The 260,631-nt window shown below is 43.2% G+C and overlaps 3 protein-coding genes and 1 long non-coding RNA gene across 6 annotated transcripts; 2 read left to right on the top strand and 2 right to left on the bottom strand.

The window, feature by feature from the left end:
* Positions 1-11,967: 11,967 nt before the first annotated feature.
* SNX5 (sorting nexin 5) lies at positions 11,968-101,175 on the bottom strand. Its single transcript, XM_033936047.1, has 13 exons — positions 100,950-101,175; positions 74,216-74,320; positions 68,553-68,663; positions 67,467-67,588; positions 65,281-65,404; positions 58,730-58,825; positions 58,510-58,615; positions 45,012-45,087; positions 40,136-40,175; positions 39,932-40,018; positions 28,051-28,210; positions 23,500-23,585; positions 11,968-13,545 (listed from the first exon to the last, which is right to left on the bottom strand). The coding sequence occupies exons 1-13, from the start codon at positions 100,983-100,985 to the stop codon at positions 13,495-13,497; spliced, it is 1,200 nt and encodes a 399-aa protein (XP_033791938.1). The 5' UTR covers positions 100,986-101,175; the 3' UTR covers positions 11,968-13,494.
* Positions 101,176-101,267: 92 nt separating this feature from the next.
* Positions 101,268-132,361, top strand: MGME1 (mitochondrial genome maintenance exonuclease 1). Of its 3 annotated transcripts, none has more exons than XM_033936048.1 (5): positions 101,268-101,491; positions 114,288-114,865; positions 120,755-120,974; positions 122,975-123,107; positions 131,917-132,361. In XM_033936048.1, the coding sequence occupies exons 2-5, from the start codon at positions 114,319-114,321 to the stop codon at positions 132,052-132,054; spliced, it is 1,038 nt and encodes a 345-aa protein (XP_033791939.1). In that variant the 5' UTR covers positions 101,268-101,491; positions 114,288-114,318; the 3' UTR covers positions 132,055-132,361. The 3 variants fall into 3 exon arrangements, with proteins under 3 accessions (XP_033791939.1, XP_033791940.1, XP_033791941.1); XM_033936049.1 differs by lacking the exon at positions 101,268-101,491 and adding an exon at positions 101,535-101,708; XM_033936050.1 differs by lacking the exon at positions 101,268-101,491 and adding an exon at positions 101,535-101,693.
* Positions 132,362-161,768: 29,407 nt separating this feature from the next.
* OVOL2 (ovo like zinc finger 2) lies at positions 161,769-229,014 on the bottom strand. Its single transcript, XM_033936375.1, has 4 exons — positions 228,623-229,014; positions 227,340-227,587; positions 207,885-208,071; positions 161,769-162,528 (listed from the first exon to the last, which is right to left on the bottom strand). Exons 1-4 carry the CDS (start codon positions 228,720-228,722, stop codon positions 162,218-162,220), a joined length of 846 nt encoding a protein of 281 aa, XP_033792266.1. The 5' UTR covers positions 228,723-229,014; the 3' UTR covers positions 161,769-162,217.
* A 152-nt stretch (positions 229,015-229,166) lies between these two features.
* On the top strand, positions 229,167-230,470 carry LOC117356751. Its single transcript, XR_004538704.1, has 2 exons — positions 229,167-229,404; positions 230,132-230,470. It is a non-coding gene; the product is annotated as an uncharacterized LOC117356751 (long non-coding RNA).
* Positions 230,471-260,631: the final 30,161 nt, after the last annotated feature.

A 260,631-nucleotide genomic window follows, 5' to 3' on the forward strand; every position in this document is an offset into this window, starting at 1 on the left:
CTGGCTCTCGAGGACCGGAATTGCCTACCCCTGGGCTAGATGAACCATTGCGTCTAACCCAATATAGCTTATTCTTATAGTCTTATAAAATCTACTAAAGCTCTTTTCCTATTATGCATCTATAGAAAAATAAAGTTTATTAAATCAGTCCCAATATGCTACAGCACATCTCATCATTTCATTTAATCTGCTCCTGAGTAATCAAAGGTAAAGAAGAACTATGGAGAAAAATGTTGGTCTCCATATTAAGAGTCATCATTCAAGAAGCATCCTGCAATCAAACAATACCCTAGGATCTTTTTTTTTTTTTTTTTTGAAAGGAAGGAATAAAATGCATGGTTTTATTTGCTTCCAATGTAAAATAGAGAAGTTCAATAAAGCACATAAAAGGCCATGCAGAATCATAGAAGGGCTAAGAGGACCTGCAAAAGAAGTGGAAGTAGTGGGACCGTTGGGAAACAGCGATCACAATATGATCAAGTTCAAAGTTGAAGTAGGAATACTGAAGGGAAAGAGAACCACAGCGACAACTTTTAACTTCAAGAAAGGAAACTACGAAGAGATGAGGGTAATGGTAAGGAAGAAACTTAGGAACAGCTCAAAGAAATGGCAGACTGTAGAGCAAACCTGGTCTTTATTCAAGGACACGGTGAGCGAGGCGCAAAATCTGTATATTCCCAGATTCAGAAAAGGGTGCAAAAAGAGCTGAACAAAAGACCCGGCATGGATAACTAAAGAAGTGAAGAAAGCGATAGGTGATGAGAAGAATTCATTCAAGAAATGGAAAAAGGGCAAAACCGAGGAGAACTGGAAAGAACACAGGAAGTATCAAAAAGAATGTCACCTTGTGATTAGAAAAGCAAAAAGAGAATATGGAGAGAGGCTAGCCAGTGAAGCATGAAATTTCAAACCGTTCTTCAGATATGTTAAAGGGAAACAGCCGGCTAGGGAGGAGGTGGGACCGCTGGATGACGGAGATAGGAAGGGAGTCGTGAAGGAGGAGAAAGAAGTGACAAAGACTAAACATGTTCTTTTTGTCAGTATTTACAAAAGAGGACACATCCAACATACCGGAACCTGAACAAATCTTCAAAGGAGACCAAGCAGAAAAATTAACATCCATGGAAGTAAGCCTTGAAGACGTACACAGGCAGATAGAAAAATTAAAAACTGACAAATCACCAGGCCCGGACGGAATCCACCCTAGGGTACTGAAAGAACTAAAGGAGGAAATAGCAGAACTACTACAGCAAGTCTGTAATCTATCTCTGAAAACAGGCGTGATCCTGGAGAATTGGAAGATAGCCAATGTTACGCCCATCTTTAAAAAGGAATCAAGAGGTGACCCGGGGAACTACAGACTGGTAAGTCTGACCTCGGTTCCGGGGAAAATAGTGGAAGCACTGATAAAAGATAGCATCGAGGAGCACCTAGAAAGGAATAAACTTATGACAACAAGCCAACATGGCTTCTGCAAGGGAAGATCATGCCTGACGAACTTATTGCACTTCTTCGAAGGAATTAACAAACGGATGGACAAAGGGGACCCCATAGACATCGTATACTTAGACTTCCAAAAAGCCTTTGACAAGGTACCCCATGAACGCCTACTTCAGAAACTGAAGAACCATGAGGTGGAAGGAGACGTACACAGATGGATCAGGAATTGGTTGGTGGGTAGGAAGCAGAGGGTAGGAGTGAAGGGCCACTACTCGGGCTGGAGGAGGGTCACGAGTGGTGTTCCACAGGGGTCGGTGCTTGAACCGCTGCTATTCAATGTATTTATAAATGATCTAGAAACAGAGATGAAGTGCGAAGTAATAAAATTTGCAGACGACACAAAAACTATTTAATGGGGCTAGGACTAAAGAGGACTGTGAAGATTTACAAAGGGACCTGAACAAACTAGGGGAGTGGGCGACAAGATGGCAGATGAAGTTCAATGAGGAGAAATGTAAAGTCTTGCATGTGGGAAACAGAAACCCGAGGTACAACTACACGATGGGAGGGTTGGTAATGGGTGAAAGTAGCCTAGAGAAGGACTTGGGAGTACTGGTAGACTAGACAATGAAACCGTTGGCACAGTGCGCAGCGGTCTCTAAGAAGGCGAACAGAATGCTAGGTATTATCAAGAAAGGTATCACAACCAGAACGAAGGAAGTTATCCTGCCGTTGTATCGGGTGATGGTGCGCCCCCATCTGGAGTACTGCGTCCAATATTAGTCGCCATACCTTAGGAAGGATTTGGCGATACTCGAGAGAGTTCAGAAAAGAGCGATGAGATTTGATAAAAGGTATGGAAAACCTTTCATATGCTGAAAGATTGGAGAAACTGGGACTCTTTTCCCTGGAAAAGCGGAGGCTTAGAGGGGACATGATAGAGACTTACAAGATCATGAAAGGCATAGAGAAAGTGGAGAGGGACTGATTCTTCAAACTTTCAAAGACTACAAGAACGAGAGGGCATTCGGATAAATTAAGAGGAGACAGATTCAGAACCAATGCTAGGAAGTTCTTCTTCACCCAGAGGGTGGTGGACACCTGGATTGCGCTTCCAGAGGGTGTGGTAGGACAGAGTACGGTATTGGGTTTCAAGAAAAGATTAGATGTTTTCCTGAAGGAAAAGGAGATTGAAGGGTATAGATAAAGGATTAATATGCAGGTCCTGGACCTGATGGGCCGCTGCGTGAGCAGACTGCTGGGCATGATGGACCTCTGGTCTGACCCAGCAAAGGCACTGCTTATGTTCTTATGGGTAAATGGGTTAGCGCTCTAACTTGGAGACAAGATAATTGAGAGAAAATATGACGGAGGTATTTAAAATCCTGAGTCCAGTGGACAGATAAGGAAAGGTGAAATTTAGTCCTACCTGTTAGTTTATCTTCCTTTAGTTGGGCAGAAACATCCTGAACAAGCAGGTGTTATCCCTTCCTACCAGCAGATGGAGGCAAAGAAACTGATCTGCTCCAGTGACACCATTGGTACAAATTAAAATCTCTTACCACCTCCTGTCTCTGCATTCTCACCTTTTGATCTTTAATGGGATTTTTGTCCAGAACTTCCACCTGTTCTGGAGATCTGTAAACTAGATTCTTGTAAATGAAGTCCCTCTCCCCCTTTACAAGATAATCCACAGTGCCTCCTGATGATACACTTTAGATTTCAAGGCCTTATTCTTGAAAACTCAAACATTAACATTTTCTGGAGAACCAATTTTTTTTTTTTAGCATTTTCTATAAGGAGAACAACTAAAGCACATTTTATAATAGGTACCTTGTGAGAAGTCCTAGAAAAAATCCCTATGTGTGCCTTTACAAATTAGGCTCCCATATCCAGCCCCAACAATATACAAGTTTGAGTGGACACATAAATCACCACTTTGAAAAAGGTATAAACATGTGCATGCATTCTACACACATATCCAGGTATTTTATAAAATAAGTACATATTTCTCAACTTCACCTCCATTTTGCTCAAACCATGCTTAAAGCAGTGCACACTTTCCATCCACATATGCAATTGAGCATTATAATAAAATCCCTTCTCGTCATTTAAGGCTTTAAATGTAGAAAAAGCTTGGTAGATTGCATAGCAGCATTCAGAGGCCCTTTTGTAAAATACTTGAGAAATTGTGCACATCCTGGGTGCCCATTTCCTACCAGGCTTTAAACAACTGAGCTTTAAAAGGGCAGCTCTATAACCTAGGTGCCCATATTTATGCATTCAAGCATAAATGTTTAGAATACTAGCATTTGTACTCCCATATAAGTGGCAGAAGGGTACCTAAGCACTCATTTGGAAATATCCATAGTTCACGTAACACTGTATGCCATCTTTAAAAAGATATTTATAATATTTTATTTTCAGTGAGAAGTACTGACTGGGAGCTGAACTGGGAACATCAGTGTAGAAGGGTGTAACTTTAACTATACAAGCATATTGAATTTCAAACCTACTAGTTTCCTGGCCAAAGAAGCAATGTTATTAGCTATTACAGCACATGAAAATCACAGCTTTAGGTTTCTTGCTCCAAATAACACTTTCTTTCTCACTAAACATTGTTCCAATCCGCTCATTCTTCAAAGCAAAGAAAGCACATGAAAGATATATAGCTATTGCATGCATTACTTCATTTGGCAAAGCTTAAAACAGAATAAAACACATAACAGACCTGACTGTGGCTTCTAGTTCATTGCAAATGGAGGTGTGCAGTTGCACAATGCTGACCTCATTGTGAAATCATCAAGGTGCACCTGCAAGGTAATAATCTATATAATAAAACCGTAGGCGGCGCATGCGCATTCTTATCGGCGTGCTTCCATGATCCGTATGTCCGTGGCCGCCAAGAGTGCAGCATGCCCCGCGCTTACTACGGCCCCACGCTCAGCTGAGTTCGGCACGGCGGTTAACCCAGATAGGGGAAGCCGAACAGCTCACTCCCGCCTCATGGTCCTGCCGCCGCTCCTGTTCACAGCGGCCTGCACGTCAACGACTCCCCCCCATCCTCCCGCAACAGCCGCTACCGCTCATGTTCAAAGCGGCCTGCTGAGGTTCGCGGCCGGCTGTAGCGAACCTCTCAGGCCGCTCTCCACATGGTAGCACGTTCCCTCTGACGCGATTGCGTCAGAGGGAACATGCTACTGAGGTGGACAGCGACCTGCGAGGTTCACTACAGCCGGCCGCGAACCTCAGCAGGCCGCTTTAAATAGGAGTGGCAGCGGTGGCAGAAACCATGGATGCACAGGCACAACTAAGCACCAGCTCCTCCCAAACTCGCCCGAACTCACACACATACCTAATTGTCAGCTCATTTGAAGAGCCCGAACTCACAGCCACACCTAAACATGCAGACCGGGATCGTGGGAGGATGCGCCCTGGCAAGTGGTGCACAGGGACTTGAGAGGGAGGGAAATTGGCTGGGGAGAAATACAGGCAGACAGTTTTGTGATGTTCCCAGAACAAATGTGGCAGCTCAACCTAACCTGAATGGAAGTAAAGAGGTATGTATGTTCTCCTTTGCGTCCACAGTTGTCAAAACAAATTTCAGACACTCACAGAAGGACAGGAACACTGGACAAGGAGAGAGAGACACACAGACATTCACAGAAGGACAGGGGGCTAAAGAGACAGATTGAAAAAAAAAATAAAAAAATACAGTGGACAAGGAGAGAGAGAGACAAAGACACTCAGAATTTCTGGACAGGGATCTAAAGAGACATTGAAAAAAAACCACAAGAAACACTGGACAAGGAGAGAGACACACACAGACACTCAGACTTATACAGATTTGCAGAAAAAATGGACAAAAAAAAATTTATTAAGCACAAAGTATGCAACAAATAGGAAAAATATAAAAACTTTAAATAAATCAACCATACGATGGATATTAAAGCTCTCATTAAGTTTTCAGTAATTTTCACATATATTCTAGCACCCGTTAATCTAACGGGCTTAAACACTAGTAATAATAATAACAGCTTATATACCGCAATACCGTGAAGTTCTATGCGGTTTACAAAAGATTAAGCAAAGGTACAAATGCCACAATTAAAAGATATGCTGGGAGTTGAACTCATAACCTCTGCAAGATCAGCACAGAGCTTTTACACATTGAGCTACACCATCTTCCACAAAGGTTTCTCTGACTCTCCTGTCATATCACAGCTTAGTGATCTGCTAAGGTATCATCTGCTTAGTTATCATATCTCAGTTAGCCAAGACAAAACACTGTTAGCTTAATAGCTTAAAGCACTGTTTTCAATGTCCCAAAAGTGAGGGCTTTGAATCTTAAGTATTGTTGAATAAATGTGACATGGAGTCAAATACTGCTGTTTATTGCTAACCCCACTTTTGTAATTTATTGTTTCCAGCATTGCTAATGTTGTGCTGTTTGAGATGAAAATTATGTGAGCTGGAGTACATGAGGGAGTTGAACCCACACCAGGTTAACATGCTAACCTTTATTCTAACTGCTGTGCTAGACAATGAGCCATAAAATAATAGCAATTCAGGTTTTATTATACTGTTCCATATAAGTGTCATTGTGTGTATAGCGGCGGTGTTCTTGCTGCGCTGTATCAGAGCACCCAAAGCATGCCTAAACAGCTGCAGTTTATTCTGCTAGGATGAAGGTTAGTGGAAGTGAGCAAAATGTCTTGTACCTTGTACCTACCTATGAACAAGTATCAGGATCTGCCCATATCGCAGAAAGAGCTTCACGATGAGATGATAGCCACATCAGGAGGTAGTCAGCTGGGCCAGAACACCTGCAAAGAGGGTTCTGATGCTCCGCCTTGATTTTCCTTATCGTTGGGTTACTTCTTCACTCAAATATCTAGAAGTGCGGCTTATAGTTCATACCTCTCAGCTGTTTGCGGCTAATTTTCCAGAGCCTTTAAGTACTCTTTTTAAAGATTTGGATGGTTGGGAGGGGCTTACCTTGAGCTGGACAGGTCAGATAGCAGCGGTCAAGATAATGCTTTTGCCACGGTTGCTGTATTTGTTTATGGCTCTCCCGATTTGTTTGCCAGATTCTTTTTTCCGCCGACTTAATCTAAAGGTTTTTGCCTTTATTGGAATAAACGTCCTCTGAGGGTGCGGCGGACTGGTCTTTACCAGTCTAATTTTTCTGGTGGGATGGGGGACCCATATTTTTTGGGGGTATTATCAGGTTGCAGAAAATTGCCACCTGATGTTCTTATTTGGACCGCCCTTGGATTCAAATTGTTCAGTATAGTTTACCTACTATTTCCTTATGGAAATTGCCTTGGGCCCCCATAGGTATATTACGGGGCTGTATTTCTGATCCTAATCCATATTTGAACAGCACTTTACAGACTTGGTATCAGGTCCGGCAACAATTGTTCCCAGAACGGCTATTTTTTCGTCAGGCTCCTATATGCTTGACTCCAGGGTTTTCCCCAGGTGGTGCGGAACCTTTTCGCAAGCTTTGGACTCATGCAGGCCTTCGTACTCTGGGGTAAGTGTGGTTGGAGACTCATATGTGTTCTTTTGATCATTTAGAAGAGAAGTTTGGGCTTTTGGCTGTTGACTCTTTTTTCTATACACAACTGCGCTCCTTTCTTCTTAAACATGCTTTTTGGGATCTTTGAGTGAAACCAAGTTGGAAAGGGCTCTTTGCATGGGCACAGGGCGGGGAGGAATTTCTCAATTATACCAGGCCCTATTGGTGCGGTTCCCCCTGGATGATCCATATAAGTGTTTGTGGGAGATCAATTTTGGGAAGTCCCTGCCTCCAAGATCCTGGCAATATCTATATAAGTTTGTTTACTACTTCCGTGTCCTCTGCTTTCATAGAAAATAGCTTTAAAATCTATTATCGTTGGTACTATACTCCCTTTAAATTGTATCAGATTTATAAGACTGGTTCTGCGCTTTGTTGGCGTGGCTGTGGGCAGAGGAGTGATTTTGGTCATGAGTGGTGGTGTTGTCCTGCTGTGGTGTTATTGGCGGGAGGTTGGTAAGCTTTTGGTTACTATACTGTGTAAACATTGCCCACTTCTGATGGCCAGTTTGCTGAACGCTCCTGTTCCAGGTTTTACAAAATCGGAACACAGATTTGCTATATTTTGTTCTCAGCAGCCCGTATTGAGCTGGCTGCTTGTTGGAAGAAGTATTTGCCAGCTATGAAATGCATCTGTACCCGCTCGGACTATTTGCAGTTGATGTCCAAGTTGACGGCTATTCATTGTCACACTATGCCTTTTTATCATAAGGTTTGGGATGCTTACCTAACTTGGAAACAGTCAGTTTGAGCATTTTGGGTTGGGTTTGGTTGGTTTTTTTGGATCCGTATGTCCCTAAGAGTCCCTACTTTTACCTGTGATGTTCTATTGTATTGGGGGGGGGGGGGCTGGAGGGGATTAGAGGGTGGTAAATTCGCAGTTTTTTTTCTGTGCAGATACTTGGTGATTAGCTGCATGGTTTGCTGTGTTGTGAATTTGTTACTTTTCAGTTGTTCAATTTTGAAAAATCTTAATAAAAATATTATAAAGAAAAATAGACCAACTTTTCATTCGCCTACAATTTGCGTGATGTATAGACGCACTAGGTTATGCCCACGTCTACATAGTTAGGCGTGAGTTTTTATTCAGGACGCCTATCTATATGGAGACACATCTGAAAACTTGCGTCTACATTCTGAGGATGCCTATTAATTAACAGCACCTAACTCCCAATTAATGCTTGTTAAGACCCTTAAATGTCTCATTAACCACTTAATTCAGACACCTAAACTGCAGGTGCTACTTAGGCGCCATTAGACATACTTTATAGAATCAGGGCCTTAATGCATATATTTGTTTTGGTTTCCCACTAACTATAGCTAATATTTCACTGGAGAAATGTTTTCAGCTTTGAATTGAGATCTGTATTCTGTCATGCCACATAATGTCTTTTCAGAAGAAAAGACAGATTGAAACAGTATTAAGGTTTCTTCTGAGTTCAGTTTCTTTATCTTTAGGAGTATGAATAATTTCATTCCTATTAAGGCTGGCAGAGTCTCTGGAAAAGAAGTCAAACCACATCTGTGAGTGCTGTTCTGGAATAATACTAAAAGATATATGGAATGTGATTACAGGCCTTGAGGAGAAAGCACCCACACAAGTCTCTGTTTTGGGGAAGTTTCGCTTCCAGCTGGACTCCAGTTTCTCTGGATTCTATCCATCTCTATTCAACTTCTACATGGAACCTTTAGGACATATGATATCTGACTTAAAACTGAAATCTTTCATATATGCAGATGACATTACAATTATCATCCCCATAAAGTCACTGACACATGAATGAAACTGAACTATTCACCTCATCCGTTCTCACTAAGGTAGAGCAATGGACCACACAATTCAGACTAAAATTGAATCCTGAAAAAACCAAGCTCTTCCTGGCAAGCCCTAACCACAAGCTAACAAATATCTCCTTGAAATGAAACGGTCTTATTTGCCCAATCAACCCTACCATCAAAGTCCCTGGAGTCATCCTGGAGTGATGCTTGACCTTTGAAGACCATACCAATGCTCAGGTCAAAAAATGCTTTAACACCCTCTGGAAACACCATACCATCAAACACTATTTCGACTTCCTCTCCTTTCGCATGCTAGTTCAGTCTCTAATCCTGAGCACCCTAGATTACTGCAATATCATTTACCTGGGATCCTTTAAGAAGACCACTAAGCGTCTGAGACTCATCCAGAATACTGCCGTCAGCCTCATCTATGGCCTAAAAAAGTCAATCATATAAGCCTGTTCTACAGAAAACTTCACTGGTTGTTGATGGAGGCAAGGATCATCTTCAAATTTGCCTGCCTTTGCTTCAAAACCCTAACAGGCTTATCCCCCAATCTACATGTCACACCACTTTGTATTCCCAAGCTCCACTTACACACGCAATGCCTATCTGTTTGCCTTCCCCTCCCTAAAGGGCTGCTTTTACAAGAGATGCCTTGATAAAACACTGTCATTCCAAGCAGGCAAATGGAATAAATGCCTAACCATCCTCATCTCAAATACTCCCTCCTACCAATCCTTTAGGAAATCAATTAAAACCTATCTCTTTGATAAATTTCTCTGACTACTTCCTACCTTGTTGTGCCTCTGAAATACTTATTACATCCCTGAAACCAATGTAATTTGAAACTATTCTTTGTAACATCGCCTCTGAAATACTTACTGCATCCCTGACACCAATGTAATTCAAAACTACTCTCTGTAACATTGCTGTCTATGCACAGTCTCTTCCTCTGTAAACCGCTCTGAACTGTTTATGATACTTGAGGTATACAAAAATAAAGTTGTTGTTATTATTAAAAAGATGTTCACACTTCTCACAATTTTATTGATGGCTACTGAGGAAGCGACCAACAAAGTTTCAAACTGGAAACAGTCAGATGATTAAGGGCCAGAGGGCTATCAACAAAGCAAACTAGTAAAGCAAGTGTCAGAGGCTATAAGAGTTCAAGAAGGTGACCTGGTTTAGCCAATGCCAGGTTAAGAGTTTGCTGGGAGCCAAAATGTTGTTCCCTAGCCTCTATTAGTGAAGTAAATTATCCCTACGGTGGTGATGTTCTGCTCCAAGTTCCAATTCAAGATCACATTCCTACTCTAGACTCCCACTTCTATCCCAACTTCAAATATTAGAACCAAAATCTGCAACAAGCCTCTTCTTCTTACAGCAATCCAAGTTGAAGAGAAGCTTTTCCTCTGTACAAGCACCACTTTTTCTAAATGGCAACATCCTGTCATACCTACTGTCTTCAATCAAGATGCCGGGTTGGACCAGTGACAATCTTAATGCCATCAGCTTAGAAGATCCTGTACCTTGAAGAAGATCCCAAGAGACACCTCCACCCAGAGTAGCCCTAAGCAACTGCCTCGTTTTCCTAAGAGAAAAGCCTGGCCTACATTTCCGGCACCTACTGTTGTCAGAGAGGTGCGATTCTGTACCTGGCGCTGTCAAGTGATTGAAACAGAATATGCAGCTGCCAACAACGGAACCGGTTACAGCAGGGGTGTCAAATGTCTGTCCTCGAGGGCCGCAATCCAGTCAGGTTTTCATGATCTCCCCAATGAATATGCATGAGATCTTTTTGCATGCACTGCTTTCATTGTATGCTAAAAGATCTCATGCATAATCATTGGGAAAATCCAACTAGATTGCGGCCCTCGAGGACTGACATTTGACACTCCTGGGTTACAGAATCCAGGCCTTAACATATAATGATCCTGAGCCTCTAAAACCCTTTAGCTGAAACTCTAAAGTGGACTTGCAGAGAATATAATTTCATTATAGTAAGATTAAAATGATCTTGGAATTAGATTATTTTTATCTTATGTCTTTCTCAACTTGGTCCTGGAGTATCCCCCCCCCAAGTCAAGTTTACAGGATATCCAATGAATATGCATAAGCTTGATTTGCATACACTGCTTCTATTATATGCAAATTTTTTTCATGCATATTCATTGTGGATATTTTGAAAATGTGAATGGCAAGGGGGTACTCCAGGACAGAGCTGAGAAACACTGCACTATCATGTCATCACATGTGCTTTTATGCTAGCTGATATTTTATAAGAGGCCATATATATACAAAAATGACTTTATAAAACTACACCCCCCCTCCCCCATGTGCCTTTCAAAATCATCAGCAAGAACTATCATGTTTCCCCGAAAATAAGACTTACTCCGAAAATAAGCCCTAGCATGATTTTCGGAGTAGGTCTTAATATAAGCCCTACCCCAAAAATAAGCCCTAGTTGAAGTGCTTATTTTTGGGTTAGGGGAAAACAAAATAAAAGTCCACTGCTGGTACCGGGATCTTCCTTAATGCCACAGCAGACTCTTCCATCTCTCTCTCCCCACGCCAACCACGAGACTGACATATCATTACCTACTTCCAAAGGCAGCATCGTGGCAGCAATCTAAACGGTCTGCTTCGGGCCTTCTTATATCGGGACGTTACATTGCCACATTGCTGATGACATCATCAGTGAAGCAACAGAGGAATGCCCCAACGTGAGAAGGCCCGAAGCAGCCCATTTAGATTGCTGCCGCGACACTGCCTTTGGGAAGTAGGTAATAACATGTCAGTCTCACGGTCGGCGTGGAGAGGGAGAGATGGAAGGGGAGGGAAAGATGAGTCGGTGGGGGTTCGACTGCATGACAGGGGGGGGATAGAAAGATGCTGTGGGTTTGTGATTGGGCAGTTTCCCCGAAAATAAGACCTAGTGCATTTTTGGGGCCCAAAAATAATATAAGACAGTGTCTTATTTTCAGGGAAACACAGTAGTTAATGGAAAATATACAAGTCTTTTTGAATACTGATTCAATCATTCATTAACTTAACTCCATTTCTAGAATATATATATATATATATATATATATATATAGAGAGAGAGAGAGACAATATTCCCACTTCAGATCCACAATCATTAAGACACACAGACCCCCAGCTGAATGATAAAAGATCTATCTTTATTTAGAAATCATAGCTTTGGTTATTAACAAAAAGCCCTTATTTTTACATAGCACTGACAAGGCACATGGTACTGTACAGAGCATATACAGTTCATCAACAAAAAGGAGTAATAAATTCTTCACATTGGTAAAAGAAACAAAAAAATGGTAAGGCAGAGAATGAAAACCAGTCTATATAAAAAACGAATGGTATGATGACGGTCTTGATTTTTGAGGATCGTTACACTGCAAGTATCCAAGCTCAATGAGAGGCCATGTGCTGCCAGCAGCAGCCATTCCAAATATTACAGAAACTATCACAGCTAACAGCAGTGGAAGAAAGTCTATTCTGCACTGGGCTCAAAAGCTTGCAAAATATCAACCTCCAAGAACTGAAAGCCTGACAGAGAAGTTTGGTTTCGACAAAGTGAGATATGCCACAGTGCCCATGGAGGACTGATGGAGGCTGAGGAGAACTGACAAGCAGGGATCAGACATTGTAAACATCACTATGCAACCTGGGCCAACACATCTTATCCTTCATTTACACCTCCTCCACCATTCCAGCACAAAGCTCCTATTGATAACTAAAGGGCAATGACAGCAGGGCCCTCCTTGGAAAAACTAAGGTCCGTATTCTCTAAACGGCAGCAGTTTTTTTAGGTGATAGCAGATGTCCAAGCTCATTGAAAAATACCGTTTAAACGACATTTTAAACTGAGTTTCAAGGAACCTATAAAACTGGCACCAGACTCACGCCGCCATAGGCCCTTTACGGCACCTAACGCCGAAAGTGGTGTTAGGTGCCATAAAACGCCTACGGAGTCAGGGTTTTCATCAAAGGCAGGTGCTGTAAATGTAGGCCTGGAACTCCTGGCTTACATTTCTGGCACCTAACTTTGCCGGAGGTGCGATTCTGTAACCAGGGCAGTTGCGTGACTGACACATGATCAGCAGCCACTGACAATGGCGCCAGTTAGAGAATCTGGGCCCAAGCCCTTATATGCACAAACATCGTGCGTTAAGGCACATCCTAATGTAAAAAGTGTACTTATCTCTGCAAAAGTATTAGGTGGAAAGGCATGGCTGGAATGGCCTATAGATAGTTCACTAATAAGGAGGTATATCAACCTGAAACACATTGCTTAGACGAGCTATTCCTTTACCAAACTCCTTTAGCACATTACTATTTTTCAATATATGTATACCAGTTCCAGTAACAAAAGAAAATCTTTTCGAAAAGTAACAGGAAACCCTTTACTGACGCCTCCTGCACCCATGAAGACCTGTACATTGGAAATACAATTAAATCAAAGGGAATTTTCAAATGAAACCAGTATTTCATTAAGTGCTACTTATCCATAAAGTCTTACATAACTGAAAATTTATATCTTTCTGACAATACAAACAGACAGAAATATGGAACAAGGTGACCAAATGCCCCATAGCTCCTGTGACATTAAGTAGAATTAGTACTGGCTTTTTCACGTTCACGATTTGGACTTAGTCATGACGTGAGGCACTTCAGTTATTCTTGAACAGCTCAATGCAGCTTTGCAAGAGAGAGATATTGTTCTGTAAGAGAGAAAAAAATTATGTTACTTCTGAGCACACTGAAACAGCGAGAGGAGCCTCCACTACACATGACTGAATATCATGGTGATCACTGTTAAACTTCTAGCAGGGTTTCTGTTTCTGCAAGCATAATCAAATGGATTGGAAAAGCTTTAAGACAGTCGAGGCTTTGGGAGACTTAATATGAATTTACTAGCCAGAGAGCGAACAAAGAAGGGAAGCCAAGATCCAAAGAAAACCAAGGACCAGAGAGCATCAGATCATATGAGGTCAAGATTCAAACCATTTACTGAAGGAACTAAGATTTCATGAAGAATGCCAGACATGGCAACATTTCACCCAATACAGAGCTATCTGAAGGGATGCTTCCTTAGTAAGGTACCACTCAATGTTGTGGACGAGGTGTGGATGTTCCCACTGGATTCCCCTGTAGTGGGTTTTCAGGGCCTATCACTCGGCGTGTAGAAGCATTTTTCATTGTGCCGTCCCTTCAAACTGAAACTGCACGTCTTAACTGCTTTCCCCCCCCCCCTTTCTTCGTGTCACCCTGTACATTTCAAGACTTTCAGTTTGAATGAAAGCAGTTGGATTGGAAACGCACAGAGGCTTGTCAGATGTGAGTGAATTTATTTATTCATTCAATTTTCTATACCGTTCTCCCAGGGGAGCTCAGAATTTATTCAGGTACTCAAGCATTTTTTCCTGCCTGTCCCGGAGAGCTCACAATCTTATCTAATGTACCTGGGGCAATGAGAGGATTAAGTGACTTGCCCAGGGTCACAAGGAACAGCGTGGGTTTGAACCTACAACCTCAGGGTGCTGAGGCTGTAGCTTTAACTACTGCACCAATGCCTGATTTAAAATGTATCTTTGTACTGAGGGATACTGAAGCCTTGAAATCCCATTGCAGAGTAATCCTTTGGGAATAACCACACCTCAACTGGAACCTTACTTAGGAAGTGTCCCCTGATTCAGTCCTGTACTGGGTGAAATGTTGCCATGTCATAAGAACATAAGAAATGCCTCTGCTGGGTCAGACCCGAGGTCCATCGTGCCCAGCAGTCCGCTCACGCGGCGGCCCAACAGGTCCAGGACCTGTGCAGTAATCTTCTATCTATACCCCTCTATCCCCATTTCCAGTAGGAAATTGTCCAATCCTTTCTTGAACCCCAGTACCGTACTCTGCCTTATAACGTCCTCTGGAAGCGCATTCCAGGTGTCCACCACACGTTGGGTAAAGAAGAACTTCCTAGCATTTGTTTTGAATCTGTCCCCTTTCAACTTTTCCGAATGCCCTCTTGTTCTCTTATTTTTCGAAAGTTCAAAGAATCTGTCCTTCTCTACTCTCTCTATGCCCTTCATGATCTTGTAAGTCTCTATCATATCCCCTCTAAGTCTCCTCTTCTCCAGGGAAAAGAGACCCAGTTTCTCCAATCTCTCAGAATATGACAGGTTTTCCATACCTATTATCAGACGTGTTGCTCTTTGTGAGTTCTTAAAGTTATGTCCTTCAGTAAATGGTCTGAACCTTGACCTTGTCTACATGTGTGATCTGCTGTTGTCTCCAGTCTTTACTAAGGCTCTGAATCTCCAATCTTGGGAGATAGCTGCCGACTCTGGAGGTAAAAGGTTTTCCTGGGAGCATATACACTCTTAAAATGGCAATTATAAAATATATCTCCCATGTGTAAAAGTAGGCAAGATGACATGAACATGTGTTTAACACAACTTGCAAGCTAGCAGAAATTTGGGCAGAGCTGTGATTGACATATGCATGCTTTATAACACAAGTCAGAAAACATTTAGATATTTGGAAATGAGACTGAATTTGTTTTAAATAAATCTCTTGAAACTTTGCAAGATGATTTTCAACAGCATGCTCCTCTACTGGTTAAAATAGGCATACAAAACCCAATGTAAGAATAAAAATGCCTTGTACAGGTCCACAATCCTTCATCCGAAATGCTCAGGATCAGACATTTCGGATTTTAGAATTTTGGGGTTTTTGCAATGATGCGTCATTAGTAGCCGTAGCAATTCATATTTGTTGCCTGTTGCAGCCAAGCAGGGTTCTTTCTGCCGCCATCTCCTTCCTTGCTGACATCACTTCCTCTTTCCTTCCTAGCTGGATGAAACAGAGAGAAGTGTGTGGGGCCACAGCAGGCAATGGATATGAATTGCTGTAGCCACTGGCAACACCTCAGAGGTACACCAGTGTGTGGTAAAATGAAAAACCTGAACTACTATCACCATAGAGCGAAGTCTTTAAAGTGACTTTGGGGCCAGGTTACACTTTTGATACTAAAAGTAAACTTTTTTATACAAATTAGTAAAGCATGTTACAAAAAATGTTTGGTTTTTTGGAGCTCATCAATTTTTAGAATTTCATTTAAATGATCTTGTGCCTGTACTGTGGTCAGAAGAATTGACCCCGATATGGCTAGGTCCACAAAGATGTAATTTAAAAAAAACCCAAAAAACCAACAACCTTTCACATTTTGTTTGCTCACAATGGGACTATGTTGGGGTTTTTATTTTCGATGTTCCCCTGCAAGTATGACTATATTTCAAGGAACTACTATAATAATACCTTCTTTGATCCAAGTAAATTAGAACATTTTATTACGGAGAGTCAGCTGCTGTTAAATCAAAAGGTAAGAACTAGTATAATTAGGGGATTTATATAGCAGTGATATTTGGTATACTAAGTATATTTTGCTTTTCCTGTACTATGTTCTTATATGCTAATGCAATGTGTTCCCAAAGATTTGGGCTTGAAAATTGTTGTTTTGTTTGGTGATTATTTCCTGTGTGGTAGAGTAGGTTTCTACCTACAATAATCTTCTGATAGTCCCTGGAGGATTCCATACACTAGGTGTTCAATCCCAACACGCAGTCCAAGTATTGCAGGAATTCACATCTTTTCAGAACACATGGTGCACACACCCCAGTGGTAAAATAAGTTCAGTCCCAAAGCCAAGCACATACTTGTAAATCCAGGACAAAAGGGGTACAGGGGAGAATCCCCATCAGCACAAGTCAGTCACAAGCTGGTATGTTCGGCAAAATATCAACAAGTAATAAACAGGCACAAAGGTGACTCAGAAAAAACACATTGATGAACAATGTAGAACTAACCTGCTGTGTGCAACGAGCACCCCAAGAAAGAGCCTTTGGCAATGTGCATGCTCACAGAAAACTCCCCATAGAATCTGGCAACTGGCTGGACAATTTTCAAGCCTGTAAAGAGAATAACCGAGGCAGAAAGAAGCCGGCTATTCCAAACCACTGAGTGTATACAGAGAAGACGGATCGTATGGAATCATCCAGGGACTAACTGAAAGAAGATTATCGTAGGTAGAAACTTAAATCTTCCATTCTGTTACATCCCTTCTGGATTCCATACACTAGGTGACGTACCAAAGCTACAGAAGCTAGGGAGGGGCAGAAGAGCCTGCCCACAAAACCAAGGTCCCGAAAAACGGCAGCAGAATGTGCTGCCACATCCATTCGGTAAAAACGGGTAAAAGTATAAAGAGAGGACCAAGAGCCACCCTGCAAATTTCAGCAGCATGAATCACACAAGATACCGCCCACGACAATGTCACCTTTCCCGTCAAAGAGTCCTGGAAGCAAAATCAGCAGCTGTGCGCCACCGGCAATGTAAATTGCGGAAATGGCCATCCGAATCCATCGAATGACCAAGGACTTGGAGGCCGGCCCACCAAGGTGAGGTGCAGCAGTGAGAACAAAAAAGTAATCAGACAGCCCAGAACTGTTATTCTTTCCAAATAAAGGAGCAAGATCTTTCTGACATCTAATTTGTGGCAATCTAACTTCCTGATGGACTCAGAAAGCCGAAACCACTGTCGACAAGAAGGAATGTACAGTATGGAGGAAAACACCAGAGTCTATCACATGGAAAAAAGGTTCTCTGCACGAAAGAGCAGAAACTCCAAAATATACCGCGCTGAGACAATGGTGACCAGAAAAACCAGTCATGAATGTCAGGTCCAGAAGAACTACATCCTGTAGTGGTTCACAGGAAGCCTCATCAAGGCCTTGTAAAACAATGTTAAGAGTCCATGAAGGGAAAAGGAGACACAAGGGAGGACATGGACGAAGTGTCCCCCTCATGCACCTGTCAGATCTGAAAGAATAGTAAGCAAACTAGCTCCTCTGCATGCCCAAGAAAACACTCAAAGCCTGCAACCTGAACTTTCAGGGACACCACTCCCAGACTTCAAGGAAAACCAGCACTACCTAACTGGGAACCTGCTCAGGTTCCACCTAACTCCCAGCACCGCCCCCCTCCCGTGAGAAAAGCCTATCAGGCAAAGTAAAGTGTACTTCGAGTGCAAAAAAGAGTCGAGATAACTATCTCCAAATAACTGCTCACCATCAAGGCTGAGCGCTCAAAAGCCATGCTGAAGACCAAAACGCCATGGGTTCTCCAAGGACACCAGTGCCTGACTGATAAGATATTAATAAAAAGGGAACCGAAGCCTCTCGTCCTGCTAAAGACATATGAGAACTGCATACTGTGGACAGCGAGGCCAAACCAGAACAATGCCACAGATGCCAGTCTGCATCCTTTTCTCTGACAGCGAACCACCGGGGAGGGGTCTCAAGGCACTGAAGCAACCGAGAAATAAAGTTTAAGCGAAAAAAAAATAAGAAACAGAAGCAGAGCAACAGCAAAAGACTTCTGCCCAGACTTCTTGCAGAAACTGAAGACTGATTTTACCACTAATGGGTACCATGTGTTCTGAAAAGATGTGAATTCCTGCAGTACCTGGGATTGCGGGTTGGGATTGAACACCTAGTGTATGGAATCTCGGAAGTGACATAACAGAAATTTTTGTGTTTCTTTGGAAAAGCTAAAGAATTAAAAAAACCCACATCTACAGCCACTCCCAAGGTGCAAATATCTAGGGCTTCATTTTAGCCTTGATTTCCGCAGCTGTTCTGGGGCCCCTGTATGATGGTTGCTCTTGGGCACTAGCCCACGTCAAGGAGCGTTAACAACCACACTTGGTGGGTGGGAGTTTCAGGGCAGAAGTGCTGCCTCACTACTCTGAAGAGCTTATTCAGAACCTCGGGGGTGGGAGGGGGAAGGGAGGCAAAGCCTGGAGTCCATCCAGGTCAGAGATGCTCAGGGATATGGAAGAGCAGACTACTCTCCTTATTGGTGGCTGGCTAAGAGAACTTACTGTAAAATTACATCATCAGTGTGCAATCACTGGTGGTATTAAAAGGGGCACAGCCTCACATTTGTTTTACCCAACACTGATAATGTTATGTAAGCTACTTTAAACAACTGATCTTAGAAAGCTAAGGGAGGTAGTGGAAAAACAGGAGCCATATTAAGCAGATAAATAAAACAAAAAAAGTGATGCCATCTAAAAATCATCTCTTAATGGACAAGCCTATACTCACTTCACCTTAGTTAAAAATTATGGCTTTCATGCAATTTACATTTCATTTAAAATCATTCTTCTATATCAAGCTATCAAGAGGCATTAGTACTCAGGAACAAATTAGTTTAAGTCAGGGGTGCCCAACGCGTCGATCGCGATCGACCAGTAGCTCAGGAAGGCAACTCGAGTCGATCGCACTCGTGTTGCCGTCCTGATCTACGGGCCGATCAGCCTTCCTCTCCAGTGTTCTCCCTAGGGCCTTTTAGCTGGGCGGTCCGCCCAGCTGTCATCTGCCGCTGCTGAACAAAAAACCGGCTTGGAGATTTCAGCCCGTAGCGAACTTATGCTCCGGGCTCTAACGTGTGCGTGCAGGCTTCTCTTCTCTTCCCTCCGAAACCGGAAGTTATGCCCGGGGAGGGGGAGGAGGGGGAGAAGGGAAGCCGGCACGCACATGTTGAGAGCCCTGAAGCAAGCGTTCGCTACGGGCTAAGGCGGGAGACATGTTAGTGAAGCATTTCCTCTTCTTGCTGCCGGGTCCTGCCTACTTTCTGTTTCCGCGAAGGCAGGACCCGGCAGCATTTCCCCCAACAGTTCCTCGCGATGCTGGTCGGCCGAAGCAGGGAGAGATTGGGGCGTCGTCGGCTTTTGGGCGTGTTATTGGTGGCGGTTTGGGTCCTGGTCCCCGATGGCAGTTTGGGTCCCCGATGGCAGTGGCAGTGTCTTGGGGGAGGGCAGGGAGAAAGAAAGAAAGAAAAAGGGCAGGCAGGGAGACAGAAGGAAAGAAGAGAAACAGAAAAAAAGGAAAGGGAGGCAGAGAGAAAGAAAGGGCAGGGAGAGAGGAAGGAAAAGTTGGGGGAGGGAATGAGGTGTGGAGGAGAGGAAGCATACAGGCTGAAAGAAGGGAAGAAAGACTGGATGCACAGTCAGAAGAAGAAAGTGCAACCAGAGACTCATGAAATCACCAGACAAGGTAGGAAAAATGATTTTATTTTAAATTTAGTGATCGAAATGTGTCTCAATTTATATCTGCTGTCTATATTTTACACTAAGGTCCCCTTTTACTAAACCGCAATAGAGTTTTTTTTAGCGCAGGGAGCCTATGAGCGTCGACAGCAGCGCTGGGCATTCAGCGCAGCTCCCTGCGCTCTAAAAACTGCTATCGTGGTTTAGTAAAAAGGGAGGGGGGTATATTTGTCTATTTTTGTATGGTTGTTACTGAGGTGATAGTGCATAGAGTCATCTGCTTTGACCTCTTTGAAAAACCCTGGAATAGGAATGATAATTAACATTTTCTATGCGTACAGTGTGCGTTGTGTTTTTTTTAAATTTTATTGTTGGTAGATCATTTTGACTTGGTCATTTTAAAAGTAGCTCGCAAGCCCAAAAAGTGTGGGCACCCCTGGTTTACGTGCCCAAATGCAACAGTGATTTTAGACAACCAGCTGAAATGTACACCTTTATATAATGCTAGGGAAATTTTCAGAGAAGTTTTTCAATGACTGCAGAAATAATGATGTGAAATAAATAATTAACTCCTTGATATTTTACTGAAAGTTCTGTTTTTTAACAACTTGCAAGGTTGCTGCAGCAGCTGAACTGGCATGCTATTTCTTTATGAACCAATACACGTCACAAACACCACATTCGGAGACATCCGTACCACGATCTTTGTCACTGCATATGTGCCCCTCCTCTCCCTGAAACAAGACCTGAACACATCCCCTGAGCTCACACCTGTTAATTGCTCCAAGCATTTGGAAGAAACCAAGCAAACTCAAAATAAATTTTCTGCTTCAGCCAACAGCTTAACTATTGTTTCATAAGAGCTTGGTCAATACTTTTCTGTTGTTCCTGCTTAGAACTTTGAGCCTAGCTCTGGAATTGGAAAACAATGAGACCAGAACTTCAAGAAAACAACCAGTGAGGAGAAAACATAAGCTGAAAATGCATCCTTAGTGTGACAAAAAGGCATGCTTCCCCTTCTAAATTTGCCAACTAGATCCAGATTAACTTAAGAGTTGATGCAGTCCTGTGTCTACCTGATTGTTTGCCGGGACTTGTAGTTCCGATTTCCAAACTGGATTCCCTAAGAAAAGCAAGATTATAAATCCCTGCATGCAAAGGGGTAAACTCACAACTGGATCAACCCTGTTGGACAAATCTGGACCTAGTTGGCAATCCTACCTTCTGTTTACAAAACTCATGCATGTCATGGGTATATTGCATTGTTTATTCATTGTTCGCCATATACAAAATGAATCACAGATCAAACAATAAAATACTGAGCATAAAATAATGTCCCATACAGCAATACCCAAAGAATGAGGCGCACTGCGCCAATCCAGCATTGCACCTTCTACCATACTTCATCACACAGAAAAGATGACGCTTTAGCAATTTTTAAAATTTCATTAGATTCCCTCGTCGTCGTATATACTGCGGAAGCTTGTTCCATGCCTTGGGACTAACACAGGAAAACACTCCCGCCCTCACTGTTTGCATTTTGATCTCCTTTCTTGAGTGAACAGACAAGTCCTGGTGTCCTGAGAAACGTAACTGAGGTAATGTAGCATAATACAAAAGACAATCTGTGTAAGAGACATAGTTAAGTGCATGAGTGCGTGAGAGTGCAAGACAGGGTCCTTTGTGAGCATGAGTGCTTGGGTGTCAGAGGGTTTGGATTGAATTTATTGTTCTTGATATATTGCAATGACATAAGTATCAAGTGGTTAACAATCCTACAGAAACAGCAATATAATAATTACAGTAACATCACTATAAAAAAACCAATATAACAGGAATAAAATAACCAAATACATAACTAATATTGCTGAAATCTTCCCACTGGTAATTCACATATCCATAATATTGTAGAAATAAAATTGTCTTAATTTATGAAAGCACAATAAAGATCATCACAAAAACTGTCTAACAAAGAATTCCAAAGGGCAGGTCCTGCATAGTTTGAAGAACTGCTCCTTAAACAAATTTTAGACCGACACTCAGGCGACAAAAAGTGCCAAGCTTTAAAAACTACAATTTTAAAATGATTGTCTCCAAGTACATACCAATAGGTATTTAAGCCAGCTTTAAATCTTATCTTCAGAGCCTCAGAACTACCACTCCACCGCTCAACAAACTTTCATAGCGGCTAAAATTTACATGTAAACTCATCATTAGTTCAATCATTTGTTTGATACACTTTTATTTGTATAAATAACATTTATAATTTTTTTAACTCAAATTTTTAAACATATGTATATATTTATATGAATGTCAAAATAAACTTAGCTCAGATGATATTTTTATAAGCTCGACCCAGGAGGGCTGGACCCAACACGTTTTGAAAACTGATTTTCAAGGGTCCCGTCCCCCCGAACCGCCAGTGTCATCTGCCTCATTAGAAGTTTTCAAAGCAAGATGGCGGCAGCGTCTACTCTGACATTTAAATATGTTAATTATAAAGTTAACAGCAGATAAAAACTAGGCATATCAATTTGAACTCAATACATGTTTCACAATAGCTTTGTCAGGGATCCGCTCACTGCTGCTGTCATCTGACTTCCATATACTTCAAAAATTGTATATGGTGGTCAGACGACAGCAGCAGTGAGCGGATCCCTGACGAAGCTATTGCGAAACATGTCGGGTCCAGCCGCATGAACTGCTTAAATCTATTATAAGATCTACAATCATTCAGATAAGTTAAATGGTTTCAAAAATTTTTTTTAAAAAGTTACAAATTATTTAAATTAAGTTAAATGCTCAAACCTATGAGGATTCAACAACAAAAATTCCCCGCTAAGAAAAATACACATTGGGCGGTGGAATGGTGCATCTGAGGTTTTGAAGCATTATGTTAATACATCAATTAAGTGATTGAACAGAATGGAATTGAATGAAATGGCATAACATCTTAGAGTTTAATATCACAAAATTTGCATCTATACTGTACGCATGTTCAAAATTGCCCCTTTGTGGCTAGAAGCATCACAAATAATGGCAAGTTAGCCTATACCAGTAATGGAAAATAATTCATAATTAAAAACATGTGCTTGAGGTATCCACCAGAGAAAACAGGGAGAACCAAAATACCATTTGCCCCTGTGCTTCAACAAGCCATTTTGATTTCTAAGATTCTCAACCATGGCTGCTTCCCAGGACTCGACTACCTGGGAGTTGGGCATCTGGATCCCAAGGATGCTTGCAGGGAGCATGCAGCTGTTATAATGTTCAAAATGAATATGCCTCAAGTGATCTATGACCAGAATCCCGACTGACAAAAGTGTTTTTATTCCGATTGCTGCCTTATGATCTGGCGAGACTTCCTTAATTAGAACTCGTGACTCTGATGCCCTGGAGCAGTGCAAAGACTCCCAACATTCATTCTCTACTAGATGACTTTAGAACACAGGATGCTCACCGAGTAAGCCTGGTTACAGTATCTGTTGGCAGCAGTGTACTCAATGGGGAAGACTGCTGCTTAGTGAAAGAAAGGTGTACATCAGAGAGAGGGGCAGGGGGGACAACTTACTTTGGCATGCTTAATTTCCAGTTCTGTCAGCTCAATGAGATTTTTACGGAAAGCGATGATCTTTCTTCGCTTAAAGCTAATAAGTTCTGCAAAATACAAATGAAAACAAGAATTATACAAGCTAAAAAAGCTGCAGAATACACTTTTGGACTGTCACTGTGCTGCACTTTCCCTTTTTGGGGGGTTTAAGAGGAGACATTGATACGTCCTGCAGGGCAGTTTTACCCAGGTTTTCATGATATCCATAGCGAAAGAGATAAATTTGCAGAAGAGAATTTTGCGTAACCACTGGAGGATCATTCAGATGAACCCAGGCTTTGAAAATACTAGATTACGAATATCTTACTCAAGATCACGTAATCTAAAGGAACATCTAAGTTTGAAATCTGAGAAAATCAATAAACAAGAGAACTACACTGGCCTCATTCTACATGTGGAAAGTGTCAGATATGTCCACCGACAATACAGGGAACATCTTTTGAAAATTCAGTAAATCATAAAGTATACTAATTGAGTTATTACATGAATTACAGGAGTGACCATGTAGTTTATATGATAAAATGTCCTTGTTTTAAAATATAAATAGGAAAAACAACTAGACAGTTCAAAGTGTGCATGACTGAGCCCTGCCAGCTGAAGATCTCTTCCTCTAGTTTGACAGCCAGAACTCTGATTTATAAAATGACAATTGTACAGAATATTGTTTCTTTTTATACTTTAATAAAATAAGCTCAGTATAAAACTATGCGAGGCTTGTGCGGATGGGTATCAGATGATTTGCGGGGACGGGGCCCAAGCTCACGGGGACGGCGCGGGGACATATTTTCCCTCCATGTCATTCTCTAACGTTAAGCATGGCTTTGACTAGGGGACCCCACGCCCTTCGTGGGAAGAAGCCCAGGTGCCACTTTCGCCGAGACTTCGAGGGGCCAAGTTGGCTTCAGTAGCTTAAAAAAGCTTTATACATCATATGTATGAATTCAGGAGTAATGCACTGTCCAGGTTGCCCAGAGAGACCTGGCAGGACCTACCCTGGGGCCTGCTGAGGTATGTCCGCTGGCACGCAGCTGTGCTTTGCCAGGGATGCAAACTCCATTTTCCAACTCTAGCTGAAATTTCTGGCCCAAGAAATGTTCCATATGGGCTCCAATTCCCCCATAGGCATGAGAAGGGGTGAAGTCCAAAACTCTTGCCTCCCGTGTCACGCCACACGTGGAACAATGACCCCCCTCAGATAGGCATATGCCGCAAATATGGCATGATTACAAAGATCTCCACCTGAGGAATCCTTCTATGTTTTGAAGCAGATGGAGGCTTTTAAAGTCAAATTGGGAAATCCAAGATGGCCACCAGGATATGATTTTATCTCCTAAAATAGCTCAGAGGCAATAATAACACACAAAAAAATTCAGGGAAGAGATTTTTGGAGGTAGGGGACCGTGACCCTGGCCTCAGAAACCATTAAAATTAACTTTTAAGAATTCCTCTCCCCCCACCACCAATTTTCCCTTCGGGTTGGGGGGGCCTTAAGCAGCCGTACGCACTGTGCCATGCTGGAAACTGCTGATGGAGAACCTCTAGTTAGAGATATGAGAAGATTTCTACCTTATGATGAGCCTAACAAAGGGAAAATAGCTGGTTTCTTCAGACTGTTGTCCAGTCTCCCTGTGGGACCGGACCTTCAGACCCCCACCGGAGCCCACATGACATTGTGGGGGAAGGAATGTAGTCGGTCCCAATCCTGGTACAAAACTGCCATGGAAGCCACACAGCCTGCGCTCAAACTCACTGTGGATGAAACCTGGGGCAAACCTGCTCCCAAGGGAACAGTCCCTGAGCCTCCAGACTGTTAATGCATGCAAGCCATATAGGAATCATGCAAAGCATGTGCCTGCAGGCTACAGACCTCTGCCCTGAGAGTCTGTATCTTCTAGCAGCCAGAGATGTCTTGGGGGAACTGAGAGCCTCTGCAGCACCAAAAGCCTGACGTATGGGAGAAAAATAAAGAAATTAAATACAAGCGGAACAAATTAAATACAAGCTCCTATCACTTCGCTATACAAAGTAAGACCGAGGAAATCCAGCCCAGCCCAGCTTGAGAGCAGGAGGAGCAGAAGAATATGTAAATTAGACTCTCTACAGACTTCACAGTAAAAAAGGATAAATAACCACTGGTCAAGACTGATATTCCTGTTGCACTAGAAGTCGAAACATCTTTCCGAAGGACTAATGTGTATGCATCAAACATATCGTCCGCAGCAACCTCTTAGGAATCCTGATTTACGCATGGCCAATTTTGCTGAAATCTTTTGAATATCGCAATATCTAGTTCTCCAAACAGTTGGGTGAAGACACTTCCAAGCATTAGTTCCATCAAATGATGTCAACAGGCAAGCCATGCTATCTCTTGTCCTGCTGATGATTCAATAAAAGTGCATGCACCGTTCTTCAGGCCTGTATTACTTGCAGTGGTATCAAAACACCAGTTCCCAGACTCCACTCATCCAGTACCGTGAGACACATTTCAGCTTGATGTTTGCCAGATCCACAGCCAATTTTTGGAACTCTAAGTAACCTCTCTTCCCTGTCGCCAGTGACAAGCATTGCAATTCTGTCGACCATTTATTTACTTCTAATAAAGTCCAGGAGTTTTCCATCCCAGTGCAGCAGTAATGGAATCTCTGTTGTTTTGTCAAGGAATTCATCCTTCAGAGTGGCTGCATCCTTACGGTTCTTGCACTGTGAAAGTCAGAGTGAGCATCTTGGCAATGTCATCTCATTTACATCGTGGCCAAGTGCTTTGGCAACATCAACAATGACAAATGTGGCACCCCTGTCTCACAAATTAAAACAATCTAGCAATCCAGCAACTTCATGATGTGTAAGGATGTTTACCTTTGGCTGTTTTGACTGAGAACTAAAGCAAGGGAGTTCTGCTAACTTCAAAATCAGCATCTGAATTTGCACAACTGTCAGAGTCAACATCAGCAAATTCGTGGAATCGGATAACCTACTAGTCAGACAGAGAAGTAGCAGTTGGCGGTGTAGAACTACTGACAATGACATATTCTGCCTCTATTTTGGCTCCAAACTTACTAAATCCTTATACTCTTTCTATCCTTCTTTTATACTGTCAATGCCGGCCATGCTGCATGATGAAATATCTTGCCTCTGCACGATTAGAAATTGTCTCTCTTTGATTTTTATTGTGACTAATGCATCACCGGTAGCATCATCAAAAAGATAGACGAGACATTCTTTGAAAGCTTCTTGATTCACCAGATCGTTGCATCTGGTCTGGTTCTTTGTTAGCTTCTCATATTCATCATAAAAGCTTCACCAATAGGCAAATCCCCAAGTCTATCTGCTGATGTGGTATTCTTGCACGCTGCCAAATTTCCAAGACCTTGAATATGACCAGATGAGCTGCCTCTTTCAAGCAGTCTTTTTGTCAGTATGTAAGTGTATCATTAATCAAAGAACATCCCTTTTAAAATTATATTTCTCCCCACTTTCTTGTTGTTTTCATGCAAGTAAAGTTGTGTCTTAAGTCCGTTGATTGTTCCCCATTTTAATTTTTATTGCCAAACCCTTAGTATTTATGATTAGCGTTTTATCAAATTTTAATAAACTTGAAACCTGAAGATGTGAACTGGACAGTGCATCAGTGAACCTTCCCTAGCAGCCAGCACTACTTCTAGTCTTTGACATTCTTACTTCTTAGTTTTTATCCTAAAATGCGACATCAACTCGGTTTTCAACTGTCTATCACTAAATTAACTTTCTGTTTTGCAGCAATACTAATACTAAGCATTAGGAGAGGGGTGGCATCTGCATCTTTGGTTTCCCATTGGGATACATGCATCATACAACCAGTAATCAAAACATTTTTGTCTATAAAATAATCAAAGCCAATCCAAGAGGTGGAGATTTGGATACAGTCTTATCACAAGTAGAACAGATAATTCATGATCTTAACACCTTACATCCTCCTCATGGCTTAAAAATGGAGATAGATTATAGTGTATTCCTTTAAATATCTAACATTTATCCATATATCCTAAACTCCATCTGATGCATTTAATGGATGTCAGTTGTTACAATTCCCTTTGTTAACCCGCCTTATATCTTCTTTTACATGTTGTTTTTACGCCGCTACCTAAACCATACTCTACATCCAGCATGTACCTTATTTCTGGATTATGTGCCCCTTAAACTCTCCATGGTGGTCTAAAAATTTGTTATTTTTCTTTGGATTATTATATTGCTTTCGATATTTGTTTTTCTTGGTCATATTTGCATTAAAAAAAAAAAAAAAAGAGGTTGTACTTGTACTGGCTTCAGAACAGAGCTGCGTTCCACAAACATCAGTTGGACCACTGCCACTGTAGTACCTGACTGGAGGAGACATCACAGTTGCTGAAAGTAGTCCCCCATCTCTATCCCCACATAACATTCCTCTATTACAGATGAAGTTTGGGGATGGGGGAAGTGGGAAAAATACAGGTGGAAGAGAGAGAGCAGGGAAATAGGCAGGAAGACCAATTCTACCTTGTTTTGCAGATTCTGAAAGCTTTTCAAATTTTTGAAGGCATTCTTGCTGATGGATTTCAGCCTGCTTGACATCTTTGCCTTTTAATCTGGCTTTATCCAGTGCTTTATTTGCATTTTCAAAGTCAACAAGAGCTCGCGTCCGTCTGTACAAGAGATCCTAGGAAGATTAGGTGGGAAGAAGGCAGAAAGAAGCATAATTACATGCAAGACAGCTGCTGAATGTGGCAAGATATGTAATACATTTCATTCAGGAGCATTAAATACCAATCCAATATGTAGTTACCAATATGTAATTAATCCCATATAGAACATACAACCACAATGAAATCAAGATACAAGACTAGGGCTATGTCCTCTAAAAAGCTCTTTTTTGTTGGCTGCTTGCTGTGAAAGAAATGACTCTTTTGGCTAAAATTCAAATGCATGATCTGACCCATGAACTGAGAACAGTCCCAGTCTTAGCCTATTAGTTAAGATGTAAGACCCTGTATAGTACAGGGAAGGGAAGCTTAGCATAAAACCCTACTGGAAGCAGACTAATGATCAAAGCAGAAAGGTTAAACCCACAGCACAAAATCAATCTTTTTTAGGTGACATTTCTAGACCATGTCATTTAAGAAGAGACCAGGCAAGAAATATACAAGCAAAACAATTTTAAAATCCCTTTTGTGATCTAAAATGAACACCTTTACCTCCAAAGGGGGAAAATGACAAATGACTATTTATATTTATAAATTTTCATTCCATTTCTCACATGTTTAGGCCTGGTCCCCCAGATGAATATCTTAGATTCCCCAGTGGGTTATGACTATACAACAGAGTAACTTTATCTAATATAATAAAATGATAGGCCGCGCATGCGCACTAAAAAAATTGTGTTCCCTGATCCGTCGCGAAAACACGATTGCGCATGCGCGGGTTTTACGTCACCACTTGCTCGCGGCGGCTTTCAAATAATAAAAAAAAATTACACAGCTGCGGCGGCCTTCCTCACCGTGAATGGTACTGGCTCCTCTCTCGAACTGCACCAGGATCGAGAGAGGAGCTGCAGCGCCGGCTTTCAACTTAAAACAACAACCAAAAAAAAAACCCAACTGGAGATCGGCGCTCTCAACCGCTCCCACTGTGCAAAACCCCTCCCCCCATGGGAGGATGCGCCGCAGCAAAGTGCTGCACAGGTACTGGAGGGGGAGAGACATATCGCTTCTGCACCGGTACAAACATCCCTCCAGCGTTGGTAGCCGCTGCACGTTAAACAGGCTGCTTCGGGCTTTCTCCTGCAGTTGAGTCCCTCTGCCGCGTCACCGATGACATCATCAATGACGCAACAGAGGTACTCAACTGCAGAATAAAGCCGAAGCAGCCTGTTTAACGTGTAGCGGATGCCAACACTGGAGGGAGGTTTGATATTAAAGTCATCTTGCTGGGAGGGTCGCAGAGTCAGCGGGGGTTGGGCTGGGAGGGGAGAGAAGCGTCTGCCTCGGGTGCTTCAGGCAGCAGCAGCGTTTACAATTCGCTGCTGTTGCTGGCTTCAGGCCTTCCTCTCTGGCCGGTCCTGCCTACTTCCTGTTTTCAGAGAGAAAGACCTGAAGCCAGCAACAGCAATGAATTGTGAATGCTGCTGCTGCCCAATGAAGTAGTTAAATGAGGAAAGGGAGCAGAGGGGGAGAGAATGGCTTGGAGGGAAGGAGATAAAGGCAAAAGGAAGGAGGAGATGGAGAGAGGCCATATGGGAGAGAAAGAGAGAGATGGAAAGAGAAGAGAGGGCAGTGAATGGAAGGGGCAACATAGAGGGTGAACAGTATTCTAGCACCCGTTAATGTAACGGGCTTAAAGACTAGTATTTTATAAAAGGCAACAGATGCCTTTATAAAATAAGCACCCAGAATCAACCCCAGTAACACACAAATTTACACTTGCTCCACTGTGAGCCAAAAAAACAACACCCCCTAATGTTTGTCGTATCTTCCACAGAACTCAGCCAATTCTTATGAAATTTAGTGTGTCGTATCAATCACTTGGCCTTAGTCAGCTGACTATTGTAATATCATTCATCTTGTAGGTACTCAGAAAAACCTTCATAGACTATGCATAATTCAGAATGCAACAGTTAGATTGATTTTCAATTTAAAGAAGTATGACCATGTTACTGATTTTTAACATCGACTGCATTGACTTCCAGTTGAGGCACGGGTTAAATTTAAGCTGGGCTGTATTTGTTTTAAGGCACTAACACGCTCAATTCCTGAGTATCTTATGGAATCTTTTATTATCACAAATTCTAAACATCATAGGAAAACTCATTCATTGTTTTCTTTCCCTTTTGTGAAAGGATGTAAATACAAGAAATTTCAGGAACGACTATTATCTTTTCAGGCAGCCTCATGGACTAGGGATTTAACTTATATATTTACACTCCCAACTTCATATCAACAATTTTGACGTGCCTTAAAAACATATCTTTTCAGGGAACACTTTGGAAGTTGGAAATTGGATGTCTATTCATTTGTATTACAAGTCTTTATGAACCACATATAACGTAATGGTATTCATGGTATACAAGTGAGTTTTATGTTAGTTATGTTAAATGATGTAAATATTTCCCACTGTACCGCAGCACTACCTTGGGAAAATGAAGTGTGAACTGAACAAAAGCACATCAAAAAGTTTTACAGCATATCTTGAACAAAAGTCTAAAGTCATACATTAATGTTCAGATATTCGAAGTGCGCTCAGCCTTGGTCAACATATTTGAGGCCTGTCCTCCTGGCTCAGAACAAGATTATGCTGTCAATGTGCTCTTGTGTGCGCATCAAGCGAGATCGTCTGCTGCCTGGCTTACGATCCACAGTGCCCATTGCTTGGATCATGCGCAGCAACACGTCAAGGCCATTTTTGTTCCAACCCTTCTGTGGGAACTCTTTCAACAATCTTTTACTGCTGTAACCTTTTAGCAGTACCAAGGTCTTTATCGGAAGCCAGTCTTCTGCAGTGAAAACCATTTTGATACCAACTGCTTACAAAATTATCATTTGCTTCTAGGCATATCCCATAGAAACAATGCATGTTCACAAAGTAGTGCTGCGGTACAGTGGGAAATACATCATTTTACATCAACTTCCCTCAGGATGCGATATCCTGAGGGAAGTTGATTGAAATTTAATGTAAGACACACTAAATTTCTTAAGAATCAGCCGAGTTCTGTGGAACAAAATTAGGGTATGAGGTTTTTTTTGGTTCACACTATGTGTTTATGTACTTTATGAAGTCTGCCCTAGAGAATGGCATGGTGACCGTTACCCAAAGGGGGAAGACTGGTTGCCGCGGTTATGGGGACATTCAAAATACTGAAGGGAATAGACTTAGCAGATAAAGACAGATTGTTCACCCTCTCCAAGGTAGGGAGAACGAGAGGGCACTCTCTGAAGTTAAAAGGGGATAGATTCCGTAAAAACGCAAGGAAATCTTCTACACCCAGAGAGTGGTAGAAAACTGGAACGCTCTTCTGGAGTCTGCTATAGGGGAAAATACCCTCCAGGGATTCAAGACAAAGTTGGACAAGTTCCTGCTAAACTGGAACGTATGCAGGTGAAGCAGGACTCATTTAGAGCACTGGTCTTTGACCTGGGGGCCACCGCGTGAGCGGACTGCTGGGCACGATGGACCATTGGTCTGACCCAGCAGCGGCAATTCTTATGTTCTTAGGGATGGGAGCATAGGAACAGGGACAAAAAGGAGAATGCTGCATCTGCATGGGGGTGGTATTTGGACACCGAGGAGTAATGCTAGACATGGGAGAGTATATAGACATCGAGAGAAAATGGCTAGACAAGGGGGAGAATAAGAACGCAGAAGGAATATGCTGGACAGGTGGGGCATAGGGATATAGAGGAGTGATACTGTACACAGGAGGAAGGGGATCATAGAATGGTGAGATGAAGGCAGGGAGATGGGCACAGGAGAAATACTAGAAAGGGAAATATAGGAGACGGAGAAGTGAGATGCTTGCTGAATATGGGTGGAAAAACATACACAGAGATGAAGGATGAATGGTGAGTATGGAGAAAAAAGACATGTCAAATTGTCAGGAGACCCTGGCAAGTGAGTTAAGATTAAGACAGATGGAAACAGAAACCAGAATCTGAGACCAATGTGATGTGAAGAATAAAATGACCAGACAACAAAAAGTAGAAAAAAATATTCTAATCACAAAATATAAAATAATTTAACAGATTTGAAAAATTTGCTAGAGCTGGTGTTAGACATAAATGGGGACTGCAAAGCCCAAGCAGTACTTCTTTAGCTTCAAGCTGGCTTAGGGCTCTCTCTGATCAGAGAGCAGTTGCCCTAGTTGTACTCCCCTAACACTATTCCTGTCATGTGTGACTGCGGTATATTCTGTTAGAATGATTTTTCTGTGTAGCATTCTGTAATAATTTCTCGATAGTGGAGGGGATATTTGTGAAGGGGAGGGGAGACATGGGTTTTGTTGATCCTTGTTCTGTATTATTTGTGATTATAAAATGACAATTGTACAGAATATTGTTTCTTTTTACAACTTTAACAAAATAAGTTCAATATAAAATCATAACTATTCGAGGCTTGTGCAGATGGGATCAGATAGTTTGCGGGGAAGGAGAAGGAACAGGGACTGAGCTCGCGGGAACAGGGCAGAGATGGGGACAGATTTTTTTCCCCGTGTCATTCTCTAGTCTGCCCAAATTGCCTCTAAATTTAGAAGTTTAGTAAAATTTTGAGTATATATTTAGGCAGTCAGCCCTAAAAAATTTTCAGAGCAATTTGGGAGCAGAAATATTTTGAATGTAAACCTCATTAATACCTCTTCATTTCTGAAAGGCAAGTGTTAGATTCTTGATATACTTGTACCGTCTCTGTGGTATAAGATGAAAGGATTAGGTTCTTACCTCAATCTTCTTTCCTACAGAAAGCATACTATTCCTTAAGGATGAGTTGTACACCCCAACTTGCAAGTTGGACTGTAGAAGGCATCAATAATTTTTCTCAGCTCTGTCTCCTTGTCTCCCTGGGAAGTACCCTCTCTCTTCAGTCCGTACCAAAGTTAAGTGGTAACTCCCAAAAGAGGAAATGATAACAAGGAGAGGTTTGCAATAGGAACAAAAAAACAGTAACCAAACATTGCAGTTGTAAAACTAAAAGTGGAATCAATTTACCACCTACCTGATATCACCAACTCTAAATATCCTTTTTGCGCTAAGGTTGTGCACTCAATAACCACACCATAAGACCAAAGTGTTCCAAATTGTTTAATATTATAGGCCCCTGCAACAGAATGTTGTGTTGCAGCAGTTGTCTGAGACAATTGTCCTGTTACAAGTGGACCTGATCCACATACCATGGGCAACATGGTCAATCCAGCGCTATGAAGACTACCAATCCCCGATGGGTCGCTATTCTGCGAATGACTCGGTCTATCAGCCATTCAAAGGTTCCAGACATAAAGTGTCTGAATAGATTCTCTCGTGCAACCTTGACCAGCAAGAGAACTGCCAACACGTATGGCAGTTCTCTTGCTGGTCCAGGTTGCACGAGAGAATCTATTCAGACACTTTCTGTCTTGAACCTTTGAATGAAAAACTGAGGGGCTTTCTTGTTGTCCGACACCATGAGAGCAAACATCAGGCACCCCCAGCATCTCACAATGCAGTTCAATGCTCTTTGGGACAACACCCACTCCCCTGGATCCAGTGTCCACCTGCTGAGGTAGTCAGACCTGGACATTGCCCATTCCTGTTACTTGTGTCGCTATTATCGCCTTCAGGTAGACTTCTGCCTGGGCTTCCAGCTTCAAAGAAGAACTCTTGGTTCCTCCTTGTCTGCTGACATACACCATTGCTGTAGCACTGTCCGAGTATACTTGAACTGCTTTGCCTTTCAGCCATGTTTGGAAAAAGAGGAGAGCAAACCAAATGGCTCTCAACCCTTGTCTGTTGATGGGCCATGTACTCTGCAATGGCAGCAATCAGCCTCATAATGATCACCCCAGTCATAGAAGACTGGCATCCATCTTTAGCATCACCCTTAAATATGTAGAGAGGAAGGCCTCTGGATAACGACTCTGGCTGGAGCCACCATTTTAAGCTGACATGCCTCCAATGTCCAGGCTAACTCCTTTGTATGAGTCTGACTGAGGAGACCAATGTGCTAGCAGGGAGTGCTGTAGAGGGTGCAGGTGCACTCTTGCCCATGAATAACCTCTATGGTCACTAGTATGGACCCCAGAGCCTGCAGGTAATGCTAGGCAATAGGAGCTGGCTTCACCAAGATGTCTAGGATCCGGCATCTGAGCTTCAGTTTGCATGGCTCTGGAAAAAACAGTTGGTCCTCTGCCATGTTGAACATGATTCCCAGATACTCCAGAGTTGGTTCCAGGTGACTCTGAAATTGATAATCCACCCGAGATCCTATAAGAGCTGGACTACCTGAGCAACCTCCTGTCCAAAATTCAGCAAGGACAGTGCTCTGATCAGCCAATCGTCCATGTAAGGATGAACCTGGAATCCTGCCTTGCGCAGCTGAGTTGCTGCCACCACCATTACTTTGGTAAAAGTGCGCAGCGCAGTGGCCAACACGAAAAGCAGTACCATGAACTGAAAATGCCTCTCTAACACATGAAACCTGAGAAATTTTCCATGATCTGGGAATATGCAAGTAAGCCTTTATCAGATCAAAAGAGGCCAAAAATTTGCCTGGAGTCACTGAAGCAATGACTGACCTCACAGCTTCCATCTGGAATCTAGGAACTTTCAACACCGTATTGACTGCCTTGAGATCTAGGATTGGTCTCCAATCTTCCGAGTCTTTCTTGGGTATGATGAAGTATATAGAGTATCTCCCTGAGCATGAGGCTGAAACTAGCTCTATGGCTCCAATTTGTAACAGCTTTTATACTGTCACTCTCACCTTGGCAGCCTTCTCCGGTCTTCCCGCTGGAGAGTCCAAGAAGAGGTCCTGGAGTGGACTTTAAAATTTGAGCTTGTAGCCCTTTCAAATTATGTCCAGCACCTACTGGTCTGAAGAAATCTGCACCCAAGTCTCCCAGAGCTCCAAAAGTCTCCCTCTTATGCAGGGGGAGCTGACCTGGTGTCATTAGGACTTCTTAGAAATGGTTGAATGCGAGCCGGATGTTTGGGCTGTCCTAGAGCTACCAAACATTCGTCTAGATGCTTGATAGGACCTTTGAGATGAGGATATTGTAAATCCATAATGCGAACATCTGTAGCTACAAAAGAAACGATTGAAACCGTTTGATCTTTGTGGTTTGCTGTCTGGCAAGGATTTAAGATGACAGTCCATTATATTTGTCATCTGGTCATCCAGTCCTTTGCCAAAGAGCATTTTCCCCTTAAAGGGAAGCATGCTCAGAGTAGCTTTAGACGCCAAATCTCCCACCTACTGCCTGATCCAGATAATTCTGTGGGCAGATATTGTATAAGCTGAAACTTTACTCATAACTCTGAGCATATAATAGATAGCATCAGCCACGATGACCTGGGGGGGGAGGGGGGAGAGAACTGCCTCCTCCGCACCCAGATTCTGGCATAGCATTTTGTGGCAGGCTTGCACCACAAAGGAAGCTGTGGCCACTGTCTTAAGACCTAAAGCCAGGGCCTTAAATTGTATTTTGAGAACCAAATCCATGCTGCAATCCTGTGTATCCTTCAGGATCAAGCCCCCTTCATTAGGAAAATCCATTTAGTAACCTGCACTACCAGCAAATCCACATTTGCTAAAAGTCTGAAGCCATGGGATACAATTTTGTCATCACCCTCGCCCCCTGTTAAGGGTCCTTCTGGTGTGTTCCAATGCTCCATTATCATCCTGGCAATCTCTGGGTGAGAAGGGAAGCACTTGGACTGTGATTTGGTACTGCATAACAGTGAAAGTTGAGCAGCCAAAACCTGAGGGGACTCTAGATCCAACTCCCACAAAGAAACAGTGATAACGTCAATTAAATCTGATATTTTGAAAAGCCTTCACACTTCCGGATCCTCTCCCTGTCTAGGGCTGCCACCGATTCTTGGCTCTCTGCCTCAAACTGTGAAACAGAATCCTCCAAAGAGGATGTTTTCTTGGAGAGCAATGGTGTTTTGTCTGACCCCAAATCATCCTAGTCCTTCTCTGACTGGATCTCTGGTTCCTGCAGCTCTACCGACTGTGAAGAGGCTTTGCCTTGAGGAGGTAAACCTCTCTGTGCACCTCCCTGCTGACACCATTTAGGTGTTTGTTTATATTTTTGGTAGGCTGCATACATAAAGGTCTCAAAATCAGAGTCAAAGACTTGACCTAGATCCTCTGCCAGTCCAAACTTCACCTTCTCTCAGGGTCAGGTGCTGCCACACAGCAGCTCTTCACCAGTGACGCATAGTAACGGTTTAGGGGCTCTAACAGTGTTTTGAGACACAGATCTCATGCTTTCTGTGACTCATGATCTGCAGAGGGACCTAAACAAACGGCTCCCCACCCCACACCGCAGCAAGTGGCGCTCCTCAAGTACTCATCCAGGGCAAACTTGGCATAATATAGGGGTAAAAACCACCTGAGGAGTCCATTACAATCAATTTAAACCAAAATCGAGGTGTTTCGGAGGCAAATAGAGGCTTTCAAAATAAAACTAGGAAATCCATGGCCACCACAGCAGTGTTTTGGCGCTAATAAAATGGCCCATGGGAGCAAAACTAAAAGTTCAAAAATGTTGAAAATAGGATTTTTTGAGGTGGGGAACCCTTGGCATAACCCCAGAAAACTTTAGTTTTGCCAATTTTTAACCCACCCCAATTTTTTCATAGACAGCATGAGCTGTACTCATAGAACTGCCACAAGCTGTGCCTGCATCAGCTTCTCACTACAGCTGGAAATGGAGAAGGAATTTCTGCCTCAGACCAAGCAAGGATGGTTCCATCAGCTTATCTCTTCAGGCTGCCTTTTATTCAGGTTCCAAACCTGAGAGCCTCGATTCCTCACGCACCTACATGATTCTTCAGGGGGGGGGGGACACACAATTGACCTCCACCAAGCCTCCCGGCCAGACGCAGCATCTAATCTGCCTGCGCTCCAGCACCCGACTCCTTAGGGGCGAGTACTGCTCCAAGGTAATCTATTCCCAAATTCCAAGAGCAAGCTGGCTAGGCAAATGCTCGTTTAAAAGTGTAGTTCTCCTGGCTTCAGACCCCAATGTCTGACCCTTCTCCCAGGCAGAGCTGTCCCAGACAACTAGGAACCTCTTAGCACAAGGAAGCCTCAAAAAAGATCAGATTAATACCCGAAAATAACAATCTAGAGCAGAACAGAGGAAAAGACACCTGCCAAACTTGCTTGTAGAAGATAAGACTGAAGAGAGAAGGTACTGCCCAGGGAGACAAGGAGGTGGAGCTGAGAAAAATGATTAATGCCTTCTACAACCCAACTCATGAGTTGGGGGGTACACAACCCATCTGTAAAAGATTGTATGCCGATTGCACAGGAAGAGTAGGTTTACATATATTATATGCAGGCACTTTCTCTGTCCTCAGTGAGCTCACAATCTAAGTTTTGTGCTGGGGGGAGGGATTTTAAACCCAGTCCTGGTTACTCCTCCATGCCTGGCTTCTCTTACTTACCCATTCTACTGTTTCTGGTGGGTTTTACCCATTTAACTATAGATCCAGTAGGATAAGACCAGTATGTCAATGTGAACCTGGGTCAGGTAATTTAAAATGAAATAAAATCCTCCCTTAAGCATTGTAGATATATTTACTGCTTAATGTTAGTGCAAAGCTTTTATGGCTGGAATGATTCTGGAGACATGACTAGTACCGTATTTTCGCGGATATAACGCGCACCATTGTAAAACGCGCACAGGGGTATAGCGCGCAGAAATCACGATGATATGTACAAAAACTTTTCTATACCGCGCTCAGGCATATAACGCGCATGCTGCCCGACTCTCCTTTCGCCCGCCCTGACTTTCCGTGCGCTGTCCCGACTCTCCGTTCACCCCCCCTGACTTCCGTGCACTGCCCTGACTTTCCGTGCGCTGTTCCGACTCTCCGTTCACCCCCCCTGACTTTCCGTGCACTGTCCTCCCTTGAAGTCCTGTCCCCCCTTGAAGGTCTGTCCACATCCTGAAAGCCTGATGCCCCCCCCGACGTCCGATACATCCCCCCCCCCGGCAGGACCACTCGCACCCTCACCCCGAAGGACCGCCGACTCCCCAACAATATCGGGCCAGGAGGGAGCCCAAACCCTCCTGGCCACGGCGACCCCCTAACCCCACCCCGCACTACATTACGGGCAGGAGGGATCCCAGGCCCTCCTGCCCTCGACGCAAACCCCCTCCCCCCACCGCCCGCCCCCCCCCAAGAACCTCCGCCCGCCCCCCAGCCGACCCGCGACCCCCCTGGCCGACCCCCACGACACCCCCACCCGCCTTCCCCGTACCTTTGTGTAGTTGGGCCAGAAGGGAGCCCAAACCCTCCTGGCCACGGCGACCCCCTAACCCCACCCCGCACTACATTACGGGCAGGAGGGATCCCAGGCCCTCCTGCCCTCGACGCAAACCCCCCTCCCCCCCAGCCGACCCGCGACCCCCCTGGCCGACCCCCACGACCCCCCCACCCCCCTTCCCCGTACCTTTGGAAGTTGGCCGGACAGACGGGAGCCAAACCCGCCTGTCCGGCAGGCAGCCAACGAAGGAATGAGGCCGGATTGGCCCATCCGTCCTAAAGCTCCGCCTACTGGTGGGGCCTAAGGCGCGTGGGCCAATCAGAATAGGCCCTGGAGCCTTAGGTCCCACCTGGGGGCGCGGCCTGAGACACATGGTCGGGTTTGGCCCATGTGCCTCAGGCCACGCCCCCAGGTGGGACCTAAGGCTCCAGGGCCTATTCTGATTGGCCCACGCGCCTTAGGCCCCACCAGTAGGCGGAGCTTTAGGACGGATGGGCCAATCCGGCCTCATTCCTTCGTTGGCTGCCTGCCGGACAGGCGGGTTTGGCTCCCGTCTGTCCGGCCAACTTCCAAAGGTACGGGGAAGGGGGGTGGGGGGGTCGTGGGGGTCGGCCAGGGGGGTCGCGGGTCGGCTGGGGGGGGGGGGGTTTGCGTCGAGGGCAGGGGGGCCTGGGATCCCTCCTGCGCGTAATGTAGTGCGGGGTGGGGTTAGGGGGTCGCCGTGGCCAGGAGGGTTTGGGCTCCCTTCTGGCCCAACTACACAAAGGTACGGGGAAGGCGGGTGGGGGTGTCGTGGGGGTCGGCCAGGGGGGTCGCGGGTCGGCTGGGGGACGGGCGGAGGTTCTTGGGGGGGGGGGCGGTCGTTGGGGGGAGGGGGTTTGCGTCGAGGGCAGGAGGGCCTGGGATCCCTCCTGCCCGTAATGTAGTGCGGGGTGGGGTTAGGGGGTCGCCGTGGCCAGGAGGGTTTGGGCTCCCTCCTGGCCCGATATTGTTGGGGAGTCGGCGGTCCTTCGGGGTGAGGGTGCGAGTGGTCCTGCCGGGGGGGGGATGTATCGGACGTCGGGGAGTCGGCCGGGCAAGAGGGCTTGGGCTCCCTCTTGCTCCGATCGTGGATGCGGGTGCGGGTGGGAGCGCGTGCGAGCGGTCCTGCTGGGGGGGTGAATCGGGCGTCGGGCGGGAACTATGTTTAAAAACTTTTGTATACCGCGCTCAGGCATATAACGCGCGAGGGGTATGCGCGGTACGTAAAATCACGTATAACGCGCGCGTTATATCCGCGAAAATACGGTAGTTACATGGTCTCCAGAGATCATACACTGCCTCACTTTTGAATGTAGGGCTAAAAAGAAATTTCAAACTGAATGCAATCAGGTGTGTTTTAACATAACATTTCATGGCTAAAGCTTGGCCTTACCTTTGCTGCTTCTAGATCTAGCATGTAGTACCTTAGCAGCTCGGAAAGCTTTAAGTCTTCATCTGATGCCACTCGACTTTCTACCTTCTAAAAAAGGGACAGATCATAAAAGACAATTGGGTTAATCATCTCTATCATAAAAACACACAAGCAACAACCACCAAATTGTTTTATTCACTCGCTTGTGGGCATAAATCATCTCACCCGAAGTTTTTCGAACAGCTCAGCAAGTTTCAGTAGGTACCTAGAAACCAGGAAAAGGAGAAAAAATTTATCAAAAATAAATAAAATCTTTACAAAATCACACTTTTGCTGAAATTCTTAAAACATTAAAATCAATGGGGGTGGGAGAGAGTGCACTGTGGAAGGTGTCTGATGAAGGAGAGTGGGGCATTGTGATTGTTACCAGCTGCTCTTCCTGTCTTCACAGCGTTTTACAGCTCCAAAGTGCCGTGATTTGGGCAGGCACTGAGAAGGCCACCTATACCATCAGGAAGGCCCCTGTCATCGGACATAAAACACTGCAGCCTCTGTGGTGCGCGGCCACAGGTTTGGGCCTAAGGGGCACACTAGGACCCTTGGAGCCAATTGGATATGGCTGGAGTGAGGTTAGTGAGATTTGTGTTCCCCCTTTGATTTATTTCTGTAATTTTGACGTTACACTTTTTCCTATGGGGAAATGCAAAGCTAAAATTAAAGTTTCAACCCCAGTCTCCTCTGGCCCAATGGATAAGCATTTGACTTTTTCTGTGACATATACTATCCAGACTAAGAAAGTGGATCAAATATCCAGAGCCTCACTTAGCTCTCCAGAAAGAACTCCTCCTCTCCCTCCTGATGTTCCTGTGGAACTGGGTCCCGAAGTTGGTCCCAGTGCTTCTAGCGAAGCCTCAGATCTTTCAGAGTGTATCTTATACAAAAATGCCTCAAGTTACTTTATTAGCTGAAGGTCTGGAAAGCTCTGAAGAAAACAAACAGGAAGTGTACTTAAATGGACTTGTGGCAAATTAATATTAGGATGGAGAAAATGCTGAAATCAATCATAATTCAATCTCAAGAATTTTCAAGAGGTAGTTGAAAAACTTGAGAATGTTGATTCAAATATAAAAATCCTAGACGCACGCACGACTAAGGTAGACAAACAAGTTTCTAACCTACAGGCTGTTTCCATGTCAGCTATGAAAGATTCTCACTCTATACATGTTAAATTAGAAATAATGGAAAATGCCACAAGGGCATGGAACTTGCGATTAATTAATTTTCCTGAAATGTATTTGATATCCCCTGAGATCCTTTTTCATAAGTATCTCAGGGATATATTAGGGTTGACTAATTCAGAATCAATACCTATTTCATCACTTTACTATATTCATAAGAAACAAAAAAAAAAAAATCACAGTGGAGCAAGGATTAGACCAGTTGACTTCTATTGATGTAAATTTGACAGAATTTTTGGAAGATTCACAGGACACAATACAAACCAGATCTACTCTCTTAGGGCTCCTTTTACTAAGCTGCGATAGCAGTTAGAGAATGACACGGGGAAAAAATCTGTCCCCATCACTGCACCGTCCCCGGCCCACCATCCTCTGCACCGCCCCGTCACCGCCGTTCCCTTCACCGCCCCGTCACCGCCATCCCTTTCACCGCCCCCTCACCGCCACTGCCATCCCATTCACCGCCTCGTCACCGTCCCCGCAGCATCCATATAAGCCTCAGTACTGCGAAAAACCATGAAGACAGAAGAGAATCCTGCCACCACTACTACTACTACTACTGCACTGAGAATCTGTTTCAGTGCCTCTGCCCTGTAGTAAAAACAGAACATAAAATAAATCAATTGACTTGTCCTCCCTTGCAATGACGTGTCCCCCATGTTCACCTATAGCTCGAATCAGGTTAATTGTGCACACTAAAAATGCAGGTTGATCTGGAACGTGAGTGCAGGCAGGCAGTGATACAAAAACAGCAGACACCCGACCGATTGCAGTGTTCCGCCATCTCCCTCCCTCCATCTCACCTTAGATGTAGAGTATGCCGGCTTTCTTTTTCGCCCAGCTCATTTGTTCAATATTCTCCTCTGATGCAACCAGAAACAGGAAGTTGTAAGAGAGGAGAAGATTGATCAACTCAAGCAGCCGCACAAGCGCGGATTTTTGAACGTGTGCGGCTGGGCGAAAAAGAAAGCCGGCATCAGTGTTTTTCAACCTTTTTACACCTGTGAACCGGCAGAAATAAAAGAATTATTTTGTGGACCGGCAAACTACTAGGACTACAATTTAAAAACCCTGTTTCCGCCCCATCTCCGCAAGCTCGGTCACCTCAGTAACTATAGAAAAATAGACAAATATAGTGCAAAATATAGACAGCAGATATAACTTCCCAAAACTGACACATTTTGATCATTAAATTGAAAATAAAATCATTTTTCCTATCTTTGCTGTCTGGTGATTGATTTCATGAGTCTCTGGTTGCGTTTCCTTCTGTCTGTGTATCCTTTCTTTCATTTCTTTCTTTCTGCACTCAGGCCCAAGAATTGTCCCTTTCTATTCCCTCCCTCTTTCCTTCCTATGTCCTTAGTGCCCCCGGAGCCTCCTTCCCATGTCTTTAGTGCCCCCAGTGCCTCCTTCCCATGTCCTTAGTGCCCCTTTCTGTCTTTAGTGCCCCCAGTGCCTCCTCCCCATGTCTTTAGTGCCCCAGTGCCTCCTTCCCGTCTTTAGTGCCCCCAGTGCCTCCTCCCCATGTCTTTAGTGCCCCAGTGCCTCCTTCCCATGTCCTTAGTGCCCCTTCCTGTCTTTAGTGCCCCCAGTGCCTCCTTCCCATGTCCTTAGTGCCCCTTCCTGTCTTTAGTGCCCCCAGTGCCTCCTTCCCATGTCCTTAGTGCCCCTTCCTGTCTTTAGTGCCCCCTCCCCATGTCTTTAGTGCCCCTTCCTGTCTTTAGTGCCCCCAGTGCCTCCTTCCCATGTCCTTAGTGCCCCTTCCTGTCTTTAGTGCCCCCAGTGCCTCCTTCCCATGTCTTTAGTGCCCCTAGTGCCTCCTTCCTATGTCCCTCTCACTGCCTTCTACACTTTGTCCCACCCCCACCCCCGAATCCTGCCTGCCTACCTTTCTCCCTCCCTAGCCAAAGCCAGCCTGCTGCCTCCCTGCCGCTCAAAAAAAAAAAAAAAAAGCCTCCACATATACAATGTGATTAGAATCACAGGACAAAAAATGTCTGATGTCATATTGTTTTCCATCTTGTGGGTTAATAAAAGATTTTTGAGTTACTGTTTGATGGCTAATACTACAGTGTCCACATTTATGAAAACCCAAAGGTAACACCTTGATAGACTTTTCAGTTTTTGTTGTAATTGTTGGAGATAAGATATCTTTAAAGTTGCTCGCACGTGAAAACGCAATTTTTAAATCTAGATCTTGAAAAATAGAATGAGTTTGCATAATTTTCCAATTATTTTGAAGAATTTTAGCTGTCATGTTACCTTGTGTGCAATACCGAAGCACACAAGTACATCTTTCTGATGTTTTTGATTCATTTAATTTCATCTGTACAGAGAGGGACCAGGCGTGAAGTCTCATTATGCATGAAGTGATGTTCTCTTGGAGGTTTGTAAGGTTCAGATAATTAAGTCTTCAAGGAACAAAAGAATATCCATATTGGGTCAGACCAATGGCTCATCTAACCCAGTATCCGTTTCACAAGCACCTGACAGAAACCTAAGTAGCAGCAACATTCCATGGTACCGATCCAGGGCAAGAAGTGGCTTCCTCCATGTTTGTCTCAATAGCAGACTATGGACTTTTCCTCCAGGAACTTGTCCAAACGTTTTTTTAGAACCAGTTATGTTAACTACTCTTTCCACATCATCTGACAATATGTTCCAGAGCTTGACTATTTTCCGAGTGGAACACTATTTCCCCGTAACTTTGAGTGCCCCTAGTCTTTATAATTTTTGATGGCGTAAAAAAAAAAAAAAAAAAAAAATGAATCCCACTTGTACCCATTCTACATCACTCAGGATTTTGTAGATTCAATCATATCTCCTCTCAGCTATCTCTTTTCCTAACCTCTTTAGCCTTTCCTTGAAGACTTAATTTATCAATGTCTAATTGTGCAGTTTTTTTTTGGACTTGTCTTCACTTTCATAGTTTTTGAGCTAGGACACAGACTTATGTTTACTTCACCTGAAACTAAAAAGGGAGCTGAATTTGTAATCAACAGGAGCAGGACAAGCTTCCAAAACCATGTTCTTTCACTCGTCTGCCTCTCTACATTCCATCTCTCTCTTCCACAAGCTCTGTTCAGTCTTCAGCCTGCCCAGGAAGAGCTACATCCTTCCTTTCAGGTTCCTGTAGGGTAGAAGCCTCTTGGTCTCTCCTTAGCTTGCTCAGTTGTTTGGCCTCCAACAACCTCTTTTCAATGCATCAACAACCTTCAGCTCTTGTCCCTCATATTGGGGTCCTTTTACTAAGACGCGCTAAACCAGGGGTGTCCAACCTTTTGGCTTCACTGGGCCGCATTGGCCGAAAAAAATGTTTCTGGGGCCGCACAAACGCTGCATTAAGACACAGGAGGGAGCCGGCAAGACAGTAAACACCTAGGGGCAGCAAAGGAAAACACTGCATTGCACTCGACCGGGGCCACACAAAATACTTCACTGGGCCACATGCGGCCCTCGGGCCGCAGGTTGGACACCCCTGCACTAAACGCTAACGCGTCCATAGGATATAATGGATACGTTAGCATTTAGCGCGAGCTAAAACGGCTAGCGTGCCTTAGTAAAAGGACCCCGTTGTCTTCTGGATCCTATATTTTGCTGCAGCCCAAGAAAATTAAGCCATTATGGTGTAAGAACTTGTATATTTTATGCAGGGCTATGACCAAGGACTCCCCCCAGAAAATATTAAGTACTAAATATAAATTTATTTCATAATGTTAGCGCTATGTACTAATGCAAATGGTTGAATCAGGTTAACTTTGATTCTGCTAGGTCGTTTCTATAATTGATGTTTAATAAATGAAACATTTTCAGAATATTTTTCCAGTGAAGCACAATACTGACAATCAAGTGCGATTACTTACTTCCTGATAGGCGTTGTCTCTTCAGATGCAAGGCTGGTAAAGTCAGCAGACATGTGGATGTGGTCATCTGCAACATCTGTCCACAAACAAGGATCACATGATCAGTGCCAGCTGTGCTGGAACATGTATGAACAGATATGACAGCCAGAAAGATTTTTTAAAAATCTTAAACTCCCTTCACTGGCTTCCAAGTTCCTTAAATTTTCCTAATAAGTAATTGAGATAAACTTGTCCCTCTTTGCCTATATAATCAAGGACCCAACCCCCAACTTATTGCTCCCTGCACTTCTGCACTCCACCTCTAGTCATTCTAGGCTCCTCATCTCTTGTAACCTTACTGATTACTTGAGATAGAAAAAATGCTATTGCCTCTCTAATGAAGAATCACTTGCCTCTGGTAATATACTGGGCCCCTTCCCTAATTGCATCTAGATGATTTAGGTTGGGGGTTTTTTTTTCCGTCACTGAAACAATCTTATTGAGTCAGCCTACCAGCAGCTTGCATCCACAGAGATCCAAAAAGCAAAATACTTGAGCAATAACCTCTGTAAGCTTGGTGAGTGATTAGAACATTACATAATATAATGGCAAAATGCGGGCGAGCGAGAGAGAGAGAACACATTCTAAATTAGGTCTATGTTCATTCACCTAGGGAGCATGGTGAAGCATAGGAATAATCCACATAGAACAGTAATTGTAACCCTAATACCAGGGGGTACAAGGCCTCCAAGAAGGCTAAAGACTTGCACTGAAAGACCAGATTTAAAGAATCAATCACTGGCAAGCAGGACAGATGCTTTGGGCAAAAGCAAAGTGGATAATTACAAAACTTGATAATATGAGAGAAGGGGATGCCCAGGATTAACTACTAATCTTATAAAAGTTAATAGCAGAAACAAGCAGGCAGAGGGGAATTGGTGTTGTACGTATGGGAAATTGTAAGCTCAGAGAGAAAGAGTAGCAGCTGAGCAGATTGGACAGATCCAAGTGGTTTTTACCTTCCATCAAAGCATCATTACTGCATGCATTATTATTCCAGCTCAGATAAATTGTTAATAACAAAACTGTAAAAGAAGGACTGTTACACATCACTGAAGCATTCATTGTTGTAGCTTCTTTAGAAAGAGAAGGAATAAATCCCAAAATGAAAGGCTGCTGTATAGGACTGAATAACTGAAAAAGATACATGCTGCAAGTTACCCTTTTCTGAAATGAAACCAACAAACAGGAATCTACTTGCTTACAAAAAGGTTAGTTGCCCATAACTCACAAACTTCAATAAATATATTTTATTGTACTGAATGACATGAGAATGCTCGTTTCAAAGGTATTAAAACAAAATCTTGAACTAGAAAGCTGGGTCAATGATAGCAAATGAAACCGATGAGAGCAAAATGTCCCATTCATTCTACCCAGTTAAGATTCATCCTCTTTAGGGAGAATTTATGTTCATATCTAACCAGAAAGCCCTCAACTCTTTCTCTCCTCATATGCCCCATGTCAAAAATCTGGTAAAAAGTGATAGCCTCTACCAGTGTTCTCCCCAGCGCTTTTTAGCCGGGCGCTCCACCCAGCTAATTTAGATGCCCACCCGGCTGTCATCTGCTGCCGCTGCTGCTTAACGCGCAGCCTGAAGAGCCACCAAAAGACTCCCACCTGACTTTAAACAAAACAAAACCCAGCAAGCGACTTGAACCCAGCTTCCATTCTCTTCCCTCCGAAACCGGAAGTTACGTCCCCGGGGAGGGGGGAGGTAGGGAAGAGAAGCCGGCACGGACAGTGGTACCATTAGAGCCCCTTGCTGGATTTGCCAGCAGCAGCAGCGTCATCATCCTGAACGCCCCAACCCCAACCGACCCTATCTCTCCCTCCTTCCCATCACGAGACTCTAAACAGCACCGCATCACTCTAAGCAGGCTGCTTCGCGGCTTTCTCCTGCCAGTAATTCCTTCTGGCGCGTCACTGATGATGTCATCAGTGACGTGCCAGAGGGAATCATGGCAGGAGAAAGCCGCGAAGCAGCCTGCTTAGAGTGAAGCAGTGCTGTTTAGAGTCTCGTGATGGGAGGGAGGGAGAGATAGGTGGGTCAGGGAGGGGAGAGTAGCAGTCTGCCCCTGGTGCTCGGCCTAGCGTCATGAACTTTCTCGGCTAGCAACAGCATTTACAATTCACTGCTGTTGCCAGCTTCAGGCCTTCCTCTCTGCCGGGTCCTGCCTACTTCCTGTTTCCATGAAGGCAGGACCCGACAGAGATGAAGGCCTGAAGCTGGCAACAGCAGCGAATTGTGAATGCTGCTGCCCGAAGAAGTTCATGACGCCAGGCCTTGGGTGACAGAAGGAGGAAAGGGAGCAGAGGGGGAGAGACTTGTTGCACCCAACTGGAGGGAGAAATAAGATGAGGAAGGGAATGAAACGAGATGCCAGGGCTTGGAGGGAGGAAGAGATGCCAGGGCATGGAGAAAAGGAGGAAAGTATGCCAAACCAAGAGAAAAGGAAGGGGGCAAGAAGGAGGAGATGTCTGAGCATGGAGGAGGAGGGAGAGATGGAAGAGAAGGAAAGGAGAGAGATGCCAGAGAATCAGGGAAGGGAAGATACCAGACTGTGGGGTGCAAAGGAAGGAAAGGAGAAGAGAGTGATACCAGAGCATAGGGGACGGGGTGGTGACAGAGAGAGAAAAATGGAGTAGTGGTAGAGCTGAAATCAATCATGTACAAAGGAGAAGAGAAGGGGCACAGGATAGACAGTTTATTGAAGGAGAATAAAAAGAGAGAAGATGCCATATTGAACGGGTAGAGGGCGGACAGTGGATGGAAGGGGCTGATGCTGCATGGAAGACAGAGCGGACAGATGCTGGCTAGAAAGAAGAGTGAAGACAAAATGATTAAAGCAGACACAACAAAAGGTAGAAATTTTTTTTTGTTGCTTTAGAATAAAATAGTATTGTAGTTGTATTGAAAAAACTTTTATAAGCAGAAAATAAGGTAATCTTTTTATTGGACTCATTTTAATACATTTTTTACTAACTTTTAGAAACCAAAACCCCGTTTCTCAGGTCAGGACAGAATAATAATGTAACAGCAGTATACTAAATTGACCTGAAGGAGGCTAGGGCCTCTGAAAGTTAATTGAAAAATGGATTAGACCAATAAAATGGTATATTATTTTCAATTTTTGTTTTATTTCTATTTGTTAATTTGTAAAGTGGTGATTGTCAGTATTTTCACATTTACATCTGCTATATTTATATTTTGCAGAGTATTAGGAGGCTATGTGCCATTGTTTCTGTGGTGTTTCACTGTATGAAGTTTGGCTTCTTGGCGGTTCAGTTTAACTTTATCAACATATTTCTATTTTTAGTATGTGATTACTTATTCCATACTGGGTGAGGGTGTATCTGTGTTCTGTGTGTGTGAAAGACATGGTTTTCTGTTAGTGTTGATTAGCCTTGTTTGGCGAAATGCATCGGGCATGGCTCTTGGAAGCACCTTTAATAAACCTGATTTGAATATTTATTTTCTGCTGATCTTTTATTTCATGTTGGATTCTTTGGTGGACTGCTTGCCTTGTTGTTTCATTACAAGTTAACATATATGGAGTGGAATGTACTAGAGGAGTTACAGATTTGGTTGTTTATACATACATAGGGGTTACACTTGGTTGACAGAGTGAGGCAGTTGAGAGGCGTTGTAAACTTGGTTATTAATATAGACTTATAGCTTTACAATATATTTGAACACTTATATACATATGGAAAGAGCTCAGAGTTAAGTCCTAGATAAGTAGGTGGGAAGGGAAGGAAGGGGGATTTGTTCAGAGATGTTTGGGGGTTGCATAGAAGAAAAACTGTGCATTGGTATGCTAATCTTTGTTTGTTTTGAATTAAAAAAAGAAATAGAAGTGAATAAGAAAACAGATAAATGGGGCGGGGTGTGGGCGGGGCAGGGGGGCCCCAGTATACTTGTGTGCTTAGGGACACTCAAAGAATTAAACCTGCCTTGGGGGGAAGGAGACAGATGCCAGACCAGGTGGAAGGAGGGAAAGAAAGGAAGGAGAAGAGATGCCAGATAATGGAGTGGGAGGGAGAGATGGAATGAGAGGAGAGAGATGCCAGGGCATGGGGGAGGGAAGGGAAACTAAGGAGACATAAAAAGCCAGACCAGAGGGAAAGGAGGTGCCAGAGCAAGGAGGGAGAAGGAGAGATATGCTAGGGCATGGGGGGAGGGAAGGGAAGGAAAGGAGAAGAGAGAGATGCCAGAGCATAGGGGAGGGGCAGAGACAAAAAAAAATGGAGAGAGGGTGTAGCTGAAATGAATCATGTACAAAGGAGAGAAAGGGCACAGGATATACAGTTTATTGAAGGGACATAGAAAGAGGGAAGATGCCATATGGAAGAGAGAGAGGGCGGACACTGGATGGAAAGGGCAGAGAGGGTGGACAGTAGATGGAAGGGATAGAGAGAGGGAAGAGTATGGGTGGAAGGGGCAAAGAGAAAGGACAGATGTTGCATGGAAGGGAGAGAAGACAAATGCTGAATAGAAAGAAGAGAGCGAAAAGAAGATGATTAAAGCAGAAATGACAGAAGGTAGAAAAAAAATTTTTTGTTGCTTTACTAGAATCAAGTAGTATTGTAACTGTATTGATTCAAGTTTATCAATAGGAAATGGAAATAAGGCAATTTTGGGGGGGACTAAACACCTTTCCTCAGGTAAGGCAGGATACCATAACAGCAGTATACTGTACTGGCTTGAAGAAAGCTTTAGCCTCTGAAAGCTAATTAATACTAATTGAAAAATGGATTAGTCCAATAAAATAGTATTTTCTTATTTCTCATTATTTGTTTTATTTCTGTTTGTTAATTTGTAAAGTGGTGATTGTTATGTAGCAATTTTTTCAAATTTACATCTACTGTCTTTATATTTTGCACAGTATTAGAGGATGTGTCACTGTTTCTGTGGAGTTAACTTTTGTCTACATATTTCTATTTTTAGTTTGCGATTATTCCATATTGGGCAAGAGTGTATCTGTGTTCTGTGTGTAAGAAAAGGACATGGTTTTCTGTTAGCATCGACTGTACAGGATCTGGCTTGTTTAATTTTACAATGTGTGTGTTGTGTTCTAGTGGTCACTGCAGTGTTTAAGATACTGCCTTTTCCTAGGTGCACACTTGTTGTGTGACTCATGGATTATTACTAAAAATAATTTTTATATAGAGGAAGGGGTTGTTAAAAAATGATCAGCACTGGCTGTCATATATACTAGGTACGCCACTAGATTTAATGACCCTATTTTAACTTTACTGTTGACGTAAGTGGTGTTGTAGTCCCCCCCCCCCCGGCAGTATAAAGAATTAAAGTTGTATTAACATCAAGCAGCTTTCAAATGTCATTATAAGCAAATAAAAATATAATATTTTTAATACATTGCTAATTATTACCTGCATCTTTACCTAAACTGTTTTGCCCTAGATCTCACTTTGATCTTTATCTGCTACTTTTTTATTTTGCTGTAGTGCAATCACACAGGTCTCCTTCAAGGCTCAGTAACACCTCTCCATAAATTATGTGGAAGAGGTCTGGAAGTGGGGATCACATCTATTTCATGTCCTCAGTGAGACCTCAGGAAGGAACCTAGTGATCAAAACATTATTAGAGGTGCTGTAGAGCCATTTCTTGTATGACTGGATGAGCTATATTTATCTTTTTATTTTGTTAGTTGTTTAAATTCAAGCAGAAATAAATGGCTAGATTTAACCTAATGACTTTATTAACACATTTCCCTTTTTTAAACCTCTATACCATTTGAAAGCGGGCAAATATCTAATTATTCCCTTCTAGAATTGGATATTTCTTAAATTTAGTAAAAATATTCTGGCACAAGTGTCAAACCTTAAAAAAGGAAGTCATATTGAGCACTGAAAAATAATAATAATTAACTAATAAAAATAGTACACCTTTAGGGCTCCTTTTACTAAACTGCGATAGCGGTTTTAGCATGCACTTAGCGTGCGCAGAATTACTGCGCAGGCTAGACGCTAACACCAGAATTGAGCTAGCGTTAGTTTTCCTGCGTAGCATGGCGGTTTGTGCGCTAAAAATGCTAGCACACCTTAGTAAAAGAGGGGGTTAATTTTCCCCACCACCAAATTTCCCCATCCCGCCCTACCCAGCTACTTTTTCATGCCACCCGGCTGGAAAACATTTCTGGGGAGAATACTGGCCTCTACCATTTCCATACCTTGCCTTTTTCAAATTTTCTTCTTACAAGATCAGCACTTAATTCATTACCCAGGTCTTCTATGTAATGATTTTGCAAAAAAAATAAAAAATCCATCCTCCTCATGCTCAATGAAGTTTAGATTTTAAAACATTTAATCTCTGAATCTTGATGCTCTTGCATCACTGCTCTCTAGGCTCCTAACCAGCTCCCCATATGAGTTCTCAACACCTTCAGAGGCACAGTGCAGACCATGGCCATTTTGAGGTAAACCGCCACTCTATGCAATTTACCCCAGTGCTTCACCGACATCCTCTTGCCACTAGGGATTCTCTGCATTTATCCCACATTTTGTTGAATTTTGTTTCTTCCTGGAGATGGATTCAAGGCATCCACCATCTTCACCTTAAAAAAATATTTCCTGATATTTTCCAGTCTACCCTTTTTCTGCATTATTAAGACCTTTTAGGTATTTCAGATGTTCCTTCTCCCATCCAGATTATATTTCTTCTGCCTCATCTCATATAGCTTTTGGTGCAGACACAGAAACTTGACAACATATAAAAGCTATATAACTATCCAGTCTGCCTATCCATACCATCTCTCTCTCTCCTTCCCCTAAAAGATCCCACGTTTGTCCAATGCATTCTTGAATTCAAGTACAGTGTCTCCACTACCTCCACCATAGGCCATTCCAAGTATCCACCACTCTTTCTATAATGAAAGATTAGGTTTCTTACCTCTGCTAATCTTCTTTCTTGTAAATGGCGATTTTACAGGTGGGGAAGGGGGCTAGGACATGCAGGGAAACCACCCAAAACCCCCTTTTTAAGACCCCCTCCAGAATCGCAAATCCAGCGTGCACATAGATACTCACAGTGGCATGTGCTAAATAGAAAAAAATGGCAGACAAGCTTAACACAGTGAATGCAAGGAGATCAGTACCTCAGGAGCTGAAAAAACTGGATTTCAGGTCTTCTGATTGCCTCACCTTCCCTGTCACCCCAGTCAGTGACTACCAGGACCTCTCAGTACAATGAAGTAAGGTACGCAGTCCGTTCCCGATCCCGGGTACACCTCTACGGAACCATGCAGCCTGCGCTCTACCCCTTAGCGGACGAACCCAGGGAGAGTTAGTTCCCGATCCCGGAACCCCAATCTGACTTGCAGGCTTTTAAGGGGGCTTATTGCAATGACAGGAAACCCCCCAGAAGCAAACAATTAGTAATAGAAAAGTCTGCGATCTCCCGCCGAAGGATGTCCTCGCAAGGTGAATCCACAGCACCAGGGAAAGACCCACGCTAAATATTAAATTAATTTACTTAGAATTTAGAAATAAAACACGAGCAGAAGAGAAGAGCCCCTATAGCAAGGTGTAGGAAATGAAACCGAGGCTCCAGAGGAGTGTCACAGGAGATGATCACAGGAGGAGGGGGTCACTTTGGTTTGGAGTTCCCTACTGTTCAGCCTACAGAGGGATTGTACAAGAAAAAGCATTTCTTTAGATTACTCTCGAACTTAAAATTTGTTTTAACTTCATTCAACGTCCTCTCATTCCAAAGATTTCTATCAATTAGACTCGTCTAATCCCGAGTGTTCCAAGATGGCCATGCCTTGAATCACTACTACTACTATTATTTCTATAGTGCTACCAGACACACGCAGCACTGTACAGAGTCACAAAGAGTAAGAAAACAGTCCCTGCTTGAAAGAGCTTACAATCTAAACAGGCAAGACAGACAGACAGGATGCCATGGATACTGTTAAGGGGAACGGTTAATCAGCCGGCTGGGTTGGAGGGCAGAGGAGTAGGGTTTAGAATCAAAGCAATAGAATGTTTCCCTGCTGAGCTGTTTTTGTAGCCTTTTCCCCCTGATATGATGACGCATAAGAGAGTCAGAGAGTTAAGATATCCACTGCCCCTACTCAACCCTGGGACAGATCCACCAATACCTTTGTTGTGCGGCACATTGTGCAGCTTGGTAATCTAGAACAGAGCCTGCAAGAACCAAGCCAGAATGGAGGCAGGCTTGAATGGTCCATGGGGCCAGAAGTATCACTAAACCCAGCTTTGAGGCCCCTTTCTTTAAGGCTGTGAACCTAAAAAGCTCTCCAGTTCCAGGCGTTAGTGATTTGCCCCAACAGATCGGGTCTGCCTGTAACCAAATGATCTATTTTCCAAATGGTTAGTGGCCTAAATTTCCTTCTGCTATGCTCAGGCTGGGCTGCAGCTTGAGGGATGTGTTACAGCACACAAGGTCTGAGCTATGGCAGCATCAGTGGCTTTTTTGCATTCCACTCCCATTGAAGATATTTGCAAAGCTGCTACTGTGTTCTCAATTCACACATTTACATCTCACTATTGCCTAGAATACTATTCCAGACGAGATAGGTGTTTCAGCCAAGCAGTTTGACAGAATTTATTTTCTTCCTAATGGCCAACTCCTCCACCTTCCAAGTTCAGTAAGCTAGGGAGTCCCACATGTAAGAATATGCTGCCTGGTTGTCCAAGGATAAAGCACAGTTACTTACCGTAACAGGTGTTATCAGGCAGATATTCTCACATCCCTCCCACCTCCCCTGGTTGGCTTCTTGACTTGCTTACAGAACTGAGGAACCATGAGCCAAGTTTCCAAGTTTATTAGTTTTTAATATCCCGACCATCAAACAATTGTCTGGCCGGTTAACAATAAAATTAATAAAGAGTTTAAATGTAGTAGAATGTGCATAAAGATGTCTAAAATTAAACGTAAATGACAAAGACTTGACGTACTGGAGTGTGAGGGCAATAGGGGAGGAAAGGGAAAAAGTTACATTGTATAGATGAGATGGAAAAAGTGGGGGGGGGGATTGAACGAAGGGAAGGGAAAGCGTGAAAATGATGGATGCTTGCCTGATGAGAGAAAGAAAAAAATAAAAATAAAAAAATTTAGGTTTGATTAAAAGCGTCCCGAAATAAGAAAGTCTTTAGATTGGTCTTGAATTTGGCTAATTGTTGTTCGTCGCGGAGGTATTGTGGAAGTGAGTTCCATAAAGTAGGGGCGGTTATAGTGAAATTTGTTGGGCAGGAAGGCAACATTGATGGGCAGGAAGGCACTTGTGCGTGCGGGCAGTCTCAAAATTTCTTAAGACATTTAAAGGATAGTACACTTTTAACACTGTCTGTACCAGGCTCCATGGATGATGTCACGCACAAGTGAGAATATCTGCCTGCTGTCCCCAGATAACACCCGTTATAGTAAGTAACCGTGCTTTTTGTTATACCGCATTTAGATTATTGTAATGGCCTTTTAGGTGTTCTTCTGAATAAGTTTTTACAGGCATTACAGGCAAGGGTGATTGGTGGCATTTCACATAGGGAACATGCTACCGTGGTTTGGAGGGTTCCATTTCAAATTTTGGTGCGAGTAAATAAGGCCTTACACCAAGCTTCGCAAAATGTTGTGGCTACTACCCTTGCCTTATCTGAGCTGTCTCTATCTTTACGTTCACAGTCTAAGCAACTGCTGATTGTTCTGTCTATATGGACTATAGTTAAGGCAACTATTCGTATCAGGATTTTTACGGTGGCAGGTCCTCAGTTAAGCAACACCCTTCGAGAAAATGTTCATTAAATCTCTTCATTTTTACTTTGCTGTAAAATGTTTGAAGGCTTACTTCTTTCAGAAGGCTTTTTTAAATCTGTGAAAGGTCTTGGCTTTATTACAATTCGACATTATTGTTATATTATCTATGTGTTTTGAAGAATTTGATCATTTTTTTTTTTTTTTGTAATGACCCTGGTACTTTAGATAGATTGTGAGCCCACTAAGACAGATAAGGGTAATACTTGAATACCTAACTGTAAACTGCTTAGATAATACATAAAATAAATAAATAACCTCCTCCAATACGCACAAACTCCTATTGATTCAATACACTGCAATCAAACTGATTTTTGGCTTAAAGAAATATAACCCCATTTCTGCCTTCTATCACAAGCTTCACTGGCTACCCGTGAATGCTCGGTTTTGTTTATCCTGCACCATCTATCATGCCCTCGACTCCAACTTTCCTGAACAAATGATTCAATTATTCTCAGACTCCTCCTTCACATCTTCCAGAATCAACAAATCTCTTACTCATCTCTCCAGCACTGGATGAAATTTAATGATAGTCTGATACACAGCAAAGCACTAAGTTCACAGAACAGGAGCCTGTCATCTTACTGTTTCCCCAATGAGTCTATGAAAGGTAGAGCCCCCAATTTGAAAACTGCGTTGCAATAGAAACACACTCAGTAAAGGGGGGGGATATTTTATTATTACATATTCTATATGATAATGGAATATATGGTAGGGAGGGGTGGGAAGGGATAAGAGTTTATGTAGTGTAACAATGATAGCTTGTAAGTGATGTATTTATTGTTAATGTGATTGAATATATATAACACTTATTTTAATTTTGAAAATGAATAAAGAATTTAAAAAAAAAAAGAAACACACTCAGCTGAAAATTAGTGTTGTCCTCCCTCTGATTTTGAATCTTTACCTTTTTTCAATTTCACATTTCCATTTAAAAACTGCTGTTTTAGCTTCTTGCTGTTCTCCTGATTTTTCCTCGTAACTTCATCTTCCAACTCTGTTCGCTCTTCAACATCCCAGTCCCACCCTTCCCTTCAACTCTCCTTTTCACATCCCTTCCTAGTCCTGTCTCTTAACTCCCATATTTCAGACCCCTAACAATCTCCCAACCCTTCATCCTTCTCCTCTTCAGCCCCTTCTTCACGACTCTGGATCTATAAAACTTTAGGGCTCCTTTTAAAAAGGTGCGTCAGGGCCTCATCGCGTGCTAAAATGCCGCATATGCTAGCCGCTACCACCTCCTCTTGAGCAGGCGGTAGCTTTTTGGGTAGCGCCCGCTAATCCGGTGCGTGCGCTAAAAACGCTAGTGCACTTTTGTAAAAGGAGCCCTTAATGTACGAGATGACACTTTAACCTCACTCAGCAGGATGATATAACTGCACCTGCTTCAGGTAATCCAGAACTGTGTCAGGACCAGTGTTCCCTCTAAGCGGGCGGGTGTTGTGAGCAAACTTTTTTCACCGTGAGCCAAAAATATCGGGCGCCAGCAAGTTATGAGCCAACTCGCCCGATTCTCCTCTCGCCGCCCTGCCATCTGCCGTACGCCTCTTCCGATCGTGCGCTGTGACGAGAAACGTGTGCGCTGCGATGTAATATTTTGTGCGCCAGCGCAGCTTAGCGGGAACACTGGTTCAAATGGTTTTATTTATTTCCCCAAATTTATTTTTGTTATATGCATTGAAAATATTTGATATTGCGTTTAAATCAAAATCTCAATAAACTTGAAACGAGTGCCCGTGAGATTGTGGGAGGGTTAAATACTCAAAACTTAGAAGTTTTTGCTACGCCAGCTTTCTGGTATCTTTACATACAGTGGCGTACCTAGCATATGTAACATCCGGGGCCCATCATTTTTTGGCACCCCCCCCCCATCTGTAAGAAAAACATGATTTTTAGTAACAAACCACACGTCACACATGAGTACCTAGGAAAAGGCAGCATCTTACATATTGCAGTGAGCAGTACATCAATACACCCATTGTAAAACTAAACAAGCCAGACCAGCACAGATCAATCCTACACCGTCAATCCTAACAGAAAACCATGTCTTTCGAACACACAGAACACAGAAAACACCTTCGCCTAGTAAGGAATATGTAATCACAAACTAACCCCTCCCTCTTTTACAAAACTGTAGTGTGGATTTTAGCTACGGAGGTAACAGCTCTGATGCTCATAAAATTCTGAGCATCAGAGCTGCTACCACCAAGGCTGGTGCTAAAAACGCTTCACAGTTTTGTAAAAGGGGGGATAAAATAAAAATACATAGACAAAGGTTAAATTGAACCAGCAAGAAGCTGGACTCTGCATACAATGCTTCACAGAAACAGTGACACATGTCTCCTAAAGCAATAAATAAATAGAAATTTTTTTCTACCTTTGTCTTCTGTGGTTTCTCCTTTCCTCATCTTCTTGTAACTCTCTTCCTTCCATCCACTGTCTGCCGTCTCTCTTCCCCTATATGGCATCTTCTCTCCTTCTATGCCCCTTCCAGAAACTGTATGCCTCCCCCTTCCATCTCTCCTTTCACCCCATTGGTCTGGCATCTCTCTCCTCGCCTTCCCTCTCCCACACCTCTCCTCATAGTCTGGTATCTCCCCTTCCCTGATTCTCTGGCATCTCTCTCCTTTCCTTTTCTTCCATCTTTCGTTCCCCCTCCATGCTCTCACATCTCCCCCTTCCTTTTCCCTTAGACTGGCATACCTTCCTCCTATGCTCCAAGCCCTGGCATCTCCTTTAATTCCCTCCCTCATCTTCCTTCTCCCTCCAGCTGGGTACCGCAACACTCTTCCCTGCAGCTCTGCACTTCCCCACAATTGCCATGCTTCAGTTCCTCTTCTTCCTTCCTTCCTCCCCCCCCCCCCCGCGGGACCCTGCGGCACCATCAACTCTTACTCCCTCTAATGTCGGCCCTGCAGCTCCAGACTTCCTCGCACCTTCTCCCCTCCCCCTTTGGATCGCTATTATTTTAAATGTTATAGCCGCGGAGCTGTATCCATCAGTGGAGATGTCTAACCTCGGCCTGCCCCGGAACTCTTACTGCAGCAGCCGCCCGTCTAGGCAGGAACAGGAAGTCACTGTTGCAGTAAGAGTTCCGGGGCAGGCCGAGGTTAGACATCTCCACTGATGGATACAGCTCCGCGGCTATAACATTTAAAATAATAGCGATCCAAAGGGGGAGGGGAGAAGGTGCGAGGAAGTCTGGAGCTGCAGGGCCGACATTAGAGGGAGTAAGAGTTGATGGTGCCGCAGGGTCCCGCGGGGGGGGGGGGGAGGAAGGAAGGAAGAAGAGGAACCGAAGCATGGCAATTGTGGGGAAGTGCAATCCCCCCAATGCGTCCCCTTACCTTACCTCCCCTTACCTTTGCGACGCGTGTGTGCGCTGTGAAGAGAAACTTTGCGCTGCGATGTAATATTTTGTGCGCGCGCGCAGGCCAGCGCACCTTAGCGGGAACACTGGTCAGGACTAAGGAGTCATAGGGAGAGAAAAGGCATTTTCTGAAAGATGCCAGTGGGGAGAACAGCAGGTATATAAAAAGTATTTTCAATTTCAAGTTTCACTCCATGCCAGAACACACTGTGAATATCAGATCTTTAGATGAATGCAGGGCTATAAAGCTGAAGACATCTACAGAACTATCAAGAAAAAAAAGTGTCACATACTTTTGTGGGATCGAGTCATTTTGTCTGATTTTGCACATGCATCCTTGATTCTGTTGTAGTAGTTTACAAGGAAGATCTTCTCTTGCTCAAAGAATTCATCTACCTCCTACATGAGAAATAAAATGAACAGAGGGGATCCTATTTCAACGTTTAACCTCTCTTGATACGACTGCCTCTTTTGAGAGAACCGAACAGAGCCAGGACTTGAAAACATCCTTACCTTAGCATTAGAAAGGAGCATTTCATCTGCACTTTTCACCACACTTTTAAAAAAGCCTCCAAACATTTCTTTGGCATTTTTCCTTCTCACACTTAGCTGGAACAAAAAAAAAGAAAAAAGAAAGAAAGAAAAAGACAAAGGCTTCATAATTTCAAGACAGTATTCTACACCTTAACATTTAGGAAATCAGGAACACCCAAAAAAGGGGCTGGGGAATAGGCAAGACGACGACACGATACAAAGGGTGTTTCTGGTTGTCCTACTTCATTACTTCAGTAATGCTTTTGCTTTACTTATACCACATACCAAGAGAAATGGGGGGGAGGGTCAAGACCACTCCCAGCAAGTAAGACATTCTCCCTCATGCAGTAGATGATGGCCCAGTACACTGCCAGAACCCCATCCATGCAATCTGAAGAGACTCCTGCATTGGGGGCATGTGAAGCCTTGGGACTGGATATCACTTTCAGTTTACAACCCGCCACCATGTCCATTGACCTCCCCCAACAGCATCAGAGGGGGTAACCGCAGCAGTGGAAACTGGAGGAGGAGTGTGTGGCGCAGTGGTTGGATCTACAGCCTCAGAACCCTGGGGTTGTGGGTTCAAACCCCGCGCTGCTCCTTGTGACCCTGGGCAAGTCACTTAATCCTCTATAGCTCCAGGTACGTTAGATAGATTGTGAGCCCACCGGGACAGAGAGGGAAAATGCTTGAGTACCTGACTGTAAAAACCGCTTAGATAACCTTGATAGGCGGTATATAAAACCTAATAAACTTGAACTTAAACTTGGTCAGGAGGCCGTGAGCGAGGGGTACAGTAAATATCACAAGATCCCTTCTGCCTACCAATCTACCCTTCATTTTTTTGTCTCTTCATTATTCACACTGTACTACCATCACTGCTTATAAACATCTTTAATCATGACTTTTCCTGTATATTCATACATACATAAACATATTATTACAGGACCCCAGAAGGTTACTTACAACCAAAACACGGACCGTGTCGGGTCCGCACTGCAACTTTTTGCTGTGTTGTTATATGGACTAATTTTATTTCGACTGCATCGCTTCTTGATGTTGTAAAGAATCACTATTAATAAACTTTTTACATCAAGCACACTGTTTCCACAGCTCTATTTTTGTTTTTTTCCACAACAGAAGACCACACACACACAACACAAAGGAAAGAGATCGACTGCGAAGATCTCCAAAAGGATCTGACGACACTGGAAGAGTGGGCCAAAAAGTGGCAAATGAGCTTCAACATAGGGAAATGCAAGGTCATGCATGTAGGGAAAAAGAACCCGATGTTCACTTACAAAATGGGGGGATCACTGCTAGGGGTAAGTAACCTTGAAAGAGACCTGGGAGTGATGGTAGACACAACATTGAAGGCGTCGGCACAGTGCGTCACAGCCTCAAGGAAAGCAAACAAAATGTTGGGTATCATTAAAAAGGGTATCACGACCAGGACGAAGGAAGTCATCCTGCCACTGTATCGTGCAATGGTGCGCCCGCATCTGGAATACTGTGTCCAGTACTGGTCGCCGTACCTCAAGAAGGATATGGCAGTACTTGAGGGAGTCCAGAGAAGAGCAACTAAGCTGATAAAGGGTATGGAAAATCTCTCATATACTGACAGACTAAAAAAGTTGGGGCTGTTCTCCCTGGAGAAGCGGAGACTTGGAGGAGACATGATAGAAACCTTCAAGATCCTGAAGGGTATAGAAAAGGTAGACAGGGACAGATTTTTCAAATTATGGGGAACCACAAGTACAAGGGGGCACTCGGAGAAATTGAAAGGGGACAGGTTTAGAGCAAACGCTAGGAAGTTCTTTTTCACCCAGAGGGTTGTGGATACATGGAACGCGCTTCCGGAGGCTGGGGTAGGCAGGAGCACGTTACAGGGCTTCAAAGAAGGTTTGGATAGGTTCCTAGAGGACAAAGGGATTGAGGGGTACAGATAGGAGTAGAGGTAGGTTATAGGGATAGGAGTAGAGGTAGGTTATAGAAATAGTCAGGGACCACTGCTCAGGCAATAGGCCTGATGGGCCACCACAGGAGCAGACCGCTGGTCTGCCTCAGCGGAGGCAACTTCTTATGTTCTTAATGATCTATTCCACACTAATTCGATTGTTAATATATAGCCTTGTGATTAACACATAGCCTTGTGTATGCTTTAGAAAAGCAAACAAATTGTTAAACCTAAAATCAAAACACTTCACAAAGCTTCCCACCCACCTCCTTAGCAAACTCTCCAATTGAAACCCCCTCCTTAGACTCCTTAGCCTCCTCCAACCATTACCCCCCCCCCCCAGGCTTTTTAAGGCAATTCTTAACAATCATCAGGTCTGTAATCCTGTTTCCCTACCCCCAGCATCTCCCTCTTCTCTAGTATCTATTTTCCCTTGCCTCTTTCCCACAGTTTACAAGAGCAGCTGGAGCGCTTTCCACTGGGCCAACAGCTCTGGCAATGACTGTACCAGTGGCTAAAGTATACTCACTGCTTCTCACATGTGCTGACCCATTGTCCTGAACAGCTGAGTCACTTTAATCCTAGAACTATTTCACAAATGAAAACATTGGATCCCAGGGCTCTGGAGTCAGAGTTGGAGGCAGTGAAAAAGTGTACCGACTTCAGATTCAAAATAAAAACATATTAATATACAGTAATTTATCATTTCATAATTATATATACATATCTTTGTCCAGGATCTAAAGTTATATTTATCAGTACTTTTAGATCTAGAGCAGCAACAACAACAAAAAAATTAAACTAAATTCAGTAGGAGTCAGAAAGTAGAAATATAAAAGGAGTTGGAGTTCGGATCAAAGTTTTGGTGTGCCGACTCCACTGCCTTGTTACATCCTCTGGTTTCAGAGTTGTCATCATAGACGTTTATGGCTAGTTAAGCACTATCTTGTATCCCTCCCCAAACCTCCATTAATTCACACAGTAGGTAGACGGTTTTGCACGTTCTTTGTAGGGGTGGAAGTCTTTAATACCTCTGTGTTGGCATTACATAAGGTCTTGACTCAATTTGCGACAGCTAAGGGAACACAGCCTGTTAAATCCAGTTGTAAGCGGAATTTTCTGAAGACCTTTAATTAATTTCTGGAGCAGTGCTGCACGAATCTTACGCCCGAATACTATACAAAGCGTATTTTACTCAACTACATAAGAAGGGTGGTATTGCCTCCCCTTTGTGTCTCAAGAATGGGCGGAAGCCCAGTACTTTTTCCCCATTCTTTGTGCTGGTGTATTTGATACTTTTGGTCTGTGGTGGTACACTCTATTTGCGTTCGCTTCTGCGCTATCCCCTCAAAGTCTATCTGGTGTGCCTGGGGCAGGGGGGGATTGAGTGACTTGCTCGGGGGTCACAGGGAGCATCGAGGGGGTTGAACCCACAACCTCAGGGTGCTGAGGCTGTAACTCTAACCACTTCTCCACACTACAGCATTAAGGTGAGTGTGGAGAGGGTGGTGGATGCCTGGAATGCCCTCCCAAGAGAGATGGTGAAGAGCAAAAAAGGAATTAAAAAAAATGTGGGATAAACACAGAGGATCTCCAAATTAGAAAACAAATGGCATAAATTAAAGAAGGCCGGTATTGGACAGACTTGTACGGTTTGTGTCCCATATATGGTGATTCGGTGTAGGATGGGCTGGGGAAGGCATCAATGGGAACTCCACTAACTTGGAACATGAGGACATTACTAGCCAGACTTTACAGCAAATATCCTACAAACAACGGGATTGTTGGAAGTGAACTTAGATGGCAACTTTAGCAGTGGCAATCTAGGACAATACCATGCGGACTTTAATCTATGGACCAGAAATATTAAAGAAGAAATAAGGCCAGTACTGGGCAGACTTGCACGGTCTGTGTCCCGTATATGGACATTCAGTTGAGGATGGATTGGGGAGGGCTTCGATGGCTGGGATGGTTAAGATGGGCTGGAGTGAGCTTTGATTGAACCTCCAGTAGCTAGAACCTAAGCACACTACTGAGCAAGGCTCTGGGTTTCTGGCCCAAAAATATCTAAGAAAAAGGATCATTTAAATTAAACGATTAATTTATGGAGCATGTATGGTTGGGCAGACTGGATGGACCATTCGGGTCTTTATCTGCCGTCATTTACTATGTTACTATGTTGGATCTGCAGGGAGCTTTTCGAGGTGTGCATAGAGAGGGGATTTGGTACTGCCATAAGATGTGTCTCCTCGCCCGCAAATATATATTACAATCATTGACTATTTTCGAACCACCTTCTTTTTAGAAATGGAGGGCTCAGGTCCATAAGTTGGCCTCCTGGGAGGCTCATGTAGTGGGTAGATGCCCAAAAAGACGAAAACAGTTTTTGACTACCTGGGATGCTTATTTAAATTCCCTAACCCTACATGGGTGTAGTTTGCTGTGTCTGTGAGCTGACACCACAGATTTTGGTTAGTTACAGATAAGTCGCTTTTAGCGTTACCCTTCTCTTCTACTGCTAATTTCAGACTTCGCTCCTTTCATTTAGCTGCCCCCTATGCCTGGAATAAATTACCCGAGTTTGTCTGTCAAGCCCCTTCCCTTCCCTTGTTTAAAAGCAGACTGAAAACCCACCTTTTGATAGAGCTTTCAATCCTTAATCCTACTCCTCTGCCCTCCAACCCAGCCAGCTGATTAACCGTTCCCCTTAACTGTATCATGACATCCTGTTTGTCGGTCTTGCCTGTTTAGATTGTAAGCTCTTTCGAGCAGGGACTGTTTTCTTACTCTTTGTGACTGTGCAGCGCTGCATGCGTCTGGTAGCTATAGAAATAATTAATAATAGAAACATAGAAAGATGACGGCAGATAAGGACTACAGCCCATCAAGTCTGCCCACACCATTGACCCACCCTTATAAGTCTACTGGCCCCCTTAACTCTACTGACCTGCTCTATTAAGTCAATATCCTAGCGACCCTATTCATTGGTATGACCCTCGCAGTGACCCCACATAGGTAATCCCATTTATTCTTGAAGTCTGGGATACTGCGGGCCTCGATCACCTGTACTGGAAGCTTGTTCCAATGCTCTATCACTCGTTCCGTGAAGAAGTACTTCCTGACGTCTCCACGAAACTTCCCTCCCCTGAGTTTGAGCGGATGTCCTTTTGTGTTCGAGGGTCCTTTGAGACCATAGTAGCCATTTTATTATTTTATTACTGTTAATGAGGGGAGGAATCTAGTGATTATAAGAATCCAGGTCCTTGAATGGAGTTCTAGTTTTGGGCTTGGGGGTGGGACTTAGACGGAGATGGGGGGGAGGGGGAGTTGGAACACAATACTGTTAAAACTGCTTAATGACTGGAAACTCTCCCTATATTGCTGTGTTATTGCAGTTTACTTGTGTGTTTCATGTTGCATACTCTCTTCCCAGTGTCTTGTACTATGCTAATGTCTTCCATAAAACTGTTTTAAAAATAAGATATCTATGGCTTTGGAAAATTATGATATAGCTAGTTTGCCATCAAGATGGTGAGAGTTCACTGTCCTTGTTGTACCAGATATTTTTCTATCATCTGGTACCACCAGAAAAAGAATGATCATATGGCCCAGACATTCTCACTACAGGAAGAACCACCAATGATCTGCACATTCAATTTTCCATGTGAACCAAGCTCTCAAAAAACAGCGCTTCCCAAGTTTCTCTTCAAAGCAGCCCCTTTCTAGCAGTTTCACATGACCCCCAACCCTGCCTTCGCTCTTCAAATAGGTTTAACTCCCCCTCGTGCCTGTGCTCCAATCCAGTCCCCATTCTCCACCGAGCCACAGTGTCAGCTCCTGATGCTACTGTAATCCCCGCTTCCCACTTGGCCCACAAAATCCAACACTGCTGTCCTGCATTGCAAGCAAAAGTGGTCACCACCTCAAATGAGCATTTTGTGACCCTATTTGGAGTTACAACCCTCAGAACTGTCAAACCTAAGGCAATTACCACCAAACTTGCGACATGAGAAGTCCGTCTCCCTCTTCTTATTTTACAATAAGGTTTTTACTATTATTCTGCAGCTCTGCTACTGAAAAAAACAAAGGCAGAAAGCAAACATTCAAGGAATGTCACCCCCCAAACATGAAATTCAGTCTTAATAAGAAAGGAATGGGAGATGCCTTATGTTACAGCATCTGAAAGGTTGCGGGGGGTGGGGGTGGGAGGGTAGAAGGGATTTCAAAAGCAAGACATTTTATTATTATTATAATTAGGTTTTTATATACCACCTATCAAGGTTTATCTAAGAGGTTTGTACAGCCAGGTACTCAAGTATTTTCCCTATCTGTCCCGGTGGGCTCACAATCTATCTAACGTACCTGGGGCTATGGAGAACTGAGTGACTTGCCCAGGGTCACATGTAGGAGCATGGGGTTTGAACCCACAACCCCAGAGTGCTGAGGGTGTAGCGCCAACCACTGTGCCACACACACCTTGGAAAATGAATTGCAACCTTGACATCTTGACCACTTCCCCCCCTTTCTAAAATAAATAAAATGAGATTAAAACCAATTAATTCAAGTGCCTTACATCTTGATCGTACTCTAGGAACACATGAAAGTTGTGGTCTCTACTGAGGATGGGATGAGAGGACAGCCGCTGCAGGAAAACTTCATGTACAGAGACAGTCTTCTTAAAGACAGCCAGGTACTCGCTGAAAAGACAAGAGGCAACGTCTCAAGATGCAGTTCCGCCACACAAGGTTAACTCGAAATAAAATGTACAGAAGACGTGAGGTGGTGATCTCCAACAGTAATCAAGAGAACTGCTCTTCAGAGATTCTTTCAAGAATCCACAAACAGCAATTAAGGACAGCACAGAGCCACGTTCTCGCTAAACCAGTGGTTCCCAACCCTGTCCTGGAGGACTACCAGCCAGTCAGATTTTCGGGATAGCCCTAATGAATTTGCATGGGACATATTTGCCTGCCTGCCACCTCCGTGCTATGCATATCTCAGGCATATTCATTAGGGCCATCCCAAAAACCTGACTGGCTGGTGGTCCTCCAGGAAATGGTTGGGAACCACTGCTTTAAACTACAAAGACTAAACTAAACCTTGTTTGTATACCGCATCATCTCCATAAAGATAGAGCTCGGCACGGTTTACAGGTAATTCATTAAATAAGGGAAGGACATAATAAGAAATTAAAAGGTTATGAAGAGGATAGCTAGCTTTACATTTTAAATAGATAGCTTTCCGTTTTGGAGAAAAGCCAAGTTTTCTGATGCTTTCGGAATAATTGGAATGAGCCTAGGTTCCGCAGCGGGGTAAGGAGGTTATTCCAAAGCTCTGTGAATTTGAAGAAAAGGGATTTCCCTAATTTACCTGCATACATGACACCTTTAAACGAGGGGAAAGTTAGTTTGAGTATGTGGACCGCAACCATGTCCTAATCACCAGCATGCTGCAGTTAGCTTGCGATTTGAAATACCTGCCTTGCTTAGATTCAAACCATAAGATGGCTGCAACATGTCCAGCGACCCCCCTGTGCAATACAGAAAACACAGCTACAGGAAAGGACTACCCAACATGCATTATGCATGCAAATCTCTGATGAAGACCAATGTGATCCTCTCAGATAGGTGAAATGGAAAGACTTTCATAAATGTATAAAATGATCCATTCCAAAGAAAACGACCATCAAAAAATAAACATAGCTTATCAGTGCTACTAGCAACTGGCTCAGAGGGCACATACCTCCTTTCAATTTATAGGGTTTTAAAATGAATGTCTCCATTTGCCGTCTGGCTCTGAAGGTAAAATCTCAATACAAAGGTTAAAAAAAAAAAAAAAAAAGTGGGGTGGGGAGAAGCCCAGTTTTAATCTAGATCTTATTTCCAAATATCTTGGTCTCCTATGATCAGCATGCCTTAAAAAAAAAAAAAAAAAAAGCCACCAAAGTATTCAGTAGATTAATAAGACTGTGAAGCTACAGGAAGGGGACAAAACCCAAACAGAACATATTTTCTTCTCTAGCTTGAGGGCTAAGTTACTGAAGTAGTTCATATCCAACATGGAGAGCATTTTCTGATTGCTAAAGAATGTGACAATCTTTACTAAACAGAAGTTTATGAATTGTTTGCTGTTTTTGAGAAGTCATGTTACTGTAGCTACTCCTGTCTTTCCAAAAGCATCTGGTATTAATAGGCACTCAGTCATCTGACCCACAGCTCTCCAAAACATATAACAGTAGGCCATGGACCACTCTTGACATTTTGTATCTATGTTCCTGAAATACAAACTAGTGCCTAAAAGAAAAATAATCCTCTGTGTGCAACTTTTGTCCAATAGTCTCTAAAATTGACTCGTTCAAGGCTTTAAAGTGAACACCAAATGAGAAACAGGTGGCATAAAGCCAAGCTGCACATGAGTGGAACTGACAAAACAAAAAATGAACAGAAAACCAAGGGTTGAGTTTTGGCGTTATCTATAGCAAAGAGATTAATTGGTTAATATTTCTGTACATTGTTTTATTATTTGATGTCATTTACAGATATGATATGGCTTTGATATTTAACTTTGAAATTTCAATAAAAATTTAAATATCAACAGAAACCCACTGATGCAAATTTATTTTCCAAATTGGGTAGCAGTATGGGGGGGGGGTTGACTGCAGATTAGAGGAAACATGTCCCTATCCCACTGCCAGTTTCTAATGTTACTAGAGCACCTTATGCGTCAAGTATCAATAGCACTAAAAGAGCCGGTCCTTACGCTTCTAGCTCCTGCTTCATTTTGGCAAATTCATCTTTTGTCATGGAGCCTTCCCCCTCACCGAGCTTCTGCATCTTCTCCCTGGGTCCTTCAAAGTCAGGTTTTGAAGGTGCTGGAGGAATCTGTTTAACAAATCCAAAGATCAGTTGTTAGCTCTAGTTGTTAACTGGAGATCTGCTGTATCAGAAACACACAAAATGCCATTCTCCAATTCACCCCTAGAGGTCAAGATACAAGGACAGAAATTTGGAAATACAAGTATCACGGGTGCCCATTTGTTCCCATATCCTCTGCAGCTGCACCAAAGCAGATACTGAGGATGTGTTGGAGAGACTGCAAGGAGATTTCAAAATGAGATACAATACAATATCATGTCTTTATACACTGCAATTTTCTGCTAGGAATCTATGCGGTTTACAATAAGATTTGGAACGTTTTTTTTTTTAATGTTTTATTTTATCCAAAACAAAAGATCAGTCAGGCAATACAAGAGTAATATGCTATTAATACAAGAAAACAGTAAATCCCCCCCAAAACCCCAAATACAATATTTGAGGCACTCCTTTAAGACTGCATGTAGCATTGTATAGGCACAAGGAAAGCAAAAGTACATAATGTACAAAAACAATCTAAAAAGAAAAATGTCCAAATCTGGCATCATGAAGACAGTGATAGCAAGGCCTCTCTCCACTGCAAATAAATGTCCCAAACCTTATGAAAGAGATGTAAACATCTATGTTTTAAACATCAAACACCTAAAATTGGATTAAAAAACAACTTGAAAATAAAAACCATCTCAGAGTAGATCAGAAAGACACCTTCCAGTTCGCTTGCAGAAGGAAAAACTGAAGAGAGATAGTACAGCCTACTGAGAAAGGAGGCAGAGCTGAAGGAGAACTGCATCAGCTCGCAATTGAGGGGACTTAACCCACTTGTCAGGACTCGTATGCCTTGTGTAACAGAAAAATGTGTTGGCAAGTGAAAATCCCTACCTGCCTGTTTTGAACTAATATGCAGAAAAAAAAGAAATTGATTTTGACAGACATCATGTGATTCGAAGGAAAGCAAAGCCACACAATAGCTTACAATGAGTCCAGCATACTCCTGCGTCTCCACCAGAGCATCATGCAGCCAGACAAAGTCCTCATGCAGTCGCGTGACAGAGAATTCTGGGTTTTGAAAGTTGGAGAGGGTAGTCTGAAAGAGAAACAAACATTTCTAAAGGTTTTGAGGCAGTGCCCTCTACAAACGGTTGTTAAACTGTACAAGAAACATGAACTTGCTTGAACACTGAGCGACTGGCTAAAAATGAGGAACTGCCCAGCCATCCAGTATTCACTTAAATCCTCCAACACTGCTTATCACAGTCAACCAATTGTGTATTATTTACAATGAACAGAGGTTCCAGTTCATATCTGCGAAGTCTATGAACAGGACTGACAATTCTGCTCAAATATCTGAGAACAGAGGTTTCAAGACTGCATACGGTTATGAGCAAAGGTTTAGGCACCCCCTAGTCAAAACTGTTTCAATTAATCTGTAATTGATCAGAAGCTGACACAACCTTTACAAAGTATAAAATTTAGTGCATAGTTTTCAGGCTTGCTGAGATGAATACTGAAACTCTCGATGCCGTTTAAGTCCAAGTTCAGCCCCATAGAGAGGGCCATTCTTGCTGCTAAAAAGGAAGTCCATGACATAAATAAATACCCGGGATAAATAAATACCTGAGCAACGACGGACAATCTGCTAGTAAATAAATAAAGAAATAAAATTAAAAAACAAAACAGGGAATAGAGCAGGTACAAAATTTTGGATATTCTTTCAGTCAATACTTTGTAACACTACCTTTGGCAGAAATAAGTTTCCAAACATCCTTGTAGAGTGCTTTTTGTTGGGGTTTTATTTTGTAATTCTTGCTTTTAGAATTATTTCCCTCTCTTATGTTTAATTTCTATTTAGTGATATGCTATTTGTAACCCACCTAGAACTCCGTTTGCGCGGATATAAGATTGCACATAATATTCACCGTATGATCAACGACTCCTCACAGATTAAGCAATCACGTCTGACAACTATGAAGCCATTGTAATCATTAATCTCTTTCCGGCAAGTACTTCAAAGTTGATTTTGAGGAATGTTTTGGATTGTTGACTTGCTAAAATATTCTGTTCAGCTTCAATTTCTTCACCAATTAGTTTCTAAAAATGGTAATATTTAGTTGAATCCATACTTCCACCCAAACAATATTTCCTGTGCAATGGCTGCCATACAACTATATAACATAACAGATCCACTCTGGCTTTAATGGCTAGCAAAGCGTTCCTTTCTTCAAATGCATTTGGGATGCATTTTGCCATGAATATAGGCAGGGCCAGTTTTAGACATACTAGGGCCTTTCTCCCAATTTCCCCACCCACCTTTAAATGACTTCTTCACACACACAATACACAGACAGACCTTCACCAAATATAGAACAATGGATTACAAATTAGAAGTAGAAATATGAAATCCCAAAAAGTTAAACTCGGCAAGTACTGTACTTCATTTTGAACACAATCAGTGGCATAACCATGAGAGGGGGCTGGACCTCCCTCTTTGAGCTTAGGCCCCCTCAAAATGAACATCTCCCTTACTTTAGCTGATAGGGATCCCCAAGCCTCACCAATTGACAGCCACCTACCTCCCCCCTCTCGTTCCTCTTCCCCACCCCAGCTTGGATTTCATGCATGCATGAAAGCAGTGCCAGCTTGAGGATATTGCCATTAGCTGCAAAGCTTGGAGATTTCTAGTTGCCGGACTTGAGGACAATAAGTTTTACATCACTCAGCAGATGGCAACCATGGTTTCTTAGCCACATGCTGACTGCAGATAGCACCTTTCCATATGGCTGCTACTCCAGATGCTAAAAAAGCCAAGGCTGGCTCAACATTGTCCCTTGATACTCAACTTCTGGAAATCCATCTGGGGTCAAATTATTACAATATTGGAAGTCCCTTTATCTCTTTCATATGATATAATAATATTTGGAACGATATTATTAACCCAAAAAACCTATAAGTGCAAATCAGAATAAATTGCTCCTCATCATGACAAGAGAGGTCATACAGATGATAATGAAAAATTGGGATAACTTGAATTATAGTTTTTGGTGGGAGTCCCGTATGTCAAGTTTATAAGTTTGAAAAACATTCTTTCCATGCAGAGGGGTCATCATAATGAATTTAAGGAAATTTGGGGCCCATTAACAAAATATTGCAAATTATGATATATTAATATCAATTCCCTTTGATTTTTGAAAGATTGCACATCCAGGGGGGAGGGAGAGTGGGAGGGGGGTTTAACAACTTTATAGTATGTGATTGGAATAGAGTGTATTTTGTTATATTACTTGTTTGTTCACTTGTTTGCACTATATATTTGATTTAAAAATGAAGAATTAAAAAAAAGGCTGGTTCAACATGTATTGCTACCACCTGGCATTACGAGCCAGCTAATGGAAAGGAAAAGTAGCACAATTCTCACCTCACTGCTCAACCAATGGTACAATAAAATCATTTGGGAAATTTGCATGGTTTACCCATGTCTGCAAAAGGGAGGCATCATGGGCACCAATAGCATCAACCATCTAACCGGAAAGTAGTGAAAAGTGATCCAAGATAAAGACCTGGAACAAGCAAAATCGAGGCTCTGCCTCTGCAGGGATGATTTTAATGAAGCTGCTCAGGACTGACTGCATTAGAAGAGACACCCTTCCCATAGCTGCCCTTTCTCACTTCTCCTTTCCCTTCCTTCCAACATTGTCTCCAGTGAAATTTTGGTGGGGGGAGGTTGGAATCCCCTCCCAGATTAGCAGTAGCTCTTCTAGAAACAAAGACTTCTTTTCTTATTTTGTGTCCTTCCTTACGTGCCTCTCCAAATTAATGCATAAGTCAATCTCCCGTCCCAATGTGACGGCAGCACTCTCTAGAAAGATGAAACAAAGAGGCAAATTGCCTGTATTTCAGCTATCACAATAGGCTGGGTCCCCATCGGTTTCTCTCATATATACCCTCCCCTATCGTCATCCAGACTCTCGGATGCCCCCCCCCTCACACACACACACCTCTATCCATTTCTCTCCAGGTCTTGCCTCAGAAACCGCTTCCCTTGGCTCTGCAGAGCAATAAGGCTCTCTATATACTTAAGCCTTACCCTCTCTCCCCCCCCCCCCCCCGACATCAATTCTGACGTTGGCGAGAAGGTCTGGACCTTTTTGCCAACAGCAGAATTGACATCGGGGGTTAGGCTTCTGGGCCGGCAGCGTGCAATCGCTGCCCCCGCCTGGCTCTTCCCAGCAATTCCTTCCGTTCCGGGTGCCTCGCTGCTGAGCCAGGAGTCCGCCCCCCGCTGCTTTATCGACATGTCCTCACAGCAGCAGCAGCGGGAAGTAATTAAATCCTGTGGGCAGGCAGGCAGGCTTGGGGGAGGGGGGCGGAAGAGGACAGAGGGGAAGGCAGGGAGGGGAACATGAGGGAGGGAGGGAGGAAGAGGACAAAGGCTGGAAGGCATTAAGGGCCTGAGTTTGGGGGGGTGGAAGAGGACAAAGGCTGGAAGGCATTGAGAGGGACACAGGAAGGAAGGGACAATTGTTGGGCCTGAGGAAGGAAAGAAAGAAATCACCAGACCTAAAGGTAGGAAAAATGATTTTATTTTCAATTTAGTGATCAAAATGTGTCAGTTTTGAGAATTTATATCTGCTGTCTATATTTTGCAGTATATTTGTTACTGAGGAGGTGACATTGCATATTTTAAAAAGTCATCTGCCTTGACATCTGTGCCCTTTCCCTGCCTTCCCTATGCCCTGTCCTTGCCCGCCCTACCACTAGACCACCAGAAGGGGGACAGGGTGCAGAGCCTGGCAAGGAGTGTGGGATTAGGTGCAGAGCCTGGCAGGGAGAATTTGGTTCAGAATGTTTTTTTTCTAGTTTTCCTCCTTTAAATCTAGGGTGCATCTTATGGTCACAGGTACCTCTTATGGAGTGAAAAATGCAGTATATTTATTTCCATACAGAACTAGGGGAGAAAGCCCAGAAAATTCCAGAATCCAAGCTGACTTAACGTTAGCGTGTAGCACATCATCATAAATGGATGCACAGACATGTATATGCTGATGACACTGAAATAAGCTGGAAAATAAGCTGGCAGCCTTGATTGCTACCTGTCAGCCTACCACTGTTAGCAAACAGCATTTTTGGTTAGCCTAACCAATGTCAGCAAAGGCCTATGGGAGATCATATCATTCATGTCTGACCTTAGGGAATGTCATTGCAACAACCTTAATTCAATCAGTGCTTAGAGGACCTGGCAGTAAAAATGTGCTAAAGACAGCTAAGAGGTGTTAAGAAGATGTGTTAATTACGGTTCATAGACAACCCCGCGAAAGACAAAGGCGCGCGCCAACAACTGAGCGCAAGATGGAGGCGCGCGCCGAAGAAAATTACAGTTTTTAGGGGCTCCGACGGGGGGTTTTGTTGAGGAGCCCCCCCAGTTTACTTAATAGAGATCGCGCCGGCGTTGTGGGGGGTTGTAACCCTCCACATTTTACTGTAAACTTAACTTTTTCCCTAAAAACAGGGAAAAAGTGAACTTTTCAGTAAAATGTGGGGGGTTACAACCCCCAACGCGGCACGATCTCTATTAAGTAAAGTGAGGGGGTTCCCCCCCACACCTCCCCCGTCGTAGCCGTAAAAACTGTAATTTTCTGCGGCGCGTACCTCCACGCTGCACTCAATTGTTTGCGCGCGCCTTTGTCCCGGTGCGCTTTTGACCTGACACCGTTAATTACTGGTGCTTAAGATGGACGGCTTAGGATGTACAATGGGTCCAGGTGCACAGATAACTAAGATTAATCAGAAACTATTGTCAGAAGCATACTGGAAAGTACATTTGACTCCAGTCTATTCATTTCCAGTCTAGCACACCTCACTCATCTTCCTGATCACTAACCATTGTTTCAGACAGTTTACTAAGGATGGGGATACTTAACTTCAATAGATTCTATTAGTTATAAAAATCCCCCTCTCAACATCAACCCCTCTTCTTGCTCTAGCGGGAAATTCACGCTTCTCTTTCCTGTCTCTCTTGGATTCTTTTCTTTGTCTATTCTCTCTCATTCACAAGAACACAGAATCAGTCTCTATAATTGTAAAACTTATCTCTCTCATCAAGTGTAATGCTTAATTGTAACTTTTATGAATCTTGCTTTCTATATTTCTGCACAATATACATATATTCTTTATATAAACACTCTTAGTGGTCTTTGAAAGTGATTTTACTTCCTAATGAAACTTCTGTGAAGGCACTGAACTCAGGACCTGGCGTTTGTAAGGGTGCCTCACCTATCCCCTCCAAAACTACCCCTTTCACTTACCTAACTGAAGATGCTATGACAGATAGGCACATGGAAACTGAAGGACCAGAAGATCTCATCCTTCTGAAACGCTTATCTTGAAGCGAAGTCTTTTCTAATGAAATCCACTAGTGTCTTTGCAAAAGCCCAAACTTCTTCTAGACATAACAATGTAGTACCCATTTGGTTGCCCAATGAGCTTTTATAGAAAGTCCACAAGACAGCGCATCCCAAGAGACTATTTATTAAGGAGCATTAATGCATGTAAAATCTATAGTCATATGAGTGCATGTACGGTAGTACTGGCCACAGTAAAACCATTATTTCAATATATTTTCTAAGGGTTTAGCACTCTTACCTTGGTATGTACAGTGAATTTAACTTTGTCTCTCTCACTGAGTGCATCAGGAATATCTATTTGAAGTGAAGGATCCATGTTCAGGTCCACAGACACTGAGCGTAACTAAAACCACAAAAGAAAAACAAGTTTTCACTTGAGAAATACAACAGTGGCATACCACTTCTCCTTTCCCTGCTCCATGGTAATGGGCCTTCACCTCTTTTGGTTGAACCTCTATGGATCTCAACGACCCCAATGCTGGACTGGCTCAGCTCTTCTGTGGCAACAGGTGATCATGTAAACATGTGTCAGTAGCTGAGCATTCTGGGCCTGATTCTGTATAGGGCGCACAGTCTCAGCAGCCGCCTAATCAGCTTTTGAGAATTGCACAGGGCGTCCTATAAAGAAGCGCATCTGTCTTGATGGACAGATGCCTAACCCCCCTTATAACCACCACAATTCTCTAACTGGCATCCCTTTCACAAGCGCAGGTTAGAGAATCACGTTGCCGCTGAGCTAAGTGTCAAGGAATCTCCCTGTCATGATCAGTTTAGCGGCCGCAACACAGAAACCCCCCCCCCCACAGTAGGCTGGCAGATAGGATGCCCACTCCCTCATGCAGAACCCCCAAGCCCCCCCCCAAAAAAAACTGTTCGCAGAAGGAGGAGTGCCCAATTCTTACTGCCGCAACGGCAAACCCTCCCAACACAGTTCAAGACAGGAAGGATGCCCACTCCCTCCTGCTGCTAGCCCCACCATCCTCTGAACCCCACCAAACTCTCCCTGACTCCACCCTAACTCTCCGACACCCCAACATCCAACCCGACACTCAACTACATCCCATCACGCCCAAGATCCCATTGACACTCCTTGACATCCCCAAGATCCCCGGCCACTCCCTGAACGCCCCCGTATCTTTATCTGATGGCTGGCAAGAGGGATGCCCAATTCCTCATGCCAGCAGGCCCTCCATTGCAAAATGGCAGGCCTTCCCCTTCCTAGTGCATTCTGGGATGAACCAGGGAGGGGCCTATGGCCCCAATTGGCTCAGATGCTTAAGGCCCCTCCCACAGGAGGGGCCTTAGGCACCCAGGCCAACCTGAGTATTAGGCTTCCTTCCTAGAGCATCCTGGTATCTGGCCAATCGGAGTCGTAGGCCACTCTCAGTGCATCCCAGTATGCACCAGGAAGGAGAAGGTCCGCCATTTTGCAGTGGTAGGCCTTCCGGTAGAAGTGAGCAGGCATCCCTTTTTCCGGCCATCAGATAAAAGTACAGGGGGCGCTTGGGGAGATCTTAGGGGTGTCGGGGAGTTGTCAGGGTGGAGTCGGAGAGTGTCAGAGGTGGAGTAAGGGAGTGTTGGGTGGGATGCAGGGATGATGAGGCCAGCAGCAGGAGGGAGTAGGAATCCCTTCTGCCTTGGGCTGTGTCAGGAGGGTTCGCCTTTGCGGCAGAAGGAATTAGGCACTCCTCCTGCTGTGGACATTTGGAGGGGGGATTTCGGCAGGAGGGAGTGGGCATCTCTCCTGTCAGCCGACTTTGTGGGGCTGGGGGACATGTGTTCCTTGCAGTGGCCACTAAACTGATCACGGTAGGGAGACTCCCTTGCCACGATCGGCTCAGCGGCCATGTCTATTTGACATGTAGACCAGAATTTTGCTGGCCTATATTTCCAGGCACCTATCGTAGCCCTAGGGAAACACCTAAGGCCAATTCCGGGCGAAACCACACCCACACTTAGCCTTGGGTGAGTTTAAGTGTCCCTATGCGTCTCCCTCAACAGTGACAGACACCTACGGTGTAGGTGGTTTGCCTCAGGGTGTTTGGTCTTTGGTTTTTTTTTAAACGGGTGTTCCAATTGGCTGGTTAGACAGCAGTAGGATGCCTACCACCACCTACAACTGGGACACCATTTATAGAATTTGTGCCTCCGTGTCTAGCAGCACCACAGCTCAGGGTCATCTCCATTCTGGCTGTATTCTGAAAATAGGAAAAGGTGGTGGGGATACTACAAAGGCTAAATAGGCATTTATAGGAAATACCACCATAGTCAGTAATACACTTACACAGTTTGATCCAAGACAGCAGGTAAAAGCTGAGGAAAAGTTGTCTCCCCCTCCCCCCCAGGAGCAGGACTTTTCAGTCACTAAGAAACTCAAGATAGAATGACAAAGAACAAAGAAAACTCATTCCAAGTTAAACTCTCTCTCCCTATACCCTGCTCCCTCAAGGCAATGAATACTGAATATTTATTGACTTTGTGAAAGAGTATTAAAACTAGTTTTTTCATTCACCTTACTGATACAGTAGCCGTTTTGTGTGTACATTGCATTGACCTTTGCCGTTTTTACTACTACTGTGTGTGGTTTATTTACCGTATTTGCCGGCGTATAAGACGACTTTTCAGTACCTTAAAATCCTCCCCAAAGTCGGGGGTCATCTTATACGCCGGGTACTGTTTACATCACAGTTCTTCAACCGCCGGTCCGCGGTGCCGGTCCGCAGAAAATTCCTGCCGGTCCGCACAGGACCGGTGAGATGGACCCGTTAAATTTTCTGCCCCGATGGTGTTTGCAGAAATCTTCTGTTCCTCCCAGCCTCGGGCGATCAAGACAGGCGGTCATTCCCTCTGTGAGTCTCGCCTATGCGGAAACAGGAAGTTGAAACAAAATAGGCGGGACTCAGAGAGGGAAGGTCCCGACGTTTGCAGCCTGTCTTGATCGCTGCCCCTGCTGAGTCGCCGAAGAGGGCCGCGGGGAAAGTGCAGGCAGAGAGAAGATGGTCAGCGTGCGCGGGGAGGTCAGCGTGTCGATTGGGGCCATCAGCAGCGTTTGTGCTGAGTCTGCCCACGTGCAGGATGCGGCGGGTAGGGGCCTCCGACTCGTCTTGGGCGGCAGGGCCTGCGGTGCAAAGCTGTTTTTGCCGGCTTGGGGGGGGGGGGTCGCGAATCGGAAGAAGGGGTAGTCTTATACAGCGAGTATATAACAAACTCTATATTTTAACTGTAAAAGTTGGGGGGTCGTCTTATACGCCCAGTCGTCTTATACGCCGGCAAATACGGTATTTATTTATTTTTTATTTATTCAATTTTCTATACCGTTCTCCCAGGGGAGTTCAGAACGGTTTACATGAATTTATTCAGGTTCTCAAGCATTTTTCATCTGTCCCGGCAGGCTCACAATCTACCTAATGTACCTGGGGCAATGGGGGGAATAAGTGACTTGCCCAGGGTCACAAGGAGCAGCGTGGGTTTGAACCCACAACCCCAGGGTGCTGAGGCTGTAGCTTTAACCACTGCGCCATAACTTTTAGAAGTATTTTCATAAATGGTTTATCAAATAATACATTAAATAAAGAAACGGGGATCAAAATTCATCCTGTAGCAGTAAAAAGCTGAAGCGGCTCACAGCCACAGGTCGAGTTAACCCCCAATAGTCAATGCCATGGCACGTCTGGCGTCTAGCACTGAATATCCAAGTTAGTGCGGCAATCTAGAAGTTAGCTGAGCACCAGCCGATATTGAGATCAGTGTCTGGTTAACCTAATGGATAAAGTCAGAACAGCTGTCCAAATTTTATCTCACTCACGTAACTGGTTATACCAATAACTTGTTAAGTGCTGGCTCCACCCACTCTTCATTGCCTGGACCACTCCTGATCTAGCTGGTTGGTGCTAAGTGTCACTGAATATCCAGGTATGGACAGCTTAGTGGGGGTTTAACTGGGCAGAAACCTCTCCTTCCCAGCTAACTTTTTGGAATATCTATCCCATGGAGTTTAGGTGCAGAAGCTACGATTGCTCCTGTCTCATCAGCTCGCAACCTCAGGGTCATCTTTGACCTCATCTCTTTCCTTCTCGTTGTAAATCCAATAGACTGCCAAAACGTGTTGCTTTTTTCTATAGAACTTTGCTAAAATCTGGACTTTCCTTTCTGAACACGCTGCCAAGACTCATCTATGCTCATCACCTCTCGCCTAGATTACTGTAACTGCTTCTCGCAGGTTTTCTGCTAAGCCTTCTCCCCTTCAATCTGTTTAGCATAGTGTTGCACCATTTATTCGCCCACTCCTCCAGTTTGTTTAGGTCCCTTTGTAGGTCCTCACACTCTTCCGTAGTTCTAACCCTTCTACAGAGTTTAGTGTCGTCCGACGAAATGTGAAGTTATAAAATTTGCGGACGACACTAAACTCTGTAGAAGGGTTAGAACTACGGAAGAGTGTGAGGACCTACAAAGGGACCTAAACAAACTGGAGGAGTGGGCGAATAAATGGCAGATGAAATTCAATGTAGGGAAATGCAAGGTCATGCATATAGGGAGAAAGAACCCAATGTTCAGCTACCAAATGGGGGGATTAGTATTAGAGGGAAGTAACCTTGAAAGAGATTTGGGTGTACTGGTGGATACAACAATGAAGTCAACGGTGCAATGTGCAGCAGCCGCGAAGAAGGCAAACAGAATGTTGGGTATTATTAAAAATGGTATTACGACCAGAACAAAAGAAGTCATCCTGCCGTTGTATCGGGCAATGGTGCGCCCGCACCTGGAGTACTGTGTTCAGTATTGGTCACCGTACCTTAAGAAGGATATGGCAATACTTGAGAGGGTCCAGAGGAGAGCGACACGAATGATTAAGGGCATGGAAAACCTTTCATACACTGAAAGATTGGAGAGGCTGGAGCTCTTCTCTCTGGAAAAGCGGAGACTCAGAGGAGACATGATAGAAACCTACAAGATCATGAAGGGCATAGAGAAAGTAGAGAGAGATAGATTCTTCAAATTTTCAAAACATAAAAGAACAAGAGGGCATTCGGAAAAATTGGAAGGGGATAGATTCAAAACAAATGCTAGGAAGTTTTTCTTTACTCAGCGGGTGGTGGATACCTGGAATGCGCTTCCAGAGGACGTAATAGGGCAGAGTACGGTACTGGGGTTTAAGAAAGGATTGGACAATTTCCTGTTGGAAAAGGGGATAGAGGGGTATAGATAGAGGATTACTGCACAGGTCCTGGACCTGTTGGGCCGCCGCGTGAGCGGACTGCTGGGCACGATGGACCTCAGGTCTGACCCGGCAGAGGCATTGCTTATGTTCTTATGTAGCATTCTGCTAGTGTTGTTATGCCTGTGTTACCCCTCTTTTCAAGTTGCTTCACTGCATACAGTTCAGACTCCTCTTACTAACCTATATGTGTGTATTCACTCTGCTTCTCCTCAATCGCTCTCCTCTGTCATCTCTCTCTATACTCCACCCCGGGAACTCTATTTGCCAGGCAAGTCTGTGTCTGTACCCTTCTCCTCTACTGCCAACTCCTGACTTTGTCCCTTATGTCTTGCTGCGCCATATGCCTGAACAATCTGCCTGACTCAGTTCATCAGGCTCTATCTCTGGCATATACTGATTCACCATTTTTGTCCAGTTTGTCTGTCATCATTAGATTGTACACCAACAAGAAAAAAACCCCAAAAGATCTCCATGACAACTACAAGTAAAAACACACAAAGTAGAGTCTTAATAGTATTCCAATCGTGGTAGTCAAGAGTGCTACAAGTAAAAAAAGGTATCTTTCTCAAAGTCCTTGACCTTAAGTAAAAAACTTTATTGGGATGACCCTTTGGTTCTAGAACAGTGGGCTGTGTTCACAACTAGATTGCTACTGACTCGAGACATTTTAATGACCCAACTGTCTTTGGTTTGCTGACAATATGACTCCTGAGGAAGGCTCTGCACAACCGAAACACAGCCTGTGTCAGGTCATACCAACAAAGTGTCATCCCAATAAAAGTTTTACTTAAAGTACAAGGACTTTAAGATAGACATTTTTTACTGACATTTAGCACTCTTGACTACCATGACTGGTAGTCAAAACTTCACTTTGTGTATCATTAAATTGTAAGCTCTTTCAAGCAGGGACCATTTCTTTCGTGTTTAATGTACAGCAGTGTGTGCATCTGGTAGCACTATAGAAGTAGTAGTAGCAGCAGCAGCTCCAGTGGGAAAAAGCATGTCTGTTTCCTTAAATTAAAAAGAACAAAATCTCTCAAAGATACTCAGAAAATAGTGAATTTTTTAATTTACATTTTCGTTTCACAGAATCTTAAACTAGAGCATGCTACAGAAAGTTATACACAGGAACAATAATTCCATTCCAAAAGAACTCCTAATCTAAATGGATACCTTAGGCAATGATAAAAAATAAATTTGTATAGAGACATTCTTCTAATACCAGATTGGCTTTTCATATGTTAAATTTAACAAAAGACATGAACGATCCAGCCTTCTCTGTGTCCTTGGATGCATAGAAGGCTTTTGATCGTGTAGAATGGACCTTTATGTATCAAGCAATGGATTGGTATGGTATTAGTTCTGGTATTGGTTCAGACTTTATATAGCTCCCCTGCTGCTAGATTGTATATTAATAATAATTTTTCAGAACGTTTCTGTTTGCAGCAGGGTGTTAGACAAGGATGTCCTTTGTCTCCTTTGCTTTTTGATATTGTACTGGAGCCCCTGTTATTAGCTATTCAACAGGCAGAGGAGATCCAGGGTATTCCTTACGCAAGTCGGGAATATAAGGTCTCTGCTTATGCAGATGACATATTGCTTCATTTGAGAAATCGTGGAATGGCCATTCCACATTTACTGGAGCCGATTGGGAAATTTTGGAAATTTTCAGGATATAAGATAAATTGGAGTAAATCAGAGGTGCTTCCGCTTAATGTACATTGTACAAAAGGTTTATTTGATTCATTCCCCTTTCTTTGGAAGGGAGAAGGGATAAAATATCTAAGTAATTGGATAGAAAATACGCTGGAAGAGACAATGAAAGTAAATGAAAAATCTTTATTGCAGAAGATCACAGAAATGTGTGAGCACTGGAATCCATTACATCTGTCTTGGTGGGGGAGAGAACATACTGTTAAAGATGATGATTTTGCCTGTGGTTTGTTACCAAATGGGTATGTGGCCAGTTTTTATTTCCTGGGGTCCTTTTATAAAAAATTAAATAGAATTCTGACAAAATTTATTTGTCTTGGGAAAAATACAAGAATTGCTCTAGTATCTTTACAAAAACCAATTGTGGAGGGTGGGGTAAATTTTCCCAATTTTTATAGGTATCATCAAGTCTATATAATGCATCAGGGTATGTATTGGATCCTCCCTGAGCTCATGGAGCATCTTCCAGACTGGCTACATCTAGAATGGAAAATTATGTCCCCTATGCGACTATCTCATGTATTAAGTATCAGGCTACCTAGATATGCTAAGGACAACATAGTTTTATTGGATACATGGAAAACAATTAAATTTATTGATAAACTAACAGATGTTCCTATAATTAAATCTACTTTGCAGTCCTTATGGTTAAACTCCAAAATTCAAGTAGGCGGTGCTGGGATCGCCTAGAAGAATTGGATGCAAGCAGGTATTCGGACATTGGATGATATTATATCTAATGAGAAACTGCTTGATTTTTCACGGCTGCAACAATCATTTGGCATGCTAAAGTCCCAACAGTATAGGTGGTTACAGTTGAAGCAGGCTATTCAGAGTGGGTTCCCTGAATGGAAAAACTTAAAAAACTTATTACCTTTGCTACCAGACAGATCTAGTAGGTTATCAGGCCGCCCAGTGGTACAAATTGATTTCTGAATTTTTAAATAAGAAGCCAAAAAATAGTCAGAGATATTTGGAGCATCGAGATAAAACAGTATATTTCTGTATCTCGTTGGCCATGAATCTGGATTTGGAGGTTGAAATGTACAGCGTCAACATCTATGAGACAAACATGGTTATGTTTACTACATAGGATTTTTTGGACCCCAGTTCAATTACAAAAAATAGATAATTCTAAATCTAATAGATGCTGGCATTGTCATATTAATATAGGGACTTTGGATCATCTGTTATATTTTTGTCCATTGATACTTAGTTTCTGGAAGTCAATTTGGGGACAAATAAATCTCATTCTTGGGTCATCTATCCCCTTATCCTATGAGGCTGTAATATGTGGTACATTACTTCATATTAAACCTACTTTAGACAAGTATAAAAGTCGCCTTTTCCTTATCATGACAGGAATAGGTGTTCAACTGATCACACATAATTGGAAGAACCATGACAGGATTAATTATACTTTTTGGTGGATAAATGTGTGTATCACATATAAGTTTGAAAGAATGATGGCGGAACATTTGGGGACTAGCAAGTCCTTTAATGATGTTTGGAGTCCATTGACTACTTTTGTTGCATTACAGTAAGTGTTTCTTCCCTTTTCATTAGATTTCTTTACACATCCAAGGAGGGAAATATACTTTGAAGAGTTAAATTATTTAATTATAATATTGCAAGTACATTATATGTATTATTGTATTAATAATTAAGTTGAGGATGGGAGAAAAAGCACAGTTACTTACCGTAACAGGTGTTATCCAGGGACAGCAGGCAGATATTCTCACATGTGGGTGACGTCATCTACGGAGCCCCAGCGCGGACAGCTTTTCAAGCAAACTTGATTGAAGTTTCAAGTTTGCACACTGCACCACGCATGTGCATGCCTTCTCGCCCACTAGAGGGCGCATCCCACCTCGTGGTCCTCAGTTCCATAACTAGCAAAGAAGCCATCCCCGGGGAGGCGGGCAGGTTGTGAGAATATCTGCCTGCTGTCCCTGGATAACACCTGTTACGGTAAGTAACTGTGCTTTATCCCAGGACAAGCAGGCAGCATATTCTCACATGTGGGTGACCTCCAAGCCAACCAAAAAAGGGCAGGTGGGAGGATGGCAATTTAGGAAAACAGATTACGTAACACCGACTGGCCAAACCGGCCGTCGCTTCTGGACAAAGTGTCCAGACAGTAGTGGGAGGTGAACGTATGAACCGAAGACCAAGTGGCAGCCTTGCATATGTCCTCCACAGGTGTAGAACGGAGGAAAGCCACAGAGGCTGCCATCGCTCTGACTTTATGCCCCGTGACTCGACCCGGGGGCGGAAGACCAGCCTGAGCATAGCAAAACGAAATACAAGCAGCCAACCAGTTGGACAAGGTGCGCTTGGAAACAGGATGTCCTAAGCGATTAGGATCAAAGGACAAAAACAATTGAGGAACCTTCCTATGAGACCTGGTACGTTGGAGGTAAAATGCTAACGCCCTCTTACAGTCAAGCGTGTGAAGCGCCGTCTCGCCAGGATGGGAGTGGGGCTTCGGGAACTACACAGGAAGGACAATGGACTGATTGAGGTGAAAATCAGACACAACCTTTGGTAAAAATTTCAGATGGGTGCGGAGAACCACCTTATCATGATGAAACACAGTAAAAGGGGGGTCCGCAACCAAAGCTTGCAACTCACCAATCCGTCGTGCAGATGTGAGGGCAATCAGAAAAATTACCTTCCAAGTCAGAAATTTCAAATGAGATTTGTCGATTGGCTCAAAGGGAGGTTTCATTAGTTGAGCCAAAACCACATTCAGATCCCACACGACGGGAGGAGGTTTCAGAGGGGGACAAACCTTGATTAGCCCTTTCATGAAGCGTGTCACCAAAGGATGGAGCGAAAGAGAGCGTCCATCCTGGTGACGATGGAAGGCCGAAATGGCACTGAGATGAACACGCACAGATGACGTTTTCAGACCAGAATTAGACAGGTGCAACAAGTAATCCAGAACCGAAGACACCGGGACCGAATCAGGATCCAGGTGATAAGAGGAACACCAGGAGGAAAACCTGGTCCATTTCTGAGAATAACAAAGCCTGGTTGAAATCTTGCGGGAGGCTTCCAACACTTCCCTCACGGATTGAGAAACCCGGGGCGAAGTCAAGGGGCAAGGAACCAAGCGGTCAGGTGTAACGACCGAAGATTGGGGTGCAACATCGAACCCTGACTCTGAGACAGCAGAGAAGGAAACACAGGTAGAAGTAGAGGCTCCTTGGTACTGAGCTGAAGCAGCAGGGAGAACCAATGCTGACGCGGCCACCGAGGCGCAATGAGAATCATAGTGGCCGTGGATGATTTGAGACGCACCAACGTTCTCATGATCAGAGGAAAGGGAGGGAACGCATACAGGAACCTCCCTCCCCAGTCTAGAAGAAAGGCATCTGCCTCTAGACGGTCCAGGGAGTACATCCGAGAACAATACAGGGGCAGTTTGCGAGTTTCCGGAGAGGCAAACAGATCCACCTGCGGGGTCCCCCAGCGGTCGAAGACTTCGCGCAGGACTCTGGAGTTGAGCGACCACTCGTGCGGCTGAAGAAGCCGACTGAGCTTGTCTGCTAAGCAGTTCTGTTCTCCCTGGATATAGACCGCCTGTAGGAAGATGTTCCGGGAGATCGCCCACTCCCAAAGGCGAAGTGCCTCCCTGCAGAGGGGCCAAGAGCCCGTCCCACCTTGCTTGTTCACATAGTACATCGCCACTTGGTTGTCCGTGCGTACGAGGACTACCTGATCTTGGAGTAGGTGGTCGAACGCTCGAACCGCCAGAAAGATGGCACGAAGTTCCAGCACGTTGATGTGACAGCGACGGTCTTCCGTCGACCACAGACCCTGTGTCCGTAGACCGTCGAGGTGGGCCCCCCACGCGTACTCCGAGGAGTCCGTGGTCAGAACCTTGCGATATGGAGGGACGAGAAATAGCAAACCCCCGGAAAGATTGGAAGAGTCGATCCACCAACGGAGCGATCGTCTGAAAGAAGGAGTCACCGTAATGAGACGAGACACCGAATCGCAATCCTGGTGCCACTGGGAGGCCAGGGTCCACTGAGGAATTCTCAGGTGTAGCCTGGCGAACGGAGTGACGTGGACCATCGATGCCATGTGGCCCAGAAGCATCATCATGCGCTGGGCCGACACCACAGGCAGTTGAGAGACCAGACGGCCCAGCCGAACCAAGGCTTCCAACCGAGGAGGCGGGAGGTACGAACGTAGGCGCACAGTGTCCAGCACTGCGCCTATAAACTGAAGTGACTGGGCCGGGGATAACTGCGACTTGGGAAAATTTACTTCGAACCCCAGTCGTTGAAGGAAGATGATAGACTGTCGGGTCGCTGAGATAACCCCCTCCCTGGTCGGGGCTTTGACCAGCCAATTGTCCAGGTACGGGAAAATATGAAGCCCACGAGATCTCAGGGCTGCCGCGACCACTACCATACACTTCGTGAAGACTCGAGGGGACGAGGCCAGGCCGAAGGGAAGGACCCTGTACTGAAGGTGCAGTCCTCCCACCTGGAACCGTAAAAATTTTCGGAAGGCGGGATGCACCGGAACATGGGTGTATGCTTCCTTCAGGTCGAGGGAGCACATCCAGTCCCCTTCCTCTAAGAGAGGATATAAAACCGGGAGAGACAGCATCCGGAACTTCTCCCTGACCAGGAATTTGTTGAGCTTCCTGAGGTCCAGTATGGGGCGTAAGTCCCCGGTCTTTTTTGGGACCAAAAAGTAACGGGAGTAAAAGCCCGTCCCCAGCTGGTCGTGGGGTACCGGTTCCACCGCCCGAAGCTTCAACAGGGCCCTGGCTTCGGCCAGAAGGATAGGAAGTTGGGCCCGATTGTAAGGGGAAGCCCCCGGAGGTTGATCCGGCGGCGCTGACAAAAAATTGAGAGAGTAGCCCTCGGAGACGGTCCGGAGCACCCAAGCGTCGGATGTTATCTCGGTCCAAGCCTCATAGAAGGACCGGAGACGCCCCCCTATGGGAAGGGGTTCCTGTGAGATCGCAGAGGGGAACCTGCCCCATCCGCTCAGCCCGTCAAAAGGAGGGCGCGGGTTTGGAAGGACCCTGCGCCGGGGCTTGCGTCTGTCCCCTCTGCCTCGCTGAGATGGGCGTCTAGGCGGCAGCCTAGAAAAAGCCGGGGTTGACTTTTGGGGATACCGCCTCGGAGGAGGACGGAAGGGTTTCTGCGGCGGGGGCCTAGGCTTGGGACGGACCAAGGAGGCCAACGAGCACTCCTGTTCCGACAACCGTTTGGTCGCCGCCTCTAAAGACTCATCAAACAACTCGGACCCCACACAAGGTAAGTCTGCAAGACGTTCCTGCAGGTTTGGGTCCATATCGAGGGTGCGAAGCCAGGCCAGACGGCGCATGGCCACTGCGAAGGCCGACACCCTCGAAACCAGCTCAAATGTATCGTACACAGCATGGAAAAGGTACAAACGCAATTGAGACAGGTTGGACATAAATTTGTCAAATCCAGCCCTTTGGGAGTCCGGTAAGGAGTCACGATATTGAGGGAGGTCCTTCACCATGCCACGCAGATATGAGGAGAAGGTGAAGGCATAATTTAGTACCCTGGTGGCCATCAGGGAATTAGAGTAGAGGCGACGGCCAAACTTGTCCAGGGTCCAACCCTCCCTGCCGGGTGGAACCGCCGCAGAAACCCGGGAGGGTTGTGTCTTTTTCAGGGCAGACTCTACCAGTAAGGACTGGTGGGAGAGTTGCGCCTTCTCAAACCCCTTGGTAGGCACCGTCCTGTATTTCGACTCCATCTTGGACGGGACAGACGGGACTGTAAGAGGGTTAGCCAGATTTTTCAGCCAGGTCTGTAGGAGGATCTTATTTAAGGGGAGCCGAGGGGCCTCCCTAGGTGGAGTGGGGAGGTCCTGCTCCTCCAGGAATTCCTGCGTATACTGGGAACCCGCCATGAGGTCCAACCCCAGGGCTCGGGCCATGTCCTGCACAAAGGTGGAAAAAGAGGACGGCCTGGCGGGCGGGGAAGGGGTTCTCGACCTCACCGCCGAAGAAAGGGGAGAAGCCTCGTGAGAATAATGGGGTTCTCTGCCGGACCCCGAGCCCCACGAAGTCAGCTCCAAAGGCCTCGAGGGGGTAGGAGAACGTCTCCGCCTCGAAGAGCCTCTAGGCGAGGTACCCGGAGTCCGGGTAACGGGGGCACTCTCCCTTTTCCTTGGCGAGGAGTCACGGGAAACCCGTCTAGCAGGGGACCGGAGAAGCCTCGGGTTATCGAGGCGCAACTCCGACACCTGCAATGCCTCGCCCCCGAGCGGCGAGGAACGATCACGCCGCCGAGGAGAGCCCCGCGAACGCTTCGGCTTCCTCGGCCGGCGCCTCGTCCGAGGGCGAGGAGCCCCGGGAGGACCTCGAGGAGGAGGAGGAGGAAATGCGTCGCACCCGCCGCATCTTGTCCCGGGGCCGCACGCTGCGCTCAGGCGGTGCCCCCGAGGCCGAGGTCGAGGGTAATACCGAGGCCGAGGTCAGTGGAGCCCCGATACCCGAGGCCGAGGCCGCCGAGTTCGGGGCCTCCGAGGTCGAAGCAGGCGGGGCCGAAGCCCGCTGCAGCTGTTCAAGGGCCCCCGACAGCTCCGACGAAATTAGAGCTCGAAGGAGGTCCTGAAAGGCCGGAATCCCGACGAAGGTCGGGAGGTCCGAGGTCGGGGCACGCTCCCTGGAGGGCGACCTCGGTCTCGAGTATTCCCTCGGGGCGTGCATGGCCAGAGTTTTAGGCAGGGCCGAGTACGACCCACCCGCCGCGGCAGGAGCCGAGGATGGCTTCTTAGCAGGCCCTGTAGGGGATGGAAAGGAGGACTTACCCGAGGCAGGTTTTGTCCCCGACGTCGACTTCGAGGGATGAGGCGAAGCCGAGGCCCCCGAGGTCGCCGAGGTCAAGGCCGGGGCCGACGTCGAGGCCGACGTCGAGGCCTTCACAGGCGCGGGGTCAACAGCAAACAACTCCGCCATTCTCGCCCGTCGGCGGCGGAGAGCTCTGGGCTGGAACGTTGAACAGTGGTCACAGGAGGCCGTAGGATGATCGGGGCCCAGGCAAATTATGCACCACCGGTGGGGGTCAGTAATGGACAGCAACCGCTCACACCGGCTGCATTTCTTAAAGCCCGTCACAGGACGGGACATGAACAGAGAAACAGGCCGGGAACGACCGACGTCCCGCGGCCACGGCTGCCGGGAGCCCCCGGAGCCGAACGAAAAGTAAAATTTTTTTTTTTTTTTGAAAAACGGATCGATAACGACACGAAAAACAAAAATATAAAGCACAGCGACCGAATAGAATCCAGACGCGGTGACAGAAAGGCAGGCAAAGGGAGCTCAAAATCCACAGGGCTTTCTGACTCCGCGGAAAAAATTGAACTGAGGACCACGAGGTGGGATGCGCCCTCTAGTGGGCGAGAAGGCATGCACATGCGTGGTGCAGTGTGCAAACTTGAAACTTCAATCAAGTTTGCTTGAAAAGCTGTCCGCGCTGGGGCTCCGTAGATGACGTCACCCACATGTGAGAATATGCTGCCTGCTTGTCCTGGGATAATGATTGTTTAATGCATCAATTGTATAGTTAATAGTGCATTTCATGTAGAATTCATGATTAATCAAATATATTGCACTACCAAAGTTTGAAAATCAATAAAGATTTTTAAAAAATAAATAAATTTGTACGAGACAGAAATGGACAGAGGCAGAAACAGGATTTGAACTCTAGTCCCCAGTCCACAACTTCCATTAGGTCTAAATAACTTGCATTCTAGCATACTGCAAGACAATCAGTCCGGTTTCCGTTCTGGGTTCAGCACTGAAACTGTCATTGCATCACTGCTGGACTTCCTTCATACCTTATTCAATCAGGGTACCAGTGCTCTAATTCTGCAACTAGACCTAAGTACAGTGGTACCTCGGTTTACGAGTGCACCAGTTTGTGAGTGTTTTGCAAAGACGAGCAAAACGTTTGCAAACTTGGTGCCTTGTAAACCCAGCTTGCCTCGCTGTATGAGCGCCCCCCCATGATCCGGCATCCCACCCCCCCCCAGCGATCCAGCATTCTCCCCCCCCAGTGATCCGGCATCCCCCCCCACTCGCATTGCCCCCCCTCCACCGCGATCCTACTTTCCTCCCCCCCGAGCAGTCAATGACACTTCCTTTACCCAACTTGGCACCAATGCCGGTGCCCGAAGATCCTCCCTCTTCTGGCACGGCCTGGGCTGTGCGGTGCATCGGAGATCCTCCATCTTCTGGGCTGGGCTGGGCTGGACTGGCTTTGAGCATTTGCGCATGCTCAAAGCCTTCTGGTCTCGCTCTCTCCGAGATTGAGACCAGAAGGCTTTGAGCATGCGCAAATGCTCAAAGCCAGTCCAGCCCAGCCCAGAAGAAGGAGGATCTCCGATGCACCGCACAGTCCAGGCCGCGCCAGAAGAGGGAGGATCTTCGGGCACCGGCACTGGTGCCAAGTCAGGTAAAGGAAGTGTCATTGACTGCTCGGGGGGAAGTAGGATCGCGGTGGAGGGGGGGCAATGCGAGTGGGGGGAGGATGCCAGTTCGCAGGGGGGGGGAAGCCGGATCACGGGGAGGGGTTTGGAACAGCGTCGGATTCCTCAAGGGGGGGGGGGAGAATGGAGCCAATCAAAGCAGTTTCCCTTACTTTCTATGGGGAAACTTGCTTTGATATACAAGTGTTTTGGTTTAAGAGCATGCTTCTGGAACGAATTATGCTCTTAAACCAAGGTACCACTGTAGTACCTTCGATCTGGTTGACCATGCTATTCTGATTGACTGTTTGGAGTCAATTGGTCTTTCAGGTAACGTGTTAAAATGGTTTCGGGTTTTTTTTGAACAAACGGTCATATCAAGTCTATTGTGACAATAAAAAATCATGTAGCTGGGTAAACTCTTGTGAAGTCCCGCAGGGCTCTCCTCTATCCCCTACATTGTTCAACATCTACCTTGCCTCATTAGGGAACTTACTACAAAGCTTAAAAGTTAAATTTTATATCTATGCTGATGATATCACCATTGTTATTCCCCTTACTACTCTGACCTCTGAGACAAAGATTCATCTATCATCCATTCTAAAACAAATTGAACTATGGATGACCGAATTCAAATTGAAGCTCAACACAGACAAAACTAAATTTTTCCTGGCAAGCCCTAATGACAAAATCAAAGACTCATCGATCTCCTTGAATGGTCAGGCCTTCCCTATTGACCACTCCATAAAAATTCTGGGAGTGACCCTGGACCGCCACCTCACTCTAAATGCTCACACAGATTTATTGGTTAAAAAATGCTTCTCGTTACTATGGAAACTCAGAACCATCAGAAAATACTCTGATGCAGCATCCTTCCACTTACTGGTTCAATCTTCCATCTTAAGCTCGCTCGATTACTGCAACATCATTTACTTGGGATCCTTTAAAAAAACCATTGTAAGACTTAGTCATTCAAAATTCGGCAGTTCGACTGATTTTTGGGCTGAAGAAACGGGAACACATAAGCCCCTATTATCAAAAACTCCATTGGCTGCCCCTGGAGGCGCGAATCCTGTTTAAGTTCTCTTTGTCTGTGTTTTAAATCAATATTTGGTCTGGCCCCCACTTACCTAGTTTCCCAATTTAACCTGGCAAGTTCTATTAGGCCCACATGAAGAATACATCTGTTCACCTATCCAACAATAAAGGCCTGCCACTACAAAAGATTCTTGGACAGAACTCTTGGCTTCCAGGCAGGCAAATGGAACGATTGGCTTAGTAACGTTATCACGCTCTCCTCATCCTACTTCAATTTTAGAAAATTGGCAAAAACGAGTTTGTTCAATCGATTTGTAAACTAAGAATTTATACAGCTCTGCTAATTCAACCAGTAACCTTAAGAACTATATAGCTTTCCACTTCTTTCATTATGTAAGATTATATTGATGATTTTGATTTGTGACCTCTTCGCTGATTATCCAGCGCTTCTTGTTGTAAACCGCCTCAAACTTCCATGGCTTTGGCAGTATATAAGAACAAAATTATTATTAATTGAGTCAAAAGTGTTAACATTATACAATGGTTACTTTTATAAGCCTGGCTTGAGCTTCTAAATGACACAAAGCACTGGGTAGATTCCATGGCTATTGGAGCAGTGTATGCCAGAGTTCTGGCCTAAAAATCTGTGAGAGACATAATGACAGCTTAAAAACTTTGGTGTCTGTATTCAAAAGGAGTTACCCAAATTTGAAAAATCAATAGAGAAACTGGAGTATAATAAATACCCTATTAAACATCAAACCTCCAGTGTCATCTACAGAGATTCTCAACCTTAACTTAGTTTTAATTTGTGACCTATATGGTATTTGTTAAAAGGAGGAAGAAGGCCTCAGGAGCTGCGTGGAGTGGTAACTACACCGCAACTATGAAGGGAAGAGCTGTACAACTTTACTGGCTCCCCTCCAACACTCTTATCATGGGCCATAAAAAACCTCCTTGTTCACGAAGACTAGAAACGCTAATATTAAGCATAGTATCTAAACGAAGATTTTAGAGGTATCTACTACAAACAGGTAAACAAATCAGCAGATAAGTAGATTAAAAACTGCCAGAACACTCTGTTATGGAAGCACCCATGGTACAGCACTGTGCACAATTTTTACATAATTTTCAAGCTTTAAGAGGCTTTATTATAGGTCACATTGTTTCACATTAGAGAATGACACGGGGACAAATTTGTCTCCATCCCCGCAGGAACTAAATTTCTCCATCCCATCCCCGCGAGTCTTGTCGCTGTCCCTGTCCCATTCCTGTAAGCTCTATCTAACTGCACAAGCCGGTGTAGATTAGGATGGAGCTTGCAGGAACGAGGCAGGGACAGGAAAATAACTCACAGGGATGGGAAAATGAGTTCCCATGAGGACAAGAAAAGTTTGTCCCCATGCTCATTCTCTATTTCACATCAACATGGAGGGAATCAGAAGCTTATGCGCAAGGCAGGAACAACAATGAATCTTTAAATTAAACACAGTTCATCCAACTGGACTAAATATGTCTATAGACTGGATTTATTTCTACTAGGACTCAGTGGCCCTTTTCAAGTATGTCACAGAACAGTCCGATAGTATACTGGTTACATCAGTCTAATGGCCCTTTGGATAAACAAACTGGCCCAGGGTTATCCGATTACGTAATGAAAATAACGTGATTCGTTACAGCTGTTTTATTTTAAAGGACGCCGAGGCGCCATATTTTTTGTTCTGGTCCTGATAAGCACTTACATAGTGCTAATGTTTTGCAGGTAAGATATTCACTCCTTGGAAAATCCTCATGCATTTTTGAACTATAATTTTCTCAGCAGTGTTTTTTCAATTTGTAGAGCCCTGAAGCAGCAATTTGATCGTGAAACAATGGCTACCGTCAGCTACAATAATATTTAGATTCACTGAAAACACTAAAACTGCGGAGACATCAATTGAGGACACGTTCTGGCAGGATTCAATGAGAAGTTTTTCATCTACTTACCTGCTGATTTGTTTACCTGTTTGTAGTAGATACATCTAAAATCTATGTTTAGATGCTATGCTTAATATTAGCGTTTCTAATATATGTGAACAAGGAGGTTTTTTATGGCCTGTGATAAGTGTGTTGGAGGGGAGCCAGTAAAGTTGTACAGCTCTTCCCTTCTTAGTTGCGGTGTAATTATCACTCCACGTAGCTCCTGAGGCCTTTTTCCTCCTTTTAGAAACACCATATAGGTTACAAATTAAAATAAAAAGTTAAGGGCGAGAATCTCAGTATATGACGCTGGAGGTCTGTGATGTTCAAAAGGAGTTTTACATATAGCAGTTGCCAGTACATATAACTCCTTTGATGCTCATTTTCAGAGATACTATGGCCCTGATTCTCCAAAGTGCGTCCCCATTTTAGGCAGCTGTAGGCGTCCTACAGCTGTCTAATCAGCCAATCGAGATGCACGTTTTTAAAAATAATGCTCCCCAGGCAGTCTGCCTATACTGAAGGCGCCTCCGGGAGCCTAGGGAGGCCCGCAAGATGCCTAAGCTCGCCTAAAGGCCTTAGGCGAACCTAGGCGGCCCTATGCGTCTCCCTAGTAGAGGAAGAGACGCTTAAAATGTAGGCCAGCAAAATGCTGGTCTACATTGTAAGTAGGCGCGGCCGCTATACTGATCGCGGCAAGGGATCTCCCTGCTGCAATAAGTATAGCGGCCGCGGCCGCCTGTCCCATCACCGGCAGGAGGATGCCCAACTCCTCCTGTCGGAACCCCGAATCCCCCTTCCTCCCAAACTCGTAAATGCCGACAGGAGGATGCCCAACTCCTCCTGTCGGAACCCCGAACCCCCCTCCCCCCAAACTCGTAATCGCCGACAGGAGGATGCCCAACTCCTCCTGTTGAAACCCCGAACCCCCCTCCCCCCCAAACTCATAATGGCCGACAGGAGGATGCCTAACTGCTCCTGCCGGAAAGCCCGACGACCCCCCACCCCAACTAATCTCCCTCCCCCAACTAACCTTTAAATATTGGTCGGTTGGACGGGTCTTGCTGCCGTCCAGCCGACAGGCCCGCCTCGTGGAAATGAGACGGGCCTGCCCCTTCCCCGCTAAATCTAAGGCCTGATTGGCCCAGGCTCTAGAAGCCTGGACCAATCAGGCCTTAGGTATAGCAGGTCCGCCCATCCCCACTAATCCTAGGGCTTCAATGGCTGGGAGGGTGTAGATGGGCTGGATTAAGTCTTAGCAGAGATTTCGGCAGTTGGAACCCAAGCACAGTACCGGGTAAAGCTTTGGATTCTTGTCCAGAAATAGCTAAGAAGAAAAAAAAAAAAAAATTTAAATTGAATCAGGTTGGGCAGACTGGATGGACCATTCGGGTCTTTATCTGCCGTCATCTACTATGTTACTATGTTAAGTGCTGGAGCAGCTCTAAAACAAATCCTTTAAACTGGTTTCCTGCAGCCCCAGTAAATCGGCTCTGACAGACCTCGATGACATTGTAGCGCTGACGGATCCCAATACTTTTCCCTCCCTATGCTGAGACGGATCCGTCAGCACTAAATTGTCACTGAGGTCTGTCAGAGCCAGAAACTAACTACAAGCGGCACGGACCTCAGATTTTTAAGGATGTGCGGGTTTAGATCCGCGAGGTCCATCAGGTCCGCGTTTTACCCCTTCCCTTAAAGAAATGACAATTTTGCAGGTAAAATCTTTATAGTTTATAAATCTTTCCTTTTAGCCAATATTGTAATTCATAGCTAAAGAGACATATGATCAAGAAACTGTTTTATTTTACTTTTGTGATTATGATAAACATGCTGAGGGCCTCAAAATAGTACCTGACGGGCTGCGAGTTTGCAACCACTGCAGTATGGCTATTCTGATGTTCTTACACCCTATTCCAAAAATCACAAGGAGCTGGGCTGTGAAAGGTTCTGATCATGCTGAAAACTCAGGTATTGAAACAGACAAAGGAAGTCCAAAAAGAAAAAAACAAAACAAAACATAGGAGGTGTTTATTTACCTGCAGCTACTGGTGACCTTCTACAACTGGTCATGCTCTGACTTTTAGGATAAATCAGGTTATCAGTTAACACACTAATGAATAATATGTTTTCTGTTAGCTCACAAAAGGCACAGCAAGTTCAGCCAGGCTTATCTTTCTCACCCCCTCAACAGAGACAGTCAAATTGATGAGTGTGTGAAACAGACACTGATAAGCCAAGGGAGGCAACTTCCTTCCAGCTCAACTTCTGGAAAAATATTACACAGATCAGCATTCAAACTATCTATCTATGTGAAGGTGCTGCCAACTGTTTGAGACATGATCCATTACAGCAAAAGAAAAACACACACACATCACAGAAAAAAAAAGAAAATTTTTAGTCTTAATCTTTAGACAAAACATCACATCCTGGCTGAACAGAATTTATACCAACAGCTATTAGATTTGCTTTTAACTTCCCTCTACTTAGACACACAATTATGAGCGACACTAAACATGAACACTGAAATATTTGTTTTGGGGTTGTTGGTTTTTTTTTATTCAGTTTAAAAGACCAACCTAATAAAATAATTCAAATTTCAAGTTAAATCTTCTAAAATATCCTCAATCAACTCTGAATAACCAACAGATAGTTAGAGCATCACTACACCAGTTGTACATAATTCAACCCAGTTTCTACAGACAGAAACGGATATGGGATTAAAGTAGCCCACGTAAATTATTGGGAAAATTACATTAGTATTTATGGATTGATAATATGCCCCACTTGTTCAATGTGATTTAACACATTTTCCCACTAACTTGTGCTATTTGATAACTACTCCCATTTAATGGAGGTCAACAGTAAAATTAATTATCTTAATAGCAGCCCATGTTGATAACATCCACCAAAAAGAGATATTTGTTAGCATAACTCGAAGAGTTTAGGGCCCCTTTTACTAAACTGCAGCAGACCCAGCTCAAGGGATAGTAGCATCTCAAGCCAACATGTCCTTCGATACTCAACGTTTAGAAGTTGATATGGGGACAGATTAATGTTATACTTGAGTCATCAATTCCATTGACTTATGAAGCAGTCATATGTGGAACATTACTACATATTAAGCCCCCCCATGGACCGATATAAATGTCGTCTTTTTCCTAATTATGACCGGGATAGCCATGCAGATGATAACCCGTAATTGGAAAAATTACGATCACCTGAATTTTCCTTTTTGGTGGGCGAACCTATGCTCTAGTTATAGGTATGAAAAAATGAATGCTGAAATGCTGGGGCATAGTAACGTATTTAAACTGGTTTGGGGCCTGTTGACGTCTTATATTATTTCTCTGTAGGTGTTTTTTGTCTTTAATTCTGTGCCATCTCCTTGCACATCCAGGGTGGGAAGGAGGGAGGGGGGTGGGATTGTGTTATTGTATTATTTTAAATAAGTGTAGATTATTGAAAGAGTATATATATATATATATATATATATATATATAGTGATTAATCAATGGGTGGGTGGGTGGGTGGGATAAAATGATTGATTTTGAATATCTGTAAGTTGAATGTGCTTTTCTTGACTTGTTATATGTTCTTATACCTGTGTATTGCACTGTTAATACTTAAAAATTAATAAAGATTTATAAAAAAGTAGCATGCCTAACTTCTTTCGCATGGAAATGCAGAGGACATTAACATAGGAGGGGCATTCCGACTATTCTTGCATGCATTTTATATAGAATAGTTGAATTTAGACACCACCATTTACATCAGTCATTGAGATGGCATAAATGGCCACACCTAAAGTTAAGCCTCTAACTGTGGACTAATATTCTACAATAGATTTGGCATGCAACTCTGCCCTTATAAAACAGCAACCTAAGCAGTACTATCCGCGCTCTTCAATCTCTCCCTTAATACAGGTAACATCCCATTGGACTGGAAGACGGCTAACATCATTCCTCTCCACAAGAAAGGCTCCAAGATGGAGACAGCAAACTACAGACCAGTGAGTCTCACATCAATAGTGAGCAAACTAATGGAAACTCTAATCAAACGCCAATTGGATACGATCATGAACAAGGAGAATCTACGGGATCCCCGTCAACATGGATTTACTAAGGGGAGATCCTGCCAATCCAACCTGATCAGCTTCTTTGACTGGGTGACGAGGAAGCTAGATGTTGGGGAGTCCCTGGACATCGTATACCTGGACTTCAGCAAAGCATTAGACAGCGTACCACACCGCTGAGCAAGATGAGTTCTATAGGATTGGGCAACACATTGACGAAATGGATTGGGAACTGGCTTGGAGGTAGGCTTCAGAGGGTAGTGGTGAACGGCACCCCCTCCGAAACGACGGAGGTGATCAGTGGAGTGCCGCAGGGCTCCGTCCTGGGCCCGATCCTGTTCGACATGGCAGAAGGGCTCCGAGGTAAAATAACATTATTCGCTGATGACGCCAAACTAAGCAATGTAGTGGGCAAAAGCACAACAGACAAAAATTCAATGCCCGACAACATGATGCACGACCTACTTCTACTGGAGCGCTGGTCTAGGTCCTGGCAACTCAGCTTCAATGCCAAAAAATGCAAAGTCATGCACCTGGGCAGCCAAAATCCATGCAAGACTTACACCCTTAATGGCAAGATCCTAACAAGAACTGAAGCAAAACGAGACTTAGGGGTGATCGTCCGTGAGGACATGAAGACTGCCAATCAAGTGGAGCAAGCTTCCTCCAAAGCAAGGCAAATCATAAGTTGCATACACAGGAGTTTCGTCAGCCGTAAACCTGAAGTCATTATGCCATTGAATAGATCCATGGTGAGACCACCCCTGGAGTACTGTGTGCAATTCTGAAGGCCATATTACCGTAAGGATGTGCTGAGACTAGAGTCAGTCTAGAGAATGGCCACCCAGATGGTCTCGGGACTCAAGGATCTCCCATACGAGGAACGGCTAGAGAAATTACAGCTCTACTCACTCGAGGAACGCAGAGAGAGGGGAGACATGATCGAGACGTTCAAGTATCTCACGGGCCGCATCGAGGTGGAAGAAGATATCTTCTTTTTCAAGGGTCCCACGGCAACAAGGGGGCATCCGTGGAAAATCAGGGGCGGGAAACTGCACGGTGACACCAGGAAATTCTTTTTCACTGAAAGGGTGGTTGATCGCTGGAATAGTCTTCCACTTCAAGTCATTGAGGCCAGCAGCATGACTGATTTTAAGGTCAAATGGGATAGACACGTGGGATCTATTCACAGAGATAGGTAGGGGAGGGTCATTGGAGTGGGCAGCCTAGATGGACCGTGGCCCTTATCTGCTGTCTATTTCTATGTTTCTATGTTACTTACCTCTCAATATCAAATTCCCCTATCATTTTTGAGATGTTCTTCACTAGTCTTAATTGCTGATCTTTCCTTGTTTGCAGCCCTCTGCCAGTTTGAATAATATCCGAAATGAAAAGTCCATAAGCCATTATTAAGATGGACTTGGGAAAAACCACTGCTTATTTCTAGAATAAGCAGCATAAAATCTGTTTCGTTTTGTTGTTTTGGGGGAGATTTATTTTTTTGAGAGGGGAGGGGGAATCTTGCCAGGTACTTGGGACCTGCATTGCCCACTGTTGGAAAACAAAATACTGAGCTTGTTGGACCTGACCCAGCATGGCAATGCTTATGTTCTTATGTAGTCATTGTTCAACAGGCAGTGTTTTTCAAACAAGGCCCAGGTGACAGTGGCCGACTTTTTTTCTGATACTCTTTGCCTATCTAACCAATTTATGACTGAAAAGGGGTCATGGATGGGGGAAAAAAAGCCACATGCTTGAAGGACAAGGCATTTCTCAATAGGTAAACAGACTGCATTTGAAAACGTCCACCTTCTAGAGCAGAGGTCTCCACAAATGTTTAAGATGGGGGCCATTCTGGATCCAATGATCTGAAGGAGAGCTGACAAACATCTCCCCATGCAAGTGTGTGTCAATGGTATTCACCCCACCAGCCCACCTTCAAACTATTTAATGGACATATCCTCAAGGAGGTGGGCATTTCTAAATGCACTCTTCACCTATTGAGAAATGCCTTGTCCTTCAAGCATGTGGCTCTTCCTCCCATTCAATTCCCTCTTTCTGTCATGAACTTGATTAAAGAAACAGAAGTAACAGAAAAAAAGCCAGAATGATAATGAGAGCCGCCCCCAGATGTCTCCAGGGGCAGCCATTGACCCTCAGGCCTTGCATCAAAGAACACCGTTCTAGAGGATATATCTAATAAACAGTTTGAAGGTAGGCTGGATGTCACCTTAGGCAAACCTGTATTGTTAGGGGAAGAGGTATTAGAGGAAAATGAAGAACTGAATACATAAATACACTTCTCCTTCCATATTCGCAGGGGATGCGTGCGGACCATAGGTGCGAATACGGAAAACCCCAAATAACTTTTTAAATGTTATTTGCGGTTTTTAGAAAAAGCTTTCCGTTTTTATTATCGGAACCGCAAATAACTTTTCTACAATGATTTCTGGGCAGGCAAGCAGCGATTTCTGGGAAGAAGCCTTTCTCTCTATGAATGCTGGGAAGCAGCGTTTTTCTCAGTGCACACTGGGAAGCATGGTAGCAGCGATTTTCAGAGTGAATGGTAAGCAATACACTTTTTTTATCGGTACAGTAAAAGGAAAAATAACTTTAATGATGATGTAATTTTGGGGGGTGGAGTCAGCTTCCGAAAAATCGCAAATCCACAGATACGGAGGGAGAAGTATAACCCATGGAGCTCTTTTTTTTCAAGCCTGCAATAATTTTAATTCTCACAGTTAGCTCCAGTGTGAGGAGACCCTACTCCCAGCCAGTTTCCCAGTCCTTCTTGCTAGTGGAACTTAGCACATGATGCCTACCACAACAGAAAGGTTGGGAATGTTTCCTCATGAGAAGAAAAGTCAGCCACACCACTGAAGAGACAGACAAACAAGCAACACACACACAAATATCATGCGTACAGATAAATCAAGAATAGAAAATGACACTGACAAGTTTTTCCACATCCCACAGGAACTCAATTTCCTTGTCCCATCTCCGAAAGTTTTGTCGGTGTCCCTGCCCCATTCCCTTGTTTAAAAACAGACTAAAAATCCACCTTTTTTATATAGCCTTCAATCTATAACCCTAATCCTCTGCCCACCATCCCAGCCAGCTGATTAGCCATGCCCCTTATTGTATCCATAACATCCTGTTTGTCTTTGGCTGTTTAGATTGTAAGCTCTTTCGAGCAGGGACTGTTTTCTTCTTTGTGACTCTATATAGCGCTGCATATGTCTAGTGGCGCTATAAATAATTAATAGCAATAACCACACAAACCTCAAACAGTTACTAAGATTTTAAAGTGTTTGAGGCTTGTGCAGATGAGGACAGAGCTTGCAGGAATGAGGCAGGGGCAGGAAAGGAACTCGCCAGGATGGGAAAATGAGTTCCTGCGGGGACAGGAAAAATTTGTCCCCCTGTCATACTCTAATCAAATAAGTAAATTAACAGCTAAGTAGCACCGCCTTCATATACATATTAGGACAATCACAAAAAAGCAGAAGAGAGTGTCCCAAATTAAGTCGTGTTAACTTATTGTCCATGCTCTAATTATCTGCCATACCCTTGGGAACCGTTCCCTGCTTTTCAATCTTCAAAAGAACCATAACTACCCCAGTCTCCTCCCTCAGAAAAATTCCACATCCCACTCATTACTTCCTCGTCAGTCCAACGCGTTCTAACTGGCCCTTCACTTAAAAATATCTAACGCTGCTTTACCAACCTGTGTTCAAGTTTACTGAAGAAAGCTGCTGATCCGAGTAATTCATTTTATAAAGAGAAATCATTTTTACCGATCTCCTTCAAAAATTGGTTTCAACCCAAAATCCTTTTTTAATCCTCTTTTTAAGGTTGTGGCATATTCGCCTGATTTTCCTAACAAAGTGAACCGTCTCTCAATGTGTATGCAATATTTTATGCAAGAACACTTTCCACATATATGAGCCCCGATCAAATGGGTTCTGTCCAGTTACTCTCTGCAGTTCCGCTTTGTCAACCATCGCGCCGTCACGCGCTCCCTGGCATTACACATTTCACGGAATTTAGAATCATACGAGGCTCTTTTCTACCTACCAACAAACCCTGTCAATTCGCAGAGCCGGTGCACGACTTTTAAATGAGCTAGAACGCACGTCTAAAAAAATAATTTAAAAAAAAACCCCAAACACCTCATGACATCAAAACGCCAAATAAGAATATATATATTATGCTCGCTAAAAACTGAATATTGACAAGCCCTTATTAAACGTGCCTATTATCACCTGCAAGACATGGAGGAAAACAACGCGAGAAAGTTGTTTACAGCTAACATCTACTTTCTTCCTAGAGCAACAGTTATCAAGGTGCGATGGAGAAATGAGATCACCACCCAGTTTATAAATTATACCTTCTCTTTTGCTGGTTACGTACTCACGCGATCTTCCTTACTGCACTTTTTTCAAAGCCAAAAATTAAAATTTCGCAATTAGGCGGCTCCTTTTTACTTACTTTGTTCAGGTCCTTTTCTTCGGGGCTGGAAGCCATCTTTGCAAATGAGCAGGCAGGTAGAAGATCGCCCTGCACAGTGCGGTTTGCTCCGGCAAACAGCAAGCGGCAGCAAACACCTTGCTCGTTAAAAATTAGGACACATGCCAACCCAGCCCAGAGAGCACGCGCCGCCGCCAGTAGAGAGCCCCACCCCTCCTTCTAACCCAGCTCCTCCTTCTTCCCCCCCAGTTCTAGAGTCTCCGGCCGTCGCGCGCGCCACCGCATATACGTAACTGGAAAAACAGTCCTCGTGGCGTCTCCCTTACGCTGATTGGTTTTCTTCCATCCAGATGCCCGTTCCTCCGCGCTCGCGTGGGGTGTAGACCGGTTGCATTGTGGGGAATGTAGTTAGGGGCAGTCAAGTCGCTTCTCTGAGGTATGGCGAACGGACCACAAGCCCCAGAGCGCCACCGCGGGGGCGCGCTGGAATCTGGTAGTCAATTGGCAGCTGGGCGCGTTCAGTAGTGCAGAGCCTCATGCTGTGCGAGCTGATGAAAGCTAAGGTAATGCGGGGGTAGAGTGGGGAGCGCTAGTGTTTCATTTACTTTCCTGCAAACAGAAAGTTTGAATGGGAGGGAATGTGGTGGTCAGTAAGGTCAGCTTCTCAGTGGTGGTACTGTCGTGAGAAGTGGAGTCAGCATGCCCACTACTTCTCTGTCAGCATTTCTAGGCTGATAGTGGCTCAGAGCTTGCTAGTGCGCTTGGGTGAGTGGTAGCCAGGCAAGTTGTACTCTTTTTATTTCCCCCTAAACACTCTCCGAGGAGTTTTTGTTATTGCACCTCTTTGAGTGAATCCCTTCATAAATGCGACTAAAAATCCCAATAAAATACATAAAAATTGAAAAAATGAGATAATACAAATAATGACAAACACAATAACTTTCAAATAGACTGAAATATAGAATGGAAGCGAAAGCAGGTTGGTCCTTGAAAAAACGGCTTTCGCTTTCCGAGATGATGGGGTGCTAAATAGAGAATGACACGGTTGGGAAGGTTTCCCCATGAGAAGAAAAGTCAGCTACACCACTGAAAAGACAGACAGGCAAGCAAGCATCACACACACCTTTGAGTCTCACAGTGCCACTGTTATTGATATAGCAAAAAAAAAAAAAATGTCTTGTCTTCCTGTTTTACCGTGTCAGCTATTTTTTCTTCTATTCAACCAGTCTCTCTTAACTTTTCTATATATTTTTGCCTGTCTTCCTCGTTCTGTGATCTTTTGTAGTTTATGAAAGCTAACCTCTTATTCTTTGTCTTATTCACTATCCGACTATCTTAATATTAAACCATGCCATGCAGTGATCACTGGATGCCAGATGATCAACCATTCAGGATTTTGCAGATTTCAATCATATTTCCCCTCAGTTGTCTTTTTTTCCCAAGCTGAAGAGCCCTAACCTATTTAGTCTTTCCTCATATGAGAAGATTTCATCCTCTTTGTCATCTTGATCACATTTCTTTAAGCCTCTTCTAGTTCCACTATATCTTTGAGATAAGGCAACCAGACTTAAGCACAATAATCAAGGTGAGGTTGAAACATGGAGCAATGCAAAGGCATTATAACATTCTTAGTCTTGTTTACCATCCCTTTTCTAATAATTCCTAGCATGTTGTTTGTCACCGCCGCACATTGGGTGGAAGATTTCAACGTATTGTCTAAATGACACCCAGATCTTTTTCTTAGTCGCTGACCTCCAAGGTGGACCCTAGCATCTGGTAACTGTAATTTGGGTTATTCTTCTCAATATGCATTACTTTGCATTTGTTCACATTAAATTTCATCTGACATTTGGATGCTCAGTCTTGCAATTTCCTAAGGTCTACCTGTAATTTTTCAGTTTGCATACATTTTAACAAATTTGAACAGTTTAGTGTCATCTACAAACTTAAATCATCTCACTCGTCATTCCAATTTCTAGATTATTTATAAACCCTGTGGGATGTATACCCTCCAGTCCAGGTGATTTATCACTCTTTAACTTGTCAATTTGGCTTAGTATGTCTTCCAGGTTAACTGAGATTTTTCAGTTCCTCTGCATCATCACCCTTGAAAACCATTTCCAGTTTAGATAGAGCTCTTACATCTTCTGCTGTAAAGACCTAATCAAAGAATTAATTTATTCTCTCCATTATAGTCTTATCTTCCCTGAGCACCTCTCTTGCTCCTTGATCATCAAATGGCCACATAGATTCCCTAACAGGTTTTCTGCTTCTGTTTTACCTAAAAAAAATTGTTACTGTGAGTTTTTGCCTTTTTGGCAAGTTTCTCTTCATATTCCTTTTTTCTTTCTTTATCAATGCTTTGTATCTGACTTGCCAGTGCTTATAAGAACATAAGAATTGCCTCTGTCGGGTCAGACCGGAGGTCCATCGTGTGTCTCTCTTTTTATTTTCTTCATTTGGATCCTTTTCCCATTCTTTAAAGGATGTTTTTTTTTGGCTTTTAACTATGCTGGCTCTTGTTTTCTCTTCTTTCCACCTTTGTTTATACGTGGAATACACCTGATCTGGGCTTCCACAATCGTAGTTTTAAAAAACATTCACACCTGGTTTACAGTCCTAACCTTTGCCAACAATCCTTTTGGCTTCTTCTTAATCATTTTCCTCATTTTATTGTAGTCGCTCTTTCAAAAATTAAATGCCACTGCAGTAGATTTCTTTAGCGACGTCACTCCAGATATTAGTTCAGATTTGAACACATTATGATCACCATTTCCCAGTGGACCCAACACAGTTACCTCCCGTACTATTATGTCCTGCATTTCACTAAGGACTAAATCTAAAATAGCTCTCCCTCTTGTCAGTTTCTGGACCAATTGCTCCAAAAAGTAGTCATTTATGACATCTAGAAATTTTACCTTCCTAGCACTCCCTGATGTAACATTTATCCAGTCAATATCTCATGCATATTTATTGTGAACATCCTGAAAATCTGACCTGCCTGTGGATCTCGAGGACCAAAATTGCCTACCCCTGTTCTAGTGCAAAAGGCATATGAATCTTGAACCAGTGGGTCAATCATCTCTACTCCCAAGTTTGTGTAGAAGGCATCATCTAAATTTTTCAGCTCCACCTCCTCTGACACCTCTGTGCTCCTCAGATTCTTTGCATTATTATACCGTTGCCCAATTTGCCAGCTTTCCTAATCTCTGAAAACATTTCTTCATCCGTATGCTTATTCTGTCCCGGGGGAGCAGTATTATATAAACCTACCTGTATACTCCTTCACACATGGGATTTTTATCCATATGGATTCCATATTGCTATCTATGTCATGCAGAATGTTAATTTTGTTTGATTCAATTCCCTCTTATATATACATATAGTGCAACCCTCTCCCCTCCAATTTGATATACAGTGGTGCCTCGCATAACGAACGCCTCGCACAGCGAACGCTGCACACAACGAACTTCATGTCTTGATTCATACAATGAACTTCGTTTCACACAACGAAGTCGCCCGAGCTGCCGATGTATTGCATCCTTCCGCGCATGCACTGCAGGCAGTCGTTAGTCACTGCGCTTAACTGCCCTCTCTCACAGCCCTTCGCCTGGCTCCCTGTGCAGTGGCGGACCGTCGGCTCGCCTCCTTTTATAAGAACAGCCCCTCAGCTGGAAGTCAGCTATTATCAAGCCCACTCTCAAAAAACCCACCCTTGATCCTAACAAACCCGGCAACTATCGCCCAGTCTCCAACCTCCCATTTGTCTCCAAACTCCTTGAACGAATTGTGCTCCACCGACTTCACCCCTTCATTGAAGAACAAGCTGCTCTATCCCCTGTCCAGTCCGGCTTCCGAAAAGGCCACAACACAGAGTCAGTACTCCTTGACATCATTGATGACAGCTGGGCAATACTCGACAAAGGCAGTGATGCCCTACTAGTCCTACTTGACCTCAGCGCTGCCTTTGACACAGTTGACCACCACCTCCTCACATCCAGACTCTATGACCTCGGAATCAAGGACACAGCCCTCCAATGGATCACCTCCTTCCTCCATCAAAGGACCCAGACTGTCCTACTAGGAACACACAAATCTCGCCCCAAGCCTATCAAATATGGTGTTCCTCAAGGCGCCCTTCTATCCCCCCTCCTATTCAACCTCTACATCAGACCTGTCATTGATATAGCGCAGAAATATAGCATTAAAATCCACTCTTATGCAGATGACATCCAGCTGCTCCTCCCACTAGGCGAGAACCGATCGTCCCAAATTACTAACCTCCAACATTGCCTCTCTGATATGAAAACTTGGATGTCAAACAACAAACTTCAACTAAACGCCACTAAAACAGAACTCTTATGGATCAGGATAAAAAGCACCAAATTCACACGTCCTACCCTAGCATGGGACTCCACTCTACTAACGGCAACAGATCAGGTACGCAGCCTAGGAGTAACTTTAGATGGACACTTATCCCTATCTGCCCACATATCCCAAGTAATCTCCACCTCCTTCTACTACCTCCGCCAACTGAAAAGGATCAAACCCTACATCTCCACACCTGACCTCGCCCAACTCCTCTACGCATATGTCCTCTCCAGAATGGATTACTGTAACTCCCTATTTAATGGACTAACCAAAAATAATCTCAAACGCCTCCAACGTGTCCAAAATGCAGCTATCCGCCTCCTACACAACCTCAACTACCATGATCCCGTCTCCCCAGCACTCCGCGCTGAACACTGGCTCCCAATTAGCCAGCGCTGTACTTTCAAGGCCCTAGCAGTAGCCCACAAGAGAATTTATGCCACCACCCCCTCCTACATAAAATCTAAGCTTCCCATCTACACCCCCACTCGCTCCCTCCGCTCAAAATCAGAAATACGCCTATGCATTCCCCCTGGAAGGTCCCTCCTCTCAGAAACTGCCCGCAAACGATCCTACAGCCACTTCATCCCACATCTCTGGAATAAACTCCCCCCCCAACTCAGGCAACAGAACTCTTTATTGACATTCCGTAAAATGGTAAAGACCCTCCTCTTCAACTAAAGATCTCCCTCAGTCTACACCCCCCCTTAAACCCCACCTCTCTCTTCTCTCCCCTATTTAACTTCTCCTAAATTTCAGTATAGTCCTCTCTTAGTCTGTACTCTGATAAATTGTCTGTACTCTGAAAAATTGTTTGTACCCTGATAAATACTGCACAATTTTGTATGTCCAAGCACCTAAACCTATTGTACATCTTATTTGCCTAATTACTTCTACTGTGTATGTTTACTTGTAGACCGTTCTGAGCTACTGGGAGAACGGGATATAAATCTAAATAAATAAATAAATAAATAAATAAGAAATGCCTCTACTGGGTCAGACCATGAGGTCCATCGTGCCCAGCAGTCCGCTCACGCGGCGGCCCAACAGGTCCAGGACCTGTGCAGTAATCCTCTATCTATATTATGGAGGGGCCCGGCGCCTACTCTCGCCGCTTCCCCGATGCTAGAAAAAAAAAAAAAAAAAGAAAAGTTAAGTCCCAGTTTTTGCCGCTGAGACTCTGCCCTCTCTCACTGTATACAGTCGTCCTTTTAAGATAAACTCAATATTTTTTATATATCATGGCTTCTAAAAAAAGCAGGAAGGTGATTTCTGTTGAAATGAAACGGGAAATAATTAGAAGGAGTGAATGTGGGGTAAAACAGTGTGACCTCGTCAAAGAGTTTGGCCTCAGCAAGACCACCATTTTCACCATTTTGACAAATTTATCTTTTTTTATGTCATCTTAGCATATTTTATGCTGCAGAACGAATAATTTTTTTTAACATGTATTGTTATGGGAAAACGCGTTTCACATAACGAACTTTTCGCATAACAAACTTGCTCCTGGAACGAATTAAGTTCGTTGTGTGAGGCACCACTGTACTCTGTCCTTGTGATATAATTTGTACCCAAGTAGCACAGTGTCCCATTGTTTGTCTTCCTTCCACCATGTCTCTAAGATGCCTGAACTTTCATCGGTGATGCTTTCTCTCTCAGAAAAAAACATTTAATTCATTTGTACAGTGCCAATTTCTTCATGGCATTATCCTCATAAACTTGGACTAATATATCCCTGATTTCACTTCCACTCTTGCCAAGTTTAACAAGAAATTTAATGTTTGTTCGTTGCTCTAATTCAAGCTCTAACATTTTTGCGATAGCACATAAAAAAAACACACAACAATAATAATGAATTCCACTCAGCAAAACATTGCCATACGTCGACACGAACACAGCGGTGAGACGCTGATATACCAAGATTATCAAGTAGTATGTACAGTGCTGCCAACGTAAGTGCACAGCGGCAAGTTTGCAAACTTAATTGTCAAGACTTCGTATCTACCTCGTCATTCAGTGCTATATACTCCAAACTCTCCTGTTTTAGTTTTTAGGCTTAATGCATTTGTGTACAGGCACTTCAGTTTGTGTTTATTCTTTGTATCCTTGCTATTAGTCAGCTTCTGTAACTTCTTTGTATCCTTGCCATTAGTCAGCTTCTGTAATTTCACTAAAAATATTAAACTATAAAGATAACATAATGATTAAAAATGTGGTTATTGAACTTTAAACGCAATCCTACTACTTGTTTGTTAAGAACATGAGTTACCATTCTGGGACAGATCAAAGGTTCATCAAGCCAAGTATCCTGTTTTCCAACAGTGGTTAATCCAGGTCATAAGTACATGGCAAGATTCCATAAGATTAAAGACAGATTTTATGCTGTTTATCCTAGAAATAAGCAGTGGATTTTCCCAAGTCCATCTTATGGACGTTTAGGAAATTATCCAATCCTTTTTTAAACTCTGCTAAGTTAACTGTTTTCACCACATGAATTCACTAATACATCCAGCATATCTGACAGACCCCCCCTGGTGATGTCTTTGCATCATCATTAAGAAGTGCAACTCCTCTTTCTGTTTTCTGATGTGGCACAGAGAGAAGTTTCACACCTGAAACAACTTGTTTTGGACTCAAGACATTGCTTTTTACTTCAAAACAGCACTATTGTGACCCAGAACCCTGCTTTTACTTCCTTTGTTATGCATTGTTTGAGGGGTTACCATTGTTTTCCTTATTACTGAAGTCCCCCAGACACACCCAAACCCGCTTCTTACTTTCATCTTGGCACCGGCATGTCCTGTGCGTTGGTGCCGGTGCCTGAAGATCGGCCTCCTCTTCTTGCTGGGCCTTGAGTATCTGCACATGCTCAAGGCCTGCGAGTTCACGCTGTCTCCGCATAGCTTGTTTCAACTTTGGAAAAAGGTCAAAGCCTGGTGGACTCATGTCTGGACTGTAGGGAGCATGAGGTAACACCTCCCAGCCGTATTTGTGTAGTTTTTCAATGACGAGTGAAGAGCTCCATCTTCCTCACGGCCAAAACCTGACCTCAATTGCTCTTGGCTCGGCCACTCATTCGTCACAACAACGTTTGCCTTCATATAGGGAATATTGTCGAAAAACTACACAAATACGGCTGGGAGTGTTACCTCTTACTCCCTACAGTCCAGACATGAGTCCACCAGGCTTCAACTTTTTTTCCAAAGTTGAAACAAAAACGGTGTCTTGGATGGAATAATGAAACTTCCCGGACATTGGGACTTTGTCATTGCAAAGCAGGCAGATTATATTGAAGGATTGTAAAGAAATACTTGGAAAAAAAATAAAACATGTAAATTTTTAAAATAGTGTGCATTATTTATGAAATGACTCTCGTATATAGCCTTAAAAAACTGATGGTGTCCCTTGACAATTTGTCAGTGTGCCATGAGATGAAAAAGGTTGAATCGGAGTTCTCATGTTAATACAATAATTTTCAAATACAAGATTCTGAGGGTTAGTGCAATTGAGGTTAATAATACAGAACTAAAATGCTTTAATGGCACTGAACTAAAGCCTTGTTTGTCTGAAATGCATCATGATCTTTCTGAAATTATAAATTACAGTAGTTCATAGTGCAAGAACTGTGAACTTTTGTCCCGCTATGTTAGAACATAAGGAAAAGCCAAGCTAAATAAGACCATGTCCATCAAGCCCAGTTTCCTGTGCCTGAGGATAGCCAGTGCACTTTTAAGTTTCTTATTTGTAACTGCAGTGTTTTCAGAGCTTTTTACATGACTGTTTTGACTGTAATATGGTTAGAATTGTAATGCCAAAGAAATAAATAATTCTAGAGATTTACTTAATGTAAGTTTGCAAAAAAAAAATTCAATTTAAAAATGAAATTGTAAATGAGAAATGTACTTTCTAGTACAAAAGGCATACGAGTCTTGAGCCAGTGGGTCAATTATCTCTGCTCTTGAATTTGTGTACAAGGCGTCATCTACATTTTTCAAGTTCTACCTTGACACATCTCTGTGCCTCTTGGTTTCTCCTCCTGATGGATCGAAAGGGACACGAGGGTAGGAAATGCAAGAAAGTAACAGGCTGCAAACTCAAGTGTATCTACATGAACGCAAAGAGCCTAAGGAATAAGATGGGGGAATTGGAAGCTATGGCACAAAGAGATAACCTTGACATCATCGGAATCACGGAAACATGGTGGAATGAGGAAAATGTCTGGGACACTGTTCTACCGGGATACAAGCTATATTGCAGAGACAGAATAGGCCAAAAAGGTGGGGGCATTGCCCTATACATCAAAGAGGGAATTGAGTGTACCGGAGAGAACACGCCGGAAATGAAAAATAAGTCTCTATGGGCCAAAATTCCAGGAACAAATGGAATGGAAACAAATATCGGCATCTACTACCGACTCCCAGGACAGTCCGAAGAAACTGATGGAGAAATGACGGACGAGATTAAATGCAACTGCAAGGGAGGCAACGCAGTTATCATGGGTGACTTCAATTATCCAGGAATAGATTGGAACCTACACACCTCAGGCTGCAGTAGGGAGACCAAGTTCCTGGTTGCTGTAGGCGATTGCTTCCTGGAACAACTTGTCAAGGAAAATACGAGAGGAAATGCAATTCTGGACTTAATTCTAAATGGACTACGAGGACCGGCACAAGGTGTAGAAGGGACGCTGGGAAGCAGTGATCACAATATAATCCACTTCAACCTGGACACGGGGGCAAAACATTGATCCAGAACGACAGCCACAGCACTGAACTTCCGAAAAGGAATTACGAAGGGTTGAGACTCATGGTGGGGAAGAAGATTAAGAAGAGGATAAGCACTGTAAAAATGCTAGAGCAAGCATGGTCTCTTTTTAAGGACACAGTCACCAAGGCGCAAAATCTATATATACCGCATATCAACAAGGGATCCAAGAGGAAAAAGAACAAGTAACTGGCGTGGCTCACTGTAGTGGTGAAGGAAGCGATCATAGACAAGAAGACTTCATTTAAGTAATGGAAAAGGTCAAAAACAGACGAAAACTGGATAAAGCACAAACATCAAAGCAGGTGCCATAAAGCGGTAAGAGGGGCCAAAAGAGACTACGAGGAAAAAATAGCCAAGGAGGCAAAAAACTTCAAGCCGTTCTTTCATTATATTAAGGGGAAATGACAGGGGCAGGAAGCGGTGGGGCCATTGGATGACCATGGAATAGAGGGAGTGCTATAGGAGGACAAAGCCATCGCCGACAAACTGAACACATTTTTTGCGTCTATTTACCGAAGAGGATATACACAACATACCGGAAGCCGACAGGCTATATACAGGAAACGAAGACAGGAAACTGACAGGGTTGACGGTCAGTCTAGAAGAGGTATGCAGGCAGATTGATAGGCTTAAAAACGATAAATCCCCGGGACTGGATGGCATCCATCCGAGGGTAATCAAGGAACTGAAAGGGGTTACAGCTGAACTGCTTCAACTAATAGCCAATCTGTCGATCAAATCAAGAAGGATTCTGGAAGACTGGAAAGTGGTGAATGTTACACTGATCTTCAAGAAAAGTTCGAGGGGAAATCCGGGAAAGTACAGACCAGTGAGTCTGACCTTGGTACCGGGAAAGATGTTAAAGGTGCTGATAAAGGACCGCATCATTGATCACCTTGACGGGCACAATCTGATGAGGACCAGCCAGCACAGCTTCAGCAAAGGAAGATCTTGCTTGATGAATTTGCTGCACTTCTTCGAGGGAGTAAACAGGCAGATAGACAAGGGCGACCCAGTCGACATTGTATATCTGGATTTTCAGAAGGTGTTCAACAAGGTCCCGCATGAACGACTACTTTGAAAAATTGCGAGCTATGGAATCGAGGGTGAAATACTCATGTGGATTAAAAACTGGCTGGCAGATAGGAAACAGAGAGTGGGGGTAAATGGACAATACTCAGACTGGAAAAGCGTCATGAATGGAGTACCTCAGGGTTCAGTGCTTGGACCCGTGCTCTTCAACATATTTAGAAACGTCCTGGAAATTGGTACAACAAGCAAGGTGATTAAATTTGCAGACGATATGAAGTTATTCAGAGTAGTAAAGATGGAGGGGGATTGCGAAGACCTGCAATGTGACATAACCATGCTCAAGAAATGAGCCGCGACATGACAAATAAGGTTTAACGTGGATAAGTGTAAGGTGATGTATGTCGGTAACAAAAATCTTATACACAAATACAGGATGTCCGGTGCAGTACTCGGAGAGATCCCCCAGGAAAGAGACTTGGGAGTCAATGAAGCCGTCCGCGCAATGCGCGGCAGCAGCGAAAAGGGTGAACAGAATGCTGGGAATGATTAAGAAGGGGATCACAAATAGATGGGAGAAGGTTGTCATGCCGCTGTACCGGGCCATAGTACGCCCCCACCTGGAATACTGTGTCCAGCACTGGTCGCCGTACATGAAGGACATGGTACTACTCAAAAGGGACCAGAGAAGAGCGACTAAGATGGTAAAGGAGCTGGAGGAGTTTTCCATATAGTGAGAGATTAGAAAAGCTGGGCCTATTCTCCCTTGAAAAGTGGAGACTGAGAGGGGACATGTTCGAAACAAACATTCAAGATAATGAAGGGAATAGACTTAGTAGATAAAGACATGGTAGAGAGAACGAGAGAGCACTCTCTAAAGTTAAAAGGGGATAGATTCCGTACAAACGTAAGGAAGTTCTTCTTCACCCAGAAAATGGTAGAAAACTGGAACGCTCTTCCGGAGGCAAAGTTAGACAAGTTCCTGCTGAACCAGAACGTATGCAGGTAAGGCTAGACTCAGTTAGGGCACTGGTCTTTGACCTAAGGGCCGCTGCGGGAGCAGACTGCTGGGCATGATGGGCCACTAGTCTTGCCCAGCAGTGGTAATTCTTATGTTCTTATGAAGGTGTCTTTCTGATATGCTCTATTTTCAGTTTATTATTTTCAGGTTTTTATTATCCACTTTCAAAGGCTTTTTGATGCTACAGAGGTATCCAGGTTGCCTGGGTCAGCTCTGCCTTGATGTAGACACAGACCCTCAGTGTCAGACGTCTGTAGCTGGGAAGGACACTCTGTTTCAGGGCACCTACCTAGTCATCCTCCCCGCTTCCGGAGGTTGTGATAGGACAGAGTACACTACGGGGTTTTAAAGAAGGACTGGATAAATTCCTGAAGGATGCGGGGATTGAGGGATACAGATAGAGGTAGAGATAGGATTATGAAAGGGTATAGATAGAAACATAAAGGGGAATAAAGGGTTTTAGACAAGGATCACCTTACAGGTCATGGACCTGATGGGCCGCCGCGGGAGCGGACTGCTGGGCGCGATGGACCTCTGGTCTGACCCAGTGGAGGCAACTTCTTATGTTCTTAACACTTTTGTGGTTCGAGGACTGTTCCCCTTGCAGCAGAGCTTTTGGTACTGGAGCTTGAGCGCAGGCTATTTGGCATCCAATAAAGTCCCTGGGACTTTAATCGCATGTCAACTGCATCCCCCCCATAAAGATGTGAGGAATTGTGGGGGTCTGCGTCTTTAGGCTCTAACACAGTCTGAATGTCAGCCAGAATAAACAAGCACCTGGAGGATATTTTGTATGCTTGTCTGAGGCAGTAAGTCTCCACAATCTTCTAATTCCTGTTTAAGCTGAAGCAAGCACAGCAGCACAGTAAGTACTGCCCATTGTAGTCTATGGGGCACATTAGAGGGGGGTCTTGTTTTCAGGTTCCCCCACCTCCAAAAAAACCATTTCTAATTTTTTTTTTGAGCTTTTGTTGCTTTCCATCGGGCCATTTTGGCACCTTCATGCAGCTGTGGTGTCCATATTGGATTTTCCATCCTGATTTTAAAAGCCTCTATTTGCATCAGAAACACCTTAATTTTGATTAAAATCAATAAATATGAACTCCACAGACAGTTTTACCCATGATTCATGCCAGAGTTGCACTGGATGGACATCTGAGGAACATCCTTGTTCCACGTGCCGCAGGGTATATGGGGGGGGGGTGGCTAGTTGGCTGAGTATAGCCCCCTCTTGTCCCTCGGGTTGTGGAGATGCAGGTGGCTCAGATTGGGGGGAAAACCCTGTCCCTGGAGCCCTCGGACAGTGACTCAGTGTCATCTGCAAAGTGCAGGTGCAATGAAGTTTCTGGGCTCATGAGGAGACAAGGGGAGTCCCTGGAGGTTAACTCAGCTGTTCCGGAATTTACCTCTGATTTTATCAGACTTATGTTTGAGGCTTATATGGGCTTTTGGGGCTCATCTTCCCCCTTGGGGTCACACTGGCTGCCTCGCATGAGGGTGTTTCCTCAGAGAGCGTGGTTAACTCCTTCCACCCAACCCACCCACCCCCAGCAGTTCAGCATCATGAACTGGAGGTCCAGTGGGTGAGAAGCTGGAAGGACTGGGAGTCAATCCCCTTACTCCCTCAATAGGAATCCTCATTTTTGGAGGACGTGGGTTCCCAAAACTTGTGAAATATTCTGCTCCTAAGGTTTCACTTTCATTTTTACTGCTTGCCCCTCCTTCCTCACACTTAGCTCCTTGTGCAGATATATAAACTTAGCATTTAAGAGGTAAGGGGTTGATTCTGTGTACATCAATTTGCAAAGGAACAATGGGCTAAGGTCTTTTACTCAACTGTAGGTTCTCAGCTTGCTGCTATGACTAGTAGGCTAATCCTCCATTTCAACTTGATATACAAACCTTGCCAAATCACAACCCTCCCCTCCCCCCTTTTTACTAAACGACGATAGCCGTTATTAGCACAGGGAGCTGCACTGAATGCTCCGTGCTGCTTCTGATGTTCATAGAGTTCCTATGAGCGTCGGGAACAGTTCGGCTATCGCGGTTTAGTAAAAGGGGGGTGGGAAATGAGGAGAAGTCCTTGCATTTCATACTGAGGTATAAACTCAATAACATTTTGCTGTAATAAGCCACTGAAGCAATGATAATGCTTGTCTCTTCTATATTAGGTAAATGAAACAAAGCTGACATAAACTATAAATGCTTCTGCTGGGCATGAAACCATTTCAGCTGCTAAATAAAAGATATGGAACGTTAAACATTTTTTGGACAAATGTTTTGCACAAAGAACAGCTTTTCTTCTCTACCTCCTGCTGTTTTAACAGCAAAAAGAAAAAAACCAATGGCTATGAAAGCGTCAATCAAGAAAAATACACAGATTTGGTCCGCTCAGTCACTTCTTCCAAAGTTGGAGCACAGGCGCCAGAACATCTGCTTCAAGAAGACCAATTTTTATATGGAAAAATGCTTAAATCAAAGCTGCCTGCCAGTGGTAACGCCAAAATGCCTCAAAACTGGATACCCTTAGTAAAGCCAGATAAGACAATTTTGTCAACTGAGAAAACTGATCCTATGATTCCACTTAAAATCAGTTTATCTGCGAGGAGCCGAACAAATGCTAAAGTACCCAGTGTGACTGGTATTCTTCAGAAGACCATGCCTATGGAACAGGCTTTTTACCTGGAGAGATGGAAGCAGAAAATGATAATGGAACTGGGAGAAGAGGGTTTTATAGCATACACTGCTGGTAGGTATTAATGGGAAAGGGAATAAGATTTGATATACTGCCTTTCTGTAGTTTATAATCAAACAGTTTAATATTATATATCGAATTCTTATCATGTACCTGGGGTGATGGAAGGTTAAGTTGCTTAGAGTCACAAGGAGCTGCAGTGGGAATTGAACCCAGTTCCCTGGTTCTCAGGTTGCTACATTAACTATTAAGATACTTAGCGCTCCTTTTACTAAGCTCTGCTAGTGGTTTTAGCGCTCATGCTATACGCTAACGCCTCCATTGAGCTGGCGTTAGTTTTTGGTGCGTAGCACACCTTAGTAAAAGGAGCCCTTAATCAAGTATGATGGGATAAACACACATAATTCCTACCTAATAACCCTCCCTTTTATCAAGCTGTGCTGCTGAGAAGCATGATCTAAATGCCAAGCCACCCATAGGATTAGAACATGCAGCTTGGCATTTAGCTTGTGCGGCTCGGCAGCATGGCTCGATTAAAATGGAAAGTAATTTTAAAATAATAAATGGGAAGAGAATGGAACCAAAACAACTTAACTGTGCTTAAACATCAAATCCAATAGTTAGAAAGTAAGGCTAATGCCAGGCTGACTTCTACAGTCTGTGTCCTGATTATGACAATACATCTGGATGGGCTGCAGCGGGCTTCAACAGCAAATCCAGTAGCTGAAAATTAAGCCAGTTCCAGGCTGCTCTGTGCCCTGAAAATGGCAAGAGCAGCTCAAGATCAAATATGCATTTGTTATCATATATACAATACTAAGAATATAGGCAGACTGGATGGACCATGCAGCTCTTTATTTGTCAGCCAATCAAACCTAGACTCTGCTTTTCCTGTTTATTAATTTATTTTTACCAGGTCCCCGGAATGTGCATCCAGCCAAAAGTTTAGAGGCATATTCAGCACTATAATTCTTCAAAGATCCATATTTTCTATTTTATGATAATTTAGATAAGCCTCTCCTTACAAACACTTTTAATCTTCATCGTTCATATTTCAAACTACCATTATTTTTTGAATGACTATCTGAACAAATGAACGTGGCTTATGCCAGTATAGGAGCCATCCCTGACACAGAATTTGAAACATGATCATGTCAGGAGATTGCTTGACATCTGGGTTTAAGATAATTTCTTTGACTTTTTTGTGCATATTTTGAAACATGAAGAATGAAGATAAAAAGCATTTGTAAGAAGAAATGCTTATCTAAATTATTGCAAAACGGAAAATATGGAACAATGAAGCCTGAATGCCTGTAAAGTTTTTGGCTGCATTCATATTATGAGGACCTGGTAAAAGTAAATTAATAGATAGGAAAAGCATTGTCTGGGGTTTACCCCAACTGACAGAGTGTCTCACATTTATAGTTGGCCTTTATCTGCTGTCATCTGCTATGTTACTATAGTGAAAGCTCAAGAGAGAATGTGCTGATTAAAACTACAGAAAGATAACTTGATTCTGTCTTCTAAGAATTATTTCACAAATTCATATTTTTTTCAAGTTTTGCTCTGCTCCTGTTACTGTCTAGACCTGCTTCCTGTGCACTGCTGGGTTAGGTCAGTTCTTCCACTTTTTTGATTTACTTCAGCATTCACAGACCCCAGGGAAGGGAGTCCCAATGATTGCACTATGCAAGTGTATCTCAAACGGTGTGCCAAGGCACACTAGTGTGCCTCCTGAGATTTCAGGTGTGCCACGGTACACTGGGGAGGAGGAGAGGTGCTGGCACCAGCTGATTGTCTACAGGACGTGCCTCTTGTGGCGAGAGGCATGTCTTGTAGGCAATCAGTGGGTGCCAGCACCTATCCTCTTTGGCCCTATTCCCTTCTGGCCCCCCCCCTCCCCCCGACTGGCATTTGAGGGCCCGCCTGGAGGGCCTTCACACACACATGGACATCGACATGATGATGTCACGCATGCATATGATGTCATCACAGCGATATCCGCGCACTTGCAGGTGCCTCAAGCTACTGCCACTACCTTTAGTGTACCGCGGCTCAAGAAAGTTTGCGAGGCACTACACTATGCCAATACATACATAATAGGCTTCAGGACCCATGATTCCAGATTCCAGGAGGACTCCTAGTACATGGTCCCATGCTAAGCTGCTGCTGCTGCATTGACTGAGCCATGGGAGTTAGGAAAGAATATAAAATGTTTGACAGAGTCTAATGTTTTCTTTTAATGCATTCTTCTGGTGTCAAGCTGTCAAACATATGCATTTTGGAAAACAAAACTTGTTTATTTAAATACACATTGTCTTTAAGGATATATATGCCCAAGGCGTCATGTCTGTGATTCATCAAGTGTGGGATGGCATAGAGACTGATGTGTTTATGCCTTGGGAAGAGGAGGAATGTTAAATTGTTCTGAGGCTGCCAGGCTTTGATCATAGCTACTGTACCTGCAGGGTGGCAGGGTTGTTTTAACATGGCTGTGGAAATTAATAGTCAAGATGAAGCAATATGGGTTTTTGTATTCCACTGTTTATTTCATTTCTTTCTCTGCATGTTTTCTTTCTTGCTTATTTCCTGCGATGGAGGGAATTTTCAAGTGTAATATTTGATGGATGTTCACAGTTTCAATTTAAAGAAAAGGCCAAGGTGAAACAAATTAGAAGAAAAAGGAAGAGAAAAAAAATGATGGCGATTACTTGACCTACTTTCTTTTACACATTTGTGTTAATTGCAAAAATAAAGAAATGGCATGATATAATGTAATCTGGAAGGCCCAGACAGGCACCTGATGTTTCTCTGTAGGGCTGCTTGCTTTCTTGGCTCCTGCTAAGCTTAGGTTGGGACTCCCAGACCTTTACTGGTGACCCCAGAGTCAAATGACTTTTTCAAGGTATCACCAATGAATATGAATGAGAGAAATTGGCATTACTGGCTCTCTAGTCTATGCAAATAGATCTCATCATGTGTATTAAATAAGTTTCCTAAAATACCAGTTGGCTCTGGAATTATCAAGACAGCAAACTGCTCCAAGAGTGGGTTAATGCATCCATAAGGAGAGAAAAATGATGATAATGGTGGATACCAGTCTCCAAATTATGGAGAAAAATCTTGTTTTAATTATTGTAATCCACTCTAGTTATATAAAACTAAAACCAGATTAGAATTTACCCTATATACTCGAATATAAACCGATCTGAATATAAGCTGAGGTATCCTTTTTTTCCTTCAAAAAAAGGGGAAAAAAGGTTGGCTCACCATGATAACCTAAATTTCTAACCTCGGTTTATATTTGAGTCAATCTATAAAGACTGCTCACCCTCCCTCCCCATCAGCTATCTCATGAGTCACTAAACATAATACAAATATCTGTGATCCCAAAGCTAACATTCACAACAAGGCCCCTACATAGGAAAACACAACTACAAGCAACCACAAACTTAAATAAAGGTAGACAAAAATCAAACTTAAAACTCAAGAAGCCAGTTCAACATCAGAGAAAGAGAAACAGCATTTTACACTTTGGAAAATAAAAAGAAAGCAGTGTAAATTTACAGTAAAACTGCATTTTCTGTTCATGAAATTAAAAATAAAATTATTATTTTTTTCTATCTGTGTGGTCTTGCCATTTTAGTCATGTTTACCCTAGCTTCCAGTTTCTGCTTTCTTCTGTCTTTTCTTAGACTGAAGACCCTATAAAGAAAATTATCTGCCTCGTCTCTCCTTTATCCATCTCTGACTTTAACCTTTTACTTTCAGTTTTCCTCCATTTATTTTTCTGCATCTCTTATCTGCATCTATTTACAGCTTTTCATCTTCCTCATCCTATTATTCTCCAGTTTTTTTGCTAACTCTTCCCTCTCTCTCCCCTTTCAGCATTTTCTTTCTTTCTCTTTCCCCATTTATTTTCACTCTTCTAACCAGTATTTACTGACTTGCCCCCTCGATTCAGCATATCCTCTTTCCTTCAACACCTCATCTCTCTCTCTCCCTCCACCTCCATACAGGATCTCTCCCCCATTACCTTTTCCCTTTGCTACTTCCAACACTACCTACCTGGGGCTCTAGCTGTGGGAGATGGAGTCACAGGTCCAGGACAGGCCCAACATACAAGGCAGGCTGCTGATTCCTCCCAGTGGCAGCTGCAACAGTCGTTCATGCTGTTTGCCGAGAGGAGGGGAGAGTGAGGAGTCAGTGGTGCATCTGGATTGCGATCAGCCCTGCCTTCGGTCCTGGTCCTGCTAAACTCACTGGCAGTGATGAAGCCAGACGCCATGGGGGCCTTCCCTCTTGCCAAATTGCTATAGGCTCTACGGGTCTCAATCCTGCTCAAAATCAGGAAGTAACTTCAAAGGGGGGGACGGGATCAAGACTGGCAGAGCCTATAGTGACTTGGCAAGAGGGAAGACCCCTGCAGCCGATTGACCAGGACCGAAGGCAGGGATGATTGTAATCCAGATGTGCCGTTGACTCCTCACTCCTCCCTCCCGGCGACTTGCAAATAGCATGGACAACCGCTGCGGACACCACGGGAGGAATCAGCTGCCTGCCTCAGACCCGCGATTCCATTCCCCACAGCCAGACTCCCGGTAGGTTTAAATTTTTATATTTTTTTAAACTAATTAGAGAAGTACTCAAGTGTAGACTCAAATATAAACCGACACCCTCGTTTAATTATTTTCTGCTGAGCAGATCTTATGGCCCAGTCTATTGTAAATTTGGATCCAAACTTGTATTGAATTTTGTGGCTGTCCTATGGGTTTAACTTTTTTTTTTTTTTTTTTACCAAGGAAGACCACTCTTCAGAAAAACAGATTTATTAAAAAGAGTGCATGCATCTATACCAAATTAAGAGCAAATATAGGAACCTTAGAATGAGATTTTTTTTAGTGGGGGGGGATTTTTTTTGAACCTGGAAGTTTCCTCTGTTTTGGGTTTTGTTTTTTTTTTAGCTTCTGGCTTGGCTGGAACCAGGGTATATGGTGCCATGAGTTTTAATATACCCTCCTAAACTCATACTCCCCCTCCCAAAAAAAAAAAAAAAAAACCCCAACCAGGTTTTTATACTATGCCCCACTTTTCTTAGTTCAGTCATTGCAGCAGTGGTTCTCTACCAGGAGCCATGCATCTAGGCTCAATCTAGACCTCTACAATTGTGGGTCCTGAATTCAGTCTCTAGGTCAATGATGTTCATTAATTTTTAAGCTGGGGCCTCTTTGGATTCTAATGAACTAAAAAAGACCTACCAAAATATCTTCTCATATGGGGCTACAACACTGCTGACAAGTGTGTGTCAATGGCATCCATCCCCACGAGCCCACCTTCAGACTCTATGGGGGAAGGTGTTCTCAAGATTATGAGCATTTTTGCAGTCTTTTGTCATTGAGAAGTACCTTGTCCTTCAAGCATGTGGCTCTCTTCCCCCCCCCCCCCCAACACTCATGCACTTTCCCCTTTCTGTCCTTAGCCTGAACAGAGAGGCAGAATAACAGAATAAAACAGACAATGGTGGCCACCCTAGAGGTCTTTGGCTGCCATTGGCACCTGGGCCTTGCATTGAGGAACTCTACTCTAGGTGGTAATGTTATATGACTGCTTTTTTCCTCACTGGAGTTCTTAACACCTATAGCATTCTCTGCCCTGCAAACCCTGGGATTAAAAGACTTGAGCCTGGATTAAATTCAGCACTCTAGGTATAACAATTCATAGCCCTGCTACTGAACTACCAGGTCAGCCTGAGGAAACTAAAATCTAATGTAGTTTGCACTTCGCTTTTCTTCAGGAAATGAGCAATATGGAATAAATATGTGCTCTTGAATTGAGCTGATATTCTGCTGCCTCATGTTCTTTGGGAGTTTTACTGCCATCCTGGACCTGGCTGTATGTGTGATCCATGAGCCCTTAGGAGATTTTTTTCCTGTCTTTTCCTAGATATTTTTTCAAAAGGAAAACTCTTCCATGCAAGTTTGGAAGCTTTCTTTATGTCACCAGAAGAGCCTGTGATGGAGGAAGAAAGTGCGGAAGTGTCTGGCTACGTGGCAAGTGTGCAGCATGTGCTGGAAAACATCAGCAGAGTGAAGGTGCTGGAGAGTGCAGTTCAGCACGAGGTTTTGCAGTACAGGGGCATGGTAGACTGTGTGGCTGCGTATAGGTAAGGATGAGATACTGCAGGTATTGATTACTCATTTTTTTCTATATCTTCTGCTTTGGGGCATACCCACCTTCTCGCTTCACCAAAGCCTTTAGGATGGCAAACTGGTTCAGCGTTGGATTTAACTTCCAATGGAGATGTGCTCACAGGAGTTCGAGCCCTTCTCCTGGTAGCCTTTTACATTTTCCTTCTGATTGTGAGGTTATTCTCCCTTTTCTTTTTCTTCATAGCCACCTCCATTCTTTGGGGCCTTTCTCTCGCTTCTAACTAAACGAAATTAAACCTTAAGTTTGTATACCGCATCATCTCCACAATCGTAGACAGGAACTGGTATAAAGAAGGAACATCCACTTGCAAAGCACGTGACAATAGTATGGTGCACTGGTTGGAACTCCAGCCTTGGCACCTTGGGTTGCGAGTTCAAGCTCTGTACTTCCCCTGTGACCATATACAAGTCACCCACTTGGGGCTTTTTGTGCCTCTTTCCATTTCTGCAGCTTCGCTTAGACATACAGTCCTGCTATTGGAACCAAACGCCCAAGTTTCAAGTTCCAGATCACTTCTGGTACATACATATGATACATATTTTCCCATCCCAAAGGTTTTGCCTTTCATGTCTGATTCTTTTCTACTCTCATAACTATTTTTCCAAGCTATCTGGTCACTCTGGAGTTCGCTTCCATGGTATTACATTTCTTTCTGGATATACCCTAACTACCTTAATGGGAGCATTTCATGTTTTTATCTCACGTCTCAACTGAATCCCCTTTGTTTTCTTTCCAGCATATATCGTGAGAGCAAATGCTTCTCCTCTATTTTCCTGCTGTGACTCTCTTCTCTTTACATTCCAGAGCTCTCACAGCCCCTTCCAGAACTTAATCTTCAGTCAACTAGACTTTTGTTTCTGAGTTTTTCTCCTTTCTATTTGGTTTTCCATAGTCGAACAACTATCTAAACATACTCCCAATACTGTCATCTCTTTTTTAACCAACAGTTTCTCACCCATGACATCGACACTTTCTAATTCAAAGTTATCCCTTTGACTTTTTACCACTATCACCTCTGTTTTATTAACATTTAATTTCAGATCATCCATCCACCCCACAATCATTTCCATATATCATTGCAAACATCGCTCAGCAGTGGGTGCATCGCTCACCGGAAATAAAATATATATATCATTGGCGTATATTCGATATTGCACTCCCATTTCCTGAAATTTCACCCCCAAAGTAGACATATAAATATTAAACAGGATTGCAGAAAGAGCAGAACCCTGAAGTACTCCCCTTTTAACCTCCACAATTCTGGAAACATTGCCAACTCCTTACTCGCATAACAGGTGTTATCCAGGGACAATTGTCAAATATTCTCACATCCCACCCACCTCCCCTGGTTGGCTTCTTCACTTGGGCATAGAACTGACGATCTCACAAGCCGGTGTCAGGCTGGAAGGCATTCGTGCATGTGGGGTGCAGGCAGTATTAAAGCTTTCTAAAGACTTTACAGTCTAGTTTTAAAGACGCCTATGTCATAAAAGCATCGCAACAATTCAGTGGAACACAGGGATCAGTCCCAGCTCTTTACCTGGGCAAGAGGGTTCTGAGCCTTCAGACTTTATTTTAGGAGTTGTTCCACAAATATGTACACTGGTTGTTTGTTTGAATTTAAAAAATAAATAAATAAATCATGTGGAAATAAAGAAATAAATAAGCAAACAGGTAAATAAATTAATAGAAATGGGCAAGGGGCAGGACCAGGGGGCCCTGTGTATTTGTGTGCCTAGGGCCCATCAAAGGATTGATCCTACCCTACCTTTCTAGATATGTCTGCTACATTTTTCTTGATTTATTTCTTCTCTTTGACCAACAAAGGGAAAAATCAACAAAACTTGAGAGAGCAACCAAAAATTGTAGATCTTAAAAAAAATATTTCTTATTTTGTAGCATATTCTATAATTTTGTTAAAACAAAATAAAAATCTCTTCTGTTTATATGCAGAGATAAGTTGTGTGTGATTGACTGGAAGACCTCGGAGAAACAAAAGCCATCATTAAGGGATACATTTGATAACCCATTGCAAGTTGCTGCATACATTGGTGCCATAAACCATGACAACAATTATAATTTTCAGGTAAGAGTACCTTGAGTTGAAGAATGCATCGTCACATTTTCTCAACACTCGTGGGTGGAAAAACTGCTATTCTATTTAACATGAATTTCTGCAATCACTTAGGGCTCCTTTTACTAAGATGCACTAAATGCTAATGCCTCCATAGAGCTTGCGTTAGTATTTTTCGTTTAGCTTGTGGTTAGCGCGCCCTAAAAACGCTAGCGCACCTTAATAAAAGGAGCCCTTAGACTCCGTCTGGTACATAATGGTAGAAATTTCTTTATGTGAAGATTTTGGCTTAGAGGAAATTGCACATTATTGATGTATTTTCCACCCCTTTTTATTTCCTTGATTTTCCAATATTCCATGTTTCTGAATCTTCAGAGACCCCTGTTTTAAGCTTATAAATTCTAAATTGTAGGGGACTCTGTCATGTTTTTTATTTTATATTTATAATTTTACAAAACTATATAAAGAGCATCTTGACAAGAAGAAAAATAATAATGTAAAAATAATAAAGCAAATTAAATTTTAAAAAAATGTTTCCATGAGGAATATTATTAAAAAGACCAAAGCAGTACGGAATATATATCAAGGGAGGGGGAACATAAAAAAATGCTAGTTAAGCATGACATTATTAACTAGAAAGGCACAAAAAAGTTAAAGGAACTTTTATCCATATTCCGGATAATTATTGAAGCAAGTGTTTAGGAAGAAGCTAAAACTAATAACAGTGTAGATCTCCTTGCATCAAGATGATTTTAAAATTGGTCAGAAATGGTAAAAAGCATACATTTAAGCCTTAATTTTAATAAAAGTTACATGGAAATTTCAGGAAAAATTACTCTCCGAGCGTCAAGAGCTGTGGCCTGTAGAGCCAGAAAGGCTTTTTGCCCTACAGAAGTCAGGAAGCTCTGCTCTGCTCCGACCCTTATAGGAACTCTATGACTGTCGGAGCAGTGCAGAGCAATCAGTGTGCCGGCTGGTGCTAAAAACCTCTTTCACAGTTTTGTAAAAGGGGGTGTTTCTTAGGTCAGAAAATTTTGTATTTTCAGCGCACCGGCTGGTGCTAAAAACCTCTTGCATGGTTTTGTAAAAGGGGGGAGGGAATTAAGCCTTTATGAACCCTGAACCCAGTTCTAGTCTAGTTCCAATTCAGATGAAACAATCAGGGTGCCTTTGATATCACAGGTTCAGATCCCTCAGAAACCTAGAAAATTTAAAACTATCCACTGTTCTGTTATGTCCCTTCCAGATTCAGTACGCCAGGTGTTCTTTTTTTTTTTTTTTTATATTCTTTATTCATTTTCAAAATTACATTAAGTGTAAAATATATTCATTCACAGTAACAATAAATATATCACTTATAAACAATCATTGGTACATTATATAAATTTTTATCCCTTCCCCTTTCCCATCCCTCCCATCCATAACTTCCATTATTATATAATATATGTAATAATAAAAATACCCCCCTCCCTATATCCTGAACTGATAATTAAAAGGGAAATAATTTTACTTAATCCTTACAATTGTTCAATCCCTTCCCACAATCCAGTAGTTGCAGAAATCAGAGCACATGCTCCTCTCACATTAGGGAGAGAGTTAGAATTCCCCCGTAATTTTCATTTTCTGCAAGCAATCTGTGCAGAAGTCTTTTTGGATTTGCTCAGCATCTTTTTCTTAGTTTTTATCGCTTAAAGTTCATCTTTTCGGTGGCTTGAGTGCCTTGAGATCCCTTTACGGTGTTCCTTTGTTAGAGGAAAGGAAGCAGTCCCGCTGAGCCGGACTGCTGCCTTACTGAGAATCTTTGGTGGATATGTGGACATAGCCTGCTGTGTGCCATTCTTTCTGGACTTGGGGTCCATTTCCCTGGAAGCTTGCTTGCTCCTGACCTTCTCAGGGGTTTAAGTGCAGGCTGTATGTGTCCTGAGAAAAAAATCAAATCCTGCGGGTTTTAGGGCACAGGCTGCATTTCCCACCCCCAGTCACCTGGAGAGGATCTGTGGTTTGGAGGTTACAGTCTGGCAGTCTGAAAATCAAGTCTGGTCATTTTGGAGCTGTTCTGAGGCAGAAAATCCTTTCCTCTATTCAGCTGCAGTGAAAAAAACTGACAGGCAAGGCACTTCAGTGACTGTGAGTAAACCTCCTTTATTTCCTATTTTAACTTTGTGGGTGGACTGTGAAACTCTCTAAAACTCGTTTCTGAGGGTAGGGTTCAGGTCTCCCACTTCCCCAAATCGCTATTTTTTATTTTCAGATTTTTCTTATTATTTTCATTTTTGGAGCGAATTAACTGGTGGCAGCCATCTTGAATTTTAATCAATATTTTGTTCAAAGTTTTATTTCTGCCTCAAAACCCCTCAATTTGATAAAAAATCATTTGGGATGGACTCCCCAGCTCCTAATTGGTCAAATGTGTGCATTGCTTGTGCCAGACCAGCGACTGTATACCGTGTGCCACAGTATGCTAGGAGAGGGTGCGGGAGCTGTGGGCTTCACCTCCTTCAGGTCCTCCAGGGCTGGAGAGCCGGCATGGGTCCTTCCTTTCAGTAAAATATCTCACTCAGAGGCCATTCTGAAGTTTATCACCAAACGCCTGCATTTTGAGTCTGGGGACTCTTATGGTGTGGTGTGAGCACCTCAGCAGGACCCTGCAATGGACAAGGTGTGACTTTTCACCAGACTTTTTTTTTGTCTCCTCTGGAAAGTGCATTCTTCGGACCCAGCTCATTGGAACAGTTAGGGGGCAAGTAGGTTTCTTCTAAGCCAGTTGCAGAGGTCCCTTTTCAGGAGCCCTCTCATCCAGCTATGGCAGAGCTCGATTGCATTATGCTACACGGATATTATGCCACTTTTGTCTCCTGATACTGCTTTTATTTTGGATTCAGCCGATACCCTTGCTGGGACTAGTACAGCACAGTTACCCTGAGAGTCCAGATTTGGGGGAGAACCCCTCTATCAGCAGCTCTTTTAAGCAAGGCTTTGTCCACCATTTTATTGTTGGGGTTCTGAAAGAGCAAAAAAATTGGAATCTCCTCTTTCCATGTCACAGTGTTCGGTCATGGACCGTTCTAATGTGCTGTCCTCTTTTTTCCCACAGGACTAAAAGATTGTCCTTTGTACTCTGGCTTTAGGACTGATTCTGATCCCCGAAGTTTGATAATCGTATTTTGCTCATTGGCTGACCCCTGATACAGGTGTACACCGAAACACTGCTTATGTTGAGTCAATAAAGACAAGTCCCTGTTCATTGAGGTCCTTTATGCTTTTTTGCTCTATTAAAAAAAAAAAAAGGCCTCTTCTCAAAACTGATGGGCTTTTCTAGCAGTTCTGCTTCCAGCTTATTCTGTTTTGTTTCAGTTACCATTAGACAAACACTTGCATTATCTAATTCAATTTCTTTACCCTCTGCGGATAACTTAGATGAAGCTTTTTCTGCTAAGATGCTCAAACAGAGGGATTCTTTACTTCCAATTTCGTCCACTCTACCATTGCCAAAATCAGATCTAGATGCAATTTCCCCAACTACATTAGCCACTTTAATAAGATTTTCTAGTTAGTCCACATTCGACCTTCTGACATTCTTACCTCTCTCTTATTTTGAAGCAAATGAAACCAACACTCTGCAGCTTTGATATACTGCCAGCCCATTTGCTAAAATCATCTTCACAAAAGTTCCAACTATTAATTCTTTAATCAAAGAGTTTAATTCTAGGCAGCGTTCCTTCCAATTGGAAAAAAAACAATCATCACTCCAATCTTGAAAAAGTCTACTGGATCCTACTGTACCAGACAATTATCGCCCAGTTTCCAATTTTAATTCTCTCTTAAAAATATTAGGAAAATTTGTCTTTTATCAATTCATTTCCCATATTGATCAATTGCTAGTCATACACTCTGTCCAAGCTAGTTTTCAGACAGCTCACAGCACAGAAACTGTTCTTATTATTCTTGTAAGTGAACTTTATGACAATTTTGATGCCAATAAAATGACCCTCTTTGAATCATTAGACGTCTGCAGCTTTTGATTTGGTCGACCATCATCTCCTTTCTTGTCTTACTGAAATCCGTGTCTCAGGGACAGTCTGGGACTGGTTTTCCTCTTTTTTCTCAGGATGCACTTTTACAGTCTCACATTATTCTAGAAAAAACAAGGAAGGCAACCAAGTCACATCAAGGTCTGCGTGGGGGAAGCTCAAAGTGCCAAACTTGGCTCACAACTTACAAGCCAAATACAAAGGCTTATTGCCTTGACCCAGAAGTGAAGTGTCGGAGCTGAGCTTCTATCACTGAGGGTTCACACTGAGAGCGCCCTACAACATTATACAGTGTGACATGCTTTTTGACATGTTACACTGTATTTGGCTTGTAAGTTGTGAGCCAAGTTTGGCACTTTGAGCTTCCCCCACGCAGACCTTGATGTGACTTGGTTGCCTTTCTTGTTTTTTCTAGTTTAGGATTTGTTTGGCAAATCAGGAGTGTGTTGTTGTTGATCACATTATTCTAGAGCAGTGGTCTCAAACTCAAACCCTTAGTGGGGCCACATTTTGGATTTGTAAGTACTTGGAGGGCCACAGAAAAAATAGTTAATGTCTTATTAAAGAAATGACAACTTTGCATGAGGTAAAACTCTTTATAGTTTATAAATCATTCCTTTAACAGTTAAAGAGTTTTACCTTATGCAAAATTGTCATTAACTATTTTTTCTGCGGCCCTCCAACTACCCTATTTTTTCTTCAGCCCTCACACTTAAAGTTTAATATCTATCCTTTCTCAAAACTGACACATTTCAATCACTATATTGAAAATAAAATCATTTTCCCTATCTTTGTTGGCTGGTGACTTTATTTTTCTGTGCTTTTAACTATGTTTCCAGGGCCTTTTGTCCTTTGACTGTTTTTCTCTCCGTCTTCACTTTCTGCCTTGCATCCATCTTTGGCATTAACTTAATATTCGATTTTTCTGCTTTCTTTTCAAAATCTACGTTTCCATGTCTTCCCTTCCCTTCTATGTCTCTCTTCTTCCGTCCCTATTTCCATGGTCCGACATCTCTTTCTTTCCTTTCTCTCCCTCCCTCCCTCCTTCCTTCCTTTCCCCTGGTCTGGCATCTGTCTCCTTCCCTCCCTCAACTTTTTATTTATTTCACCCTGCCCCCTTCTTTCTTTCTTCTCTCTCTCTCCATGCCCCCTTTCTTTCTATATGTCTGTCTTTCTCTCTCTCTCTGTGCCCCCTTTCTTTCTTTTTTTCTTTCTCCATGCCCACCCTTTCTTTCTGTCTTTCTCTCTCCATGTCCTTTCTGTCCCGTCTCCCTTCTTTCTTTCTGTCTCCCTGTCCCCCCCTTTCTTTCTTTATTTCTCCCTGCCCTCCCCCAAGCCACCATCATTGGGGAACAGGCCTCCACCGCCGCAATCGGGGATCAGGCTAGCACCGAAGTCTTAGCTCTCCCTGCTTATCTTCCCCAGTGCGGGCCGACCAATTCTCGCCACCTGACGTCAATTCTAATGTCAGAGAGGAAGTTCCAGGCCAGCCAGGGAGCGAATGGCTGGCGCGGAACTTCCTCCCTGACGAGGAGGAAGGCGAGAATTGGTCGGCTCTGAGCTGGGAAAGATAAGCAGGGAGAGCTAAGACCCCGGCGCTGGCCTGTTCCCCGATTGCGGTGGCTTGGGGGAGGGCAGTGAGACGGGAAGAGAAGCAAAGGACAGATCGTGGGCCACAAAATAGTCCCTGGGGGACCGTATGCGGCCCGTGGGCCGCGTGTTTGAGACCGCTGTTCTAGAGTTTGTAAGAGCCATGTCCTCACCTGTAGTGTTCCACAAGGTACGATACTTTCTCCAATTCTCTTCAATTTCTTCAGTTTTTGCATAGTGTCTTCCAAGATGTCTACCTCCTCAACATATAGTAAGTGTTTGACACACCAGGGATCATGTCTCCTCTGAGGCAGGCCTCAACATTGAGGTCTCCCATGCCCAGACAGTGAGCACCGCAGACTGCTTCCACACTGATGTCTTTTCTGGTGCAGATGCCAACTCTGCAGGAGAGGACCCCGAACCTGTTATAAACTGAATTATCAAGCTGCTCTCAATTTTCTCACAGAGCGATGTTCATTTGAAAAGATTTGTAAAGATAAGAAAAAACAAAGTATTTTCATACAAGTGTTTGAAAGACTGTAAAGACATTTATTTATTTATTTATTTACTTTTGTAATCAAACTTGGAGCGTAACCAGCACTAATAAAGTTGCAACGACTGAAAAATATACTTTGGTTCATCACTAGAGGGCGCAACTCTCTTCTTGAAGAACTCTATACCTCTGAGTGACTTTCAAACGTGACGGTTGCAATCCTGAAGTTTGGTTACCAATTTGAATGAGAAGACAGTTCTTTTGTTTGAACTCTAATATTTTTCTGACTTCCACTAATATTTAACTATTAGTACCCCAGCGACATTATAAAGAAATTATATCAGCACTGAAGTCAGGCTTACCGATCTGTAATTTCCCAGATCTCCCCTGGAACCCTTTGCAAAAATCAGTGTAACATTGACCACCCTCCAATCTTCAGGTACTATAGACAATTTTAGTGACAGGTTACAAATCACTAACAGCAAATCAGCAATTTCATGTTTGATTTCTTTCAGTACCCTGGGATGTGTACCATCCAGTCCAGGTGATTTATCACTCTCTTAACTTGTCAATTTGGCTTAATACATCTTTCAGGTTCACTGAGATTTCTTTCAGTTCCGCCGCATCACCCTTAAAAATCTGGTTGAGGTAGATCCATAAAGACTGATGCAAAGAATTCATTCAGTCTCTCTGTTATGGCCTTATCCTCCCTAAACGCCCCTTTTTGCTCCTTGATCCATCCAATAGTCCCACGGATTCCCTCACAGGTTTTCTGCTAATCAATCAATCTAATATTTGTGTGTCGCGCACACCTAAACAGGCTCTAATGTAACTTAAAAAAATTGTTACTAATTTTGCCTCTTCAGCAAGTTTCCCTTCATATTATTTTTTAGCTTTCTTTATCAAGGCTTTACATCTAACTTGCCAAGTTTTCCCCACCCTTGTCTAAAAATGGATTATCAGGTCAGATAACACCACCACCTACAGTTCCTTTACTTTAGCAACTACCAGTATCTAACTGTGTGTTATCCAGTAGTCCATAGCAATTGAATAGCCTCTGCTGCTTCCCACTGTTTAGCCATAAATGGGATGCTTTCTACTAGCTGCCAGGATCTAATTCCTTGCCTAGCACTACTTGGTGTAAGGACATAGGAAAGCAGCCCTCCTGAAGAGACTTGTTGACCGCACATAGGGCTAGATTCACTAAACTCCTTTTTTTGGGCGATCTGTGGTCGAGTTTTGCCGGGCGACTTTTGCCGGGCAACTGATTCACTAAAAAGTCCCCATGCAAATGCTCTGAACGGACACACGCCCACAAGCGATCCCACAGATCTCTGCATAGCGATCCAGACGCATGCGCAGACCATCCTCTCTTCCTGGAGTTGCGATCCGCGCATGCGTTTGCAAAGCTTGATTTCAAAACAAAAGGAGGGGTGGCTGCACTCACTGGCCCCATGAGAATCATTTATCAGACTGGAACAATGCCGTTAAAACCACGGGTTAAAAACATGGGCTCGCAGAGAGGCAGGACGGCAGAGAGGCAGACAGCTGGGCGCTTTTTGCACAAGGGAGATATTTTATTTTCAGGGTTGCAGGGCTGGGATTTCAGGGCGGCAGAGAGAAGAGCAGTCGGCAAGGACTGTGAGTGACTGGTCCTCAGCAGTCGCTTCAGCTTGGAACGGCCAGCCCAATCAGTGTTCCTTCTTCTCTTTAGTGAATCGAGGCCCTTCCTACTTTGCATGCCGTTTCCCCTCATTTGCATGATCAGATCGGAATCGGGTCAGGGAATGCTTGTAAACTGGTCGGAACACGATCGGTGCACTTAGGGAATCTGGCCCATAGTCTCAACAGATAAACTTCCATCAGTGCTGCCAAATAATAATCAATTATGTAATGGTCTTACTTTATCCTCTTAATCCCCTTATCAAAATAAAGGCAAACATCCTCCAAATCAACTGTTTTGATATTTAATGGGTAAAATCTATGTTGCTATGTCCAAATAATGGTAAATCGATCAATAAATCAAAAGTATTTTGCAGAAATTTCAGATCTACTAATGATTCTAATGATTCTAATTACTGGAGAATGATTCTAATTACTGGAGAATAGAGATAAAAATTTGATGAAATGTGCATATGACATCTCAGAACCTCTAATATCAAAATAAGAACCAAATCTAGTGTGTTCCCCAAAAAATTGTTCTATCCTTATTGATAAGAAATCTCATTAATGGCAAACAGGGACTGATTCACTAGAGTTTGTTTTCCATTCTCTATGGATAAAAACCTTGATAAATCAGACCATTTTGGGTGTGCTAGCTGAGTTTGCAGATTCTAAAATGGAACATATACATAAATTACCCGAGTTTGACCGTCAAGCCCCTTCCCTTGTTTAAAAGCAGACTGAAAACCCACCTTTTTGAAATAGCCTTCAATCCTTAATCAAACTCCTCTGCCCTCCAACCCAGCCAGCTGATTAACCGGTCCTCTTAACTCTATCCACGACATCCCCTATTTGCATGTCTTGACAGTTTAGATTGTAAGCTCTTTCAGGTAGGGACTGTTTTCTTCTTCTTTGTGACTCTGTGTAGCACTGCATGCATCTGGTAGCACTATAGAATTAATTAATAGTAGTAGTAATTTGTACCTGGTACTTTCCCACACAGCATTGCATGCTGGACTACCATATTTTTATTGTTTCTTTTCAGGTTGATTGTGGACTTATTGTGATTGCTTACAAAGATGGCTCCCCTGCCCATCCTCATTTCATGGACTTGGACTTGTGCTCAGAGTACTGGAATAAGTGGTTGTTACGTCTGGAAGAATATGTGGAGAAAAGAGAATGAATGAAATAGTAATACTATCCAACTTAGAATTATAGACCTCGTGTTCACCTTTATACAAAACAGACTTCAAAACATTACTGAAACTAAATATACACTGTGTGTATATGTTATTAAACAGGCATTTGTGAAATTTGTATAGATATATAACGGGGATGGAAAAAAATTTAAGAAACTTGAGTGCCAGCCAAAATTTTACACACCGAGGCAAAAATATATTTCAAAAACTATGAATACCAATAGTCTGAAAACTCTACTCCAAAAGAATTGGTATAATTTTCCTTTTTAATCCCAGCACAAAGATGACAGCTGCACTACTAGTTCAATTATTAAATAAAGGGGTTTCAGTACAGGCTCAATTATCCCTACGAATGACCATGATGTACAGGGCAGGGTTTATTTAGACCTTTGGGTCTGGTGCTAGTCACCTATGAATACCTGTCTGGGGCTTCTGGTCATTCGAAGGGATAATTGAGCCCGTACTGAAACCCCTTTATTTAATAATTGAACTAATAGTGCAGCTGTCATCTTTGTGCTGGGATTAAAAAGGAAAACTATACCAATTCTTTTGGAGTAAAAATATATTTTGCCAAATAGCTTTCTTTGTTTCATTTTTACTTTTCTCTCCCATCTAGCTTCTTTTCACTGCCTGTGACAGGTCACAAGTCGCTACTTCCATCAGCAGTTCCTGTTTTCTTCCCACCGCCATAGTGATGGTGGATTCTCCTGAGCCAGTAGTAGTTGCCTGAACACCCTGCTTTCCAGGAACTCTCCACCCCTACGTATAAATATCAGCTATGGTGAATACATATTACAGGGATTGCTGACCAATTATATATTTTAGTTCATATCTTTGTGCATCTATTATGTAATTCTGTGCTGCCTATTAAATGGTAAAAATGAGTGTATGAAAACATTTTTTTTTTAGTGTTGTATTTGAGCAAAACTGCTGTTCATTTTCTCATGAATGTTGCTGTAGAGGGACCCTGTAATTACCATAGGAAGTTGAAAATTCTAAGTATCCATTTAAAAAATGAATTATTTTATTTATGTATAATGTATCGTTTGAAATGGAGTCCAGTAATGCCTTGCAGGCTCTGATGTCACTGCTGGAATGCAGTTTCAGGTATGGAACCATAGGGGTTTCATTCTTGGAAGTGCTCCATGATGGAACTGTAGAGTAGGTTCTGGAATTGTATGTCTACAATACTATCCTGTTCCTGGTACTGAAGCATCTTTTTCTCAGTATGACTGACAGAAGACTTATCAGTGAAAAAGTGGATACAGTGTCCAAAATTAGACCTACGTGGTAAATGCCTACAGGATTTGTTTACAGTAATATTCATTAGAGCTATATTTTATTTATTCCACATGAGACATTTCAGCATGACTTTGGAATTGGATTTTTAGCTCACACCTTTTCAGTAGTAACTCAAAACAAGTTAACATTCAGGTACAGTAGGCACTTTATTTTTTTTCAATAATAAATTCAAATTTAGTGGGAACATAGTAAATGATGGCAGATAAAGACCCGAATGGTCCCTCCAGTCTGCCCAAACGTACACTCAATAAATTAATGATTTAATTTAAATTGTCCTTTTTCTTAGATATTTCTAGGCCAGAAACCCAGAGCTCTGCCCTGTACTATAATTAGGTTCCATCTACTGGAGTCTCCATCAAAGCTCACTCCAGCCCGTCGAAACACTCATCGCATCCTGAACTGAATGGCCATATACGGGACACAGACCATGCAAATTTGCTAAGTACTGGCCTTAGTTCTTTAATGTATACTCATTATTTTCTGATTAGAGATCCTCTGTGTTCATCCCATGCTTTTTTGAACTCTGTCACCATTTTCCTCTCCACCACCTCGCTTAGGAGCACATTCGAGGCATCAACCACCCTCTCTGCAAAGAAGAATTTCCTAACATTACTCTTGAGTCTAACACCCCTCAACCTCAAATTATGCCGTCTGATTTTACCATTTTCTATTCTCTGGAAAAGATTTTGTTCAATGTTAATGCCTTTCAAGTATTTGTCTGAATCTTATCTCCCCTGTTCCTCCTTTCCTCTAGTCTAGGGTATACATATTCAGGGCTTCCAGTCTCTCCTCATACATTTTTTGATGCAAACCTCCTACCATTTTCGTTGCCTTTCTCTGGACCGCTTTAAATCTTCTTATGTCCTTTGCCAGATACAGTCTCCAAAACTGAACACAATATTCCAAGTAGGGCCTCACCAACGACCTGTACAGGAGCATCAACAACTTTCTTCTACTGGGTATGCTTCTCTCTATACAGCCTAGCATCTTTCTGGCAACAGCCACCGCCTTGTCACACTGCTTCTTTGCCTTTAGATCTTCAGACACGATCACTCCAACAGCACATAAAGCTCCTTCTGGTTTCTAATCCTCAAATGCATTACTCTGCACTTCTTTGTATTGAATTTTAGTTACCAGATATTAGAACATTCCTCTAACTTTTGCAGATCCTTTTTCATGTTTTCCATTCCCTCCTTGGTGTCTACTCTGTTACAAATCTTGGTATCATCTGTAAAAAGGCAATCCTTCTAACCCTTCGGCAATGTCGCTTACAAACATATTGAACAGGATCGGCCCCTGCATCGATCCTTGAGGAACTCCACTACTCACGTTTCCTTTCTCCGAGCGAATTCCATTCACCATCACCCTCTGGCATCTGCCCATCAACCAGTTTCTTATCTAGTTTACCATTTTGGGTCCTAACTTCAGTCCACTAAGTTTGTTCAAGAGCCACCTATGAGGAACTGTGTCAAAGGTTTTTGCTGAAATCCTAAGTAAGTTACAACTAGCATATGTCCTTGATTCAATTCTCTGGTCACCTAATCAAAAAATTAAATCAGATTAGTTTGGAACGATTTAATTTTAGTAAAACCATATTGCCTCAGATCCTGTAATCCATTAGATTCTAGGAATTTCACTATTCTTTCTTTCAGCAACGCTTCCATTATTTAAGCGTGACCTGTAGTTTCCCGCTTCATCTCTGCAACCATTTTTGTGAATAGGGACCACATCTGCTCTTCTCCAATCCCCAGGAACCACTTCTGCCTCCAAGGATTTGTTGAACAAATCTTTAATAAGACCCGCCAGAACCTCTCGGAGCTCCCTCAATATCATGGGATGGATCCCGACTGGTCCCATTGCTTTGTCCACCTTCAATTTTTCAAGTTGTTCGTAAACACTTTCTTCCATGCGTGGCACAGTATGTACTCCATTCTTGTGTGTAACAATCTCGGTCCTTCTACAGGATTTTCTTCCGTGAACACAGAACAGAAGTATTTGTTTAGCATGTTTGCTTTTTCCTCATCACTCTCCACATATCGATTCATAGTCTCGCAATTCCATTTTTCATATTCCTCCTTTCACTAATATATCTAAAAAAAAATTTTGTCTCCCTTTTTCACATTTTTAACCATTTGCTCTTACGCTTGTTCTTTTGCCAGACATATTTCTCTCTTGGCTTCTTTCAGTTTCATATGGTAGTCCTTTCTGTACTCTTCTTGAGTTTTTAAATATTTCACGAACGCCAGCTCTTATGCCTGTATTTTCTCCGCCACTAGTTTGGAGAACCATATCGATTTTCTTTTTCTCTTGTTTTTATTTATTTTCTTCACATAAAGATCAGTAGCCATTTTTATTGCTCCTTTCAGCTTAGACCACTGTTTTTCCACTTCTCTTATGTCTTTCCATCCTAACAGCTCTTTCTTTAGGTACTCGCCCATTTTACTAAAGTCTGTACGTTTGAAATCTAGGCCTTTTGAGTTTTATGTGGCCGCCCTACACTTTAGCTGTTAAACCAAACCATTTGATGATTTCTACTTCCCTGGTGAGCACCCACTCAAACATTAGAGATACTCTCTCCCTATTTGTGAGTACCAGATCTAGTATTGCTTTTTCCTTTAAGAACATTAGAACATAAGCAGTGCCTCCGCCGGGTCAGACCATAGGTCCATCATGCCCAGCAGTCCGCTCCCGCGGCGGCCCAAACAGGTCACCTGTCTGAATCACCAGAAGGGGCCCCCTTGCCACCCTGGTTTCCCATTGAAGTCCTATCTTCCCATCGAAGTCCTAACCCTCCGGTTTTGCACATGCACGACCTGGTCGGGTTTCTATACTTATTTCCTGGATACTTCTCTCAGTATCCCACGATCCCTTTGTCCCTCAGGAATCCGTCCAATCCCTGTTTGAATCCCTGTACCGTCCTCTGCCCGACCACTTCCTCCGGCAGCGCATTCCAAGTGTCCACGACCCTCTGGGTGAAAAAAAACTTCCTTGCATTTGTTTTGAACCTATCTCCCTTCAGTTTCTCCGAGTGCCCCCTCATACCTGTTGTCCCCTTCAGTCTGAAGAATCTGTCCCTATCCACCCTCTCTATGCCCCTCATGATCTTGAAGGTCTCTATCATATCTCCCCTGAGCCTCCTTTTTTCCAGGGAGAAGAGCCTCAGCCTATCCAACCTCTCGGCGTATGGGCAGTGTTCCAGCCCTCTTACCAGTTTCGTCGCTCTCCTTTGGACTCTCTCAAGCACCGCCATGTCCTTCTTGAGGTATGGCGACCAATAATGAACGCAGTATTCCAGATGCGGACGCACCATCGCTCGATACAATGGCATGATGACTTCCCGCATCCTGGTTGTGATGCCCCTCTTTATGATGCCCAGCATCCTGTTGGCTTTTTTCGAGGCTGCTGCGCACTGTGCAGATGGCTTCAGTGATGCATCCACCAGCACACCCAAGTCTCTCTTTGTGGGTTCTGTCACCATTTGTCTTAGCAGAGCCTCTTGAAAGGCATCCACAATCTCCCTACTTCTTTCCAATGCCACAGATGGAATTTTCCAGTCCACGTCCGGCAAATTGAAATCACCCAACAGCAGCACCTCCTCTTTCTTTCTGAACTTTTGGATATCTGCAATCAGATCTTTATCAAATTGCTTCGATTGAGTCAGAGGTCTGTAGATTACACCTACATAGATAGAAGTTCCATCCTCTCAGAGCAATCCATATCGCTTCTTCCTCTCCACAGGTCCCCTACATTACGGTTGTTTGGATATAGATCTTTACATAGAGAGATACTCCACCACCTTTTAGACCATCTCAGTCCTTCCTAAAAAGAGTATATCCCGGTATGTTTGCATCCCATTCATGGGATTCACTGAACCATATCTCTGTGATAGCACCTACCGCCAGATGTTGCTTTTCATAGTCACCTCCCTCACCGTTTTTTAGGTGGTTTTCTTATTTTGTTTTGAAGCCATGTAGATATAAATGGATATTAAACTAGACTAGCCGCTTATTCAAAATTCTTAAGAGTTAATATTTACAGGCAGGTTCATTGTAATGCAGCATGGTTTAAAATTATTACACAAATTTAGTATGCCGCATAGTACAGTATATGGATATTTTGCTCCAAAAGTCTTCTGTTAATATGTGAGTAATTCCATTTGGTCCTGTTAACTTATGCAATGGACCAGAACCTTTTGATATCTTCAGAACCATTATGTTTCAGTATACCAAATGTGTATCTCATTGAGCACCATTCTTCATCAGAATCTCAGCTTGTTATCTATAAGGGGACCCTATGATCCTGTCTTAATTGTATGGAGCCTGTCCTGTCAGGAACAGTGTAAGGGCCTTACACACCCTAAATCAGGGGTCGGCAACCTGCGGCTCGTGAGCCATATGCAACTCTTTCACTACTTGGCTCTTTCTGATCCGACATACCTGTAGGCCTCCCAAAGCAGCATCAGTGGCCAACCAGCAGAAGCAGTGCTGTGAATACCCCCCCCTCACAGGAGCCTTCCCTCTGCCGCTGATGCTTCCTTGGGAGGTCTAAATTAGCCACCAGATAATGAAAGTATATAGAAAACTATGCACTTGTTCCTCAGTTTGCCACACTGTGATAACGTATGGTAGCTGTCCTCATGGAAACTTTATAACGTGTGTAGTTTTCATTATTTTTATTTTCTTTTTTTACTTTTTCATCTTATTCAGTAACTTATAGTTTATAAATTATAAAGTGCTTGTGCCTAGTATATTAGCATTTATAGCAAAAGTAGTGATGATAATAACCACTTAGCTTTTATCTGACTCTGGGTCTGGCTCAATCCCCACCGACGCGTTTCACGATTTCATCAGGGTCGGGGAAGGAGAACACAGAGCAGTGTCTTATCCTAGCAGAACGCTAGATCCATAATTAGCCCTTCCGGCTCACTAATTATGGATCTAGCGTTCTGCTAGGATAAGACACTGCTCTGTGTTCTCCTTCCCCGACCCTGATGAAATCGTGAAACGCGTCGGTGGGGATTGAGCCAGACCCAGAGTCAGATAAAAGCTAAGTGGTTATTATCATCACTCCTTGGGAGGTCAGCAGGTATGTTGCTCTTGGGGGAGTGGGGGGTGGGATCGGCTGAAGAGAGGCCAGAGTTGTATAAAATTATGCACATGGGTGAATTTCTGAGGGACAAAGCCAAACCTCCCCCAAGCCAACTCAAATGTTTGGTTTTATAACCGAACAATTCTCAGACACCTCAGGAAGTTTGCAGAATCAAGGTCAAAGTCTATTCTATGTAGCTTTCTAGAAGCCTATGCCAGAAAAACATGTGATTTCCTGGTCTCCCTGAAATCATTGAAACATATTTCAGATCCATGTGTAAATACAAATACAAGTGTTAGCAAACTAAGAAAGTAAATTGCAGTCTAGCATTAATTAAAGTAACTGCCCATTCTTTTGAGATTTTATGGAGCACCTTACAATCCAATTATCATCGAGAATGCTTTAACTCGGGGATAGCCCAAGGCTATACGATACCCTAGCACCGCATGAGGGGGGGATGGAGACATGGATGCTGGACCACAATTTGGGGAGGAAGGAGACTTCCAACTACTTACCGAACATGAAACAACTGTGCGGAAATACAGTGTCAAAAGTCTAATTAAAATTGGTTTTCTTCATTTTCTGTAAGTACTTGAAGTTTTGTTTTTGTGTTAAATGCATATATCCATATCATATTTAAAAAATCATATCTCAAACCACCTTCTCTACCCATTGCAGCTCTTTGTAAATCTTAGGTCAAACATTTAGGATAAAATGGCTGTTTGCTTAAAAAAAAAAAAATAATGCCCCTAAAAATTCTTCAGCCTTATGACCAGTATCGATTAACTTTCAGGTCCTACTCCCAGGCATTTAAGGCTCCTTTTACTAAGGGGCGCTAGCGTTTTTAGCGCGCGCTAAACGAAAAATACTAACGCAAGCTCTATGGAGGCGTTAGCATTTAGCGCATGCGGCGTTCTAGCATACACTAAAACCGCTAGCGCACCTTAGTAAAAGGAGCCCTTAGTTTAAATTTCACAGGAATGACTAGGAAAAGGACATCATAGATTCTCAAATCTAGCAACCAGGCAAGAATGATGAAAAAATTAGAATTCCTTATATTTATTAGTTCTCTCAGGGTGTATTCATATGTCGAGTTTCGGTCTAGATACTATATTAGATTGCAGATACTGCTTAAATTTTAGTAAACCTGTTAAAAGCAAACTGGCAGCTACACACTGGGTTCTTTATTTTATTTAGTGCTTTCTTGCAGTACTCCACCGCCAACTCCATTCAGCAGAACACAAGTTTCCAAGGGACTGGTACCTAGATAAGTATGCTTAAAATTAGGTCATAGCTTCTTTATATTTTTTAATAACAGACTGGCCATTTTTGTCCCAACTATCCAGTGACACATATAGAGACGGTAGTTTCCAAAATTATTCCAGTGGGCTAAAGTGTATAGCTAAAGTGGTGCTTGTAGATCAGGGGTGTCAAAGTCCCTCCTCGAGGGCCGCAATCCAGTCGGGTTTACAGGATTTCCCCAATGAATATGCATGAGATCTATTTGCATGCACTGCTTTCATTGTATGCTAATAGATCTCATGCATATTCATTGGGGAAATCCTGAAAACCCAACTGGATTGCGGCCCTCGAGGAGGGACTTTGACACCCCTGATGTAGATCTTTAGTGTGTGTTAAGGGCTAAGGGAGGGTTTGCATCTCTACACATGCTCATACATTTTCCAAAAGTATGTGCTTACAATTTCCTTGAAAAACTAAGCACACATTCTACAGGTGTGTCATTCTGGATGTACGGGTTATATCCCAGTGCCCGCAAGCCATGCAGAAGGAATCCACTCCCGAAACCACCATTATAGGATTTAAGGGAAAATTGGACGCACATCTTCTTGCAGGAGACATTGAGGGATATGAGTGACTAGTGTATTCGCCAGGGTACGCCTGGCTGAGCCTCCGCGTGTGCGGATCACCGGACTGGATGGACCCCAGGTCTGATCCGGTGCAGGCATTTCTTATGTTCTTATGTTACTCCAGTTTTTGAATCCCTCCTACGTCACAGAGGACTCTGCTGCCCCCTACAGTTTTTTTCCTTCTGCAGCAACTTGGTCCACTCTACATACATTTTCCAAGTTTTACAGAGTGGATATGGCAGCAAGGTCTGTTTTTGGATCCTAAGTGTTATGAGCCAGTGCAGTAGTCACGCCCTAGATTTCTGGGTCTGCTTTTGTATGTCCTGGCTGTCCTGGATGACACACCTATTGAGTAGAAGAATTTAGGTTTTTAGCTTGCTAATATATTTTCTAGTAGATAGGTGTGTCATTCTGGACCCCCACCCTGTCACTCATTTTCTGCACCTGTCTACTGTTTCACTCAGAATGTTTGTCAGACCTTAAGGGTAGAAAACATAGTCTAGTATTAGGTCACTTTTGGTATTATTTGAGCTCCATAAATGTTTCTATTTGGCATGCTTGTTGCACTGTTTTGATTATTGTTAACATGTTTTTTATAATTTCAGAGCAGAACAGACTTGTTCGTCAGGGAGTTTCCCCATACCCCTCCTTCACATTGGTTTCTAGAAGGGGCTGTTGCCTGCTTTGGAGCTAACTGTAGGGGGCAGCATAGCCCTCCGTGAAGTAGGAGGGATTCAGAACCAGAGTGGATTCCTTCTGTATGGCTTGTGGGCACTGGGATATAATCCATCTGTCCATAATGACACACCTATCTACTAGAAAAGATATTAGCAAGGTAAGAGCCTAATCTGTTTTTAGCAGGTGTAAACATATGTGCATAGTTTTCCTGAAGTAATTTCAACTGCTTTCAGCTCAGCTCCTAACTCCCACTCACTATAAAATTACCTATGTCTATCCTATCATTTTCTCTGCAAGAAACTCCCCAACCCTTATATGTCCTCTCTGTCCAATTAGACTGTAAACTCTTCTGAGCAGGGACCATCTATTTGTTAATTGTACAGCGCTGCGTATGCTTTTCAGTGCTATAAAAGTGGTAAATAGTGGTAGTATTTCCTTGTCCTTAGATGGCTCCTGGATAACTTTGCTTGGGAATATGCAGCCATTTGAGGTACAGTTACTTGAAGCTTTGCATGCCAGCAAATGTGCCCTGTTCTGAGCATCAGTGTGTATGGTATATTTCACCATCTTTCACTCCACTGCTGATAATAGACTCCTGACACAAGTATTGTCGCCAAAACACAGCTGTGTTGAGTCTCTTCAATAAAGTGTATCGCTTCAATATCTTGGATTCTTTGTTGTACCTTGCTCCTCTTCCTTTGATCTGAACTTTTATAGTGACGCAATGTTCTGTATATCACTGGCATGGGTTCCTAAAAAGAAAAAAGTAGTGAGTGACCAACCTGTATCTAAAAGTAGCGAGTGACCAACCTGTATCTAAAGGTCAAGGGCAGGGCAGGTTATGTGGACAATTCAACGTTCCCGCTAAGCTGCGCTGGGGTGCGCTGACGCACAAAATATTACCTCGCAGCGCACAAGTTTCTCGTCACAGCGCACACAGTGTAGAGCACAGTTCTTCAACCGGCGGACCGGTGCCGGTCCGCGAAGGATTCGGTCCCCGCCGCAACGAAAGGCCGGCGTCAGCTGACTTGCAACTTCCTGTTGCAGTCGCTGTGCCGGGACTCCTGCCTTCGCCGGGACTCCTGCCTTCCACCGCGTTTGCCTCCTGCCTTGTCTCCGCACCTCCAGACCAGCAGCGGCAGCTGTGTATGCTTTTAACTTCGGCACAGAGCTGCCCCTAATCAATAGTTTAGCGCGGTTTCATAAGGCAGCCTCGGGGCCTTTGCTAGGCCGGCCCACATCGCATCATTGAAGCGGGCCGGCTATCAAAGGCCCCGAGGCTGCCTCATGAAACCGCGCTAAACTATTGATTAGGGGCAGCTCTGTGCCGAAGTTAAAAGCATACAGAGCTGCCGCTGCTGGTCTGAACTCTTGGGCCGCTGAAGGAGGGCAAAAAGCAGCTGTCCTGGAGGTTTCCCTTCCTCTCGCCTTTACAGGTTCCTTTTTTCCACCTTTTTTTTTTTCCTTCAAACGGCAACGGGCCCCAGCATCGACATCAATCAAGTAAGTTCCACTGTCAATCAAGCGGTTCTGCTCGGCCAAAGCTTCCCCTGTGACATGAGCCACCCTCAGGGGAAAGAAAGTGACCCACAAAGGTGAGGGGAAGGGGGGGAGATGAGGGAAGTTGGGGGGGGGGGAGAGAGAGAGAGAAGGGGCAGATGATGGAATGGAGGAGATGAGAGAGAGAGAGAAGGGGACAGATGATGGAAGTGAGAAGAAGGGAGAGAGAGCAGAAGGCAGATGGATGTCAGTTGAGAAGGGAGAGCAGATGCTGAATGGAAGTGGGGAAAGAACACATACTGGATGGAAGGAGGAGATAAATAAAGGGGGAAGAAAATAGTAAGATAATGGAGGGGTGAGGGAAAGGGGTGACAAGCTGTGTGTAGACACAGTGAAAAGAGGGAAACGGGACTAAATAGTAAGAAAGAATTTAATTTAGATGGAGGCAGAAAATAGAGAAGGAAGACCAGAGAAGAAAAGGGAAGAGAGAGCAGAGAATGATCAGATCTGAGTGGAGGAAATGAGAAGAGAGATATGCTAAAAACCACAGGGGGGAGGGAAGGATAGAGATGCCAGACCATGAGGGGAACAGAAGGAAGATGATGGATGCTAGACCAAATTGGGGGGTGGGGGGGGGGCAGGAGGAGAGATGGCAGGGAAAGACAGACAGTGAATGGAAGGGGCAGATGCTGGACTGAAGAGACAGAGAAGGTTATCATGCTGCTGTACCGGGCCATGGTACGCCCTCACCTGGAGTACTGCGTCCAGCACTGGTACTTTAAGAAGGACACGGTACTACTCGAAAGGATCCAGAGAAGAGCAACTAAAATGGTTAAGGGGCTGGAGGAGTTGCCGTACAGCGAAAGATTAGAGAAACTGGGCCTCTTCTCCCTTGAGCAGAGGAGATTGAGAGGGGACATGATAGAAACATTCAAGGTACTGAAGGGAATAGACTTAGTAGCTAAGGCAGGGAGAACGAGAGGGCACTCTCTAAAGTTGAAAGGGGATAGATTCCATACAAACGTAAGGAAATTCTGTGGTAGAAAACAACATATTTATTTGGCTCATAACTTGCTGGCGCCCGATATTTTTAGCTCACAGTGAAAAAAGTTTGCTCACAACACCCGCCCGCTTAGAGGGAACACTGGACATATCATGCTTTCTCGTCATTCAAGTCATGCATAGCACTTTTCTCCAACCAGTCCCTTCCCTCAGCCCATCTACACCCCACATTTCCCCTAATTTCTTCATCCCCTCACTCCTCCTGGTCCTTCCCCCCCCCCTCCCCTGCCTACTACTCCTGCATAGGTATAATTTGATGTTTTATATTTAGGAGCAGGGAGTTTAATAGAGGGTACTCGCTAAAGTTAGAAGGGAATAGATTCCATACAAATTTAAGGAAGTTCTTCTTTACCCAGAGAGTGGTAGAAATCTGGAACGCTCTTCCAGAGGCTGTTATAGGGGAAAGCACCTTTCAGGGATTCAAGAAAAGGTTGGATAAGTTCCTACTGGCTAGACTCAGATAGGGCACTGGTTTGTGACCTAAGGGCTGCCGCGTGAGCGGACTGCTGGACACGATGGACCACTGGTCTGATCCAGCAGCGGCAAATCTTATGTTCCACTCCCTAAATCTTTTTAGTCTGTTCTGCTTTTCATTTTCTCTTGACCCAGCCTTCTATTTCCCTCTACTCTCCTGCAAGCTCCAATGCACTGTTCCTTAGCCAGCTGCTGATTGATGCAGGTTTGGCTCACCCATCCCTTTACTGATTCCCACTACTGGAGAGATTATATTTGATTGACATTATTTATTGTGTGTGTTTGCACTTTTTTTTTTTTTTTTTTTGCACAATTCACTATGGGGCTTATAATCGAAAGAGAAAAGTTCCAAAAACCAGCCTAAGTCGGCACTTGGACGATCATCAGTCAAAAATGTCCAAGTGCCGATAATAAAACCGGGTTTTGGACGTATTTCAAAACGACCTAGGCCTTCACAGTGTCGCTGAATGACCATAGATAAACAGAGCGTTTCAGGAGGAGTGTCAAGGACGGGATTTGGGTGGGATGTGGGCAGGCTTAGACTTAGTCATACTGCATGTATAACCGAAAGTTATACAGCACAGCATAGATGGAACTTGGACATTGTGATTTAGACCATTTAAAACACAAAAACTCACCTAAAGTCACCAGATAAGCACTGCAGGCACAAACTACAGACCCCCACACACTACCCCAGTGATCACCGACCCCCCCCCCCCTCCAACCCCATAAAAATCGTAATCACACTTTTAAAATTCAGCCTCCAGACCATCATCACCTGGCAGCCCAGCATAGGAAAACCTAGTCAACCTGCACAGAGGCGGCTTAAGTCATCTTGGGGATGGGTTAGGGACTCATGGAGAGGAGGACCCTTGCCCATAAGCCACTGTAATCACTGCATTGCTGGATAAACATGTGCACTCCCCTAAAAAAAAATCCAAACCCTTTTGTACTGCCCTATAAATGGCTTCTGTAGCCATTTGGGGTAGATAGGTGGATCTAGGGGATTTTGGAGGTGGTTTGAGAGGCTCACCATTATCTATAAGGGAGCTGTAGTGAGATGAAGACATGGCACCCTTTTTGTGAAGTTCACAGCAGTGCCCTGTAAGGTACCCCACTATTTAGGTGCCATATCTGGTTGTCCAGTCCATCACTTTGTAGACCCCTCCCACATCCAAAAGGTCTGTTTCTAGGCATTTTTGCCTTGGATGAAAATGTGGTATAAAGATGGACGATTTAGCAGCTTGGATGATCAAATCGTCAGGACGTATAGTTAGATGATTTTCAAAACGGAAAATAATTTGGACGTATTTTTTTGAAAATGTGTCCTAAGCTGTTTTTTTACTTTGGACTACTTGTGACTTGGACAAAAACGGACTTAGACGTTCCTTTCGATTATGCCCCTCCATGGGTCTAGGGATGTTACAGGCTTGAATAACTCCGTTGGGTTTATACTTCTCTCAACTCATTATTACAGGCTCATCCTGATTTATGAGTTGTGTAAACTGAGGACCCATCACATATTTAAATTTACTTTAATAATTAAAAAAAACTTTTTGGATTAAAAATCTCTCCTGTGTGATCTCTCAGTATACTTGTTTTGTTACAGGAGGAATCTTTGACTATATTATATTTCTTTTCCTTGTTATTGGGTTTGTTTTTGCTCAGCATAAGCTAGAACAGATCAGTAAAGGTTTGCAAATTATATATTGGTTTAAGTGGAATGGGTTAATGGGTAAATAACAAACAAGACAGAAATTCTGAGGATAAACAGGGATGGAAAACAGTTGCCATCAGTACAGTTGTGTGTAGGGGGAACAAAGGTTTCATCCACTAAAGAAAAAATGAAGGATTTAGGGGTTTGAATTTCTCACAGGTTTGATTTTTACTTGCCTATTGAACATGTGGTTAAGTCTGTACATAATAATAATAATAATAACAGTTTATATACCGCAGGACCGTGAAGTTCTATGCGGTTTACAATGATTAGAAAGTTACAGATTGAGTAGTACTAACAGAGTTAAGATTTAGCGGTCAGTTATTGTGGGGAAAGATTGTTCAGTGTAGCTGCCTAAGTACTTTAGGAACAAATATGTTTTTAGGTGTCTCCTAAATTCCCATAAGTATTCGCGAGCATAAGTAATTGTTTCAGATCTTTACCCCATAATGGTGCCTGATAAAAGAAGAGATGTTGATGATGTCTTTTAAATTTACATCCGTTAACCGGTGGAGAAACAAAATTCAAGTTTGAGCTTCTCTTAAGTCGATTGGTTGAGAAAGAGAAAAGGTTGGTTATATATCTGGGGGCTAGGCCGAAAAGTACCTTAAAGCAGAAACATCCAAATTTAAACTTCACATGTGCCTCCATTGGCAGCCAATGCAGTAGTCGGTAGGAAGGAGTTACATGGTCGAACTTCTTCAGACCCAAAATCATCCTGATCGCCGCATTCTGCACCAGTTGTAATCATTGCAAGTTCTTCTGGTAAATTGCCAGATAGGCTATATTACAATAGTCAAGTTGGCTCAGTATAAGGGATTGTACCAGAATTCTGAATGATGAAGCATCAAAATATGCTCTAATGGACCGAAGCTTCCAGAGAGAAAAAAAACCCTTTCTAACCAAAGAGTCCACCTGGTCTTTCATGGTTAGGTCCTGGTCTAGTATTATACCCAGTACCTTCATAGTAGATTGGATAGGGTAACTGAGTTTGTTGATGTGCAGTGATGTTTCAGTGTCAAGTGGATGTGGTGAGGCTATGAAGAATTTTGTTTTTTCTGAGTTTAGTTTCAATCTAAATTCAGACATCCATTGTTCCATCACATTTAGTACTTCTGTTGCCATAGGAGTGGCTTTGGATAGAGAGATCGTGAATGGGATAATGATCGTGAAGTCATCTGCGTAACTAAATAATTTTATCCCCAGTTGGGACAATTGCGCACCTAGTGATGACATGTAAACATTGAAAAGCAGTGGGGACAGTGGCGACTTCTGCGGAACGCAGGATGGATTACTCCAAGTTTCAGATAGATTGTAGTTAAAATGTACTTGGTAAGTGTGGGACGTAAGGAAACCTCGGAACCAGTCTAGTACCTCGCCTCTGATACCAATTGCGTCTAAGCATTGTAACAGTTTCCCATGGTCCACTGGTCAAAGGCAGAGCTCATGTCAAATTGCATAATCAGTGTGTTAAGACCCCTACTGAGCAAGGAGTGTAAGTTGTCCAAGATAGAAACATAGAAAGATGACGGCAGAAAAGGGCTACAGCCCATCAAGTCTGCCCACTCTTCTGACCCACCCCATCAAGTCTGAGTGCTAATAACCCAGATCCTTAGCTCGACCCCCATAGGGATCCCACGTGGATGTCCCATTTATTCTTAAAGTCAAGCACGCTGGTGGCCTTGACCACCTGCACCGGAAGTTTGTTCCAGTGATCTACAACCCTTTCTTTGAAGAAATACTTTCTGGTGTCACCATTAAATTTCCCTCCTCTGAGTTTGAGCGGGTGCCCCCTTGTGACTGAGGGTCCCCTGGGGAAGAATATATCGCTTTCCGCCTCGACACGACCTGTGATGTACTTAAATGTCTCAATCATGTCTCCCCTTTCTCTACGCTCCTCAAGAGTGTATAGCTGTAGTTTGCCCAGTCTTTCTTCGTATGAGAGACTCTTGAGTCCGGAGACCATTCTAGTGGCCATTCGCTGGACAGATTCAGCTCGAAGCACATCTTTTTGGTAGTGTGGTCTCCAAAATTGCACACAGTATTCCAGGTGAGGTCTCACCATGGTTCTGTAAAGCAGCATTATGACTTCAGGTTTGCGGCTGATGAAGCCTCTATTGATACATCCCAACATTTGCCTTGCCTTGGATGAGGCCTGCTCCACTTGTTTGGCAGCCTTCATATCTGCACTGACGATTACTCCCAAGTCCCGTTCTTCTGAAGTCCTAGCTAGTGTTTCCCCGTTTAAGGTGTAAGTTTTGCATGGATTTCCGCAGCCGAGATGCATGACCTTACATTTCTTAGCGTTGAAGCCCAGCTGCCATGTCGAGGACCAGTTTTCCAACGTGATCAGATCCTGCGTCATACTATCCTTGAGATTGCTTTCACTTACTATATTACACAGTTTGGCGTCGTCGGCGAACAGTGTTACTTTACCCTGAAGCCCTCGGGTCAAGTCCCTTATGAATATGTTGAAAAGGGATGGTCTCAAGACTGAGCCCTGCGGTACTCCGCTAGTCACCTCCGATGTCTCAGAGAGGGTGCCGTTGACCACCACCCTCTGAAGTCTTCCACTCAGCCAATCACTGACCCATGCAGTTAGCTTCTCGCCTAAACCCATCGATTTCATCTTGTTTAGTAGTCTACGGTGTGGGACACTGTCAAACGCTTTGCTGAAATCCAAGTATACTATGTCCAGAGATGGCCGCATTTACTGTCTTGGTGCTAAATAGAGGTCTGAAACCAGATTGAGTTTTATGCAAAAGAGAGATCTGATCAGTTGGGTATGTACCAATCCTTCCATGATTTTTACAAAAAGTGGAATGGATGCTACTGGTCTATAGTTGGTTGCTACTGCTAGTGATTCTTTACGATTTTTTGGAATTGGGGTTATTATAATGTCTGAGCTTGGACCACAAAAGTCCCGATTGTTGGCTGCAAGGTAAGGGCGGTTTTAGAGCTCAGTAGAGCTCAGAGGAAGAGCCTTAACTGCTGTTTTCCTTTTAGTATACAGCATACTTGCAAGTGGAATAAAGCAACAACTCACAGTGAGACCTAGCCTTGGTTCCTTTCATGCCGCCATCTTGAAACGCTCCTCATCTATTTGGGGTTTTTTAAAGTAATATTTTGATTTTGAGTGGTTTTACATAAACCTCTTAGATCGCTCATTCAGGTGCATTGTATAGCAGTATATAAGAATTTTAACATAAAATAGACATAAACAATTGGAAAATGTTTCCATTTTTCAGAAGGAATATTGGGTGTCAAACAGGAGTGGACTGTAGCCATAGTTTGTTTATATAAGCAGCTCGCCAGGGATGGCCAGTCCTGATAGAGCATTGCAAATACCTGCAAAATTAAGATGGGGTGGATTGCCCTTTTTCTCTTGCAGAAAATGTAAAGAAGAGGGACTCGACTGATTGAACAACTCACTTTGTAATTTTGTTCTTAATGAAAACTATAAACAAAAGGTGCAGTTATTCTGGGCACAGTTCCAAAACCCTACCTACCAATGCACTGGTATTTGGTTTTCTTGGATGACATTTCTCTAAATTTTTTTTTTTTTTAAGAAGCAGTGTGGGACTTGTTCTAGTTATTCTTGAAAAAGTGTGCTCTGTGTGCATATTTTTCTCTTTTGTGCTGTGGGGTGGGGTGGGGTTGGGTTCCAGCAGAATAATATTTGGAGAACATTTTAAAGTCAGAATTTCAGGTAGCAGTGGATTTGCAATATTCTATCTGTCTTCAGCAGCACCTATACAGCTATCAAATGGACAAGTCTTTCTTCAAAATTACCCTCCAGAAACAGCATCACAAATTACAAATGAGATCTTTACATTGCTTCATGAAAGGCTGTTCCAAGCTGCATGTTGAGCTGAATGCTTAAAAAATCATCTCTATTTACATCTTTGGTGATCATGTTTTTAAGAATAATCTTAGAACAGTGCTTCCCAAACTGCGCCGCACCACCTCATGCACCGTGATAAATTCAAAAGGGTGCCATAGAGAGACACACATTAACTGCCTGTGCACACCATTGCTGTGTTTCCTGCCTGCCCTCAGCATGCAGCTTTTAGCAGAGGAATTAGTTACACTGAGACAGCTGACACTTTGGGATGGCGAATCCCAGGCCCCACTACTGCTGGAGGTGAGAAGCGCTGAAGGCCACAAACACCAGCTCCACACCTGAGAACAGTATGAGGCAGAGCAGGGTGTGCAAGGAGATGAGGGCCCTGCACAGGCTAAAGGTCAGACACAGAGGAGGAAGCTTGGCTGTCTGTGGAGGCTGGGGGAGGGGAGAGACTTGTGAGGAAATGTGGTGGGGAAGGAGAGATCTGAGAGGAAATGTGTGGCTTAGAGGTATTATGAAAAAGTTACTTGGATACTAAGGGGCTCATTTTCAAAGCACTTACACACAGAAAGTTCCAGAGGTTTCTATGGTATTTTCAGGGCCATTTTCAAAAAGGATGTCTTAAGTCCCATTTGAGCGTTTCCTGCAAGATGTCCAAATATGGAGAGTCAGAAATGTCCATTTTCAAAAGGTAAACCATTAGGCATCCCCCAAATTTTGGGGGGGAAATCGCCTACTTGGACGTCTTGGCCAACAAGATGTCCAAAGGACAATCAACCTTAGGACATCTAACTTTATACCCCATTTTTGACCATAGAAATGTCCAAGTCCAAAATGGCCAAACCCAAACCATTTGGACATGGGAGGGGCCAACATTGTAATGGACTGGCCAAATAGACATCCCAATAGAGCAGGGGTCTCAAAGTCCCTCCTTGAGGGCTGCAATCCAGTCAGTTTTCAGGATTTCCCCAATGAATATGCATGAGATCTATGTGCATGCATTGCTTTCAATGCATATTCATTGGGGAAATCCTGAAAACTGACTGGATTGCGTCCCTCAAGGAGGGACTTTGAGATCCCTGCAACAGAGCAATAGGACACCTTAGAGGGCACTGCTGTGATTTTTACATAAAGGATGCCAGATATATATATCTCACCACAACCTCCTTATATTTATGGTAAGTCCCCCAAAACTCCTTCAAACCTACTATACCTACCTTTCTACCACCCCAATAGCCCTTATGGATATAGGTGATGTCTATATGGCAGCAGAGTAGTGTTTGGTAGGCTCACACTTTCTACCATAAATATAATGGTTAGAGTAACTTATGGGCCTGGGTCCTACTCTATGATTCACTAGCCCACCCACCAGACTACTTAATACACCTGTGTGCTGCTCTACTAGGCTTTCCCATACCAAATGCTGCTATTTGTACTGGTTCATTTAGATCTTTGAGGGGTGGGGGGAGGTTAGTGACCATTGGGGGAGTATAGATGGGGGGGTCATTACTTAATTCCTTCAGTGGTCATTTGGTAAGTTTAGATACCTTTGTGGCACTTACATTACATTAGTGATTTCTATTCCGCTTGTGCCTTGCGGTTCTAAGCGGATTACAAATTAGAAGATATCTGGACATTACCGAGATAATTATATAACAATGATTCATGTACATTACATGATACAGTTGAGAATTACAAATTAGAAGATATCTGAATTTATCCGATGGAATTACAAAGTAAAGATTCAAGTACTTACAGGATACAGTGGAGAATAACAATATATTCGGGTAACTGAAGAAGATTACCTAACATTGAAGGAAGAAGTTTATTGGATACATGTGGTAGATGCTTATTTAGGAATCTGGATATTTTTTTGGTAGGTATGGTTCGAGGGATTGACTAATGTGTTATTCACGGGGGAGAAAGCATGTATGAGTGGGAGGAGATTAGTAAGTAAGGACGTGTTTTTTGAATAGAATTGTTTTGATTTCTTTTCGAAACACTTTGATGTCTGTTGTTTTGATCATCAGTTTGGTGATGGTGGGGTCAATTTTCGCTGCCTGTGTCGCTAGAAGGCTGTCGTAAAGTTTCTTACGTCGGGTACCATTATGAGGAGGGAAGGTGAATAGGTTCTGAGTTCTCCTTGATCTGGGTGAGTGGTAGCGGTATAGGCGGTTGTTTAGGTAGCTGGGGGCAGTACCATGGGTTACTTTAAATAGTAGACAATAGAATTTGAATTGAGATCTTGCTTTTATCGGAAGCCAGTGAGAGTCTACATAGGCGGGAGTGATGTGGTCAAATTTGCTAAGGGAGTAGATGAGTCTGATGGCTGTGTTTTGAACGGTCTGTAGTTGTTTTATCATGTTGTTTGGGCATGGTAGGTAGAGGCTGTTGCAGTAGTCTAAGGTACTAAGTGTGAGGGATTGTACAATGATTTTGTAGTGTTCTTTGGTAAATAATTTTCTTATTTTTCTTAGGTTTCGCATGGTGAAGAATGCTTTTTGTATGATTTTGTGGATTTGTGTCTGCATTGTGCAGCATCTGTCTAATTGTATTCCCAGAATTTTGAGAGTGCTCTGTATTGGATATTTGGTTGCGTTTACTTCCAGTTCTGTTAGGGATGGTTTTTGTTCCTTCTCTAGTAGTAGGAATTTGGTTTTCTCTGCATTCAGTTTCAGCTTATGGTTATTCATCCATTTTTCTACAGTTTCCAGTGTTGTTTTCAGGCGTCCGTTGGAAATGGGGTCTTGGATGTCGAAGGGGAGGAGGATGGTTATGTCATCCGCGTAGCTGAAAGATGTTATATTTAGGGCGTCTAGGGCTGTGCCTAAGGAAGCTATGAAGAGGTTGAAAAGTATGGGAGAAAGAGGGGATCCTTGTGGTACTCCGCATGGGTTTGTCCAGAGGTCGGATAGAAGATCTTTTGACTTAACTCTGTATGATCTTGTTTTAAGGAATCCTTGGAACAAGTTGTGAACTTTACCTATGGCATCTAGTATCTGGAGTAGTATTGGATGGTCAACTAAGTCGAATGTTGCTGAAAGATCGAGTTGGATGATTAGTAACTTGTTTCCTTTGCTGAGGTGCTGTTGGGCTATATCTAGTAAAGATACCAGTAGTGTTTCTGTGCTGTGATTAGCTCTGAAACCAGATTGAGTTGGATGCAGAATGTGGTGGTCTTCTAGGTAGTTGGTGAGATATTGTGCTATTATACCCTCTATGAGTTTGACATATAGTGGGATAGAAGCGATTGGTCTATAATTTGTTGGGTTGTCTATTGATATTAGATACTTCTAAAACAGGTCTAGCCCAAAACATTTAAGTTCCATTTAGGATGTCCTGGGAAAGGTTTGATTATCTAATCTAATCTTCCATTTATGAGTTGCACAAACATCTAACCTGCCCAAAGAACTTCCCATAACATGCCCATAACAGTGAAGGCACCGATTGATGGCTTTTTCCACAAAACAAAATGAAAAGGGCTACAATGCAGAAAACTAAACAAAATGACAACTTTTGGCCTACACATCTCTAAATCAACATGGGGCAAGCCTCTGCTTGCCCTGGATTGGTAGCATGGAATGTTGCTACTCTTTGGGTTTTGGCCAGGTACTGTGAGAAGGGGCTACTAGGCTTGATGGACTGTTGTTCTGACCCAGTAAAGCTGTTCTTATGTTCTAAACATGAATATTTTCACAGGTGGAAAAAGTGGACAGAGATTTAATCAAAGATATTCATAATATTACTGTGAAAAGGAAGTAGTACTAATAAGTTATTTTAATGTGCCAGATGTTGATTGGGACATCCTGCTGCAGTGAGATTCCTGGATTCTATACAAGGAGAACTGTTCAGCACCCGGTAATGAAGATATATGAAAGGGGGCAATACAGAACATGGTGCTTACAAATGGGGAGAGTGAATAATCTGCTCATCCAGTGATCGCTACTCAATATTAGGAATTTTGAAATTCAATTTGTTATAACATTACATTACATTACATTAGGGATTTCTATTCCGCCATTACCTTGCGGTTCAAGGCGGATTACAAAAGGTTAATTTAAAAAAGACAGAATTACAATGATTAGCTAGAGAGGTAAGTTGTAGATCTTAAGAGCATTTAGAGGTCGTGTTGTTATTGCTGTTTCAGGAATTTCTTGAAAAGTGTGGTTTTTATTTCTTTTCTGAACGTCCTATAGTCTGGGGTGGTCATCAGAAGGTTGGAGATCTGGTTGTCCAGTCTTGCGGCTTGAGTGGCTAGGAGGCCGTCGTGTAGTTTTGTTCTTTTTACTTCCTTGATTGGGGGGGGTATGAATGGGGAGTGCGTTTTTCTGTGTCTGGTACTGGGTGCTTGGATGAGGCGATTGTTCAGGTATGATGGGCTGTCTCCGTGTAGGGTTTTAAATAATATGCAGTAGAATTTGAATTGGATTCTTTCTTGGATTGGGAGCCAGTGTGAGTTGATGAAGGCTTCAGTGATGTGATCATGTTTTTTCAATGAGTAGATGAGTCTTAAAGCTGTATTTTGGATTGTTTGGAGTTGTCTTATCGTAGTTGCAGGACATGGAAGGAAGAGTATGTTACAGTAGTCCAATATACCTAGTATTAGGGATTGTACTATAAGTTGGAATTGTGTTCTTTCAAAGAATTTTCGGACTTGTCTCAGGTTTCTCATGATTGCGAATGATTTTTGAATTGTTTTATTTATTTGCGGTTGCATAGTGCAGCATCTGTCTACTTTTTTTGTATGTATTCAACAGGACATGCAATACTTGATATATCAGTTTGGGTAATGAAAACACTCCAGAGCTTAACTATTCTCTGAGTGAAAATTTTTTTCCTCTTATTGGTTTTAAAAGTATATCCCTGTAACTTCATCGAGTGTCCCCCTAGTCTTTGTATTTTATTTTATTTGAGAAACCTGCCTGTCCCTCATGATTGAAAGCACAATAGCATAACATCTCCATTCATTGGCAGAACTGCTGGTGCAGGACTCCTGCACATCTCAAAGCTGCTTAATGGGAACTTGCTATCCACGTGGGCCATGAGGACAATGGTCCTAGTCATACCTAGGGTGATGGTGTCAAGGTTTTGATGGTCCAAGTAGGAACATGGCGACCTTAAGGTCAGATAGAACATTTCAACTTTCCAGGAAATATTTTCCTCCTGGTTTCTGAATGTTGCCATTCATAGCATCACATTTGTGTGGATTTGTTCCTTTTTCCTAGCAAGCAGAGGGACATCGCTGCCACACTAGAAAAAGAGCAGATGTGTAAGCTCCAGCTGTTATAGTTGATGCTGGGCCCTGTGATAGTGTTACCTGAGATAGAGTTGGCATCTGGGCTTGTGGCAGGGCCTAGTCTCCTAAGTTGATGCCATTGTACAGTTTTTGATTGCTAATGAGTATCCATGGAGCTACCACCAAAGGCCTATCAGAAAGTGGCCTCATTGGCCAGGATAATTTATAGATTCTTGATGATATAATTTTAGTGGCTTTAGGTGACAACCTGAGATGGTAGTGATTTTCTTTCAGGAGGTTGGATGCTCCCATATCAGATTATTTGTCTGGCTCTGCTCTGCTTTCTCACTTCATTGGGTGAATATTGTAGTTTCTCAAGACGAGTCCTTCTGGGTGCTCAAGAGCACAACAGTTCCTCCTGGGATTTGGTGGTTTTCCAACCTAGAGGTCACAGGTTCAAGACTGTCTTGTGCATTATGATCATATGACACCCATGATGGTGTAGATAACATAGAAGGGATCTAGTGAAGCCTAGTCTAGAATTTGTCAGCTAAGATTTAATGCTATAAAATGCAGTCATGCATTTGAGCTGCAAAAAAAAAAAAATGAGGGAATGATAGAATATAGATCAGTGGCCCTTGTAGGGCCACATTTTGGATTTGTAAATACTTGGCGGGCCGCAGAAAAAATAATTAATGTCTTATTAAAGAAATGACAATTTTGGATGAGGTCAAACTCTTTATAGTTTATAAATCTTTCCTTTATCAGTTAAAATGACCTCATCCAAAATTGTCATTTCTTTAATAAGACATTAACTATTTTTTTCTGCGGCCCTCACAGTTTAAAGTTTAATATCTTTCCTTTCTCGAAACTGACACATTTCAATCACTATATTGAAAATAAAATCATTTTCCCTACCTTTGTTGTCTGGTGACTTTATTTTTCTGTGCTTTTAACTATGTTTCCAGGGCCTTCTTGTCCACTGACTGGTTTTCTCTCAGTCTTCACTTTCTGCCTTGCATCCATCTTTGGCATTAACTTAACATTCAATTTTTCTGCTTTCTTCTCAAAATCTACTTTTCCATGTCTAACCTTTCCTTCCAATCTCTCTCCTTCCCTCCCTATTTCCGTGGTCTGACATCTTTCTCCTTCCTCCTTCCCCCTAGTGTAACATTTCTCTTTTCCTTCCTCCTTTCTGCCCCCCTGCAGTCCATCTCCCTTCCCTTCCTCCTTTCTGCCCCACCCTCCAAGTCCAACATTTGTCCCTCCTTTCCATCAATCCAACATTTCTTTTCTCTCTTCCTCCTGCATGTTTCTCCTTTGGTCCTCTTTCCCTCCCCCAACCAACATCTCTCTCCATCTATGAGTCCAACTTTTCACTCTCTGCCCTCTCCCCTTTCCCCAGTGTAACATTTCTCCTTCCCTTCTTTTTATCCTCCCCATCTATCTCACCCTCTCCATAAATCCAACACTTTCTGCCTCCTGCATGCTTTCTCTCTGTCCTTGCCTCTTCCCTCGAGTGTCATCCCTCCTTACCACCCCCCAACCCAACATGCTCTGTCCCCAAGCACCATCTCACCTTCCCTCGTGTGTAGCATCTTTCCTTTCCCTCCCTTTCTGCCAGGTCCAGCAGCACCTCTTCTCCCTTCCCTCCTCCCCCTGCCCAGCAGTACCCCTTCTCCCTACCCTCCAACCCCTGCCCAGCAGTACCCCTTCTCTCTACCCTGCTCTCCTTGTCCAGCAGTACCACTTCTCCCTTCCCTCCCTCCATGTACTTCTACACCAGGGCCCCCTCTCCTGAAGGCCTGTCCCTCCCCCCCCCTTTTTTTTTTTTTTTTTTGCAGCATCCTCTAGCTTCCCCCCTGGCCTCCCGGTCTTAGTTTCAGCTAATTACCACAGCCTGCAAAGAGGATTGTTGGTGCTGTAACAATCCTTGGAGGTTGCCATCAGCCTCCGCAGCACGTTCCCTCTGCCGCGGTACTGCCCCCCCCCCCCCTCTCTGACGTCAGGAGCAGGACCACGGCAGAGGGAACATGCTGCTGAGGACAACAGCAATCTGCAAGAAGTGCTACAGCACAGGCGATCCTCTCTGCAGGCTGTGGTACTTATCTGCAGGTAAGAGCGGGAGGCCAGGGGGGAAGCCAGAGGATGCTGCAAAGAGCAGGCAATACTAGTACAGACCAGGACCGCAAAATAGTACCTAGCAGCCCGCATGTGGCCCGCAAGTTAGAGATCACTGATAGACCGTGAACTACCTCTGTGCAACCAGAACAGAATTGAGGGGTGATTGAGCTAATCTTAAAGCAGCCAAAAAGGTGATGGCAAAAACCAGAATGATGCTTGGGTGCATATAGAAAGATATGGTCAACAGGCAAAATGAGGTGAGAGTCCTCTGTGTAAGTCACTAGTGAGACTCCATTTAGAGTATTGTGTACAGTTCTGGAAACTATATCTTCAAAGAGATAAAACAGGAAATACATAAGTGAAAGTCTTTATGAGGCATCAAAGATTTCTAGCAGTGAGGAAGAAGAAGCTATGTTGAAAGAGGACAACTGGACTAGAGAATGACATGGGGCTGAGTACCTGCAGTTAACCATCGGGGGGAGGGGGGTGGACAGAACCCATGGAAACAGGGACAAGATTAACTTCTCCAGCATGAGCAGCATGCCCACGTACATGTCAGCTCGCCTTTTGACGTCTTTTCCTAGGCGCAGGTCCTGGAAGTCACGTCATAGAGAGCGCTGATGCTAAGAGCAACCTCTCACCGAGGCAAAAAAGGAACAGGGGAAGGCAATGGGTGTGTGGTAAGGAGAGAGGAGGAGGGGCAGAGAGGAAGAGGGGGACCGTGCCCTTAGGACAAGGGTATGAAAGTCCCTCCTCTAGGGCTGGAATCCAGTTGGGTTTTCAGGATTTCCCCCATTGATCTATTTGCATGCACTGCTTTCATTATGCTAATAGATCTCATGCATATTCATTGGGGAAATCCTGAAAACCCAACTGGATTCTGGCCCTCGAGGAGGGACTTTGACATCCCTGCCTTAGGAAGATCGTGCCCAGGACTGACTGCCACCCCACCCCCTTTACTATGCCACTGGACTAGGGTACCAATCCCACCTTAATTCCTTTATATGTTATTGTGAACCCTCCAGGAACAGATAATCTATTGCAGTGGTTCCCAACCCTGTCCTGGAAGACCACCTGGCCAATCGGGTTTTCAGGATAGCCCTAATGAATATGCATGAGAGAGATTTGCATATAATGGAAGTGACAGGCAGGTAAATCTGCTCCATGAATATTCATTAGGGCTATCCTGAAAACCTGATTGGCCTGGTGGTCCTCCAGGACAGGGTTGGGAACCATTGATCTATTGTACACCTAAAGCAGGGGTCTCAAAGTCCCGCCTTGAGGACCATAAACCAGTCAGGTTTTCAGGATTTTCCCAATGAATATGCATTGAAAGCAGTACATGCACATAGATATCATGCATATTCATTGAGGAAATTCTGAAAACCCGACTGGATTGCGGCTCTCAAGGAGGAACTTTGAGACCCCTCACCTAACTGCTACATTAGCAATCACACTTGCAGGCGTCTTATACATTCAGGAACAGTATTTCTGTGCTCCAGGAGGCTCACATATTTGTACAGAAATAAGTATTAAAAGTGGGAGTTGCACTTGGGCTCGTTGTTCATGTCCATTGCACCAGCCACTAGGCTACTCCTCACTCTTGCTGGCTGTTCTTTTAGGAATGGCCACTTGAAGATTTCATAGAGCTTGGTATCCACTTTCACTTTATAGGATGGTAGTAGGGGTTCAGTAACCACTGGGAGATGAAGGGGGGATCATGCCTTCATCCCTTCAGTGGCCAGCTGCTCAATCAGGGCGACTTTTTGTACCCTAGACCTGACGCAGGTCCAGATAAAAACATCCCTCTCTGTTGCTTTGGACATTTCTTCCCCTTCTATTATTGCTGAAAGATGTCCTAAGTTGGGCCCACCCTAGTCAAGCCCAAAAAAATGCCTCCATGTCACTTTTGCTATTTGGAAGAACTTCAGTGAAAAATGTCCAAATTCCGTCTGCTGAAAATTGCAATTTGGACATTTTTAGCAGATGGATGTTTTGAGACATCCTTCAGCTTCAAAAATGAGTGCCATACTATATTCTAGGGAGTAGTAAAACAAGCCTCATTCTGTATCAGAAACAGAAAGGAATTTTCTTTTTTAATAGCTAGGTTGTACTGCACAGAGTCCATTGAACTGCTCTGTCCTAGAAAGACGAGGAATTACTATTGAAGCATCCAGAGTTTTAGAATACCTAGGATAACACATAGGATCCATCTACCCTCTCTTACTTGTCACATGAATTTGAGCTGAAATAAATTATATGCAGTACTCCATTCTGAGCAGAATTTCAAAATAAAGTCTGATGTGTACTTGATCAATTTCAAATGGTAATCTAAAATAAATGCTTCAATCCTTTTAAAACTCACTAAATACTGGTCATTTCTGGTCACCTCTGGTCATGTGGTCACATCTAGATCCTTGGCCATACTCTGGCCCTACAAGGTAATCTGGCCCTTGGCCATGCTCTGGCCGCATGGTCCTTGCCCTTTTCTAAACCCTGCTTGAATTTCAAGTAATTCTTCTAATACTGTTAGTATCCAGTGTGGTGAATTGATTTCACAAATGGTCTTTAAATATCAATAGCCTATTTTCAAGATCACTCTTTGCTATTCATAACAGACTTTCTCTTTTTCTGGCTTTTGTCCGAATTTGCAAACTTGTAACTGGTGATCTGTACAACAGCCGGCTCCAGGTTTTATCTTCATTCATATTGAGCTTTTCCAAAAGGACTTAAACATCACCATACTGGGACAGACAGCCCAATATCCTTTTTCCAACAGTCTTCCATAAAGATAGCTAGCCATCCTTAGATTGGCTTGAACTATCTAGTTGAATTCTCTTCTGCTCATAGCCTGAATGCAGCAGTGTCATCCAGACATAACACAGTAAATCATGCCTACCAGGGAAGTCACTTTGTGGAAAGAATTTTATGCATTTCCATACAATAAATACTAAACATATTCATAGAGGATAACAGAGAGGATTTAGGAAAAGTCAGGAAGCGCAAATTTTAAGAAACCTCAAACTGATTTTCTATAGCTTCCAATATATGATTGACGTCCGATCCTGAACCCTGTTGGGGTGTGCCTCTTTCCTGTTTGTTGCTTTGCATCAGTGTAGAAGCCACTACAAGAGACTCCTGTTTAAAGTTGTGACTGCAGTCTACCAGACAACTTCAAATGTTTTGGGAAACCCAAGTCTCCAGAACCTTATTTACTTGGTAAAATTTAATACTGCAGGCTTAATGATTGAACCCTCAGGAGGGGAAAAAAGAGGAAACATGAATGCTTTTAAGAGTGGTATTGTATGAATACACAGGGACACACAGCTGGTGCAAGAGTAGTGAGCATTAGAGAATGACACGGTGACAAAATTCATCACCGTTCCCGTCCCCGCGGATAACCGCGGGAAATAATCCCATGTCATTTTCTAGTGTCTATTTCAACCTCAGTCCTTCTACACCAGCATTCTTCAAAGCAAAGCTTGTGGGTCAGTGGTTGTGGCCATTCATACTCTGATTCTTATGTGAGCCAAGGATAATGAAGCCATTGTGACATAATTGATGTGATTGGTTCTTAGGCACTGATGGGATGAGGCATTATGACATCACAATATCTGCTCTGGATACCAGAGACTGTCATTCTGTAGTGTCTGTTTCAACCTCAGTCCTTCTACACCAGCATTCTTCAAAGCAAAGCTTGCGGGTCAGTAGTTGTGGCCATTCATATTCTGATTCTTCCCTCTCTCCTTTTAATGCACCCTAAAGTATATTTTCTGTAAACCGCTTAGAACCTAACGGATTAGCGGTATATAAGAAATAAATTACATTACATTACATTACATTAAATTAAAGAATGACATGAAGATGGTTTCCCGTGGTTATCCGCGGGGACGGGAACGGTGATGAATTTTGTCACCGTGTCATTCTCTAGTGAGCATCCTAGGCCAGGGGAAGGTCAATTCCGGTCCTCGAGAGCCGGAGCCAGATCAGGTTTTCAGGATATCCACAATGAATATGTATGAGATGGATTTGCATGCACTGCCTCCTTGAGATGCAAATCTATCTCATGCATATTTATTGTGGATATCCTGAAAAACTGACCTGTCTCTGGCTCTTGAGGACCAGAATTGCCTACCCCTGGCCTAGGCAAACCTTCGGCCTTACCTCTTCTCCTAATTAACTTCCAGGCCTCTATCCTGCACCCCTCCCCCCAAAAGATTTTGATAATTAAAATCAATCATGATTATCATAGAAACACCTTATAAAAAATCAGATTGAAGAAAGTGCTTATGGTTCTTTGAGTTAGTGTAGCTGTTGAGACCTACTCTCTTGCCTTGACTGCAGGTATTCTGTGCTGTCCCCAAGAAACTGCTGCCTTAGGCAACTGCCTAGTCATGCCTTGTGGCTGGGCTGGCCTTATGGGGACAGTTAAATATGCAGAACTTTAAAAGAAGATCTATGGCCTGTACTATACTTTAGAATAAGACTAACAAGCAGTGTCTAGCTGATGGAGTTACTGCGATACCCTTGAGAAAAGAAAAAACAAAAGAGTCCGCACTCTGTAGAGCATGGAAACACTAGTGGCTCCTTTTACAAAGCCACGCTAGAGCCTTAACGCATGGAATAGTGCACGCTAAATTGCCACGTGTGCTAGCCACTACCGCTTCCTTTTGAGCAGGCGGTAGATTTTCGGCTAGCGCGCGCTAATCTGGTGCATGCGTTAAAAAACGCTAGCGCACCTTTGTAAAAGGAGCCCTAGGCAATTCACAAGCCTCACAAAAAAAAAACAAAACCCCACAAAAGATCATTTTCATTTGTATCATGGTATGCAAATGAGGTTCGTACAGTTTAAGGCACCAGCACTCATGATTCATATAAAATACAGACGTTAATTTCCTTAAATAAAGAAAACAAATCTCAGTCTCCCCCTTTAAAACTTTTCCACAAGCTGGACCATAAATGTTTGTACAGTTATTGCTGACACCCAATAAAAAGCATTCCTGTAAAACTCTGCAATCAGTAGCGACAGACACCCCAGTTGCTCAGTCCTCACAGCATTGTATCAGACTTTGATCTGCATATCAGATTGTGTCTCTGGCAACATTAACAGCTTGGCATAACCGTGCAGATTAGTTACCTGCTATTAAACCGAGTTCCTTTTATCATATTTTTTTTAAAAAATGCCACTGCTTTAAAAACAGTTTATAATGTTCTGTAAACTTTACGGCACTGACCAGTGCAGTCCTCTCTCTCACTCCACTTCCCCATCCGGCTTGGAGTTCCTCTGCAGAACAGAGGTGAGCTTGTTCTGGAGAATGGCTGCCAGCTTTTTCGAAGTCTTTTTCAGGAAAGTGCTGCCAGGATGAATGTCACTGACATGGAGGTACAGCGCCTCTTGGGATGGACCTGTGTATCCACAATCCTCACACACAAAGAGTTTGTCTCTGCGTTGCTTGTAGGCATAGGCCTGTTGTACTCCGTGGATCTTTTTGAGATGGGATTCCAAAGAGCAGCGCTGAGTAAATGCTTTGTTACAGATCTCACATTTGTAAGGACGAATACCTAAATAAAGGAAAAAAGAAGACAATTAAATTCTGGGGGAAAGAGGGAGAGAGGTTTTATTCTATTGACTTGAGTGGGCAGGAAGGTGCCAGAGCGACTGCATTAAAAGACAGACACATCCCCCTCCTCCAGTGGCTTATAATATATACATAACATTGCAATATATAAGTACAATGCAGAAAAAAATTCAATGCATTATTAAAACCTTAGAATTACTTGTATCTGCAATCATCATTCTAAAATTTGTGCTTATTACTCTTGATATAAGAAAAATCATGACACTGTTCTCTCTAAAAGTATAGATGAGGCATAATATGCCTTAAAATCTCAGTCAGAATGCCCAAACAAGTTCTACAGTATCAGCCCACTACAGAAGGCCCTTCCAAATTTACCAAGACTCCCACATTTGGTAGGATATCCCAACTTAGGTTTACCAGATGTCTGGAAAAACCCAGGTATATCCTCCGGGTGCCTGGAGGGATTTCCAAAGCCTGGCAGTTTGTCCGGGTTTTAGAAGTCCCCAACCTCAGGGCCACGTCTGGAGGGTGTCTGTCTGTGGGTAACTTCGTAGACTCGGATGCAGACAAAGCAGAACTGCTAAATAACTACTTCTGCTCAGTATTCACTTGTGAAGCACTGGGATCTGGACCTCAGTTACAGACAAAGGGGAGTTTGGAGGATCCATTCCGGGACTTTGAATTTACCTCTAGAAGTGTCTACCAAGAACTGACAAAATTAAAGATCAATAAAGCTTTGGGTCCGGATAATTTACACCCCAGAGTGCTTCGAGAATTGAGAGATATCCTGGCGGAGCCGTTAGCCGAGATTTTCAATTTATCCCTTAGCAAGGGAAGAGTTCCCTTGGACTGGAAAATTGCCAACGTTATTCCTCTTCACATAGGGATGCAGGTCAGAGGCTGAGAATTACAGACCGGTAAGTCTCACTTCAATAGTGTGTAAACTAATGGAGACAATGATCAAAAACAGATTAGACACGTTTCTGGATGAGAAAAAATTAAGGGACCCCCCACCAACATGGTTTTACGAAGGGAAGGTCTTGTCAATCCAACCTGATAAGCTTCTTTGATTGGATAACAAAAAAGCTAGATGGTGGGGGGGGGGGGGGAAGTTCCTTGACATCATGTACTTGGACTTTAGTAAAGCTTTTGATAGTGTTCCACACCGCAGGTTATTGAACAAGATGAACGCGATGGGTCTAGGAGGAACGCTGACTGCATGGGTAGAAGACTGGCTTAGCGGCAGACTTCAAAGGGTGATGGTAAACGGTACTCTCTCAAAAGTGATCAATGGAGTGTCGCAGGGCTTGGTCTTGGGCCCAATGCTATTTAATAACTTTGTAAGGGATCTGACTCAAGGACTTCGAGGCAAAATTGCGTTATTTGCCAACGATGCTAAATGTTGTGGGCAGGGCAACAGAACCTAACAGCGCAACCGCACAAAACACTATGGAACAAGACCTACTTTTGCTAGAACAATGGTCCAGTATTTGGCAACTAAACTTTAATGCCAAAAAATGTAAGGTGATGCATCTTGGCAGCGGAAATCCTTGCACTACATACACCCTAAATGGAGAAAATTTAACAAAAACTGAAGTAGAAAGGGACTTGGGAGTCAGTGGCGTACCTAGGGTATGTGGCACCCGGGGCCCATCATTTTTTGCCACCCCCCCCCCCCCAATGTAAAAAAATATTTTTTGTAATGACCATGAAACGGAATAAATGGTCAGAATAGAAACAGGCAGTGAAAATTTTCTTATATTCCAAACATAACATAACATAAATTATGTCTGAATTGTCATGACATCAGAAGTACATATGGAGTAGTTGCAGGTGATGCTTGGGACAGTTCTGATTGTGTTAGTTCGGTTTTATGTGTTTTTTGAATAGAAGAGTTTTTATTTCTTTTTGAAGGTTTTGCAGTCTGTGGTCGATGTCAATTGGTTGTAGAGTTGGGGGTCGAGTGTTGCAGCTCGAATGGCTAGAAGGTTGTCGAACAGTTTTTTTCTTTTGACGTTTTTGGTTGGAGGGTGTGTGAATGGTACGTGAGTTCTCCTATGTCTGTTTGAAGTGGATTGAATTATTTAGCTGAAGAAATTAGTTACCCCCTCATCCCACACACATTAATTCTCTTCCATTTTTGTTCCCATTATAAAAAACACTGATAAGTTCCCAGAAAAAAATACATTAAAATAAGAAGTGAAAACAAAGGCCCCTACAGATGAGAACATAACATAAGAATAGCCTAACTGGGTCAGACCAATGGTCCATCATGCCCAGTAGCCCATTCTCATGGTAGCCAATCCAGGACACTAATACCTGGTCAAAACCCAAAGAGTAGCAACATTCCATGCTATCGATCCAGGGCAAGCAGACACTTCCCCCATGTCTTAATAACAGATTATGGACTTTTCCTCCAGGAATTTGTCCAAATCTTTCTTAAAACCAGCTACACTATCTGCTTTTACCATAACTTCTGGCCACTTCATTTTTAAGTTTAGATCTTTCCTTTCAAACAGAGACCTTGCTAGATGTCAAATACAGCACAAGGTAACTTCACATGGACTTAGCTGTGCAGGAAATGTGAACCTCCTCATACACCCACCATATAGTGCAAAAATGTGCAGAATTTCCCATACCACCTCTTCCTCTCAACACATTGACACGCTGCCACCACCACCACTAGGAACACCTCACTGGGTAGGCCAGCTATGCTATAAACTTTATAAAACACATTATTATATTTTCTTATAAAGCACATATTTTAACTGAACTCTCTGACATCCTCAGCCTTTCCATTCACAAAAATAGAAGGAAGAAAAGTTCCCATTTCCTGCTGTCTCATGTCCCCGGCCTATACAATATTTTTTTTCTGCAGACCCTTCAAAAGTCTGACCAAATCCTCGTTTCACTTGCATTATATAGTACTGAGGATGCCATCTCTCCCCAATCCCAGGTACTAAAGTCTAAGACAGTAGCACAAACTAATGTTGCCAGATTCAGGAAAAAAAATTTTGATTCGATTCAGCCTATTGAATTGGTTTTTCAATTCGATTTTCCTGCCCAGTTGGGTGATTTTTTTCAAAACTCCTGGTGGGTTTTATAGCTTTTTCACCCCCTTTGGCTTCTCATAATCACACTGGCGCTGTGATGTAAATAAAATAAAGAAACAAAAAGGACTTTTCCTCTCTCTGTTAAATCCTAGCTCACATTTGCAGTCCAACACCAGCTCTGGCAGGATACACATTTCAAATCTGACATATTATAATCACAAAACAGAAAATAAAATTAAATTTTCTACCTTTTGTTGTCTGGTTATATTTCAAATCTTGTTGGTCCAAGGCTATGGTTTTCTTCTGATAACTTGCTTGCCAGGGTCTCCTTCTTTCTTCTTTCTGCATGCTAACCATCCATCTGCCAACTCTGTCCGCCCTTTCCATTTCCCTTCCTTCCCCAGGAAGTCTGGTATCTTTCCTTTTTTTCATCTCCCTCCACAGATCCACCTTTTCTTAACTACCCTTTCATCCGGCATCTTTCCCTCCTTCCCCACCACCCCAGAGTCCACCATCTCTCCCTTTCTTTTCCCAATTACCCTCCTATCCAGTATCTCTATCCCTCCTCCACACCATCCCTTGTGTCCAATTTCTCTCCCTTTCTGTTCCTTCCCTCCCTAAATCCCATGGTCCATCATCTCACTCCCTCTCCTCTATTTTCAGACCCATTATTTCTTCCCCCCCCCAAGGTTTGGCATATGCACGTCTCTTTGAACACTCCCTTCGTGTACTTCTAAACCAGGGTACCCCCCCAAAGGCCTGTCCCCCCTTAAAGGTCTGCCTGTCCCCCCTTGAAGGCCTGTCCCACCCCCTTGTAGGCCTGTCCCCCCCTTGTAGGCCTGTCCCCCCTTGAAGGCCTGTCCCCCCCTTGAAGGCCTGCACCACCTTGAAGGTCTGCACCCCCCCCCCGAAGGCCTGCACCCCCCCAAAGGCCTGCACCCCCCCGAAGGCCTGCATCCCCCCGAAGGCCTGTCCCCCCCTTGAAAGCCTGCACCCCCTTGAAGGTCTGCACCCCCCCCGAAGGCTTGTCCCCCCCCCTTTTAGGTCTGTCCCCCCTTGAAGGCCTGCCTGCCTATCCCCCCTTGAAGGCCTGTGCCCCCCCTTGAAGGCCTGCACCCCCTTGAAGGTCTGCACCCCCCCAAAGGTCTGCATCCCCCCCAAAGGCCTGCACCCCCCCGAAGGCCTGCACCCTCCCCTGAAGGCCTGCAACCCCCCCGAAGGCCTGTCCCCCCCTTGAAGGCCTGTCCCACCCCCTTGTAGGCCTGTCCCACCCCCTTGTAGGCCTGTCCCCCCTTTGAAGGCCTGCCTGCCCCCCCTTGAAGGCCTGCCTGCCCCCCTTGAAGGCCTGCACCCCTTGAAGGTCTGCACACCCCCCCCCGAAGGCCTGTCCCCCCCTTGAAGGCCGGCCTGCCTGCCTGTCATCCCCTCCCCCTTGAAAGCCTGCCTGCCTGCCCGCCCGCCCCACCCTGAAGGCCTGATGCCCCGACCCACCCCGAAGGACCGCTCGCCCCCCTGGCCTCCCCGCACCACCTATGAAGCAGCCGCAGCAGGATCACGATGTCAGCGATCCCTGCGCTGCTTCCTGCGACGTGGTCCGCCCCTCCTCTGACATCAGAGGAGGGGCGGGACCGCGGCGCAGGAAGCAGCGCCCAAGCAGCTCAGGGATCGCTGACGTCGCGATCCTGCTGTGGGCTGGTTCACAGGTGGTGCAGGAAGGTCAGTGGGGCGAGCAGTCCTTCGGGGGTGGGGGGGGGACTGAACGGCAAGGCCCGGAGCACCCCCTCAGGGCTGGCACCCGGGGCGGACCGCCCCTCCCGCCCCCCCCCCCCCTTGGTACGCCACTGTTGGGAGTAATCATCTGTGAAGACATGAAGGCTGCAAATCAGGTGGAGAAAGCCTCATCAAAGGCTAGACAAATGCTTGGCTGCATCAGAAGAAGCTTTATCAGCCAAAAACCCGAAGTTATAATGCCATTATACAGATCCATAGTGAGACCGCACCTGGAGTACTGCGTCCAGTTTTGGAGGCCACATTACCAAAAGGATGTGAAGAGAATTGAGTCAGTTCAGAGAGTGGCCACAAGGATGGTCTCAGGACTTAAAGATCTTTCATATGAAGATCGTCTGAGTAGTCTGCGCTTATACTCGCTCGAGAGCACAGAGAAAGGGGGGACATGATAGAAACTTTCAAGTACATAACGGGCCACATCGAGGAGGAGGAGGAAATATTCACTCTTACGGGTCCCACGGTGACAAGAGGACATCCGCTAAATCTTAGGGGAGGAAGATTTCATGGGGACACCAGGAAATACTTCTTTACCGAGAGGGTGATTGATAGATGGAATGGTCTTCCACGTCAGGTAGTCGAGGCTACTAGCACGCTCGACTTCAAGAGACGATGGGACAAACATGTGGGGTCGCTAAAGAGGTATGATAGGGGATAGTTTCTTGAGGGTTGAAGGGATCATGATTGGGCAGACTTGTTGGGCCGTTGGGCCGTTTCTGCCGTCATATTCTATGTTTCTATGTGCGTGTGGACGTCGACGCGATAACATTATATGCATGTGTGTGATATCATCGCATCAACATCCGTGCATGTGCAGATGTCCTCCAGATGCAGTCCCGATCTCGGGAAGGTTTGTGGGGGCGAAACCAGGTGTCTTCTTTTTTAATAGAGGAACTCTGGCAACCCTAGCCCCACTGTGGCAGTAACCTTCTGCATTCCCGCTGGAGTAGGCCAAATTCCTGTCTCATGGCACAGCACAGTGTCAATCTATGATTCCTATGTTGAATATCACTATGAATGACCAGGCTGGCAATATAAAAATGATAAAGTAAAAATGGTGCAAAGATTTATATACTAGCTGCCGAGTCTGCCATTTCATTAGGAAAAGGTCACCATTGTGTGCTTTACAAAGGGGCTACTTTTGTAATTACAATGGCCCAGCCCTTATTCCACTCATTTACTCGGTTCATAGTCAAAAGCGCGCACCGACAATCGAGCGCAGACAATTGAGCGCAGGACTTAATCGCGTCGAAGAAAAACCGTATTTTAAAGGGGTCCAACGGGGGGTGTTGGTGGGGACTTTACTTAATAGAGATTGCGCTGGCGTTGTGGGGGGTTTGGGGGGGTTGTAACCCCCCTCATTATACTGGAAACTTAACTTTTTCCCTGTTTTATTCATCATGCTTTGCCTTTTGCTCTCCGGGTTGCAATGATGCACCCATGTCTCGCCGCCGGTGACAATTCTCTCCAGAATACTCAGACCTTCTTCATACCATCTCAGGAACTGGGTCACAACCTCCACACGCTGTTGCTTTTGCAGATCAGTAAACTGTTTGGGAACCCATCTTGCGCACACTTTTCTGTAGCCCAAGTCATCATGCGTTATGGCAAATGCAGATCCATAGCTGATATCCAAATTTGTAGCCAGTTCAGGCCCCAATTATCCGTCAATCTTCTCTAATCATGGCATCTGCTCTGTCAACATGCTCTTGTGTGAGCAATGTTGATGGATGACCAGAACGACCTTCATCGGTTACACCTGTTCTTCCCGCTTTAAACCTTTTTACCCACTCATAAACCTTTCAATTCATGGTGCTATATCCATACTGAGTCAATATCCGATGGTGAATTTCCATAGGTTTCACTCCTTCTGCCCAAAGAAAGCGCACTACTGCATGTTGTTCTTCGATGGTGCAAACTTGCAATGGAGCATCCATGTTTCTGACCTCTTGGCTGCCACACGACTAAAGGCTGAGTGCTGCCCTGTGCATGGATGAACTAGCCATCTCTGCTCTGTCTGGATTATTATGGATGTACTTTGTAACCCGTTCTGAGCTCCTTTGGGAGGACGGGCTAAAAATTGAATAAATAAATAAATAAACAGGCAATATATGAGTACATATGTTGCATTTCACTAGGTCTGTCTGGTTAGTGCATAATTTAACAATTGCCTTTAATTTTTTATTTGCCCTTATCTATTTGCATTGAAATTATGTAATTTTGTTATTTATTTTTATGTTTTAATGAATTTATATATCTAGATTAACAGATCTACCCCTGACACATCCTTTATAGGTGAAATGTGGCCATGTCAAGTGTTTGCTTTAATAAATTGTCCACTTCTATGCCTGATGATCTGTGAGCAGGCAAAGCAGCAAAAAGCACCTCTTTTTGTGTGTGCAAGATACTGAGAATTCCAGTAGGTCTTTATATTGCCTCAGAATTATTACCTGAGAGTAGATCAGGCCTAGGGTGTGTCCCTGAATGTGTTGAACCGCCCACCTGTTGAGGAAAACCCAAGTATTTCACAAATCCAATTTATTGTTTCTCTTTAGGGAGGCGGCCTGGCCATTAAAATCAACAAATAAAGATACAAATATAAACAGATTGTGCCACTAATCTTAATTCTGAGCAGTGAACATATAAATATACATAACAACTTTTAGAACTATCAAATACAAATAGAAACGTAACATTAATCTAAAAATATGACCTCCAAATAGCTAATATTAAAGTTCCATAATAAAAATCATAAGCAATTAATCTAAACTTCCCATAAAAGGCAAAGTAAACATAAACATCCTTACATATTTCTAAACATTATTATTCGAATACTGAAAAAGTTCTGTTATGAATAGTTTATTTACTAGCTTGCTTTACAGGCAGAATTACAAAAGTATTCAGATGGCATACTTTAATAGATCAATTTGACTACAAGACAAGCTCAGCCAGCAATCCATGATAGGCTTCAAACACCATTAAGGCTACCATATATCTCATACACAAATCATTCAGGAACTAATGAAGCTCCATCAAGACATGGTGAGATATAAACTATACAGAATTAATTCAGCAACACCCAAGCTGCTGCCTTTTGTGCAACTTGCAGGACTTTCAAAGTAGATACCAGAAGTCCCATCAAAAATAACATTGCAGAAGTCAAACAAGGAAAGAACATTGTTTGAAACACTGTCTAAAAATCAACAAAATCCAAATATAGGTGCAGGAGTCATAAAACTAATCCTTATAAAAATACCGCCTAAAAATATTTCAGCACATGTAAGTGCATATTACGCTGAGAATCCAATCTAATACCAAGATACAGTGGCATATGTGACACCCCGGCCCATCATTTTTTGACCCCCCCCCCATCTATATGAAAAATATTATTTTTAGTAACAATCTATATATCGCACAACAAGAGTGTACCTAGGAAAAGGCAGCACTGCAGTGAGCACTAGAACACCAACACATACATTGTAAGACTAAACAAACCAGATCCTGTACAGTCAATTGATCCAGTACAGTCGATGCTATCAGAAAGCCATGTCCCTTTCATACACATAGACAGATACACCTTTGCCCAATATGGAATAATCACAAACTAAAAATAGAAATGTGTAGACAAAAGATAAACTGAACTGCCAAGAAACCAGACTCTGCATACAATGCAACACCACAACACCACAAAAACAGTAATACATGTCCTCTAATACTGTGCAAAATATAAAGACAGTAGATGTAAATTTGAAAAACTGATACATAACAATCACCACTTTACAAATTAACAAATAAAAATAAAACAAATAATGAGAAATATGAAAATACCATTTTATTGGACTAATCCCCGTAAGCTCGGTCCTCATCCCCACAAACCACCTGATTCCATCCCCACAAGCCTTGAATTGTTTTATATTGAACTTATTATATTAAAGTATAAAAAGAAACAATATTCTGTACAATTGTCAATTTATAAATCAGCGTCTTCTCCCCACTCTCTCTTCCCAATTTCCCTTCAGCGTCCTCAGCCCACTCTCTCGCCACTTTCCTTCAGCGCATGCACATAAAAACAAGTAATTTTATATCATTTTCATTCTATTCATTCATAGAAATTAAAGTCTAAATAATGCCAGTCACATAACAAAATATGATTTTACAAAAATAATTCCCTGCAATCAAGCCTGCAAGGATTACTAGATGTCTTTCAGCAGCTCCCCTCCATCCCTCCCCGTTACCTTCATGGCCAAGTCAAAATAATCTACCAACAAAAAAATTTTAAAAACACAAAGCACATTGTACGCAGAGAAAATGTTAATTATCATTTATATTCCGCGGGTTTTCAAAGAGGTCAAGGCAGATGACTTTATGCAATGTCAACTCCCTTTTTATTAAACCTCCCTTTTTATTAAACCGCGATAGCGTTTTTTAGCGCCGGGAGCTGCGCTGAATGCCCCACGCTGCTCTCGATGCTCTCTGTGCTAAAAACTGCTATTGCAGTTTAGTAAAAGGGGCCCATAGTGCAAAATATAGACAGCATATATAAATTCTCAAAACGGACACATTTTGATCACTAAATTGAAAATAAAATCAGTGTTCCCGCTAAGGTGCGCTGGCGTGCGCTGGCGCACAAAATATTAGGTCGCAGAGCACAAGTTTCTCGTCACAGCGCAGGACCGGCAAGATTGACTCATTTGAACTTCTGCAAGATCAGCATCGGAAGCGTGCGCTGGGCCGGAGAGATCTTGGGGAGCCTCCGACAGTGGCTTTCTCCCCTCTCTGCAGCTCTCCTTTACTTCCCAGCGCATCGATTCACGAAGGCAGCCTCGGGGCTTTTGCTGAGTCACGGCTGCCTCTGATGATGCAACTTCCTCTTTCCTCAGAGGCGGCGCGACACAACAAAGGACCCGAGGCTGCCTTCGTGAATCGCTGCGCTGGGAAGTAAGAAGAGCTGCTGGGAGGGGAGAAAACCACTATCAGTCTGGGAAGCTGCTGGGCAGGGGAAAAAAGGGACAGCTGCTACTGGAAAGGGAGAAGGAGAAGGAGAGATGCATCTGGGAGGGGAGGAGGGAAAGGAATCTGGGAAGCTGCTGGGCCAGGAAAAAAAAGGACAGCTGCTACTGGAGAGGGAGAAGAAGGAGAGATGCTTCTGGGAGGGGAGGAGGGAAAGGAATCTGGGAAGCTGCTGGGCCAGGAAAAAAAAGGACAGCTGCTACTGGAGAGGGAGAAGAAGGAGAGATGCTTCTGGGAGGGGAGGAGGGAAAGGAATCTGGGAAGCTGCTGGGCTAGGAAAAAAAGGGACAGCTGCTACTGGAGAGGGAGAAGGAGACGGAGAGATGCTTCTGGGAGGGGAGGAGGGAAAGGAATCTGGGAAGCTGCTTGGCAAGGAAAAAAAAGGGACAGCTGCTACTGGAGAGGGAGACGGAGAGATGCTGCTGGGAGGGGAGGAAGGGAAGAGAGTTACTGCTGGACAGGAGGCTGGGAGAAAGAAAGAAAGGGGGCAGGCAGGGAAACAGAAGGAAAGAAGAGAAACAGAAAAAAAGAAAGAAAGGTCAGGGAGAGAGGAAGAAAAAGTTGGGGGAGGGAATGAGGTGTGGAGGAGAGAAAGCATACAGGCTGATAGAAGGGAAGAAAGATTGGATGCACAGTCAGAAGAAGAAAGTGCAACCAGAAATCACCAGACAAGGTAGGAAAAATGATTTTATTTTAAATTTAGCAAAGTGGAGGCAGTATTACCACAGTTTTCAAAGGAATTTGCCCAAATAACTTAATAGTTAACTGGGTTAATTCCCAGAGATGAAAACTTCCCTTCACTTACTATGCACAGTTCTGAATTTATATCTGCTGTCTATATTTTACAATATGGTCCCCTTTTACTAAACCGCAATAGTGGTTTTTAGCGCAGGGAGCCTATGAGCGTCAAGAGCAGTGCTGGGCATTCAGCGCAGCTCCCTGCGCTAAAAACTGCTATTGTGGTTTAATAAAAAGGATGGAGGGTATATTTGTCTATTTTTGTATGCTATAAAAACCAAATACAGAGAGAGACTGAGAGCTGTTGACGAAGAGCTACGTGTGTGTCTTTCTTCCATTCCAGCCAGAATATCAGCTTTGTGTTCAGCCAAACAGGCCCAGGTTTCGCACTGAATAAAGTATTTTATAATTTTTATAATTTTTATTTCATAATAAAGTAATTATAAAATACTTTCTTTGTGTTTATTTGATTCCTATTCAAGAGAATTACTTTATATATAGTCAATATAGGCAGAGAGTTAAATTTTTTAACATTTTCTAATGGTGGTGTGCCTCGTGATTTTTTTCATGAAACAAGTGTGCCTTTGCCCAAAAAAGGTTGAAAAACACTGGTCTAGAAATTGAAAGCATCAAACGTATTGTCTTCTGGACTGTTTTTAATTTACAGTTTACACATATGGATGTAACAGACATAACTACATTTGTTGTAAAACATTTATTAAGATATCATTTCATCCCTACAATTTCTGTGTTCTTAAAAATATTATTTAACGTTATTTAATTTAGCGTGTAGGCCTAAAATTCCTTTGAATACCTCGTCCTCATGTATCAGCAACTTTGACAACATATTTATTTGGCTCATAACTTGCTGGCGCCCGATATTTTTAGCTCACAGTGAAAAAAGTTTGCTCACAACACCCGCCCGCTTAGAGGGAACACTGAATTCCTGTCCCCTTCTTTCTTTCTCTCTCCATGCCCCCTTTCTTTCTGTATGTCTGTCTTTCTCTCTCTTTCCCCATGCCCCATTTTTTTATTTCTTTCACCCTGCCCCTTTTCTTTCTTTCTGGATCCCTATCCCCCCCTTGCTTTCTTTCTGGCTCCCTGGCTCCCCTCCCCTTTCTTTCTTTCTTTCTCCCTTCCCTTCCCCATGCCACCGCCGCTACCACCACCACGCTGCCACCACCGCCGGGGAAAGGTTGCTACTGGCCATCGGAAACAGGTCAGCGCCGAATTCGCCCTCCTTCTTTTCCCGCGGGCCGACCAACTCTGGCTGCCCGATGTCAATTCTAACGTCGGAGAGGACGTTCCGGGCCAGCCAGGCAGCGATTGGCTGACCCAGAACGTCCTCTCCGACGTCAGAATTGACGTCAGACGGCTAGAGTTGCTCGGCTCGGGGAAGAGAAGCAGCAGGGAGGGAGAATTCGGCGCCGGCTTCTTTCTGATGATGGCAATGGCAGCCTTTTCCCAGCGGCAGCCTATTGCCCGGTAAGTGGCCAGCTGAACACCCCCTCGGGCCTTGCACCCGGGGTGGACCGCCCCCCCCCCCCCCTTGGTACGCCACTGCCAAGATACCAGAATTCAAATAATGACCATTGAATCTACACTAGAGAATGGGATAGGGATGTGTAGTAAAGATTGGAGGCATCAGCTCCTACAGAAAGAACAGCGTTGGATCTATACGTTGCAATTGATTCAGCTTGATGGATTAAATGCCTGGATTGAATGGGCGGCGTTCTTTGGTTTATGATGCATTCTGATTGGTGAGTGGTAATAGGGGGCGGAGTTCTTGAAAAGTTTATCAGCCTTTGACTGTGGTGTTTCTTTGCGCCAGAAGTGATTTACAAAGTGGAATGGGAGTTCGATGTGCACGGTGGGTCTTGACGTATTGCCTGTGATGCAGCGGAATTGATACCCCTGACACAGAGAAGCGAAGCAGAGATTTCCTTGTCGGGTCAACTAGTTGCGGGGTCCGGGTGTGAGAGTAGAGATTGTAGACGCTTGGAGAGAACCTGGATGCCACTGGCAGCTAAGTTTTTGTTTTTGTTTTTTTGTTCTGCTCATTTTGCGATATTAGTGACTGTAGTGCTGAAGTGCTTATTCACCCACAGTATCACTATTTGGAATTTTTTCTTGGCGTGCTGAATGACATGGTGGCACTCTACAGGCTGTTATAGTGCCTTTTTTCACCTTTTTGTAAGTTCACATGTGCAAGTGGTTATCTTAATGACGTGGAGTTTTTTGCCATATGAAGCAGAACTGAGGCTTTTTCTCCACTTCTTTTTCTTTTATGTTTTGTCCACTTGTGTTTGAGTGACTGCAATGTGCGTTTTGGTGAGGCCTTTCAGTGGTGTAGAGTCCCCTGTCAGTTCCATATAGGGTATTGATTAGAGTAATGAGAAGTATTTACAGACCCTGGTCCTTAGGCGAGTGTGTTGATATGTAGTAAAAACATTTTGAAGGGCTTACAGTGGCTGCAGAAGAAAAACTATTTACCGTCTTGTGGGAATAGTAAAAAGTGTTTTTCCCCAAAATAAAAAGTCCCTATTTCCCCTATAGGTCAAGTTGCTCTCTCTCTGTCCTCCCCTCCCCTCGTATACCTTTCAAAAGTTTTCCTTCCACAGAGCTCCAGCAGCCAGCAATGATTCCTAAACACTGCTCGTGCTACCCAACAGCCTCCTGCCTGATGCAACTGTTTCCGTTCATGTGGGGGAAGCATCAGATAGAAGGCTGGGAGGCTGGCATAAGCAGCGTACAGCACTACCACCGTAGAGAATACTGCTTTCAGGAAGGTAAGTGGTAGACTGAGCGGACTTCTTGCATCCATTCCTGCAGCGGTGCCAGTACTGGACCCTGGGGAAGAGAAGGTGCGCTGCTAGTGCCTGTTGGTGGGCTGTAGGTAGACTCTGTGCATTACCTCCCCTCGTGGTGCCGGTACTAGGCTCCTCAGATCCAGTGTCTCTCCCAAGTCCTGTTTACTCTGAGGTACCTTCCTGCTTCCATATGAGCAGGACCTGGCAGAAGGAAGGCCTTGATGCTGGCCACAGCAGCGTGCCTTAATTGCTGCCAGTACGAGGGATGAGGCAAGTTTAGAGGATCAGGAAGGAAGAAACGCTGGCTTTGAGGTGGGGAGAAGGGAGAAAGATGTTAGACCTGTTTGGAGAGGGGTAGGAAGAGGAAGATGGAAATATGCAGGACTGGGGGTGGTGGTGGAGAGAAATGGCGATGTGTAGGACCTGCTGGGAAAGGGAACACAAAAGGGGGAAAGAGAGAGACAGCGGACTGGTGGAGGAAAGAGTGAGAGAGAGAAAAGGACAGGGCACACATGAGATGCTGGGCATGCAGTAAGAATAGAGATAGGCCTTGGCAGTGGGCGCAACTTTCTTCTTAAAATTTCCCTGTAAATGCCTTATCTCATATGCAAGTGTCTTTTTAGATCCAGTCCAGTTAGAAGGTTTTCTAAAAGATAAACTGGTTCAAACAATATCCTAGATTTATTTGGTTATCTTTAACCAGGGAGGATAATTGAAGAAACGTATAGAAATAGATGACATATTCTGCTTACTTAGTTGTTTTTCCTTTACTAAATTTACGTTGCTATAAGAAAGGTACTGTCGGCCAGATAATGTGAGCTAGATCATTGAATGATTTTATTTTCCTTTTTGCAAATGTTTATGATGATACTTGTGGATTTTCCTGAGTTTGTTATATATAATTTGTAACAAATGAATAATTAAAAAAAAAAAAAAAGAATAGAGAAAGGTACACAGGGCAATGCTGGAAAAGGGATGGATATGGATACTAAGAGCAGATGCTGAGCAGGGACACAGAGGAGAGATGCTGGACAGGACAGATAGGACACAGAAAGAAGATGGATGGCAGACATGTTGAAAGAAATGTCAAATGGACAGGAGACATGGACCAAATCAAATCAAATGCTCAGATTCAAAAGGTAGACAAAAATTGATTATTTTGAATTTATCAGTTGAAACATGTCAGCTTTGGGAAGTATGTATCTCTGATATCTTGCATTTCTGTTTCTATTTCTCTAGTATCGCTGTATGGTATGTTCAGAGTCCAAGTCCTTGAGATACACAGTTCTTTTCTTTTTTGCCTTCATATTTATTAGGTACTTGTCTGCAATTCCTTATTTCATATGGCGTCTCTGTGTTTTGCACATGTGAGCAAGGAATGTTATTCTGCTAGCATGTAGTTTCTGTGTAGTGATCTGTAGGAACCTCGTTTGTTCTGTTTTTGGCTCTGGTGTAATATTTACCGTGCTGCCTTTTCACAAATAAGCTTGTTTCTCTTTGCATCCTGGGAGTTAATGCTGCTTTGCATCCTGGGAGATATCTGAATGGACTTTTGCACAAGTTTATGCTTAGTGATTTGTAGTGGAGGGATTGTGTGTCGACCTTACTAAGCAGCTTCAAAACTTTAATTTTATAGGTAGATAGATATATACACTTATTTAGTGATATGTTTAATAGATTTGGCCAGTATGGTCATAGCATGTGGGGATAACTTTTGTCCTCATGTCATTCTCTAGTCTGTACAGATCACAAGAAATAATAAGAACCTTTAAAAAAAAAAAAAAAATTAAACCCAAGCCAAAACTGTTCCCTCTAAGCTGAGCAGGAGTCCTCCACCCACAGTCTCACCAATAGAGGGTGTTGTTTTACTGTCACATTTTCAATTGTGAGGGACAGGCAAGTTCTGCAGGACTTCAGGGAACATACCTGTTCTTAGCGACTGAAAATATTCCACCCCCTAGTGGTAGCAATGCAGCTGGAGGACACCTGCTCAGCTTAGAGGGAACATGACCAGTGTCAGCTGATAATTCAATGAAATGCAAAAAGGGAACATATCAATATAAAGATGCAAGAACACCCTGTAATTTCTTGAATCCTGCAGAACTCCAGACTTCATAGTAATCCAAGATGAGAATCTCTGTCCCACCTTCCCACTTACTGAGTTGGCTCAGCCAAATAAAATTGAAATTGGGTCAAAGTGATTCCAAAAGAGAGTAAAACGATAGAAAAGAATGTTATGGTTTACAGAATCAAAGGCAGAAAATACGGTGCATCTAAAAGAGGGCATCAAATGTGCCCTTGCCAGAGATATCAAAGTCAATAAATAAATACAAACTCACTATCCATCAATGATGCCATCAGAATATCTATTCCACAACCTTCCTAAACTCAAGTGCTCTTGTACAAAATTCTGAAACTGATAAAATCGGTACATCAAATTTTATTTAACATAAACACCACCACAGTCTCAGCCTTAGAAATGATAAATAGTTCAATATGAACTCAACATAGAATCAAATGAAGAACTCATCCAAACTGGGCAGACACTGTCTCTCTCCAATACTTCTGATTCTATTTCTCGAAGAAAGGAATTTTTAACACTTGTACATACATTAAATAAGGACCAGACATCAGGAAAAACCAAGACATGTCCTCTTTTTAGAGGACTGTCTGGGTTCCCAGATGGAATTTCCAAAACCCGGAAGTTTGTGCGGGTTTTGAAAAGCCCTGAGCTCTGGCCGCATCTGGAGGGCCTCCAATAAGCATGCACGGATGACATCACACACATCTGCGCATGCTGGAGGCTCTCATACGTCATAGCTGTTTTTGGGGCGGGGCTGGAGGCGAAATGAGGCAGAATTGGGTGGGGCCAGGTGTCAGGGTTTTTCTGTCTTTAAATCTGGTAACCCTAATAAGGCGCCAAGTCGGCCAAGATCATTTTAAGCCACATACTGGACAGGGGTCTAAAAATAATATAGTAGTAATACACAAGTTCCATACTAAATCACATGGAATGAGTTTCTTATATATGAATGATAAGTCAATTTTAACACCAACTGATCTCTCAGCTGAGACCAGAGATCTAGGACCTTTTTCCAACATCCTAAATGCCTCAAGTTCAGATATAAAATCACACTGATCACATTCCTAATGGATTGTGGTCTGTCCCAGCATGGCTTTTCCTATGCTGTTATCCGCAGACTGGTGATATTCTCCCAGAACGTGATCATAAGTGAGCTTATCTGGATCACTGTCCCCCTCATCCTATAAACAAGTCGCCTAAATTAATCGCATTAATAAATTTAGGGACTAACTGGCAGTGGCGTAGAGAGGGTGAGAGGTGCCCTTCCCCCACCCCCTCCTGCCATGCATGATCCTTCCCTTCCCCCGTACCTCTTTAATGTTCATGACGTGAGCAGCAACCCCAAGCTGCTGCTCGCGCCAGCGTTGGCTTTTCCTCCGTCACTTCCTCGGCGCAAGTCCAGGAAGTGATGTCAGAAGAAGAGCCGATGATGGTTGGGGTTGCTGCTTGCATTGCAAACGTTAAAAAGGTATGGGGGAAGGGAAGCTGTGCGTGTAAGGAGGGGGAGGGGGGGCTGGTGCCCCCCAAAGATGGCACCTGGGGCGGACCACCCTCCCCTCTTATTATGCCACTGACTACTGGCATTTATACATGTAAGAATTAGCTGCGAACTCAGCTCTATTCTACAGTACAGAATGTAAATGAAAGGAGATGTTCATAGGAGAGGAGCATGGGTAGGGCCTGGGCAGGGCCAACATTTACACACATAACTTCCAGAATACTGTACATTATGCATTAAACTTTTAGGAGCGCTCACTTCTACCTGCCCTTAAATATAGGTGCACTGATATCAATTTTTTTGCTAGTATTCTATCATGGAATCCTGGAGCCCAGATTCCATTACAAAATTAGCATTCAGCATCTAGATGCCTAAATTGTACCCCCCCCACCTCCCCCATGCAACTTATACTATTTCCTCTCCAACTTCCATGACAGACTTCTTTTTTTGAAATTTCACTTTAAAACAAAGAGCAAAATTGGGCCAGTGTTTTCTTTCAGGATCAGCTTCACAGTACCATCTATGTGCTGACTGGCACACCCCGCTATGTCACCTTGAACTTGTCTTTTATCCTAACAATATGATTTTCTTTAACAAAGATATAATTGTGAGCATACAGAGAATATTCTTGACAGGGAGTGTTGCAGTTCTCCACAAGCAACCTAAAGGTCAACAAACAATGGCCTGACCATGGAACATGCACTAGAATTGTAAACCGTCTAGGTAACCACTGATAGACGGTATATCAAGTATGAAATAAACTTGGAAACTGGAATCTTTTAGGTATAAAAACCAAATCCAATCATTTGCTCTTTTTCATGGGTAGTTGTCTCAACTATTTGCCTGAAATCTAAAGCCTCCATGGCAGTCAAAAAACTATTCTATTCCTTTAGTCAATAGACATTTTCATAAATAGAAATTAAAATCCCCCTCCCCAGATTCTCAATTTAGAAGAAACCAGGCTACTAACAAATGAAGAAAGATCAATATTCATCTCATTTGATGGGCAATAACAGCAGAAAAGATCTCTACTACCTGCTGGAACCATTCTACCACCCTCTGCCAACTCTATAACTTTTTTCTTGTCAACAATGAAACCCTGTAACTCCTTCCTCTAGCTATAAAAGAACTCAATCAGTTTTGCACACAAAAAGATTTAAAATAACTGCATCTGTAAGCATTTTTCTTAATGTAAAACAGGTTCAGTTCGTTTTTGTGGAACAAAACATACTATACAATAGATAGGTTATTCTTTACAGGAGCAAGTAATTACAAATGAAAGCGTCAAACAAGCACCAGTAGAGCTGGAACAAGGATAGACTGACCATTACACATAAGCCAAGGTAGTCATCTAGGATTATATTTAACTGAAGAACCCAATTGACCATAAATGCTATTGGCACTAATTACAATTAAAAGAAACAGAATCCAAAAATATATCACTCGTCCCAAATTGATATCCCATCCTAAAACATGGTCCAGCATGAAACATATCCAGAAGAATTAGATCAGTCACCTACTTTGTGTGGTGCAGGGGCTAAAGCTACAGCCTCAGCACCCAGGGGTTGTGGGTTCAAACCCACGCTGCTTCTTTTGACCCTGGGCAAGTCACTTAATCCCCCATTGCCCCAGGTACATTAGATAGATTGTGAGCTCACCGGGACAGACAGGGAAAAATGCTTGAGTACCTGAATAAATTAATGTAAACCGTTCTGAGCTCCCTGGGGAGAACGGTATAGAAAATTGAATAAATAAATTTGTGTGGCCCCCCCCCCCTCCTGTGGACACCATAAAGAGCCCTTTCGCATGGCCCACTGGTGGGAAAGCCTGCCAACAGGTCTTCCTTCTTGTAGGAGCAGCATCAATGATGAACACTGATGTCACCTGACAAGGGGACAAAGTCTAGGACAGTTCCCGTAAATGCGTAAATGGATATTAGCGTGCACTAAGTGCCACAAGGCCCATATATATAAAATAAAACACATATTATGTAGCATGTGCTAATGTCTGTTAGCATGCGCTAAGCTTTGATAAAAGGGCTCCCTTAGGATTGTAAGCCTTCTGGGGACAGGAAAATACATAGCATACCTGAATATAACTTAGCTTGGGTTACTAATGAAAAAGGTGTGGACTCAGTGGCGTACCTAGCATATGTGACCCCCCCCCCCCATCTGTACGAAAAACATGATTTTTGTAACAAGCCACATGTCACACATGAGTACCTAGGAAAAGGAAGCATCTTACATACTGCAGTGAGCAGTACAACATCAATACACCCATTGTAAAATTAAACAAGCCAGACTAGTACAGATCAATCCTGCAGTCAATCCTAACAAAAAAACATGTCTTTCAAACACACAGAACACAGAAAACACCTTTGCCTAGTATGGAATATGTCATCACAAACTAACCCCTCCTCCTTTTACAAAACTGTAGTGTGAATTTTAGCCACGGTGGTAACAGCTCTGACGCTCATAGAATTCTGAGCATCAGAGCTGTTACCACCACGGCTGGCGCTAAAAAACGCTCCACGGTTTTGTAAAAGGGGGGATAAAATAGAAATACATAGACAAAGGTTAAATTGAACCAGTAAGAAGCTGGACTCTGCATACAGTGCACCACAGAAACAGTGACACATGTCTCCTAAAGCAATAAATAAATAGAAAATTTTTTTCTACCTTTGTCTTCTGTGGTTTCTGCTTTCCTCATCTTCTTGTAACTCTCCTCCTTCTATCCACTGTCTGCCGTCTCTCTTCCCCTAAATGGCATCTTCTCTCCTTCTAAGCCCCTTCCAGAAACTGTATGCCTCCCCCTTCCATCTCTCCTTTCACCCCATTGGTCTAGCATCTCTCTCCTCTCCTTCCCTCTCCCACACCTCTACTCTGCAATCCCTTTTCCTTTTTTCCCTCATTTTCATTTTCTGCATCTGTCTAGAATACGTTCTTACTACCCTCTCATCAATGTCCTTTTTTACTGTCTACCTAAAGCTTGCCACCTCTTTCCCTCACCCCTCCAGTGTTTCCCTAACTCAATTCTTTTCTCCCCATCATGTGCCCTCCTTTTATTTATCCCCTCCTTCCATCATGTACCCTCTTTCTCCAACCCTTCCATCTAGTACCTTCTCCTCTCTCTGTCCACTTCCATCCAGCTTCTGCTCCCCTCTTTCTCTCCTCCCTTTCCTTCCTGCATTTGCTCCCTTATCTCTCCCATCTGCACTTCCATCCAGCATAGGCTCCCCACTTCCATCCAATGTCTTCCCTTTCTCTCGCCATCCACCCCTCTTCAATCTTTCTCTCCCTCCAATATCCTTCCCCCTTATGTCTCTCCCCTTTCTCTGTACATCAATTCTATCAGCACCACCCTTCCATACCACCCTGCCCCCTTTCTTTCCCTCCACCACTCTTACATTCTAGCAATACTGCTCCTTTCTCTCCCTTCATGCAGCAAGGTCCCATGATGATTGTAGCTGCCGGCTGCCAGTCCACCCCACTCCGACGTACTTGCTCTGGAGCGGACTCAGCAGCAGCTTGCTGGAAGGTCCTGCGATGACTCGTCTGCTGACTCTGCTCCAGAAAAAGTAAGTTATGTCAGAGGGGGAGGACCCAGCAGATGCAGGGAGTTGTGGCAAAGTCCCGCAATGACTGCGTCTGCCGGGTTCACCCCCTCCGACGTAACTAACTTCTTCTGGAGCAGAGCCGGCAGACGAGTCAGAGCGGGACCTTCCTGCACCTCAGCACGGCTGCCGACTCTGCTGCAGAGAAAGTAAGTCAGAGGTAACGTGACCATTTATTTTTTTCATCAAAAGGGGACATCTATTAATTGACTGTGTATTATTTCTTTCATTTCTTTCTTTCTGCACTCAGGCCCAACAATTGTCCCTTTCTATTCCCTCCCTCCTTCCTTCCCATGTCCTTAGTGCCCCCAGTGCCTCCGTCTTGTGTCCATAGTGCCCCCGTCCTGTGTCCTTAGTGCCCCCAGTGCCTCCGTCCCATGTCCATAGTGCCCCAGTGCCTCCGTCCCGTGTCCATAGTGCCCCCAATGCCTCCTTCCCGTGTCCATAGTGCCCCCAGTACCTCCTTCCTGTGTCCATAATGCCCCCAGTGCCCCCTTCCTGTGTTCTTAGTGCCCCCAGTGCCTCCTTCTCATGTCCTTAGTGCCTCCGTCCTGTGTCCATAGTGCCCCCAGTGCCTCCGTCTTGTGTCCATAGTGCCCCCAGTGCCTCCTTCCCGTGTCCATAGTGCCCTCAGTGCTTCCGTCCCGTGTCCATGGTGCCCCCAATGCCTCCGTCCCGTGTCCATGGTGCCCCCAGTGCCTCCTTCCTATGTCCATGGTGCCCCCAGTGCCTCCATCTTGTGTCCATAGTGCCCCCAGTGCCCCCGTCCTGTGTCCTTAGTACCCCCAGTGCCTCCTTCCCGTGTCCTTAGTGCCCCCAGTGCCTCCTTCTTATGTCCCCCCACTACCTTCCAGATTTTGGCCACCCCCAAAGCCAGTCTGCCGGTCTACTTATCTCCCTCCCTCCCTGCCACGCTAAAGCCAGCCAGCTTGTCTGCCTACATCCTGCCCTCCCTGCCGTGGGAAAAAAAGCGCGTCTCCCCTTCCTTTCCCCCAGTCCGTGCCTGCAATCTTACCTCCCCCCGCCGACAAGAAGTCTTTCTGATGTCAATTCTGACGTCGGAGAGGACGTTCCTGGCCAGCCAATCACTGCCTGACTGGCTCGGAACGTCCTCTCTGACGTCAGAATTGACATCGGAAAGACTTCTTGTCAGCGGGGGGGGGGAGGTAGGATTGTAGCGGCGCAGCCGGGGGAAAGGAAGGGCAGGAGGACCTGGACCTGGCTGGCTGTGCACCCCCCCCAAGCCGTGCGCCCAGGGCGGACCGCCCCCACCTGCTCCCCCTTTGGTACGCCACTGTGTGGACTAAATGCAAATAATGCATCCATCCATCCAATTGCACTATGGTGCTTAGCAGTGCTATTTCTGTTTAGACATCCATAGTGCTTGAACATCAATTCTAATTTTAGAAAGCTGGGCAACAAATAGCTCTAACTGAACAGTATCAATATGGCAAGGGAGTATGGTCTGGATGCGTGGTGGGTGGGACTAGGGCAGGCCCAAGAAGGAGAGAGATATATACTCCCATTTCAGAAGGGAAATGAGCATTTATGTCCAAAAAGACAGGCGCTGAGATTTAGACCTGCTACCTGGGACGCCTAGTTGTCTGAAAAGTGATCCTTTCTAGTGCACTCCACTGGAGGGATTAGGGAAAGTCACCTTCTTAATCCCCAGTGTGAAACTGGCATAGAATCGCTGTTTCCAGCTTCAGGAAAACAATTGTTTTTTATGTTTCTAAAGAGAACATAAAACAAACATTTGCGTTGCCACTTCATAACATGAGTAGTCATGTGCTGCTAGTGACATTTAAGTTCCTGTTTTGTCCTATTAATAATTTAGATGGTTATTTGCATTACAAATATCCATTTTAGAAAAACAGACATCACATAAACATCCAATTCTCCCTGTGTTTTAGAAGAGGCTCTACGGTGGCAGATACTAGCAGAATTTGAAATGTCCCAAGCAGTGGCGTAGTAAGTATGTGTGTGGGGGGGGAGGAGGGGTGGGCTGCCCCAGGCATCATCTTGGCAGGGGGCATCAGCACCTCTTCTCCCCCTCACGTGCGCCTTCAATTGCCCACTACCATACCTCTAGCTCTTCACTGGCCTCGGCGCTCCCCCCTGATGTTAACTTCCGGATCCCGCGACTATGAAGTGACATCAGAGGGAGAGCCGACGCTGGTGCGGGCAGCTATGCTGCTCACACCGGGGAAGCTAAACGGGTACGGGAGAAGGGAAGGGGAGCGCACATGGCAGGGGGGGGAGCAGGATAGTGGAGAAGAAGGGGGGGTGCCACTGCCTCTCGCTATGTCACTGGTCCCAAGTCTTATTTGTATGCCCTTTCTAAAATGTCATTCTATACATAAATATATCTCCAGAATCAGCACAGTCTTAAAATCTGCACCACAGAATTTCCCAATCCTTGCTATAGGATATACCTATAAAAATCCTACAAGAAACTAGGACCTTGCTGCGATGGACCAGGATCATAAAAATCTAAGCAAAGGACTGGCAGCTGCTAAACACAGATCTCCAGGGAAGACAGCTAAATATCTCTGCTGTGAAACAACACCATAAAGATCAACCTGGGGGGAGGGGGCAATTCTATAAACAGGCTCCTCCTGTTAGGCACCCCAGTGGCATGTGGCGAGCGACTATTCTATAATGGCAGTCACCATCGAACTGGTGTAACTGCTGGCATAAAAATGCAGAAAAGGTGTGCATATAGTATTCTGTAAGTTATATGTGGAACTGGGAGTCCCACTCATGCTCCACCTACCAGTATGCTCCCCTTGCAGTTGTGGTACTAGTACAGTGCATACAAGTTCCTATATACTCCTGATGCAGGCTTTGTTGCCGAAACACGGTCCATGTCCGGTCTGTTTTTCTTGTTCCACTTCCCATTGGTGACATTAAAGCTTTAGTCTAAAGGTCTGGTCTGGTCTTCTCTGCTCCTCTGTTTATCCAGTGCTAATGTTTTCAGCATTTACACATGCAAGGTACATGTAACCGAGGGCGCCTGGGTATAGAATTCACCATATCATGTCACACCAATTACCAACCACTAGTTTCTCTTAACTTTGTTCAGACTGTAGACATGATGCTTCAAATATGCTTAAAATAAATCATGATCTGTGCTCAAGAATGGAGAGGCAAAATTACAGTCTACAAGATTCAAAGCTTTTTCCCCTGTAGGCACAGGATGGGCAGAAAGTCCTTGCCAAATCAGGTATGAAACACTATAATTAAAAGGGAACATTCCCACAGACTGATCTATATTTAAGGCAATCTGAACACTCCAAATGAAAATCTGTTAAACCTATGTTCAGATTCACTAGCTTTATAATACACGATGAAGCTATACAGAAATGCTTGTTCCGTGTTAGAATATTTGGGGATATTTAGAATAAAGTATAACTTTTTAATATACATTTTATGTGTATTGTAGATTTCAGAAACAGGATAGCTCAATTGCATCTATGAACATCATATGCCTGTTTTTTTAAATGGTATCCCCCTTTCTATTCTCAAACCAAATATTTAGAAAACAAAACCCAGGTCCTGCAAGAAATATTTGTAAAACCTTGGATTGCAAGTAACTTGGTTTGCAAGCGTTTTGCAAGACAAGCAAAACATTTTATTAAATTTTAACTTGATATACAAGCAATGTCTTGCAATACAAGTGCATACAATATACACACATCACAACTGAGCCGATGGTTCTTCTCTCTCTGACGCTGCAGGAGTGTAGTGACTGGTCTAGATGAGCGAAGTCTTGCAATACAAGTACATATAGTATTTTGTATTAAAGTTTTGGGGTTGTGGCATGAATCATCCGAGTTTCCATTATTTCCTATGGGGAAATTCGCTTTGATATACAAATGCTTTGGATTACAAGCATGCTTCTGGAACGAATTATATTCGCAAACCAAGGTTTTACTGTACTTTTTTTTATTATTATTGCAGCAGCTGAATTTGTTTCCCTTAGTGTTTGTTTGGTTTTTATTGTTTTGGGTAGATCATCATTTACCTCACATTGGAAGGATGGACTCGGTGGCAAGAAGGTTCCGGTCGGAGCAGCCCTGCATACAGGAAGCTTCTAACAGATTGGTAGGTCCGCCCCGGGAGGCGCAAAGGGGCTAACCCAGGAGAATCACAGGTTTGTTGAAGGGAGGTATTTTGCTGCCTACCTTTGGGAGGGAGGGTAGGGGGAGGTTGGACCTGCAATAGGGAGGCAGGAGGGCTGCTGGATTCGTAAGAGGGGCCTGCTGCTGCTGCACCTGTGATTGCGAGAGGGGGCAGCTGGAAGTGCGACCATGAGGAGGGCCGCTGAACGGGAGGGGTGGAAAGGGAAACCATTCACGGCAGATACTTTACTGTGGGGTCAAGGCCATTCACCATTCCACGGGGCGGTGACTGGCCTTGTCCCCATCCCCGCAGCAACCAGTCTTCCCCCCACCCCCTGCTCCTGCAGGTTACCTTTGGCTAGCCACGGATAACAGTCACAGTGTCATTCTCTACTTCGATCATATTTCCCCCTCAGCCATATCTTTTCCAAGCTGAAGAGCCCTAACCTCTTTAGTCTTTCCTTATACAAGAGAAGTTCCATTCTCTTTATCATCTTGGTTGCTCTTCTTTGAACCTTTACTAGTGCCACTATGGGCTCCTTTTACTAGGGCCTTAACGTGCGGAATGGCGCGTGCTAAAATGCCATGAGCGTTAGCCGCTACCACCTCCTCTTGAACAGGAGGGAGTTTTTCAGCTAGTGCATGCTATAGCGCACGCTAATCCGGTGCGTACGTTAAAAATGCTTGCGCACCTTTGTAAAAGGAGCCCTATCTCTTTTATGAGATAAAGAGATCAGAACTGAATACAGTACTCAAAGTGAGGTCGCACCATTGAACGATACAGAGGCATTATAACATTCTTGGTCTTCTTTACCATCCCTTTTCTAATAATTCCTAGCATCCTGTTTACTTTCTTGGCCACCGCCGCACATTGGGCGGAAGGTTTCAGCATCTTGTCTACGATGACACCCAGATATTTTTCTTGAGCGCTGACCCCCCAAGATGGACTCTAGCATCTAGTAACTATGATTTGGATTACTCTTCCCAATGTGCATCACTTATCTGAGCGCTAGTTGCGAAATATTCTGAAACTAGCGCTCAGATAAGTGATCAACTTTAATCTAGCAAAGATTTAAGGAACATAAAACAATACTGATAAGATAAAAGAGACATGGAAAGCTATCAATGATGAATGGGTAAATATTCCTAATGGTGCAAGAAAAAAACCATATGGGAGGCACATCTGAAGACAGCCTTAAATTTCATAAATGCATTTTAAAAATTAATGTATTAAGGTACACTATTATCAATCATTCTGCTAAATTTGTGTAAGTATAACCACACCTAAATTTAGGCTCCGAGACGCTAACTTTGTAATTACTCGCTTAAATTCTAGGAACACCCCAATCCTCCCATTTCTGTGCTTCCTTTATCGATTCTTTATGCAGGTAACCCTTGAATCTAACTAAGGCCAATCATTGCCTGTTAAAATGCCAATGATCAGAACTGATTAGTGGTAATTAAATTGCTTGTGCAATTTTTGGCACTTTCTATAGAATTAGGGGACTGTGTCTGAGAGGTGCTTAGCCCATATGCTAGTCTTGTCCTGAGTATTAAGCAGCAGTAACTTATTTCACAGCACCTTTAAATCAGGTCTGAAGGCACCCTGGTTAGCAAGCACTGATTTTGAGGTATGCGTTTGTTTTAAAATCTCGTTGGGAGTGTGTGGCTCAGTGGCTACAGCCTCAGCGCTCTAAGGTTGTGGATTTAAATCCCATGCTGCTTCTTGTGACCCTGGGCAATTCACTTAACCCCCCCTTGCCGCAGGTACATTAGATAGAATGTGAGCCCACCAGGACAGATAGGGACAAATGCTTGAGTACCTGAATGTAAACCACTTAGGTTATAAGTGGTATACAAATACTTTAAAAAAATAATAATTTTGTTTTGTTGATTTTAGTCCCGATTGATTGTACTTGGTCATTAGATTGTTGCATTTCTTTTATTCTTGAGTTATTTGCACTTTGCGTCGGTGGTGTCTCATGCTGTGTAAGGCCAGAGCTATCATATTAAAAAAAAAAAGTCCTTCTTGTGCTTTTAAACTCTTCTCAATCGTTCTTTCAAAGATGCTTTGAGTTGATGGTTGTATCGGGCTCAAGGAAATCCGTGTGAACACCACCAGCCATATCCCACAAGACTGGAACCATGATTATTTGTAACTTCGCTGTCGACGTACAGTCTCTTGCCATGTAAACCGCTTTGAACTATTCTGGTACTGCGGTATACAAAAATAAAGTTGTTATTATTTTTCTTGTAAAATGATGCATTTTGATTTTTTTTTTTTTTTTTTTTCTCTTCACAGGTGAACCTTTGTGGTGATGCTCCATGGATTGATGTGTTTCAGGTACATTAATTATTTATTTATGTGCCAACTTTTAGAAGAAATTCAGTCGAGGCAATAGACGGCAAGAATAAGTTAAACCTTAGAGAATAGACAACTCCCACAGTAAAACATTTCAAATAACAATACAAGGTATGGCATATGTTGCTTACAATAAACAACAGACAGCATGCGGTGTAAGCAAAGATGGAACATACAGCATAGATAGATAAGATGGAGTTAGAAAATAAGGAATTAATTTAGAGACAATTGCACATGAATATAATCTTGGCTAGGGTAAGACTAGATAAACGAGTCCTACTACCGTATGTGCAGCTGGTGTTACTCCTTGTGTGTGAGTAGCAAATTAGTTACTTCTTCCATTAAAGACCTGGGAGAAGAGCCAAGCTTTTATCTGCTTCCTGAAGTAGAGATAATCTTCTGTTAAGCAAAACCTTTGGGGGAGTGCAGTCCAGTGTAAGGGCTACTCCAGAGGAGGCTTGCTGGTGGGTATCACATCATCTGATGCCCTGTGGAGAGGGTGTGGTTAGGAATACGCCCATGTTTCATCAGCTATCACAGTCTTGTGAAAAAAAATTTCTCACCTCGATTCTTGTAGCGGGAAAAACAATTGCTGACAGATTTCAAGTTTTGAAGCTTTCATTTCTACAGTTAGCATTTAAGAAACCCATTTTGCTCAAATCTTTCGATATCCAAGAATATCCATAATGTAACTCGCACCTTCCTGTGAAATGCCAAGTGTGTCAGCAGTTTTCCTTTGAGTCCTCCTCCAACCTCTCTCATGTAAGACTCATCCGTTGCAGTCACAGGTCATCCACTTTGTTTATGATCAGCCCTTCCAAGTTCAATCTTTACATTTTTTGGCCCAGTGATGCATAGTACTCATATCAATAGTCATAATCATAAACAACCTACATGTGTAGTGAATTTCAATTGGAGGGACTCCTTTAATAGTCAGAAATTCTATTTGGGAATGTCTCTTAAATCACACCATTGAGCGTTCATGGCATACTTCTATTTCACACGCAATACCAAAACAGCCTCTTCATACAACACTTCTCATCAACTGAGGTGAAGGAAGAAATTTCAGAGAACAGGTGAACACATGTAGCGTATCAGTGCTGCTATTGGTTGATGAACTACAGAGGTGGAAGCATTACTTTTCATTTAACCATTATATACATCCATATTTCTTTGTTTCTATTGATTTAAAAATTTCACATCTTAACCAGGGACCTGCCCATAATAGGCTTTATGGAATTCTCGCAGCTGTGGCTTCCCCTTATTTACCTAATAGATTTCTTCGCTCTTTAGTTGATTTTCAGATAATTGTTCCTCATCCCTCCAACGTTCATTACGATTCTACTCAAGATTCTGCATTTTTATCTTGTCCTTCACCTGTAGGATCAACTCCCTTCTCAGCCTTCAAGCTGAAGGAAGGAGGAGAAAATTTAAAGCATGTTTCAAGGCTCATTTTTTTCCATATTGCATTTGAGAGCCAAATTCCAGATTGACAGAGCTCCTTCATGTCAGGTTATTTATGTTTGTTGTTTATGTAATTCTTTTGAGTAGTTGTGTGTAGGATGATTTTTCTCTTTCATGTCACTTTCAGAGTTTATTTTCATTGTATACCATTGTGAACCTTTGTCAAAGTAGTACATCAAACCTTGAACAAATTTTGGCCCATGTTCTATAAATGGCGCCTTAACTTAGGTGCCCAAGTTAAGTGCAAAACATTGTTTAAAAGCACTCTTAAAACAATGTGCCTACCGGTGCCTAAAAATACAGCGCTAAACTCATGTCTACAGAGGCGTTTTACAGCGACTAAAGCCACTGTAGGCATGGCTAACGCCGGAAGTGGTGTTAGGCATCGTAAAACGCCTCTGTAGGTATGACTCATGTAAAACATAGGTGCCAGAAAATGTAGGCCTTGACCTACATTTCCAGCGCCTACCTTTCCCAAAGGCGCGATTCTATAAACGGCGCCATCACGTGATTGACATGTGATCAGCAGCCGCTTTTAAGGTGGCCACCGACAACGGTGCCATTTATAGAATCCAAGCCTTTATTGCCATGCATTATTTTGATAAATTTTGCCGCTATACCGGGCCATGGTGCGCCCTCACCTGGAGTACTGCGTCCAGCACTGGTCGCCATACATGAAGAAAGACATGGTACTACTCGAAAGGGTCTAGAGAAGAGCGACTAAAATGGTTAAGGGGCTGGAGGAGTTACCGTACAGTGAGAGATTAGAGAAACTGGGCCTCTTCTCCCTTGAAAAGAGGAGACATGACCGAAACATTCAAAATACTGAAGGGAATAGACTTAGTAGATAAAAACAGACTATTCACACTCTCCAAGGTAGGGGGAACGAGAGGGCACTTTCTAAAGTTGAAAGGGTATAGATTTCGTACAAACGTACAAAGGAAGTTCTTCTTCACCCAGAGAGTGGTGGAGAGCTGGAGCGCTCTTCCGGAGTCTGTTGTAGGGGAAAACACCCTCCAGGGTTTCAAGACTAAGCTGGACAAGTTCCTGCTAAACTGGGACGTACACAGGTGAGGCTGGACTCATTTTAGAGCACTGGTCTTTGACCCGGGGGCCGCCGCATGAGCGGACTGCTGGGCATGATGGACCACTGGTCTGACTCAGCAGCGTCAATTCTTATGTTCCTAAATTAATCAATAAATACATTTTTAACCTTTTATAGAGCTCCCTAATGCTTTTCCTTCAGTCAAGGACTACAGGTACAAAAAATACCTTTATAGATTATCTCTTATTGCTGCTTGAAATGAGAATAAAGAGTTTAATCATTTAATTGTTAATTCTGCATCCTATCAACATTTCAGGAAATTGTTGTAAATTTACTTATATGATAAGTTTTTGTAACTATAAGATCTGTACTTCGCTGAAATTGTTGTCTCTTTGAATTGTGAACCGCATAGAACTGGAAGGTATTGCGGTGTACAAATACATTTTTATGTTATGTTAAAGCTGTCACCAGTGCAAGAAATGTAAATGTGGACATATCTGAAGAGGCCATCTCTTGTATTGTGTTGTTAAAGAGGATTAGAACTTCCAAAGTCTACTTTTTTTATCCAGGATCAATACGACTGGTACTAAGAGAACTAATTTGATCACACCAAAGCAAACCTGATCTAAACTCAGGCTACTTTTAGACATACAGAGAGGAATTCTATATGTGTGGTGCTTTGAACTGTGTACACAAATTTAGGTGTGCACCTAATTTGCATGTGAAACTTAACTGCATAATGAGCAAATTAGCGCTAATTGGCACCCTAACAAGCAATTATTAGCACTAATGGGATCCCATGTCTACATTTTAAACACGAGCCCAAAAAGGGGGCGCAGAAATGGGCAGATTAGGGGCATTCCTAGAATTTACATGTATAATTACAAAATAAGAGGAATCAACTCCCCGAAGTTAAGTACTGTATTTATGTTTGCTTGTTCCAGTGATTTGTTTTCAGCATTTATACTGTTTTTGCAGTGATGCGATTTGGACACCGTTTCTTTTTTGACTGGGCAACAGTGTTACTATGAACTATATTTATTGCACACGTCACACATTTCACAGGTAAGGGCTCAGGGGTGTTTTACTACATTCACTCCCTTTGGGTTTATTATGTGCTGTAAGGACCTTGCTCCCGTTCAGTTATGAGTTGTGAAAACTGAGGGCCCTCCCCACCTTCACATATTTCATTATTTAGTTTTGAATTCTGCGTTTCACTGCTGCCCAGTCAGAATCAAGGGAGAGAGATAGGAGTGCTTTCTGTCATTCATCTTTTCCTAGTGGGTTCTACATTGAAAAAAACCGATCCAGGGCAAGCAGCACCTCACACTCTGAAAACAGCAATGAAACTTTTTGTGAGGCTTATGCTCTAGGCCAAGCTCACAGGCCCTTTTGAGGCCTTACCCTTTCCATTGCATTAAGAGGGGGGCAGGACTGCACCAAATGCCCCATAAGAATCTTCTCTGAAGACTTCCAATATCAAACTTGCTTTTAGTTTACTTATTTATTTAGGTAGTTAAAATATTTATATCCCAACCACGGGATCTCCCTGTGGCTCTCCCTACCAAACGTCAGCCCAGATCTTAATATTAGGGTCAGGTTTACTCCAGGATGTTTCCCATTTCTGATGGAAAGAAACTTAGGGCTCCTTTTACAAAGCCGCGTTAGCGGCTTTAGCGCACGCACATTTTTTAGTGCGTGCTAACCCCCGCGCTAGCCGAAAAACTACCACCTGCTCAAGAGGAGGCGGTAGTGGCTAGCGTGGCCGGCAAATTAGCGTGCGCTATTACGCGCGTTAAACTGCTAACGTGGCTTCGTAAAAGGAGCCCTTAATAGATCTGGCTCCAATGCACCTCTTAAAATCTGAAATTTGCAGTATAATGTTATTGTACTGAAAACCATCAGGTTTTTCTTTTACTCTTTCTTTTACTCTATTTATATGGTAGCATGTTCCTTCTGACGCGATCGCGTCAGAGGGAACGTGCTTCATGTGGAGAGCGGCCTGCGAGGTTCGCTACAGCCGGCCGCGAACCTCATCAGGCCGCTTCAAACAGGAGCGGCAGCGGTTGGTGCGGGAGAGGGGAGTCGTCGACTTGTTCCCTGTAATTGCGCGCTGTGGAGGCGATCATTGGCTGGCTGCGGTCCCGGCTTGGAGAGGGCAGGGTGTGCTAGCAGGCGGCAGCCGCCGCTCCGCAGATGGAGAGCAGGGAAGGGCGCGCATGTGCAGTTGTCTTGCTTCGCGTGAGGCCAGACCGTAAGCTGCGCATGCGCACTTCCTATGGGTCGCTACAGCTCACGGAAAACGAACGCACGCATAGGAAGTGCGCATGCGCGGCTTACCGTTTTATTATATTAGATATAATTTTTTCAAATTACAGATCAAACAGAACAATAAAGAATAAAGATCACAAAATCATAAAGCATTCAAATAACAACTTTCCTCACATTATATCTTTCTAGCCCACTATAATGGAGAAGTTATTGAACGTTTCTCATAATATTATAAAGAAATATTTAACCTAAATTATACTTGAGTTAAAACGTATTATGTGCTGTAATTACTTAACTCCCAGTAAAGATCAGCATTCATTTTCAACCCCATTATCCAAAGATAATTCTTGTTTACTCAGAAATTGTTGTAATTGCAAAGGATCCTAAAATATAAATTCTTTTTGTTGAAATTTTACAATACACTTACATGAAAATTTTAAGAAGAATACAGCATTCAAAGCTAATACTCGAGATTTTAACTTAAGGAATTGTTTTCTACGATATTGTGTTGCTCTGGCAACATCAGAGAATATTGATACGAGATCACCACAAAATTTCACAGTTTGTTCTTAAAATATAATCTCATTATCAGATTTTTATCAGATTCACTTAAACAAGTGATCAAGAGAGTAACCTATCTAATATAGTATCCTGGAAATCCTCCAGGAAATCTGTCAAATCAATCTCTGTGGATACTAATAGGTCTGTCCCTTGATCAGATGTTACTTTCTTTTTCTGAGGAATGTAATAACAATTCATTATTTGTAAGGATTCTGCATTTGTTAATCCTAATACAGTGGTACCTTGGATTACGAGCATAATCTGTTCCAGGAGCTTGCTCGTAATCCAAAATGCTCGTTTATCAAAGCGAGTTTCCCCATAGGAAATAATGGAAACTCACTTTGATAGGTTCCCACCCTCCACCCCCCCTCCCCGAGGCCAGCAGCGCTGCTCCCCCCCCATGAGAACCGGCATTGCTCCCCCGAAGGCCCCCCGTTAACCGGCACCCTCCCCCCCGCGATCCGGCACCCCCGGCCGCCATCGGGCACCCCCCCACCGCGACTTGAGGTCCCCCCAACCCACCCGAACCCTCTTCTTACTTTGATGTAGCCTCCGCACCGGCACCAGCATGTCCTATGCGTTGGTGCCGGTGCCCAAAAATCTGCTTCCTGTGCTGGGCCTTGAGCATGTGCACATGCTCAAGACCTGAGAGTTCACGTTCGACGTGAGAGTTCACATTCTACGTGAACTCTCAGGCCTTGAGGATGCGCACATGCTCAAGGCCCAGCACAGGAGGCAGATCTTCGGGCACCAGCACCAGCACAGGACATGCTGGTGCCGGTGCGGAGGCTACATCAAAGTAAGAAGAGGGTTCGGGTGAGTTGGGGGGACATCAGGTCGCAGCGGGGGGGGGGGTGCCGGTTCGCGGGGGGGGCGCTTGCAAATCGAGGCGCGCTCAGTTTACGAGGCACCAAGTTTGCAAATGTTTTGCTCGTCTTGCAAAACACTCGCAAACCGGTGCACTCGTAAACCGAGGTACCACTGTATCTCTTTGAAGTATTTTCTAAGCAAAATTTCAGCTGATATCCAAATGAGATTTTGGAAATTAACAAAGCGGAGATTCTTTGATCGTGTTATATTTTCCATTTGTTCAAACTTAGAGTGGATAATACATGAGTCTTTTACTGCAGACATAGAAACTTGTTGCAGTGTAGAAACCTGTGACTCAATTATCATTATCTTATTATCCAATAACAATAAATTAGAATCAACATTCTCAAATTTTTTTACAACATCCAATAAAAGATCTGAAAATTATTTGATTACAGTTCTTAATAGCCCTTCCATCCTCATATTAACTTGCCATAAGTCTTTCAAAGTAATATCCTTAGGTTCTTCAGGTGATCTCGAGTCCCACCCCACCCCCATTACCCTAAGATACAGAAATCACTTTAGGTAGTGCTGTAAATTGTAATTTAGAGGGAGTGGGTGGAGCTACTGGAGCTAGTGTGCGGCAGAGGAGACTTTGCTTACCTTGGAGGCAGCAGCAGCTTTTTGAATTTACACTTCCCTTCCTTCTTTCCTGCCTGGCTGGTGCTGGTTTCGGATAGTCATCTGGTGAGATGGACGGTGACATCATCTGGATCCTTCTCCTCCAGCTGAAAAGCGGGCTGCAGCCGCTGCGTGCGGCCAAGTGGCGTGCTCTAAGGGGCATGTCTTGCCCCTTGGGAGTCCCTTGGAGTCACAAGGAGTTGCGAGGACTCTGGGAATGTTTTTAACTATGGACCGCCATTTGACTGTATTGTCATCAATTCCTGTAACTCAAGACATTTTATCTACATCGGGAGCATCGATTAGTCCCCTCGATAGAACTCCTCCCCTTCCACCAATGTCTGGAGCTATGGGACCTAATTCAGATCCTATAGCAACCTTGGATGACTCTCTAAAATCCTCCTCCACTCCCTCTAAATTGCAATTTACAGCACTATCTTTTACTCTATTTTTGATAACAGGTTAATTTATTCAATGCCAAATAGGTATTTCTCATTGCAAACTCAGAGCTTCATGATATTTCATTGCTATTTTCATATTATTGATGATGATAGGCCAGCATTACCCTAAGATTTTTTTTTTCATATTTGTTGGAGCCATTTTTATTCTTTCCACCTCCACAGATTTTGAAAAGAATGTCTGTCTATCTGCGATGGAGCAAGATCGTGGCTCTGCAGACACACTGGGCTGTGCAAAAAGGCGGTGGAAAAAAGGGCAACCAGAATGCTAGGAATGATTAAGAAGGGGATCACAAACAGATCGGAGAAGGTTATCATGCCGCTGTACCGGGCCATGGTACGCCCCCCACCTGGAATACTGCGTCCAGCACTGGTCGCAATATATGAAGGAGGACACAGTACTACTCGAAAGGGTCCAGAGAAAAGCAACTAAGATGGTTAAGGGGCTGAAGGAGTTGCCGTACAGTGAGAGATTAGAGAAACCGGGCCTCTTCTCCCTTGAAAAGAGGAGACTGAGAGGGAACATGATCGAAACATTCAAGATACTGAAGGGAATAGACTTAGTAGATAAAGACAGGTTGTTTGCCCTCTCCAAGATAGAGAGAACGAGAGAGCACTCTCTAAAGTTAAAAGGAGATAGATTCCGTACAAACATAAGGAAGTTCTTCTTCACCCAGTGGAAAACTGGAACGCTCTTCCGGAGGCTGTTAGAGGGAAAAACACCCTCCAGGGATTCAAGACAAAGTTAGACAAGTTCCTGCTGAACCAGAACGTATGCAGGTAAGGCTAGTCTCAGTTAGGGCACTGGTCTTTGACCTAAGGGCTGCCGCGGGAGCGGACTGCTGGGCAAGATGGACCACTGGTCTGACCCAGCAGCGGCAATTCTTATGTTAGTTCCGTTTCTTCAAGATGAGCAAGCAAAAAGTATGACACTGTAATATGGCAGCGCAGCTGTGTAAACCTGCCTAGAGCGGGTCCTATTGTGGTTATGTCCAGCGCAGCTTCGGCCCATCTTCCTCCAGTGGGGCAGCCCTTGGGAGGATTGTTCACAACTGGGGAGGTGGCACCTCCCTTGGCTCTAATTGTTACCATTAGCCCTGAGGAATGCAGGCAACCCCCATCTAGTGTGTGGATGCGGACCTGGAGCGACAGAGTGGAACGGAAATCCCATTCGGGGTAGGTTTGGTGATTTCCAATCTTGAGTGAAATGGTGTGGTGGCCGTGTTAGTCCACAATTCAAGGTAATATTCAGAAATAAAACAAAAACAAAGGAAAAGAAAAAAAAATCTTGTTTATTGGACTAAGTTAATGTAGTTTGTGATTGGCTTTCCTTCTGATTTGAGGAAGAAGAGGTTACCTTCGAAAGCTAATCACAAACTAAATTAAGTTAGTCCAATAAAAAAAACATTATTTTTTTTTTTCCTTTATGTTTTGTATTATTTCTACATATTACTGTGATTTCCAATGGAAGTAGCTAGAGATTGGTTGTGGTCACTATGGTTGGTGTTGAGATAATATGGGGGGGAACACTGCTAGGGGTGAGTAACCTGGAAAGGGACCTGGGGGTGATGGTCGACACATCACTGAAACCATCGGCGCAATATGCGACAGCCTCAAAGAAAGCAAACAGAATGCTGGGCATCATCAAACAGGGTATCACAACCCGGACGAAGGAAGTCATCATGCCGCTGTATCGCGCAATGGTGCGCCCGCACCTGGAGTACTGTGTTCAATACTGGTCGCCGTACCTCAAGAAGGACATGGCGGTACTCGAGGGAGTGCAGAGGAGGGCGACTAAACTGATAAAAGGTATGGAAAATTTTTCATACGCTGACAGGTTAAAAATGCTGGGGCTGTTCTCCCTGGAGAAGAGGAGACTTAGAGGGGACATGATAGAAACCTTCAAAATCCTTAAGGGCATAGAGAAAGTGAATAAGGACAGATTCTTCAAACCGTGGGGAGCCACAAGCACTAGGAGTCACTCGGAGAAATTGAAAGGGGACAGGTTTAGAACAAATGCTAGGAAGTTCTTTTTTACCCAGAGGGTGGTGGACACATGGAACGCGCTTCCGGAGGATGTGATAGGCCAGAACTCTGTACAGGGGTTCAAGGAGGGTTTGGATAGGTTCCTGGAGGATAAGGGGATAGAGGGGTACAGATAGAACTTGAGGTAGGTTATAGAAGTGGTCAGAAACCACTTCACAGGTCACGGACCTGATGGGCCGCCACGGGAGCGGACCGCTGGGCGAGATGGACCTCGGTCTGACCCAGTGGAGGCAACTTCTTATGTTCTTATGACCAAGACTTGTGACCCGCTAAGGATACTGCAGCCTCATTTTCTTCTTCACGGCAAGACCATTCCTGTTTATTAACTTCTGAAAAATCTTCAACGATGATGGTGGAATCTGAGAATGCTGAAGTTAAGAACACAAGAATAGCCATACTGGGTCAGACAAATGGTCTATCTAGCCCACTATTCTGTTTCCAACAGTGGACAATCCAGGTCACAAGTACCTGGCAGAAACACAAATAGCAACAAGATTCCATGCTAATTCAAGTTTAAGTTCATTGTATTTGATACACCGCCTAAGTACCTAGGCAGTTTACAAAAAATGAAAAACATTTGTACAAATGCTTCAAAGGTAATAACATAATAAAATTTTTAAAAAGGGAGACAAAAAGGACATACTAAAGAGTAAAAAGGACATACAAAAGGAAAGGTGGGTTAGGGCCTTAACGTGCGGAATAGCGCACTAAAGTGCCCCGCACGCTAGCCGCTACTGCCTCCTTTTAAGCGGGCGGTAATTTATAGCGCGCACTAATCTTGTGCATGCGCTAAAAATGCTAGCGCACCTTAGGAAAAAGAGCTCTTAAATTTGGGGGAGGGGGGAAGAACAAACCAAAAGGGTAGGATCCTGGATTCAAGAGTAAGCAGTGGTTTCCCCATGGTCTGCCTCAATAGCAAAATATGGACTTATTTATTTATTAGGCTTTATTTACTGCTTCTTTTAAGGAATTCACTCAAGGCTGTGTATAGCAAGAATAAGTCAAACATAAGCAACAGATAATTAGAGCAGTAAAACATATTCAAACACCAATATAAGTCGATCCAAGATGGTGGCAGCTCCAAGTTGGTGTCTCTGAGTAAGATCATTTTGGAGGAGCTCAAAGTTGTCTAAAACAATTATGCCTCATTCTAAGCGCAAGGGGAGTGTCCGAGCCGATCCCCCTATGGCTCGGACATCTACCCCTGTGCAGTGGTCTATGTTTGAGTTCGCTGACGTACCTGGGAGTTCCCGAGTAGACACTGGAGGAGTGTCCGGCAGATCCCCGGCAGAAAGAGAGACCGAGGTATCAGACCGGGAGGTTTTGCGCTCCCCTCCAGCAGCTGTTCCACTACTGCGTCTGGAACCAATTGCAGCCAAGTCAGTGGAGTCCTGCGATGTTTCCTATGTGGGGGAGACCCCAACTGCAGGGGCAAAAGCTGCCAGAGTTATCATGGAGCAGCGGGATTTGGAAGCGAACATGGGAGTTCTCTCCCAAACAGAAAAATCAGCGGTGGTGACCTTAGAGAGGTACTCATCTGGGAGGCTGTCTTGAAGCTCAACTCTTCGAGGAATGTTTAGCAGCAATTTAAATAGCGGAAACTAGCTGTTAAGTCAATTCCTTTTTCCTTTCAATTTTAGTTTCTCTTCACTTTGGGATCTCTCTCTGATTTAATTGTGGTCTAAGGAAGACATATTATTTACCTGTTTTGATTTATGTAATGTTATTTCCTTCTGGTTTTCTCAAGCATGAGTTATCTTGTAAATTATATGAAAATCCAATAAAGAATAAATTTTTTTTTTTAAAGTATGGCATAGTATGTACATTACAATGCCAACACAATATGTGATAAAACATTTAATGGACAGCATAGAAACATAGAAATTGATGGCAGATAAGGGCCACGGCCCATCCAGTCTGCCCACCCTAATGACCCTCCCCTGCCTTTACCCTGCGAATAGATCCCACGTGTCGATCCCATTTGGCCTTAAAATCAGGCACGCTGCTGGCTTCAATCACCTGAAGTGGAAGACCATTCCAGCGATCAACCACCCTTTCGGTGAAAAGGAATTTCCTGGTGTCACCGCGCAGTTTCTCGCCTCTGATTTTCCACGGATGTCCTCTTGTTGCCGTGGGACCCTTGAAAAAGAAGATATCCTCCTCTGCATCGATGCGGCCCATGAGATACTTGAACGTCTCGATCATGTCTCCCCTCTCTCTGCGCTCCTCGAGTGAGTATAGCTGTAATTTATCTAACCGTTCTTCGTACGGGAGATCTTTCAGTCCTGAGACCATCCGGGTGGCCATTCTCTGGACCGATTCCAGCCTCAGCACATCCTTACGGTAATGCGGCCTCCAGAATTGCACACAGTATTCCAGGTGGGGGTCTCACCATGGATCTATACAAAGGCATAATGACTTCAGGCTTACGGCTGACGAAACCCCTGCGTATGCAACCTATGATTTGTCTTGCCTTGGAAGAAGCTTGCTCCACTTGATTGGCAGCCTTCATGTCCTCACTGACGATCACCCCTAAGTCTCATTCTGCTACCGTTCTTGTTAGGATCTCGCCATTAAGGGTATAAGTCCTGCATGGATTTTGGGTACCCAGGTGCATAACTTTGCATTTTTTGGCATTGAAGCTGAGCTGCCATGTCTTAGACCAGTTCTCTAGTAAGAGTAGATCGTGCATCATATTGTCGGGCATTAAATTTTTATCCATTGTGCTTTTGCCCACTACATTGCTTAGTTTGGCGTCATCGGCAAATAATGTTATCTTACCTCGGAGCCCTTCTGCCAAGTCCCTTATAAAGATATTGAATAGTATCGGGCCCAAGACAGAGACCTGGGGCACTCCGCTGATCACCTCCGTCATTTCAGAGGGGGTGCCGTTCACCATTACCCTTTGAACCCTACCTCTAAGCCAGTTCTCAACCCACTTCGTCAATGTGTCACCCAATCCTATGGCATAAGCAAAGAGAGCACATAGATAGATAAGGTAAAGTAACAGGAATAAGAAAATAAGGAGACTAATTTAAAGAAGGGTACACATAAGGTCAATGGTGCTTGAAAATTATCTCAGCTAGAGTAGGAGTGGATAAGCATTGACTGTGTGTTTTGTTTTCCTCCAGGAACTGGTCTAAACTTTTTTTTAAACCCAGCTACACAAAATCCAGTTTTGCATTCAGCTGCTCAGCTTTATAATGCCTTCTTCACATATAAAACAGGCTTTATACATAGGAAAGGTTCTTCAAATTCACAACCCTTATTGGAGCTGGGCATGACATGAATTTATATCTATATTTATCTATCTATATCCACATGGATTACAGGACCCGAGGCAACATGGATTCAATAGAGTTAGGTTTTGTCAGGCCTCAAGTTCAGCAGACAGGCCCCGGGCAGGGGTGTCAAAATCCCTCATCGAGGGCCGCAATCCAGTCGGGTTTTCAGGATTCCCCCAGTGAATATGCATGAGATCTGTTTGCATGCACTGCTTTCATTGTATGCTAATAGATCTCATGCATATTCATTGGGGAAATCCTGAAAACCCAACTAGATTGCGTCCCTCGAGGTGGGACTCTGACACCCCTGAGATAGGGGGTCAATTTCTTTTAATATTTCATTGCAAAATGTGTAATTTGTTATTTGAATGTGAATTTTTTTAAGCCAACTCCACCTTTATTTTTTTTTTGTGATGAAGATCCTATTGCTACTTCTGTAAGTGAATCTCCTGACCTCCCTACTATTGGTATTTCAGGATGATGCCTGCTTTAATAAATGTTGTGCAGATGTGTCAATATTGGTCCATTTTGTCTTTATTCTAGTGCAAGAGTATTCTATTTCATTATAGTTAGCTCTTTGAACTCGATGTTGCAGACCTTAGTGGGCAGAGTTTGTTTGTTTCCTTCTTCCTGTCCGTCTTTCTTTATACATTTATATTTACTTGTAATAAACTGCTCTTATTTCTTAAGCAAGTGCATATTTACATATTTGTGTTTAATACCTGCATAAACAAATATAAAAAGAAAAGAAAATGTCTAGATGCCGAATTTAGGAGGGGACAGAACAATAAAGAGATATATAGGGTTCCTTTTACGAGGGTGCGCTACAGGTTTTACTGCACGCACCGGATTAGCGCACGCTACAGCACGCGCTAGCCAAAAATCTACCACCTGCTCAAAAGGAGGTGGTAGTGGCTAGCGCACGCGGCATTTTAGCGCACGTGTTAAGGCCCTAGTGTGCCTTTGTAAAAGGAGCCCATAGTGGTTTGAAAATGGACCATTTCAGAGTAAAGGTCCCAGAGAAATGTCCTCCCCCCCAAATGGTCCAATGCATTTCTATGGGAGCAGCAGTTCCATCTTCTGTAGCACAGAAGTGTTTAAACGGTGAAACACAGAAGTTAGGATAGTATTCCCTTCAAACTCCCTCTCCCTTCATCTCTTCTGTCTAGTCACAAACACCTATATATACAGGGTGCACAGACAGACAAAATGGGTAATTTTATAACAAGTAATCTAGGATGAGAAAACAAGTAAGCACTTATTTGTAGCCTATTTTATAAAGAAAGGGTGTCTGTCTTCTTAAAATTGCCACAGAAAAGCTGCAGAAATCACAAAAAAGCAACAACATTAATACCTGCTTGAGAGCAGCCATAAATGTCCATCTGTATGCTATATAACATGTGTATCGATCATGACTCTGTTCATGCTTTCCCCCCCCCAAAAAAACCCTGACTTGTGAACATGTCTACAGCTTGAAAGCATGCATATTCTGGGCATCACACATACGAGGGGCATTCAATAATTTTATCTACCTCAGTAGGAAAGAAAAGAGATTTCAAAAAATATTGTCCCCTGATACACTTCATCTACTTTTTCTGCAATAACTTTAACCCCTTTAAAAATAATTCTTCTGTTTGACCTTCAAACCAGGACATCACAGCTTCCTTGATGTCTTCATCACTTGAAAACTGCTGTCCACGGAGAGATTTCTTCAAAACTTGGAACAGGAAATAATCCGAGGGAGCCAGGTCAGGACTGTAGGATGGTTCAGCTGCTGAAACTCATATTCTCGGGTGGCAGCCTTTGATTGTCGTGACATGTGCTCTGGTGTATTGTCATGAAGAAGTAGCATGCCTGCTGTGAGTTTTCTTCATCTTTTCTCATTGATTGACTCCCGAAAAGCGATCATTCTGTTGGCATAACTTTCCCCAGTTATGGTTGTCTTCTGTGGCATGAACTCCAGAAGCAAAAGTCCTTCATCATCCCAAAAGACATTTGCCATGACTTTGCCTACAGATTTTTCTATCTTGAACATTGGAGATGGGGTGGGGGATGACTTGTGCTTCTACCGCATTGACTCCATTTTGGACTCAAGATCTCTGTGATTGGAAATGAAACAGTTCCAGTCACCAAACAATGAAAAAATTTCACTTGGTCTTCATGGAACATTTCCAAGTTCTCCTGACAGCACCGTAACCTCGTGGCCTTCTGCCATGGCATCAGCATTCTTGGAACCCATCTTGCACTAACCTTGGATATCTCTAACGTTCTATGAATTGTTTTCCAAATTGTACCTGCTGAGATGCCCATTTCTTCAGCTATTCAGGAAATCTTAATTTGTCTGACAAAATTAAGTCCTCAACTTTCTTGCACATGTCTGTAGAAGTAACTTCCACAATCTTCAATGATTCTCTATCCCACTTAAACTGCTTGCTCCAAAACTTTACTTTATAGGATAATGGGGCAGACTCACCATAAACTGCAGTCATACGTTCATGGATCTCCTTTGGGGTTTTTTCCCTTCTTTTGTGAGAAATTTTATCACTGAACGGTGCTCCAAATCTAGCAGTTTCTTACTTGATTCGCACAAGGACTCTCCCGACATCCTGTCTCTTAGGATGCTAGACTTGCACTGAGCCACAACTGTACAGGAGCAACCTTGTGATGTGTTACAACATGCGCAGATTTGTTTCAACACGCTTGCTATTTTCTTTCATACTCAGGTAGATAAATTATTGAATAACTCTCGTACCATTGCATAGGGGTAATTTTATAAGCTGCATTTTATATGCAAAAATTCTAAGAGGCATGAACTGCATGCTTTCCCTACCATAACCCTGTTATCCCCTCTCCCTCCCCCCATTTTTTTAAAATAAATTTTATTATTTTCCAATATCAAACCATTACAAAGCACTTTTGAATTACAGAAATTAAAAGACATCATTACTCCCCAACCCTGTATAACTCAGAAATGTAAACATACATTAAATATATATGTGGTATTCCCCCCTCCCATCCCCCGGATGTGTATGGGAACGAAACCTAATTTAAAAGAGATATAAGACATAAATATATAACTACATATGTTAAATAGATGCAACAAAAACTGCTAACGGGCCCCACACTAACTTAAATAGCTTATTAGTCCCAAAAAAATTCTGCATTCATTTTTTCATATTTGTAACTAGAACACAAATTTGCCCACCAAAAAGGAAAATTTAAAGTATCAGAACTCTTCCAATTTCTTGTTATCATTTGGATGGCTATCCCTGTCATTATCATGAAATGCCTGCCCTTATACCGGTCAAATGGGGGTTTAACATACAGTAAGGTACCACATATAACCATCTCATATGACAATGGAATTACAGAATCAAGTATTACATTGATTTGTCCCCATATCGATTTCCAGAAGCTGAGTATCAGAGGACAAAAAAACAGCAGATAATGTCCCAATATCTGTATGAAAATGCCAGCATCTATTAGATCTGGAACTATCTATTTTTTGTAAACACACAGGGGTTATCTCCCCCCCCCCCACACCCCACGCTAACAAAACCCAATCTTTGATGGGTTGCCTCTTAAAGATTTAGATGTGTATTTCATTTTTTTTTTTTATATATTCTGTTGTGAAACACACTGATTTCTTAATAATTACAATGTCTACTGCCAAGTAATACCATTGTCATTGGACAGTAGCACCCTGTGGTTAAACTGTAAATTCCATCATTTGAAAGCTACTGTCAGTGACTTCTAATTATTTCATATATTATCACCGACTGCATGTCAATTTGACACAACTGCAAGATTAATTGCATAAACCAGCTCACAATTTTTCTAGTGCGCTTCTATAGTAATCCTGATTGCGTGTGAGGGTCTCTCCCCGATTTGGCTTGCAGCATCTCTTCTGCTTTTTCCCCCACCATCACAATTCTTCCTCTACCCCCTCCCCCCCAATCCAGAATCACCCCTTTTAGACATGATATATAGAATCAGGCCCTTAAATGTGTAGCCCTAATCATCACAGCTGCTTTAATTTTATTATGCTTGCCAAACCTGAATCTTTAGATTCCGCTGTATTCAAGCCGCCCTACTCCTCTCCTAAAGGTACACACAGAGACACAAAGGGATTGGAAAGAGCATTGATATACCATGTGCCATATATCTTCCCCACTTCTTTTATACAAATACCATAGCAAAGACTCCTTTGTGGCAGTATGCCAAAAAAGGAGGATCGTTCCAAAAAGTAGTTTCTATGTACCTGCTAGCTCTTATATCAAGGAAGAAAAATGAGAAAGGATGGCACGCATCCTTCTAAGTTTCCAAGTTTATTAAGACTTTCTATCTATTATGTATGCAAATTATGTAAACTGTTTATGCCCTCTTTTACAAAGGTGTGCTAAGCATTTTAGCACACGTATAACGCACGCTAAATCAACATGCACACTAATATTTACCGCATGCTAAAAAGCATAGCGCACCTTAGTAAAATGGGGGGTTAGTTTTAAACGGTATAGAAATTTTTTAAAATAAATAAAAATAAATATCCTGCACTTTATAGTAAAACCTTCTCGGCGGCTAACACTTCTACAAAACCGTAGCGCCGGGGCCAACGCTAAAAACTGTGCTACGGTTTTGTAACTGGTGTGGGGGGGGGGGAGAAAGACTAGACAGTGAGGGCAAATAATAGAAATACATTAAATCTACAAATTTTAATTACATAAAAGCATTGCTAAAAAGAAAAGCTTTTAATTCTGATTTAAAAGATTCCAAATTTGATTCTAGTCGTATATTTTTTGGGTAAGTCATTCCAAAGAGTAGGCCCACAAACTAAAAAAGAAGAATGTTGTATATGTTCATGTGCTACTTCTTTATCCCCCCCCCCCCCCGACTTTTTTTACAAAACCGTGATAGTGGATTTTAGGGCAGGCCAGTGCACTGAATGCTCTGCGCTGCTCCCGACGTTCATAGGAACTCTATGAGTGTCAGGAGCAACACAAAGCATTCAGCGTACCGGCCTGCCCTAAAGTCCACTATCATGGTTTTGTAAAAAAAGGGGGGTATACGAGAGAATAACTAACTGTTTCTGATCCAAAGATCTAAGTGTTCTACATGATGAATACGAGATCAAGATTTGCAATAGATAAGGTGGTTCATTTGTCATTAAAGTTTTAAATACCAACAAAAGAATTTTACATGAAATCCTTTGAGGAACTGTTAACCAATGAGCATGCTTCAATAAAGGAGTAATATGGTCGTACTTCTTTGTATTATGTATTCAATGGATTACTGTGTTTTAAATATTTTGAATTCTACATATTTCCTTATGATTTATTCCCACTAATAAAAAGATGGAATTATAATTCATCTACTTCCCAATAATAGTAAAAATTACAGAAGTCACATTCTTCCAGAACTGCTGTATCCAGATATACAATCATACATATAGAAGTCCCTCCAGTGCTATCCAGAGTCTGAAGAAGAGAATTTTGAATAATATAATGGGACTGCTATAAATTCAATGGATTAATCTGGCATTTTTTTAAAGATGGTAGAGGCAAGCGACAATTTCTTAATATGCTATAGCAAGCCAAATATTTTGGCTACGGTGCACCCTACTAGAATGGCCAGCCTTGTTCATACCTGTGTGAGTCCTGACATGTCTCTTCAGATCAAATGTATCATTAAATCCTTTTCCACAAAAGGTGCATAGGTGCCTTTTCACCTGGTTGTGGCACTTGACGTGACGATTGAGCATGCGCTGGAGACGAAAGACTTTAGTACACATGTCGCAGTTGTACACCGCCTCGCCACAGCTACCCGTGGTGAACTGTAGAGGTACATTAAATTACATTACAATCATTGTTCATATGCCGCAAATACCTTTACAAAGTTCACTGCAGTTTATATGCACAGTGGTAAGAGTGGAACCATCATTCAGAATAACAACTGAATAAACTTTAAAATTTCTAAAAACAAGTTAATTAATTTTTAACACAGTTATTAAACAGATACTGTATGTCTTCAATTACCTTTGAAAACTTTTATAATTAACTAACGGTGTAATATGAGTTGATATATATTTCCAGGTTTTTGCTGCTTGGTAAGCAAAAGTTGAATTAAAACAATCCAGCATATTTCTTCCTCCTTACTTCCAGAAACTGAAATGGTGATTTTATTCTAAGGTGGTGGGCCCTCTACCATCGAAAAACAAGGTAATTGAGTCATATAGATTGGCACTTCTCCATGATAAATTTTAAACAGAAAGCAAAAAACTTAAACTAGATTCTGCCTTCAATTGGGAACCAATGCAGCTTCATTGACCCCCACCCTCCTTTTTATAAAACCGCTGAAGTGTTTTTTAGCGCAGGCCAGTACGCTGAATGCTCTGCTCCTGATGCTCATAGGAAGGTGTCAGGAGCGGCATAGACCATTCAGCGCACCGGCCTGTGCTAAAAACCGCTTTCACGGTTTTATAAGGGGGGGGGGGGAAATCAGGCAAGATTCTATTTCCTTTTGTTAAACAAAAAAAATCAAGCTGATTGCTGTATTATGTAATGTTTGCAATTTACACAGCATTGACTTAGAACAGTTCAGATAAATAATATTACAGTAATTTATAAGAGATACAAATAAAGGTTGTATCAGTAACCAAAAATGATATTCTCCATAAAACAGAAGACAGCTCAGTGCCTGAAGAGTCTCTGTGGAAAACTAATACAATTCTAACTCCGGTGTTATAGCATGCAAACTTATTATTTTTCCAGACACCATATTTTCTCTGATTAGTTACATTTAAAATATACAGTATTACAGATCCATGGTAAGACCCCATCTGGAATATTGTGTACAATTCTGGAGACTACATTATCAAAAAGATGTGCTGAGAGTTGAGTCGGTTCAGCGAATGGCCACCAGGATGGTCTCAGGACTCAAGGATCTCCCGTATGAGGAACGGCTGGTTAAGTTGCAGCTATACTCACTCGAGGAACGCAGAGAGAGGGGAGACATGATCGAGACGTTCAAATATGTCACGGGCTGTATCAAGGTGGAAGAAGATCTCTTTTTTCTTAAAGGACCCACGGCAACAAGAGGGCATCCGTTGAAAATCAGGGGAGGGAAATTTCATGGCGACAGCAGAAAATATTTCTTCACCGAAAGGGTAGTTGATCGCTGGAATAATCTTCCACTACAGGTAATTGAGGCCAGCAGCGTGCCAGATTTTAAGAAAAGATGGGATTGGCATGTGGGATCTCTTCTTAAAGGAAGTTAGGGGGTGGGTCATTAGTGTGGGCAGACTAGATGGGCCGTGGCACTTTTCTGCCGGCATTTTCTATGTTTCTATGTTTTGTATGTGTTGTTTAACCATTTTAGAATGAGAACGGAATCCAGGCTTAAACATGGAAAGCCTAATGACTCCCATTCAGATTACAAAAAAGATTTCTCTATTGTCAGTAAATAGTTTTAAGAACAACTTTTATAACAGGCTGCCAAGGTAGGAAGTACAAGCAGGCATCTATTGGGGGGGGGGGAGGAAGGGCTATTGTATAAAGGTAATTTTACAAAGAAGATGCCAATTATTCAGGCACCAGACCATATGTAAATGACCAGAATACCAGCAGATGGGCCATATATGGAGAAAAGTCACCAGAAACAAAACAAATGTGGTTTTAATGAATTCTGTTAGAGCAGTTTGTAATACACTTCTCCCTCCGTATTCCGTATAGGGGATTAACAGAACCACAAATACAGAAAAACCGCAAATAACTTTTTCATATGTTATTCGCTGTTTTCTATTAAAAACCATTGTGAATATGGTGAAACCGCGAATAACATGGTGAGAGACCTGAAGGAGAGGCAAAAACACGGTGAAGAAAGTGCTGGGAATCGGCGATTTTCTCTGTAAACGCTTGGAATCAGCAATTTCTCTATGCAAGCTGATGTAATTGGGGGGGAGGAGCCAGCAAGCTAAAAACCGTGAATAATTGAAACCGTGAATGCTGAAACCGCAAATACGGAGGGAGAAGTGTATAATAATCCAAATGCAATCCTTTTATATGAAAAAAGCAGCAGAAGTTCAAATAGTTAACTATTGCAGACTGGCCAGTTTTTCATGACATGTCAACATTTTAGATCTGCTCCTTTAATCACCATTTCCCAGAGACATGCAACATATCTGTGTCATTGAAAAATAAAAATAAAAAAACAAAACAAAACAGGCAGATCAGTTGGTAACACAGTTACTGACAGGTCTAGAGCAATCTGGTTTTATGATCGGTAAAACCCAATGCTATATAGCCAACCAATGTTAGTGCATCAATCACTTGGCTATTTTGCATGGGGGTTTACTAATTTGCATGGATTGGATCAGATTGGAAAATGGGCGATCGAGGGGAAAAACACTCAGACAACAGTTTTGTGCATCAGGTCAGGGAATCCGATCTGATCGATCGGTAAGTTTTGTGCATCCCCCAGTAAGTGCAGTTATGCATTGAACTGCAAATTAGTGCAAATTGACACCAGGTATCACTTTATTGGTTGTTAGCACCTAAATTGCAAATTAAGTTACAAACAATGTGTAAGTAAGATTAAAGAACTAGGGGTTAAGAGTAACTGCCTCACCTTCTGGTTTCTTATGAAGCTAAGAGGGGTGTTCAATAATTGTTGACCTGAGTATGAAAGAAAGTAGCAAGTACAGTATGTTGAAACAAGTCTACATGTTGTCTCAAGGTTACTCATGCATAGTTGCAGATCAGTGCGAGTCTCACATTCCAAAAGACAGGATGTCAGGAGAGTCCTCGTGCAAATCAAGTAAAAAAAACTGCTAGATTTGGAGCACTATTCAGTGATAAAATTTCTCACAAAAGAAGGAAAAAAGCCAAAGGAGATCAATGAATACATGACTGCAGTTTATGGAGAGTCTGTCCCATCATCCTACAAAGTAAAATTTTGGAGCAAGCAATTTAAGTAGGGTACAGAGTCCATTGAAGTTCTTCACACTGGACAGTCTGTGGCAGAAAGTCAAAGATTTGATTTTGTTAGACAGATGAATGAAGGTTTCCCAAATAGCTGAAGAAATGGATATCTCAGCAGATACAGTTTTGTAAAATAATTCATGAAAACTTGCCATGTCCAAGGTTAGTGCAAGATGGGTTCCAAGAATGCTGATACCATATCAAAGGTTCCAGTGCTATCAGGAGAACTTGGAGAAAGAAACATAGAAAATGATGGCAGAAAAGGGCCACGGCCCATCAAGTCTGCCCACTCTAATGACCCATCCCCCCTAACTTCTTCCCCTAAGAGATCCCAAATGCCTATCCCATTTTTTTCTTAAAGTCTGGCACACTGCTGGCCACAATTATCTGCAGTGGAAGATCATTCCAATGATCAACCATCCTTTCGGTGAAGAAATACTTCCTGGTGTCGCCATGAAATTTCCTGCCCCTGATTTTCAGCAGATGCCCTCTTGTGGCCGTGGGTTCTTTAAGAAAAAAGATATTATCTTCCACCTCGATACAGCCCGTGATATATTTACATTACATTAGTGATTTTTATTCCGCTTGTACCTTGCGGTTCAAAGCGGATTACATAAGAAGAGAACTGGACATTTCCAGGATGGTACATGACAATAGAGAATACAGTTTGAGGATATTTGAACATCTCAATCATGTCTCCCCTCTCTCTACGTTCCTCGAGCGAGTATAGCTGCAATTTACTCAGCCTTTCCTCATACGGGAGATCCTTGAGTCCTGAGACCATCCTGGTGGCCATTCGCTGAACCGATTCAGCTCTCAGCACATCTTTTTGGTAATGCGGCCTCCAGAATTGTACACAATATTCCAGATGAGGTCTCACCATGGATCTGTACAATGGCATTATGACTTCAGGCTTCCGGCTGACGAACCTTCTACGGATACAATCCATCATTTGTCTAGCCTTGGATGAAGCTTTCTCCACTTGATTGGCAGTTTTCATGTCTTCACTAATGATCACTCCTAAGTCTCGTTCTGCTGCAGTCCTAGCTAAGGTCTCACCATTTAGGGTGTAAGTTCTGCACGGATTTCTGCTGCCAAGGTGCATGACCTTACAGTTTTTGGCATTGAAGCTTAGTTGCCAAGTCGAGGACAAATGTTCCAGTAAGAGTAGGTCCCGCGTCATACTGTCGAGCAATGTGCTTTTGCCTACTATGTTGCATAGTTTGGTGTCATCTGTGAATAATGTTATTTTACCTTGAAGCCCCTGAGTCAGGTCTCTTACGAAAATGTTACATAGGATCGGGCCCAAGACAGAGCCCTGTGGCACTCCACTGATCACCTCCGACGTTTCGGAGAGGGTACCGTTAACCACCACCCTCTGAAGTCTATCGCTTAGCCAGTCTTTGACCCATGCAGTTAATGTTTTACCTAATCCCATCGACCCCATCTTGCTCAATAACCTGCAGTGTGGGACACTATCAAAAGCTTTACTGAAGTCCAATTACATGACGTCCAGGGACTCCCCCATATCCAGCTTTCTTGCTACCCAGTCAAAGAAGCTGATTAGATTGGATTGGCAGGACCTTCCCTTTGTAAATCCATGTTGATGGGGATCATGTAGTTTCTCCTCGTTCAGGATCGTATCTAATTTATGTTTAATTAGTGTTTCCATAAGTTTACTCACTATTGATGTGAGACTCGCCGGTCTGTAATTCGCAGCCTCCGTCCCGCATCCCTTTTTGTGGAGTGGAATGACCTTAGCTGTTTTCCAGTTCAACGGGACTCTTCATGTACTTAGGGAAAGATTGAAGAGCGCGGATAACGGTTCCGCCAGGACATCACTCAACTCTCTAAGCACTCTGGGGTGTAGATTGTCTGGTCCCATGGCTTTGTTCACTTTGAGTCTTGATAGTTCACAGTAGACGCTGCTGAGCGTAAACTCAAAATTCCGAAACGGGTCTTCCGAGCTTTCCCTTGTCTGCAACTGTGGACCGGACCCTGGCGCCTCCCAGGTAAAGACTGAGCAGAAGTATTCATTTAGTAGTTTGGCTTTATCGGAATCCGATTCTACATAATTCCCGTCTGGTTTCCTAAGGTGTACTATCCCATCTGTGTTTCTTTTTCTGTCACTAATATATCTGAAGAAGGATTCATCCCCCTTCTTAATGTTCTTTGCTAGATTCTCTTCTATTTGGAGTTTGGCCTCTCTGACTGCTGTTTTGACAGCTTTAGACTTGGCTAGATAGTCTTCTTTTGTCTCCCTTTTTCCTGATTGTTTGCAAGAGATAAATGCTTTTTTCTTCTTTTTAACGAGGTCCGAGATCTCCGCAGTGAACCACTGAGGTTTATTGTTTCTCCACCGTTTGCTTACTGTTTTTATATAGCGGTTAGAAGCTATGTGAAGATCAAGTGAATTTTTTTCATTGTTGGGTGACTGGAGATGAGACTTGCGTCTTAAACTGAATGAAAAAAAGGGCCTACAAAAGCAAAAAAAAAACCCCAACCCCTCCAAATCCAAAGTTATTAACAGATCAGAGTATGTGTTTCATTTGTGTGCATAATATACAGATTACAGCCAAAGGCTTGAAAATAAACTGTAGTGACAGGATGCTAAACTAAGACACTCGTTTGCTCTTGGGAAACTGCTTTATCGGCAGAACTCCGCTCTTCACACTTCAAAGAGTGAAAAGGCAAATTATATATAAGTCACTAGAGATTAGGAGAATAGATTCACCAAAAAAATCCTTTTCTTACAGTTTTTTGGGAAACAGTTATGAAGTGGCAGCTATGTGCGTGCACTTGGCTGCCTGTCTTTAACCTAGGCAGGGTTAAGCTGTTGGTGTACAGTACTCGCTGAAAAAGATATTCACATTCAGGTCTTCAGCTCCTGAAACATTTCTTCAGAACCTTATAACTGTGCAGTCTCTAGTGAAATTTGTCATTTCTCCCTGTAGAATGAATACAGCACCTTAGAAATACATCCCTGTAAAAACACCCAGCTTGTATATCTGTCATGGTTGCACTGACAAAAGCAGCACAAGAATTTTATCATTACATGTCAAGTCATAAAGGAAGAGCTCCGCAGCTGTTTCTCTGAACTGAAGGAAGTTGGCAAACAGAAGGAAGGTACACCCAGGGCCTAGTATAAAAATACAAGGAACAAAGTCCTTCCTAGTTAAAGATGCGATAAGAACAGGACTCAGTCTATCCACACCACGATTACAGGTTTACTTTCCGCTGTTTTTCTCTAGTGCTTGCTCACTTGTGGAAAAACAGAATATAGCTATTCCCCTATAATGCTTAGGATTTTTGCAGTGCTACCAGTACAGGAGCCACAAAAGAGCGCTACCGTGAGCTGAAGCATTTGGTTACCACAGAGTGAACGTGCATGCTACTGGTCGCACAATGCAGAAAAGAGGAGAGCATAGGGGTGAATTTGCACGATGCAAATGGACAACACATTAAGATGAATGGTAATGAGGCCATTTAATATTCCTCTGCAACACATAGGGTCCAGAGAAGAGCGACTAAGATGGTTAAGGGGTTGGAGGAGTTGTCGTACAGTGAGAGATTAGAAAAGCTGGGCCTATTCTCCCTTGAAAAGAGGAGACTGAGGGGGGACATGATTGAAACATTCAAGATACTGAAGGGAATAGACTTAGTAGATAAAGGCAGGTTGTTCACCTCTCCAAGATAGGGAGAATGAGAGGGCACTCTCTGAAGTTAAAAGGGGATAGATTCCGTACAAACGTAAGGAAGTTCTTCTTCACCCAGAGAGTGGTAGAGAACTGGAACGCTCTTCCGGAGGCTGTTATACGGGAAAACACCCTCCAGGGATTCAAGACAAAGTTAGAAAAGTTCCTGCTGAACCAGAAAGTACACTAGTAGAGTTGGTCTCGGTTATGGCAACGGTCTTTGACCTGGGGGCCGCTTGAGCGGATTGCTGGGCGCAATGAATCACTGGTCTGACCCAGCAGCGGCAAATTCTTATATTCTTAACACGGGTAATTTTTTTTGTCAGTTCTGGGACAATGTTGATGGGTTGGTCTAGAGGATTTAGTGCTATTTTTCAAAGGTTTAAATAACAATGTCTTTTTTTCAGTGGCCAGAACAAAGCGCCTACAACTTTAAAAAGGCAGACGGAAGGCAACAGCTCCTTCGCATATCTGAACAACAATGATAAGTCGCCACAACAAAAATGGAGATCCTACCCTCACACAGTAGAAGCACAAGAAAAACAGATAAAGGTGACCTGTGATGCTCAATCCCTTTATTGTGATTAAGACTTGACACGTACGTGGTTCGGCCGCAATTGCCTGCCTCAGGAGTCTGAATCTTTATAAAGAATTATATAACCACACATGTGACTGTGATTCTTGAGTTTAAAGATCATTTTAAAATGTGTCTCATAGAAAAGTGTGCCGGCTGAGCTAAGCAGAATGACAGCTTTAAGAAATGCTGAAACGAAAGTGATAAGTGCCTTTTTTTTGTGTGTGTGAAAAGAAATCGTTGGGAAGCTAATATTTATGTGCTGTTCAATAAAATAATCACTCTTAGTCAGCTCAAAATGTGATGTTTTCAAAGATATATCAACTACTGATGAAACATGCTCAGAGACTTGAAGGCAATAAACAGGGGTAAACCCCCCAACACTACTGCCTCACCACCCAATCATCGCATGCTCAAAAGGTTTTTAGTTGATAGCAAAACTGTTGAATTTTTGACATAATATGCCTCACAGGCTGTATAATTTATTATATGCACTTATAGTTGAGGACTTAAATAGCAAACTTATCTTTCAGCTTGCGGGTTCCAATTTAGGCGATGTTGTCTCAATAGATTAACTTCCTCCTATCATCATCTTTTGGCTACCTTGTAAGAAGTTTGGTAACGCTGTAGAGACAACATCGCCTAAATTGGAACCCGCAAGCTGAAAGATAAGTTTGCTATTTAAGTCCTCAACTATAAGTGCATATAATAAATTATATAGCCTGTGAGGCATATTATGTCAAAAATTCAACAGTTTTGCTATCAACTAAAAACCTTTTGAGCATGTGATGATTGGGTGGTGAGGCAGTAGTGTTGGGGGGGTTTCCCTCCTGTTTATTGCCTTAAAGTCTCTAAGCATAAGTTTCATCAGTAGTCGATATATCTTTGAAAACATCACAATTTGAGCTGACTAAGGGCTCCTTTAATGAAGCCGCAATAATGGCTTTATCGCGCGTGACTTTTAATCACGTGCTAACCCCCACGCTAGCCGGAAAACTACCGCTTGTTTAAGAGGAGGCGGCAGTAACGGCTGGCAGTTTAGCGCACGCTATTACGTGCGTTAAACCGCTAATGCGCCTTCGTAAAAGGATCCCTAAGAGTGATTATTTTATTGAACTGGACATACTCTCTTTAATCACTCAATTCTTTTGAATAGTATTGAGTTCGTTGTCCCCATTTGTATTTACTTGACTGAATATTTATGTGCTGGAACAGGCTCAGATGAGTGCTGCCATTTTCATTTTGTTTGGACAGGTGCAGAATGAATAGACCGCAGCTCATAGGAACATAAGAATAGCCTTACTGGGTCAGACCGATGGTCCATCAAGCCCAGTAGCCCGTTCTCACAGTGGCCAATCCAGGTCACTAGTACCTGGCCAAAACCTGCATGCATCATCATGGGATGATTAACTCCTGATAGGCCCAGCTCCGCCCACATATACACCCGTTGATGGTTGTCTGCTAAAAATTGAGACGCACTGTTTATAGAATAGTACCTAGCACTTATGCACGTTGGTGCTAATTATTGGCACGAGCCACATGTGTTAAACACTACTGTTCTCTAAACTATGTAGACATAGACTTATAGAATTGCCCTTTACAAGCCTTTCTTGTCCCTCAGGGATTGGTTGATGTTATGATCTGTGACATTGAATATTCAGAGCAGCGAATGGCACGGGGACAAATTTTTCCCTGTCCCCATGGGAATTCATTTTCCTGTCCAGTCGAGTTTTTTTTTCATGTCCCTGCCCCGTTCCTGCAAGCTCTGTCCTCATCTGCACAAGCCTCAAACACTTTAAAATCATAAGTATTCGAGGTTTGTGCAGTGAAAGCTGAGCTTACAGGAATGGGACAGCGACAAAACTCGCGGAGATGGGACAGAGAAATTGAGTTCCTCCAGGGACAGGGAAAAATTTGTCCCCTTGTCATTCTCTAATTTAGAGTAGTCAAAAGAATGACCCTAACTACCACTGTGTTACTGGCCAAGGTGTAGCAACATTCCATGCTACCAATACTGGGCAAGCAGTGGCTTCCCCCATGTCTGTCTCCATAACAGACTTTGTGCGCATGTGTCTAGCAGACTTTCTCCAATTAGCACACAAGGGCTTGAAATTAGCATCTCATTAGCTTACTGCCGGGGCAGTGGCTTCAGAGTCGGAGTTGTGAAAAATGTACAGAGTCCAACACCAGCTTCAAAATAAAAAAACAACATTATAATATATAATAAATGTATAATTTTTTTTATATAAAAGCACTTCCTGTATGGCTGGACTATCGCACTCTAGCAAATGTATCTTCAGGATATTTCATTCAGCTAGTTGAATACTAAGGGCTCCTTTTACAAAGGCGCGCTAGGGCCTTAACGCGCGGAATAGCGTGCGCTAAAATGCTGCGTGCACTAGACGCTACCGCCTCCTTTTGAGCAGGCGGTAGATTTTTGGCTAGCGCGCGCTATAGCACGTGCTAATCCGGTGCGTGCGGTAAAACCCGTAGCGCACCTTCTTAAAAGGAGCCCTAAGCCTTGAATACTGTGTCCCAGGCCATAACATCAACCAATCCCTGAGGGACAAGAAAGGCTGGTGAAGGGCAATTCTATAAGTCTGTGCCCACGTAGTTTAGAGAACAGTAGTGCTTAACCCAAGGTACAAGGCTGGCAGCGGATCTTTCTTAACGGGATTGCTCCTTGAAAAAGCGAATCAGCGAAACGTGGATTCATGTCAGAGCCCTGTTTCAGCTTTTATAAAGTGAAAGATAAGTTATAGTTTTGACACTATTTAAAATTAAATTAAAAAAGCTAGAAAGTTTATAAACTAAGGATGGTGGAGGAAAACCGATGAGGCCAGCTACATTAAGCCTGAACAGGTTTAGCCGCTGAGATTATTACTTCATTATCAATATCTCCCTTCTGTTACTTCCTATCCCTCTATCCTTCCTTTTATTTACATATTATAATTAATAATAATAATAATTATTATTATTACTTCCTATCCCTCTATCCTTCCTTTTATTTACATATTATAATTAATAATAATAATAATTATTATTATTATTATTATTACTTCCTATCCCTCTATCCTTCCTTTTATTTACATATTATAATTAATAATAATAATTATTATTATTACTACTTCCTATCCCTCTATCCTTCCTTTTATTTACATATTATAATTAATAATTATTATTATTATTATTATTACTTCCTATCCCTCTATCCTTCCTTTTATTTTTATTTACATATTATAATTAAAACTTCCCTATTCCCCAGTTCCTTTCATTTCTAATAAGTCTAATTTTGTTATAGTCCTAGTTTTACCCCCCTCTTTATTTTATGTTAACCAAATTTCTATATTCGATTTTTCAAATTTTTAATATTGTAAACCGTCCAGATACATGTGATGGTTGGTATATCAAGCCATAAATAAACTTGAAAGTTGAATGATCATGAATTGGAATTAATAAGAATTTTCTAAAAATCTGCAGAAGGGTGTCTGGTGATAATTGATACCATTTGAAAAAAAATGAAAAAAGATTTGTCCTGAAGCTGTGGATATTTATTAATTTTTTATATATACATATCATTGTCCTGGATCTAAAGTTATATTTACCAGTACCTTATATAAAAAAAAACCTTTAAAGCCTGATATCAGTAGGAGACAAATTTTGAGTCAAAGCTGTGTATGTGCAGCTCTTCAGCATGGCTTTCTGCATTAACTCTACAGTGCTGTATAATGGTACACGTACAAGTCCCTTCCCAAAAGAGCTTATGATCCGAGTGGATACCTGAAGCAACAGGAACTAGTGATCGGGGCAGGGTGTGTCAGTGGTGGAGGTGGAATTAGAACCCTGGTTCCCACTGCTTTAATGGTTGCCCCTCCTTACTTCGTACTATATAGATTACATTTTAGATCACTGGGATCTTTCAAGGGAACCAATAGGCTTGCTCAGTAACACAGTGGTAGCTAGGGTCATTCTTTTGACTACTCTAAATTAGAGAATGACAAGGGGGACAAATTTTTCCCTGTCCCTGGAGGAACTCAATTTCTCCGTCCCATTCCTGTAAGCTCAGCTTTCACTGCACAAACCTTGAACACTTATGATTTTAAAGTGTTTGAGGCTTGTGCAGATGAGGACAGAACTTGCAGGAACGGGGCAGGGACAGGAAAAAAAAACTCGACGGGACAGGAAAATGAATTCCCATGGGGACAGGGAAAAATCTGTCCCCGTGCCATTCGCTACTCTGAATATTCAATGTCACAGGTCATAACATCAACCAATCCTTGAGGGACAAAAAAGGCTTGTGAAGGGCAATTCTATAAGTCTATGTCTACGTAGTTTAGAGAACAGTAGTGTTTAACACATGTGGATGGTGCCAATAATTATCACCAACATGCATAAGTGCTAGGTACTATTCTATAAACAGTGCGTCTCAATTTTTAGCAGACAACCATCAACGGGTGTATTTGTGGGCGGAGTTGGTCCTATCAGGAGTTTATCATCCCATGATGATGCATGCAACCGACAGAAGCCTATCAATTGCACACGTTGCATGGTGCACCACTGCAGCTTTGCACTAATGTTCCTTAACGGTTTAGGCAAAATAGCATTAAGTGCGCCCTTTTGGGACACCTAAAATAAGGCGCCAATTTGTACAACAGCCACCACAGAGCTTAGTAATTGGTATTATGGTCAATTTAACCATTAGGCAGATTGCCCAGGGTGTGGCCCAGAGCATCTGCAGTTATTGGACGCTTTTGCTTTTACACTATTATACTTTGACACTATTATGCAGAATTGTTGAGTTTAATTATCAGACCTGAGGTGGAGGGCAGAGCTTAGAGGTCTAAAAGTTAAAGGCTGAAGTTTTAGCTAAGGTGCCTAAAACACTTACTCCACTGTTATGAATGGCCTGACTATTCATGCCTTACAGTCTTTCTGCACTTGTGAAAGCAGCTGGGCATGTGCAGGTATGTATGTGCGACTGCATAGAACAGCACCACTTACATGCATGTGTGCTCTATACTTTAAGGCAGTGTTTCTCAACTCGGTCCTGGAGTACCCGCTTTCCAGTCAGGTTCTCAAGATATCCGCAATGAAAATGCATGGAATACATTTGCATATAATGGAGGCCGTGTGTATGCAAATTCAACGTTGATATCCTGAAAACATTACATTACTGATTTTTATTCCGCCTCAACCTTGCAGTTCTGGGCAGATTACAAAAGAGACTTCTGGACATTTCCAGAAGAGTTACAAGAAGAATGGTGCAGTACAGTTTAGGGAATGAGATACGGTAGGGAAGATTGGGCTATTTCTGTGGGTTTACAATTCGGGATGCTGTACAAATAGGAGATAGTGCAGTTCCAGTATATATACAGTTAGGGAAGCAGTTGACATGCTTGAGGCTTTGGAGAGAAGGGTAACTGGTGAAGGGGGGAGGATGGGGGAGTTATGCTGAGGGGAATCCAGTTTCGAGTTATGACATCTGTATAAATTTTTTGAATAGATGGGTTTTGATTTTTTTGCGAAAAACCTGACTGGCAAGGGGGTTTTCCAGGACCAAGTTGAGAAACACTGCTGTAAGGTGCTATTATGCGTACACATGAGAGCAGCGGCAGTGTGCTCACCTGGATGTGTACCAAACCTTACGTTACGAGTAGCCCGAGAGCTTGTCTCGATGGGCGTTTTGTAACACGGGGCTGGGAGGCCCCTGTGTCACCCGTGAGGCAAGCTGGGTGGGGAGGGACAGTTGCAGGGATAGAGCAAGGGAAGAAATAGGGAGGGAGTGGTTCGCGCTAAAAGGCATGAAAAGGATTGGGCCAGTGGGTTGAGTGATGGCACGGGAGAGTTTATAAATCTGGGACCTTGGAGGACTTGTGTTTTAGAGTCCTCCAGGGCGTTTTTTTTTCTCCCACCCACCCACCCTTGTGTGGGCGGATATCGTAGCTCGGGAGGGCGGGTCTCCAGAGCTACTGGGGTCTCATCCGGCGATGAGCGGTGGGCCGGCTGGGAGCCGTGCCTTGGGGTAAGGTGACCCGGGTTAAAGGGACATGAGGTCATGCCACCCCTCAGACTCTTGCTTTTTGTGGCGGGGTCGGGGGCAATATGTTGATGTTTACACTGGGTAGCTCGGGAGGAGCCTGCTGATGTTGTTCAATTGAGATTCAATGTGTTAATGATGTTTATATATGCAAAGTTAATTTATTTAATATTAAGGATTAATAAAGAGCTGCGGCTATGTTCCATATTACTGTGTGTTGTTTATTAGTTGGTTGGGTCGGTGAAAAAGTGGGTGTATATGGGTGGCAGCAGGGACTATCCAGATCCCGCTGTTAATTATAACATATTAAATAGAAAGAATGGATTAATTAGTCAAATATTTAAGGGAAAAAAAAATAGGTTTTCAATTTTCTCCTGAAATGTTTGTAAGAATCAGCGGAAAGCAACAATGAATGAAATTCCTTTTCATGCGAAGCTGCCTGGAATGCTAGAACATGATTAAGGAATTTCTTACTTTTACAGGCGGAAAGTTAAACAAAGTATGTGTTTTTCTACCATTTTTATGTATGGCTATAATAAAGCTATCAGTCAAATAGATTGGAGCTGAGCCATAGAGGACCTTGTAACAAAAACAGCCCAGCTAAGAGCAATTGAGGATCCTCCAAGATGGCCGCACGAGGAGTTGTTTGAGCTTCACTCTCCCTGAAGCTCCTTAAAATATCTTTGTCTACTGCAACTATTTACCTGGTTTATAATGCCGAAGAGGAGGGGACGCAGCGCTGCTGGAGCCTCGCAGCGCTCCAGAACGGCCGTCTTCGGAAACATCGAGGAGCTGATGAGGAGAATGCAGGGCACGCCAACAGCTTCGGGGAGTTCCCCGCGGGAGACGCATGGTGGAGGCGCATCTGTGTCGCTCTCCATGGGGCCGGAGACATCGTTGAGCCCCGAAGTAAGGGCACCTCCCCCACGCCCTCAGTCAACCAGTTCCCCGCGAGAGGAGGTACTTCCTGAGGTCGGAGTTCACCTCCTCCCGGAGGCTAAGGAGAACAACGGGGGAACTGTGTGGCAGGACTCCCTGCCGGTGCAGAGGAGTCTGAGCGAGGAGACTGAGGAGGAAGCGGTGGGGGATGAGAGAATTCGACAGACTGCCGTAGGAGACACGCTGCCAGAGGGTGAGCTAACCAAATTAAAATTACAACCTTTTCAAATTGAGAAGCCCCGAGAGGTTACATTAGATTCTCTGTGGGATCTTGTGGCCAATTTGGCAAGATCTATAAACCCACAATTACAACAATTAGAAAAGAAACTTAATAACCATGAAATTGAGATTAAAAATTTAAAGACTGGACTTGAGGACTCAAAAACTTCAGTACAGAATGTCTGTCAAGAATTAAAAGTCTCCCAACAAATTACTGAGACATTAATTAAAGACAATACAGTGGTGCCTCGCATAACGGACGCCTCGCACAGCGAACGCTGCGCACAACGAACTTTATGTCTTGATTCGTACAACGAACTTCGTTTCACACAACGAAGTCGCCCGAGCTGCATCCTTCCGCGCAGGCACTGCGCTTAACTGCCCTCTCTCCGCCTGGCTCCCTCTTGCCCCCCCCCGACTCCCCGACACGATCGGGGCAAGAGGGAGCCCAAGCCCTCTTGCCCCCCCGACTCCCCGACACGATCGGGGCAAGAGGGAGCTCAAGCCCTCTTGCCCCCCCGACTCCCCGACACGATCGGGGCAAGAGGGAGCCCAAGCCCTCTTGCCCCCCCGACTCCCCGACACGATCGGGGCAAGAGGGAGCTCAAGCCCTCTTGCCCCCCGACTCCCCGACACGATCGGGGCAAGAGGGAGCCCAAGCCCTCTTGCCCCCCCGACTCCCCGACACGATCGGGCCAGGAGGGAGCCCAAGTCCTCCTGGCCACGGCGACCCCCTAACCCCACCCTGCACTACATTACGGGCAGGAGGGATCCCAGGCCCTCCTGCCCTCGACGCAAACCCCCCCTCCCCCAACGACCGCCCCCCCCAAGAACCTCCGACCGCCCCCCAGCCGACCCGCGACCCCCCTGGCCGACCCCCACGACACCCCCAACCCCCTTCCCCGTACCTTTCTGTAGTTGGCCGGACAGACGGGAGCCAAACCCGCCTGTCCGGCAGGCAGCCAACAACGGAATGAGGCCGGATTGGCCCATCCGTCCCAAAGCTCCGCCTACTGGTGGGGCCTAAGGCGCCTGGGCCAATCAGAATAGGCCCGGGAGCCTTAGGTCCCTCCTGGGGGCGGGGCCTGAGGCACATGGGCCCAACCCGACCATGTGCCTCAGGCCCTGCCCCCAGGAGGGACCTAAGGCTCCCGGGCCTATTCTGATTGGCCCAGGCGCCTTAGGCCCCACCAGTGGGCGGAGCTTTGGGACGGATGGGCCAATCCGGCCTCATTCCGTCGTTGGCTGCCTGCCGGACAGGCGGGTTTGGCTCCCGTCTGTCCGGCCAACTACAGAAAGGTACGGGGAAGGGGGTTGGGGGTGTCGTGGGGGTCGGCCAGGGGGGTCGCGGGTCGGCTGGGGGGGCGGTCGGAGGTTCTTGGGGGGGCGGTCGTTGGGGGGAGGGGGGGTTTGCGTCGAGGGCAGGAGGGCCTGGGATCCCTCCTGCCCGTAATGTAGTGCAGGGTGGGGTTAGGGGGTCGCCGTGGCCAGGAGGACTTGGGCTCCCTCCTGGCCCGATATTGTCGGGGAGTTGGGGAATCGGCGGGGCAAGAGGGCTTGGGCTCCCTCTTGCCCCGATCGTGTCGGGGAGTCGGGGGGGCAAGAGGGCTTGGGCTCCCTCTTGCCCCGATCGTGTCGGGGAGTCGGGGGGCAAGAGGGCTTGGGCTCCCTCTTGCCCCGATCGTGTCGGGGAGTCGGGGGGGCAAGAGGGCTTGAGCTCCCTCTTGCCCCGATCGTGTCGGGGGTGCCAGGGACCACACGGAGTCACCCACCGTACCACCCGATTCGAGTAAGCGCAGGTATCGGTGGGTGGCTTATTTGCGGGGGGGTGCCTTATTTTACATTTTTTTCTAAAAAGGGGGGGCTGTCTTATTTGATGGCCCTGCCTTATCATCGGGGAAACACGGTAGAAAAAAAAAAAAAATGAACAGTTAAGTCCCAGTTTTTGCCGCTGAGACTCTGCCCTCTCTCACTGTAAAATTAGACTCTACTTAGTCTGTCTTTAAATTTAAAAAATGTGTGTTGTTTTAAAAAACAATTATGTTTTTAGATGTATCTAAATAAAAATAATAACCAAAAATTTATCTTTTTTTATGTCATCTTAGCATATTTTATGCTGCAGAACGAATTATTTTTTTTTACATGTATTCTTATGGGAAAACGCGTTTCACATAACGAACGTTTCGCATAACAAACTTGCTCCTGGAACCAATTAAGTTCGTTGTATGAGGCACCACTGTACTAACCTAAGAAGGAAGATGGAGGCAATGGAAAATTTCTCTCGTAATAATAATCTCAGACTGATAAATTTCCCTAGGGTTTCTATGATAGCCCCAAGGGAAATGTTGAAACGTTATATGACGGAAGTATTGGAACTTTCTGAAGAGTCGTTACCACCATTTACGCAGGTCTATTACCTTCCAAATAAAACTCAAGACCAACAACAACAGAAAATGGGACCTGATTTAATGAACATATCTAATATTTTGGAAATGTCTGATAGAGAATTGGTGACCCCAGCCACTTTACTTTTGACAGTAGCTCTCGCACCAGATAAAAACTGGTTGCTGAGACTTTTCTTTAAAAATAAACACAAAGAATTTTTAGGTTGTAAAATTCAGATGTTCCCGGATTTGGCTAGGGATACACAGAGAAGGAGACGAGAATTTTTGTTAAGGAAACCTGGTGTTATATCTCTGGGGGCGACCTTTTACTTGCGACATCCTTGTAAATGTGTTGTTAATTATCATTCTCATAAATATGTTTTCTTTGAGCCATCTCAACTGACAACCTTTCTCTCAACTGCATCTCTGGAGAAAGAAAGTGCTTAGTTTAAGAAAGGGTGCTTTAATCTCATTCAACTAGTTATTGCTTGGTTTAAATATAATTACTTTGATTCGCCTATTACCCCTCTTGGATCTGATTGAGGACTTGAGTAGAAATTTATGCTTATATTTGATATTCTTTTATATATCTTTTCAATTGTATTAATTTCATGCTGAATTTCCTTTCTGTACAAGTTTTATGCTTGATTATATTGAAAAATTCAATAAATATTAAATAATAAAAAAAAACAGCCCAGCTTAAACAAAATCCAAGCCTCCACAGGCAACCAATGAAGTTCATAATAGATCGGTGTTACATGGTCGTATTTTTTCAATCCGTAAATCAGTCTAACTGCTGTGTTTTGAATTAATGATAGTCTTGATAGCTCTTTCTTAGTGACTGATAAGTAGACGATATCCTAAACTCCTCACACCCAATATCCAATCCCCAGCAGTACCACCTGGGCTCACAGATTTTCATTGCCCTAGGCGTTATGCACTATCTCTTCACTGGAGCTATTATTTAGCTTTAATGATAAACTTATTTTATTGTTTTTATAACACCCCTTTGGACAAGCTTTGTTTATACAAATACTTAGCTTTTAGTGTGGTCTTCCTTTCAGGGATATAGGAGCCAACATATTTCATCCAAATCAGGTTTTTTTCAAGGCTTATCATCCCTTATTAAAAAATACCATGAATACCTTCTCTCACCAAGCAGCCATATGGGGTAAAGACCTAGATCAATTGCTTTCACCCACCACTTATGAGGAATTCAGGAAGCGCCTAAAAACATACCTGTTCCTGAAATACCTAGACAACTGACCCGCTCTTCTCTCTCTCCACAATAAAGGTCCTCCCGATCTCATCCATTCCCTCTTCCCTCATAAGTCCGCATAGAACTTCACGGTTCAGCGACTTATATAAATTGTTATTATCATATTGTAATTTTTCGCTGTATTTTTTGAAATGCGTTACCTTTTCCTAACAGGTCCTCTCAGAAATTTCTTAGCAAACTGTATAACCTATATTCTCGCTCAGCAAACTGTATATTTATATTTTTGCTTTCTTAAAATTTCTGCACTCTATATTTCCTTTGATCATCTGCATATTGTAACTCACTTCCTTGTTCCTTGATTGTAAACCGCCTAGAAGTCGCAAGATTGTGGCGGTATAGAATAAAGTTATTATTATTATTATTCCGGACCACTGAATGTAATTAGGATTTGTACTAAGGTTTGGTACCCATCTGGGTACAAAAACACCATAACAAGAAGTTAAGTGCTGTGTGGTTAATTATCTAATATGAATGCAACATAGAATCTTTGCTCCAACACTCCTTACAAAAAGAGATCCAAGTTAAATGTTTATCATTTGACAGTAAGTGATTTTAAAAAGAAAGTGAAGGTTACATTACATTACATTACATTAGTGATTTCTATTCCGCTTGTGCCTTGCGGTTCTAAGCGGATTACAAGTTAGAAGACTGGACATTTCCAGTAGCATTGCAGTACATATAATCAAGAATGCGTTAAGTTACAATTGTTGTTCTGGACTTTTCCAGGATAAATTGGTAGTAGATAGTAGATAGTGATGGTTGTTTAGGCGAATAGAGATAATATTGTCCGGATTCTGTTGTTTAGACGAGGTTGATTTGCAGACTGCAAATATTAGAATGTAAACTGAAGTATGCCAACTTTATTCTTAAATTCATCCTCTGGCAACAGAGCTGTGGTGCATGGGTAGCTAGAAATTGTATTAGGTCACAGCACACTAGTTTTATAAAAAAAAAAAAAAAAAAAACCAATTTCATTGAGTTAGTTGAATACTGTACCTTAATCTTCGATCTGGAAGGTGTGCGCTTGACTGCAGGAGCTGGAACCAGTCCCTTTGCCTCGCTCCCCTGCCTGTCTTCTGTTGCAGCAGGGGTCGGGGCATCGCGTAGTTCCTGCTCCGTCCCGCAGGGGGCGTTGCTAACGCAGCTGCTGCTGCTGCTGTTCTCCAGGTTCAGTATTTCACCTTCGGGGCCGGCGCTGCAGCGATTCTCTTCGGCGTCATACTTCAAAGTGCAGGTTACATTTACTAGGATGGGAATCGGAGGGGTGGGGGAGGGGAAAAAAAACAAAAAGCACACGCAAGGTCAAGGGTGAGGCTACCGTATGTAATTTTGGAGCATGACATAAGTAAAACCCCATCTGGCGCTTCAGGGGATTACAGCTGCTCACGCAAGGAGGCGGAGGCAGCAGGTGGGTCGGGGTTGCGCTGCTGTTTGAACGCAGGGCGTTGGCGACATGAAAGGTGTGGGCGAGAGGACCAGCCTCTGAGCTCCCATCAACAACTGAGCTGGAAGATGGAGGCCGTGGACTGAGGCACAAGGATGGGGGGGGGGGGGGGGAGGAAGGGAGTTCCGTTAGGTTGGTGGTGAGGAGGGAACCCCTCCCCCCTTTGCACTGCAGGGAACTCCGTTTGGGCTTCCCGAGAAAGAAAGCTCCTCGGCACAAACGTTATTTTAATGACAGGTTTCCCCCTTGTGCAAGGATCCCTGCTTGAAAGAACCGCTTAGGCAGCTCCGTATTGAGAAACCCTTCAGCGCGTCCAGGGAGTGGATAATTCGGGGGGGGGGGTGTCTGTTTAGCACCCCCAACAGAATCATTTTGAAAAACGCACGACTTAAAATTAAATGAGTGCATTTTGTGTGCAGTTTAGAAAAAAAAAAAAATCCTAAACCCCAACATTACTTTTTTTTTTTTTTTGTAACTTTAAGAGAACTACATCACGCCCTGCCAAAGTCCCCCCCCCCCCCCTGAGAATATGAGGCGAGCCTACCTGAGCTAAACTCTTCTGGGAGCTGCAGAGGCGCTTTTTTTTTTCGCCAGATACCGAATTAAGCTTTAAGCCGCGCATGTAAAAGCGCTCCAACAATCCAGCTGCATTTGCTTATTAGCTGTTCTCGCCTTCGAGAACGAAGGGGGGAAATCGAAATAATACTAATCCCAGTCTGGGGATTAATTTTTTTTTTTTGGGGGGGGGGAGGGAGGAAGGGAGGAGACTTAGTAGATCTGGCGTCCCCCACGGGTTGTGGTGGCGCTTCCTCGTCCTCTTGCGCGCTGTTCTTACCTGGGATGTACGTATCCGCTCTTTCCTCATCGGGGAGCTCAGCCCAGGTGCGGATGGTGGGCAACGAGTTCTTCCTTTTCACTAGGAAGGCTCTGGGCATGATGTGCGGGAGGGAGGGCTCGGCTTACCTGGCTCTTCCTTCCCCCCTGTCCCTCTTTTCTCTTCTCCCACTCTTCAAAAAGTTTTTGGGTTTTTTTTTTTTTAATTATTATTACTTTTTTTTTTTTTTTTTCCCTGCGATCGCGGCGCCGCTTGACGAGTCGACCTGGATAATAAAGATCGAGGAGCTCTCGCGACCCTCCCCCGGCGGCGCCTCTTTTGATCCAGGAGGGCTCCGCTAGCGCGCGCACACAGACGCACACACACAAAAAAAGCAGAAAGTTTCATAAGGTGGAATAGAAAGAGGCACCAGGAAATTTGGGAGTGAGCATGCGTGCTGCAAATATAACGGTGTCAACAAGCTTCCTTACCTGTCCGACCGGTTAGAGCAGCTCAGGTTTGTTCCAACCCTTCCTTAGGCATGAATGTTTGCTAAAGAATTTGAGGGCCGAGAAGAAGCGAGAGAGATTTTTTTTTTTTTCTGCTGCCTCCCCACCGCTATCGCACCCGAAGACAGCCGCGGGAGGCGTAAGAGTTCGCTCGGTTTACAGGGCAGCCGTGAAAGAGCGCAGCTTTCTTCCTCCCTCGCGCGCGCGATCATGAGCAACAAGGACCCGGGCTAGGTATCATTTGTGCCGCGGACTATTTGCCCAGTTATGCGGCTGGATAGGCGCGTGCCTAAGGTACTTTCTGTCTTCGTCTAGACCAGAGAGGTGTTTTAGTGTACAGTAATATACCTGCTTTAAAATAATCTGCGCACGCATCTGAAATATAGGTACTTTTGCACAAGTATGTGTATAAATGCACTTTTTTTTTTTTTTGACCGATGGGCATTAGTAAATATTAGAAAAGTGTGTGTATCTAGTCGTTAAATCTGATAAAATTGTTGGTATTCTTGAGGGGAGGTGTCTATATTTTTAATTCTTGGGGGAAAAAAAGAAGTTGTATCTGTTTGTTGGTTTTTTTTTTTTTATTTGATACATCAGCAATCATAACGCCGCCTAAGCAGTTTACATCACATTATAACGAAAGAGAGCAAGAACTGGATTTTTTTTTTTTTTAACGTATATATATATATTTTTTCTGTCGCTCTTCTACCCTCGTCCTCTCACTTTGATTTGAGGCCGTAGTGCCGCAGGGAGGTGGGGGTGGGGGGAGGGGAGCTGGTGATTTTGTGCTCCCGAACCTGACACCTCACCTGGATTTGCGTGAAATGGGAGCCGCCTGCCTGTCAGCCCGCCCAGAGACACTCCTTAGAGGCGAGGGAACGGGTTTCCACCTTGAACGCGACCTCTGTACAGGCAGTTGTTTAACGGATTTCATTTCGTTCAGGCTAGAGGTGTGCTTTTTTTTTTCTCTCTCTCTCGTCTTCATTCATGGATTGATTTTTTTTTTTTTTTTTTTAAACAGCTGTACCATGGGAAAAGATGTGCAAGAAATCTTTGGAATACAAAAGTGTGTGTTATCTTTCCCGCTATTCTATAACCAACTGTAGTTCTTTTAACCTTATATGTACCTTATGTGGTCTTTCATGTTATTTTTCGTATAGAACACGAGTTCCACAGCACTGAATGAACCAAGTGAATGTGTACTTATTGCTGATAGGTTTTGGTAAAATTTCCTTTTGTTTGTGTGCAAGTATTTTTATTATTATTATTATTTTTAGTATACCTGATTAGATTGTAAGCCGCCCAGAAGGATTTTATCCTTGGTGCTGGATAGTAAGATATAAATAAACTTGGATCTGGAGATGTCGGTACTGTGACTTTTTTTTTTTTCTTCTTTCCAGGAGTGACTCTACTTTAGAAATCTGAAATGAGTAGCAGTACTTCATTGCTAAGTACACCTATGTTAACCTGCCAATATGCACGCTATTCAGCTTGTCTGCGGTGTTCTTTGCTCACATGTTTAAAGACAATAGACTGTTTTCAGTCCAATTCTTTATACACTTCTCCCTCTGGATTCGCGGGAGATAGGGGCAGAGCTGGACCGCGAATGATGAAAAACCATGAATATCCGGCTCTGACCTACCCCCGCCTCCCTCCCGCCTTCCCGGCCTTACCTGGTGGTCTAGTGGGCTTTCGGGGCAGGAGCGATCTTCCTACGCTCATGCCCCGTGCAGATCGCCATTAGGAAATAGCTGTAGGGAGTTCCCGTCGTAATCTCGAAAGACTACGGGAACTCACAGCAGCCATTTCCTAATGGCGATCTGCTCGGGGCAGGAGCGTAGGAAGATCGCTCCTGCCCCGAAAGCCCGCTAGACCACCAGGTAAGGCCGGGATGCTGGGGGAAAGACTTAATGATGGTTTGTTGTTTTTTTTTCTTTTTTCTCCCTCCCCCAAAAATTGCGAATATGTGAAATCGCGATTACCGAAACTGCGAATGGGGAGGGGGAAGTGTATGTGAGTTTTCAAACCATTGGACCCCTGAGGAAGGCGTGTTCACCGAAACACGGACCGTGTAGGCTCCGGTTGAATTTTTATCACAGTATTTTTTATCATGGTACTTTTTAAATTGAATTTTCATGGTTTTATATGTCAATGTTTAATAAATTATCACCAGAACATCTGCATCCACAGTTTTGTTTTTGTTTATACCTGTAGAGAAAATACATAAATGATCACTAGCTATAGGTTTTATACATACTGCTATTAGGTGAGAGAGGGGATTTTAGTCATGAGCAGAGCTGCTTAGTTCCAGGAGGGAGATGTTTTGAGATTTTGAACCTAAATTCCAAATTAGTGTGATAGTTGGTCCCTTACTATGTCCATTGAAATCAGTGCTGCAGAGCCCATTGCACATCTGGATGGAGCTGTCAGAAATCCAGGACTAACCTTTTAAATTCCTCTTCTGGAACCGAGCTGCCTGGTAGCTCTGCATGACTGGGAAAGACAAAGTGGTTGTGTGGGTTTAGTTTCTAAGAGCTTGATTTTTTTTGAGACATGGCTTGTATTGCAGGAGTCCTGTTAAGAGAGTTGCTTTTCCCTAGTCAGCTCCTATGATACCTAGGTACTCATAGCACTGACCTCCAGTGTTGCTTAGTATGTGCAGACTAAGCTATTTGGAGAAATAAAGTACAGGATACCCACAAAAACACTCCTTGATTTTTAAATGGTTACACAATCAAAACTTATTGGAATATGTTTATAAATAAGATGACAGCAAATACAAGTCCCAAAAAGCACAGCTGGCAGGATCTTACACAATCGCTTGCATTTCACCCTTATAAGCTGCAATTGGGGCAGAAGTGACAACCTTCAGACAATGCAACGCGACAAAATGACCAGGTGTTCCTCAAGTGGCCCCCGAGGTCGCCGGACATTACTGTTTGTGACTTTCCTTTGGGGGTACGTTCTTCCACTACCCGCAACTATGGATGACCTGCAGGAACGCATCAATAAAGCTATAAACACGATCATGCCAGATATGCTTTGGAGAGTCTGGTCTGAGTTCGATGGTGTCAGGTCAAAAGCGTGCCGGGACAAAGGCGCGCCCAGACAATTGAGCGCAGCGCGGAGGCGCGCGCCGCTCTAAATTACTGTTTTTAGGGCTCCGACGGGGGGGCATGGGGGGGAACCCCCCCACTTTACTTAATAGACATCGCGCCGCGTTGTGGGGGGGTTTGGGGGGTTGTAAGTAACCCCCCACATTTTACTGAAAACTTCACTTTTTCCCTAAGGTGCGCTAGTGGTTTTAGTGCATGCACAAGAGCGCGCGCTAGCTGAAAAATTACCATCTGCTTAAAAGGAGGCGGTAGCGGCTAATGCGCACTATTCTGTGCATTAAGGCCCTAACGTACCTTTGTAAAAGGAGCCCCGGGTGTTAACAAAAGAAATTGTTTTCTATTTTTTTGCATCTTTCTTGTGACATGAGGAAAAACATTTTTTTAATTTTTTTTTTAAACTTGGTTTCTATTTATATATTCGAGTATATACGGTAATTCCTAACATTCTATTTGCTTGCTTAGTTGCGGCCGTGCACTAGGCAGAGGATTTCAATGTATCAACAGCGATGCCATCTAGATTCTTTTCCTGGGTGGTGACTCCTAATGTGGAACTTTGCATCATGTAGCTATAGTTTGGGTTTCTCTTTCTTTCTTTCCTACATGCATCATTTTGCACTTGCTCACATTAAGGACTCCTTTTACGAAGCCGCATTAGCAGTTTAACAAGCGCTAATTTGCCGCCTGCGCTAACCGCTACCGCCTCCTCTTGAGCAGGCAGTAATTCTTCAGCTAGCGCGGGGGTTAGCGCGCGCTAAAAAGTCACGTGCCATAAAGCTGCTAACGCGGCTTCGTAAAAGAAGCCCTAAATGTCATCTGCCGGTTGGATACCATTGTAAGGAGTTTTGTTGAAAAAAAATGGTGGCAGAATTCACCAGGGAAGGATTGATGCTGGATGTAAGACTTGAAGAGAAGAAAGTATCTAACGTCTGGGTGGGTGCCCATTTGAACAGCAATGACCATCATACTGTGTGTTTTGATATTAAAGCAAGAAGAGAAAACTGGAATTGATGTTTGTGATGCTGGATTTTATTTCACACAATAAGTTTAGTTCTCTGTCCAGTAGACTGCATCCACATGGTTTGAAAAGTACAGAGCCAACACAGGTTTCAACGCAAACGTCTTCCTCAGGGGTCCTAAGGATGATTTAAGGAAAGACAAAACAGTGGATGTTGATAAGTGTACAGATGAACTGGAAGAGCATTCAAATCAATTATAGCGCTCTGGCGGTGCACAAGATAAAAATGATATTAAAATGTACCAGATTCATTGTACTGGATTTAAAACAGGCTGACTTCAAATTGGAAAGTAACCGAAGGAGGAGTTGGTAGGGTAGGAGGGAAACAAAAGCAAACTGGAAAGACTGTGATTCTCTAAGAGTCTGCAAAAATAATGCCATACAAGGAGGTAGGGCTGCACAAATATTCACATTCGATCCAATTTGGCCCCAAATATATTCTTTGTATTTGATTAAGTAATTTAAATTTGAATACAAATAATCCAGGACTCTACTGTACTAAATCCTACTGAAATAAATATTTGAACTCTGATTTTCATGTTGTTGCTTTTATTTTTTGCTATGTTAAAGCTCAATGCCTATTATTCATATTCAGCTGAATAGTATTGACAAAATTAAAAGATTGCAAGAACATCAAAAATACTGTACAAAGCTGAAGGAAGTCAGGATGGCTGGTTTTTCTCATTTTTCTACAAAGATTGAATTCCTCCAATCACCCTTTCCTCCTTCTCCCCAACACCTGTCCACTAGCCTTTCTCCTTCTCCCCCCACCCCCATTCCCACTTATCCCCCAGTACTAGTAACAGCTCTCATCCTCTTTGTCACTCCTGGCCACAGTTCAGCCTTCCTCTGGTGTTTGTTTGTTTTATTTATTTATCCCGCCCTTATCCAGGGCGAGTTACACACTTACATAAAAAAATGCAAAATTATATATAACAAACAAGTCGAATCAATGACAAACAGGAAATACATCGGTGACCAGCACCCTACTATCATCAATCTCCACTCTTCCTCATTTATTCAATCTCAGACCCTGCATTTCATCTGACCAAACGAATGCCTTTTGTGTAATCTCTTGAAATTCTGTATAATCTGCTGTTGGCGATATGTTGGTGTCACTTACAAAGTTAAATTCATCCAGAAAGACTACTTGCCGCCTTAACACTATTCCACCTTGAGTTATGATTTCCTTACATAGTTTACTTTTGCTCTCTCTTGAAATGATTAATAATAGCCTTTCCACTGTGTCAAAACTGCAGTTATATGTCTTGTTTTTAAGCAATCCTCCCCTGATTCATTTCCACTACATATCAATTTTTAAAAAAATATTTATCTACCAGTCCTTTTACTAGTTTGCTTATCCCTTATACTGCTTAGAGAATTCTCCACTCTTCCTAACCTAATTTTTTTTTAAACTATTCCCTCCCCATTTGAAAATTTGGCTCAGATGTTTCTACTGCTCTTGTTCTAGTGTATTTGTTCCAGTGCTTTGGAATGGCTTACTCACTTATCTCAAACCTGAGTCCTCTCAAGTAATTTAAGTCCTCTTTGAAAACCTGTTTCAGTCAGGCTTTTTTCCCGAGGCATAATTCACTTTTGCTTGCTTTTTGGCTTGGCTTGTTTGAGATAAGCAGCAACTTGACCTACTGTTTTTATGGCTTTCCCCTCCCTTATGTCTCCTCTCACTTTATTGATACTTCAATATTGTATTTCAGTCTCTTTTGTGTTATTTTTTTTCTGTTGGCTTCTTTCCTCATCTGTCTACTCCATTTTATTCCTGGTTTATTTGTCTTAGTCTGTTTGTCTGTTCTTTGTTCCTTGATTTTGAATTGTAAACCGCTTAGATTTTCTGTCAGTATATTAAATAAATATGAAATATACAGTATATGCAGTATTAGGAAAGTTTCAAGTTTATTTGATTTTTGATATACCATCTATCAGGAAATTCTAAATGGTTTATAGTTTAGTTTGAAAAAAAATAAAAACGGTATCAGTTACAGGCAGGATAATAAGGGAAGTATTTGATAACCTTAAAACTAGTTGATAGACTTGCAGTTCAGGGCCGAAGTCCCATTTGGCAGAATTTATTTCTGCTTGGAGTCGGAACTTAAAGCCTTAAGGGAGTATTTGGATGAGAATCTAAAGAAGGGATTCATCGAGACTATGAAATTTTCCTTGACTTGTTTACCAGACACTCGGAGCTCGTTTTACGAAGGCGCGTTAGGGCCTTAACACGCGGAATAGCACACGCTAAAATGCCACCCGCACTAGCCGCTATCGCCTCCTCTTGAGCAGGTGGTAGTTTTTCGGCTAGCGCACACTAAAAACGCTGGCGCACCTTCGTAAAAGGAGCCCTCAGTGATGTGACCATAAAAATTGCCATATTGGGTTTGAGCTTGATCTGTCATATACCAATTGTGCTGTCATCTTTTCACATTTAACGTGTTTTCTTCACAGTATGGTCTCTTGGTGGCAGTGCAGTCTTGTCTATTTTCACATTTTGATACATTGTCTATTTCTGCAATCTTTTTAGTTTTTACAGGAATGGATAACTAGCCTATCTGCACCCTCCTCCTCCTTTATCCAGGATTGGCATTGGTATCATCTAACAATGTTGCCAGTGATGGCGGAGTTAAGATCTCCCAAATACACTAACAACCTTGGTATTCTATACCAGTGCTTCTCAACCTTTTTAAGCCAAGTACCCCCTAAGCCTAACAAATACCAGCCAAGTACCCCCGCCCAAACTCCGCCCCTGACTCCACTCCCATAATAATAAAACTAATTGTAATGCAATTTCTTCCATCCATTTATCATATACAGTACACCCCCGATATTCGCAGAGGTTCCGTTCCAGGAATCCCCGTGAATGTTGAAAAACCGCGAATACGGTTTTTAGCAGGGGAGACAGGAGAGGGCAGCCGGAGAGGCACGAGAGAGCAGCCGGAGCACCGGCGAGTGAAGGAAATCACTCGCGGTATGCTCCGACCGCCTCTTCCTGCACTAAAGTCAGGCCTCACCAATCAGGAGCTGCTTTGACACGCAGTGTGTGTCAACCTTCAATTGCTGTGTGAGAGTTATACAAATCTACAGCTGGGTCTCCTGAAGCAGATACCGAAACGAGGCCGCATTGGGACCCTAAAGAATTACTCCTTAAAGGTAAGTGGGGTTTAACCAATGTTCTAGTTTATAGTTTAGTTTGAAAAAAATAAAAATGGTATCAGTTTCAGGCAGGATAATAAGGGAAGTATTTGATAACCTTAAAACTAGTTGATAGACTTGCAGTTGAGGGCCGAAGTCCCATTTGACAGAATATATATATATATATATATATATATATATATATGTTTGCATTTGAAAAAATCACTGGAACATTGGTGTATATATATATATATATATATATATACACCAATGTTCCAGAAAAAACACAGAAAAACAAAGAACATAATTGGAATTTTTATTAATATTTAAGATGATTTTGGACATAATTATAATGTATGAAATAAACCCTTCAAGAAGAACTGTTGGGAGTTTGTTTTGGCCCATGATGCCTATCTGAGGCCTTTTTTCCCCCCAATCTTACTGTTGTGGGAATTTTACTATTGTGGGGTTTGGGGTTTTGAGTAGCTTTTTGTGAAGGATGTGTAGTATGAAAAAGTACTTCTCAGTTGGTAAATAGATTCCTGTTTTTGATAAAAGTAAGATTTTTTCTGAAAAGTGATTTCAATTACCCCAACATTGACTGGTTAAATGTTATATTGGGGAATGCTAGGGAAGTAAAATTCCTAGATGTCATAAATGACTGCTTCTTGGAGCAACTGGTCCAGATACTGACAAGAGGGGGAGCTATTTTAGATTTGGTCCTTAGTGGAATGCACGGCATAGTACAGGAGTTAACTGTGTTTGGTCCACTGGGAAACAGTAATAATAACGTGATCAAATTTGAGCTGATACCGGGAGTGACATCGCAAAAGAAATCTACTGTAGAGGTATTTAATTTTCAAAAGGGCGACTGATAAAATGAGGAAAATGGTTAAAAAGAAGCTAAAAGGATCAGTTGTAAAGGTTAGGACTGTAAACCAGGTGTGGATGTTATTTAAAAATACCATTGTGGAAGCCCAGACCAGATGCATTCCACGTGTCAACAAAGGTAGAAAGAAGAGGAAACAAGAGCCGGCGGGATTGAGGTGAAATGAAAGAGGCTATTGGAGCCAAAAAAAATCCTTTAAAGAATGGAAAAAGAATCCGAATGAAGAAAATAAGAGACACAATCACTGGCAAGTTAGATGCAAAGCATTGATAAAGACAGCTAAGAAAGAATATGAAGAGAAACATGCAAAAGAGGCACAAACTCGTAACAATTTTTTTAGGTACATCAGAAGCAGAAAACCTGTGAGGGAATCCATGGGACCGTTGGATGATCAAGGAGCAAAAAGGGTGCTCAGGGAAGATAAGGCCATAGCAGAGAGACTGAATGAATTCTTTGCTTCAGTCTTTAAGGAAGAAGATGTAAGAGATCTACCTGAACTGGAAATGGTTTTCAAGGGTGATGATGCAGTGGAACTGAAAGAAACCTCGGTGAATCTAGAAGATGTCCTAAGCCAAATAGACAAGTTAAAAAGTGATAAATCACCTGGACTGGATGATAAACATACCGGGGTACTACAAGAACTCAAACATGAAATTGCTGACCTGCTGTTAGTGATCTGTAACCTGTCACTAAAATTGTCTGTAGAACCTGAAAATTGGAAGGTGGCTAATGTTGCACTGATTTTTAAAAAGGGTTCCAGGGGAGATCCAGGAAATTGCAGACCGGTAAGCCTGACTTCAGTGCCGAGCAAAATGGTGGAAACTTATATTAAAAAAAAAAAAATTGTGGAGCACATAGACAAATATGATTTAATGAGATGGAGTCAGAATGGGTTCAGCCAAGGGAGCTCTTGCCTCACCAATTTGCTTGATTTCTTTGAAGGTGTGAATAAACGTGGATAAAGGTGAGCCGATTGATGTAGTGTGTCTAAATTTTCAGAAAGCTTTTGATAAAGTTCCTCATGAGAGGCTTCTGAGAAAATTAGAGTCATGGGATAGGTAGCAAAGTTTTGTTGTGAATTAGGAATTGGTTATTGGATAGAAAACAGAGTGTAGGGTTAAATAGTCATTTTTCTCAATGGAGGAGAGTAAACAGTGGAGTGCCACAGGGGGTCGTACTAAGACCGGTGCTATTTAACTTATTTATAAATGATCTGGAAATTGGAACGACAAGTCAGGTGATTAAATTTGAAGATGACACTAAACTGTTCAAAGTAGTTAAAATTGTGCAAATTGTGAAAAACCATAGACCATAGGAAACTGGAAGATTGGGCGTCCAAGTGGCAGATAAAATTAAGTGTTTTAGCGCACACTAACCACGCACTAGATGACAATGTATGCATATTAGTCTATGGATACGTTAGCGGTTAGCACACGCATATATTTAGCATGTGCTAAATGCATGCTAAAATGCATAGCGCACCTTAGTAAACAGGGGGTTAATGTGGACAAATGCAAAGTAATGCACATTGGGAAGAACAACCCAAATCACAGTTACTGGATGCTAGGGTCCACCTTGGGGGTTAGCGCCCAAGAAAAGGATCTGGGTGTCATCATAGACAATATGATGAAACCTTCCACCCAATGTGCGGTGGTGGCCAAAAAAGCAAGTGGGATACTAGGAATTATTTAAAAAGTGATGGTTAACAAGACTAAGAATGTTATAATGCCCCTGTATCACTCCATAGTGCAACCTCATCTGGAGTATTGTGCTGAATTTTGGTCTCCTTATCTCAAGAAAGATATAGAGGTGCTAGAAAAGGTTCAAAGAAGAGCAACCAAGATGATAAAGGGGATGGAACTCCTCTCGTATGAGGAATGCCTAAAAAAGGTTAGGGGTCTTCAGATTGGAAAAGAGATGGCTGACGGGAGATATGATCGAAGTCTACAAAATCCTGAGTGGAGTGGTTGGAGTGGCTGATTTCACTCCGTCAAAAATTACAAAGTCTAGGGGACACTCGATGAAGTTACAGGGAAATACTTTTAAAACCAATAGAAGGAAATATTTTTTCACTCGAAGAATAATTAAGCTATGGAATGCATTGCCAGAGGTTGTGGTAAGAGTGGATAGTGTAACCGGTTTTAAGATTTGGACAATTTCCTGGAGAAATACATGGGGAAGCCACTGTTTGCCCTGGTTTGGTAGCATGGAATGATGCTACTCCTGGATTAGCCACTGGAATGATGCTAGAATGATGCTGGAATGATGCTAGAAACCTGGATTAGCCACTGTGAGAATGGGCTACTGGGCATGATGGACCATTGGTCTGACTCACTAAGGCTATTCTTATGTTCTTACCACCTAGCTTACTACAATGAGATGGAGGGAGAGTTAGCCATTAAAAGAACAAATTTTGTAATACTGCTTAGCCGAAGTGACCATCCCATCTGGAATAAGATTTCAGATGTGAATGTGTGAACTGAGGACCAAGTAGCAGCTTTACAGATCTCATCAATGGGAGTGGAACATAAGAAAGCAACTGAAGCTGCCATAGTTTGGATCTTATGTGCTGTTACACGACCCTCGAGTTGTAACCCAGCCTGAGCATAGCAGAAGGCAATATAGGCCACCAACCATGTGACAGTAGTTCTCTTGGTTACAGGCTTGCCCAACCTGTTATGATAAAAGGAGGTGAACAGTTGAGATGTTCTATGTGACTTAGTCCGCTGTAAGTAATAAGCCAAAGCTCGTTTGCAGTCCAAAGTATGAAGAGTTTCTCCAGGATGAGAATGAGGTTTAGGAAAGAACACTGGAAACATAATTGATTGATTCAAATGAAATTCCATGACTACTTCGGTAGGAATTTAGGATGGGTTCAGAGAACTACTTTATTATGGTAGAAAACTAAAGGGTTGGTCTGCCACCAATGTTTGAAGCTTGCTCACTTGACAAGCAGAAGTGATGGAGATTAGAAATACCACTTTCTAAGTGAGATATTTAAGATGAGCCGAAGACATTGGTTCATATGGAGGCTTCATCAGTCTAGTCAGAAGAACAACATTGAGATCCCAAACCACTAGAGGCGGTTTGAGAGGTGGTTTGATATTGAAAAGTCCTTTCATAAATCTGGAAACAAGGGGATGAGCAGTTAAAGATTTATCATTGACTGGCCCATGAAAAGCACTGATAGAACTAAGATGAATTCTGAAGTGGTTTTAAGAACTGAGTTGGATAAGTGTAGAAGGTAATCCAATACTGAAGATATAGAAGAGGATAGTTTTCTGGATGCATGTAAGACGTGTTTGGCAGGTACAGAAAGATTAGTGTCAGCTGAGGTTATTCTGAGAGATACCAAGTTGTCAGGTGCAATGACTGAAGGCTGGGATGTAAGAGAGATCCTTGATTCTGCATGAGAAGAGAAAAATCTGCAGAGGAAATGGATCTTTGACATTGAGCTGACATAGAAGGGAAAACTACAGTTGTCTAGGCCATCAAGGAGCTATGAGGATCATGGTGGCCAACTGCTGCTTGAGCTTGACCAAGAGGAATCGGTGGAAACGCATACAGGAACTTGTGCATCCAATCCAGGAGAAAGGCATCTGCCTCTAGGCGATGAGGGGAGTATTGTCTGGAACAGAATTGAGGCAGCTTGTGATTTGAGAGGGGACACAAACAGGTCTATCTGAGGAGTCCTCCAAAGAGAGAATATTTGATGCAGTATTGAGGTGTGAAGCGACCACTTGTGTGGTTGAAGAAACCTGCTGAGTTTGTCGACAAGAGTATTCTTCTCTCCTTGGACATAGACCGCTTTGAGGAATATGTTGTGAGCAATAGCCCAGTTCCAAATATTCTCAGCCTCTTGAGAAAGAATGAGAGAACCTGTTCCTCCTTGTTTGTTGATGTAATAACATTGCGACTTGATTGTCTGTGCATATTAGTAGGACTTGATTGGATATAATGTGTTGAAAAATCTTGAGCATTGAGAATGGCCATGAGTTCCAACAGATTGATGTGATATTGTTGCTCATGGGCAGACCAGTGACCCTGTGTCTGAAGACCGTCCAGATGAGCTCCCCAAGCATATTTGGATGAGTCTGTGGTCAGAATCTTTTGATGTGTAGGGATTCCTCCTTTGGAAAGATAGGAGGAATTCATCCACCACTGCAAAGATTGATGAAGTGATGATGTGACTGTAATTTTTTGTGAGAGTGGGTCGAGAACTTGAGACCATTGAGATACATGGACTATGGACGCCATGTGACCTAATAAGATCATCATTTGTCTGGCTGAGATGGACGGAAGATGATAAACTTGATTGCAAAGTTGAATCAAATTGTCTTGTCTTTGAGGAAGAAATGCCCTGAGTTGAATCGTGTCTAGCAGGGCTCCTATGAATTGAAGAGCCAGCCTGAGAAGATTGAAGTTGAGATTTGAGACAGTTGACTTCGAACCCCAACTGCTGAACAAACAGAATCATTGACTGCGTTGTGGAGAACACCCCTTGAGGAGAGGCATCTTTCATGAGCTAATCGTCAAGATAAGGAAAAACTACACAGGTTTTAGAGGAGTTGTTAGCTGAGATTTTTGAGGCTGCTGGACATTTCCAGGAAGTTACAATTTAGGGTCGGTTACATAGTAGACGCATTGGTGAGAGATAGAAGGAAGGATGGAGAATTGAGGTACACTTGTAGGGAAAATGCAGTTTGGGGTTGGTTAATTGATAGAGTCATTGAGGAGATATTAGTAGAGGGGTAGGAGGTCAGCTGGAAATTTGCAAGGAGGAGGGAGGATGCGAGGGAGGATGCAAAGGGGGGGGGGGTAAAAAGGCTGTATAGATTTTTTGAATAGCAGAGTTTTGATTTCTTTTCGAAATGATTTAAAGTCACTTGTGGTTGTAAGCAGGTTGGAGATGGAGGGGTCCAGCTTCGCTGCTTGCGTCACTAGGAGGCCGTCGTACATCTTCTTACGTTGTGTTCCCTTGAGTGGTGAATTCATCTGTTTTGAATATTTTCGAGAACTGATACAAAAAAAAAAAAAAATCAAATGTGTGGGAATCCTTCAGTCTTGGAGGCCTGACAAGCAGACTTCCTCTCTAAAGACTATCCATCTAGTGGTCATCCCAATGACCCCATTTCCCATTGGATGACCAGCAGTTGTGGTAGAGACGTATCTGTTTTCCAAGAACTGCAACAAACTTCAGCTTTTAATCCGCTTCAAAGTGGCCCAACTCATCACTGTTCTGTTTGGCTAGAGACCAGTAACCAGTTCAACAAACTCAGACCACTCCACTGTTCTCATAGGCTATATTCCCTGAGCAGCAAAAATTAAGATGAAATGATTCACTGTTTGCGTGATAAAGTTTGCATTAGCAAAATAGTGTTCCCAATTTTGCTGTTTCATTGGTTTACTGAGGAATTGTCATTTACCATATATACTCAAATATAAACCGAGGAAACCTTTTTTCCATTCCCCAAGAAGAGGAAAAAAGGTTGACTCAAATATAAATCGGGGGGGGGGGGAGGTTAATATTCAACTGCCCTGCCTTGCCAGCCTCTGTACCCAGCCCCTTTCTCTCCCTGCCCCGTCAGGCTATGCACCGTGTCTCCCTCCCTCCCTGTTAGGCTTTGTACCCTGTCCCCCCACCTCCCAATACCTTGCATGCCTCCACCATGCTTGCCATAAGACCTTGTGGGCCAGGAAAGGAGGGTACTCTCCTGCCTCCTGTGCCAGCTGACTCTAAAAACTCACCTCCCTCCCTCCTTCCCAGTGTATCTTTCAAATCCCTGGTGGTCCAGCGGTGAACTGGGGCAGGAGCGATCTTCCTGCTCTCCTGCCCCATGCAGAGCCGCTAGCTGAATGGCTGCAACAAGTTCTTATTTCTAATCTGGGCATTCTCTCTTGGAAGTTCATTTAGTACAGGTTCCTGAAGAAGGATTATTTCTGAAACTGAATCAGTTGAACCACTTTGTTTCCTGGAGAACAGCTTCTGCAATTGGACCCCTTGTGAAACCCGTTTGGAGAGTTCCTGCTTTTGCAGGCCGTCCACTTAAGTCTTTTAACTGCTTTTTGGATAGACTGCAGTTATTCTACCTTGTTGTCAGCTAATGTGTTACTGCAACTTTATATAATTTTGTATGATTTATCACGAGTGTTTTTGTGCACTGTTATTTTGATTCACTACACATGAGTAAGATTCTATGATGGTGTGGTGTGCTGGATTGCTACCTGTGCACGGATTGAACGGTTTCCGTTCATTTGACTGACCAATTCACACTGAGATCTTCTCACTACAAATTTTTTTTTTAAATTACTGATATTAGTGTTATATACATACATATACATATATATATATTGTTGCAGTACACATTTTTTTCTGCCTCAAGCTAGTATCATCTAGAACTCTTCTGTTCACTATATTAGTGCTGTTCTAGTACAATTCGGGTTTTCTTATTTTGCATGTTCTCATCCCAGCATCAGGTCTTATAGCAGGCCTGGCAGAGGCCTGCAGCAGGTCCAGGAGGGGCCCAGTGGACGCTGACCCAAATATAAACCAAGACCCCCATTTTGGCCCTTGCTTTTACTTTTAACTAAGTAAAAATAGTGAAATTACTTCTTTTAGTAAAAGTTACAAATGTTATCCTGTACTTCTTTACAAGTAACAAAACTTTTTACTTAAATACAGTAACTAGTTACATTTACTTAGTTACTATACAACACTGAGTACTTCTAGCATCACTCTCAAATTCTGCCCAGCTGTCATGCTTGGAGAAAGAACTGGTTGAAACAAACTCCTAGCTGCAAGATTCTTGTACATCACGTCTACCTGTAAATTATGATCTTCTGCTTGATTTTTGCATTAAAGAAGATTTGTTCAAGAGTTCTGGGTCTCCACAGTGATGTCCTATTCTCTGGTTTAACTGGCAGTCAAGCTTAATGTTTTGTTGACAACATTTTTGCAAGGGCTGCAACACTGATAGAGTACCTTACAATAATCCAGGTACAAAAATCACAGGCAGGAAGATAAGGATGCAACTGATGCACTATTTTAAACTTAACCTATGCCTTATTTACAGCATAAATCACTTAACATACTATACTCAGTGCTCAGTATTAATTCCTTGGATCTCAGCGATGGCAGCTCAGTAGCATTCAAACTTCCATCCCGCTAAGGAGTATTGCATCAAATCGTCATTGATCCACTTATACACCATCCTCTCTAGACTGGACTACTGCAATTCCATCTATATAAGCCTAACTAAGAAAAACCTCCATAGACTTCAGCTAATTCAAAACGCCGCAGCTAAGCTTATTTTCGCAAAAGGCAAGTTCGATCACGTCTCCCCACTCCTCTCCAAGCTTCACTGGCTCCCAGTATACTCCAGAGTCCTCTTTAAATGTGCCTGCCTAGCCTTCAAGATCCTACATGGCGTCCTTCCTCCCGTTATCCCACTCTTTTGGAATTCCTCAAACCCACACTCCACCAGACCCTCCCAAAAACTGAAACTCATTCCCCTCTATAAAAGGTATATCCCGCGCAGGAAAACTTGGATCATCCCTCCCCTTTAGAACCACAGAACTTGGAACAACCTCTCATCCTTCCGCAAACACTTGAAAACTTGGCTCTTTTCAAAAATCTAATCACCTCCCATTCTCTAGTATCCTGTCCCTTTCTATCTTCTCAGTCCCTCTCCTATATCCTTTCATTGTAGTTCCTTTCCTCTTAACTCCATAAACCGTGCCGAGCTCTGTGCTTGCGGAGATGGCGCGGTATACAAACCTAAGGTTTAGTTTAGTTTAGTATATGTATTTTTTGTGTTATAAATAATTGAGTCAGAAATGATTGGTGGTGAGGGAAACGCTCTGAAATATGCAGGGCTGAAAAGTCAAAGTGAGTAACGATTATAACACTAGAGTCAAGACTTCTCAGAGTAAATATCAAAAACAGAAGTTAGATGAAATTCAAATACAATAAAGTAAATGCACTTTTACATACACTCAGATATGTGTAATCCGACCAAGAGCCATAGCTCCTATAGCCGAACCCACCGTCCCATCACTGTGTATGGCTATAATGCAAAATGATAGTATTGGAGTGCTTCTTAAGTATTAAATATATTTTTCAGTGGCAATAAAAGGAAAAACAATTCCTACTTAACTTAAAGGAGTGTTGGTAGGTCCCGATATGGACCATGTTTCGAGGGTCTTTTTCAAGGAACCCAAAGGAGGTGTTAATAGTTTCAAATGCCAAAGAAATAATTGCTGGGTGATGCAGCCGAGAGAATTGTACATAAGTTGAAAATATCACTTCTAATAGTAGTGTTATAAAAAAAATTTGTGTTATAACCAAATCAGCTTTTCTCTTTCTATCTTCATTTACATTTAAATATAAATTTCTTCATTTAAATAAATTGAAAACAACTTAGATGTTTTTCTCAGAGTCGGTCAGGGGGTCCATTGTATCAACATGTCCCATGTTTTGCTCTCGCTGTCTCAAGGTAAGATGCCCCCTGAAAGGAGCAAAATAAAATCTTAAATAGTAAATCTTTGCTGGACCATCCAAAAGAAAGTTCTTAAAATACCTTTTTCATATGCCACAGTCACTCTTCGGCAAAATTTCACTACTTCAAGAAGACAGCGGTGTTTCTCTAAAAGGATTTACACTTGCACTTCAAAAACAGCTGATCCTCTCTACACCAAGGCATAGACATCAGAATTAAGACATTTAAGTCAGGACGTGTCAAATTCTAGTAATATTTTAGAAAAAGATCAACTGACAGCACCTTTTTCTAAAACACTTGTTGAAGCATGTATGCATTGGATACATGCTGTGGGAGCAATCATTTTACAACTGACAATTAAGTCATCAATGGAGACAACTAAGCAACATACGTGCCTCGGTGTCAGCACTTACCAGAAACTAGGCCTGTAACTGCTGAGACACAGACGTGTCTGCTATTTTGGAAACCTACCCAACTAATGATCTCAATTGTGACCATCTCTGGGACAAGGTGACTACAGTAGAAGATGCAAAGTGTTGAGAATGGGCAATTTTCATGCCATGTGTCCATAAGCAGTCTGAAAAGGTTACGTTTGAACTTCTGTAACTTTTAAATTTTTTTCACTTAAAAGGAAGGGGTTAGGACTGTTGGATTACAAATTGTTCTCTCTAAAAGAATTAATTAAAACATCGTTTTTTTATTTTTATTTTTTTTTTGCGTCTGGTGACTTAGTGACCTTTTCCCAGACATGGTCACAATTAAGTACAGAGGCCACAGTAAATTGAGGGGAATAAACATTGAGGGATTAAGAGGGTGGCTTTCCCCTAATCCCTCTTGTAGTATGCTACTACAAACAAGCACTTTCACAAAACCTATACATATGAATATGGTAGCAGCAGTAAATCCCAGACACTCCCCTTCTGAAATGGGTAATCTATGTGTATCTTTTGCCCACACCCTAATCCCACCCAAAACCTGATCCCACTGCCATGTATGTGTAGTCTTGATTTATACCAGTCCTGCAGTCAGCCCTTAAATTTGTAGGGGGGGGCTGAAAACCTTGCCTCCCCCCCCTGAAGCCCGAGGTGGTGGGGATCTCCAAGCTCTGCCAGCAGAAAAGGTCGCCCACCACTGGCTTAGCACATTTCATGCATATGAAGGGGGAGGTCAGTGCAACAGCCCACTGAGCATGCCGCAGACTGCCAGGCTGCTGGTAGAGGACCTTTTGGCTGATGAAGATTGAGGATCCCTACTGGCCACAGTCGACACTACCATATGTTTTGAGGGGGCTGGGGAGGGCGGAAGCCTGAACCTAAAGTTGTGGGAGGCAGGCCTCTCTGTGGCTGTGCCACTGATTTACACATGTAAATCCTGGTTTTCAACATTTATTTGATATACAGGTGTAGTTCACAAATAGAGTTCCTATAATTAGATGGATATCAGATAGAAGGGGGGAGAGTGTGGCGCAGTGATTAAAGCTACAGCCTCAGCACCCTGGGGTTGTAGGTTCAAACCCACACTGCTCCTTGTGACCCTGGGCAAGTCACCTAATCCCCCCTCTTGCCCCAGGGTACATTAAATAGATTGTGAACCTGTTGGGACAGAAAGGGAAATATGCTTGAGTACCTGAATAAACTTATGTAAACCGTTCTGAGCTCTCCTGGGAGAACAGTATAGAAAATTGAATTAATAAATATTACAACTTTTACTTTTTATATATATTTCTACTTTTCTTTTGAAATCGAGCAAGGGAACAGCTTAAAAGTATAGCACTAACAAGCAATTCTCTTTCTTTACCACAAGGTAGCAGCACTAATATTAATAATGTGTCTGAACAGAGGGTCCTTTCCTTAAATAGCCTTTGTGATTGCTTGCTAATTATGCTGATTGGCTAGTAGAGAGAAAAATTGCAAGAAAATAACTCAAGGTTGAACTCAATCTCTCCTTTTGAAATAAAAAGAATCAACCCTCACCACAATCCAAGATGCTGGAAAGATCATGAGTCACCTCTTTAATTATTACTAGGGTTACCAGATGTCTGGGGAAACCCGGACATGTCCTCTTTTTATAGGACAGACTTTCCAAAACTCGGCAGTTTGTCCAAGTTTTGGAAAGCCCCAAGCTCCAACCGCGTCTTCAACAAGCATGCTGGAGGCCCTCCAGACACGGCTTGGATGTCAGGGGGCAGAATGGGGCAGGGCCATGCGTCCAGGTTTCTCCATTTTGAAATGTGGTAACCCTAACTATTACAACCTCTTCTTTCCAAAATATAGAAGCTTTAAAAAGATATTATTTCAACTAAATTGTGCACTATAAAAAAAAAAAATCAGCTTTGCTGAAAGAGCAGGAAAATGGAAGATCGCGTTAATTGGATGTGGATAATATGAGGCATGATCTGGCAAAACTTCAACAATGGTCCAAAAATTGGCAACTAAGATTTAATGCTAAAAAAATGCAGGGTCATGCACTTGGGCTGCAAAAATACAAGAGAATGGTATAGTATAAAGGTCAAAGTACTTTTATGTATGAAAGAAGAATGGGACTTTGGAGTCAGTAGTGTAGTAATAGTGAGTGGCACCCAACTGCCACACACGTACCACTTTCCTTTCCCCGTACCTTTTTAACTTCTCCGGTGTTTGTGGCATGCTCACATTGGTGTCGGCTCGCCCTTTGACATCCCTTCCTAGGTGCAGGTACTGGAAGGGACATCAGAAAGAGCGCTGATGCCGAAGTGGGCAGCAACCTCGTGCTAGGGAAGTACAAAAGGTATGGGGGAAGGGAAGAGATGTGTGCGGCAAGGAGAGGAGGGGGATCACGCCCATAGGAAGACAGCCACCCTGCACCCCCCTTTGATTGTACCAAATGAGCTTAAGGTGACAAAAGTTAGAAAAGGTGACAGTCAAAGCCAGGAGGATACTTGAGTGTATAAAGAGAAGAATGGCCAGTAGCAAAAAGGATGTGATAGTTGCCATTGTATAAGTCTCTGGTGAGGCCCCATCTGGAATACTGTGCAATTCTGGAGACCACACCTTCAAAAAGATATGAATAGGATGGAGTCGGTCCAGAGGGTTGCTACAAAATTGGTTAGTGGTATTTGTCATAAAGCATATAGGAACAGACTTAAAGACCTTAATATGTGTACTCTGGAAGAAAGGTGTTAGAGAGGGGATATAATAGAGATTTTTAAATATCTCTGTGGCATTAACATACAGGACGTGGGCCTTTTTCAATAGAAGGAAAACTTCAGCACGAGAGGGCAAAGAATGAAGTTAAGAGGCAATGGATTCAGGACTAATCTAAGTAAATACTTTTTTTTTTAAACAGAAAGAGGGTGGTAGATGTGTGGAACAGTCTCCCGGTACAGGTGGTGGAAACAAAAACTGAATTCAAAAAAGTATGGGACGTGAGATCTCTTAGGGAGAGGAGATATCATGTTTCTACCTTGCTTTCTACTAGAGAGTTGCGCGGGGACAGAAATCCCACCCGTCCCCACCCGTCCCCGCCAAAGTCCCACCCGTCCCCACCCGTCCCCGTGAAGACTCCCACCCGTCCCCACCCGTCCCCGCGAGGAATCCCTCCGTCCCCACCCGTCCCCGCGAGGAATTCCCTCCGTCCCCGCCCGTCCCTGCAAGGAATCCCCTACGTCCCCGCCTGTCCCTATAAACTACAGAAATAGTTATTTCATTTAATTATGCTACTGAATTAAAGGCTCTGGTAGAAACCCATTTAAAAATAAGCAAAAAGACTTTATTAATTTGGAAATATTAATTGGGAAGAATACATACTTTGTAAACGGGTTTCTACCAGAGCCTCTAATGTTTATAAATTTTTATCAACACAACTAATATACTACTTTATCCTTAAGCAAAAAAAAAAAAAAGAAAAATAATTTTTTTCCTACCTTTATTGCCTGGTTTCTGCTTTCTTCATGTTCTCATTCAATTCCTTCCATCCACTGCCTCTCTTCTCTCTGTGTCTTCCATTTGCTCTGTTACTGTGCCTCTCCCTTTCTCCCCCCTCCCAAATTGGTCTGGCACCCATCTTTTTCCCTCCGCTCCCCCCATAGTCTGGCACCTCTGTCTTCTTCCCTGCCAGCGTCTTCTTCCCATTCCCTCTTCCCCATTTCCTTTCAGTGTCCTTCTCCCCCACCATCTTCCCCATGTCCTGTCAGCCAGCATCCTTCTCCCCCCTCTGCCTTCCCCATGTCCTTTCAGCGGCCTTCTCCCCCCTCTGTCTTCCCCATGTCCTTTCAGCGGCCTTCTCCCCCCTCTGTCTTCCCCATGTCCTTTCAGCGGCCTTCTCCCCCCTCTGTCTTCCCCATGTCCTTTCAGCGGCCTTCTCCACCCCTGTTTTCCCCATGTCCTTTCAGTGGCATTCTCCACCCCTTTGTCTTCCCCAGTGCTTTCAGGGTCCTTCCCCCCCCTTCCTCCCGTTTACCCCATGTCCTTTCAGCGTTCTTTTCCACCCCTTTGTCTTCCCCAGTGCTTTCAGCGGCCTTCTCCCCCCTTAAGCGTCTTTTCTTCTCCACTCCACCTTTCCTCCCTCCCTGCCCCTTACCTTTGTGGCGTTTCCGCACCCGACCGACAACAGAACAGGCCCGGTCGGACAAATCTCCCTGTCCTGTAGCCGCGAATTTAAATTACCTTCTTACAGCAGCTGGAGTAGTGAAGCTGCTGTAAGAGGTAATTTAGATTCGCGGCTACAGGGCAGGGAGATTTGTCGGCCGGGCCTGTTGTCGGTCGATCGGGGGATCTGACTGGCTGTGCACATTCTTCGGGGCGGACCGCCCCCTCCCCCCTCTTTCGTACGCCATTGCCTTCTCCCTACCTGCCCTGCCGCACACAGCCGACCGGAAGTCTTCCTGATGTCAGCGCTGACGTCGGAGGAAGGGAGGGCTTTGCTTAAGCCCTCCCTCCGACGTCAGCGCTGACATCGGGAAGATTTCCGTTCGGCTGTGTGCTGCGACAGGGCAGGTAAGGAGAAGGAGACTACCCTCGCGGCTCGAGTGCACTGCGATCCAACCCCGCAGGAACCCCACGACCCTCGGAGGCGTCCCCACGGGATCCCCGCGACCCTAGGGGGCGTCCCCACGGGATCCCCGTGACTCAAAGGGGGAACCCGCAGGATCCCCACGGGTCCCGCGGGATTCCCGTCATCCCCGTTCCCGTGCAGCTCTCTACTTTCTACTAGTTTACCTCTATTTAATTTGAGCCCATCTTGCCTGGTTTGGGTCAATACCATCCTGAATCAAAAATTTAAGTTCTTTTGAACTGGCTGGGCCCTCTGTCAAATATCCAAATAAACATTTACAGCTTTGATTTGCTGAATAATCCAATTGAATATTTCTAATATGGAACATATTCTTAATTATTTTCTTATAATAAGATCCAACTGTAATAGTAAACATGCAAAATGTAGCACTATCTATATAAACTCTACATAAACTCTTGATGCATTTAACTTCTAAAAGTATTTGACTCTAGCTGTTTCACAAAAATATTATTTTCTTACTGAAAAATGGCAATACATGTGTTCAGCTCTGTAAGATTAATGCATAATCCATTCCATCACATTTTTCAATTTTAATTTGTTTCTTTCCAGGGGTGGGCAACTCCGGACCTCGAGGGCCGTAATCCAGTCGGGTTTTCAGGATTTCCCCAGTGAATATGCATAAGGCCTAAGCTTGGGGTTTTTTCAGTTAATTAATTTATAAATTTTTATTGAAAGAATTAAGTAAGAAATATAATAAGATAATATAAAAATACATTCATTACAATAAGAATCATAATAATAATATTTCATACATATTTATATCATTCCTTCAAATTAAATTTCCATATGAACTAATCCAATCTTATTTACACCCCCCTTAACTCCATCCCCTACTCCCTACCTTTCCCCCCAAATGAAATCCCCCACCCCGGATGAAAGTTGACAAAAATAAAGAAATAAAATAAATATCTGGAATGTAATTAGATAACCTAAGTTTCATTGTAAATCATTAAGACCCAAACTTCTTATTCTTGGTGAAAGATTCTGAATATAAGGATCTCAAACCTCCATAAAAAGACGAGTTTTTCTATGCGAACGTCGAACCTCTCAAACTCTCAAAAATAATCGATGCAATTGATTCCTCCAATGCCAGAAACTTGGAGATTTTTTCTGTAGCCAAAATTTCATAATACATTTATGCCCAATCATACATGCTTTCTGAAATAAAAGACATTTCCTGCTGCTTTACCAAAAATGATTCCCCTAGGACAACCCACTACTGAATTACCCCATAAAGAACCCAAAAATAATAGGTTGGCAGACAAAAATGATTTGATTAAAGGACATAACCAAAAAGCATGAGATAATGTGCCAGGATCTTTATTATATTTAATATAAATTGGGGTATCAATTAAACCTGCATGAAAAGCTTGAATTTGGGAAAAATAAGACCTATGTAAAACTCTATAAGTACATTCTCTCCAAACAAACCCGGTAATAACTTTTGGTAATCTATTAATAGATTGAGTAAAATCAAGAAGAGAAATCTGAATTCCCAACTCCTCATTCCAATTTTGTAAAATTTTCCCATATGTATGAGGAGGCAGTGCATGCAAATCCATCTCATACATATTAATTGTGGATATCCTGAAAACCTGACCTGGCTCCGGCTCTCGAGGACCAGAATTGCCTACCCCTGAGGTAAGACATCAGTTAAATTGGTGAACATTTACGAATAGTTCAACAACAATGATATTCTGAAGGAATCAAATAGTAATAATTCTACAATCTGCATTAGGCATTCTTAAATATGGTCAGTCATATTTTGTAAACTACCGTGAAACAACAAATTGAACAAGTAAATCCTTCACGTCGCTTAGCAGTCATTAGTTAATGATGTAAGCCAGGGGTCTCAAAGTCCCTCCTTGAGGGCCGCAATCCAGTCGGGTTTTCAGAATTTCCCCAATGAATATGCATGAGATCTATGTGCATGCACTGATTTCAATGCATATTCATTGGGGAAATCCTGAAAACCTGACTGGACTGCGGCTCTCAAGGAGGGATTTTGAGATCCCTGATGTAAGGTACACTTTTGCTGTGTATGCATGATGTTGGACACTGATTGTTTTACGTTTTCACCTTCTATGAAGAGATAGCGAGGTAGAGTGTTGTCACACCAGAGGTAGCAGCAGCGTTGGACAGAACAATGGAATTAGACATCTGGAAGAGAGCCAGCTAAGAGACAGCTACAGTGAATTATTGGAATTGGTTATTGTATTTCTTGGAGCTGTCCCAGCAAGAGGAGTCCAATTCATGGCATCTGGGGATATAGACTATGCTTGCTGGATGTCAAAGGCAATTTATTCTTTAAAGGTTTGGATTTTCGCAGCCTATTCACTCTGGTGCCTAAAGAGGAAAAGGGACTACTGGACATGTGTGTTTGTAGTACGTGTGCCTGAAGGCTTGGATAACATTTCCTGCCACAGCAAAATGCTCCGTTCAACAGCTTTCTTGTGCTGAAACCACCTCTAAACTACTCAGCATTCAACCCTTCACTATCAAAGGCTATATCAAAGAAACTTTCCAATCACTTGTATTTGTCGCTGGAACTAGTTGAACTGGCCTTATCTGAAGCCAAGTTAAGTACTTTAACAAAGAGGTCTATAGCAAGTGCCATGAAAAGAAGATGGCGTTGAGCAGGGTCAAACCAAATGAATCACGGTAGCTCTCGACTCATTCAAGGACAAAAACCTTGAAGCTTTTATGTCAATCAAGTTTAAGGCATTGTTTCAAATGATGGCGCTTCCAGGTGCATGTCTCAATATAGATCCAGATGTGGAAATCACGAGGAGACTTCTAGCAGGCTGTGAGGCAGTATATGCCATTACAGTGGTGAATGATCAGGCTGAACGTGGTGTTAACTTTCATTCACGAATAAAAGATGAGTCACAACTTCAGTTCTTATGCAATTTACTGAGCAGCATAAGAAGGTTTTATCCAGTTAGCGAGAAACACTAATGTGTTAGCAGGAATACACTAATGTTATTGCTTGTTTACAATATGGTTGCGTTATAAACTTGTATGTGGCAAAATGTTTGGCTGAATATGTTGCATAATTGATACAGAACTGATTGATGAAACAAATTTGTGTTTTTTGCCCTTTGTTAAAAATTTGTTTTTTTGTCAACTTTGAGATGATTGAGCTACCTTTAGATATTCAAATAAAAGGTTCAAATTTTTTGCAAACATTTTTAGCTAAGATGGAACTGTTCTAGGGAGTATGACCTTTGAAAATCAACATATTCAAATTTTTTGTTCTTTAAACCCCACTCTAACCCTGGGGTGAGGGAATGAGTGAATGACAGATAATGAACTGGAGGGGGAAGGGGACGGGAGAAGAGAGGAGCCATAGAAGGAGGAAAGGATGCTTTGGCATGGGAGCTGAAGGTGGGCCGACGACAAATGTTTGTTAATTAGCATGTGTACAGCATAATACACATTAAAACATCTTAACGCACAGCATAAGAGTAAGCAGAACATAGAGAGATAAGATAGAAGAACAGAAGTTAGATAGATGACACTGTTGATTAAGTTAAGGAAAGATTACACATATATAATTGTACACTCGTTGAAAACAATATATTTCTTATGCTTGTGGTCATGAATTTTCACTAATATATTAGTATAAATATTTGCCCCATGCTTTACTTATACTTTAGCCTTCTGTAAAATTGGTTCATATAATTTATTTTTATTTTAACAATTTGTATACCACCTAAATTCTAAACGGTTTCTAAGCAGTAAACATTCATAAAATTAAATGACTTTCAGCCACTAATATACACCTTTTCCGAAGAAGGTGCAAATGTATGTATGAGCATCTATTTTATAGCAAAGGAGAGTCTGCCCAAACTATGCCCTCAAAAAAAATTAATGTATACTGTACACAAGTATGCACCATCTTGTTGGCATGCATACTTATACATGCATATTTGTGTAAGAGCCATCCTCTGCATGTAAAAAATGTTTTACCCATGGATATGTTTTATAACATTACTTCCATAGCAGTTTGGCACCAGAAGCTAAATTCATCCATACGTTTATTCATTTATTTATTTTGGCTCTGGAAGTTTCAGCTTGAGACTTTGGTCTTCCAATTCAATTGTATTCAGTCTTTATTGGACTATGGTACCACAAAGCACCAATTTGCTTTGTCCATGAAGCACAGATGAGCTCTTTTAGACTGTATATAAACTCCCAAACTGGAAGAAGTTGGAAAATAATGCTGTGTACCTGGAGATTCAGAGGGACGACTGGCAGGGCCATTTGACCTGGGTTTCTCATAGAAAAGAGGCCTCCAATAATTTACTACTGGAGCTTTCCCTAATTATAAACAGGTTGCTCACTTCTGCTGCTAAAAATCTGCCTCAACTATTTCTGTACTTTGGAACTTATTTAAAATTTATTTATTTAAGCATTTCTTACAACTTATATCATGTACTAGCTGATGCCCCGGCGTTGCACGGGTATTTAATTATAGCAATAACACTGTAAATGGATTCAAATAAAGATACTTTATAGTGGTGAATGAAATTATTTTTTTACAGCTTAATAAAAAGTACAATATTCAAATTATAATGTGAAATATTTGACAAAATGAATACAATACAACTAACGCAAAACGTGATTATAAACAACAATTTTAGTTTCACCTCCTGGAGCAAGAACATATAAATTCTTGGGTGAACCCACCCTTGAGCAAGCAACATAGAGTTGTGGGCCGCGAGACCCCCAGAACATATCACCCCAGGTAGTGAGGGATCTGCATACCAAGTTTCGTTCAAATCGGTCAAGCCGTTTTTGAATTACTGTGAGAATGGCAGCTTTTTACATATTTTCCATTGACATGAATGGGTGAAATCTGATTTTCTGTTTGTAGCTCCGCCCACATGTGCAGGTGGGCCGCGAGACCCCCAGAACATATCACCCCAGGTAGTGAGGGATCTGCATACCAAGTTTCGTTCAAATCGGTCAAGCCGTTTTTGAATTACTGTGAGAATGGCAGCTTTTTACATTTTTTCCATTGACATGAATGGGTGAAATCTGATTTTCTGTTTGTAGCTCCGCCCACGTGTGCAGGTGGGCCGCGAGACCCCCAGAACATATCACCCCAGGTAGTGAGGGATCTGCATACCAAGTTTCATTCAAATCGGTCAAGTCGTTTTTGAATTACAGTGAGAATGGCAGCTTTTTACATTTTTTTCATTGACATGAATGGGTGAAATCTGATTTTCTGTTTGTAGCTCCGCCCACGTGTGCAGGTGGGCCGCGAGACCCCCAGAACATATCACCCCAGGTAGTGAGGGATCTGCATACCAAGTTTCGTTCAAATCGGTCAAGCCGTTTTTGAATTACAGTGAGAATGGCAGCTTTTTACATTTTTTCCATTGACATGAATGGGTGAAATCTGATTATCTGTTTGTAGCTCCGCCCACGTGTGCAGGTGGGCCGCGAGACCCCCAGAACATATCACCCCAGGTAGTGAGGGATCTGCATACCAAGTTTCGTTCAAATCGGTCAAGCCGTTTTTGAATTACAGTGAGAATGGCATCTGTATACATTTTTTCCATTGACATGAATGGGTGAAATCTGATTATCTGTTTGTAGCTCCGCCCACGTGTGCAGGTGGGCCGCGAGACCCCCAGAACATATCACCCCAGGTAGTGAGGGATCTGCATACCAAGTTTCGTTCAAATCGGTCAAGCCGTTTTTGAATTACTGTGAGAATGGCAGCTTTTTACATTTTTTCCATTGACATGAATGGGTGAAATCTGATTTTCTGTTTGTAGCTCCGCCCACGTGTGCAGGTGGGCCGCGAGACCCCCAGAACATATTATCCCAGGTAGTGAGGGATCTGTATACCAAGTTTCGTTCAAATCGGTCAAGCCGTTTTTGCATGATCGCGGCACATACACACATACATACACACATACATACCTCCGATTTTATATATATAGATTATGAATTTTCCATTTGGTTATCTATAGGAATCACCACTGGCGGCATCTCTGAGCTTCTAGCTGTATAGAATTAGATATTTGACTCCTTCTGAATGAAGCGTCACAGTACATGCTTGTAGCTACTGTATATACAACCAGATATTTGACCCTTTCTGAATGGAACATTCATAGTCCATGGTTTAAGTTGTGACACCTGAGATAGGCTCACATGAGTTGAAACACAGCCTGACTCGGGTCAAAATCACTACTACTACTTATCATTTCTATAGTGCTGCCAGACTCACACAGTGCTGTACATTACATGAAACATGTAAGAGACTGGGTATGACTGGTGGGCAGACTGGATGGACCGTTCAGGTCTTTATCTGCCGTCATTTACTATGTTACCGACTAAGGCAGTATGTTCCAGGCATATGGTGCAGCAAGAAAGAAGGCACGGAGTTTGGAGTTGGTAGTAAAGGAAAAGAGTACAGTTAAGAGAGACTAGCCCAATAAATGGAGTTCCTGTGGAGGAGTATAGGGAGATAAGAGAGGAGAGATACTGAGTGAATGCACTTGTAGATCAACAAGAGGAATTTGAACTGTATGCGGAAGCGGATAGGGAGCCAATGGAGTGACTTAAGAAGATGATAACATGAACATAGCAACAGTGGCAGAATATAAGCTGTGCAGAATTTTGAACAGAGAGAGATGGTTTAACAGAAGGGTGAGAAGCAGGTTGCAGTAATCTAGGTGAGAGGTGATGAGCTTGTGGCTAAGGGTTTTGGTAATTTGATCAGACAGAAAAGGTCAGATTTTGGAAATATTATAGAGAAAGAAAAAACAGAATTTAGCAGTCTGTTGAATTTGTGCAGAGAAGGAGAGAGATGAGTCAAAGATGACCCCGAGGTTGTGAGCTGATGAGACAGGGATGATAAAAGTGTTATCCACAGGAATAGAGAATAGGGGAAAAGGAGGAGGAAGTGACATCATAAGACTCAACGGCAGCTAAGAGCACTGCTCCGAGCTATCCACTTCTTGATCAGGCAAGAATTGCTGCAATCCCAAGTAGCTGAATCGTGGAAATTAATTATTTGCTTATTTTAGCAAGCTACAAGGGAATGGATCCTGAGCTCCATAATCTTTCTGCAGGCAGGCTAACATGTACCACAGAGGGATCGGCCTGTCAGCTGCAGACCTTAGTCTGCTTCTCCTCCCTACAGGCAGAGCTGGATCCTTGACTAGGGGAGCTCATAGCATCAAATTCAGTCAAAAGACTGAAAAAAAATAAACAAAAAAATAAACAGAGCAGATCAGAAAGACTCCTTCTGGCTCACATGCCAAGGAAAAACTGAAGGGGACAGTATAGCCCTCTAGTGAAGAAGGAGGGATTCAAAATCAGGAGTGGATTCCTTCTGCATGGCTTGTGAGCACTGGGATATTACCCATCCATCCAAAATGACACATTTATTGCACTATAGTTTGAATTTCTCAAAGTTCAGCAGGCAGAGCATTCCAAAGTTTAGGATCTATGAAATAAAAAATGGAAGACTGATATTCTTCTAACCTCACCACATGAAAAGAGGGAATGTCTAATCAGGTTTCAGGTTTATTTAAAAATTTGATATACCGCCTTATCAAAAATCAAAGTGGTTTTTACATAATATAAAAACAAAAAATAAAAAGGGCATGAGTTAAAAACAAATTACAATTAATATTACAAACAATCAAACGAACAGACAAACATTAACATACCGATACAAAATGGAGAAGGGTAGAAATACATTTGTATAATGAGAAAGAAAGGGAGAAGGATCAAAACAAAAGGGAGGGGAACAAAAAATAAATAGTCTGGTACTTTGTAAAATAGGTTAAAATGATTAAAAAATGGCAAGGAACAAGTTTCCTTTGCCGTCTTTAGAAGGACTGTTATACTCCAAATGTGTCTTTAAAAAGAAAGACCTTCAAGTTACTTTTAAATTTATCAAGTGATGAAATTTTTCTAATATAATTTGGTGTTGAGTTCCAGATAGTAGGGGCCGTAACAGAGAAGATATTAGTGCGCATAATGTTAATGTGTCTTAAAAGTTTTTGTGAGGACCTCAAAGTACATACTGGCTGGTAAAGGTTCAAGTTGGCACCTGTTAAGTATATTAAAAACCACAAATAGCAATGAGGATCTGCTTATTATCTCTATTTATTGTGGAATCTCCAGGATTATTAAACCTTTGGACTCTACTGCACTTTAGGGTGATAGGGATTAGAAGGGGGAGAAAAAGTTGTTAGTTAAACTGTTAGAAATTTACATTCTTGATCTTTTTACAGAACATGGATTACTTCTGTTTGTATTACTATGAAAGGCTAATAACTCCCCCCTCCCGTCCCTTTTACTAAGCTGCGGTAGAGGTTTCTACCACAGCCCAGAACGCTAAATGCTCTGATGCTCATAAAATTCTATGAGTGTCAGAGCATTTAGCACCCTGGGACGCAGTAGAAATCTCTACCACTGCTTTGTAAAAGGGGGTAAATAGGATTTTAAAATTAAACCGATAATGGGCAGGAAGCCAGTGTAAAGATTTCAAAATTGGAGAAGTGTGGTCAAATTGAGAAATACCTGAGATCACTCTGGCCACTACATTTTATGCAACTTGGAACACTTTCAAAGCGCTCGTCAGAATCCCAGGAAAAAAACCCATTGTGATAGTCCAACAAAGGATGTTTGTACAATCTTTTGAAAATTGGATTGTGAATAGTGAGATGAATAAAGAAGCCTTATGTTAATTCAAAAAGTTGTTTGGAAATTGATTATCTTAATAACTTGACTTTTCATAGTAAGTGCAATTGTATATAATATATATGCAACACAACAAAACAAAAAGGGAGATGTTCCACAGTAAAAACAATCCAAAGATAAAAACAGTAGACTGTGGATGTTCTGAAAGATGATATTTATTCGCTCTTCACAATATAAATACAAATAAATGTCTGAATTAGTAACACGTATGATTGTCCTGACGGATCCTACACATGCCATTCTGCTTGTCTCAAGCCATTTCAGGTTTTATGCTCAAAGACACATATATTGTTTTGCTCATATTTTTATCTTTGTACCCTACATCATCCGGACCTCTGAAGAAGGCAGTCTCGTCGAAACACGAACCGTGTAGAATCCGTCAGGACAATCATACGTGTTTTACTAATTCAGACTTTTATTGTGAAGAGAGAATTAAAATCATCTTTCAGAACATCCACATCCACAGTCTGTTGCTATAATGTACTGTATATACATAATGTCTGGGGAAAAAACAGAACCCCTTGCATAGTATTCAGAATAAGAACATAAGAACTGCCATCTCCGGATCAGACCTTCAGTCCATGAAGTCCGGCGATCCGCACACTCGGAGTCCCAGCCAGGTGTACACCTGGTGTAATTTTAGTCACCCATATCCCTCTATGCCTCTCTTAAGGAGATGTGCATCTAGTTTGCTTTTAAATCCTAGAACAGTGGATTCTGCAATAACCTCCTCTGGGAGAGCATTCCAGGTGTCCACCACTTGCTGCGTGAAGCAGAACTTCCTGATATTTGTCCTGGACTTGTCCCCCCTCAGCTTCAGTCCATGTCCTCTTGTCCGTGTCACATTGGACATTGTAAATAACTTTTTTTCCTGCTCTATTTTGTCGATTCCTTTCAGTATTTTGAAAGTCTTGATCATATCCCCTCTCAGTCTCCTCTTCCCAAGGGAGAACAATCCCAGTCTCCTAAGTCGTTCATCGTATTCCAAGTTCTCCATACCTTTTACTAGCTTCTTTGCTTGTCTCTGCACTCTCTCCAGCAGTTTTATATCCTTCTTTAGGTTGGGAGACCAATGTA

Source organism: Geotrypetes seraphini, chromosome 3 (assembly GCF_902459505.1).
Source record: "Geotrypetes seraphini chromosome 3, aGeoSer1.1, whole genome shotgun sequence".
NCBI classification, from domain to species: Eukaryota; Metazoa; Chordata; class Amphibia; order Gymnophiona; family Dermophiidae; genus Geotrypetes; species Geotrypetes seraphini.

Excerpts from the sequence above, each read along its gene's own strand:
- SNX5 (XM_033936047.1), bottom strand. The coding sequence starts at position 100,985 with ATGGCTTCCAGCCCCGAAGAAAAGGACCTGAACAAA. Across the intron at positions 65,405-67,466 it reads ATGAAGCAGGAGCTAGAAGC|CGAGTACCTGGCTGTCTTTA; the intron begins GTAAGGACCGGC and ends TTGTCTTTTCAG. Across the intron at positions 58,826-65,280 it reads TCCTAGAGTACGATCAAGAT|CTAAGTGTGAGAAGGAAAAA; the intron begins GTAAGGCACTTG and ends TTTTTGTTCCAG.
- MGME1 (XM_033936048.1), top strand. The coding sequence starts at position 114,319 with ATGCTTCTGCTGGGCATGAAACCATTTCAGCTGCTAAATAAAAGATAT. Across the intron at positions 114,866-120,754 it reads TTTTATAGCATACACTGCTG|ATATTTTTTCAAAAGGAAAA; the intron begins GTAGGTATTAAT and ends GTCTTTTCCTAG. Across the intron at positions 120,975-122,974 it reads GACTGTGTGGCTGCGTATAG|AGATAAGTTGTGTGTGATTG; the intron begins GTAAGGATGAGA and ends GTTTATATGCAG.
- OVOL2 (XM_033936375.1), bottom strand. The coding sequence starts at position 228,722 with ATGCCCAGAGCCTTCCTAGTGAAAAGGAAGAACTCGTTGCCCACCATC. Across the intron at positions 227,588-228,622 it reads AGCGGATACGTACATCCCAG|TAAATGTAACCTGCACTTTG; the intron begins GTAAGAACAGCG and ends TTCCCATCCTAG. Across the intron at positions 208,072-227,339 it reads CTTCCAGATCGAAGATTAAG|TTCACCACGGGTAGCTGTGG; the intron begins GTACAGTATTCA and ends GTACCTCTACAG.